General features: G+C 48.4%; 1 protein-coding gene across 4 annotated transcripts; it reads right to left on the reverse strand.

Moving 5' to 3' along the window:
- Positions 1 to 4190: 4190 nt before the first annotated feature.
- Positions 4191 to 240030, reverse strand: ZBTB7C (zinc finger and BTB domain containing 7C). Of its 4 annotated transcripts, none has more exons than XM_077346747.1 (5): positions 239665 to 240030; positions 187281 to 187345; positions 14676 to 15851; positions 7239 to 7903; positions 4191 to 5610 (listed from the first exon to the last, which is right to left on the reverse strand). In XM_077346747.1, the coding sequence occupies exons 1-4, from the start codon at positions 239977 to 239979 to the stop codon at positions 7267 to 7269; spliced, it is 2193 nt and encodes a 730-aa protein (XP_077202862.1). In that variant the 5' UTR covers positions 239980 to 240030; the 3' UTR covers positions 4191 to 5610; positions 7239 to 7266. The 4 variants fall into 4 exon arrangements, with proteins under 4 accessions (XP_077202862.1, XP_077202864.1, XP_077202863.1 ...); XM_077346749.1 differs by lacking the exon at positions 239665 to 240030 and adding an exon at positions 203809 to 204742; XM_077346748.1 differs by lacking the exons at positions 187281 to 187345; positions 239665 to 240030 and adding an exon at positions 83484 to 83618.
- Positions 240031 to 266670: the final 26640 nt, after the last annotated feature.

Consider the following 266670-nt stretch of genomic DNA (forward strand, 5'->3'; position numbering starts at 1 on the left):
ACCACCCCTGCTTATCTGTTGCTTTGAAAGCCCCTATGGCAGAGATGGTCAAACTGTGGCTCTACAGGCATTCATGGACTACAATTCCCAGGAGCCCCTGCTGGCTGGGATACATGGGAGTTGTAGTCCACAGAATCTGAAGATACACAGTTTAGCCACCTCTGCCCTATGGGATTGCCATTTATCAACTGCAACTTGATGCCAAAAACAAACAATTTTTTAAAAAATAAACTGGGTGGTTGGGCAGAGGTAGGTAATGGCAAACAACCCCCCCCCTTTGTCTCTTGCTTTGAAAGTCAACAGCGATTTGACCCCACTTCCCACCACCAATAACAGCCTGGAGGGACGCTCAGTCTCAGTCAGTGAAATCAGGAAGGATTAAAACCCCTTTATTTCCCGCACACCTTGACCTTGATTATCTACAAGTCTTACCTTGGCTTTTGCTACAACCACCCCCATGTACGAGCACCGTGGAGCAATGTCAATCAGTTCCCCGGAAGAAAACCGCTGCTTTGGAGGCATTAAACCCAGCTGAGGCCCCTCTGAGTTCTGCACCCTCAAAATCTTCAAGTATTTCTCACCAAGTTCCACAGCTGGGTGGCTTCTTCAGCTTCTTCAGCTTCTACCTTTACCTTAGAAGCCAGTTTTGGTTCTGTGCTGCCCTCTACTGGGAGCTTTAGCACACAGCATTCCTTTGAGTTTTTTCAGGTATTTTGGGGAAGGGATAGTGAGCAATACAAGTACTGCCAGTGATTCCAGAATAAAAGAGAAGGAATTCCCACAGGTAGGGGGAAAGGAGCACGAGGAACAGTGCCAGCCTAAACTGGGGTAACAGTGTTTTAAATCCATGGCAGTCAAAGGGCTTAAACTGGATTTCACCAGCAAACTTAAAACATGTCACATACTTTGACCACTAGATGGTGGGCAACATCCATTCTGACTAATATAGTCCAGGGGAGGCCAAACTATGCCTCACTAGGGGCTATTATGCATGTACAGGTTTTTACCCAAGTCAGAATGCTGACCCTTTTAAATCGTCATTTTAAAAAAACATTGCATTTATGCACGTGCTCTGCTACTGCATTGTTTTTTTCTGCATATAATTATGCATTTGCAAGGCTTATGACGGCAAATCCTTAAGGGGGGGCACAAACACCTTTAGTGGTTTACAAACACCTTCCCATCCTCTCCCCACAACAGACATCCTGTCAGGTAGATGAGGATAGAGCTCTGAGAGAACTGTGACTAGCCCATGGTCACCTAGCAGGCCTCACACTGGGGCAGACAGACAAGGTTCTGAAGATGAACATCTGAGAGAGAGAATCGCCATGTCCCAGGCTTTGCTCACACAATGAAAAATGAAGGAAAGAGGGAGAAGATATTCGCATGAGCAATAGAACCACGGGCACAGATTCCTTTGCCTTCACCCACCGTGTGCCCGTAGCAGGTCTCAGATCATTCTGGGTCCAGGTGAACCAGCCTGTATTCAGAATGCCAGAGATTTGCACAGTTTAGAAACCGGAAATCGAATCTAGTAAAAAGGACCATGGAAGGACCCTAGGGCCCAGGGATTCGGAGGGATGACATCTGCAGTCCCCAGGATGCTTGTGGATTTCAGCCAATATTTTATTTTGTCCACTGAATTGTAAAAATGTGCTACCTAAGGCATGATTACAGGCCTTATTAACCAAGGGGGAGTTCCTTCCTGCCACAAACCTCACAAGGACATTGAAAGAATCTAAATAATGTACCGCTCTACGGCAATTAGTGCAAGTCAGAGAACGTTTCCTTGACGTGCAAAAACAAATTGTTTCCAGACCGCAGGTATGAAGTACTGCCCCACCCTGAGTTGCTCATGCAACTTTTTTCTCATGGTGGTAGCCTTTCAAATTAGAGCAGAAAAGTTGCTTTACGAACACTTGGCTTTTAATGTTACCTTTAATGTTATCTTTGTGGTATAGTTGCTGCTGTCACCATGGGGCTTTCCCCACATTCTTATTTTGTCATTTATAAGTGTCTGTTTCTTCAGGGTCTACCCCACCCCGTTCTGCATGTCGTTTGCTCCCCCTTGTGGTCGATTTGATATTACACCAGTTTACATCCTGCGTAGAGTCCTGCTGTGAGATATGCCAGATATGAGCTGGTGCAATATCAAATTAGCAAGCAGTTCTGGAAAACACAGCGCAGGAAGTGTAAAAAACAAAGAACCTGTGTTGGGGAAGACTCTTTTTTCGATTCTAGGTAGACCTTGTCAAAAATCAGGGGAGGCAGAGTTTCCAGACCGAGGCTCCATTTCGTGTTCTTCATCAGATAAAGTCTAAAAAAATATACTGTGATAATTAAAAACAGCTATATAGAAACATCTGCAAAAAGATGGAACAAATTTTCTTCCATGAAGAGGTGATATGATAGCCATCTTCAAGTACTTGAAGGTCTGTCATAGAGAAGATGGAGCAGAGTTGTTTTCTGTTGCTCCAGAGGGTCAGACCAGGACCAATGGGATGAAATTAATTCAAAAGAATTTTCGGCTAAACATCCGGAGGAAGTTCCATACAGTTAGAGCGATTCCTCAGTAGAACAGGCTTCCTCAGGAGGCAGGAGGATCTCCTTCTTTGGAAGTTTTGAAGCAGAGGCTAGATAGTCATTGACAGAAATGCTGCTTGCATGACTGGATTGTGACGGTGCTTAGCTCTTGTGGGTCTGGAAGGAAGGTTCTGCAGAGGTAGGCAATGGAAAACTACAACTGCTTCTCACTTGCCTTGAAAGCCCCTTGCTGAGATTGCCATAAGTCTAAGCTGAGGAGAGTTGGTACTTGGATGGGGGACAATCAAGGAAGGCTCTGCAGAGGACGGTAATGTCCAACCACCTCTGCACACATGCCTTGAAAGCCCCTTGGCAGGGTCACTGTAAATTGGCTATGACCTGACAGCACTTTACAGATAGCCATATCCAGAGCCTTGTGCATGCTCCACTGCATACATGTATGGGTTGCATTGGAGTTCTTTGTGGTTTGTCTCAAGGAAGGAGACAGCTGTGCATTCACAAAGTGCTTTGCAGAAAGGGGTGGCCATGGTCCAGATGCCCATAGACTACAATTCCCCCGAGTCCCTGGGGGTCATGGAAATTATAGTCCATGGGCATCTGGACAGCCACAGTTTGGCCACCTCTGGTTTAGAGAAATTGCTTGGCTGGTTTTCCTCCAGCATTATCACGGGATTGGAGGTGAAGGAGAACCTTCAAAACCATTAGGGCTTGTTCATGGATGTGCAATGTTACTTGGTTTCTCTGGACATGATCTCGCTATGGTTGGCAGTCAGTTGCCTCAGGTTTGAGCTGACTACACAGGAAAATGTTCTACTGAAGGCAGCATGCGTTCAGTACAGAATTTCTCTCTGCAGTGGTCCAGCCCAGCTAAGTTGTTGCAACATAACACCCACTCAGATATGAACTTCCCAATCCATCCAGACACTTTAATTTCAATGAGCTTAAATCAACTGCTGCTCCACTGGACCAATGGAGCAAATGGGGCCCTCCGCAGTGCCTTCCACCATGGATCAGGTCCATAGCCTCCCTCCTCCCCTATTTCCTCTTTAAGGACATTCAGAGTGATACCCCTTTCTACTGCAGGGGACCCCTCCATCCCCAATCTGGCAAAACATTCGCCCCACCCATTACCAGCAATTGCATCTTTGCAGAAGCAGAACCAGAGCAAACTGAGAAATGATCGTCTGCTATGATCAGAGTTCTCTTGTGCCTGCAATTGGTGCTGGCAGGAACAGGGAGGGAACAGATCATGCTTGCCCCATAATTCCCTCCCCCTGAATGGTGGACATCAGATGGGTATGGATTATGAAGGACAGGTGTGCAATACGTAAGCCTCATAAACCTCTCATGTACATATATCCAAGACATAGATGGCAAACACAAGATGCTCCAATGAGTTACGGCACACGGGAAGTTACTTGTTCAGTTCAATGGAGCAGGCAGCAACTATGGGCTTCTAAGAAGCAGCTCCGTGGCTGATGACATCAGAGCAGCCATGCCTACAAGAGTTCAGCACGTCAGGGTAAAAGCCTGCCTGCTTTGCAGGTCGTCCACATAAGTCTAGAGCCACAGGGCTCTAGCAGCATGCTTTAAAAAACAGACAGACAACTGAACCAAATAAATGAAAACAGAACTTTTTAGGAATGTAGATGCAAAATACCATTCTATGCATACATGATCACAGAAGGAAATTGGCTTGGATGAGGACAATCCACAAAGGGGTATTCTCTCCACACAGGGCTGCTCTTAAGTGCACAATTCCAGGAGCCAGTCACCTCTGCTTATGGATGGAGGAACTTGCAAGTGCGTAGACATCTGAAATATTTTGTCCACGGGAAAAACCAACTCATCCCTTGGACAGTCAACACATTGCCCCAGTGAGCTCATTCAGGGGCAATCAACCTTAACACGTTAACAGCTGCAGCCATCTGTAATCCATTGTTCCCTTTTTAACAATCAACAGTCTATTAAGGTGCAAAGTCACATTGACAAGCCACTGAAAACAGTCCAATTCGAGGATCAGGCGATCAAATAGATTGGCATTTAAGCATCAACAAAACATGTAGGTTTCACCGGGCTGAAATTTCGGAACAGGGGCAAAGCAGAACATTTTAAATGCATACCTCCCCAGACACAGAGCATGACAAAAACATGTTTGCAAACATATCTGTCCCACAGGTGCAGTCATCAGACAGCTTTGATTGGCTAGGATTCCCTGTTGGGTGAAAAGCAAAGGATCGGGCCCTGGTTTCCTGCTAAATCATCTCTCCCATGGCCTTGATCTTCTTGTGCAGTAAAGAAGCCCTGCATGTTGCCAATAATTTAATAAAAATCAATTAATACTGCTTAATAAATACATAAAAAGTAATTTTTCTTATCTTTCAAACCCAAAAAAAAATCTATAACTTCGACGAAATTTAAGGATGATTGTCCCGTGGTTAACTAAGGCAAATCTGTTTTAGGTGGATTTCTCTTTCTCTTTCTCTCTCTCATTCTCTCTCTCTCTCTCTTCTGTCTTTACATAATCACATAAAAATAGTTATAAATAGAAAAAATTCCAAAGGATTTCCTACCCTCCCGCACCACAACCCATCCCGACAAAACAGGAAATGCAGCAAAAAAAAAGAAATTGTCCCTTTTTGTTTCAAGTACATGTAGATTATACAGTACTCTGAATCTTTGGATATTTTACAAGGACTCCAAATCGTAGACCAAGAAGGAAAACCAAACCAACAAACGAAAACCCGCTGAAGGAAACTATTGTCTGCAAAACAGTAGCTCAGAAAGATGCCTGTACATATATATGTTTTTTAAAAGAGGGACGGGTGTGTGTGATGCCCTTCTGGACAAGTTCGGTTGTCCTTTCCTCCTTCCCCCAATTTGCTAGCTGCAAAGATGCCTTTTGGTGGGACACGACCAGGGCAGAGCAGTTTGCAGGGACAGCAGCATTATTCCCCACGAGGCCTCAGAAAAAAAACTGTCCTTGGTCCAAGGGTCCCTTTGGAAGCGGGATCCTTTGGGAATGGGATTTGCAGCAGTTCTGAAGATTGCACATCCTTCTAGGGCCTGTAGAGGAAGGGGAAAAAATACATACGTTAGGTCTCTTTCAGCAGCATTTTGGACAGTCTGTTTATCAGGTGGGGATTTTATTTTAAAAGGACACATCTTGGAAAGTCCTTTTGAAATGTGAACTTGGCACCCAGATGCTGTAAAACCGTCCTAAGCTTGTTCACAGAGAGGGGCGGTCTATACATTTAATGATAAACGGTCTAGAGCCAGGGTATCTGCAGGGCTCCCTTTTCCTTTATATCGCCCCAAGAATGTCAAGGTCTTCTGATCAAAACCTGCTCAGGATCCCTGGCCTAAAGGAGGCGAGATTGGCCTCGACCAGGACCTTTTTGGCTCTGGCCCCAGCCTGATGGAACGCGTTCCCAAAAGAGATCATGGCCCTGCAGGACCTTAACCAGTTCTGCAGGGCCTGTTAAGACGGAGCTGTTCCACCAGGCTTACAGTCAAGGCCCAAAATCACCACTCAGAATTGCTGGCCTCACCGCTGGGAAACAGAAAGATCAGCTCCTTGATGCAAAAACTCCCTTGTCCGACATATCGGTTGGGGGATTTAAAATACTACAGAAATAAACTTAATTGTTTTATGTTTTACCCATCCTGAGTAGTGCTGGAAGGCCAGGCTAGGGGGAAAAAAGGTATTTTTTATTGAAATAAAAATGAATTTAAAAAAATTTAATTTCCTGTGATATTAAAACGGAATCTCCAGTTCCTATTTTGTCAGCTCCTGTTGTTAAATCGATTTGCCTTCAACCCCTCCCCTATCTCCTCCTCCACATCTATACACAGAGGCCTCCCTCTGCCTTGCCCTTCTTCTTCCATCAAACCTTCCTCCCCTTCTTCTATCCTTGTGGGGAGGTGCAGTGGCTCAGGGGTACAGCATCTGCTTGCCCTGCCGAAGGTCAAATAATGCCCTTTGGGCTCTGCCTTGGAAAAGAAAAACTGCAGGAGAGAGGCAGGATCTCTTCTTTCCAATGGTGCATGGTGGTCCAGATCAAGCTTGGGATAAGTGGTGCGGTTTAAAGGAGTCCACAGCTGGCAACTCTCCATTTAGAAACAGTGGCATGGCTCCTAGGCAAAGGCAGAAATGCCCATTCACTGCTGCAAGAAATGATGGCAGCTGCAAGCATGGGCAGCTATAAGAGGGGCCTGGGTAAACATATGGAGGGAAGGTCCCTGAGTGGTTATTAGCCACAAGTCTTGGCCACTGTCAGACATAGAGCGTTGGGCGAAGTGGGGTACTGGCTTGATCCAACATGGCTTCTCTTATGACCTTAAGAGCAGAGGCCCATGAGTGGCTCTTAGCCACAAGGTATAGACAGAAGACTCCGTTTGGGGCAGAGATGCTCTATCTCCTTGGTGCTTGGAGGGGCCACAGTGGGAGGGCTTCTGGATTATTGGCCCTGCTAGTGGACCTCTTGGGTTGGACTGCATGGAACACTGGCCTGTTCCAACAGGGCCTCTGTTATATAGTGGGACCAGAGGCACACGGAAACATTCCACCTCCTCCCTGAAAACAGACTAATGAATCAATTAACTTATGAATTCCCGCTCACTTGGAGGAGGCAGCCTTGCTCCAAGGTGAAAACGGACATACCAAAAACAGGTGGAAACGGAATGGGACGTACCAAAAACATCCACTGGAAAGAAGGTGACTCAGTTGCTCGTTTCAGAAATCGGGGCAAGGTGGTTGAGTCCGGCCAGTCCGCTAAAGCCCGTACTCCACGGGTTGGGGAGTGAGAAGTACGGGCGTGTGGAGAGGCTGTCGTTGGGCCCCAGGGCAAAGGCGAAGATCCCGCCGTTCCGCTCCATGTCGAGGTGCGTCCTCCCAAAGAGCTTCATTTGGGTCTCCTCAAACTGGCTCTCCAGCTCTTGCAGGCTCAGCGCGCTCTTGGCCCCGTCCATAAAATGCTTCGGACTGGGGCCCGGAAGGCACATCGCGGCGCTGGCGAGGTGGCCGCCCATCTCTTCCAGAGCTGGCGGCATCAGGAAGCTTTTCTCGTCCGGTGGGCCGTTCTGCGCAAACAACAAGCTCGCCGCTCTCCAGGGGGCCGGCTTGCGCCCCCGCCTGGGCCGAGAGATGCGGCAGCTCTGGCGCTTGATGTGGCGGTGCAGGTGGTCCGAGCGGGTGAAGCTCTTGTAGCAGAACTGGCACTGGTAAGGCCGGATGCCCGTGTGGATGCGCATGTGGTTCTTGAGGTCGTAGTTGTGGACGAATTTGGCGTTGCAGTGGATGCAGAGGTACGGCCTTTCTCCCGTGTGCTTGCGCATGTGGATCTTCAGCTTGTCCTGTCTGCGGGAACGAGAAATGATAGGTTTCATTGTTACCGGCTCATCGCCAGTCTGCCGGGGTCGATTGGCTGTTATGGCTGCTAGGACATCTCCCGGTGGACCGAAAGGCTGCCCCCCCCCCATGCTCCTCTCCCCGGTCAGGGTAGTGGTGAAGAGGAAGAAGAGTTGGCTTTCAACTTTCAACTTAGGGCTGATCCTGCGTTGAGCAGGGGGTTGGACTAGATAGCCTGTATGGCCCTTTCCAACTCTATGATTCCATGATTCTATGATCCTGCATTGAGCAGGGGGTTGGACTAGATGGCCTGTATGGCCCTTTCCAACTCTATGATTCCATGATTCTATGATCCTGCATTGAGCAGGGGGTTGGACTAGATAGCCTGTATGGCCCTTTCCAACTCTATGATTCCATGATTCTATGATCCTGCATTGAGCAGGGGGTTGGACTAGATGGCCTGTATGGCCCTTTCCAACTCTATGATTCCATGATTCTATGATCCTGCATTGAGCAGGGGGTTGGACTAGATGGCCTGTATGGCCCTTTCCAACTCTATGATTCCATGATTCTATGATCCTGCATTGAGCAGGGGGTTGGACTAGATGGCCTGTATGGCCCTTTCCAACTCTATGATTCCATGATTCTAGGACTCTGGGGAATAAGCTGCCTAAGGAGGTGGTGAGCTCCCCCTCACTGGCAGTCTTCAAGCAAAGGTTGGATACACACTTTTCTTGGATGCTTTAGGATGCTTAGGGCTGATCCTGTGTTGAGCAGGGGGTTGGACTAGATGGCCTGTATGGCCCCTTCCAACTCTATGATTCTATGATTCATACCCTGCTTTTCACTGTCTTTGCTTCCTTGCCGTTAAAAGGAAAGGAAGGCAGGGTATTTGTGTTTTGCAAAAATCACGCTTGGAGGTTAGCCCAGACTAAGATTATTATGTTAATTAGGAAAAAGCAATCTCTGCGCAGATTCAAAACCAACCAAAGTAACCATTTTTAATTTTGTTCTTCCCATGGGTCTCCCTTCCTTTCCTCTCCCCTCAACAAATTCCTTGTGAGGTTGGGGGAGGGGGGCTGAGAGGGCTCTGACAGGACTGCTCTGTGAGAACAGCACTATCAGGGCTGTGACGAGCCAAGGCTCACCCAGCTGGGTGTACGTGGAGGAACGGGGAATCAAACTTTAGAAGCTGCCACTCTAAATCAGTACACCAAGCGGCTTACATTCACCTTCTCTCCCTCTCCCCACAGCAGATGCCCTGTGAGGCAAGTGAGTCTGAGAGAGCCGTGAGAGGACTGCTCTGTGAGAACAACCCTATCAGGACTGTGACGACCAGCTGGCTGCATGTGGAGGACGTGGGGAATCAAACCTGGTTCTCCAAACCCGGTTCTTCAGATTAGAGGCCACCTAGAAACTAAAAAGCAATGTACATCCTTTGAGATCTGGCGGATGTGCCCTACAGCAGGGGTAGTCAACCTGTGGTCCTCCAGATCTCCATGAACTACAATTCCCATGAGCCCCTGCGAGAAAACGCTGACAGGGGCTCATGGGAATTGTAGTCCATGGAGATCTGGAGGACCACAGGTTGACTACCCCTGCCCTACAGAATAAACTAAACTAAACATCGTTTGAGACCACCTTAATCCTGTCTCCCAGGAGAAATGTTAGAAGACGTCCCTCTGCCTGTTTCAAATAACTCTCCAAGGGTTTAAAAAGCAGGGGTAGTCAACCTGCGGCCCTCGCTGGCGAATGCTGGCAAGGGCTCCTGGGAACTGTAGTCCACGGACATCTGGAGGGCCGCAGTTTGACTACCCCTGCTTTAAAGTGAGAGAGAGAGCGGGAATTATTCGCTTATTCCTTTCCTCATCATATAAGCATGTAATTTAACAGAATACGGGATTTTGTCTCCATAGCATTATTACACAAACACTCCGGGGGGAGGCGGGATATAAATTATTATTATTATTATTATTATTATTATTATTATTATTATTATTATTATTATATTAATAATAATAATAATAATAATAATAATAATAATAATAAACAGAGTCTCAAGTGTAGAGGTTGTTGCTGATACTGCCCAAAGAACACTGCTGAGAGACATGTGTCCCTCCTTGCTCTGGAGAAGGCCCATCTGCAGTGGGGACTATTGACGCTCCCTATTTAAGGGGCTCTGGCAATTTTTGTCCATGGTTTTAACCTAGAGCAGTGGTTCTCAACCTTCCTAATGTCGCGACCCTTTATAACAGTTCCTCATGTTGTGGTGACCCCAATCATAAAATTATGCAAGTGTTTTTTGATGGAAATTAAACCAAAACAGACCAATGGCGTGAAGATCGATTGTTCACGATTGTATAGAAATTGGTTTTCTTCCAGGGTTTCTCAGTTCAGCTCTGCCTCTTGTCCCACCATGCTGGTCTTGCTCTTTTCCGCTGCTCCAGACAGACGAACGCTCTATCTCGATCTACCCCGCAAGGCTGTTGTGTGGTGCCTGCAGGAGCAGCTGCAACAGTGGCAGTGCCCCCCCTCCCCGGACAAGCTGCTCGTCCCGACCCCCAGATTGAGAACCACTGACCTAGAGTAAGGAGCTGGTAATAGGGAAGTCTAATTTTGGACCTCTTTGTCCAAAAGTCACTAATGAATCAAGCTTTTTGCTTTAATTAAGCCTCCTTTTAACAGCTGAACCGGGGAGGCATGTTGAAAAGCCGGCCAAATTTGTTTGCTGCGGCTTCAGAGAAAAGGACGAGGAGCAACGGGTTCAAATGACAGGAGAGGACAACTGGAACTTTGTTCTGCCATTCCCCAAAAAGCACTGTGAATGTCTCGGGCCAGAAGGTGGCAGCACCGACCCACAAACCTGCTTTGGCAGCCCCGGTTTGGAGAGAAGCTCTTCCTATCCTGCAAGTGTGGTGGTGCCTGCTGTGGGCAGGGGGGGGGGGCGAGGAAGGGAAGGCGATTAACGAATGGGATGAAATTAATTCAAAAGAAATTCCGTCTAAACATCCGGAAGAAGCTCCTGACAGTTAGAGTGGTTTCTCAGTGGAACAGGCTTCCTCGGGAGGTGGTGGGTTCTCCATCTTTGGAGATTTTTAAACAGAGGCTGGAGAGCCATCTGATGGAGAGGCTGATCCTGTGAAGGCTCAAGGGGGTGGCAGGTGACAGTGGAGGAGCGAGAGGGCTGTGAGTGTCCTGCATAGTGCAGGGGGTTGGACTAGATGACCCATGAGGTCCCTTCCAATTCTATGATTCTATGATTCTATGAGTCTATGAGTCTATGAGTCTATGATTCTAATCCCCGGAAAAAGCTCAATTTATATGCAGTCATGAACAATGGATCTTCAAGCCATTGGTCAGTTTCGGTTTAATTCCTGTGAAAGAACCCTTGCATAATTTCATGGTTGGGGTCACCACAACATGAGGAGCTGTATTAAAGGGTTGCGGCATTAGGAAGGCTGAGAACCACTGTTGTATGTTATTCCTTACGGGTCTCCCATCCAAGGAGTAGCCAGGGCCAACCCTGCTTCCAAGATGAAGAAGAAGACTTGGTTTTTATACCCTGCTTTTCACTACCCAAAGGAGTCTCAAAGCTGCTTCCAATCGCCTTCCCTTCCTCTCCCCACACCAGACACCCTGTGAGGGAGGCGGGGCTGAGAGAGCTCTGAACAGACTGCTCTGTGAGAACAGTACTATCAGGACTGTGACGAGTCCAAAGTTACAAAGCTGGCTGCCTGTGGAAGAGCAGGGAGCCAAACCCGGCTTGCCAGATTAGAAGCTGCCACTCTTAACCACTATGCCAAGCAGGCCTTGATGGGGTTGGGCTAGCCTGGGTTATCCAGATTGGGCAGCCTCATTTGCAGACGGGACCTACTGGTAAGATGATTTAAATATATTTGAGGCTGAGTGTGGGTATTATCCTGCCACCATGAATAAGCTTTCAGTGAAAGGGGTGAGGCTGTGGTTTGGTGATGGGCTCCTAACCGGTCACAACTTTACTCCCCGACATCTCCAGCTAACATCTCCAGCAGAGTGAGGAAGGATCCTCGTTTTGAGATTACAGAAAATTGGCTATAGAGACCAAGAACCTGACTCAGGAGGAGGCATCTCTGTTTTCCGAGCATAAAATTGACTTTCGGCAGCCCCCTGGGACGCAATTGAGTTTGGTGCTGGATCGGAGCCTCCCTCTGAAGAAACCAGCCCCCTTCCCTTTTTGATGGATCTCATCTTTGGTGCCCCCCCCCCCCCGAGAGTCAAATGTCCTCTTTTTTTTATGTGGCTCTTGGAGGCTGCCACGGAAACCCTTTCAAATTTCTCCGTGAATCCAGCTGGACTGGATTTCCTGGGCTGGGTCTCGCAGAGGATAATGAATGGCTAATGAGCAGGGGCCTTTAAGCAGAATAATATTCTCCGGCAAGAGCATGATATCGAAGGTTATGGCTGGGAAATGGCTGATTTCCAACAGCGTCCATGGAGAACCGTCTGAATTCCGGCGAATTCTGACCGTGGGCGGCTTCCAGAGCTAGTGGGGTATGATTAAAGAGCGGCAGCCTCTAATCTGGAGAACCGGGTTTGATTTCCCGATCCTCTTCCACGTGCAGCCATCTGGGTGACCTTGGGCCAGTCACAGTTCTCTCAGAGCTGTTCTCACAAAGCAGTTCTCTCAGAGCTCTCTCTTAGCCCCACCTACCTACCTCTCAGGGCATCTGTTGTGGGGAGAGGAAAGAAAAGGAGGATTAACAAACACACTTTTCCTTTATTTACCCTCACTTCTCTTCCTATTTTGAGAGCCAGAATAGTATAGTGGTTAAGAACAGTGGATTCTAATCTGGAGAACGGGGTCTGATTCCCCACTCCTCCACATGCAGCCAGCTCAGTGACCTTGGGCCAGCCACAGGTCTCTCAGAGCTGTTCTTCCACAGCAGTTCTCTCAGAGCTCTCTCAGCCCCACTACCTCACAGGCGGGTCTGTTGTAGGGGGAGGAAGGGAACGGGGTTTGTGAATTGCTTTGCAACACCTTTGGGTATTAAAAACTACCTCTTCTTCTTGGGGTGTTCCTGCCTCCCCAGCAGACAGAAAAATCACTGCATAGACCAACACCATGCAAAGAACAGGCACTGCTCTCAGAAGCACTGCGGGCATCTCAGGCTGCTCTTTTTTTGAACCAAAGTTCTGAAGTCCTAGGCCAGGGGTAGTCAAACTGCGGCCCTCCAGATGTCCATGGACTACAATCCCCATGAGCCCCTGCCAGCGTTCGCTGGCAGGGGCTCATGGGAATTGTAGTCCATGGACATCTGGAGGGCCGCAGTTTGACTACCCCTGGCCTAGGCGGCTTGCCCTGGAATGGTTGGAAGACGCTGTCTCAAGTGGTAGGTTCCGGGGAGTCATTAAAGGTAGAATCATGGCATCATAGAATCAAAGAGTTGGAAGGGGCCCTCTGGGGTCATTTAAACCACCCCATGCAGAATGCAAGAAATTCACAACAGGTAGGAGGAAAGGAGATGAGCACAGCCACGAGGCACACCTCAGCGGGATGTCCTGCTTTGCATGCTTCAATGAAATGAATGAGAGATGCGCAATGTGCATTTGTTACGCTGAAGCCCACCAACCAAATGTCCCACTGGATTATGCTCCCATGATTTAGCCCTGGATGGCCCAGGCGATCACGGTGTCATCGGATCTTGGAAGCTAAGCAGGGCTGACCCTCAGCAATCCCAATGAATTCCAGGGTTGTTACGCAGGGACAGGTAATGGCGAACCACATCTCAAATAGGGATGTGCAATTCGGCATGGATAAGCCCGAAAAAGCTTGACTTAATGCTGAATTGGGGTTTTCCATGCTTATCCGAGCCAAATCGCAATCCTCGTTAGTTTAAATAGGAAGAATCAGAGAAGTGTGAGTCAATTCCGCCATGATCTGGCTGATTGAGAAATACTCCCCCAAACAGCTGATCTTGAGAATCAGCTGTTTGGCAGGGACTTTGGGTGATTCCCCAGAAAACTCCTCCTCAGGACCAGTTCTTGGGTAGGGTCTTTCTCCCCATCAGATGCATCTCAGGCTGTGGAGAACACCTCCTGCCATGAAAACCCCATGGGGGTCACAAAATGGCTTCCATAGCAGGTGGAGCCAGCCACAAAATGGCTGCCACTCAAGGTGGAGCCAATCACAAAATGCCAGAAAGTTATACATAACTTCAATACTCACTCCTCAACATTTCAAACAGAAGCTCTGTTTAATAGGATGCCTTTTCTTCCATGCAGCCAATCAGAAGCCCTTCTGGGTAGAAAGGGCAGCCAATCAGAAGCCCTCCTGGACCTATGAACTTTCTAGAAAAGATTTGTGGGCCCTGAAAACAACGCTGCTGGACACCATGCCACCCCCACCATGTTGGGGACCCCTGGTCTACACAAAGGGGTCCCTGTGGTGGAACTCGGTATGTGGTCCTTTCTTTTGTCCCTTCCTGTTTCCCTCACAGTTGAGTCATAGAGTTGGAAGGGGCCATACAGGCCATCTAGTCCAGGGGTAGTCAAACTGCGGCCCTCCAGATGTCCATGGACAACGATTCCCAGGAGCCCCTGCCAGCGAATGCTGGCAGGGGCTCCTGGGAATCGTAGTCCATGGACATCTGGAGGGCCGCAGTTTGACTACCTCTGATCTAGTCCAACCCCCAGCTCAAGGCAGCGATGGACACTCCACTGCAATTTATACATTTATGTGCATAAACAGGCACTTTTGTCAGTCAATGCCAGAGCGCTGAGTACCATTTTAGCGCATGCAAACCTGGTAAATCGGACTTCACAGATATTGCACATATATGGCTTCTCTCCCGTGTGGGTCCTCATGTGTCGCGGCAGCTTCCCCGCGCCCATGATGATCTTGTTGCAAATGGGGCACTGTTGCGAAGCCTTGGGCTTGATCTTCCTCTCTTCCGGCCAACGAGGGAAGACCGCCCCGAAGTGAGCGGCGCTGAGGAAGTTAAGATAAGCGCTGTAATCGTTCTCGGCCTTTATGTGCCCCAAGGGACCCGCCGGGTTGTTGGCAAACATGTCCTTGAAGATGTCGTTGGGGAACGGGGCCTGGGGCAGATCCTCCTTCTCTTCTTCCTTGATCTTCCTCTTCCGGATCACTAGGTCTAAAGGGCCAGTGTCCATCGGCTGCTCCTCCACCTGGGCAAAGGGGTTGAACTCTCCGTTCCACAGGTGAGGGAAGAAGTCGGGTGCAAACGGAGACAAAGCCGGTTTCCGTTCCGGAACGCTTGCCTTAGGGTAGAGGTTCTCCCTCAGCAGGGACTCAATGGAGAAGTCTCTTATAACTCCCAGGGAGCCATTCGTGTTGTTGGTTGAGAAGTGGTTGGGGAACCCGCTTGGACTTTCCGTGAAGACTTCTTCGCTAAGGTCAGATTTCGAGGGACTTTGGTGACAGCTCATGTCCTGGACGTCTGTTAAGTTCTGACTCGCAAAGTCTTCTGCTTCGTCCTCCTCCTCCTCTTCGTCCTCCTCCTCCTCCTCGTCTTCTTCCTCCTCCTTCTCCTCCGCCTCCTCCTCCTCCTCCACGGGCTCCATGATTTCGAGGCAAACGTTGATGACGCACTGGATCTCCAGCATCTTGGCCGCGTTGAGGATGTGCTTCAGGTTGGAGGCGGTGATGGTGAGGGTCGAGGTGTAGGCAAACTCCAGGATTGCCGAAAGTGCTTCAGGCTTCACAAAGTCGATCTCGTAAACGTAGGGCTGGTCCGCTAAAGTGCCGGTGGTGAAGAGCTTCTTAAAGTACTGGCTGCAGGCTGCCAGGACGGACTTGTGGGTCCTGTACTCTTGGTCCTGGACGATGAGGATGACGTCGCAGAGGAGCCCATGGTGCCGCTGCTCATTCAAGCTGCAAAGAACTTCGCTGCTGTGGTTTGGGAATGGGATCCCAATCAGGTCTTCAACGCCATTGGCCATATTCTCATGTAGAGCCCTGGGACAAGAAACACACACAAAACCCCACAATGAATTAGAACTTAATGAATCATAGAGTTGGAAGGGGCCATACAGGCCATCTAGTCCAATCTACTGGCCATACAGGCCATCTAGTCCAATCTACTGGCCATACAGGCCATCTAGTCCAATCTACTGGCCATACAGGCCATCTAGTCCAATCTACTGGCCATACAGGCCATCTAGTCCAATCTACTGGCCATACAGGCCATCAAGTCCAATCTACTGGCCATACAGGCCATCTAGTCCAATCTACTGGCCATACAGGCCATCTAGTCCAATCTACTGGCCATCTACTCAGCTATGTAAAATGCTGAGATGCTTTGTGGGGACACGCGCATATATTTTATTACAATAATTATAGCCTGCCTCTACCCAGAGACCGAAGGTGGCCTACGGGTGCAGAGTCAGGTCTTCCTAGAACAATAATATCGGTACAAATACTCCCATCAAGAAAGAGTCTAAGAGTCTAAGAATATACTCCTTTCCCCTGAATTCCAGATCCAGGAGGTGACACCAGTAGAAGTAGCTCAGCAGGGGAATGGGCAGCCTGGGGAGGAGGTGAGCTTCCCCTCACGGGTGGCCTCTAAGCAGAAGCTGGACAAACGCTTAACAGGGATGCTCCATTGAGCAGGGGGTAGAATAAATCAGGGGTAGTCAACCTGTGGTCCTCCAGATGTCCATGGACTACAATTCCCATGAGCCCCTGCCAGCAAATGCTGGCAGGGGCTCATGGGAATTGTAGTCCATGGACATCTGGAGGACCACAGGTTGACTACCCCTGGAATCTAGACCAGTGGTCTGTGACCTGTGTAGTCTGAACCAGTTGTAATTCCAGGAGGACCCCATGCAGGTCCTGGAGACTGGCAACCCTCTTTCAAGTGGCTTCTTAAGCCTCCGCTTTATCCATTCCCTGAGTCCTCCAGGTACATCTTTGTGTCCTTCACACTCTCCCCTGCCCCCCTTTTGCTGTCATATCTTTGCTCCTTCTGAAGAAAAATATCCTTAACGTCTCTGCTAGTTTCCGGGTGCCTTCGTAGCATCACACCTCTGTTGTCGCTGCCACACGCCTGCTGTCGAACACCATGTCCTGTCCTTCACAGCCCTGGGCGATTTCACTCCGCACTCCCACCCTCTGCTCCCTTTCCCTCCTCCGTCTGCAGTCTGGGCCTTTATTTAGAGTGTTCCCGGCAAACCAGAGGCACCCCCTGTTCATCTCCACCTGCTTTCTTTGCTAATTCTGTCTTGTGCTGGGAGCCAACTTGTTCTCTTCTCTATCCCCCGCCCCATCTTTCCCTCTTACATCCCCTGCAATTCTTCACCATGCTGCGATTTTACTCCAGGTGTGGTGGATCCCACAGGAGACATCTGCATGGGACTGCATGACTGCTGGACACCAAGTATACAACAACAACAACAACAACAACAACTACTACTACTACTACTACTACTACTACTACTACTAAAAGGTAAAGGTATCCCCTGTGCAAGCACCGAGTCATGTCTGACCCTTAGGGTGACGCCCTCCAGCGTTTTCATGGCAGACTCACTACGGGGTGGTTTGCCAGTGCCTTCCCCAGTCATTACCGTTTACCCCCCAGCAAGCAAGCTGGGTACTCATTTTACCGACCTCGGAAGGATGGAAGGCTGAGTCAACCTTGAGCCAGCTGCTGGGATCGAACTCTCAGCCTCATGGACAGACAGCTTCAGCTAGCATTTCTGCTGCCTTAGCACTCTGCGCCACAAGAAGCTCTACTACTACTACTACTACTACTACTACTACTACTACTACTACTACTACTACTACTACTACTACTACTACTACTACTACTATACTACTAGTAGTATACTACTACTACTACTACTACTACTACTACTACTACTACACTTAGATTTATTGCCCGCCATTCCCAGTGGTTCATGGCAGGTTACATTAGTCTGAATAAAACCCCATTAAAAACCCCATTGAAACCCCATACATAAAAACATCACAATCCAAATGAACAATGTAAAAGAGAAGAACGGCAGAAAAAATATTCAAAGCCCGTCCCTTCTCCCAGTAACTCCAACGGGAGGTGGGAAGAGGGGGCAGATGAAACCAAGCCGCCATGCACCCACTACCCTGGAGGGGGGCCAGCAGACCTTTCTCTGCACAGGACTGTACGACGGCTGCACACCAAGCTCATGAGATGGCAGACCTCGGCCTTGACATAGAACATCACGCAGGGACCGGCCAACGCACAGACGAGAATCACGATGCGCCACCTGCCTTGCCCTCCTGGGTGCAGGTCATTCTGAAGGTGTAATAGTTCAGCATGGGAATAGTTTGCCTTGGTATTACAGGTATATTCCTGCAGCTTGTTTTACGGAGGCCGGCTATTTGACAACAACGCAAATCCCGAAGCAGAGATGTTTAATTTTATTAGCAAGGTGCAATTTGCTTCCAGCAGCCGAACGTATTGGAAGCAGCGGGAAAGGAGCAGAGGAAAAAATATTTCAGACAGACAGACAGGCAAATACATCGGTAATGAATCTCATCTGGAGACACAGTTATAATTCCAGGCAATTCCCAGCCCCGGCCCCTCTCCCCCTCTCACACCAGGCCCGATCCCCACGCCAGCCCCATAAAGCCAGGAGTCGGCTCTCCAGATGGGGGAAATGCCTGCTGGCCAATATTTAGATCCTGGTTTGAAAGATGGCTCGGTGGAGAAGGATTTCTGCAACTTCCACAACTTGTCCCAGTTAGCACACAAATTTAAAACGTCCTGAGCCTTTGGGGAGGGCGGTATATAAATCTAAATAAATAAATAAATCATAAATAACGTTGTGAGATGCAAAGAATGTAGAGAGGTGAGCTTTCTTCCCCTCCATACTGAAAAGACTCTTGGGATGGCCTCACTCCTCTCGATAACATGTGGGAGAATGGGGTGGAGAGAGAGCCGAGGACAAGCCTAGGCCCCAAAGGAATGCCTGACAGCGGCCGGTCCCTTGGACTTTTATCGCCCAAACAGTCCAGGGAAAAGAACGACGTTTCCTTCCAGAGACTGAGCACACAATATTTCCGCCTCAGGATGGCAATAAAATCGCTTTAATTGGGTTAATTTATTGGAGGGGAGGGCGTCTGCAGATGGCACATTTTGTCTCTTAAAAAGTGCCCTGCAAAGAGTATGTAGAAGAAATAGAATTTGTCTAAATTTTGAGGATTCTTTCGTAGCAACTGAAGCTGGAGAGAGGGGGAAATGAGGGATCTGTTGTCAAACTCCAGGCTGGGGGCTAGAGATGTCTCAGAAGCATCACTGATCTCCAGACTACAAGAAGAAGAGTTGAAGAAGAGTTGAAGGAGTCTCAAAGCGGCTGACAATCACCTTCCCTTCCTCTCCCCACAACAGGCACCCTGGGCCAGTCCCAGCTTTCTCAAGATTCTCCCAGCCGCACCTGCCTCACAAGGTGCCTGTTGTGGAAAGAGGAAGAGAAAGCAATTGTGAGCCGCTTTGAGACACCTGAGGCCTGCTGGGTGGCCTTGGGCTTGTCCCAGTGCTCTCAGGACTCTCTCAGCCCCACCTGCCTCCCAAGGTGCCTGCTGTGGGGAGAGGGAAAGAAGGAGATTATCAGAAACTTTGTGACGCATGAGGCTTGCAGGATGACCGTGCGCCAGTCCCAACTCTATGGTAGAATCTGCTTCAAACCACAGAGTTTTCTCCCAAACCCAGTGTCACCCGCACCCCCAGGTGACATCAGCATGTTGCATTAAAATGCAGCATTTTTCTGGGTTAGGGTAAGTTGGAGGCGTTCGTGGGGGGCGAGGTCCACCTGGAAAGTGTGGCTGCAGTGCACCTGACAACCCCAAATCTAAATTTCACGAGAGGATTATGAAATATTTGAAAGGATATATTAACCTTATTGGGTGCCTCTCAAGAGTTTTCAATAGCTTTGAACCCAAAATCTACGGCATTAGACCCTGCTGAGCTCCCTTCCCTCTGCAGGCTTCGCCCCCCCAATCTTCAGAAATTTCCCAGCCCAAAGGTGGCAACCAAATGCTGTGAACACACATCAAGGACATTCAAGAAGCAGAATGCTGGTGTCTGTGAGCCTCAAATTGACACAGATGGACTATTCATGACCTGCAGTCACTCTGGAAAGTGGACATAGAATCGGGACTTGGGAATTCTGGGAGGACGCAGAGGGAATCAGCAAAGGGAGGTGCGTGTCCCACCCCCTCAGCAAGCCAGCTTGATAGCGTGGGAAGAGAACTTCTCCTGCAGGGCACTTTCCCTTCCTCCCACCCCCGGGAGAGCCAGAAGCCGCCGAGGCCTTGGAGTTATCTCTGGCCCACCCCCACGGACAGCGAGCCTGTCCTGGTGGCTCACTGGGTGGGAGCAGGCTGCCAAGGCCCTGGGAAACGGCTGGCAAATGGCACCGGGAACAGCAGCTGCGTTTGCAAACTGGCACTGTTTATGGCCACAGACCTATTTTAAGGATTCTCCCCCCCCCCCTTCAATTTCCTGCTCGCATGCAAGGCTCTGTTTTTACGGAGGTGCGGTGAACGGGCTGCATGACTACAGATGGGGAAAGGGAATGGAGGGAGGGGGGAAAGGCTCAGGAGATTAAAATCTTCTCTAGACAAAAAGGTTTCCCTTCATGCAGTGTTCTTAGAATCATAGAATCACAGGATAATAGAGTTGGAAGGGACCTCCTGGGTCATCTAGTCCAACCCCCTGCACTTGTTTCACCTTCTCCCTGATAACCTAGCTTTCAAGGTGCAGGGAGTTTTTATGCCCATGGGGAATTCAAAGATGATGGGTACAACCAAGATGAGGGATGCCGAGCTCCCGCCAGAGGTGGGGGATCCCTTGTTCCCCCTGCTGCTGTCCCAAGACGCCAATCAGTTGGCAGGTGGGAGGACTTACTGACCGCAGGAGAAAGTCTAGCCTGGCATGGCAGTGATACCGTGGGCAACATCAGTTATGCCATGCCCTGGAAGAGACATCATTGCACTGCCGGTGGTGTGGGATGCTCTGGTATTCTTCTTAATTACTGTTTTCACAAGAGCCGGAAACAATGAGATGCTCTGGGATTTGGGCAAAAGCTCCATGGTAAAATTGGCTTCTACCATAGAGTTTTTGTCCAAACACCATGGGGTACCACGTAACTGCGTCACCACTGCCATGCTGGGCTTTAGACCCCCCTGATGGGTGCCAGGCGAGACCTGTCAACACTAGAAGATGCATGTTCACCAGCTGGGTCTTCACCTCTAGGGAAGAACTGCAAAATCGCCCTGTTTTCAGAGCCATCTTGTTCATTTGGTTGGTTTAAAGCCCATTTTCTTGTGCCGTCTGAGGACTCTTTCGTCCCTCTGTGCTGAAGAATGCAAAAAAGCTGGGACTGAATGGAAATTCAAAATGCATCATAGAATCACAGAGTTGGAAGGAATCTCCTGGGACATCTAGTCCAACCCACTGCACAATGCAGGAAACTACCTGCCCCTTCACAATGATCCCAATGCCATGCCGAAATAAAGCCCCCCCCCACTCAAACCCAGAATCCCTGGCCAGTCTGGCCTAGAGGAAATTCATGTCCCGACCCCAAAGTGGCGATAAGCATTTCCTTGCGCATGCAAGGAAGGGCCACAAGAGCCAAGCACAGACACAGCCCAAGACACAGACTATCTGCCCAAGTTCACAGAATCAGTGTTTCTGTCAGGTGGCTATCTAGTCTCTGCTTAAAAACTTCCAAAGAAGGAGAGCCCACCACCTCCCGAGGAAGCCTGTTCCACTGAGGAACCGCTCTGTCAGGAACTTCTTCCGGATGTTTAGCAGAAAGTTCTTTTGAATTAATTTCAACCCATCAGTTCTTATCTGGCCCTCGAAGGCAATAGAAAACTGTGCTCCATCCTCTGTGTGGCAGGCCTTCAAGTATTTGAAAACGGTTATCACATCACCTTATGGTTATCTTCTCTCCAGGCTAAACAGACCAAGCTCCCTCAACCTTTCTTCATAGTTGTGAGTTCCTGCATTGTACAGGGGGTTGGACTAGATGACCCTGGAGAACCCTTCCAACTCTATGATTCTATACATCTTGGTTTCCAAACTCCCCATTATTTTCATTGCCCTCCTCTGGACACGCTCCAGTTTGTCTGTATCCTTCTTCAATTGTGGTGCCCAAAACTGAACACAGGACTCCAAGTGAGGTCTTACCAGAGCTGAGTAAAGCTGTACCATCACCTTGCATGATCTGGACACAATACTTCTTTTGATACAGCCCAAAATCCCGTTTGTCTTTTTAGCCACCGAGTCATACTGCTGACTCATGTTCAGTGTATGGTCCTCTAAGACCCCCAGATCCTTTTCACACGTATTACTGCCAAGAACTGGTCTCCCCCATCCTATAATGATGCATTTGATTTTTCCTACCTAAATGCAGAATAATCACTATTGAAATCCTGGAATTAGATGGTGGCTGTTAGCAATTTGGGATTTTTATCCAGCCATATGAATATGAATATTTTTATCCAGCCATATGAATATGAATATTTTTTATCCATATTCAGGGGATGTTTTTAACATTTCGATCCTGACTTCTATGAGTTCATCTATGAGTTAACCCAGTCCTTTGTTGGCCCTTGTAAGAGCCTTCCTGTTAGGAGGGTTGTTTCGCCATCTTGGGTTGTCTCTCCGAGAATGGCAGGATATAAATCCAATAAACAACTTAGCTTCCATGAATCTATCCAATCCCCTATTCAAGCGGTTTATTCCTGTGGCCATCACTACATCCTCTGGCCGCATTCGAATCGCATTCGAATCGCTCCCCCGTTCAAATCAGCATTTCTTTTTGTCCGAATGAATGGCGTTTTTGTAGGGGCATTCGCCGTGTCTCTCTTTTCCTTCCCAGCCAGAGACTGTGACATCCCCGTACCGCTGGTTGAGACACAGCAGGCGTGACCTTCCTGGGCTCCTACCCTGCAGGTGGGATGCGGGCCGAGACAAATCAGAAGGTGACCCTGCAGGGCTGGCCTCAAATCCCCCTTCCTATTTCCCCCCTCGACCGACACCCAATCTCATTAGGGGGCAGGCCCGTTTCTGTTCCCAGTGATAACCGATCCCAAAAATAGGCCCCGAGGATGCAGCACTTATTCTAAATTACAATTATTACCCCCCTTCCAAGCTGGAAGATATTCAAAGCCAGACGCAACCCAAAAGAAAGAGAGCCAGGCAGCGGGTGGGGACGAGTGTGAGCCGATGGCAGATTTAGAACAGAAAACTCTCCCACTGTTAAAATAGGAGACTTACGATGCCCCACATTAAAGGTAAAGGTATCTCCTGTGCAAGCACCGAGTCCTGTCTGACCCTTGGGGTGACGCCCTCCCGCGTTTTCATGGCAGACTCAATACGGGGTGGTTTGCCAGTGCCTTCCCCAGTCATGACCGTTTACCCCCCAGCAAGCTGGGTACTCATTTTACCGACCTCGGAAGGATGGAAGGCTGAGTCGACCTTGAGCCAGCTGCTGGGATCGAACTCCCAGCCTCATGGTCAGAGCTTTCAGACGGCTGCCTTACCAATCTGCGCCACCACATTAACCACACCTAAAGTTGCCCCTCTGGGGCCGAGTCCACACATAAAAGGAAATGAGTTTGAAGCAGGGATGCCAGACTCCAGGTGGGACCTGGAGACCCCCCAGAATTACATCTCATTTCCAAACTACAGGTCAGTTCCCCTGGAGAATATGGGTGCTTTGGTGGGTGAACTCAGTGGCCCTGAAATCGACTGGGGTTCCCTGTCCTCTCTTGACTCCGATCCCAAATCTCCAGAAGTTCCCCAACTAGGGTTGCCACCTCTGGGTTAAGAAATACCTGGAGACTTTGGGGGTGGAGCTGGGAGTGGGCAGAATTTGGGGCACAGAGGGATCTTAATGGAGTACTGACGGGACAAGGCGGCTTTCTTGAAGGTATGTGGAAGGTTGTCACTTGGAGGAGGGCAGGGAGTGGCAGAGGAAAGGATGTGCAGGAATGGGTTTAAGCTACATATAGAATGGTACTGGCTAGATATCGGGTGGGGGGGATATCACAGTGACAATAGTTCAGCAGAGGAATGGGCTGCCTAAGGAGGTGGGGAGCTCCCCTCCACACTGGCGGCCTTCAAGCAGCAGCTGGACAGATCCTTCTCCTGGATGCTTGAGACAGATCCTGCATTGAGCAGGGGGTGGGACTAGATGGCCTGCATGGTCCCTTCCCACTCTAGGATTCTAGGAGTCTAGTTCAGCAGTGGGATGGGCTGCCAAAGGAGGTGGGGAGCTCCCCTCCACACTGGCGGCCTTCAAGCAGCAGCTGGACAGATCCTTCTCCTGGATGCTTGAGACAGATCCTGCATTGAGCAGGGGGTGGGACTGGATGGCCTGCATGGTCCCTTCCCACTCTAGGATTCTAGGAGTCTAGTTCAGCAGTGGGATGGGCTGCCAAAGGAGGTGGGGAGCTCCCCTCCACACTGGCGGCCTTCAAGGAGCAGCTGGACAGATCCTTCTCCTGGATGCTTGAGACAGATCCTGCATTGAGCAGGGGGTGGGACTAGATGGCCTGCATGGTCCCTTCCCACTCTAGGATTCTAGGAGTCTAGTTCAGCAGTGGAAGGGGCTGCCAAAGGAGGTGGGGAGCTCCCCTCCACACTGGCGGCCTTCAAGGAGCAGCTGGACAGATCCTTCTCCTGGATGCTTGAGACAGATCCTGCATTGAGCAGGGGGTGGGACTAGATGGCCTCAATGGCCCCTTCCCACTCTAGGATTCTAGGAGTCTAGTTCAGCAGTGGGATGGGCTGCCTAAGGAGGTGGGGAGCTCCCCCTCACTGGTGGTCTTTAAGCAGCGGCTGGACAGATCCTTATTCTGGATGCATCATTCCCCCCCCCCCCAGTAAAATGTACATATCCTCTGCTTCAGTTGGTTGTCACTAAACTGGGATTGTATGAGACATATAAAAGAGCAAGACTTCAAATCCAGTGGCAACTTCAAATCCAGTGGCAAATCCAGTGGCAACAAATTCCAGGGTATAAGCCAGGGTTTCTCAACCTGGGTTTTATGAAACCCTGGAGTTTCTTGACGGCCCTGGAAGGGTTTCCCAAATGGGTGGGAATTAATTAATGTTTAATATACTTAAAAAAATGTTAGACATTTATTGCGTGATATGTCTACATATGGTCATGTCGACCAGCCTCCCCCTCCTAAAATGGGCAATGGTGGGCTTTGAGGGGGCAGGAAAGGGAGGGGTCCTGGGTGGGCATGTGCACAATTGTGGCTCCCAACCATATTCTCCCAACCAAAAGAGCCTCTTGTGGAGCAGAGTGGTAAGGCAGCAGAAATGTTGTCTGAAAGCTCTGCCCATGAGACTGGGAGTTCGATCCCAACAGCCGGCTCAAGGTTGACTCCGCCTTCCATCCTTCCGAGGTCGGTAAAATGAGTACCCAGCTTGCTGGGGGGTAAACGGTCATGACTGGGGAAGGCACTGGCAAACCACCCCGTATTGAGTCTGCCATGAAAACGCTAGAGGGCGTCACCCCAAGGGTCAGACATGACCTGGTGCTTGCACAGGGGATACCTTTACCTTTACCTTCTCTTACAGACCAACACAGCCGCTCCTCACAAAAACATAAAAGGGGAACACCGAGCCATGAATAAGCCCAAAACCTTTACGTGTGCAACACAAGCAAATGGGCAAATCCCAACAGCGAAAAACAACGGATGATACCAGTGACGAACCGAAAAGGAAACAGAAGGGGGAATTTTCGCCCTGCTCGAATCCAGGATGCACCTGCAGCTCGGCCCACGTGCCGTCCCTCTCCCCAAAAGCTCCAGACCTCCCGAGGACTCATCCGCCCACACGGGGCTCCAGGGAACCTCCAACATGGGCAGAGCCACGAAGAGCGAGGAACGGGGCCTGCAGCGCTTAGTGGGGAGACGTCAAAAATGCACAGAGAATCTGATCTTGGTGGCTTTCCGTGGGTGTGGGTTTGGGGAGTATCTGGTCTGCTTGTAAATCAGCAGTCCTCTCTCGCTGAAAATAACTCCCCGGCCAGTCTGTGCAGGGCTCGGTTTGAAATTCAAGCTCGCAAGGTAAAAAGCCAGAATCCATTAATCCTCCGAGACGCCCACTCCCCCCCTTCCCGTCACCAAACATTCCAGGCGAGGCGGGCTTTGGCTCATAAATCTATTGAACCACCTTGCCAGCTCCAGAAATCAACACACGCAAACACACACACCACACCACAAGCTAGGGGAGGGAATGGGGAGAGGGAGCCTGCTATTGTCTCTTCTTTCGGGCGTGCGGCTTCCAGGCGGAGTTTGTTATTGCAAATCTTCTCCGGACACACCCGAGAGGCTATATTTGCGAAAACCGCAGCCAAACCCACCCCTGGCGGCTCGGCTTTGCCAGCTACCGATTTCGAGATTTATCTCAGGGGTTGGTTTTGTTCCCACCCACTCCTCCTTTTGACTCCCGGCTTCTCCGCTGTAAAAAAAAAAAAAAAAAATCGCACACCGCATGGAAACAATGGTGGAAGCCAGTGATTTTTAATTTCAGGCCCGAGAGAAACGGAGAGAGAGAGGAAAAAATATGTTCTTTTCCTAAAGCGTTTTCATTAAGTCTTTAAGTGATTGATTCCTTTGAAATGCGGAGTCAGAGGAGAGTGTTGCCAATACTGTGGACGGCCAAAAAAAGACCAACTCTAGATCCAATCAACTCTGAGGTCTCCCGAGAATACCCTTTTCTCAACATTTTGACCATTGAGAAACCCCTGAAACTTCTTCAGGCTTCGAGAAACCCCAGAAGTGGAGCCATGGTGCAGAATATGGTTGGGAAGCACATCTGTGGACATGCCCACCCAGGGACCCTCCCCTTCCCACCCCCTCCAGGCCCATCACTGACTATTTTGAGAATAGGGGGGATAGGTTGACAAGACCATATATTATCATATTACCTGATAAATGTTTAACAGTGTTTTTTAAATATAAAAGAATTTTTTTAATAGAATCATAGAATCATAGAGTTGGAAGGGGGCATACAGGCCATCTAGTCCAACCCCCTGCTCAACGCAGGATCAGCCCAAAGCATCCTAAAGCATCCAAGAAAAGTGTGTATCCAGCCTTTGCTTGAAGACTGCCAGTGAGGGGGAGCTCACCACCTCCTTAGGCAGCCTATTCCACTGCTGAACTACTCTGTGAAAATTTTTTCCTCATATTTAGCCTGTATCATTGTACTTGAAGTTTAAACCCATTACTGCGTGTCCTCTCCTCTGCAGCCGACGGAAACAGCATCCTGCCCTCCTCCAAGTGACAACCTTTAAAATACTTAAAGAGGGCTATCATGTCCCCTCTCAACCTCCTTTTCTCCAGGCTGAACATTCCCAAGTTTCTCAACCTATCTTCATAGGGCTTGGTCCCTTGGCCCCAGATCATCTTCGTCGCTCTCCTCTGTACCCTTTAAGGAACACCCACCCTTTTGGGAAACTCTTCCAGGGCTTTCAAGAAACCCCAGAGTCTCATGAAACCCTGGCTGAGCGCTTAGGGGGATTGTAAGCCGCTTTGAGACTCCTGGTGGAGAAAAGTGGCATATAAGAACCAGCTCTTCTCAGCTCTTCTACTAAGGAGGCAACAGGCTCGGTTACTAAAATTCCAGGCGCATCAACCTCCACTGTGTAACTTTCATGGACAGCAAACCACATCGTGGACTTAGTGGAGGAGGCATGCAGGCCTGGCTTAGAGCTTCCGGTGCTCTCCCCTACATTTCGGGGAACATCTTTCGGTTTGTCTCAGCTGCCCAGGGTACGAGAGCCTTTGTAGAGGTGAGGAAGCCAAGTGAATGAATGGGCACAAACCATCAAAATGAGAAGACAGCATCCTCATGGCCACTTGATTTTATGCATCCCAAGGCAGGAGTGGGTGGGAAAGATGTCTACACCTTAATTGGGCCCTGCTGGGAAAAGAGGTATCTTTTCCCAGCAGGGAAAAAAAAAAAGTATTTGAAAGGTTGTCACTTGGAGGAGGGCAGGATGCACACTTTTCTTGGATGCTTTAGGATGCTTTGGGCTGATCCTGCGTTGAGCAGGGGGTTGGACTAGATGGCCTGCATGGCCCCTTCCAACTCTATGATTCTATGATTCTATGATTCTATGATCGATGTTTTGCTCAGAAAACTATAGTTAAATACTTAAACAAGCAAAATACACACTTCCGGTCTTCAAGGACTTCTGTTTGATTAAGCTCAGAGAGACCATTTTGAACATGGTCAGAAGAAGGGAATGAGAATCAACTGGGATGCCAAAGAAACCGAATTTCAGATGTTGGTTCCCCATACAAACTGGGGTCATATAAGGGGGGGCACAGGGGTTTCACCCTTCCATCAATGGTATGATTATTGATAGCAGCATCTCTCCTTAGAAACACAGAATCATACAGTTGGAAAGGACCTCCAGGGTCACCTAGTCCATCTACCTGCCCCACCCACAGGGACTCCAATTTCATCCCTGACTGAGAGATCGAACCTACCAAGGGAGTGTCAAAGTTATTGTTGAAATACTGTTCTAGTTGTTATGTTATTGTTATATTGATATTGATAGTGTTCTATGTAAATGTTCCAAAATGTTTTATGTAAACCGGCCAGAGCCGTAGGGAAGGGTGGAATAAAAATAAATAAATAAATAAATCCCCATACTATGTATTATTCAGATACATCAAATTAAAATGGATACATAAAGTATAAAAATATGGCAATGATGAAATTTTGTTGAAGTAAAGGTTTTCATTTTTAATTGCAAAGGAGCAACATTTTTATTATTTATTTGTTTGTTTGTTTGTTTATTATATTTATATACCGCCCTCCCCGGGGGCTCAGGGCGGTTTACATAAGAACAAACAACAATACATAAAACAATCTGTAAACATGTGAATAATTTTACAATGATAACTAATGGTTGTAACCGTATAACAATGTAACAGTATAAAACAGTGGTCCCCAACCTTTTTTAGGCTGGGGACCGGCAGGGCAATTGCCCCGCCCGCGCATCTCGCATGTGCGGCCGGGCCGCACATGCGCACACGCGCCATGCGCGGATGAAATCGCGCATGCGCAATGCGCGGGCTCAGCCCTAATTCCCTCTCCCCCCCTCCCGCAGTAAGAAGCTTCCCGGGCCGCAAGCTTGCGGCCTGGGAGGTTTTTTACTGCGGGGGGGGGGGGCGGGGAGAGGGAACCGCGGCCCGGCGCCATGGCCTTCACGGCCCGGCACCGGGCTGCGGCCCGCAGGTTGGGGACCACTGGTATAAATAATATAGACAGTATAACTGCAACTGCATTTTGCAACTGCATTTGAAATCACCTTTTGGCCTGTCGTCCAAAAGGAATTTTAGCAGGGGACTCTCTGCATATTTCAGGTAGTTATCCAGGAGCTTAAAGTGCCAGCTCATTTCTTCCCACTTTGGGAGGCTTTCTCCAATACATCTGCACAGAAGCAATATTTCAGACAGAGAGGCTGATGGGAGAGCATCCTTCCTTGCCTGGAGAAAGCCCATCTATGTTTGAAATTGTTGATGTTCATTAGGCAAGGAGCAATTGCAATATTTGGGCATGACCCTTGGTTGGGAAATCCCTGCTTTAGAGTGTTTTTAACTTTCATTATAAATAAATACATGTATTTTCACATATTTTCCCATTTTCTATTTGTTGCATTTAGACTATCAGGCTGCATGTTCACATTTCTTTAAACTTTTTGGGGTTCCTTGGTTCAAATTTTTAGATTAAGTATTTTCTCCGCTTCTGACTTTAGCTGTTCTGTTTCTGGCTCCTGATTGGGACTCAAAGTCTCTAAAGCAGGGGTGGCCAAACAGCGGCTCTCCAGATGTCCATGGACTACAATTCCCATGAGCCCTTGCCAGTATGCTCATGGGAACTGTAGTCCATGGACATCTGGAGAGCTACAGTTTGGCCACCCTGCTTCAAAATTTCTTCTTCCTTCTAGGATTTCTAAAGATTACAAAATCATTTGATTTTTTGCATTTCCACGGTGTTTCGTTTAGTTTAGTGCTCATTGGTTAATGCACTTTCAAGGCACTTTCTGCACAGGGAAATCCAGCTGCAAAAGTACATTGAAAGTGCATTAGCCTACACATGTGGAATGAGCCCATGTCAGGGTCCTTTAAATGCCAAATGTCAGGTCTCTGGAAACCATCATAAAAATATTAGGCACCTGGGCAACCAGGAGGCTGGGATTGCTGGATGCAACCGAGCAGAGTCAAAGCTGATTGGAAACATGGACCAGCCTCCCCTCAACATCTGAAGCTTTTCCACTTTACCCTCTAAGCAGGAAATGAGTGAAACGGTAACCGCCTGACCCTCCAGCAGAAACATGCAATTTTCGGACTTAATTGCATGCTTCAATGTCACAGCATGACTGTAACAAGCAGGTTTTATTTGCTCAGAAATCTGTCCAAGTCTTCCATCTTCCATATTTATACATCCTGGCCTTTCTCCTCGCCCATAATTTTAACTCTTGTGTTTTGCATCGGTTGCTTTCCTGATCAAGAGGATAGCAATTAAATAAAAATCTGTGGAGATCCATTTTCGCTGGCATGGATTGTGGCCTTTGCTCCCCCCCTCACCCCATGCCAAGGGATCTTCTGAGACAGAACACGTTTTGCCCACTAAAGCAAAAAAAAAAATCCTAATCAATCAATGCTCTGCAGTTCTTCAACAACCTGTGTTGCGTTCTCCAAAGTTTATTTCCAATTTCAGGACTTCCAAGGGTCCAGTTGTGCAAATTTCTGAAAGCCAAGATCGGCGTTAAAACTGGATGAGTGCTTTACTCTCCTAACCTCAAAACAGTCATTTCAGGGGCCCCCTCCCAATCCCACTGCAGCAAAGAACTGTACTGACTGTATTGATCTGCTTTGGGCTGAACCTGCGTTGAGCAGGGGGTTGGACTAGATGGCCTGCACGGCCCCTTCCAACTCTATGATTCTATGATTCTATGACTACCCGTTGTCTTCTGAGCTTTATCATCTTGACCAAGGAGGTCCTTAATGATTTGGGACTGGGGTTCTCTAATGACTCCCTGCAGCATACTATGTGTGTAAAGAGTTATCAAGTTGCAATTGATGTAGGGTGACCTCCACTAAGGGCCTTCCAAGACAAGTAAATATATGGAGCAGAGGTTCATGGGTGGCTATTAGCTGTGAAGTCTAGATGGAAGACTGTCTGGGGAGGGCTTCTGGAGTTGTGACCTCACTGGTGGACCTCCTGATGGCCCCTGGGTTTTGGCCACAGAGTGTCGACTGGATGGGCTGCTGGCCTGATCCAACATGGCTTCTCTGTCCATGAGTGGCTATTAGCCACAAGGTACAGATGGAACCTCTTAAATGGGGCAGTGATGCTCTCTATTCTTTTTGCTAGGAGGGCCACAGTGAGAGGGATTCTGCATTCCCTCCTGATGACACTGGTGAACCTCCTGATGACATCTGGATTGAGGATGGGCTGCTGACCTGATCCAACATGGCTTCTCCTTTGAGCTGGTAAGTCATTGTCCTCCTCTGCAGGGCCAGGGGTGGCCAAACAGTGGCTCTCCAGATGCTCACAGACTACAGTTCCCACAAGCACCTTCTGCTGGCAATAACTCGTGGGAATTGTAGTCCATGGACATCCCGAGAGCCACGGTTTGGCCACCCTAGAGTCCATGCTGCCTTCCCACCCTCTCAGCATACTATCTCTGGCAAGCAGTTATTGTAATTTCAACAGGATGTTAAACTGGTTATTAGCTACAGCCTGTTACTCCACAATATTTTAATGCTCTGCAGGCATCCGGGCACACAGATGCAGCAGGAATGTACATACGTACGTATGTTTGTTTGTAAAGTGCCGCCAAGTCACAGCCAATGTATGTTGGCCCTATAGGGTATTCAAGGCAAGGGATGAACAGAGGAGGTTTGCCATTGCCTGCCTCTGCACATCAACCCTGGACATGCTTGGTGGTCTCCCCTCCAAGTACTCACCAGGGCTGACCCTGCTTAGCTTCCAAGACCTGGCAAGATCATGCTAGCCTGGGCTACCCAGGTCATACTAGCCACAGACTGCTAAATATTCCCCCACCATTGCAGGAATGTTGAGGAATAGACGTAAGAAGGCATTGTTTGGGGCCCTGCCCTGATTGGCACCCTGTCCCAGGATGTTTGATCAGCTGCATCCCTCCTGCGCTATAGAATTCAATCCCTCCTCGGATTGCTTTTTGGCAGCTTTGGGTTTTATCTCTGCCTGACTGCGTCCAGCCGTTTTCAGCGTCCCCTCCGGCTTGCAGGAGATCGGTTTTCCCGATTGGGCTCTGCTTTGATATTCGTCTGGGGCTCGGCCAGTTTTCTCGTACAGTAATTTATGTCACGGGGCCAAAAAGGAGGACAGAATTAATTTCTCTCCCCCAAGTAAACAAACAGGAGCTCGCAAGAGAACTGTCCGCAGTAGACGTGACCCAGGCAGGCTGCGATCTTTAACGCCTCCCGGAAAAATCTTGCCTTGCGCACAAAGCTTTTTGTCCGAGTCGTCTGACTCGTGCACACGCCTGTCAAGGGGACGAGAAATCCAAGGATAAGGAGGCATGTGCAAACCACCCATCAATCCCATGGAGTGCAGAGAGCCCACCCTTCAGAAGGATGATGGGAATCATGCCAGTTAATGACAACGGTCACGGTGTGATTAATATCTGTCTTCCCACCCCCAGAAAGCTTCTGTCACGGGCAGAGAATGCTGGACGGAAAATTAAAAAGCAAGCAACCCTGCCTTACTGGAGGGCTTGCTCCATGTAGCTACCGCCATCTGTGGAATAATAAGAACAACGACTCCTACAGCAAACCATCCGAAAGGTTCAATGGGCCAGCAGCACTCTCTGCAGGACTTGGAGACAAGAGGTAGTGTGATGCAGTGGTTAGAGCGCTTTGGTAGTTCTGGTCCCGGTGGGAGGGTTTCGGATGTTCTGGCCCCGCTGGTTGACCTCCTGATGGCACCTGGGTTTGGCCACATAGTGATATAGAATGTTGGACTGGATGGGCCATTGGCCTGATCCAACGTGGCTTCTCTGGCCCCACTGATGACCCCACAGTTTCGGTGGCTGTGTGACAGAGTTGCAGAATGGATGGACCATTGGCCTGATCCAACATGTCTTCTCCTGTGTTCTTATGTCTGGGGCTGGGATGCTCTGCATTCTTGGTGCTTGGGGGATAAGAGTGGGAGGGTTTCTGGATCTGGCCTTTCTGGTGGATCTCCCCTGGGTTTGGCCACTGTGTGACACCGGAGTGTAGGACCAGATGGGCCACTGGCCTGATCCAACACGGCTTCTCTTATGAATGCTATTCAACCAATACATAAGGAAAATTAAATCAAGAACAATCACTCTTTCTTCGCAAACCCCGCCCCCCTTCCATCTATCTGAAAGGGAGTTAATTTTTCAAAGGATTTTTAATAATCAAACCTCTGGTCTTTTTCATGCTGGTGAAAAAAGCAACTGTATCTGGGCCCAGCCAAAGCCAACGCCACCACCCGCCTCTTTCCCGATTATTAGATTCCCTTCAGCCCCCTCACAGAGAAGAGCAAAGGCCGGACTCTCCCCTCTGGAGACAAAGCCCCTGTGTCTTCCCAGCTGAGTCACTGCCTTTGGCCACAAACCACTGGGGCAGCCGACAGCTGTGCTAAGAAATGTTGTGTCAGCAAAAGGGGAAGCGGTTTAAGGAAGCCGTCCTGTAGAGAAGGGGTTGTCAAACTGTGGCCCTCCAGATGTCCATGGACTACAATTCCCAGGAGCCCCCTGCCAGCGAATGCTGGCAGGGGGCTCCTGGGAATTGTAGTCCATGGACATCTGGAGGGCCGCAGTTTGACAACCCCTGCTGTAGAGGGTCGCATCACAGCTAAAGGGAAGAGCTGCTGCTTCACCCCAAACACTTTGGGAGGTTCCCCCATTTTGGTTGTCAGTTTTCAGAGCTGGCGAGTACTTATTGGTGCTCTCTGTTCCCAAGGGGTGCCCTGAAGAAGCTTGGTCCACATTACAGAAACTGCCCCATTGCAATGATGGTCGGAACCGAACTGAGTTTGCAGCTTTCTGTGTACAGTGGCAGGAAAGCGAGCACCCTACTTCTGGTTTGCAACGAATTTTCAGCACTTTAAGAACATAAGCCACGTTGGATCAGGGCAATGGCCCATCCAGTCCAACACTGTGTCACACAGTGGCCCAAACCCAGGGGCCATCAGGAGGTCCACCCGTGGGGCCAAAACTCCAGAAGGACTCTCACTGCTGCCCCCCAAGCACCGAAAATACAGAGCACTCCCTGCCCCAGACGGAGGGTTCCATCTAGACCTTGAGGCTAAGAGTCACTCACGGACCTCTGCTCAGTATGTTGATCCACGCCCTTCTTGTTCTTGTAGCTGCTGCCGCTTCCGGCAGTAGTGAATTCCACATCCAGAGAGTCAATGTGCTTGCAGTTGTCAGTGTGCAAACGAATCTGATTGGTCATGTGTGATTACGTGAATGAAACTCATCCTGTTTTTTCTGGAATTACAAATGCTCTCCAGCTGACCAAGAGCAGTTCCCCTGGAGAAAATGGCTACTTTGAGGGAAGGACTCCATGGCATTATACCCTTATCCCTCCCCTACCAAACCTCTCCTTCACCAGGCTTCACCCCCATTATCTTCTGAAATTTCCCCATTTACCATTTATGCTACAGACTAGTTCTCCTTGACATGTGTACTGCATCTTAGCAAGTGTTCGCAAAACAGTTTTATAGCATAAAAGTACCCCAAAAGCGCATAAATGGAATAATTTCCAGTTAGGGCTGCCAGCTCTTGGTTGGGAAATACCTGCAGGAAGCCTGGTGAGGGTGGGGTTTTCATTCATTCATTCATTCATTCATTCATTCATTCATTCATTCATTCATTCATTCAGAGAGTGATGGGACCTCAACCGGGTATATAAAGCCACAGAGTTCAGCCTCCACACCAGCCATTTTCTCCAGAAAACTGATTTTTATAGTCTAAAAATCAGTCGTAATAGCAAGGCATCTCCAGGCGCCAACTGGAGGCTGGCAACTTCACTTCCAGTCGATCCACAACATAGAACCATTCCATGACAAACTCCAACCCGACAGTGGGATGTGAACTTTGGCCTCCACAAGCAGGGCCAATCCAGAATGATGAATCCGTGCTGATGACAAATTTGCACTGACTTCCCTGGATGAACGAATTGTCCTTTAGATGTTTCTCCTCAGAACGGATGGCCAGCTAAGGATTAGCCAGACTGCCCTCTGAAACAGCTTCCGAATCAGAACAGACCAAGTCTCTCTCCGGCACACAGCTAGGCTATCAGGTGTGTGGCCACATTATATGGGGATCTGATACAGATCTACTTCATTCACTCTATGCCACGAAATCAAACAACCCCTTCAAAAGCATTCACCAGCATATAAAATTAGTAAAAGCATCATTCTGCAGCATAAAAACAGTGCATCGCAACAAATAAGCAACGAAAACAGAATGAAGCGACTTGTTTTTCCCCAAAAGGCTGAATAACAAAAACAACCGCCAAAATTCCTTCACTTGTCAACTATACGGCTTAAGCCACAGGAAAACCCATGGAGGGAGGGAAGGAGGGAGGGAGTTTCACAGGTTCTTGTTAGAAAAACAGAGGAACAGTTGCACAGGGGAGCTGACGATCTTTCACACATTCCAGTCCAACTCCTCAGGCCTTTATTTATTTTATTTGTTATATATTTAAGAAGCAGCCCCTTCGACCGTGTCCGGAAATAACCTGGAAACCAGCACAGCCCTTCAGAACTGGCATGACAACACTCTCAAAAAATTAACTCCCGTTCACAGTTCTGTATTCTGGACCAACAGGCAGTTTTGAACAGTCTCCCAGGCCTGCCCCACAGAACGCACACTGTAGCAATCTAATAAGGATACGACAGGAGCACAGAAAACCGTGGCCAGGTATTGCTTCCCTGGGGAACTGCCATGCCAACCCAAACCACTTAACTTTGGCTGCGTGCCCCAGAGGCGAGCTACATTTGCCTCTGTTGGCACGGATTGAACAGCGCCCTCAAGGTGCGATCCTGTTCTGAGTTAAAGATCACAGTAGGAGACCCATCCTTTGTGCTGGGGTTCATCTAACAGTCTAAAGGCTGCCTGTCTAAACAGGCGTCTGGGACTCATGAGGAAGCCAACGCTTTGGTTTTTTTTTTAAGTATGGGAACTGTCTTTTTAATCATTATTTATGGCAGCTGTTGATTGATGAGATTGTAATGGCTTTTAATAGCTTGCTTATTGGATTTGAAACATGGTGCATAAGCAGCCAGGACCCAACCCCCCCCCCACACCCCACGCCTGCTTTTAATGAACAAATGAGTCAATAAAATGGAACAGGGAGCTACCAGGGACAGAGAATGGCTCCTGGAATGATAGCCCCCAAATTTCTAATACGAGAACACAAACGCCACATAAATGCAGACAGGAAATGCGGCATAGCTCTGGCGCTGCTGGGCCGGCTTCCATAATTGAAGGCCTGTATTCTCTCTCTCTCTCTCCCCTCCCCCCCACGCCCCACACCCGGTCTCTGGTTTCCTTTAATTATACCACACGTACAAGCCCCTGCTTTCGAAATCTCAGCGGCTCTCCGTCTCCCCCTCTTTCCTGTTCGGCGGCCGAAGCCCAAGATGTGCTCTGCAAGGGAGAGCCCGCACGGACCAAACTGTGATCTCTTAGCATGCAAATAGCCATTCTCGCAGGAACATGGGAAGGGACGTGGATTTAATCCAGCGTTGGGAAGGAGGAAGACGGGGAGTGCTGTTCTAAAGCCTCCAGGAGAGTTGCCGAATTCAAGGTGGGCTGAGAAAGAACAGGCCCATCAGCAGCAGGTGGCTAGGAAGAAGAAGGGGGAGCTGACGGAAGGCTGTGAAATCCACCAATATTCTTCTTTATTAAGGCAGGGCCAGAACGAGTTCCAGGAAAACACCTGTTTTCAAAATGAACATTTTTCCTTAGTGGCTCAATAGTATCGTGCAAATTAACAACACCATCATAAGATTTGTCTCCTATTGTTTCTCTCCATATTAAAATGATATGTAAAGTATTGCCCCAGAGGGACGGACCAGAACCAATGGGATGAAATTAATTCAAAAGAAATCCCGTCTAAACCTCCGGAAGAAGTTCCTGACAGTTAGAGCGGTTTCTCGGTGGAACAGGCTTCCTCGGGAGGTGGTGGGTTCTCCGTCTTTGGAGATTTTTAAACAGAGGCTGGAGAGCCATCTGACGGAGAGGCAAATTCTGTGAAGGTTCAAGGGGGTGGCAGGTGACAGTGGATGAGCGATCGGGATGTGAGTGTCCTGCACAGTGCAGGGGGTTGGACTAGATGACCCAGGAAGTTCTTCCAACTCTAGGATTCTATGATTCTAATATAGAGTACCTCTAGAAAACCTCTCAAGATGCTATACATTAGGTCCAGCAGCTAGACTCAATACAACTGTCAATACAAAAAGAACACAGTTAATAAAAAGATGACATTCTGCTTAATTATTAAGCAGGAAATACCTACACAGGGATAATTCAAATGGTGACACCTAAGCTTTGGACCAACACAGCACAACAGTAAAATAAAATAAAAAGTACCATACTTTACAATGTTCATACTTTACAGCTGTTCTCTCACAGAGCATTTCTATCAGAGCTCTCTCATCCACACCTATGTCACAGGTTGTCTGTTGTCGGGAGAGGAAGGGAATGGGGTTTGTTAGCCGCTTTCAGACTCCTTCGGGTAGTGAAAAGGGGGGGGGGATCAAAAACCAACGCTGCTTCTTCTTCCAGACCAGGAGTAGTCAAACTGCGGCCCTCCAGATGTCCATGGACTCCAATTCCCAGGAGCCCCCTGCCAGCGAATGCTGGCAGGGGCTCCTGGGAATTGTAGTCCATGGACATCTGGAGGGCCGCAGTTTGACTACCCCTGTTCCAGACTCTTTGGTTGTGCCAGTCTCCTGGCAATCCATCCCTTTCATTGCTGCAGTGACCCCTGCAAGCATCTCTCCCACAGCAGTCACGTTAATTGTTGTTGGTGGGTGATGAGAAATTCCTTTCTCCGCCTGAGAGCCTGGAGAGCCCCTGCCAGAGCAGGCAACATGGACGTTGATGGACCAAGGGTTTAAAACAGCTTCTCGTGTTCGCATCTTCCTGCCCAAAAGCAAAGCACAGTTCCAGGTTCCATCCACAAGAACTGAAAAGGATTGACATCATTTTTAGTTCTTGGGCATCCGTCCTTTTTAGTTCTTGGGTTGCGGCCGGCTGCTAGGCTGCAGAACACCCATGGAGAGCTCCGGGGCTCGGGGGGTGGGAGACAGGCCTGGCAGGGAAGTGTGGCACTTAGGTGGGGGGGACATGGCATTGGGTGTGGCCAGCTGTGTCTCTGCTCTGACCAAAGATTATCACTTTGTGTTTGGTGTAGCTGCCAATCTACTGCAAACTTGATGCACAGATGAAACTTCAGAGTTCCCCAACGTGGTGTCCAGGGGCACGGGGCACATTCCAACACCTTTCCTGGCATGCGTAAGATGTTTTCAGAAATGGAGCAAGGTCCAAACGGGCTTTTGCCCTGCAGGGCTTCTGATTTGCTGTTGGAGATTGGATTGGCTGTGCAGATATTTAGAAAGGTTGCCTTAGCAGCAGCTGCCATCCCAGCACAGGGCTCTTCACTATAAGACTGGAGGTAAGCTGCAGCAGAGCCTCTTGTGGCGCAGAGTGGTAAGGCAGCTGCCTGAAAGCTTTGCCCATGAGGTTGGGAGTTCGATCCCAGCAGTCGGCTCAAGGTCAACTCAGCCTTCCATCCTTCCGAGGTCGGTAGAATGAGGACCCAGCTTGCTGGGGGGTAAACAGTAATGACTGGGGAAGGCACTGGCAAACCACCCCGTATTGAGTCTGCCATGAAAATGCTGGAGGGCGTCACCCCAAGGGTCAGAAATGACTCGGTGCTTGCACAGGGGATACCTTTACCTTTACCTTTAAGCTGCAGCAGACGGGTTTTGGCAGGCTCTGCCTCCCGCAGTAGCCATTTTACTGCTGCCCCTCCTACACAGTTTCAGATATCCAGAGGTGCCTGCAAGCTCAAAAACATTTGGAGATTGTCATAGTCGTCAAGATGTGCGTGTTTTTTTTTTAATTGCACACCTAAAATAAAAAAATAAATAAATAAACATCTCTCACAAGTCTAGTCATCAGACTGGCAGAATGGGCTGCAGCTACCTGTTGAGTCTGGTCACGTACGGAATTCGTCCCTGCCGTTTTCACATTTTGCAACCGTCTCTTCCTGCCTCTGTCAAAGCTTCGGCAGCCAGCTCGAGAGACACAAAGAGGACCGCGAGAACGTCGAGTCGTCGCATCCTCCCGTACAAGAAGAGCCTGAAATCCCAGCTGCGGTCTCGGGCTGCCAAACGTGGAGGCCCTGGGCTTTCTGCCACGCTGGGAGGCTGCCACGGCTGAATCCCTGAGGCTCACGGCCAGGGAGATGGAAGTGGGCAGCTCGATGCCCACGCACTGTGCTCAGTCGATGAACAGTGCTGAGGACATATTTTCCAGGTGAAAGCTCAGGAAGCAAAGAAAAACCTCCCCAAAAGAAAACTGGATCTCTGGGTGGCTCTGGGAAGCAGGGATAACTAACCGGAGCGTTGCAAAGCAGGAAGCTGCCGTTCGGGTCGAAATGCGAGGATTAAAGCTGGGAGGACAAGAGGATTTGCTTTCCAGTGATATGGTTTCGAGGCTCAAGGGCTAGGCTTGGAAAAGGGAGTCCAGCCCAAATTTCCCCAGAAAGCAGACGCCTTAGCAGGTCGTTATCACAGAGGAAATCTCATGGCGGACTGCAAAAGGATATTGTTGGAGTGAGCGACTCGGCGTACCTGGCCATTAGGGGGCGCTCCATCACTCTAAGGGTGTGTAGGTGTGCTCTCCTTGAATGGGACACCTTTCTTTGTCTTGATCTGGAAGCCGCCCTCTGTCCCACCCTCTCGCTTTGTCTTCTCACTCTTTCTCTATGGCCTTTCATGGAGATACGTGTCTCTGCAGGTTACCTCCTGTAGATGCAGGGCCCTCAGGCAGTCTAAGTTTGCTCATGGTCTCCAGCCCAAGGGAGATAAAACTAGCCTTGACCAGGGCCAGGGCCTTTTTGGCCTTGGCCCCAGGCCTGGTGGAATGCTCTGCCTGAGAAGGTCAGAGCCCTCCGGGAACTCAAGTCATTCCAGAGGGCCTGCAAAACCGAGCTGTTCCGTCAGGCCTATGGTCAAGGCCAGGCAAGGAAATCAAGAAATACTGGCCTTCCCACATGAAACATTCATCCAGGGCAATTCCCTCTGAACTTTGAAAGATTCTATAGAAAATTCATTCACCCCAAGCTGAAAAGATGGGGTGGCATACAAATAAAATATTCATTCATTCATTCATTCATTCATTCATTCATTCATTCATTCATTCATTCATTCATTCATAGAATAATAGAGTTGGAAGGGACCACCAATGATTCCAATGCAAATTCCCGTCTAGCTGGCAAATCCAGAACGGATCCTGGATCCATCCAGGCAATAAGAACCCAAGAAGAGTCTTTGGATCTGCTGACCTAGGCTTGGATCTTGCCCACAGGAACGGTAGGTGACTGTAAGACACTTTGAGACACATGGGGCCTGCTGGGTGACCTTGGCCCAGTCCCAGTTCTCTCAGAGCTCTCTCAGCCTCACCTGCCTCACCTAGTGCCTGTTGTGGGGAGAAGAAGAGCAGGCAATTGTTAGGCGCTTGGACACTCCTTTGGGTAGCAAAAAGCAGAGTATAAAAAACCAGCTCTTCTTCTTCTTTTCCTTTCTTTAGAACAGGAATATATATATATATTTTTAAAATCCCCTTTGACAGCAGACTGAATGGGTGGGTTTCCTTCCTGCCTCAAAGCGCTGCAGAATAGATGCTCAGCTTAACCATGGAAAACTGGTTTGGCTCAACTCAGCCCTGAGTAGACCTGGCTGGCCGGCCGGAGGCATCTGGACAGCGTTCCGCTTTTAGACTCTGTCAAGAACGGTCTAAAATAAGCCGCTGACCACAGGGAAACAAGAGGAGGGACAGGGAGGGGAGGGGGGAGCAGAAGTAGGCGGGGAGCGGCGTGTGTGTTTTTCACACGGACACCCCCGCGATATAAACAGAGAAATCACTACACAAAAACCCTGGGGAACGGGGAGGGCTGGCAGGATTTAATCATAAGCAGATGTGCCCACATGGCCAGCTGCTGCTCCCGGTCTGCTTGACTGAGTCACCCAGAGAGGAGGGTGGGGTGCGGAGACTCGCACACGTGTGTGTGTGTGTGTGTGTCCCTGTGTGTGCATATATGTGTGTGTGCAAGAGTTATCTTTCTATCAGCACTGGGTGTGGGGCAGGGAAAACAACACGAACGGCAAAGCCGTGGAGCGTCTGAGCAGGTTTGCGGCAGGATGGGAAGCAGGTACGGGCAAGTCCCGGCCAGGCGAGAGTGCAGGAGAGGGATTTCTCAACTGTGGGATTTCTTTTTATATAACGATGCAGAAAACAGAAAAAGGGAAACACTATTTAATCAGGCCTCTTAGCCCGTCCTCCGCGGAGGCCCGTTCCCCAGGGATCCCATTGCCCCCGATGTTTTTCCAAGGACGGGTCTGGAGTGAGCCAGCGGCTGGCTGTCAACGCACGGCTTCCCTCAAAAGGGGGATTTTGCTGCCCTCGCTGTGGGCAAGGGAAAGTTTCCAAAAGTCCCGCCCTCCTTTCCCCCTCGCTCCCTCGTCTGGAATGCCGCCCTCGCTCCGGGTGCCGCCTTTTGCCTCCGGCCTGCCTTTCTTGACCAAACTCTTCGAAAAGTCCGGTCATCGGGGTCCGAATCAGCATTCGCTCGAGGGGAGCGACTGCAGGGGCCCAGGGCTTCTGGGAGGGCTCACGACTGAGGGTCCCGAGTGCTCTGCCCCTCCTGCTCCCAGATGCACATGCTCAACAGGGCCGTGCAGGAAAGGGCTGCTGGAGTGAAGACGGCAGTGAGCACAGGGTGTGGAGGGCTGGCCTGCCTGGCAGAGGAGCAGGATGGCCACAGGAAGAGACCCCTTCAGAAGGGGATTAGAGAGGTTGATGGAGGATAAGTCCGTCAAGGGCTAGTAGCCGTGGTGGTGGAGGGTATCCTCCACATTTGGGGCTGCTAAGCTTCTGAATCCCAGAGCCAGGAGGCAACATCTGGGGAAGGCCTCAGATTCCAGGCCAGGGGTAATCAAACTGCGGCCCTCCAGATGTCCATGGACTACAATTCCCAGGAGAATTGTAGTCCATGGACATCTGGAGGGCCGCAGTTTGACTACCCCTGTTCCAGGCCCTGTTGTGGCCTTCCAGAGGAACTGGTTGGCCTCTATGTGAGGCAGGATGCTGGACTAGATGGACCCCTGGTCTGACCCAGCAGGGCTCTTCTGGTGTTCTTACGAAGGCCTAGGCCTAGGCCTCTCTGCCCTGGTGCTGGCTGTCCAGAGGAACTGGCTGGCCACTGTGTGTGAGACAGGATACCTGAGTAGGTGCACCACCATCATGATCCAGCAAGGCTATTCTTGTGTTCTTATGGAGACCATGGCTTCTATGCTGTCTTGTTGGCCCTCCAGACAAATTGGCTGGCCACTGTGTAAGACAGGATGCCGGACTAGATGGACCATTGCTCTGATCCTGGAAGACTCTTCTTCTGATGCCCTAGCACAGAGGTAGTCAACCAGTGGTCCTCCAGATGTTCATGGACTACAATTCCCATGAGCCCCTGCCAGCAAACTGCCAGCAAAGAGCCCCCCCAAAATTTGAAGCCAGCCCTGGTCCTCCTGGACACAGAAAGAATATGTTTTGCACAGAAGGTCAAAAATGAGTCTTGCTACAGCCGGGGGAGAATGTGAATGTTATAGTGAGACCGGCCAGGCATGCTCATTTGCATTACAAACAGTCCCTCTTCTGCACGAACCACAATCAAAGTTGTCACCATAGTGGCTGAAACCGCACAGTTGCACAGAGGGTAGGGATAAAGCCAAATATAGGAGCACAGAAACAACTTAGTATTACAGATCAAAAACAGTGCCACTGAATATCTCCATCACCCAAATGGCCAGAGGAGATTCCTGCTCAGAATTCCCCTGTGCAAACAATAGTGTATAGGATTCTGCATAGTGCAGGGGTTGGACTAGATGACTCATGAGGTCCCTTCCAACTCTATTACTCTATGATTCTAATCATAGAGTTGGAAGGGACCTCTAGGGCCATCTAGTCCAACCCCCTGCACAATGCAGAAACTCACAGCTACCTGCCTACTCACAGTGACCCCAATTCCATGCCCAAATTATCCCCCCTGCTACCAAAAATCTCCAGAATCCAGCCTGGCCTAGAGGCAATTCACCCACCATCCCACAGTGGCCATTAGCAATTCCCTGGGTATGCATGGATGGGCCACAAGAGATAAACACTGGCACATCCCTTCCTGCCCACCCACTCACCATCTGCCCAAGTTCATAAAATCAGCATTTCTGTCAGATGGCTATCCAGCCTCTGCTTAAAAACCTCCAAAGAAGGAGAACTCAGCATCTTCCAAGGAAGCCTGTTCCACTGAGGAACATCTCTCTGGCAGGAATTTCTTCCAGATGTTTAGCTGCAAATTCTTTTAAATTAATTTAAACCTATTGGCTCTGGTCCGACCCTCTGGGGCAATAGAAAACAACTCTGCTCCATCTTCTATATGACAGCCCTTCAAATATTTGAAGATGGTTATCGTATCACCTCTTAGTCGTCTTCTCTCCAGGCTAAACAAACTCAGCCCCCTCAATCTTTCCTCATACGTCTTGGTCTCCAAACCCCTCACCATCTTTGTTGCCCTCCTCTGGACATGCTCCAGCTGCTCTACATCTTTCTTCTGTTGTGGTGCCCAAAACTGAACCCAGTGAGGTCTAACCAGAGTGGAGTAAAGTGGTAGCATCACCTCGCGTGATCTGGATACTACTTTTAATACAGCCCAAAATCCCGTTTGCCCTTGTAGCTACTGAGTCACACTGCTGTGTCTGGTCTACTAAGACCCCCAGTTCCTTTTCACACATACTACTCCCAAGACAAGTCTCACCCATCCTATAGCGATGCATTTGATTTTTCCTACCTAAATGCAGAACTTTACATTTGTCACTATTAAAATTCATTTGAGCCCAGTTTTCCAGTGTACTCTCTGCTGCTCTACAGGCCTCACTTCAATGGGAATGCAGTGGCTGCAGAACAGACCAAGAAGCACGACTCAGGGCCTGGGGACCAACAAGGAGATGTTGAGGGACTTGGGGATGTTCAGTGTGGAGACGAGGAGGTTATGGGGAACACGACTGCTTCCTGCAAGTATTTGGAAGGCAACAGAAGACAGGCCTTGCAATCAGGGGTTTGAATTAGGGGCTAAAAGGTACCAGTGAGATATTAGAGAAATTTTTTTTTTTATATCAAGAGTAATTGAGCAGCAGGATCGGCTATCTAGAGAGGTGATGAGCTCCTTCTCACTGGTGGTCTTCAAGTAGCATCCGGACGAACTTTCTCAATCAGGGTTTTGTAAAACCTTGGGGTTTATTGATGGTCCTGGAAGGGTCTCCCAAATAGGTGGAAATTAATTTTTAATATATATTTTTAATTTGTTAAACTTTTAGCGGGTGATATGACTATATATGGCCATGTTGATCCAACCCAACCCTCCCAAAATCACCAATGATGGGCCTGGAGGGGGTGGGAAGGGGAAGGGCCCTGGGTAGGTGTGTCCACAGCTCTGCTTCCCCAATCATATTGTGCATGATCTCACCACTTCTGGGATTTCTTGATGCCTGAAGAATGAGTAGAGAAGTTGAAGAAGGCTGCTTTAGAGTGCTCAACACAGGGGGTTGGACTAGATGGTCTCTATGGCCCCTTCCAACTCTATGACTCTATGCATTACAAAGGCGGCCAATTTAATCTTGACGAAACTAGTGAACTAGGAAGGCTCTGCACCTCTTTGATTAAATATCTTCTGCTCCACTCCCACCCGCCCAGGGTAATTGCTTCACTCTATAATAACCAAGGACAGAACAAGGGCCTCTCCTGGGCCTGAGGTCCCCGCCTGAGACACACACCTGGATGTGCCACTTTCTCGCTTGACAGCCAGTGCCAACATCAGAGGCCACGTGGTCAGATGGGCAGTTGCATTCTGGACCTGCTGCAGTTTCCTGATCAGGGACAAAGGAAGGCCTACATAGAGGAAATTACAGCCACAGGGTGGAACAAGCTAGTAGGGGTAAATTTGTTATAGGGGGGTAGACGGGTTGGTCTGCAGCAGAAGAGCCCGGTTCAAGTTCCATAGCAACTTAGAACCCAACAAGACACCACCCTGAGCCTCTAGGGAGGGCGGTATATAAATTGAATGAATAAATGAATAACATAAATAAATGGTTTTCCAGGGTATAAGTTTCTGAGAATCAAGGCTCCCTTCCTCAGAAACGAGTAGGAAAGAAGTTTCTTACTTCTATCTCGCAAACAGAATGTTGACGCTCAAAAGTTTGTAGCCCGGAAATCTGGGCCTCTAAGATGCCACTGGACTCAGATCTAAGCCTAAAACCCACTGTAAGAATCCACAAGAAGTGTTACGAACCATGCATAAAACAAAGCATTTGGATTATAAGCTTTTGTAGCGGTCGAAAAGAGCCGGAGTCCAGGAACACCTTCAACGCTTAAGAAAATTTGTGCCAGGGGAGGAGTTTTCGTGAGTCACCGTTCGCAGTACCTGAGCCAGCCTGCCTGGTAGGGCGGTATATAAATTTAATTAATTAGCTAATTAATTAAATAAGTGGCGAGCAGTGACTCATGAGAGCTCCTCCCCTGCCACAAATGTTGTTATTCTTCAAGGTGTTGCTGGACTCTGGCTCTTTTCTGCTGGAGGATGGAAGAGGCTCAGTGCTGCGGACGGGCTGCTTGTCCGCTAGGGAGGTTCTTCTGCCTTACATGTAGTCCGTGTTCTTCAAGGGTGGGGCCAGTTGCCACCCAAGGCTTCCCAGGACCCACCCTTGAAAAATGCAGGCTGTGGGAGCCTGGGGAGGACACGCCAAATATATATAAATCCTCCCAGGCGTTGGTTATGTTTTGCGTCCTCTCCTGTGCTCGGCCCATGCGCCATAGAGGGGGCAGCGTGGAGTCTGGAAGATCCGGGTTCAGAACTCAACTCTGCCATTGGCCTTAATGGATCCACCAGAGTCGGCCCTTTGCTCCCAGCTGACTTCATAGGGATAAAACAGTGCGTGGGAGTCATTTGCTCTCAGCCTCCCCTCCCTCACAGGGTGTCTGTTGTGGGGAGAGGAAAGGGAAGGGGATTGGAAGCCACTTTGAGACTCCTTCAGGTAGAGAAAAGTGGCATCTAAGAACCAACTCTTCTTCTTCTTCAGTAATATCAGGGCTCTCTCAGCCTCACCCACCTCACAGGGTGTCTGTTGTGGGGAGAGGAAAGGGAAGGCGATTGGAAGCCGCTTTGAGACTCCTTCGGGTAGAGAAAAGTGGCATCTAAGAACCAACTCTTCTTCTTCTTCAGTAATATCAGGGCTCTCTCAGCCTCCCCTCCCTCACAGGGTGTCTGTTGTGGGGAGAGGAAAGGGAAGGCCGCTTTGAGCCTCCTTCGGGTACAGAAAAGTGGCATATAAGAACCAACACTTCTTCTTCTGCTTCTTCTTTGATCCTGAGCTCGCTGGAGAAAGGGCAGGATGAAAATATCTGGTATCTACCTTATTATGCATATGAGCCTGCTACGCCACAAGACATTATGCAAATGAAGGCCAGACAATTGCTAACCAATCACAACTGTTTAGAAGCTCTGACAATCGACCAATGAATTGCTCCCATCCAGGACCAATCAGGTTCTTTCGGGAGCTCGCTAAAACGTTTATATGTCCGTGTTGTCTCTGTGTTCCCTGTTCGGTGTTTGGAATTGGTGCTGGATTCGATAAAGTGCTGCTTGTTTTCAAAAAAACTTTGTGCTGTGGGTCTACCGAACCTGTAGACTTAACACACTGGTCTGTCTGAAGGACTAATCTGGAATCTTTCTCTCTGATCAGCCTGTCTCTGTTATACGCATACCGTTTTGCAGGCCGCAGTGTTAAAAATATAATTAGTATCGCATCCCCCATCTTCAGCCTCAATTAATACAACCCATTCCACCATCTTAAGATTCTTCAGCCTAATTCTGCTGAAAGAACAGGCAGTCGATTTACGGGCATGCTTGTGCCAAAAAGTACACCTAACCTCTGCAAAATTCATCTTGCATTGAATTCTGGCCCTGAACTAGATGGACAGAAGCGAAACAAGGGAGAAAGGGAACCTCAGTGCAGAATCAAGCCAAGCAAAGAAAAAAAGTACCCACTCTAAAGAGCTGATGCCTCCAAAAATAATAAAATTATATTATATCTGAAGAAATATAAAGAAAACATAAATGATTAAAACTCATACAAAGAAAATATACAAACGGAAGAACATGAAAAATTGACATTTTTAATTTATAATTGACAACTAGCAACAAAAAAATTACCTTACAAGGTCTTAATGCAAGAACATTTCTTGTTGTCACTTGTTTAATTGTTATATTTATTTTTTCTTTATTTATTGTTTGTTCATGGTTTGTATATAATCTTGGTTGCCACACATGCACACCCTTTTTTTTGGCCAGTAAATTTTCTTTTAAAGTTTGGTGCAACGTACTTTTGATGAACCCATGTCATAAACCACTGAAGTTAAACTAACAGTTCTGTACTTAACATTGTTCTGCTGCCAGCACAAACCTAACCCACCCAGTATCACTTTTCAGATGAGCGTTCATTTCATGTCGGCGTCACTCCCGAGACCTGAACATTTGTTATTATTCCTCAGATGCATTAAGTGTCCAGTTTGCACTCTACAAAGCTCGGGACAGAATTGCTCTTTGTTACCAAACTTTATAGATGTTCGGTTCCCCATTTCCCAGAACCAGAAGTTTAAGGGACTCAGAATATAAGGACTCGATAGTACTGCGTCGAAAACTGAAGCATAAACATGATTAAATATATGAAATCTGGGGGCCAAGCCTGTTGCATTCAGGAATACAATGGGTGCTAGATTAGGGGGGTGGAGTGGAAGAACTCTGCAGACGGCCTCCCCCTCCCCACAGGTCCTGGAAAGGCTGAAGGCAGGGAACTCACCAGCAAGGGCAGCTCTCTACGGATCTACAGCCTCCGAACCTCGGAGGGAAGTGGAAGGAGGAGGGGGTGGTCATGGGTGGGGGATGGAAGGTGATTGGCTGGCCGCTGGACAGACAGGCAAGGTGGTGGAAGGGGGAGGCTGGCATAGAGGGAACATTGATGTACGTGTTTATGGGAGGGACATCTGTGGGGGGAATAGGCGGCTCAGGAAATGTCTAAGCCAGGCAAATTTATGCCTAATGTGTTTTCAGTTCTTAATTCATTCAATCAACAATACAATAGGATTAAGAACCTCTCAGCCCAATGTCACCACTCCTTTGCCAGCATAATCCAAGAAGACGAGGGTGCCCACAATGGGTTTAACAATGTCATAAACAGTCTTCAGAGAGCCACTTTCTGACACACAGGTCATTACGGGGTAAGCATGCAGAGAGATACCACACAGCTCCCCATCATTATTATTCACCTGGCCTCATCTCAGATCCAGTGTGGTGCAGTGGTTAGAGCATCAGACTAGGGTGCAGTGTGTAAGGGGCTTTTTATTCTCTCCCACCTACACTGAATTCTATTTCCATTTTGATTTTGGACACTTTAAATTTTCCCTCTGCAACATGCATGATCGATCTGCAGTGACTCTATCTTTCCTCCACAATATCCAGGAGTGGATATAAGCCTTGATATTTGAAAAATTGCCACCAGTAAGTGTGTAGATTTCTCCTTTTTGCGAAATAACTTCCTGCTCTGTGCCTCATAGCAAAGCAGTCTTCCCTGATTGGCCAGGGCATCAGTTCAATGACTTCCTGGTTCCCGGTTGCAAGACTTTCCTCCCAAGATTTATTTTTGCCCTCCTTTTGGAATATGTTATAAAGCGCTCCAGAATCCCACACTTTTCTCAACAGAGATTTGCCTTGTTCTATGCCCTGTTGTTGGCCATCCAGAGGAAATGGTTGGCCCCTGTGTGAGACAGGATGCTGGAGTAGATGGACCACTGGCCTTATGAAGGCCTTGGCCTCTATGCCCTGTCGTTGGCCCTCCAAAGAAACTGGTTGGCCCTTGTGAGGGACAGGAAACTGGACTAGAGGGACCACTGGCCTGATCCTGCAGGGCTCTTCTTATGTTCTTATGACTTCAAAATCCTTTTCTCCAAACAATAAGAACAAAAATTAAGTGCCAGCTGCAGCCCTGAGATACTTCTGGTTTGGGAGCTGAGAACAGCCTTATTTGTCAATTACTCAATTTTATATGCTGCTGGGTAATTTTACGATCCCTGCATCTTCCTCCAGGCCTATAAAAACTGTTTCTATATGAGAACCTATGGCCTAGTTAAAACACATACCGATCCGGTAATGCCACTTGTGCACACTTCCATTGACTTCAAGGCAAGTGGGTGTGGTTGATCGAAACAGTTAATTTGGCTTCTTGCATTCGCTTCTGGATGGGGGAGAAAAACCCACTCTGTGGGAGTGAAACTTGAACTCGAGGCTTTGGTGAGTACAGGGAAACTAATTTGGGCACTGAAAGGAAAAACCGGGCACCTGCGTTCTGTCTTGAGGATCTTTTCTGACATGGCAAATGAGGGCTCTTGAATGCACAATGAAGTCAGTGTAGTATGTTTTGGGTCATGTGTTCTGGTGCCGGACAGCTCTGATGCAATTGAGGACAGATGGCCCTATCCAGAGCTCAGCGGAGGCTGAGATTCTGCAGGACTGCCATGACAGGGATGCAGAATTCAGCACCCAAAGAATCAGGTGTTTGTTGATCTGGAAAATGCTGGTGGTGCAAGATGTGGCTGCTCGGGATCTTAGGAGGACTTCATATTCAACCTTTTGGATGCTTTAGGATGCTTTGGGCTGATCCTGCGTTGAGCAGGGGGTGGGACTAGATAGCATGTGTGGCCCCTTCCAACTCTATCATTCTGTGATCTGTGAATTCTGAACCTCACCTCCGACAGCTGCAATGGCTATTTTTTAATATATTTTTGTTATATTTTATTTGGGGATGGATGGATGGATGGGTGGGTGGGTGGGTGGATAGAAAGAGGAAGGAGACCGAGACAGACAGAGAAAGAGACAGACAGACAGACAGACAGACAGACAGACAGACAGACAGACAGACAGACAGGCCATCTTGGGGTGGTGAGCAACAAAATACACAAGATTATTTTATTTATGGATGGATGGATGGATGGATGGATGGATGGATGGATGGATGGATGGATGCATGGATGGATGGAGGGAGGGAGGGAGGGAGGGAGGGAGACCAACCGACAGACAGACTGATAGACAGACTGACTGGCCATCTTGGGGTGGTGAACAACAAAATACACAACATTTGAAGAGTAACATACATAAAGCATCATAAAATCAATTCATGGTTAATTTTAAAAGTTATATTTTTCTGCCTGCAGTCAACCTATTTGGTCTTAATAATTCAATAACAGAGACCTGGCTGGGAGAAGAGAGGACAGGGAAAGGGGGAGGGAGACCCGATAAGAAAGTTCTAATTCTGGCTGGCCTCAGCCACAGGCCCAGAGGAACAGCTCCATCTTGCAGGCCACGTGGAACCTGGAACGTTCCATCAAGGCCCTGATGTTCTTGGGGAGCTCATTACGCCAGGCAGGGAGTCCTCAGTTGGTTATTATTGCTTGAGCACAATGTTCTTTGGGGAACGTATTCAGAAAGGTCTGGATCAGGTTCAAGCAATGCTGGTACTAACTTTTAAGGCCTTACATTGCCTGGGGCCTTCCATATCTGATGGACTGCTTTTCGCAGAAAAGAACTGCGATCCATAGGTTACAACCAGTTGTGTTTTAAACTGCCCAGAGCCTGCCTGTGGGGAGACATGGTCTAGAAATTAAACTATAAATAGTCATAATAATTTTTAAAAGCGAGTTTCTAGTGCCTAAAAGTGGCAAAAACAGGCTCACGGGGGGAACCCACTGGAATAGAATCACAGAGTTGGAAGGGACCTCCAAGGTCATCTAGTCCAACCCCCTGCACAATGTGGGAACTCACAACTACTTGCCTACCCAATTTCATGCCTAAGTGAGCCCCCACCCCCAAAATAAAATCTCCCAAATCCAGCCTGGCCTGCGGGAAATTAAACTAACATCCCACAGTAGCAATCAGCAATTCCCTGGGGATGCAGGGAAGGGCCACAAGAGACAAACACTGGCACATCCCTTCCTGCTCACAACCCACTCACAATCTGCCTAAATCCATAAAATCATCATATCTGTCAATTACTATCTAGCCTCTGTTTAAAAACTTCCAAAGATGGAGAACCCACCACCTCTCGCGGAAGCCTGTTCCACTGAGAAACCGCTCTGTCAGGAACTTCTTCTGGATGTTTATATGGAATTTATTTTGCATTAATTTCATCCAATTGGTTCTGATCTGACTCTCTGGGGCAACAGAAAACAACTCTGCTCCATCTTCTCCATGACAGCTCTTCAAGTATTTGAAGATGGTCATCATATCACCTCATCTTCTCTCCAGGATAAACAGATCAAGCTCCCTTAACCTTTCCTCATATGGACACAGGAAGCTGCCTTCTACTGAATCAGACCAATTGGTTTATTAAGGCATGCATTGACAACTTAGACTCTCCAGGGTCTTGGGCTGATTTTTTCCACATTACATTCTACTGTATTTTTGTTTTGTTTTTTAAACTGGAGGTGGCAGGGATTGAACCTGGGGCCTTCTGCGTGCCAATCAGATGCTCTGATTTCTCTTCAGATTGCTTGAATCTTTAGCCTTGAGATGTTCTATCGCTGATCTGTGGCTTCTTTTTATAATAACTTAAGAAAAGCCCTGCTGGACCAGACCAATGGTCCATCTAGTCCAATATATTGCCTCACACAATGGCCAACTGGTTCCTCTGGAGGTCCAAGAACAGGGCATAGAGGTCGAGGCCTTTGTAAGAACCTATGAAGAGCCCTGCTGGACCAAACCAGGGGTCCCTCTGGTCCAGCATCCTGTGTCACACAGTGGCCAACCAGTTCCTCTGGAGGACCAACAACAAACACTCAACATGGATTCCACAACCTCCCCCCATTTCTTGAAGTGTATATCACACAGCCTAGGGTGCATCTCCATACTCAAGACAGGCTGAAGTTCACACAGTAGGAATGAATGAATGAATGAATGAATGAATGAATGAATGAATGAATGAAAGAAAGAAAGAAAGAAAGAAAGAAGGAAGGAAGGAAGGAAGGAAGGAAGGAAGGAAGGAAGGAAGGAAGGAAGGAAGAAAGAAAGGAAGAAAGAAAGAAAGAAAGAAAGAAAGAAAGAAAGAAAGAAAGAAAGAAAGAAAGAAAGAAAGAAAGAAAGAAAGAAAGAATTCAGGGAACCATTTTTTAAAAACCTATCTATGTCCCTGTCAAGACCCTGACCCCTTAGGCTAACCACAATGCTGACATGCTCCCTTTGGGCAAATTTACTAGAACATTTGATCTGAAGCAGGGATCTTCTGACACCTTTCCTGGCACCTGCCAAGTTTTTTTGGAAAGTGGATAGGGCCAGATGGGTTTTTTTAATCTGGCAACACTTTTGCTGGGCCACTGGACATTCGATTGGCTTTGTGGGGTTTTAAAAGCATTACTCTGCCAACACAGCGCTGCATGACTGAAGGGCAGTAGTGTGTAAGCAAGAAAATATTTTTAAACGATATGTTCCTTTTAAAAGGAAGCAGAGCCTCTATCCGATCAGTCAGAGAGTTACTACAATAATGGCATCTAGCATCATCCCCTGACAACTTGCAGCTGGCTCCACCTCCTGTGGCAGCATCTCGTGGTTGCATCCACAGAATTCCACAGGGGTCCGTGGGAGACCCCACTGTAAAGTGACACTATTTCCCCTTCTTTGACTCAACGAGAGCTGGACCAAAACCAACAAAGGAACACAACCCAACCTTAAGAGGTAGGAAATCAGAAGTTGAGCTGTACAATAAAACAATGTGAAACGTGTTGATTATTTATTACAGTGCACAATTAAAAACTTCATAAAAACTTCATAAAAACTATACAGAACTAACAGCACAGAAGACCAAACGCGTTTCGACCCTACTGGGTCTTTCTATGATAGCTTTTTGTCTGACCCACATGAGATACACTCTCAGCACAGAAATATATAATAGCAAAAGAGTGGTGACCCTAGGCACATATCATAGGAGGTGGTCTCCAAAAAGGATAAATTTACATATATTGGTTGGAGCCATAGTTTACAGATCCCATTCAACCACTCAGCTACACTTTATAAGGAGTTGAATATAGATATTTTATAGAGAGTGTATTGCCACTGAGAAAGACCCAGTAGGGTCGAAAGGCATTTGGTCTTGTGCTGTTAGTTCTGTATAGTTTTTATTCTGTTTTTATTCTGTTTTCAATTGTGCACTATAATAAATAATCAACAAGTTTTACATTCTTTGATTGTCCAGCTCAACTTCTGAGTTCCTCAATGAGAGCTGGAAACATGGTGCCCTTTTAAAATCAAAAGCATGCATCTTCTCAGTTCTGTCTCAGCTTCTAGGTTCTGTGCAACCCTGTCTACCGTATCCTCCCGTTTTTAAACCCTTGTTTATTTGTAATAGTTCCAACGCCTTCGTCGTGGAAAGTTGAGAACAGCTCACGTGGCTCACATTCAGGCACGGAGGAGGACTTCCCTGCTTAGCTCCAGCTGGGTTATCTTCCTGGCTGCTCCAAACGCCTCTGAAATAGTAAATCTCAGCTAAAAATACAATATCCACCCCAAAGGAAAATGTGCCTGTGGGTGTGTCTGGCTCCAAAAGAAAGAAGGGGGAAGAAACCATCCTGCTGGACAGATTTTTACGATAAAAGAGAGGCATCCCGAGTAGACGGAGGGAGCTTTTAAGACTCTGCCTCGAAACTTCAAGGGAAACAGCTTGATTCTGCTGCAACCTCCTTTTTAAACATGTCCAACAATTAAAGGCTAAAGGAAAGGTATAATTTAAGCAATTAGGAATGGCACAGCAGAGTGTTCTGGACCACAATGTCTCTTTATTTCCTTGTTATCCTCCTTTTGTTCTCAGAGCTTGTGAAATTTGCGGGGCTGACAGATCTGGAGGCCCGGATTTTTTTTTAAATTTTATTATTATTATTATTATTTGAGCTGAACCAGGCCCAACGCTAACTGTATCCGGAGCCACCCTGTCCTGGATTACCCCACATCCACCCTGAGGGCTGAAGACACCCTCCAAACACGGCAGGGAGTTTCCTTTCCCACAAGACTAATCAGGGGGGAAAAAGCTCTACAGTCTGAGACTGGAACGTGAAGATTTCTACAGAGAAAACCAACGCCAGTGAGGTGAAAATCAGCTTTGTCACCTGCCTTCTCGTGCTCTACAGCGCCCCCTCTGCAGATGGCTGCATGGGGTATTGCATCATTCCAGTCCAACAGGATCAGGTGGTCTCAGCAGCCAATGAGGTTCCATCTGGTCTTCTATCATGGCGACCCCAAGCCCAACTCCCTGGTCTGTATGAACCTTGAACGTTGAGCTCCTTCCTGACAAGTCTAGAGGCCAAGGACTTTGTGTGCAGCCGCACAATCACGACTAGAAAGTGTCACAGTAGAGGCGAGGAACTGCCTCCTGCATGGCAGTCATTTCAGGGCAAATGTGTCTCAGTCACTCAAGAAAGCCCTGATCTGGAAGCCTGAAGCTCTTTGGATCTTAGAAGCTAAGCAGAGTTGGTCCTGGTTAAGATTTGGATGGGAGGCCACCAATGAGTTGATACAGAGAGGCAGGGCATGACAGATCACCTCTGTTCGACTCTTGAAAACCACCGCAGGAAGACTGCAGCTTGACGGCACTTTAGAAGAAGAAGAAGAAGAGTTGGTTCTTATATGCCGCTTTTCCCTACCCGAAGGAGGCTCAAAGCTGCTTACAGTTGCCTTCCCATTCCTCTCCCCACAACAGACACCCTGTGGGGTAGGTGAGGCTGAGAGAGCCCTAATATCACTGCCCGGTCAGAACAGTTTTATCAGTGCCGTGGCGAGCCCAAGGTCACCCAGCTGGCTGCATGTGGGGGAGCGTAGAATCGAACCCGGCATGCCAGATTAGAAGTCCGCACTTCTAACCACTACACCAAACTGGCTCTTACATGCACAACTCGCATAAGTGAGCCAAGCTGCTAGCTTGGGGGGGGGGGGGGGGAGAGGACGGACAACAAAAGGGCATGTATGCTGGATTCACCTAGCAGTTCTAGGACCAAAAGTTGCTTATTCAACTAATGAGTCGCACGCTGGTTCTTCCAAACAGCTCAGAATGTGCAAGAAGCAGCCTCCTTGGTTGTGACCTGACATGCCCCCCTCGCCTCCTCCTGCCGGCCTTCTAATAGGCACATAAATCTCCCAGGAATGCCTCCTTGTTCCTCCTTCTCCTCTTTTAACAGCACATTCTATCGCTGAGATAATAAGATCGGCCTTTGGAGTCACCATTAAGTCCAAGAAGGTGTGTCCGTCTGTCACGACTTTTTTCCCCCCCTCCCGGCTTTAATTGCCAGACAGACACTTTAAGTGGGAAAGTCTTTCTTAACGAGCCCGGCCATTAAAACTTCTCCTGGCTTTTAATTTTGGAGAGGAAAGCTGTGGTTTTAATTAGGGGGCTGCACCCCTGGCACCCCCCCTGCCCCCCCATTTTGAGACACAAAGGAAATTTAAGGACTTTGCATATGCCTGCATTGGACATGGCGATTTAAAATCCATCTCCTCTTGGATACATATAGGTATTTTGAAGCACCGTGTCGTCTGCAGAGCTGAGATGGTGAGATGAAAGATGAAATAAGGGAAGTTAAAAAAGTAATAGGGGGCTAGTGTGGCGGGAAGTTGCTGAACCACAAATCAGAGAGATCTTGCCTCTGGCATGAACTTGCAGCTAACACACCTGAAGCTATTGTACCCTGAATCAGACACCTGGGCCATCAAGGTCTGTATGGACTACTCAGCTGGCAGCAGCTCTTCAGAGATAGGTACACTTAGGTAGAGGTTACCTCCTACCTGGCCCTTTTTGCTGAAGATCATTACCCAGCCCCTTGACCACCAGGAACCTCATCTGCCTCCTCTTTGCCTGTTCATATTGGGGAGGAGGCTGTGTATCAGTGGCAGAGCATCTGATTGGCATGGGTTCAATCCCCAGCATCACCAGTGAAAGGACCAGGTAGGAGGTGACATCTGCTCTTGTATGCCTTCTTGGGCTCAGATCTTCCTAGCCCAGAGAATATCCTGTTCAGCATAAAGTCTGAATTCAGTTACTTGGGCTTATCTGTTTAGTACTCCCACTTTGGGACACTAAACTGGGATTAAGCCAAGATTCGCAAACCCAATTTGCAGGGAGCAAGCAGACTCCAACTGATTAGATCTCCTGATACAATCTGGATCCTAAAGGCAGTGGGGAGGCAGATCAGGCCAATGGGGAAATGGACACCTTCTCCTGAACAGATTTTCCAGTGGAATTATCCCATCGTTGCTCCTATCTTGCCTTCACCCGGGAAGAGAGGAGAGGGACTGACTCCTTTTTGCACCAGGAACTTTTATTTTCTCTGATGAAATTTCCCCTCCACAATCCAGAACCACACTAGTGTCTTTTGGGATGTGAAAACCGCACAACAGGCGACCCGCTGACAGATCTCCAATGTAGCAAGCAGGGAGATACGGATGCAAAATTAAACAAGCAGCCTGATTTGGAGGGTTTAGAGATCCCTGAAAGAGCATAACTTTCAGTGTGACGTAAAAATATTGCTCAAATATTTTGATGATTTTTAAATGATTGCTACCTCCGGGACCCTGTCCGGGTGGAAAGGCGGCATACAAATGTTTTCGAAGAATAAATCAATAACAACAAATTCAATGAGAAATTCAGCAAACAACAAAACAACTTACAAGCAGAGGAACCAGGTGAGGGACCGCCTCCCTGCTTATGCCCCTCAAAGAGCTTTACGTTCCAACACCACCAACCGGCTAATGGTCCCTGGCCCCAAAGAAGCCCGCCTGGCCTCGACCAGGGCCAGAACCTTCTCTGTCCTGGCCCCCACCTGGTGGAATGAGCTCCCGGAGGAGATCAGGGCCCTGACGCAGCTAAAGCGGTTCTACAGGGCCTGCAAAAGGGAGCTCTTCCGCCAGGCATTTGGCTGAGACCAGGCGTAACTAACAACATCTGCAGGGCCTCTACTCCCTCCCTCCCGGAAATCCATCAATGCGTTCTGCTCCTGGACCTTTCTGCACTGTTGCCATGTTTTACAATTATCAGTGTTAATAGTAATGTTAGGGTTACCTAATATGTTATGGATTGTTTCTTGGATTGCTTATACGTTTTATGGAAACTGCCCTGAGCCTCCAGGGAGGGCGGTATATAAATATAATTCATAAATATAAATAATAAATTTGCTCCTAGCTCTTAAAAGCCAAGGCAAGTGACTTTCTGAAAGCTCTGCTAGAAAAGGTGTTACATGATTCCTCCTAGAGGGAATTCCGCAAGAAGAGTGCCACCGTATCTTGCCGAAACGGAGGTGACCAATTTTCACATCAACCAGTCCTGACACACCAAGTCGTAAGATGATTCGGGAAGACGGCAAAAAAGGAAACAGTTCATTACGCAAGGAAATAATTCGCCAGCTTGTGGCGTTTACTCCTACACAGTGGATCCAGGGGGGCCCTTTGGCGGGAAGCCTCCCACCAGAAATTGATAATCTTCACCACCGTTTCAAGCGACAGCGGAAGGAAAACGTAAAATCCCATCTTCATTGCATGCGTCCATGTTTTACTGGATGTCCGGTAACTCTAGGCATGACCAGAAACTCTATGGTTTTACCACAAAGTTTACTCAGATTCCTAAACATACCTAACGTAGCTTCCGGGTTTTCTTAGAAGTGATGCCATGGCATATGTGGCCAGGCATGCCCTCCATGGCTCCACCCTCCAAGCTCACCCAAGCATGACCTTACTCCCCCCACAATGTGGTCCTCACTGCTAACTAGGGTTGTGCGCCGTTCCAGGCCGAAGCAGCCAGCGCTGTGGCGCGGGGGGGGGGAGGGGCGACTCCGGTGCCAGCACAGCAGTCAGTGCACACACGCAGTCGCAGAGCTGATGCAGGTGCCGGGTTGCGCACTACCATCAGCACCTCCCCTCCCCACCGCACCATGGCGCTGGCTGCTTCGGTCTGGAATGGCCATTTTGGACACCGAAGCGCACAACCCTACTGCTAACCCCTGGGGTTCTCACCCCTGCCAGTTTAGCCCTGACCTTCGGAAGCCGGCCCAAACAATGAGGTCTGTGTTTGACCTGTGGGTTTGAAGGAAGCCAGGCCACTGGGAGTCCAATCAGCTCTTCATTGTGACCCCAGCATGATGGTACATGAGTTGCAACTGAACCAAAGACCCCACCCACACACACACACACCAAACCCCCAACTTATAAATATGCATAGATATCAAGGCTAGAACCTTTCGTTCTGGTGTGCTACCTTTTTTATATACAAGGGCTAGCTTGACAGAAGATGTCTGCATCTCAAATGAACTTATAATTAACAACTACGTCTTCTGGCAGGTCCTTTAGAAGTTCCACTGGAGATGCACCACCTTTAATTTAAAAAGAAAAACAATAAGCCCAAACCACACGTATATTAACGCAACTGGAAAGAGCACTGCAAGGTCAAAACACAAAGGCCACACCCTCAAGAGGGTGTGGGAATTTATACAATTAACCCACACCCCAAAAATCTATTACTGCAATTATAGCCTGCGTGGGGACAGGCTTATGCTATTTTAATGCCCGAGGCAGAAGGAGGTTTTGTCTCCCTCTCCCCTCCTACACAGTGTTTAATTGTGTTTTCCCAGATGCATCCATCCTCTTTGCTCTGCCACTTGAACATCAGGAGAGCCCAGCTGGATCAGACCAGTGGTCCATCTAGATCTCAAACAGGGGACAACCAGTTCTTCCTTTGTATGGCCAACAACAGGGCATAGATGCCGAGGCCTTCCTCTGATGTTGCCTTCTGGCTCTGGGATCCAGAAGACTTAGTGCCACTGCACATGGAGGTTCCCTTCAGCCATCATGATAATTAGACATCAATAGACTTATTCCCCCTGAATCTCAGCCAGGGTTTCCTGAATGCGTGGGAGTTAATTAATTTTTATATATTTTAAGAATTTGTTAAACATTTATCAGGTGATATGACCAGGTATTTACTCTGCTCTGGTTCAGCCTCACTTGGTGTACTGTGTTCAGTTTTGGGCACCCCAGTTGAAGAGGGATGTAGACAAACTGGAGCGTGTCCAGAAGAGGGCAACAAAGATGGTGAGGGGTTTGGAGACCAAGACGTATGAGGAAAGGTTGGGGGAGCTTGGTCTGTTTAGCCTGGAGAGGAGACGACTGAGAGGGGATCTGATAACCATCTTCAAGTATTTAAAAGGGTGCCATGTAGAGGATGGAGCAGAGTTGTCCTGGAGGGGTGGACCATTGGGATGAAATTAATGCAGAAGAAATTCCGTCTAAACCTCCGGAAGAAGTTCCTGACAGAGCGGTTTCTCAGTGGAACAGGCTTCCTCGGGAGATGGTGGGTTCTCCATCTTTGGAGATTTTTAAACAGAGGCTAGATAGCCGTCTGACGGAGAGGCTGATTCTGTGAAGGTTCAAGGGGGTGGCAGGTGACAGTGGATGAGCGATTGGGATGTGAGTGTCCTGCATAGAGCAGGGGGTTGGACTAGATGACCCAGGAGGTCCCTTCCAGCTCTTTGATTGTACGAACACTCACTCCTTGAATAAAGCTTTGTTGGTCTACCTACCTGAGTCTACATTTGTTTGAGCACTTTGGTTTAAACTGGTGTGTCAATTCCCCCAGCCGTACTTCAAAGTCGGTGTGCGCCATGGAAACGTTAATTCAGCCGTGTAGGTCCCCCTTCCCTCCTCCGAGAAGCAAGGTTATCCCTTGCTTGCAAGGCAGGCCCGCCTCCTGCTTAACATTTGTGATTGATCTGGTTGGGATTCTCTGAAGGCTGCACGTTCGGCCTCTCTGGTACTTGGGCCGTCAGACAGGACGCTAATTAAATCCCTCTGAGCCTTTCAGGAAACAGAGCTCATTCTGCCGGCCAGAGAAGGAGGCCCAAGGGGGGGGGGGGATTAGAGCTTCTGACTTCTGTTGATGCGGGAGACATGCGCCAAGATAAAGGGTGCTGTGGGGGTTGAACTCACAGGCCAGCGGGCAAGATTAGAGTGTGCCACAGGCCCTGCCTTACTAAAGCCACTTGGGAGAAGGAAATTCAGTTTTGTTTCATTTGTACAAAGTGTGCAGGCCCTGCCTCCCTGCCCAAAGAGCCATACTGCACCCATCTCATGTTGTCAACTTCCAGATGGGCCTGGAGATGTCCTGACATGACAATTGCTCTCCAGACCACATAGGTCTGGCAGTTCCCCTGGAGAAAATGGCTGCTTTGGAGGGTGGCCCCGATGGCCCTCTGCAGACTCCACCCCCCAAATCTTAAGGTATTTCCCAACCCAAAGTTAGCCACTCTGGTATAAACAACATGAGTTTAGATGGAGCCAGTGTGGTGTCGTGGCTAAGAGTAGTGGCTTCTAATTTGGGGAACCAGGCTTGATTCCTTGCTCGCCCTCACCCATGAAGCCAACTGGGTGACCTTGGGCTACTCACAGTCCTGATAGTGCTGTTCTCACAGAGCAGTCCTCTCAGGGCTCTCTCAGACCCACTTGCCTCACAGGTGTCTGTTGTGGGGAGAGGGAGGGAAGGAGATTGTAAGCAGAGACAGCAGAGGAGGGGGAATAAACTCAAGAGGCAAATCTTTGCTGGGAGAAGTTAGGGCTTCTGGAGAGCAGTCACTTTAAGGGAAGCCTTGCAACCAGGAACCAGGAAGTCCTTGAACTGATGCCCTGGCCAATCAGGGAAGACTGCTTTGCTCCCAGGCACGGACAAGGGAGTTAATTCACAAAAAGCAGAGATCTGCATATTTACTGATGTTGATTTTTCAAATATCGAGGGTTATATCCACTCCATGATATCGTAGGGTCACTCCGGATCAATCATGCATGTTGCAGAGGGAAAATTTAAAGTGCCCAAAATCAAAGTGGAAACCGAATTCAGTGTAGACGTCAGGGATTCATTCGAGTTGGCAGTGGGTAAAAAGCCCTGCGCAGACTAGACCCAGGCCACCGATAATTCGTCCACATCTCCATTCCTCCCGTCACTTGCGAGTCACCCAGAAAGCGGTCCACGTGACTTTTCCTTTGCATTACTTTCCCATCCAGTCACAGGCAGGCAGCTCAGAGGAAGCCCCGAAGTGGCCCATTACGCCATTGCTAAGAATAAAACCCCCCACGTGGCCGTGTGTTTCCGCTGCGGCTGTGCTTGTGGTCAGGTAATTGTACAGCGGCTGTGGCAGGAGCTGTGAGACGGCTGTAATTCATCGCCGGCTGCCGTGCTGCCAGGTTGCCTCCACCGTATCCTCTCTCTTTATTAATAGAAACCTGGGTGAGGATAGGGGGCGGCAGCATCGTCATACCATCTTGCAAACGTCCCCCGCCCTCCAGCCACAATTTTTCATCGTCCGCTCCATGGGCATGATCGGAAGCTTCCAATCTCAGATTCATCAGGGGGCGCTGAGACAAATGAGGGAGTGATTTACTTCTGGGTATGCCAAGAAGGCGTAAAGCCCCTGAAAACCTTTGTTTCTTGCCTGAAAGGATCAAATGAAGCAAGCTACTTCTGGGGTGCAAATATGCTCAAGGGACTGCCGGTGTGTGTGTGTGATTGGGCACACATGGGTGCTTTGAGTGCCATGGGAATCAAAGTACGGGTGTGTGTGTGTGTTTTTTCAATTGATTTTAATTGATTGTGTTACAACGCAAGTGTGTTATTGCACATGCTCAGACCAAAAAAAAAAAAAAAACGGGAGGCAAGATGAGAGGAGGGACTGCCCACTCTCCTGACCAAAATGCAAAACACACGCCATGCTTCCCTGCCTGACCCTTGGAAGTGAGAGAGGCCTTCGCCAGGGTCCCGCCCTTTCCCATTCCATCCAGACCCACCACTGGCTACTTTGAGAGGGGGCGGGTCGGCCGGCCCAAGTCACCGTAGAATTTTAAGATAAATAAACAAAAACCTTTTCTTTCCACTTAACTCAAAGCCAGAAACATCAGGCACAAGGTGGGACGGTTCCCCCCAGCTACCATTTTGAAACCCCCATGTTACGGCACCAGTGAAGTTACGACTGGACAGTTCTACCGTACCGTGGCTGGGAAACCCTACTCTAACCATCCCCTAAAGCATAGATATATCCAGCAACTGCTTAAGGGGTAGCAACTTTTGCTCCCACTGCAAGCATGGGAAACTGAACACACAATAGTGGAAGTCCTACAGGTATGGGGTGGGCCGAAATCATAAAATATATATTAAAGATTTTATTTTTATACCACCCTGTCCTGTTCAATCCACTTATTTCATTATTGTCTCACACTTCTTCCAAGGAAACCAAGGAGACATACATGGTTCTCCCTCCTGTTTTCATTTTCACAACAAGCCTGCAAGGTCGGTGAGGCTAAACGAACGTGACTGGCCCAAGGTCACCCAGTGAGCTTTATGACTAGTGGGGGATTCGAACCCGGCTCTCCTTAGTACCACACTATAACTACTACACCACCCCAGGTCTCAGCCTGGAGGGCTGAAAGCATAGGCCCAAGCAAGAGGGGAAGGGAACCTCTTCCATAGGGGATAATGAGGCAGAACTTAGAAAAATGGGCCACATATACGGTACATAAAGGTAAAGGTATCCCCTGTGCAAGCACCGAGTCATGTCTGACCCTTGGGGTGACGCCCTCCAGCATTTTCATGGCAGACTCAATACGGGGTGGTTGGCCAGTGCCTTCCCCAGTCATTACCGTTTACCGACCTCGGAAGGATGGAAGGCTGAGTCAACCTTGAGCCGGCCGCTGGGATCAAACTCCCAGCCTCATGGGCAGAGCTTCAGACAGCATGTCGGCTGCCTTACCACCCTGCGCCACAAGAGGCAGAGGGTTAATCTGGAGTCAGAGTCAATCCCTGGCCTCACATTCAAGACCTAGCAGATACGGACACTGCCCTGGCCATATTCTTGACAAGTACAGAGGACTCATGTAGTCCTCTAAACAGACGTGGCTAAAATAGCTCCCAACCCTCATTGTCCAAATTGTATATGGAAGATGGCATTGCCAGGTTGGGGGGGGGGGACGACAGAGGGAGCCTTTCCCGAAAACCCTACGAACATAAAAATGACTTGAGGCAATGAGGGGCGTTCTAATCGATTTCTTCCACACCCCAGCAGGATCCAGGAGCACAAGAATCCTTCACGGCTGGCCCGGTTGTGGAAAGGGCTGCTTTGGAAAGCTGCCGCTGCAGAGAGGATGCAGCTGGCGGATCGAAGGTCAGACGTTTCAAGGAGCAAATTGGTTTAATGTGGCCGCAGATAGCCTCGGCAGAGGAGCTAATAAATATGCAGTGAAATGTAAGGAGGGAAGGCCACCGACAAGAGAAACAATTACCCGGAAACCAGGATAAGAGCCATCAGCAGACTCAAATTAATCAGCCTAAAGAGTTTTATATCCCACTAGCGGATTTAGTATGCAGAGCAGGTGCAGGGTCATCGGCTAGCGGGTTTTCCTTGTGCGATCTGAGGAGAGAGGCGGGGCCACGGCCCAAGGGGAAGGGGGTGCCGGGCCTGTTTGCCAAAATCCTGCCCCCTAAGCCAGCCTTTCTCAACGTTTTTACCATTGAGAAACCCCTGAAACATTCTTCAGGCTTTAGGAAACCCCAGAATTGGCGTGAACATGCAGAATATGGTTGGGAAGCGGAACTATGTGCAAACACCAACCTGGGGCCCCTCCTCTTCCCACCTCATTGGCCAATTGGAGGAGGGGGAGGGTAGATATGACCATATATGATAAATATAGAAAAAATGAATTAACCCCCACCCTTTTCAGAAACCCTTCTAAAGCTTTCAAGATACCCCAGGGTTTCACGAAACCCTGGTTGAGAACACCTGCCCTAAGTGATCATGACCTGGCACCCGAGTCTATGAGCCTCCACTCAATCCACATTGTTTCTTTTCTTTTTTTTTCTAATGTAGCTGTTCCTTCTCACAAATCAGCCTGGACTCCCCCAAGAAACTTAGGTGGCCAAACATTGGTCACATTATGCGAAGACAAGAGTCACTGGAAAAAAACAATAATGCAAGGAAAAGACAAAATTTTTACTAATATTATGAATGAATGAATGAATGAATGAATGAATGAATGAATGAATGAATGAATGAATGAATGAATGAATGAATGAATGAATACTGGAAAACTTGAAGATCTCAAGAAAAGAGGAAGGCCCAACATGAGATGCATGGAATCCGTCAAGGAAACCGTGGCCGTTGGGTTGCAAGACCTGAACGAGGCTGTTACCAATAAGACATCTTCATCACTTGACTCTGCTGGAGCTAGCTGATTCACAGCATCAGATGTATACCCCCCTGACTGTATGCAGGAGTGGCCAAACTGTGGCTCTCCAGATGTGGCTCTTCCTGTGGCTCTTCCACCAGGCATATGGTTGAGGCCAAGGTGGGTGGTCCCGACATTAGATCTGGGCTCCCTGGGTTCATCTGAGTGATCTGATTGCCTCACTCCCATATAACAGTATCAGTAACCTGATGTCCCTCGGCTAACGTGGGGTGATATGGAGGGGGGGGTGTTAGTGGGGTTAGTTTGTGTTCGCCTTTGCCTAATGTTGATATTGTGTATTGATTGGTTTTTAATGGTTTTAACTATGGGTTTTATTGCAATTTTTTATCTTATAAACCGCCGTGAGCCTATGGGAACGGCGGTATAAAAGTTTAATAAATAAATAAGTAAAATAAATGCCCATGGACTACAATTCCCAAGAGCCCCTGTTAGCACATGCTGGCAGGGGCTCATGGGAACAGTAGTTCATGGACATCTGGAAAGCCAACAGTTTGGCCACCCCTGCAGTAATGAGGAGGACTTTACAAAGATTCCATAATTCAACCTGTTAATAGGAGACAGCCCTGATTTAGTCTCCGTGAAGAGGGATAGTGGCACAGTTGCAGGGCCTCTGCATTGTATGCAGAAGATATCAGGTTGAGTCCAAAGCATCTCTGGTGAAAAAGGACCAAATAGTTGTAGGTGTTGTGGAAGATCCCTACTAGGTCCCTGCAGAGTGTCTGCCAGTCTGAGTGGACGATACTTTTGATGGACTGATGGTCTGATTCAGGACAAGGCAGCTCCCTATTTCCCCGTGTGTATTTGTCCTACCTGGGCTGAGCGGATGTAAGTTATTTCGGACAGCTCTGCGCTCAGTGTGATGCACTGCCACGTTTTGGAGCACAGAGCAATCTTTACAGATCCTTCTCTGTAGGTGTGTGCAAGCAGGTGTGGTGAGGATAGACATGCCTTCTTCTGTTCAAACCAGAGCAACGCCAGGTAAGGACACTCTATGCAGGCCTCAGGTGAGGAAACTCTACTTAGGACTCAGGTGAACCTTGGCACTGCCCCCTGCCTAATGAATCCCTGCTGCAGTTCATATTTATAGGCAGCTGCCGCTATTGTTGGCATGAGGTTCTTCCCTTTGAAACCTTTGAAACGAAAAGTTCTTCTGATTGAGGGAGGAGGTGTTGGAGGGCTTGCTTATTCCACCTAATGGGGGCATCAGTGTTAGAAGGGGATGAATGGCTAAAAACAGAAAAGGCGAATGCATCTTTTTGTTTGCAATTTTTCCATGCATGCGGAAGGTCCAGGGCTCTATTCAGTGATCAGGCACAGAGGTGCTACTTAGTGCGTGCATTTTTGTCTGAACTTCAAAAGAGGCAGATAGCAAACAGGATTTCTCTATTGTGCAGTAAATGTCTTCATCTTTCTTTCAAACAACACAGACTGGAGAATGCTAAGAGGAGAAAAGAGCTTCTCGGGCCATCAATGCAACTAGTCTCCCCCCCCCTCCTTCTTTTTTTTTTACAAGTTGTTAATCTTTTTGATCACAAATAAAGAATGTGACTGAGAAGGCAGCTGGGGTACAAGAGGAGATAAATAATAATTACCCAAGGCAAGTGCAGCAACGCGCATCCAAAAACGAGCCTTGCGTAGAAATCGGGATCGTGTTCTCACCCTTCTCAACACTGATCCCCTTCCTGCGGACACAATTCCGAAACCAAAAAAAAGAATTCTACTGATGCCGTAAGGGTTGTAGATCTCAATTCCTCTTCGTTAAATTGCTGTAATTTCTCCTCACTAAAAAATCACAATGTCATCCATGTAAGCCACTGTGATTTCTGATACACCGACTCAACAAGTTATTCATCAGCCTCTGAAACGCTACCGGTACATTCATAAGTCCAAAAGAAATTCATACGGTTCACCTGAAGGCAGACTTAGCCCTCACTTCCAATTCCATCTACCAGTAACTTTCACAAAAATCCACAGTGGATACAATCCTAGCAGAATCAATAGCAGGGGTAGTCAAACTGCAGCCCTCCAGATGCCCATGGACTACAATTCCCATGAGCCCCTGCCAGCATTTGCTGGCAGGGGCTCATGGGAACTGTAGTCCATGGGCATTTGGAGGGCCGCAGTTTGACTATTGCTGACCAATAGTATCCAGCAGCGTAACCCTGTTTCCCACACAGGATTGAATGGAACCCTCTGGCTTGGCCACTTAGAATACCCTTGCCTCTTCCCATCCCCAACAACAGACACCCTGAGAGATAGGAGGGACTGACAGAGCTCTGAGAGAACTGTGACTGGCCCAAGGTCACCCGCATGGCTAGGAGAAGGGATGAATCGAACCCAGTTCTCCAGATCAGAGGCCACCACTGTTAACCACTACAACAAGCTGGCTCCCAAAGAGTCAAACCCTTTGCGGAAAACAATGGCTGTGCAGAATGGAGAGTGATTCAAGCCACTGACAAAACAGTCTGAAGAACTGAAGTATCAGTCTGAAGAATCAGAACAACTTTCTGCTAATGATGACAAGATCTCAGTGCAACAGCTTCTATTAAGTCCATGGATATACACATTCCTCAGACGCTGGTGCTGCCAATCAGAGCACATAGCAAAGACACACGAATGCACAACATTGCCTTGTACTGAACAGCTCATTGACCCATCAAGGCTGGTACTGCCTACTCACACTGGTGGTACATGCCACGATTTAAGGTACAGGTTTTTCACACCACCTCCAACTGGTCCTTTTAGCTGGGAATGCCAGGGATTGAACCTGGGAACTTCTGCATACAAAGCTGATGTTTTCAACTGCATATTTTCAGTATGGAGACTGGGGCTTATCAGCCCCGGTTGGTGGGAGCCTTGCACCACAACCAGCCCACATCCCGTGGCACACATCCCAGTGGGCAGGAGAAGGTTCAGTGATGGGCCTGGAGGGGGTGCTTCCCAGGACCCCAGGTGGGCATGTGCACAGCTATGCTTCCCAGCCATATTCTACACGATCACGCCACTTCTGGGGCTTCTCAAAGCCTGAGGAATGTTTCAGTGTTTTCCAATAGTAAAAAAGTTGAGGCAGGCTGAGTTAGAGTCTAATGCTTATAAATTAATTATTTTCAGCTAAACATTCGGAAGAAATTCCCGACAATTAGAGCAGTTCCTCAGTGCAACAGGCTTCCTTGGGAGGTTCTCCTCCTTTGGAAGTTTTTGAGCAGAGGCTAGACAGCCATAGGGCAGAAATGCTAATTCCAAGAATTTAGGCAGACTGTGAGTAGGTGGACAGAAGGGACTGTGTAGGTGCTTGGCTCTTGTGGCCATTTCATGCATTCTGCAGGGGGTTGGACTAGATGACCCTGGAGGACCCTTCCAACTCCAGGATTCTATGACATCAACCTCCCCGCCCGCAAGCTATGGACCCTCCGCAGGGTATGGCAGCTGATCACATTGTACAGATCGACACCCCACGGTCACCCAGGACAAACCACTGTGGCTTTCCCTCTGACACAGGTGTCAATGCGGCCTGCCCACCTGCAGCTCACCAATCCCCCATTCCACTTTCCTGACAGTGGAGACAAGGTGAGGGAGTCACGGCCCGAGGCAGCTGGTCCCTCTGCCACCACCCATCAGGAGCCAAGGAGGGGGGCCGATTCAGGGGCGGGCATTTCTCTGTGGAAGCCCCAGTCCCACCCGCCTGTCCCCAAGCTTGCTCCTGGAGGTGCAAAATGGGTTAGGCACATGCCTGATGTTCTATCGCTAAGCCAGTGCCACACAGGGCTGGGCTTGATCAGCCAATGATACGGCTTCTTAAAAGGCAGCCTCGTCTGTTTATCTGACACTGCAGCAAAGGGCTTTCGACTCCACGGGCGTGCCTGTTGATCCCTCTGCTTCTCCCCCTAGAGCTCCTGTGTGGTTTAATTGTCTAAGAATGCAAAACAACTGCTAAGACTCCGGGGTGCCAGATCAACCGGCGGAGGCTGCGATTGTGCAAAATGAAGGGCCCTGTAAATCTCCAGCAGCCAGCGCTTGTTTTGCGGTCACGCCAGCCAGGGAAGGAAGGGAAGCCGGTTTCTTGGGATGCTCCAGCCATGCAGCTGCGAGTGCACGCACCTCAGAACAGTTTTGTTGCAATTAATTATGATGCAATTAGAGCAAATGGGACGAAGCAGACCCGGGGCGAAATCTTGGGAAACCGAACAGGGTTGGGGGTTGGTTTTGCAATGTCTCCAGGAGTTTCCACGGCGGCGTGAGTCATTTTTATTTCCGCAGAGGATCCGGAGCAACGCAGGGCGAGCTTGCTGCTGACTCTGCGCGCTGGTGGGGACAAACCGCAGCAGTGGGTGGGACAGTCCCAGTACCCAAGTCTAATGCTCAGGTCTCTCTAGCATGGTAAAATGAGCTCCCGGAAGACCTAAGAGCCCTGACGGAACTGCAGCAGTTCCTCGGGGCCCGTAAGACGGAGCTCTTCCGCCAGGCATTTGGTTGAGGCCGCTGAACATTGAGGTGACTGATCCAACATCAACTGGGCTCCCTCTACATGGATCCTCCCCCCTCCCTCCGCCCCGAATCCAAATTCGAGATCTAAACGTGCTGCAACAAAGTAACTGGCAAAATAGCTGCTACGATTGATTTTTTTTTTAACTACAATTTTATTGTTATGTAATCTGACCTATTGTTAAATGTAATATTATCATGTTGTTGATTTTACCAAGTTTGTGATCATTTTGAATGTTGGAAGTGGCCCCGAGCTGACGGACTGGAAGGGGTCGGGTATAAATGGAAAGATCGATTGACTGAATAAATAAATACATTTTATTCGAGGTATGAGCTTTTTGGTGCATGCACAGTGGCATGGAACGTCCTGGCAATTAAACCCCACACCTAGATGTAATCTGCTCCACTGCATCTGAGGAAGCGAGCACGCGCTTGATTAAAACTTGGTTGGTTTTAAAGCTGCCCCCGGACCCCAGCTTTATTAAGCCAGTTGGTGTTGACGGTTTTTCCGCAGCCCACCTTGTCTGCCTGCAGAAGAAGAGGTGGTTTTTATACCCTGCTTTTCATTGGCCGAAGGAGTCTCAAAACAGCTAACAATCACTTTCCCTTCCTCTACTTGCAACAGGAAGACACCCTGTGGGGTAGGTGGGGGTGAGAGAGCTCAGAGAGAATGGCTCTATGAATAGCTCTAAGAGAACTGTGACTAGCCCAAGGTCACCCAGCAGGCTGCAGGTGGAGGAGCAGGGAGTCAAAGCTGGCTCGCCAGATTAGAAGCTACTGCTCTTAACTATGACACCACACTGACAGACTTCTCTTTGTGGTGCTTCCTCTTGGGACTGCGCATTTGGTAACTGTCATAACACCGGCCTTTTTCTGTGGGAGGCCCAGTCCTTCGAAATGGTTTAGCAGAGCAAAGATGTGGATGGGGTGGTTATGTCCAATTTGGGAAACTGGGAGGAGGGGTCCTAAGCTCTCCCTGTCCACACACCACAAAGACGACACAGGAAAACATCAGAACATGTTTCTCCACCCAACCCAGGGATATCCCAGAGGCAAAGCAACAGTTTAATCCAAAAAGGCCAACCTTAAAACTGTTTTATCGCCAGGTCAACGTGCACACTTCCAGTTGGTCCTGCAGGGGCCTAGGATGCAAAGATTCATCTGCAGGTCAGCACAGGGGCCCATTCATAATTAGTCTAATAGCCTGTATGTGTACCTAGGCCACAGGTTCCCAACCTTTCTGAGTCCATGGACACCTCTGGAATGCCAACACAACTTGGTGGGGGAAAGGGCAGGACAAAAATGTACCAACCAAATAAATAGTCCTAGAATCATATAATTTGGTGGGGCCATCCAGGCCATCTAGTCCAACTCCTGGTTCAATGCAGGATCAGCCTCAAGCATCCAGGAAAAGGATCTGTCCAGCCGCTGCTTGAAGACTGCCAGTGAGGGGGAGCTCAACACCTCCATAGGCAGCCCCTTCCACTGCTGAACTCCTCGGAAATCCCCCCCCCCCCGATATCTAGCTGGTACCATTACTGCAGTTCCTTATCTCTGCTGCCAACAGGAATTCTGCATCGTCCAAAGTTTTAGCCACCGAGGTGTACCTGAGACCCAGTTCTCTCTGGGCTCGACTACCCTGAGTGATTGAATCTTGTTTATTTCAGTTGATTGATTCATGTTTGCTCCCTCGGATTTCAGTGATGTATTTATCTATTAATCTAACCTTGCAAAACAGTATACACTCAGAGAGGACTCCTGCATCTATCATTCTGTATCTCCATCCATCATCTTTGTTGTCCACCTCATGTATTAGGGGAAAGCGTCCTGGAGCGTGCCAAAAAAATAAAATAACCCTGCGCGATAAATCAGTTGGTCTTCAGAATGCCGAAAAAACTAGGCAGTATAGTTTTCTAAGCATTATGCCCTTTGTTGGATGGTCCAGGTTAGCCCGACCTTGGAAACTAAGCAGGGTCACTCTGAGTAGCTTTATTATCAATTATATATAAGTGGGAATGGAATCTCAGCTGAAGGAGAAACCAGCCTAAAGAACCGAGACAGCAACGATACTAAACTGGCACTCAGGAGAGCAACGGTGTGAGTTTCATTTCAGCAGGGCCTGTTTCCACGCGAATACGCTTAGGATTATGGTCACTGGAGGTTTTTGTTTTTTTAGATGCATGCCACTATTCAGCATGGGCATGCGATTTAATTGACTGTTAAAGCTGTTTCCATCCCAACAGCAATGGACACAGAGGCAAGAGCACGCTATGTCTATCTTAGCTCTCCTCTAAGAGCTGGACAAAATGGGCCCCACTCTCCTGAGAGCTACCACCCCCACAAAATGGCTGCCATCAAATCTAACCCGGATGCCCTGAAGCGCCTTTCAACAGGGAATATATAGTCCTCCCTTGAGGGAGAATGTGCAATGCTTTTAACCAAAGCCAAAGAAGAACACTTTCCTAGCTAGACGATAGTAATATTTATCACTTTGACTCGAAAACAGAGCCTAAGAAGTGAGCCAATATGTCTTTTTCTTCCTTTTCTTGATTTGGCATCCATTAGGAAATGCTGCCTCAATATTGGTGAGAACTAAGAAGCAGAAGAAGAAGAGTTGGTTCTTATATGCTGCTTTTCTCTACCCAAAGGAGTCTCAAAGCGGCTTACAGTCGCCTTCCCTTTCCTCTCCCCACAACAGACAGACACCCTGTGAGGTGGGTGAGGCGGAGAGAGCCTTGATATTACTGAAGAAGAAGAAGAGTTGGTTCTTATATGCTGCTTTTCTCAACTCGAAGGAGTCTCAAAGCAGCTTACAGTCTCCTTCCCTTTCCTCTCCCCACAACAGACACCCTGTGAGGTGGGTGAGGCTGAGAGAGCCCTGATATCACTGCTCGGTCAGAACAGTTTTATCAGTGCCGTGGCGAGCCCAAGGTCACCCAGCTGGTTGCATGTGGGGAGTGCGGAATCAAACCCAACATGCCAGATTAGAAGTCCGCACTCCTAACCACTACACCAAACTAGCTTTCTAAGATGCTCGCTGTGAACAAACTGCTTCACCTTGAACTTCCTCATCTGACTGTTCCACTGATTTGACTATTTGGGTTGCCAACCTGAAGGTGGCACCTGGAGAACTCCCACAATTCGAACTGATCTCCAAATGGCCAATATCAAGTCCCTTGGAGAAAATGGCAGCTTTGGAGGGTGGACTCTATGGCCCTGTACCCTGCTGAGGACCCTCCCACCAAAACCCCACATTCCATAGGCTATCCTCCCCCCCCCCAAATCTCCAGGTATTTTCCAAACCAGAGTTGGCAGTACTATATGATAAAATTCTTCTATCATCAGATTGGCCTAGCATCCAAACCACTGGGAGCAATTCTTGACCGATGTACATTTTTTGTTAGATTTGTTCTAATCATTGGGTCGTGGTGGGGACACAAGATCAGATTGATGGCAGAGTTCTGATTTTTTAAATATAAAGATTAAAATGCATCCTGTGCTCTAAAGACGAAGAACAGAAATTTAGGGAAATAAATCCATGTACTAAGCATGGAGACTAGACTAGACCTACCTGTGACCTCGAGGATATGGTTGGGACCCCCCAGGATATAGCTGTGGACACATCCACCTGGCACCCCTCCCCTCCCCACCCCCTCCAGGCCCATCATTGGCCATTTTGGGAGGAGGGGGCAGGTCAACATGAATATATATGTTCATATCACACAATCCGAAGAAGTCATGGCTTACAATCATATCACACAATAAATGTTTAACAATTTTTATATATATATTAAAAATGAACTCTCACTCATTTGGGAAACCCCACCTGGGCCATCAAGTAACCTCAGGGTTACACAAAGCCCTGGTTTAATTAGCCTGCCTGATGGTTTTGGGAAACAACAGGATAACAACGGGAAAGCCATTTCTATTAACTCTCTCTGAATAAAAGGGTTACCCAGAACTCTTCCAGCAGACTTTGCTTCAAAATGTCATTGCATATATTTACTCGTCAGATTTATTCCTTTGGTCTATCTTAGTCTATTTTAGTAATCCCAATTTCCCCTCAAGATTCTCAGGGCAATGTGTTATCATTCTCTCCTCCTTTGTATTCCAGAGTTGCCAACTCCTGGTTGGGAAAGTTCTGGAAATCTGGAGGTGGAGCCTTGGAAAGGTAGAGTTCGGGGAGAGAGCTCAACAGGGAAAGTTGTGCCATGCAGCCCCACCCACCCCCCAACCTAAAGCTGCCACTTTCTCCAGGGGGGTGGGTCTCTTGGAGTCTGGAAAAATCAGCCATAATTCTGGGAGAACTCCAGTGCCTGCCTGGAGGCTGGCAAGCAAACTGTGTCTTCAGAATGACACTGTGAGACTGGTGAGGCCAAGCACTAGACTAAAAGTGAGGAGGGGCTTGGAGGCGCGATAATGTTTAGTGCCACACCATTCAGCTGGCGTAACGCTATTTTTACCTATGTGCGGAAATGCCCCCAGCCTCCCTGTGTCCAGGCTAGCCCCATATTGTCACAAATAGAAAACTAAGCAGGATTGGGCCCCCAGGAAGAAGGAGGCATAGGAAAACACAGTGTCAATGTACCAGCAGAATACCCCCCCAAAACCCCCCCCCCCCACAGAAATAGAGAAGAATGAACTTAACAAGAATATTTGGATTTTGGAGCACCTTAAATTGCCTGGCCTGAATGGTCTAGGCTAGGGGTAGTCAACCTGTGGTCCTCCAGATGTTCATGGACTACAATTCCCATGAACCCCTGCCAGCGTTTTCTGGCAGGGGCTCATGGGAATTGTAGTCCATGAACATCTGGAGGACCACAGGTTGACTACCCTGCTGCCCCGATCTTTAAAGCTAAGCAGGGTTGGTCCTTGTTAGGATTTAGATGGGAGACCACTGAGGAAGACCATCTCTGAACGCCTCTTGCCTCGAAAACCCTACAAGTTTACAATAAATTGGCTGCCAATAGATGACACTTCCCACCATCCCCTCCCGGTTCCATCGCTGTAACCACCATGCCACACTCTCTCCCAGCAAAACCTGGCACGAGGAAGGAAGGGGGAGGGACTGCAGTGAAAACACCCTGACTAATGTGCTGGAATCTGCAAATGGCACAGCTAAGAAAAATAAACCCGAGCTGCGATCCCCTCCCTCTATTCATCCTCTAGAGCCGCTTGGGCGAAAGAAAACAAACTGTGCAGCTATCGGACCGACCAAACCTGTACTGTTACGTAGCTGAATGGGAACAGGGCAAGCCCAGCACGGCTGGACAATTACACACCTGTGCAATTACAGTAAACTCAGAAGGGACCCCGCCATGCGCTACTTACCCTTATCCCGGCACTCATCTTAGTGTTTAGAAAGGGGAAGGCTTTTCGCCAGCACTGCCGCTCGGAGAGCAAAATGCAGCTCCGTCCAGGCACCTCAAGCGAGCCCCAGCGCAAAACTATTTCAAACAGGAGTCAACTTGCCTGTACAAAATTCGGCATGCGCGGCTATTGTTCAGCACGGTCTTGGGATGGGATCCGGCCGTTTTCAGTCCCATTAGCGATTTGTTGCGCCGGCCGACGGCAGACAGCGCTGCCGACAAGGAAGAGTGGAACCGAGTCTAGCTGGTCTACGTTTCCGAAACCTGAGACTGCCAACCTCCAGAGCGGGGCAAAGGTCTTGGGAGATCGGTTTTGATCCCAGGAGGATGGAAATCAGCTCCCCTTGAATGAACGGCTGCGCTGCAGGGTAGACTCTATGACACGATACCCAGCTGAAATCCTTCCCTTTCCCAAGCTCCACTCCCCAATTCTCCAGATATTTCCTAAATAGGAGTTGGCAACCCAACCCTTTCATGGTTGCTAACGTTGGATTAGGAGAGCCAGTTTGGTGTCGTGGTTAGGAGTGCGGACTTCTAATCTGGAGACCCGGGTTTGATTCCGCACTCCTCCACATGCAGCCAGCAGGGTGACCTTGGGCTCACCACAGCACTGATAAAGCTGTTCTAACTGATAAAGCTGTTCTAACTGTGCATGGAGGGAGACAGATGTTTACTAGCAGCAGGTCCTTCTAAAACGCAGTTCTACAAGGGATTTCCACTTAGCAGGTGGAGTTCCACAGCCCATACAGAGGTCCCAGCCCATGGGCTGCTGTACTAGTGGGCTGTCAAGACCGTTCCTCATGGGATAGGCCACGCCTAGGAGCCATCTGGGGCACTGAACTTTGAAGTGTACACACAAGTGTCAGATTATTGTTATCAGGCCGAGTCCACCTTTTCCAAATCAACCAGAACATACCAGGGATGGTCATCATCTCGTCCCGCCCGGACCTTTTGCTTCGTTTCTAGGTTTCCAAATAAGTGAGTCTGTGGTTATTGTGGGCTCTGCAAAAGACAGAGGACGGCTGAGGGAGAGCAAGCTAATTATACCCCCACACCCACTTTGAAATTTGGGAGGGGATGTTTCCCCTGTATAATTACACCCACGGGAAGCTTGGTATTAAAAGGCAAAGCGTCTTCGTCCTATTGGGTTGCAGCCTGGGTCAACTTGACCGGTCTACTTCTGCTGGTAACTTCCGTCGCTCTTATAATTCCATGTAAACAATGGCTCCAACTGATGGCAAACGCACATAGGGACACGTGAAGCGGCTTTATACTAAATCAGTCCACTAGACGTCAAAATCAAGATTGTCTACTCAGAATGGTGTCTCAGGTAGAAGTCTTTCACCCACACCTTATCACCTGATCCTAACTGGAGATGCTATGGATTGATCTTCTTCATGCCATGCAGATGCTCCACCACTGAGCCACATCCCAGGAGCTTAATATTGTCCTCCAATGCCAATCATGTAGAGTGTAGGCAAAGGGATTACAATGTTTGGAAACATAAGGATTAGGCTGATTGAACCATCCATCAGAAGTCCTTCTAGGGTTGTCAAATACAATCCAGGTTGGAAGCAGGAGTCTTTCTTGGAACCATTTACTTTGGAGTACCGAACATTCTTGTCCAAAGAGGTCAACACCCGCCATCCATACGTGGCTGGAAAAGAATTCAAGTGGTCTCCCAATCTATCCAGGCAGCTAAATGAGTTAAACCAAATGCAGGACTAACCTTGGCTGAGATCTTACCAAGGTGATAAACCTGGATTTGAGTTCAGGTGGGTAGCCATGTTGGTCTGAAGCAACAAACAAAGGCTAGTTGAAGCACAGACAAAGCTAAGAAATATTCGATGTGACGGCTTAATGTGTTCTTTTATTCAAAAAATGTATTTTTGTGATTTTCAGAACTCAAATGTAGATCACGTAGTAACTTTTGCAATATTTATCAATGATACATAGAAAGCCAAAGCTAAAAGGGGGTCTGGATAAATTCAATATCAATTTCAGTATCCCGTTTTCAATTGTATTTTCCTATCACATAATCATCACAAATTAGAAATCAAAACTTGTCTAATTGTCCTAATATATAAATAATTTTATACAAAGAAAATACCACCTACTGTTCCAATGACATTTCAGTGTGTCTATCCTTCAATAATTTTTATAAAATAAAATACCAAGATAATATTATGGTAAGCTCATTAATAATCCTAAAGTGAACTTCAAAATTTTCAGGAGTATAGACTGTATCTCACCATATCTGTTCCACTATATATTTCTGGTAAGCCTTGGAGGAAAAGCGTGTCTCATGGCTTAAGTGCCAGCACAACAACCACTCAGGGCGACTGTCCTGTCCCTGAGTGCCTCCTCCTACAACCGGCTTGCCTGTCTGTCCAGTGGCCAGTCAATCGCCTTCTGTCCCCCATCCCTGATCCCCCCCTCCCCCTTCCACTTCCCTCCGAGGCTCGGAGGCTGCAGATCCCTGCTACATGAGAGCTGCCCCTGCTGATGAGTTTCATAACAGCTGCCTGCAGCCTTTCCAGGTCCTGGTGGGAGGGGGATGCCACTCACAGAGTTCTTCCGCTCCACCCCCCTAATCTAGCGCCTGTTGTATTCCTGAATGCAACGGGCTTGGCCCCTAGTACAGCATATAAATTGTCCTGTAGGCTCACAATCTTCAGGAGGATTTTCTCACTGCTCAAAGGTGAAATTCCCATCTCCCCACCATACATTTTGACATTTAACAGCAAGACCAAAAGACAGGTGCAACCATGTTCGATACCTTAAAGGGACCGCATCATAGAAAACATGACAGGTCCCAAGCTGTATTTAAACCACTGGGTTCCAAAGTATTCACGGAGAAAATATAAAAACGTTCACGTTGTAATAAATGTTTATTCCCTTGACAATCTGGAGCCTGATTCATTACTTCAATCCCGAAGAAACGCAGATCCTCCGGGACACTTGACTTCTCAAAGTGGTTTTGCGGTGGGATGTCCCGTACTCCCAGCTTTAAATGGGATATGTGTTCAAGGATTTGGATCTTTAGGGGACTTGGTGTCATTCCCATATAAACAAGTTGACAAGGGCACAGAATTTGATGTAGCAGAACAAGGTTAGAGTCCAGCAACACCATTATGACCAACCCAGTTTAATTCAAGATATAAGCTTTTGTGTGCTTGCACACTTCTTCAGATTCATTGAAATGGAAGTTACTAGTCCATAGATGGAGGCAGAGGTAGCACACTGCCTTTTAAAGCTGTATGACAGATGGAAGGACCAAAGTGGACTAACAAGTTTATATGGCCACCATTCGTTTGGGTTTAATTCTGGGGGGAAACATAGTGAAGAAACTAAATATATTAAAATAGGAGATAAACTTTGCTGGCTCAAGGTACCACTGGATTAAAACGTTGTTCTTCTGTATTTGGGTTGTAATCCAGGTTGCAAATGGGAGCTTTCCTGACTTGAGTGCTCTTTTATTTTAAAAAAATCAATGAAATGGCTGGATTGGTGTCTAGATGCCCTTCCTGTGACATCACCTTGATGCACATTTCCCTGTGGCTGCCGCATTAGCCAATGGCATGAACTGTAAGCTAGCCGTAAAAATGTTCAGCCTGATGACATTCCATCACATGTCTCCATTATGACATTTTGATCGAGAAGAGGAAATTCCACAAGAGGTTGCCATTTTGGGTCATCTAGTCCACTCCCTGCAGATTGCCGGAGATGTTCTTCATCATGTCATGAGATGGGCTACATGTCACAACTATTGCTGAAGGGATGATGCCAAAGGTGGCATCATGGTTCCATCTAAACATCCGGAAGAAGTTCCTGACAGTTAGAGCGGTTCCTCAGTAGAACAAGCTTCCTCGGGAGGTGGTGGGTTCTCCATCTTTGGAAATCTTTAAACAGAGGCTGGATAGCCATCTGACGGAGAGGCTGATTCTGTAAAGGTTCAAGGGGGTGTCAAGGGGACAGTGGATGAGCGATAGGGTTGTGAGTGTCCTGCATAGTGCAGGGGTTGGACTAGATGACCCAGGAGGTGCCTTCCAACTCTATGATTCTATGATTCTATTCTATGAGTATTCCCCTTTCCTACTGCAATATAATGAAATGCTTATGGCCACATGATGTACCTCCCACTGTGCTGTGAGCGTCCCTCAAACTGATTTCTCATATTGGTCACTGCTGGTGGGGCAAGGTCACAAGCTTTCCCTCACTACGGAGGTAGTTGCTTTCCCTGGCATCCCCACGGTGATAATGAGAAACTGTAGTCTACCTCTGAAATACCTCTAACAATGGAAAGTCAACCACACACCTAGAATAGCCCCCTTCAATCTTGCAAGCACTCTTCAAGTTATAATTTTTTTAAATGTTCAGCCTCAGTTGTGGTCATAGCTCAAACCCAGCTGTTTCTTTTCTTGTAAACAACCAAAATGAAGAAAACGAGAAAAGCAGCGTATAAGAACCAACTCTTCTTCTTCTTCTTCTTCTTCTTCTTCTTCTTCTTCTTCTTCTTCTTCTTCTTCTTCTTCTTCTTCTTCTTCTTCTTCTTCTTCTTCTTCTTCTTCTTCTTCTTCTTCTATTTCCTGCAGACCTGAGTATTGACCTGGTTTTTGCTTTCCCTTATTGGCATTGACCATCTTGGTTTCCTTTCTTGGTTGGGTCACTGAGCAGCTAGCTATCTGTTCTGCACCTACTCTTCTGCCCTCCAAAACTAGAAAAGAAGGATGCCTCAAAATGGTGCCAAAAGAAGCAATACCACACCCAACGCCCAACTTGCCTTCTTGCCCTATGACAGTTATGAGTGCTCCTCTGTTTTAACTCCCCAAGGCCTCCTTTCAGCAAGAAACACAGTTCCCTCAACGCTTAGTATTCGATGCTGTAAATTCGTTGTTTGACATTAACGAGACCCACAATGAGGTGTTTTGGTATGCATAAGGTTTTATGGCAACCTTCATGATCAGCAACCCCCGTGATCGGTGGTTTTGTGGTTTTAGCCGAAACTGCTGACGCCTGCCAATGCACAAATGGAGCGGGCAAATGATTAGGTGCTACAATCAGTATTTAACCACAACGTGAAAAATAGGAACAGGCTTCCTCGGGAGGTGGTGGGTTCTCCATCTTTGGAGATTTTTAAAGAGAGGCTAGCCATTTGATGGAGAGGCTGATTCTGTGAAGGCTCAAGGGGGTGGCAGGTGACAGTGGATGAGCGATAGGGTTGTGAGTGTCCTGCATTGTGCAGGGGTTGGACTAGATCAGAGGTAATCAACCTGTGGTCCTCCAGATGTTCATGGACTACAATTCCCATGAGCCCCTGCCAGCAAACGCTGGCAGGGGCTCATGGGAATTGTAGTCCATGGACATCTGGAGGACCACAGGTTGACTACCCCTGGACTAGATGATCCAGGAGGTCCCTTCCAACTCTATGATTCTATGATTCTAGGAAGAAGCGCTTTGTGGCTCAGTTCATGATCCTGTGTTAAGCAGGGGGTTGGACTAGATGGCCTGTATGGGTCCTTCCAACTCTATGATTCTATGATTCTATGAACAGCTGCTGTTGTCCTCAACCAGTTCCACCAAAAGCATTAGGGGAGATGGCTATTAGGGGGCTACTGAGGGAATCAGGAGATCTTTTACAGAAAGAATAATGCTTTTCCTTGCTCCTCAGCATTTGAGCCATGAATCTCTCTTCCAATGTCCATGATTCATCGTCTCCCACTGCAATGATTTAACAACGATATTTAGCGTTCTTGTTGAGCTTTCCATGTGTTTCACACCCTACCGTGTTGTTATCCTCTTAAACAGTCGGGACCGGTTTTAAGCTGTGTTGATGGTTTTATTGCAGCCATAATGTTTTGAGATGGATTTACTGTGGGCTAGAATAGGGTTTGGGATATCGTAGTCTCGATCTGCTTCAGCTACCCGAAAGCCTTTAGGCTGAGGGGCCGGATGCAAATAAATAATATTAATAACCAGTCCTGTAAGACAGGCTGGTATTATTATCCTCCCATTACAACAGGGAGGTTTTGCAGATGAGCAATGTGCTTAAGGCCACCTAAGGGAACCCACCTAGATCTAAACAAAGAACGCTCCATCTGTCCAGTTTCTTTGATCTTGCACTACACCTGCTCTGGATATTTTCGAATACGCGAATTACCCACCCACCTACCAGTACTAATGATAAAACTTGAACTTCTGCCTAACCGTTCTACTGTTAAAAAACCAGCTTTCTTGCTTAGGAGTTATTCATTCTGTCAAAGTGTAACACTAAGTTTAGAAATCTTGACACGTGTTCTGAGTGCCTTGCTATGCAGTCCTTTTTTACAAGCATATCAACCTTTCTGGGGTGCCAGGCATTCAAGTTTTGAAATAAGCCTTGGCCCATTGGCCTGCATTGCAAATACATTCAATTCCTCCATCTTATCCCTAGAGACCTTCACATCTTCCTATGTTCCCCTCCCACCAAGGTCTCTCTAATCCCAAAGTCAAAAGTTAGACAGCATACTTTTCCGAGTACAGATACATATTTTACATTTATATTACTCAGCTAAGTAGCAGGTACTTCCTTAGAAGAAGAGTTGGTTCTTATATGCCGCTTTTCTCTACCCGAAGGAGTCTCAAAGTGGCTTACATTCACCTTTTCTTTCCTCTCCCCACAACAGGCACCCTGTGAGGTGGGTGAGGCTGAGAGAGCCCTGATATCACTGCTCAGTCAGAACAGTTTTATCAGTGCCGTGGCGAGCCCAAGGCCACCCAGCTGGCTGCATGTGGGGGAGCGCAGAATCGAACCCGGTTCACCAGATTATAAATCCACACTCCTAACCACTACATCAAACTGGCTCTCACACAGTGAGAGCTCTTACACCAGTGGTAGTCAAGCTGCAGCCCTCCAGATGTCCATGGACTACAATTCCCATGAGCCCCTGCCATTGGTGGCACTACATTACAATTAATATGGCTAATTAGCTCACCCACTGTCCTTTTGTGACGCAAACCAATTTTCGTAAAATAGAAACAGCCCAGTATTGACATTGAAAATTCGCCTAAAGCAAAATTTGAGTCAAATCTAGAAATCCTCCCTAGGCAAAAGGTACAACGAATTCTGAGCCAAACAGAAAGTGTTTCGACAAGACCAGCACAAATTTTCCTCCCGTCTTTCATTTGTCAGACAACTCTGCTGAAAGAGAGCTTCGAAGCACAGCTAGAGATTCTTTCCCAGGCAAAACACTCGGGGAAATTTATACAAAGCTTTGCTAAGGCTCACAGAATTTTCCCATGGAGTTTTACGCCCATGGAAATAGCCCCGTACATGCTATTCCAAGAACCTTGGATACAAGAGTGTTGATAATAGAATCATAGAGTTGGAAGGGACCTCCTGGGTCATCTAGTCCAACCCCCTGAACTATGCAGGAAATATCCTAAATCAGGGGTAGTCAACCTGTGGTCCTCCAGATGTCCATGGACTACAATTCCCAGGAGCCCCTGCCAGCAAATGCTGGCAGGGGCTCCTGGGAATTATAGTCCATGGACATCTGGAGGACCACAGGTTGACTACCCCTGTCCTAAATGGCAAAACAGCATCCTAGCCAACATTTACAAAACGTTTTCTTCTCAAATATGGCAAGAGACAGGACTCATACAACATTCAGGGTCCCGCCCTTTGGCATGATAGAAAGCAATCCATCAACTAACTATTCATGGATCGTTGAAATAATTGGTATTCCATTCAATAAAACTTCCACGGCACTGATTAGATTGTGGGCTGCTTTGACTTAAACGAGAAAGTGAACAAACACAATATCCCTGGGACTGTCGTACCGGAAGATCGATATCAGTTTTTGTTAAGAAGGCAGCGAGCAAGAAAATTATCCACTTGAGGCCTCACACAATATCTCGGCTACTGGGAGAACAGACATGACGCCGAGTACATAGGTACAGTGGCTGTACCGCGCCATCAGGTGAAAGAGACACCACTGGACACACGCAAAGTTGCATAACCCGGAAAAACCAAACTGACAAGCAATCAAGAGGAGGCTGTGAGACTGCCACCCTAAGCAGCTCAACTCAGAATCCTACCCAAGTCAACTCAATGAGGCTTGCTCCCAGGAAAATCCAGAACCTTACCCTTTCTTATCAACTGATTTGCAGAAAGAAAGCAACCCCAAAAAAACTGCACGAAACCATTTGCAGAATCTTCAGACCTTAGCTTCACACCTGCAGTACCCACAATAACTTTGCGATAAGACGGAATAGTTTCTCGCCCGGCATGTATAACAACAGACTTCTTCCCAGAGAGCCTCAGAAAGGATTGCTTCCAGCACTAGTAAAACTACGGCACTGAGTTACGGCAGCATTATATTCCAGGTAAGACTTGTGCTCGCAGCCATTAGTTTGTAAAACTGCAGCAAGCGAAAAGACTTAATAGGGCCCTCCGATCCACCCCCACAGAAAAGAAGATTGAAAGAAAACGGGAAAACAAAGATCTTTTCAAGCACGGTTGACATAGATGAAAACCCAAGCGGCCAAAATCCCACTAAATGACACTCACTGAAGACACTTCGGTGTCATCTTTCCCTAGCCAGAATAATAATTCGGGGGGGGGGGTGTTGGGGGAAGGGGGAGGATTATAAAAAAAACAAAATGCTTTCAGCCACGACGTCTGTGTTTGGGAAGGATTCAAGAAGCATATCGAAAAAGAAGCAGATTAAAAAAAAATAAACCAAGCAGATCACGGCTTCTCTTCTGAATAGCAATGATTGAGATCTGTTGACAGTGACAGACCGTCCGAGAAAACCCAGAACCAAAACAATGCTACAAGCATGCTACAGAGTGGAAATACATCTTAAAAAAAAAATTAACCAAATTAGCCTCTGAGCCGAGAAGTCAGGATGCTCCCTTGTGAGTCCATAAACTTGGGAAACGGTGCAACGAAAAGGACAGAAATAAAGAAAAATCTACTTCCTATTCAGGAAAAGAGCAAATCTGGGAAGAGTAAACCTACCTTCCCTAACTCTTCCTCTCCCCCCCTGCACTTCTGGGAGAGCCCCCGATGGATCGTAAAACGCACTGCTCCTTTTTAAGAAGACGTCTGCAAAAAAGCCATCCTCTCCGAGTCCCGAGCGTCGGCAGCAGAATGTAGAAGGCTGTCCCTCATTTGAAAGAGGAAAGTTAAGCCCTTCTAGGAGCGGTGGAGGATTCTCCTCCCACTGCTCCCTGCAAACCAAAAGAATTTGGCAAGGAGCCCTGCCGGTCCACCTGTACCAGAGGGCCTGGCGGTATGCGGAGGCAGCCAGAGCCTGTTTTGATGCTCCGCTCTCCCACAAACTAAATGCGCTCTTTGGAAAGACTTTCTTTTCTTCTTCTTAAAAAAGAGACAGGGAACAGACAGGGAAGCAGGCTCGTACAGACTTCTGTCGGCAAAACCAGGAGTCCTTTTCTCCCTGTTCAAGAGAACCGGCTCCAGATCAGTTAACAAAGATTAGTTGTGCAGATGTAAAGAGATCCCGGTGGTGCTGTGTGGCTTTGTAAGTTTTGAACACATTAGTGGGCGGGGAGGATCCTTGGGGAGGAAAATGATGAGACTGTACAAGACCCCTGTCACTTGGGGTGTGGTTCTCATTTTTGTGGATTAGAAAGCATTGGAAATAACCCAACATGGCAGCCAACGTATCCAAATGGGATTTCTCTGCAAGACTGGGATGACATGCCTATTGGGTGGGCACAGTTTCGAAGTTCTCGTCCCTGCTGTTTCAACTTGAAAATTCTTGTTTCGACTATGCCCGGGAGTCTGCGTTTTCATGCCTTTTCCTGGATTGGGTCCTAACAGCTTGGTGTAGTGGTTAAGAGCGAGGGCGTCTACTCTGGAAAGCCAGGTTTGATTCCACACCCTCCCACCTGCAGCCGGCTGGATGACCTTGGGCCAGTCACAGTCCTGTTAGCTGTTCTCACAGACCAGCCCTGTCAGAGCTCTCTCAACCCCACCTACCATGCAGGGTGTCTGTTGTGGGGAGAGGAAAGGAAGGCGATTGTAAGCCGCTTTGAGACTCTTTCAAGTAGTGGAAAATCTATCTATAGTAGGGGTGGCCACACTGTGGCTCTCCAGATGTCCATGGACTACAATTCCCATGAACCTCAGCCAGCACGTACTCATGGGAATTGTAGTCCATGGACATCTGGAGGGCCACCGTTTGGCCACCCCTGGTCTATAGTGGTAAAATGGGTTGTCAATGTTCCCAACTTCCAAGTAGGGCCTTGAGATCTCCCAGAATTACAATCAATCCCTTTCTGGACAAAATGGCTGCATTGTAGGGAAAACATTATGACATTATACCCTGACGAGGTCCCTTCTCTTCCCAAACCCACCCTTCCCAAGCTCCACCTCCAAAGCTTCAGGATTTTCCGAACCTGAATCTAGTGGCCCAGTTGTACTTAAAGACTACAGAGGACTGTTCTCTTATATATGAAGGGCCCAAGTGTGATGATGGGAATTGCAGAGCTCACTTTTGGTCACCTCTCATGGAGTTTTTGACGCCAAAGATGAACAGGGATGGCTTTCCTTTTCCTGCCTCTGCATAGTGACCCTGGATAGCCTTGGTGGTCTCCCATCCAAGTACTACTGAGATCCAACTCTGTTTAGCTTCTGAGATCTGAAAAGGGCCCATTCCTCATACATAGGATAATGCACTTTCAATGTGCTTTGGCAGCTGGATTTTCCTGTGCGGAGCAGGAAAATCTACTTCTAAAGTGCATTGAAAGTGCATTATCTATTGTGTGCAGAATAGGTCAAGATCTGGCTAGCCTGGGCCATCCAGGCCAGGGGTGCCTCAAATACCTAATGTAAGATCAGGTCAGTGGCCCATCCAGTCCAACATTCTCTGCCATACAGTGGCCTAAAACAAGGTGCCATCAGGAGGTCTACCAGCAGAGCCAGGGCTCCAGAAGTCCTCCTACTGTTGCCCCCTAAGCACCAAAAAGACAGAGAATCTCTTCCCAAGACAGAGTGCTCCATCTATACATGGTGGGTAATAACCACGTCTGGACTTCTACTCTTAAGAACAAACTAGAAGCCATGTTGGATCAGGCCAAAGGTCCATCCATTCCAACACTGTGTCACACAAGGTCCCACTAGCAGTGGCCAGAATTCCAGAAGCACTCTCACTGTTGCTCCCAAGCACTATTTCCTGAAATTAAAAGGCTGGCACTACAGGAATTTGGCTGAGCTAGAACCTCTCTCCCTGATATTCTAAGTTCTTAATTTTTTTACTTCTGGGAAATACTTAATACAGGGGAGTGGTCAAAATCGTATTTCAGGCTAGCACAAACACACACATATTTCAACAGTTGAAATGATGCAACACTGCATAAATCCAAGCTATACCACCTCTGGCTTCTGTCATTTTGTTCTGCTATATACAGAGACCAAGTTTTGTTTTCACCCTTGAGATCTCAGGATACGGAGCGTGCCATTTCAGACAGAAAGGGGAATTCACATCTTTGAATGCTCCTCCTGTCACTTAAAAAGCACCTGGGTTCACAAACCTGGCATGTGCGTGAGAGATTTTTACCAAAACACCCTCCCTGATATCGTTCTTCTTTGAAAGCATGCAGCAAATTTATCCTGAGCAAGTAAGGGGCATTTTAATCTATGGCTCCCACCTGACCTATGAAGAAGAAGAAGGAGAAGAAGGAGAGGAGTTGGTTCTTATAAGCTGCTTTTCTCTACCCAAAGGAGTCTCAAAGCAGCTTACATTTGCCTTCCCTTTCCTCTCCCCGCAACAGACACCCTGTGAGGTGGGTGAGGCTGAGAGAGCCCTGATATCACTGAAGAAGAAGAAGAGTTGGTTCTTATATGCCGCTTTTCTCTACCCGAAGGAGTCTCAAAGTGGCTTCCAATCGCCTTCCCTTTCCTCTCCCCACAAAAGACACTCTGTGAGGGAGGGGAGGCTGAGAAAGCCCTGAGATTACTGCTTTATCAGTGCCATGGCGAGCCCAAAGTCACCCAGCTGGCTGCATGTGAGGGATCGTGGAATCAAACTCAGCTCACCAGATTAGAAGTCCCCACTCCTAACCACTACCCCAAGCTGGCCCTCTGGGGGGACATACGAGATGGTATAGTCCTGAATTCTCTCGAGCATGCTGTACAGAACCATGTACGTTTATGGTACTAAACAACAACATGGACACTTAAACCATGGCGGCCGGCAATATGTGCGTCTTCACAAGACCCTAAGAAAGCAAAACCAATTTGATCTGAATATTAATTGAAATTGTCTTCATTTACATTTGTTGATAATTTGATTTATGCTGCTCCTCTCCAGATGGTCTTGGGGCGGCCCACATCAATAAATAAAAAACCCATACAGAAATTAAAAGTTTAAAATACATTAAAACCGATTCATACTTCTGGCTCCAACGCCCCTATTACCCTGGTGATTAAGATGTCCACAGGTGTGGCCAGGCACTGAGCGGATGACAGTGGGGGTCCACCTTGTGGAGCCCCATTAGACAGTACTAGTAGTCCTTAGAGCCTCTTGTGGTGCAGAGTGTTAAGGCAGCCGTCTGAAAGCTTTGCCCATGAGGCTGGGAGTTCAATCCCAGCAGCCGGCTCAAGGTTGACTCAGCCTTCCATCCTTCCGAGGTCGGTAAAATGAGTACCCAGCTTGCTGGGGGGTAAACGGTAATGACTGGGGAAGGCACTGGCAAACCACCCCGTATTGAGTCTGCCATGAAAACGCTAGAGGGCGTCACCCCAAGGGTCAGACATGACTCGGTGCTTGCACAGGGGATACCTTTACCTTTATCTTTAACAATCTTCCATGACAGAGCACAGATTCAAACCTGGGTCTCCCCAGATCCTGAGCCGATACTCTAACCCAGCCTTTTTCAACCTTTTGACCATGGAGGATCCCCTGAAATAATTTTTCAGACCTCGAGGAGTCCCAGAAGTGATGTCAGCTGACCACGCCCCCTGAAATGACCTCACAACCTGCACCCTTAGTCCTCCTTGTGCACCCTCCGCCCACCTTTACTACTACTATGGTGGCTCTTCCTCATATAGGCTAGAAAAAAGAGTAAGGGCTGAGAAGACAGCTTGGACCCCCCCCCCCAAATACAATGCCACTTCAGAGCTCCCACGGACCCCCTTCAAAGCTCCCCAGGGGTCCACGGACCCTTGGATGAGAATCCTAGTTCTAACCCGTGTCCTGCATCGGCTCCCAGTGTGAACATATACCCAATGCAGTCGCCGTTCTAAACCTAGTTCGGGATGGACAATCTGGCCCTTTGTCCCCCACACCGGATGAACGAGGGACTTGCTGCAATGACAGGAAATACAGAGCTATCTAAGCACATTTCCCCCATTATTTTAATTATTAAAGCCGCTGTTGAAATAAGAGACCATTAGTGGCCATGCCCCCTCATTATCCGATATGGAAGTATGAACGTTCAGAATGAGAACTGTGACACATAAAGGAGCAACGCTATGCGTTTTTATTTATATATATTTAAAAAAAAACAGTTTATGCTTATTAGTTCCATTTTTTAAAAACCTATTTCCCTTCGCTCCTTCCTGCCTCTCACTGCCCCCTTTGTCCTCAAACGAGAAGGAAAACGCAAGGCCAATGAAAACTTGTCTGGTCATACAATTCTGCTTCAAAAACCAACGTCGTGGTTAAAGCCTCATTCCACATGGAATGGAATTAAGTGGTAGAGTCCTAAGGTTTGTAGACTGTACCGTTCTAGATGGCAGAATGCCATTTTATTTACTCCCCACAAGAACTCCCTGCAAACAGGAAAGGGCTTTAGCAAGGAGAAAGTTTCGAGCTCAGCCTGTTCCCTGCTATCCTAATTGTTGAACTTTCAGGAAGTTCTTATGGTGGGAGAACATTCTTCAACGTCAACTACCGTGTGCACTGGTACAGTCTCATCTGCCAGCTCAGGACTCTGCCGCCTCAGTCTGCCAAATGTGTAGGCTTACCAATCCCTAGATTGGTGACGGCATCATTGTGAGAATTCCAGGGGGGGAAAACCCAGGAGTGACAATGGGTAGATCTAGGAATTGCCAGCAACTCTATGGTTTTACCACAAAGTTTCCCATGATTCCTAGAGCTACAATGGTTTTACCACAAAGTTTCCCATGATTCCTAGAGCTACCTTATAATCACTCCTGGCTTTTCCCAAAAAATGAAACAGAGATACAGCCAATGTCCCGTGTCTCCCCATGTCCCCACCCCCAATCCTCTTGCCGGTTCCCAGGCTTGGTCTGGCAACCCTATTAACAAGTTAGCCTTGCCTTGTCGACCAGGAAGCACCCTGTTCGAATCAAGCCTTCGCTATGAACTGACCAGACAGCCTGAAGCAGACCACTGTTTCTCAGCCATGGACTCTCCCTCTACACCACATTGGGGAAACTATTGATTTACACCGCCCTAACACGGCTGGGCTGAGAGGGGCAGACTTATAAATCTAATTATTAAAAATATTTAAAAAACCCTTTTTATCTAGGTTGCTGTATTTCTTGATTGTATGGCATCTGTGACGTAGCCAGAAAATCTGAGGATTGCCTGGCAGTCAGGCAAGGGACGTTTGGAGGTAGTTTGCTATAGCCTGTCTCTGTGTCATGATGCACTACCGCCCAAATCCCTGGAGGTCTCCCATCCAAATACTAGCCAAGCTCAGTGCTGCTTAGTTTCTGAGATCTGGCGGGATCACCTTGCCTGGGGCTAAAGGGATGGATCTACAACATGAAGCCGTCTAAATGCTCAACAAAAAGATCCATATATGATTAGCAATTAGATTATAAAAATAACATCAATAAATCCAATTCAGTTTTAACATTCTACTTGCAAAGGACCAAATTCCTGAAACATGAGCCCATTCAATGTTGTATGCATAACCATCTTAAGATTACTATAATCATAAGACTGTGAGCGTGTACGTCCCTTTGTAGGATACCACCACAGAGCTCCTACTCCCCAAAGCTCTCTAAGGCAGCGGTAGTCCAACTGCGGCCCTCCAGATGTCCATGGACTACAATTCCCAGAAGCCCCTGCCAGCATTTGCTGGCAGGGGCTCCTGGGAATTGTAGTCCATGGACATCTGGAGGGCCGCAGTTGGACTACCCCTGCTCTAAGGTGTTAGGGGACTCAAACCCGGCTCTCCAATAGGCAGACCAATAGGACTACCCTCTTCACGTCTATCCAGACTCAACTGGATGAAAAAGCAAAATTGGGCTTGAAAAGAATAACCCCACAAGAGTAGCTTTGGTTCCAGTCAGAGGAACTGGATGCGTAGAACGATTTGTTCCTCTGGGAACCCTCGCTTTCCTAACATCCTCCTCCCCCACCCCGAACCCCACACCCAATCTGCTATCAGCAACCTCTCTGACTGCTGGATTTCTAAGGAGTGTCTGAGTGTATTTATCTGCACGGCCGGTGCAAACCTCATGCCCGGCCCCAGATAAGATGTGAACAGCGCTTGGGCAGTGTCCAGTGAATACCAACGGGCTCAGCCTTGGAACGGTGAAAGAAATCTGCCACCCACGGGTGTGCCTGGCACCCCACCCCACAAGGGACACGCCCGAGCTTAATTGCTTCCCCAGCCTCCTTCCCTTCTAGCTTCCCAGAGGAGAGGACACGCAATAATGGGTTTAAACTACAACAATATAGGCTAGATATCAGGGGAGGGGGGGAAATTCACAGTCAGAGTAGTTCAGCAGCGGAATAGGCTGCCTAAGGAGGTGGTGAGCTCCCCCTTACTGGCAGTCTTCAAGCAAAGGTTGGATGCACACTTTTCTTTGATGCTTTAGGATGCTTTGGGCTGATCCTGAGTTGAGCAGGGGGTTGGACTGGATGGCCTGTGTGGCCCCTTCCAACTCTATGATTCTATGATTCCCAGATTTCAGACAGCTGCAGAGAGGTGGGGAAGGCAGTATCATGCACTGATTTGCATCTGCTCCGTTCATATATAAAGTGGGAGAGAGAGGTTTGGAGGTCTAGATTTCAAGAGATGTCTAAAGGAGATCTGGAGATACTTGGGGACAGCACAGCCCTTCCCAGGCCTCCCCTCACCCTTTCCCTTCAGGGCAGCCCCCTCCCCTCCCCTCCCCTGCTGTCCTCACTTGAGACTGGGAGAAAATTGCCTGCAGTTGCTGGGTGTGGTGAGGGAAGGGGTGGGGTTCAGCTCTCCTTGCCAACCTGATAAAAAAAATAGACCTCGTCACCTTGTCACCCCCCTCCCCCCATTTATACATGAACAGGGCTGTTATTTAAAGAACCAAACCTGGGTCACCACATCCAAAAGGTGGACTAGAGTAGGGGTAGTCAACCTGTGGTCCTCCAGATGTTCATGGACTACAATTCCCATAAGCCCCTGCCAGCATTTGCAACAAAGGGCAACAAAGAAGGCGAGGGGTTTGGAGACCGAGATGTATGAGGAAAGGTTGGGGGAGCTTGGTTTGTTTAGCCTGGAGAGGAGATGACCGAGAGGGAATCTGATAACCATCTTCAAGTATTTAAAAGTGTGGAGGATGGAGCAGAGTTGTTCTCTCTTGCCCCAGAGGGACAGACCAGATCCAATGGGATGAAATTAATGCAAAAGAAATTCCGTCTAAACATCAGGAAGAAGTTCCTGATAGTTAGAGCGGTTCCTCAGTGAAACAGGCTTCCTCGGGAGATGGTGGGTTCTCCATCTTTGGAGATTTTTAAACAGAGGCTGGATAACCATCTGACGGAGAGGCTGATTCTGTGAAGGCTTAAGGGGGTGGCGGGTGACAGTGGATGAGCGATAGGGTGGTGAGTGTCCTGCATAGTGCAGGGGGTTGGATTAGATGACCCAGGAGGTCCCTTCCAACTCTATGATCCTATGATTCTATCACTTACTGCCTGGCCCTACAAAACAAAGAGTCCAGTGGCACCTTTAAGGCCAACAAAGATTTATTCAAGGTGTGTACTTTTGAGTGCAAGCACTCTTCCTATGGCCCTTTTAACCTGGAGATGCCGAGGATTGAACCAGGGACCTTTTGCATGCTAAGCAGATGCTGTACCACTAAGCTATGGCCTTTGAGTTGATACCTGGCTGTGGCTACCATGAAAAGAAAGGTGCAGGAAGGAAGCTTGCTTTTGGGTTTGGAAATACGAATTTCCGGATTACACAACAGAACAGGCTGGCTGGAGAAAAAGGTTTGTGAAAGATATTCTGCATTCTCTGGAGAGAACAGGGGTAACCCAGCCTGAAGGGCACTGAAGACCGTGGAAAGATTCCCATTAATTTCCCTGTGCTGAAAGCGAGCCATTTGTAAATCTCTCAGCAATAAAAATGACCTCCTTCCTTCCTCCTGTCCGTCCGTCCATCCTTCCTTCCTTCCCTTGTTTTAGCTACAGGCATATATTTAATTCTGCGACTCCCGCACTAAAATATCCAGCTGACCTGATTTTTATCCCCAGCCCCATATCATGTCTTAAAAGTGCTCCTAGGCTGAGAACATACTGACCGAGTTTCAGTAGGAAATGGAACTGTTTATGGCCCGACTGCAAATCCGTAGAAGGGACTAACACACACACACACACACACACACACACAAATTCATGTGGAAAATGTGCTATAGTCGGAGAAGGGACTGGCTCTTCTAAACACCCAAATTGCATTTCGATTGCGAAGCAGTCTGACCCTCTTTGGAGCAAACTTCTGCACTGACCCCGGGTGAAAAACGGAAAGCTGCTCAGATTGATTTTTTTTTTTTGCCGTTGGCGTCTGAACTTCCCTCTGGCCGACAGAACAGGGGGAGAGGGCAGAACCGTTCAGCTTACCATACATGTCCTTCAAAAAGGATGAGGACAGAATAGAGCAGCGGCAGAAGAGTGAGATGAGGCTGATCAGGGGCTTGGGGACCAAGCCCTGCTGGGAAAGGCCAAGGAGAATGTTCAGGCTAGAGAAGAGGAGGCTGAGGTGGGAACAAAATTGCTCCCTTTGTGCATTTGAAAAGCTGTCGCTTAGAGCAGGGGTAGTCAACCTGTGGTCCTCCAGATGTCCATGGACTACAATTCCCATGAGCCCCTGCCAGCATTTGCTGGCAGGGGCTCATGGGAATTGTAGTCCATGGACGTCTGGAGGACCACAGGTTGACTACCCCTGTCTTAGAGGAGGGTGTGGAGCAGTTCCTGGTGGTAGCAGAGGGTAGGACTCGCCATAATGTGTTTAAATTATGGGTGGAAAGGGACCGGCAGAATTATAGAATTAAAAAAAAGAGTAGTCCAGCAGTGGAAAGGGATGCTTAGGGAGAGGGTGAGCTCATCTTCGCTGGCGATTTTCAAGTAGCGGCTAGAGAAATTCTTGACAGGGATGTTTTCGGATGTTTTTTATACTCTGCTTTTTACTGCTTACATTCGCCTTCCCTTCCTGTCCCTACAACAAACACCCTTTTGAGGTAGGTGGGGATGAGAGAGCTCTGACAGAATTGCTCTGGGAGAACATCGCTACCAGGACTGCGACTCACCCAAGGTCACCCAGCTGGCTGTGTGTAGAGGAGCGGGGAATCGAACCCAGCATGCCAGATTAGAAGTAGCCGCTCTTAAATGCTACACCAGGCTTTCTCAACCAGGGTTTTGTGAAATCCCAGGGGTTTCTTGACAGCCTTGGAAAGGTTTCCTGAATGGGTGGGAGTGAATTAATTTAAAATATATATATATATTTAAATTTGTTAAGCTTTTACCAGGTGATAGGACCATATATAGTCATGTCAACCTGTCATCCCCAAATGGCCAATGATGGGCCTGGAGGGGTGGGAAGGGGAGGGGCCCCGGGTGGGCGTGTCCACAGCTCTGCTTCCCCACCATAGTCTCCATGATCGCGTCACTTCTGGGGTTTCTTGAACCCTGAATAATATTTTAGGGCAGGGGCTCCTGGGAATTGTAGTCCATGAACATCTGGAGGACCACAGGTTGACTACCCCTGTTTTAGGGAGTTCTCAATGGTAAAAAGGTTGAGAAAGGCTATGCTATACCAAGCTGGCTCTCTCATGGAGTAGGGGGGGTTGAACTTGATGGCCTGCATGACCCCTTCCAACTCTACCCTTTTACGACAGGTTGGGTGAGGAAGGAAACAGCATCAAATCCTTACCCCATCTCACTGGGTTACATCCGGTGATGTGTGAACAGAAAGAAAAATGTCCTCGCACAAACACACAACAGCTACAGCAACACAGGCCCTTTAATGTAATTTCCATTTAATTTTGTTATCAAATTGCATCCGAAGGAATAGCTGGAGCCATGGCCTGCACACGCAGAAAAGACAGCGGGGATCTAAATGCTTTCCTTGAGCGCAGGGGTAGTCAAACTGCGGCCCTCCAGATGTCCATGGACTACAATTCCCAGGAGCCCCTGCCAGCGAATGCTGGCAGGGGCTTCTGGGAATTGCAGTCCATGGACATCTGGAGGGCCGCAGTTTGACTACCCCTGCTTTAGCGCAAGCGGACAGCAAGCAGCAACTTGGGCATTTCTGCTCGTGCAAGTGCAGCGGCATGCACAGAAAACCTCTGAGTAGGGCTGCCAGCTCTGGGCTGGGAACCACCTGGCCCTTTGGAGTGTGGAGTCTGGGGGAGGCAGGTTTTAGGGATACAAACCGCCTCAGTGTGGTATAATGCCACTTTCACCCTGCAAACCTGCCATTTTCTCTTGGGCATCTTTTCCCAACATTTTCACCATTGAGAACCCCCTGAAACATTCTTCAGGCTCCGAGAAACCCCGGAAGTGGAGCAATCGTGCAGAATATGGTTGGAAAGCAGAGCTGTGGACACGCCCACCTGGGGCTCCTCCCATTCCAGGGCTGTCAAGAAACCCCAGGGTAACACAAAACCCTGCTCCAGGGGAACTAATCTTGGTTGTCCGAAGATCAACTGCAACAGTGTGAGAGTTCCATTTGCCAGCTGGAGGTTGGCAACTCTGCCTCTAAGGGTCTAATTCAGAGTTAGACCCTTTGCCCTGAGTGCCAAACCCTGCCCTCCCCCCCAACAGAGACCTGTGAAAAGGTCTGATGTGCTAGTAGACAAAGCAGGGTGGAACAGGGAACAAGCGTTGTTCTTGGCCAGCCACAGCGCATTTATTGAACATTTATTTGTTTAATTACATTATTCATAGTTCTCTCTTCCTGCTGGGTTGCTGTAAGTTTTCTGTGACTTGGCAGTGCATTCCTTCACCAGCAGCCGGCTGCCTCTTGATTTAAAGGCACAGGTGGTCCTTGGCCTTTTTGTTAAAGATATATAAGAATTCAAAACATCTTCTATGGAGCCGAAGATGCAGGGTGCTTGTGGCCTCCCATTCAAACACCCAAAGTGCTGGGATCATGCATTCCTAAGCCACATTGATGGGGCTAATACAGCCTTTCTCAACTTTTTTCCCATTGAGAAACCCCTGAAACATTCTTCAGTCTTCGAGAAACCCCAGAAGTGGCACGATCGTGCAGAATATGGTGGGGAAGCAGAGCTGTGTACATGCTCACCTGGGGCTCCTTCCCATCCCTGGCCATTTGGGGAGAGGGGAAATGGGCCAACATGACCATATAGGCTAGATATCAGGGGGGGAAATTCATAGTCAGAGTAGTTCAGAAGGGGAATAGGCTGCCTGAGGAGGTGGTGAGCTCCCCCTCACTGGCAGTCTTCAAGCAAAGGTTGGATACACACTTTTCTTGGATGCTTTAGGATGATCCTGCGTTGAGCAGGGGGTTGGATTAGATGGTCTGTATGGCCCCTTCCAACTCTATGATTCTGTGATTCTGTGATTCTATGATCATATCACCCAATAAATGTTTAACATACACACACAGATAAAAATCATTTCCCACCCATTCAGAAAACCCTACCAGAGCCATCATGAAACCCTGGTTAATAAAGCATAGGCTAATATTTATAACAGCAAAAATGAACTGCATGGTATGCATGCACACCATATGTCCTGATGCCACAGCATTCCCAGGTTGCACAACGCCAGAGAATTAACTTCTAGTGACCCCAAAGAGGGCATTTAAATCATAAAGAAGAACAACTCTAGCATCGCATACTAGCAGGAGATTTAGAGGCAAGGACGTGATGGGAAGTGGCATCACAAGTGTGATGATGTCACTTCCTGGGAAAACCTAGGACATCTAGGTAAACCGTAGGAATCAATGAAACCTTGAAGCAATTGTGAAACAGAAGCTTGGGGCAGGGAACACCCCCCACCCCTCAAAAAAGGCGCTTGGTAGCTCTGCTCTTAGTAGGAGAGAACATATCACAAAAACAACAAAAGGACCCCCTACCTCTATCCCCACTCCTGGAGCATCTGGGGGGGGGGGGGGAAAGCAGCTTGCAAAACTTTTCCCTTACATTCCCCACAACATATACCCTGTGAAGTAGATGGGGCTGAGAGAGCTCTAACAGAATGGTGGCATTGAAATTGAACTAGTAAATAATAATAAATAAATGACTGTGACTAGCTCAAGACCACCCAGATGGCTGCATGTGGAGGAATGGGGAATCAAGCCCAGTTCCCTAATTTAGAGGCAGGCAGTCTTTAACAACTATTATTATTATTATTATTATTATTATTATTATTATTATTATTATTATTATTATTATTATTATTATTATTATTATTATTATATTTATACCCCGCCTCCCCCCAAGGCTTGAGGCGGCTATACCACAACTATACCACAAAGGTTTCGGTATCTGCCTATTCAGAGGACTCCTTACGTGTACCAAAACATACTAAAATACCAACAACACAAACACTCCTTAGGTACACTGCGATTACAAACACACAAAAGCCTGAGGCTCACACAGGGTGTGAATTTTGAGAACTACAATGCATGCACTTCCCCAAAAAGGCAAATGCCTCCCCCCACAAACACACTCATCGACATTTTGGGTCAGGAGGGTAGCAAGGGGGAGAAAGCCGAAGCTCCTTCTCCCACTCCCCTGTAGCACTCATGAAATTAGTTCCTTACAGCTTTCACCTCACTGCAAGGAGTGTCCCTCAGGGAGTGAGTCAGCTCAGGAGAATGTTGAACCTGTTCATTTTTTAAAAATCATGTCTGTATTCAACCTCAGACTACCGAGAGGAGCTGAGACTCAATTCAAGGAGAAAGCCTGGGAAAGAGGGAAAGAGGGGGAAGCTGACCCACTCTAGGCCCCCAAAGAAGACAATTTGCCTCAGGGACGAGGCAGGAGTCCTTAAGCAGAGAGCGGTATCAACGGACGCATCACATCACAAGATGTCATCATCCCACGGCACTGATAGAGCTGTTCTGACCGAGCAGTGATATCAGGGCTCTCTCAGCCTCACCCGCCTCACAGGGTGTCTGTTGTGGGGAGAGGAAAGGGAAGGTGAATGGAAGCCGCTTTGAGACTCCTTCGGGTAGAGAAAAGCGGCATATAAGAACCAACTCTTCTTCTTCTTCAGTAATACCAGAGCTCTCTCATCCCCACCTCCCTCACAAGGTGTCTGTTGTGGGGAGAGGAAAGGGAAGGCGAATGTAAGCCGCTTTGAGACTCCTTCGGGTAGAGAAAACCAGCATATAAAATCCAACTCTTCTTCTTCAGTCATATCAGGGCTCTCTCAGCCTCCCCTCCCTCACAGGGTAGCTGTTGTGGGGAGAGGAAAGGGAAGGCGGTGAGCTCCCCCTCACTGGCAGTCTTCAAGCAAAGGTTGGATACACCCTTTCTTGGATGCTTTAGGATGCTCTGGGCTGATCCTGTGTTGAGCAGGGGGCTGGACTAGATGGCCTCTATGGCCCCTTCCAACTCTATGATTCTATGAGGTGAATGAAAGCTGCTTTGAGCCTCCTTCATGTACAGAACCAGTTCTTCTTCTTCTTCTTCTTCTTCTTCCACTGTATACCACATGGGTCAGACCCTCCTGGAGCCCTGTATGCAGTTCTGGAGGCCTCACTTTGGAGGAGAGCGATAAAGATGATCCAGGGCCTATGAGGACCATGTCCAGTGAGGAAAGGCTGAGGGCCTTGGGAATCTTCAGCCTGGAGAAGGTTGAGAAGGGATATGAGATCTCTTTAAATCTCTGAAAGGTTGTCAGTTAGAGGAGAGCAGGGAAAGGTTCCGTCTGTAGCAGAAAAGGGCTTAAATTATGTGGCGAATGACATCAGCTAGATATCAGGTCACTGCAGATAGTAGCCCCTGATAGACTTCTCCTCCATGAATCTATCTAATCCCCTCGGAAAGCTGTTCAGATCCTCTGGCAGCGAATTCCACATTTTAATCACGCTCTGTGCAAAGAAGCATTTCCTTTTGTCCATCCGTTTCTAATGGCTTGTGTTTTAATTATGTGGCTCTTAATCACAATCCTCCTCAGCCAGGATTCAGAAAAGGGGACATGGACATGAACAAGCCAGCAAGCCAGATGACTGCCCCAGCCACAGTCAAGGCTGGCAAACTGCCCTCAACCAGCGCTGACTGATGAGTCTTTAGAACAGGGGTGGCCAAACAGTGTTTCTCCAGATGTCCATGGACTACAATTCCCATGAGCCCCTGCCAGCATGGCCATGTGTAGCAGGGGTGGCCAAACAGCGTTTCTCCAGATGTCTATGGACTACAATTCCCATGAGCCCCTGCCAGCATGGCCATGTGTAGCAGGGGTAGCCAAACAGTGGTTCTCCAGATGTCCATGGACTACAATTCCCATGAGCCCCTGCCAGCATGGCCATGTGTAGCAGGGGTGGCCAAACAGTGTTTCTCCAGATGTCCATGGACTACAATTCCCATGAGCCCCTGCCAGCATGGCCATGTGTAGCAGGGGTGGCCAAACAGTGTTTCTCCAGATGTCCATGGACTACAGTTCCCATGAGCCTCTGCCAGCATGAGCATGCATCTCAGAGGTGGACAAACACTGGCTCTCTGGATACCCAAAAACTACAATTCCCATGAACCCCTGCTGCCCATGGACACAACCAGAGAGCCACAGTTTGCCCACCCCTGCTTTAGAACAATCTGCCCACCAGGGTTCAGAAATCCCTGACTCAGCAAGGGTGAGTAAGACTAGGTGGCTGGCAGATAGCAATCGAGATACTTATCTGGGGAACTTGGAGGGTTGCCCAGCTGAGCTTAACGCATAATGCAAGTGAGAGAGCCTGTAGCTCAACGGCAGAGCATCAGCTTGACAAGATGAAGATCCCCAGATTACGTTTTAAGGATCTCCTTGGCACAGGATTTCAGGTAGCCTGGCTGGCAAAGATTTTCATCTGAAATCTCTGCCAATCCCTCACTGCCAGTTGGTTTCACCAAGTGGTTAGTTCCATGGTTTCACGTGGATTTTCATCACTCAGTTAATTTGCTTGTTTGTTTTTAAATAAATACGACAGGGAAGAAGTGAGGAATCTACAACAATGTTATTCATTCTCTGCGGAATTTATTTAGAGTTAGTGTTTTTTTTCCCGTATGAGCCATAAAGGCCACCTAGTCCAGACCTCTGCTCAATACAGGATCAGCCTCAAGCATCCGGGAGAAGGATCTGTCCAGCCGCTGCTTGAAGACTGCCAGTGAGGGGGAGCTCACCACCTCCTTAGGCAGCCCCTTCCACGGCTGAACTAGACTCTTAGAATCCTAGAGTGGGAAGGGGCCATGCAGGCCATCTAGTCCCACCCCCTGCTCAGTGCAGGATCAGCCTGAAGCATCCAGGAGAAGGATCTGTCCAGCTGCTGCTTGAAGACGGCCAGTGAGGGGGAGCTCCCCACCTCCTTAGGCAGCCCATTCCACTGCTGAACTAGACTCACAGAATCCTAGAGTGGGAAGGGGCCATACAGGCCACCTAGTCCCACCCCCTGCTCAGTGCAGGATCGGCCTCAAGCATCCAGGAGAAGGATCTGTCCAGCCGCTGCTTGAAGACTGCCAGTGAGAAGGAGCTCCCCACCTCCTTAGGCAGCCCCTTCCACTGCTGAACTACTCAAGACTGTGAAAAATATTTCGCCTGACATCTAGCCAGAACCATTTTCCACATACTTTAAAGCAGTGGTCCCCAACCTTTTTATCACCGGGGACTGGTAAATGCTTGACAATTTTACTGAGGCATGAAGGGGGGTAGTCTTTTGCCAAGGGACGTCGCCACCGCTTGAGTCCAAGCTCCGCTTGCTTTCCCGTTGGTGCCCCTAACTTCCCGCCGCCCACTGGGGGGTACTGCCAGCAGCAGCTGCACAGGGCCACGCCAAGGGGGAGCCCCAGCCATGGCAGCCGCTGGAGAGCACCAAAGGTGAGCTAGTGGCAGAGTAGCAGGGCAGCCCCCAAGGCAGCATCCGGGGAGGAGGACGAGGAGGAGCCACGGCCCGGTACCGACTGATCCACGGACCAGGTTGGGGACCATTGCTTTAAAGCCATTCCTACAGGTCCTGTCCTCTGCTGCCAACAGGAACCTTTCCCTGCCCTCCTGTAAGAGACAACCTTTCAGATACTTCAAGAGAGCCATCCTGTCCCCTCTCAGCCCCCTCTTCTCCTGGCTGAACAGTCCCAACCCCTTCAGCCTTTCCTTATAGTGCTTGGTGCCATTTTTTGTTGTTGGGAGTGGTGGTTTAAGATCAAAACCCAGTTGTAAAACAGAAGCAACAACATTGTGTTGTGTGCGTCTGGGTATAAATATAGACTTGGAAAACGGACTTCCTTCTGTTTTGCAATAAATCTTGATTCTTTCTTCCAAAAAAGAAAGGAAAACCACCTTTGTTCGTGCACGGAGCTGGCACAGTGGCATGGCTGGTGTGGCCAGAGATGAAGTGGAGTGATGCTGGGGAAGTTAATTAATTTGCTTGACGAGGTGGCTGCTGATGGCCTTGAGGAAATTTGGCAACCCCCCTTTGCATGATGCCGGCATTGAAAAACCTCCGTGGGTTTGAGGAACTGGTTCTGTAACAGGCTGGGAGACAATGCTGTCTTTGAAGCCGATTGCAGAAACACTGTTAAGGGGAGGGCAGATGTGTCCTTTGTTAACTTGGGCAAGCGGAGGGAAGAAACTTAGGAAGCCTTTTGTTCTCCACACACACACGCATATCCCGGTAAGCCTTTCCTATGCAGCAGGAAAGCTACGACAACCTGGCAAAGTGCTTGAATTCTATCTGCTTGCCTGATCTTGAGACGGCTGTCGGATTTCGGGAATTAAATACAATGCATTACAGTCTTGAGAACATGAGAAGAGCCCTGCTGGATCAGAACAGTGGTCCATCTAGTTCAGCACCCTGTCTCTCACAGTGGCCAACCAGTTCCTCTGGAGAGCCAGAAACAGAGGCCAAGATCTCTATAAGAACATCAGAAGAGCTCTGTTGGATAAGACCTGTGGTCCATCTAGTTCAGCATCCCGTCTCACACAGTAGCCAACCAGTTATTATGGAGGTCCAACAAGAAGCCGTAGAGGCCGACGCATTCATAAGAACATCAGAAAAGCCCTGCTGGATCAGGCCAATGGTCCATCTAGTTCAGCATCCTGTCTCTCACAGGGCCAACCAGTTTCTCTGAAGAGTCAACAACAGAGGCCAAGATCTCCATAAGAACATCAGAAGAAGAAGAAGAAGAAGAAGAGTTGGTTCTTATATGCCGCTTTTTCCCTACCCGAAGGAGGCTCAAAGAGGCTTACAGTCGCCTTCCCATTCCTCCCCCCACAACAGACACTCTGTGGGGTGGGTGAGGCTGAGAGAGCACTGATATCACTGCCCGGTCAGAACAGTTTTATCAGTGTCATGGCGAGCCCAAGGTCACCCAGCTGGTTGCATGTGGGGGAGCGCAGAATCGAACCTGGCATGCCAGATTACAAGTCCGCACTCCTAACCACTACACCAAACTGGCTCTCTAGAGACTCAGAAGAACCCTGCTGGATCAGGCCAATGGTCCATCTAGTTCAGCATCCTGTCTCTCACAGGGGCCAACCAGTTTCTCTGGAGAGTCAACAACAGAGGCCAAGATCTCCATAAGAACATCAGAAGAACCCTGCTGGATCAGACTAGTGGTCCATCTAGTCCAGCATTCTATCTCACAGAGTGGCCAACCAGTTTCTCTGGAGAGTCAATAACAGAGGCCAAGGTCTCCATAAGAACATCAGAAGAGCCCTGCTGGATCAGACTAGTGGTCCGTCTAGTTCAGCATCCCGTCTCACAAGGTGGCCAACCAGCTATTCTGGAGGTCCAACAACAAGCCATAGAGGCCGAGGTCTTCATAAGAACATCAGAAGAACTCTGCTGGATCATAGCATTGGTCCATCTAGTCCAGCATCCAGCCTTAGACAGTGGAAAACCAGATCCTCTGGAGGGGTCAACAACAGGGCTTATTTTTCTTCCTTGTCATTCACAGCACACACTTTTCCAGTCAATTACAAGGAGAAATGTAACACTTCCCATCAGGGCCATAATCAGAAATCTAAGACAACAGTCAGTCCTGTGGACCTCTGGATACAGAAAGCCCTGGATTCTTGCCAGACCCACTGAACCAACAGACTATTCCTGAATGTCAGCAGGTGAAAACCAAGTCATTTGGGGGCAAGAAAGGAACAAGCAGGTTAACTGTTTCAATTCCTAGCCACGGCTAGTGCAGAGAATCTGTCTAACAAGCAGAAAGCCCCAGATTCGATCCCTGGCAATTCCAGTTAAAGAATGTGGCAGCAGGTGATGTGAAAAACCTCTGCGAGAGATGCCAGAGAGATGCTACGAGTCTGAGTAGGAAACACTGACCTTCATGGGCCAAGGGTACGATTCAGTGTAAGGCCGCTTCATGTGTGTGTTCATATGTCCATCAGAGCTTTGTGCATTTCTGCCACATCTGATCACTCTATGACTGCAAACCCTTCATGTGGAGCAGGATGAACAGAGAGGTTGTTCTAACATCCAACTGACTGGAGCTGAGTCCTGGGGACCTCAGGAGACCTCAGGGACCCACCCCCCCCACGAAAAGGGACCCACTGTATTCACTCTTACAGCATTTTAGGCGAACCCAAGAATCTGGGGATTAGCAACGCTCTGAGATTATGCAAACACCTCCGCCAAATTAGACAGTTCTGACCGTCATGTTAACTCTGGGATCAACACACATCTGTAACAGTTGTAGTGGATCCAGTGCTTTGCGTAGGAGAACAACATTTCTGGCTGCAGATGCAGTTCTGGGCCTTGGTGATGTGAAAACATGCACGGTAGCCAAACAGAAAATATTTTAAGACGTCCAATGGAAGTCCATTATGGAAGTAATCATTCAATGACAAAATTCAAAGGACATGGAGACATGAGCTGTAAAGCATCGAGAAGGCCAAACATGATGTCCAAGCACCATTAGTGCGCCATGCTTCACATGGTACAGCCACAGGCAGCAAGCACAGTGCTCCAGCACTGCGTCGCAATAGAATCATAGAATCATAGAATCCTAGAGTTGAAAGGGGCCATGCAGGCCATCTAGTCCAACCCCCTGCTCAACGCAGGATCAGCCCTAAGCATCCTAAAGCATCCAAGAAAAGTGTGTATCCAACCTTTGCTTGAAGACTGCCAGTGAGGGGGAGCTCACCACCTCCTTAGGCAGCCTATTCCACTGCTGAACTACTCTGACTGTGAAAACTTTTTCCTGATATCTAGCCTATATCGTTGTACTTGAAGTTTAAACCCATTACTGCGTGTCCTCTCCTCTGCAGCCAACAGAAACAGCATCCTGCCCTCCTCCAAGTGACAACCTTTCAAATACTTAAAGAGGGCTATCATGTCCCCTCTCAACCTCCTTTTCTCCAGGCTGAACATTCCCAAGTCCCTCAACCTATCTTCATAGGGCTTGGTCCCTTGGCCCCAGATAATCTTCGTTGCTCTCCTCTGTACCCTTTCAATTTTATCTACGTCCTTCTTGAAGTGAGGCCTCCAATATCTCCGTAATTTTCCCAACAATTTCAAAACTTAAAAAAAAAACAGAGTTTTAATGTTTGATGTTTTCACATGCATCTTACGCGACAATCCAATTCTCACAACTTTATTTATTTTATAGTTATACTTGTTTTCTGCCCTATCTCCAGAGACTCAGGGTGGCTTACAACACAATAAAACCACATAAAAAGATAAAATATATAGGTAAAATGTAAAAGATTACTAAATTAGACACAATTAACATCTAAATGTGAAAACTAAGTCATCCGTTGCCTAGTTCTTCTATTTTTTTGGAAAGGAGGAGAGAGGAGTTTTATTTATAGCCCGTAGGAGGGCAGATTGCATGGTATAGCCTTGCCTCATCTGAAGAAGCTAAGAATAGTCAGTGTATGGACAGGGGACCACCAAGGAAGCTTCTAAAGAGGAAGGCTACCAAAACCCAACTCTGCTTTTCACCTGTGTTGAAAGCCTGGGATAGCTATAAACTATTTGGGACTTGAAGCCACTTATGCACAGGCATGTTCACATCCTGCCTCCCTTGCTGAAACCCAAAGCAGATTATTGAGGAGGTCAGAAGCCCATCAATGGAATTACAGAATTAGAAAACCACGCAAACAACCAACAGGTAGGCAAAGTTTACAGTGCAAAAAGCGGAATTAGAAAACCAGAAGACAATGCAGTAAAAGCCACATGACATAGTAATAATCATTGCTGCAGGAGACCGCAATCCTATCCGGCTATAAAGGTGCCCCCCCCAGATTTGTTCCATTCCACTGCATCTCTCTCTCTCTCTCTCTCTCTCTCTCTCTCTCTCTCTCTCTCGTGGCGCAGAGTGGCGCAGAGCCTCTTGTGGCGCAGAGTGGTAAGGCAGCCGTCTGAAAGCTTTGCCCATGGAGCTGGGAGTTCAGTCCCAGCAGCTGGCTCAAGGTCGACTCAGCCTTCCATCCTTCCGAGGTTGGTAAAATGAGTACCCAGCTTGCTGGGGGGTAAACGGTAATGACTGGGGAAGGCACTGGCAAACCACCCCGTATTGAGTCTGCCATGAAAACGCTGGAGGGCGTCACCCCAAGGGTCAGACATGACTCGGTGCTTGCACAGGGGATACCTTTACCTTTACTGCAGCTCTGATACCTTTCCAGAAATTCCTTCCTGAATATTTAAGTTCAGCGCATTCTACAGAATAAGTGTTGGTCCTTTCCTGACTTCCACAAGGCAGGCTGTTCCACAAGGTGGCAGCCACTGCAGAGAGTGCAACTGAATGGGCAGTTGTGTATATTTTGGGCATTCCATTCTGGAACTCAAGGTCTTTATAGCCCTAAACCATCTGGGTCCTTCATACTTGACGTACCACCTCTTCTGACATGTCCTCCCCTATGAAACTGGTATTCATCAACTCACAACCTACTTGTGGTATCTGGCCCCAGGACATTCACCTGACATCCAATAGACTCAAGGCCTTCCTTCTCATGAGGTGGCCAAAGTATTTGAGTTTCATCTTCAGGATCTGGCCTTCTAAAGAGCAGTCAGGGCTGATCTCCTCTAGGACTGACCGGTTTGTTCACCTTGCAGTCCAAGAGTCTTCTCCAGCACCAGAGTTCAAAAGCCTCAATTCTTTGACGCTCGGCCTTCCTTATGGTCCAACTCTCGCAACCATACATTGCAACTGGGAATACCATAGCCTTGACTAAACGCACTTTTGTTGGCAGGGTGATATCTCTGCTTTTTAGGATGCTGTCTAGATTTGCCATAGCTTTCCTCCCCAGGAGCAAGCGTCTTTTAATTTCTTTGCTGCAGTCCCCATCTGCAGTGATCTTGGAGGCCAGGAAAATAAAATCTGTCACTATCTCCATTTCTTCCCCATCTATTTGTCAGGAATTGAGAGGGCCGGATGCCATGATCTTTGTTTTTCTCTATCCTAAGGAGTCTCAAAGCAGCTTACAAGCTCATCCCTTCTTCTCCCCACAACAGGTACCTTGTGAGGTAGGTGGGGCCTGAGAGAACTGAGACTGGCCCAAGATCACCGAGCTGGTGGCATGCGGAGGAGGAGTTGGGAATCAAACCCAGTTCTCCATAATAGAGTCCACCACTTTTAAATACTACACCAAGCTGGCTCTCTAAATCAGGGGTAGTCAAACTGCGGCCCTCCAGATGTCCATGGACTACAATTCCCAGGAGCCCCTGCCAGCGCTGGCAGGGGCTCCTGGGAATTGTAGTCCATGGACATCTGGAGGGCCGCAGTTTGACTACCCCTGCTCTAAATAAATGCAACCAGCATTCCAAGGAAGTCTTCTATCTGGATGCATCCATCTGCCTATCTTCAGCAAATGCACGTTCAATCAAAAATCTCAGCTTTTGAACAAGGCTTTCTCAACCAGGGTTTCTTGACCACCCTGAAAGGATTTCCTGAATTGTGGGAGTTAATTAATTTTTTAATATCTTTTCAAAAATTGTTTAACATTTATCGGTTGATATGACCATATATAGTCATGCTGACCTGCCTCCCAAAATGGCCAATGAAGGGGCTGGAAGGGGTGGGAAGGGGAGGGGTGCCAGGTGGGCATGTACACAGCCATGCTTCCCAACCATATTCTGCACCATCGTGCCATATCTAGGGTTTCTCAAAGCCTGAAGATTATTTCAGGGGTTTCTCAATGGTTAAAATGTTGAGAGTTTGCTTTGGACTATTGTGATCTGGCTCACAAGCAAATACAATCCCAGTGATACAAACTGAGAGTGCCTATAATTTGGTACATTGTTTATGATACCTCATAAATCGCTTTAAAGCTTCAGCCGCCCATCTTGGCTGGACAATGATCGGAAAGTCTTCCAGTTTGCCATGCAAGGGCAGCCCTATTGAAATAAATGAATTACTATTAATAGAGCAAGCCTGGATCACTAATTTTGTTTGTCCTACCCTCTCCCTCCCTTTGAGGGCACTCAGAAACACAATGCTGCTTCCTATGGGCAGTAGACACCCAAATTGGGATCCTCTGTTCGACGTTATCATTTTCCCCATCAGAAGGCTATGGCTGAGTCCATCTCTTGAAGATTTTGTTCTAAACACAATGGAAAGTCATTGTAGCTCATCCATTTATTGTCTGACAGCATTTTCTTCCTTTCTGGGGATGGGTAGGAGGTATCAAAGCCCAAAGCATTGTTGATTAGGAGGCAGTAAAGTTTCCAAAATCACAAAAAGAATCTCTTGTGTTTACTGCTGAAGTCTTACTTTGCTCATGTGTACGTGTCACAAATAGCAGTATGATCACTCCACACTTTGGGGGATATAAACTGCATATTGTAATTGTAAATGTTGGGTTTCTATGTTTTTTGATACTATCTATTTTACATAACTTGTTAATACTGTAAGCTGCCTTGAGTGCTGGAAGCAAGAAAGGTGGCTAATAAACATTTTGAATGGATGGATGGATGGATGGATGGATGGATGGATGGATGGATGGATGGATGGATGGATGGATGGATGGGTGGGTGGGTGGATGGGTGGGTGGGTGAATGAATGGAATGAAATGAATTAATGAATGAAAGAATTCATCCTGTTGCATCCACTGTGATGGTTCACAGATAGTAATGTGCTTCAGCATGGCATTTGAAGTCTGAAATACAATTATTTCCCTTAAGAGAGAACACGGTCTTCAGTGACCTGCCAAATTTAGTGAAGCCCACCAGACAGGCATTATGGTCTAAAAGAAAATCTACCCCCTCCACCATTTTTCCAGGCACAAACAGAAAACAAGCTGCAGTTTGCAAGGTCCCCAGCAATCTACTACGTGGATCCTAGACATGCCAGGCTGGCAAAGGTTTTGTCCACGAAAAGACTGGATCTGCAGACCACCCAGCAAGAGAAAACCTGACGCCAAGGTCTGCCTGACCTTAAGGGTTCAGGCCTCTCAAACAGACATTTGCATCTCTATCACTTTGCCAATCACTTGTCATCCTTCGCTCTCCAGTTTGGTGTAGTTGTTAGGAGTGCGGACCTAATCTGGCATGCCGGGTTCGATTCTGTGCTCCCCCACATGCAACCAGCTGGGTGACCTTGGGCTCGCCATGGCACTGATCAAACTGTTCTGACCGGGCAGTGATATCAGCGCTCTCTCAGCCTCACCTCCCTCACAAGGATGTCTGTTGTGGGGAGAGGAATGGGAAGTCGACTGTAAGCCGCTTTGAGCCTCCTTCGGGTAGGGAAAAGCGGTATATAAGAACCAACTCTTCTTCTTCCTGTAAGCTCTCTGCTGAGCAGATAGGGGATACACCAAAGAAGCTACCCTTTCTGTTCTCAGTATGGGCCAGGCTAGGCCAGGCCCTGGTTAGTATTCAGATGAGAGACCTCCAAGGAATATCAGGGTCATGACATGAATGCAGGCAATAGCAAACCATCTCTGACCATCTCCTGCCTTGAACGCCTTATGTGGGCCCCGTTAGTCAGCTGTGATTTGAACGAACTTTCCACCATCAGCAGACAGAAATTAGCCAGTGAAGCTCTGCCAACGTATGGTCAGGTTGTCACTTGACCACACAAAAAGAAAGTGGCATAGAGATTGTCTCAGCTGGCAGTTGGCATTTAGAAGCTCAAGGCAACGTCTGGCTTTCGTAGGAGCTCTCCAAGGTCCTGCAAGACACATCTTGTTCTGCTCCCTAGAATTAAGAATCTGGTGGTTGATATCTTCTCACAAGGGCTAGATGACTCCAGGTTGAGCTGAATTTTTCAAAAGTCATGCACAGTATCACAGTCCAGAAGGTGTAGCAGAGGGAACACCTTTGTCAAAGAGTCAAGAAGAGTTTTTCTGTGTGACAGTGACCCCGTCCTGATAACAACTGACAGCATTTGTGCAATGCTTTCAAATTTTCTAAGGATTCCCACAGGGTTTATTGACAAGTTAAAACTATTCTTAATCCACAATTGATGCTCCTTTGTGGACCTATACCACAATAAGCAGTGTCCACACAGTGTCCACACCAAACACTTTGGGAAATAAAGTTCCTGACAGTGACCAGTGACCAGGGTTCTCCATATTATCTATTGTTCTACTGTGTTGCTTTCCATTATCACTGTACTATTGTTAAACTAAGCTATCTGTATTGCTTCTGTTTTATGTGAATGACCCTGAGCCTTCGGGGAGGGCAGTATATAAATAAAATGAATGAATGAATGAAAGAATGAATGAATGACACTTAAGAGTGTCATGGAAGCAGCTGAACTGAAGAACTGAGGACAGTCCTGCTCTGGATGGATCGATCCTGCTAGGGTTTGGAATCTCAGGAATACAAAGACTCCACAGGGGTAAGGGACTGATGAAGAATCTAACCCCCAAGAACCATCTGAATCCAAATGGTTTTCTGATAACTTTAGGGGACTTTAATACTGATATGATTGGCATGCTGTCTATGACCGGGTTGACCTCAGGAATGAGGAAATGACTTGAGTGGAGGACACTCCTTCACTTGTTTTCAGGTTTCAGAACTTGGGGGCTTTTTACACGCCTTCAAAATAGCACAATGGTTGCCAATTGAAAACGCTACTGATTTGCTGTTTTGCACAACGTCGTCGACAATCTGCCACACACCTGAAACCAATCTGCAAAAAGCGCTTCCTTGTAGCGCTTTCAGGGAAATCCCCAAAAGTGGATTCACCCTCCGGAAAGCGATACACTCCTGCAACCAATCTGCAACACTAGCGAAAAAGACCTGTGCGTTAACATTGTTGCGGTTTCTACAAAGTCCCTCCCCCTGGCTCTCTCCTCTGATCTTCCGGCGAAGCGATCGCCATTTTTTTTTCTCCGAGCGAGCGGGGATAAACGCACCAGCGAGCCTCTTTCTGTTTAGAGGCTTCCCTGGCTTCAGTCCTTCCCCTTTAGTCACTAAGCACAAACCACAGAAAAGCCCGTTTGCTGATGTATTTTCCCATTAATTTTTACACATTCATTCAGCCGAAAATCGGGCCCGTGAGAGGGGGGGGGGATTTTTTTTTTCCACTCGGAGGCAGCGTGGCAACGATCAAACGATCAAACGACAGCTCAAACACATTAGGCAGCTGGATGGGTCTCTCCGTTGCAACGAATCTACACAGATTCGTTACAATGGGTCTGTTTTTTTTAAAAAAAACCCTTTCTTAAAGGGAAAGGGGCTGTTTGGGAGCATGCTAACGGCTGCCCATTGGCTGCTTGACGGCCAGGGGCGGGACGAGCTTGGCAATAGCGCTTCCTTTCTAGCGATTTCTGCCGAGACCGGAAGCCTGTGGGAAACGCTACAAAACGCAACTGGATTCCACTACAAAGGCAGGTATGCATAACGACGAATTCCACTATTTTAAATGGCGATTTTTCATTCAGTGACCAATTTGCAACAAAGATCCCGGTGCGTAAAGCCCCTTGGAGAGACCCTTAGTTTATTGAGCGGTTGTAGGCTATGAAAAGACAAGGGAAATGGCTGGACCAACAGTGGAGGAAAAGGCTTGGTAGGTCTGACAAGACATGTGCTGCTTGCAGTGGCAGACCTCCTTGTCGGACCGGCACTCAGTGCTCAACTACCTATGGCACCCACACTTAGCCAACCCATGGACTCTTGTCAGCCAGACACTATACCTGGCAAGACTACCATCTCATGCACTCTAGTCTGACCCAGCAACTGGGGTTAGCCTGAACATCTGCAGCAAAGACAGGTGGGACCCTCCACTTGACAGAGTAACTTTGCTCCCCCTTCCATTGTATTGCTGATGGGTGGTCAGCAGATCCTAAGCTTCCTCACTTAGCTTCTTTGTTTCTACTCATGACTCACCCTTGCCACACTGCCAAGGGGGGGATTTCCCCTATTAAGATGCTAGATAGCCTCTGGGAGTCCCTGGAAGGCTCCTGTTATGCCTAGATGGCCCCTTTTCTTCTTGGGGATTACTGCCCCTCCCAAGCCTTCATCTTGCCCCTCCCAAGCCTTCATCTTCATCAAATCAGCCTTTTGTCTTGGTTCCAGGTCAGCCCAATTTGTGTACGTGCCACCCTTCAACAGGGTATTAAAACCCCCTTTTTGGCAAGCCAAATTGCCACTCTGGACCCTCGGATTCATCCAGGTTGCCCATCACGTCGCTGGTCGGTCATGTCATCCTGTCTCTGGGCCTTTTCGCACGGGGATCTTTGTTGCAAATTGTTTGCGGAATGAAAAATCGCCATTTAAAATAGTGGAATTCGTCGTTATGCATACCTGCCTTTGTAGTGGAATCAGTTGCGTTTTTTAGCGTTTCCCACAGGCTTCCGGTCTCGGCAGAAATCGCTAGAAAGGAAGCGCTATTGCCAAGCTCGTCCCGCCCCTGGCCGTCAAGCAGCCAATGGGCAGCCGTTAGCATGCTCCTTTCCCTTTAAGAAAGGTTTTTAAAAAAAAAAAAAAAACAGACCCATAGCAACGAATCTAGGTAGATTCGTTGCAACGGAGAGACCCATCCAGCTGCCTAATGTGAGCTGTCGTTTGATTGTATGATCGTTGGCACGCTCGAGTGATAAAAAAAAAATCCCCCCCCCTCTCACGGGCCCGATTTTCGGCTGAATTTATGTGTAAAAAATAAAGGGACTTTATTTCAGCAAACGGGCTTTTATGTGGTTTGTGCTTAGTGACTAAAGGTGAAGGACTGAAGCCAGGGAAGCCTCTAAACAGAAAGAGGCTCGCTGGTGCGTTTATCCCCGCTCGCTCGGAGAAAAAAAAATGGCGATCGCTTCGCCGGAAGTTTGGAGGACAGGCTCAAGAGGAGGGACTTTGAAGAACCAGCAACAATGGTAACGCACAGGTCCTTAGCGCTACTGTTGCAGATTGGTTGCAGGAGTGTATCGCTATCCGGAGGGTGAATCCACTTTTCTGGATTCCCCTGAAAGCGCTACAATGAAGCGCTTTTTGCGGGTCGGTTTCAGGATTGTTGCAGATTGTCTACGACGTTGTGGGTTATGGCAAATTAGTAGCGTTTCCAATTCGTAACCATTGTGCTATTTTGAAGCCGTGCGAAATGGCCCTCTGTCTCCAACTTCTAGCTCTCTAGATTGGTAAATATACTTTCCACTGGCCCATTTCCCTGACTCTGTTCATTTCCAATGCTTATTTCCTCCGGTTAGTGTGTCCGTGTGCTCATTCTATGCTTAAGGCCTGTTTTATTTACTTTTTGTCTATAATAAAGCTTGCTTATTATTTCACTTGATATATGTTGTCTGCCTCGCGTTCATAAGGGGATAATTACCTTGTATAACATAGGCGAACAGATTCTCCGCTTGTTATGTGCCTCTCACTAGCTATTCTCCACAAACACGTGTCTCCGGACACGCATTTTGGGTAACACATGAGCTACAGCTTATATACTTCCTGGCCTCAGACTTGTGGATTTCCTCCTTGTGTGAGATTCATCTATCCTCATTCTACAATTGTCTTCTCCCAAGGCATGAAGGCTTCTTTCTGATTCTCTGGTGTTCCCTTATTGAACATTCTTCTCTTTTGTCTTAATAGTTTGGATGGGGGGTGGGGGTTGCTCTCAAGTCACACCTGAGGAATGGTGACCTCAGGGGGTTTTGAAGACAGGAGACTTCCAGAGCTGGTTTGCTAGTCTGGGATATCCAGGTTACGGCACTGTTGATTCTACATATAGACTCTTTTTAAAAGTTTGATTTTGTTTTTAATCATTTGTGATCTGGAAGGTAGGTTGTTGTTATGTGCGAAGTCGTGTCCGACCCATCGCGACCCCATGGACAATGATCCTCCAGGCCTTCCTGTCCTCTACCATTCCCCGGAGTCCATTTAAGTTTGCACCTACTGCTTCAGTGACTCCATCCAGCCACCTCATTCTCTGTCGTCCCCTTCTTCTTTTGCCCTCGATCGCTCCCAGCATTAGGCTCTTCTCCAGGGAGTCCTTCCTTCTCATGAGGTGGCCAAAATATTTGAGTTTCATCTTCAGGATCTGGCCTTCTAAAGAGCAGTCAGGGCTGATCTCCTCTAGGACTGACCGGTTTGTTCGCCTTGCAGTCCAAGGGACTCGCAAGAGTCTTCTCCAGCACCAGAGTTCAAAAGCCTCAATTCTTTGACGCTCGGCCTTCCTTATGGTCCAACTTTCGCAGCCATACATTGCAACTGGGAAGACCATAGCCTTGACTAAACGCACTTTTGTTGGCAGGGTGATGTCTCTGCTTTTTAGGATGCTCTCTAGATTTGCCATAGCTTTCCTCCCCAGGAGCAAGCGTCTTTTAATTTCTTTGCTGCAGTCCCCATCTGCAGTGATCTTGGAGCCCAGGAAAATAAAATCTGTCACTATCTCCATTTCTTCCCCTTCTATTTGCCAGGAATTGAGAGGGCCGGATGCCATGATCTTTGTTTTCTTGATGTTGAGTTTCAAGCCAACTTTTGCATTCTCCTCCTTCACCCGCATCAACAGGCTCTTTAGTTCCTCTTCACTTTCTGGAAGGTAGGACCACTGGTTATTTCCAATGGTGACCAAGGAGAACCTCCACATCCAGAGGCACTAATCCTCTGAATCCCAGAGCCAGGAGGCAACAACAGGGGAAGACCTTGGCCTCTATGCTGGCCATCCAGAGGAACTGGTTGGCCACTGTGTGAGACAGAATGCTGGACTAGATGGACCCACACCAGTCTGATCCAGCAGGGCTCTTCTTCTGTTCTTATGAAGGCCTTGACCTCTGTGCCCTGTTGTTGGCTCTCCAGAAGAACTGGTTGGCCCCTATGAGAGACAGGATGCTGAACTAGATGGACCCCTGGTCTGACCCCGCAGGGCTCTTCTGAAGTTCTTAGGAAGGCCCTGGCCTCTATGTCCTGTTGTTGGCTGTCCAGAGGAACTGGTTGGCCCCTGTGTGAGTTAGGATGCTGGGTGAAATGGACCACTGGATTCGTCCAGCAGGGCACTTGTGTCCTTATAACACAAATGTTTTAAGGAAAGGAAGAAAACCAAGTTCATTTCAGGGCCTACTTTCATGTTGTCCTCAGTTCAACCATGAACCCGTCTCATGACATCTCACTGTCATGGCTTTGAATATTAAGATGTCCTAAATAAATCTTTTATTGCAGGGATCAGAAAGGGTGTGCTCAGCTGCTCTTCTCACCTGCTGGAGAAAGACCAGTTTCCCAACACATCTTTCCCAAACGTAGCTCCTTCCTTCCTACAGGGAGATGTCGGGACATGGAATTATAGTATCTACCTAACAAGTTGGTCTTTGTCCCTGGATGACAATATGGCCCGTAGGAAGGTTAATGTGTACATTGACTTTCATAAGGGAAGATCCAAATTCTGTACACAGTTTAAATGAGCCCTAATCCTTCCTTAGGTTGATCCTTCTACAACTTTTGGATCCGAGCGCTAGTTTGTCTAGTCCAGCATCCTGACTTACATACTGGCCAACCAGTTCCTTGGGAAGTCCTACAGCAAGATATAGAAGAAGAAGAGGAAGAGGAGGAAGAAGAAGAAGGAGAAGAAGAAGAAGAAGAAGAAGAAGAAGAGTTGGTTTTTATACCCCGCTTTTCACTGCTTGAAGAAGTCACAAAGCGGCTTCCAATCACCTTCCCTTCCTCTCCAACACCCTGCGAGGTAGGTGGGGCTAAGAGAGCTCACAGGATTGCTCTAGGAGAATAGCATTATCAGGGTGGTGAGTAGCCCAAGGTCACCCAGCTGGCTGCATGTGGAGGAGTGGGGAATCAAACCCGGCTCACCAGGTTAGAAGCTGCCACTCTTAAGCACGACACCAAGATGGCTGAGCCTTCCTCTGATGCTGCCACCTACCAGTTGGTTTCAGTTGACTGCTCCTGATTATGGAGGTTTCCTTTAGTCAAGTGACTACCTTTCAAAGACTTCAAGAGAGCCATCATGTCCCTCTCAACCTGCTCTTCGCCAGACTGAGCATTCCCAAGTCCCTCAGCCTTTCCTCTCAGGGCTTGGTCCCCTGACCCTGGATCATTCTCCTCGCTCTCCTCTGCCCCCTCTCCATTTTTGTACACATCCTTTCTGAAGTGAGGCCTCCAGAGCTGCACACAAGCCTCCAGATGCAGCCTGAGCAATGTGCTATCAACAGGTCTGTGGCTTCTTGCAATTTTGATGCGATGACTCTGTCGATGCAGCGCAAGATTGCGTTCGCCTTCTTCACCTCCTCCTCCTCCTCAATTGCCTTCAATGGCATTATCAGATAGGAAAATCTCATTGGTTGTGTTTTTAGGAGCTGTAATCCAGTGACCTCATTGCACCAGACACAGCGTTGTGAAAACGTCCCATTCACTACGGGATCCCTAATTAGACAGGATTATCCATGTGACTAATGCAAGAAGAGGAAGAAGCCGCAGTGTCGGGGAGGGGAAAAGCAAGAGGGCAAACTCGGCCTAACAGCAGTGGGAGAAGTTGTAGGCTGCCTCTGTGCAGGGAAAGGGAACCGGTCTTAAAGCAGGGATAGTCAAACTGCGGCCCTCCAGATGTCCGTGGACTACAATTCCCATGAGCCCCTGCTGGCAGGGGCTCGTGGGAATTGTAGTCCACGGACATCTGGAGGGCCGCAGTTTGACTACCCCTGGCCTAAGGGATCAGGATCAGCCCAGGAGCTGGAGCTGTATAGATTGGAGTGTTGATGATGATCGGTTATCATACATCTCTATGAGCCACTGAGTCTCCAGGAAGAAGGGAGGGAGGGAGGAATCATAGAATCGTTCTATCCAATCCCCTGCACTATGCAGGACACTCGCAAACTGGCCAGTGACTCTGAATCTGTATTTATGTACTTGTTCTTTCATTTGGTTTCCGTTTTTTGCATAACCCAGCAGTATGCAGCTTGGCTCAATTGCGGGAGACACCTAGAATTAACTACTGCTCCTGTGAACCCTCTCTGGCCTTAGCACCAAGTGATTTGATGCAGGGGGTGAGGGCTACCTATTTGGGAGGGGGCAGACCTTGATTGTCTTGTCAAACCTCGGAACAAGACACACAAATCACGCCAAGGAGGACGATTGTGTGACGGACTTGACGGCGAACAATTTGGTTATCTCTGCTGCTAAGGAACCCTGTTGTGGAGACAGCGGCTGGGAGAAGAGTTTTTGCCTGACCATCGGACAACCGCCCCAGCATGAGATCGGAGGGAGAGGCAGCCAGTGATTGGCAGCCAGACAACGGCAGACTTCAGCTCCAGGAACTTGAGGCTGGAGAGTATCAAAAGCCACAAGCCTGCGAGTAGGCGGAGACCAAGGCCTTCAAAGCGGCGAGGAATCATAATGGAGAGGGCAGCTAGTGTTAAGCATCAGTCTGCCAGTTTCGGGAGAATCCACATGAAAGCCTCAGAGAAGAAAGGAGACAGCAGGTTTTAGTGCTGGGGTCAGCCTGGGCGGAGGGCAACCGTAAGATGGACATCCGTACTGCCAAAGGAAGGGGCTTCAAGTGTTTCTGTGCAAGGGTACATTCACAAGTCCATGGAGAGGACCAAACGATGAAGAGGAAAGGATGGCGGCTGGAAAGTGGACAAAGTTGGCAGGAATGATTTCCTCCTCCTGTTTCTGTCCCCCGGATTCAGGTCCTCACACAACCTCTTCCTCCACGCCTGGTGCCCAGACCTTCTGAAAGTGTTATAAAAGGATAAACATCTCGTCTCTGGCATCTTACAAACCTTTGTTCATGTCTGTACTGTACTCTGCTCTGGTTCAGTTTTGGGCACCCCAGTTGAAGAGGGATGTAGACAAACTGGAGGGCAACAAAGATGGTGAGGAGTTTGGAGACCAAGACGTATGAGGAAAGGTTGGGGGAGCTCGGTCTGTTTAGCCTGGAGAGGAGACGACTGAGAGGAGATATGATAACCATCTTCAAGTATTTAAAAGGCTGCCATATAGAGGGTGGAGCATGAGGTCCCTTCCAACGCGATTATTCTATGATTCTATGATCTTGTCTCTGGCATCTTACACACCTCTGTTCATGTCCTCAGATTGTAGTTTGCCCCAAAGCTAAGGTTTGCCACAGATAAGGGTAACAAAAAGTATTTGCTGAATCCCTCCTGTTTTGATATGACCTAAGACTGGCATTTGAAGCTCTGATTTGTGGCCTTGCTGACTGTGTGCAGGGGATGAACAGAGGCAGGGCCTTCTTGGTGGAGACTCCTGGGTAGGAGAAAGTCCACCCCACAGTGATACACTTTGCTTTGCTTTGGCCTCTGGTTTTTGTGAACTGTCCTCATTGGGCTTGGGTTTTTTAAGCAAGGAGTTGATGCCCCAAAACCGCTCTCCTGTGCCTCTGAATTACTTGCTAAAACTGCTGCATTGTGGTTTTATTCCATTTGTTCATCTTTTTAACTGCCTGTTGCTTTAATCCGTCTTTACACTCTGGGTTTTACCCTCCCCCCCCAACATATTATTGCTTTATTCTTGTTAATGATGGCACCTGGATCTGATTGTATTGCGTTTTTTAAAAATTGTTTGTTTCCTTGCTGCCAGCCACTTCGAGCACATTTTATGGAGAAGCAGCTAAGTAAATAAAACATGAACAATTGTGAACGACAGTGACACAGAGAGACTCTCTTCCGCACAACAGGGTGAAGCCACAAAACACAAGCATGAGGCAAGGTAACATTGGGAGCCAGCTTGGTGCAGTGGTTAAGAGCAGTGGCCTCTTATCTAGAGAGCCAGGTTTGATTCCCTGCTCATCCTCCCCGTGCTGTCAGCTGGTGACCTTGGACTAGTCACAGTTCTGTCAGAGCTGTTCTCACAGAGCAGTTCTCTCAGAGCTCTCTCAGACCCACCTACCTTATAGGGTATCTGTTGTGGGGAGACGAAAGGAAGGCCGCTGCAAGCCACCTTGAGACTCCCTTGGGTCGTGAAAGCCAACTCTTCTTCGGATATAAAAACCAACTCCCCTTCTTCTTTATCTGATGCTATGCACACACTTCCTTGGGAGTAAATGACTTGAAATCACTGGGGATTGCTTCTGAGTAAACAGGATCAGGTTGCTGATTTTTTTCCCCATTAAAAGGTGCAAATGTAACACTTGCAAATTCCACGCAGAAGACCCTCCGTGGTATTTTGCAAGTGGAATAGATGGGGAAGGGAAAGAGACGCCCTTGCCGGCATTCTATCAGTCTGACATCCGGGCCACATCCTTCATCCGGAGCATGCCCAGGAGCGGTGCTGTGGGTGGCGATGTCCTCCTGCTGGCTTCTAACCGCCTCCCCCACCCCCTTTTCATTTTTCTTCCTCTTGCAGGCATTCTTAGTGGCGCTCCGGGCGCTGGGCAATGCCCTGCCCTGTTCTGTCCTTGAGCTTTCATGAGCTCATCAGGAAAGGAAGGCACCTGCCTCCTGCCCGGGAAAAGAATCCTGGGCAAATGTTGCCAGCTCCCCTCGATTTCTATTTCCATTTGACTTTGCCAGTCGGGAGAGAGAGAGACAGAGACAGAGACACACGCCCTTCCCCCTTGAGACGTTACTTGGGTTTTCTGCCGAAAGCCAGCCATTGTCCTCGCTTCGTGGAAAGTCTAGTCCTTGTGGTGGTGGGGGGGGGGGACAGGGGAGGGTCTGCAATTCAAACCCCGACCTCTGCAGTCTCTGTTGATCGTCATCCGCTGAGCGTGAAGGTGAATCTGAGGAAGCGCTAAATCAAGATGCTGATCTGAAGACCAGGTTGGTCTTAGCACAATCCTGAATGGAAGAGAGTCTCCAATACGGACATGGTCTAAACCGAATTTGGTCTGAGAGCTTCCTAGTCAGACTCAGGTGGCAAGTTGTGTGTGTGTGTGTTAAGTGACACGAAGTCGCTTTGGGCTTATAGCAACCCCATGTATTAATGTCTTACTATTCATTCATTCGAGCCTCTTGTGGCGCAGGGTGGTAAGGCAGCCGACATGCAGTCTGAAGCTCTGCCCATGAGACTGGGAGTTCAATCCCAGCAGCCGGCTCAAGGTTGACTCAGCCTTCCATCCTTCCGAGGTCTGTAAAATGAGTACCCAGCTTGCTGGGGGGTAAACGGTCATGACTGGGGAAGGCACTGGCAAACCACCCCGTATTGAGTCTGCCATGAAAACGCTGGAGGGCGTCACCCCAAGGGTCAGACATGACCTGGTGCTTGCACAGGAGATACCTTTACATCCATCCATCCATCCATCCATCCATCCATCCATCCATCCATCCACCCACCCACTCACTCACTCACACCCACCCACCCACCCACCCAGACCAGTGGCCCATCCACTACACCAGGGATAGTCAACCTGTGGTCCTCCAGATGTTCATGGACTACAATTCCCATGAGCCCCTGCCAACAAATGGAGGGTCAACAGCAGGGCAGAGAGGCTGAGGCCTACATAAGAACACAAGAAGAGCCCTGCTAGATCAGAACAGGGTCCCATCTAGTCCAGCATCCTGCCTCACACAGCGGCCAACCAATTCCTCTGGAAGGCCAACAATGGGGAAGAGAGGCTGAGATCTTCCTCTGATGAGAGGATTCCTGATGGATCAGACCAGACCATCCTGTCTCACACAAGGGCCAGCCTGTTCCTCTGGATGGGCAACCACAGGACAACAGAGGACAAATTCTCCCCTCTGATGTCCCCTTCAGTCACCATGGCTGGCAACTCCTGCTAGACTTTTAAAGCTGTTGCTTCCTATGCCTGTGACCACATCACCAGGCAGCGAATTCCATGTTTTAAGCACTCTCTGCGTAAAGAACTATTTTGTTTTGTCCATCCTGAACCTACTGCCCATCTGCTTGATGCCCTCACATTCTAGCATTTGGGGAGGGGGGCGGAAGTTCCTGCCCTCTGCCAATTCCTTATTGCTTCTTTCTTTCTCTCCTTTACTCACCTTGGCCTATTTGCCACCTCGATCGCCTGGATATTTCCATCCACCGAATTACTTATTTATTATTTATCTCACTCTCCTCCCAGCCCCTCTGCCCAGGAAATATGAACGGCAAGGAGGCCGTGAACAGCGGCTGGAGGCTGGCATTCCTTTCCAAATTTCTCTGGCTGCAACATCCCAGGGCTAGAAGTCCCTGGCAGAATCCTGTGCCAAGGAAAAACCCTCCCTTTCCCTGCTGCTGGGCTGCCCCCGCCGCCCGTCCCTCTGCCAGACTCCCATCGCCCAGTTCCTGTGAAGACAGAAAGAGGAATGCCAGGGAACCGCAAACACCCCTTCGTCTCTCCTGAAAAGAGATGACCTCAACTCCCTCCAAGCCCGGGCTGGTCTCCCTGTGCCGAGGTTGAGATGTTTTTCTTAGCCTCTCCTACACGTTTTCACACTGCTCAGCCTCCAGTCTCCGAACCCACCCAAGCGCGGGCCGAAACAGCTGCAGCTTTATTGGCTTACAAATTAACACTTGAAGGGCCCAAGCGGATTTTGGCCTGTCCCCCCCCCCTCCCTGCCCACTCCTGAGCATTGAGCCCTGATATTCCTGCTCGGTCAGAAGAGCTTTATCAGTGCTATAGTGAGCCCAAGGTCACCCATCTGGCTGCATGTGAAGGAGTGGGGAATCAAACCCGGGTGGCCAGATTAGAAGCTGCTACTCTAAACCACTACACCACACTGGCTCTATTGTAGATATCATATACCAAGTACAGAGAGAAAATAATAATAATAATAATAATAATAATAATAATAATATTCTTACAGTATGAAGTCAAAAGGCAAGCCAACGCTGAAAGAATATCACAGATTCTTATCATAGGCCGAACCCTTCCAACGCTATGATTCTAAGACAAAGGGATACCTTTCTCACATCTAAGCCCAACTGAAGTAAGAAAGCACTCCAGCAAAAATGGAAAACATCCTTGTTAGCCAACAGCCAGCGTTCATCTACGTTTATCCCATACTTCCTCCGTGGAGCTCAAGACAGAATACATGTGTCTCTTGTTTTGTCTTCCTAACAACCCTGTAAGGTAGGATAGGCTAAGAAAGAGTGGTTGGCCTCCGATTGCTCACCGAGCTTCAAGGCTGGGCTGGAATTTGAACTCCGGTCTCCCACAATCCAGCACTCTTAGCCACTATGAAACACGCTCCCTCAAGGAACAGGAAGTGAAAAACTTACTGCACTTCCTCCTGTTGGGCTCGGTGCTCAACGGGGACCAAAAGAGGCTGCCAGAGTGAAGAACGAAGAACTCTCCTCTTATGGCACTGCTTTCCATGAGCTCTCTTGCTACGCTGATTCATCAACTGAGGCCTCACACTAGGAGCAGGTCCCTTCCTTCCGGATTTAATCCTGCCTTCCCCTGTCCGGATCTTGTTTGAGAACTTCCCTGCATTGCAGGTGAAGGAGTGGGGGAACCGAAGGCCCGAACAGACTTCCACTGAAAGATCTCCTTACAGCTATGAACTAGATTCAATAAAGCTGGGCCTATTCTGCACAAATTGGATAATGCACTTTCAAAGTGCTTTTGTAGCTGGATTTTCCTGTGCAGAACAGGATAACCTACTTCGAAAGAGCACTGAAAATGCATTATCTGACGTGTGCAGAATGGGCCCTGGTCTAACTTCCACTCAAACATGCGGGTCTTCCGCCTGCAAGGATGCTGTTTAGGGGAAGGGCTGTGACTCAGTGGAGGAGCCTCTGCTTGGCATGCAGGAGGGCCCAGGTGCAATCCTTGGCATCCCCAAATTAAAGGGCCCGGCAGCAGGGGTTGTGAACGGTCTCCCTGAAGAGCTGCAGCTGGTCTAAGCAGACAATACTGGCTCCGATGGACTTGATGGGGGGCATTATCTGGGCATGGAATTGGGGTCACTGTGAATAGCCGCGAATCTCTTGCATTCTGCTTGGGGTTGGACTAGATGACTCTGGAGGTCCCTTCCAACTCTATGATTTTATGCTGGACAAAAAAGGTCGGATTCAGTGTGAAGCAGCTTCATGGGTGTGCATGGGTACATTTTTTTTATTTTTTAGGACGCCAGTGTTTTGGCAAAGTAATCCAGTTCTCTCGCTTCCCTTTCAGCCGAAGGGCATGGGTTTCGATCAGCCGCCCCCACCTGGGAGCGGTCCTAAGGCTCAGATTTGGTGTCAGGCTTCTGTGACCGTATTTCTGCAAGGATTTCATTCACAGAGAAAGGCCAGGCTGTGCAAAGAGGCTCTCTCTCTCCCTTGTCCCCCTGCGTCATCTCCTCCCTCTGTCTCTTCCCACGCACTTTCCCTTCTCCACGCCTGGCTCCATCTCCGTCCATCTCCGAAAGCCCAGGGAGGGGTGACTCGTGCTCTCTTTCATGCCGTCCGCCGCCTCCTCCCCTCTCTTTTGCCGGAACTCCTTTCCCTCCACCCTCCCTGCAAGCAACTGAGTCACCGCCTCCTCCCTTTCCAAAAGAAGAAAGAATCCCTCCTCGTAAAACTTCTCAGTTCTCTTTGGCTGACCATCAGCATCCACTGGGCCCAGCCCCATAATGTCACCCACCCTGTTAAATCTTTCCTAAACATATGGAGAAGAGGTCCATGCGTGACTGTTAGCCCCAAGGTATAGCTGGAACCATTCATCTGGGGCAGAAATGCTCCGTATTCTTGGTGCTTGTGTGGGGCACAGTGGGAGGGCTTCTGGAGTTGTGACCCTACCGATGGACCTCCTGAAGACACCTGGGATTTGGCCACTGTGTGACACAGAGTGTTGGACTGGATGGGCCACTGGCTTGATACAGCATGGCTTCACTTATGTTCTTTTGAGATAGACACTGAGGCAGCCCAATAAGAGAATTCTGTTGAGAGATAAGGTTGCCAGCATCCAAGTGGAGTTGGGATTTCACACAATTCCAGCTGACCTCCGTACTGCACAGATTAATTCCCCTGGAGAAAATGGCTACTTTGGAAGAAAGACTCTTTGGGTCTTCCTTCCAACCCAATGCCCAAGTTCCTTCGGAGTTTGTTCAAGGACGCAGCTAAGCGCTGGGATTTGGGCAGAAACAATGAAGTCGCAGGGATGCGCCTGGACAAGATTAAAATGAGGCATTTCTGGTTCTCGACGTTCGCCCTCCCCTTTTGGTTCCTTTCTGAACCTGCCTGCCAGGCATTCTCTTCTGGGCGCTTCGGAGGAGACGGCTCCATGTGATCCGAAGAGGGCGAGCGACACGTTGGGAAGGGAGGAACGCTTGGAGGGCGAGCGACACATTGGGAAGGGAGGAACGCTTCTCTCCGCCAGGTTTAGAAGTGGCTCGTAAAAGCAGCCGGAAAAGACAGGAACCCACCCACTCCGGGGGACGTAGCCCCAGCTGCTTGTACAGAGTTGCTCTCTGTCTGAGGATGACCTTGGCAGGGAATAAGCTGGATGCTGGCAGAGCCGGTGGGTAGAGGGGAGAAGAGGCAGACGAGGTCAAAAGGCACCGTGCACTCACAGCTTGGTGAGCGCTGTGGTTTTAAAAATAAAATTAACATTAACATTCCACGCCCAAAGAAGACACGGACTGTGACCTGAATAAGTGAGCTGATTTGCATGGCTTTGCTATTCTGACTCTGCTGAGGGAGCCCACGGAAGGCACTGCAGGGAAGCTCGACAACTGGAAATCTTATCTGCCTGTCCTCTGAGGTTGGAGGTATCATAGAATCATAGAATCATAGAGTTGGAAGGGGCCATACAGGCCATCTAGTCCAACCCCCTGCTCAACACAGGATCAGCCCAAAGCATCCTAAAGCATCCAAGAAAAGTGTGTATCCAACCTTTGCTTGAAGACTGCCAGTGAGGGGGAGCTCACCACCTCCTTAGGCAGCCTATTCCACTGCTGAACTACTCTGACTGTGAAAAACTTTTTCCTGATATCTAGCCTATATCGTTGTACTTGAAGTTTAAACCCATTACTGCGTGTCCTCTCCTCTGCAGCCAGCAGAAACAGCATCCTGCCCTCCTCCAAGTGACAACCTTTCAAATACTTAAAGAGGGCTATCATGTCCCCTCTCAACCTCCTTTTCTCCAGGCTGAACATTCCCAAGTCCCTCAACCATGGCCGTCATGGCCGTCCTGAGGGCTAGAGACCTGTTTAAATAAAAGCGAGAATTCCCAGGGAGTGGAATTCTGCACCCATTCTACATACTTCTTCTCCATCCGCATGGAAGCGTACCATACCCGCAACCATGCTGATGAGTCCCTCCTGGTCAAAATTTCCAAAATTTTGTAACAAAAGGCCATGTTACTGTCTCCATCAAGTTTCAACCTGTTCCCAGCGACTTCAGCAAGGAGCTTCAGTGTGAAGGAGAAGCAGAGGCTACATAGTCATTTGACTGAAATGCTGATTTTATGAACTTGGGCAGATTGCGAGGGGGTGGGCAGGAAGGGATGTGCCACTGCTTGACTCTTGTGGTCCTCGTTGCATACCCAGGGAATTGCTGATTGCCACTGTGGGATGGGAGGTGAATTTCCTCCAGGATTCTGGAAATTTTTGGTGGTGGGGGGGGGAATAATTTGGGCATGAAATTGGAGTCACTGTGGGTAGGCAGGTAGTTGTAAGTGTCCTGCACTATGCAGGGGGTTGGACAAGATGACCCTGGAGTTCCAACTCTATGTTTCTATAATTCTTCTGCAGAGCCTTCCTTGATGGACTTCCTTCCAAGCACCAACCTGGTTAGGTTCTGGGATCTGATGAGGTTGAGCAACATCACACCATCTTCCCTCCTTTAGTGGACTGGTGCCCACCCGTCTTGCTATGATGACCCATGCCAAAATTTACTAGGTATGGGGACCCACTTAGGGATGCCAGTGGAAACCCCTGGAATGGTAGCTAATCTCCGGACTAAAGGGATCAGTTCCTCGGGAGAAAACGGGTGATTTGGAGGGTGGACTCCATAGCACCATATTCCACTGAGGTCCCTCCCCTTCCCAAATCCTGCCCATTCCCAACTACACCCCGAAAGCCTCCAGGTATTTCCCAACCCAGAGCTGGCAACCCTAGACCCACTTGAAAAAAAAATTAGAGAAATCTCAAATGATTAAATCTGCAAAAACCAGGGGCCTGTGTTCATAGGCTTTGCAGCCAGCTTTGGGGAAACACCATCCTAGTGCCACATAAAACCAGCTTCCTGATGCCAGCTGACAAATATAATTATTTCAGACTGAGTTAATCCCCCATTCTCTCTTTTTCCACACATGTCCCCCCCCCCCCACCACCACCTGGGCCCTATTTGTCTTCAGCAGGAATAGGAGCTCTGGGGGAATGTCCCTGTTTCTGGAGGCAGGGGGCTAATCCTCTGCTCTTCCTGTTCTCCCACCTACACGGCCGGTGACAGGACAGGAATCCTGCCATAACTTCCTACCATCTCCACTGCCTCGGATTCTTAGCAACGGAACTTCCTTGCTGAGGATTAGATGCACACTTGCTGGAGACTGTTTTATTTTTACCGTGCTCCCCGGGCGTAAGCATTTTCTCCTGCTTTTGTCGCTGCTTGCTCAGTGTCTCCCACCCGACTCTTGGGCTGGTACCTGTTAGAGCAGGGGTAGTCAAACTGCGGCCCTCCAGATGTCCATGGACTACAATTCCCTGGCTCCTGGGAATTGTAGTCCATGGACATCTGGAGGGCCGCAGTTTGACTACCCCTGTCTTAGAGTGTCCGTGAACCCTCCCACCTAAGCCGGAGCTGTGGTTTCTGACCTCCACCCAGCTTCCTGTGCTTGCTCCACCTGGCTCCAGATTCACTCCATACCCTGGAGAAAATTGCAAACTCTTGCTCTCCATTTCCTGATTATAGAGCAGTGGTTCTCAACCTTCCTAATGCCGCGACCCTTTAATGCAGTTCCTCATTTTGTGGTGACCCCCAAGCATAAAATTATGCAAGGGTTCTTTCACAGAAATTAAACCAAAACTGACCAATTACATGAAGAGCCATTGTTCAGGATTGTATAGAAATTGGGTTTTTTCCCCCAGGGTGTCTCAGTTCAGCTCTGCCTCTTGTCTCACCAGGCCAATCTCGCACTTTTCTGCTGCTCCAGACAGAAGAACGCTCTATCTTGATCTACCCCGCAAGGCTATTGTGTGGATGGCACCCCCCCCCCGCCAAGCTTCTTGCCCTGCTACGATCCCTGTGAAAGGGTTGTTCGACCCCCAAAGGGGTCCCAACCCCCAAGTTGAGAACCATTGTTCTATATTATGGGAACAATGCTGATGACCCAACAGATTTGTAGGGAAAGGAGCACAAGTTGAAATATCATGAACTACTGGTTGTTGTGGGTTTTCTGTGCTATGCGACTGTGGACTGGGAGTTTTAGACCTTGACATTTTGCTAGTCACTGTAGCTGGCATCTTCAGAGCTTGGCCACAGTAACAGGGTGCTATATATCCAACTGCTATCTTGGACCTGATGGATCCTTCCTATATTAGACCAGGGGTAGTCAACCTGTGGTCCTCCAGATGCCCATGGACTACAATTCCCATGAGCCCCTGCCAGTGTTTTCTGGCAGGGGGTCATGGGAATCGTAGCCCATGAACATCTGGAGGACCACAGGTTGACTACCCCTGTATTAGACAGATGGATCTGTATGCTACACAAGAGGAGGCCAAGCCACAGGCCATGGGAGGAAGCAGGCTATCTAGCCTCCAGCTGCCTCTGGGTGTGTCAAAGGAGAGCAGACCTCACCATTCCTGGAGGATCTCTTCCCAGGATCACCGAAAAACGAAGGTGAAGCCTGTCCGCTCAGTACCAAGACATCCAAACTTCCTGCAAAATACTCACTTGCAAAAGGTATATCACACCTTCTGCCCAAAAAGCACCACCAAAGCTGCTAACAATTGAAGGAAGAACGTTGTAAAACACAACACAAGTAGGTGCTGCCGTGTACAGAATGAGATCTTTGGTGTTGTCTACTTAGACTGACAGTGGCTCTCAGGCAAGAGGTCTTTAACATCACCTACAGCCTGGTCCTTTTAGTGGGAGAGGCCGGGGATTGAACCGGGGACCGTCTGCAGGTCAAGCAGAACCTCTGCCACTAGGCTATGGCCCCTCCCCTAAGTATACTGTCTGGCTTAAGGGGGGGGGTGCTTCTTAAATTGACACCATGGCAAAGCTGTCTCCCTAAGCCTATGTGTGAATGAGCCCTCCGAATAGAGAGAGCTGGCCAGCTATTTTCCTCTACCACGAAGCTGTGGCTGTCGGCAGCTTTGAATCAGTCCTCCGATGGAAAAGCAGAACGCAACCTGGACGTCTCCCTATATTCACGATGACAAGTCCTTCCCTGCTTGTCGACGCAGAAGAATGTGGGGTAAGAGTGAAGGGATGCTCCCTGGCTTTCCAAGACAGGTCCACGCATCCCAGAGGTCTGCAAGGGACTCAGAGGACCCGTTGCTCAGTCTGCTGGGGTCTTTGGGGCCAGCCGGAAAGGTAGGCCAGCGTTGTCAGCTCCGGTTGGGACGGCGGGAATCTGAAACGAGGCCCTTGACAGAAGTGGGTCAAGGGCACCCAGGGCTTGCAAGTCCCACTTTGGTCTGTCAGATGGAGTTAGGGTGGCGTCTCCTGTCCCCTAAGAGAGCTGTTTTGATATCTCATCCAAGCAATGCATTTATGTAACAGCAGCAGCCTGCCAGCTAGACCTGGAGTATATGGCACAGTTAGAAGAGCTGAAGAAGAGCTGGGGGCTCTTACTACCTGAAGGAGTCGCAAAGCAGCTTACAACCTCTTTCCTTTCCTCTCCACGCAACAGGCAGCCTGTGAGGGAGGTGGAACCTCAGAGAGCTGCGATTGACTCAAGGTCATGCGTCTCAAAGTAACTTACTATCGCCTTCCCTCTCCCCACATCAGACGCCCTGTGAAGTAAGTGGGGCTGAGAGAGCTCTGAGAGGATTATCTGGCCCAAGGTCACCCAGATGGCTGCATGTGGAGGAGCGGGGAATCAAACCTGGCTCTCCAGATTAGAGGCTGTAGCTCCTTAATCACTGCCCCCACGTTATTTAGACAGAAGAACACAATTGTACCATTTGTTTAGGTTCTGTTTTAGAGTCGGGGTTCTGGAAGTCTGAACGGTAGCTGTTAAATCTGTGGGTTCAGAGGTAGACAAGGACACCGGTAGTGATTCGAGCTCTTTATTAGGACCCCCCCCCCCATAGTACAAGCAGAACTGAAAACTGAACCAAATCCCCCAGAACCACCCCAAAACAGACAAGCATCTCCCCACCAATGCATACTATTGGTCAGTTTCAGTTAAAACTGACAGGATCCCACTAAGTGTTTTAAGAAACTACATAGGGGTTTTGTCCAGCAGGGCTTCTGATTCTTGTTGTTGTTGTTGTTGTTATTATTTAGGCTTATATACTGCCGCTTTCCGAATACTCACGGCGGCTTACAACATAAAACCTCCGTAAAATCCCCATACAAAACCCATTATACGCAGGGCTCTAAGACCCCCTACAACCACAAAGACTGAAAAAATTCCCTATCCTCCAAGCAGACCTCCCTAGAGGCGGGGAGTGTAGATGAAATACAACTGAGTCTGAGCAGCTCACAGAAAAATTGCTGGGCTCTGTAGATTTTTAAAAAGTTGTTTCAGCTGCAGCCTGCAACCACAACACAAGGATCTTACCTTCATTCAAGCCATGAAGTCGGGCGCGTACAATAATGTATTTTTAAACAATATATTTATTTTAAATGGCACCCCACTAAACAGAGCTTCTGCTTGAAATTTTGAAGTGTCACTGCTAGGTTTCTGAATGATCTCCTTCCCAGTCATTTTATGGTTGGCCCCACCTATTAGGGCTGCCATTTTCTCACTGCCTCCGCCCCCTGTGTCAGCCATTTTGGGGTTGCGCCCCGCACCCTGTGTCAGAATCCCAGAGGTGACCTCAAGGGCAACAAGGTTGCCCTCTGCCATTAACAACCAATTCCAGCCTTGAGTCCCCAGAGTGAAAGTGTCATAAAATCCTCTCTGAGATTTTTAGAAAGTACTGCTAGGATACTGGGAAGGACTTGTCCAAAATAGCAAGATTAAATGAGGGCAAGTTCAGGTTATGCCACAGCCCCTTTAAAAACTGAACCTCTCCCCCTTCCTTGAAGAACCATTCATTATCTCTGTCTTCCATGTCACCAACCACTTCTGGAAGTTTTAATAAGCTGAGACTGGCCAGGTTCCAGACTTCATGTCATGGTTCTCACATCTCTTGTCTTAATCTAAGCGCGCCGTGTGTACACTCTTTGGGAACTTTCAGCCAATCATTTTTTTCCAAAACAAGTCGATACAACTAAAGCTTTATTACTTTTCTGTCTTTCCTTTTTTGAGAGGAAAAACAAAACAAAACAAAACACTCTGAAATCCAGTGTAAAATCAAGGTTTGGAATGTTTACTTAATACAATGGAAGGATAATACTGCATAACAACTGAGTAGGAATAAACATCACAGGTGACATAAAATCCTAGAGTTGGAAGGGGCCACACAGGCCACCTAGTCCCACCCCCTGCTCCATGCAGGATCAGCCTCCAGCATCCTGGTAAAGAATCTGTCCAGCCACTGCTTGAAGACCACCAGTGAGGGGGAGCTCCCCATCTCCTTAGGCAGCCCTTTCCACTGCTGAACTAGACTTCTAGAATCCTAGAGTGGGAAGGGACCACAAAGGCCATCTAGTCCCACCCACCCCTGCTCAAGGCAGGATAAACCTCAAGCATCCAGGATAAGGATCTGTCCAGCAGCTGCTTGAAGACCAAATCTCCAGGAGTTCTCCATCCAGATGGGGCAACCCTACTGGCCCACCCCAAGCTAGTGGTCACCAAGGACCTGGCACCCGTATTTCAGCAGGGGAAAACAAAACCCTACAGTTGGATGCTGTTCATCACAGGAAGCCATTTGGTCACCTGGCTGAAGGAGACCTGCTCAGAAAACACCCCCCAACACCCCCAGCCCATTCTGTCTCCCTCTCCTCCTTATGTAGATCGAAAAGTACCCAAACGGCATTTATGAGATGCGCCCCACCCACCCCAGGTGCTCAGGGGCACTTGAGAAGCAATTAAGCCGCTGCAATCATAATTAAAGCAGAATGAAAGGATACAATGTAAGAATCAAACTGCAGTAAAGAGAGAGACACCGCGGTATCATGAGGGGAAGGGCGTGGGCCTTGTACCTTCCCTCCTGCCGCCTGCTTGGTTGCTGATGCATGTTCTCCAGGAAGGGCTGCAGAAATTAGCATCCAAAGGTGGGCCAGGTGTTTGGGTTCCTGGAAGAACTTCAGGGAGGTCTGAACTTTCCCTCCCACCCCATCCCCATCCCTCATTTGGTTTCCCGTCCAGCAGCTGCCTTTGCATGAATATTCTAGAAGCAGTACCAGGAAGAAGTACCAGCTTGCTGTAGTAGTTAAAAGCGGCAAACTCTAATTGGGAGAACCAGGTTTGTTTTCCCGCTTCTCCACATGCAGCCAGCTGGGTGAACTTGGCCAGTCACAGTCCTGTGAGAGTTGTTCTTGCACAGTTCTCTCAGAATTCTTTCAGCCCCATCTACTTCGCAGGGTGTGTGTTGTGGGGAGAGGAAGGGAAGCTGCTTTGGGTAGTGAAAAGCAGGGTATAAAAAAAACAACTCTTTTTCTTCTTCTAGTTGCCTTGTGGAAGTTAGACAGACCTCAGTATGATCTGTATCTACATGGGTGTACGACACCGTGTAGTCACAACAGGTGTTTGCCTGTCAAAACTGGCAGTCTTCAAAACTGTCACTGGCAGTCTTCAAGCAAAGGGTGGATAGATACTTTTCTTGGATGCTATAGAATAGCGATCCCCAACCTATGGGCTGTGGACCACATGTGGTCCTTCGACTAATTAGAGGTGGGCCGCGAAGGACGCCTTCTCCCCCCATCCCGGCCCTTTACTTCATCCCCCCTGGCCCTTTACAACACACTTTGGGTGTCATTGTCTCCCATCACTCCCAGATGGGACTATCTCGTTGCAGAGAAACAAGCTCAGGGTTCCGATTGATTTGTCATTGTCATGAGTTAAAATTTCCATGAAAATAAAATGTTCCTTATGTTCATTGTTGTGGCGTGTCTGTATCTTATTTTAAAGGGATGTTTAAACATTACCATAGCGATCAGAGAGCGTTAGGGCAGTGGTTGAGAGTAGAGGAGTAAACTACCCCCCCCCACCGGGCCTCAGTAAAAGGCGTTGAGTGGTCCCCGGTGATAAAAAGGTTGGGGACCACTGCTTTAGGATGCTTAGGGCTGATCCTGCGTTGAGCAGGGGGTTGGACTAGATGGCCTGTATGGCCCCTTCCAACTCTGTGATTCTGTGAAAACACAAAAAAGGGGAGGACAAGGAAGGAATTCATAGACTCACTGGCAGCTGCTTGTGCGTCACATTTCAAGAAATCTGGAAGTTGAGGGTTAAAAACGTAAAGCGTTTGGAGGACTCAAACCTGTGTTCTGCTGATAAAAAGGCTGGGAACTGTTCCCAGTCAAAACCCTTAAAGTCCTGACCTTATCTGCCTTCAAGTCACCCCTCAACCACAAAAAGAACCCACTTCTCTTTACACAGGATACTGAAAGCTGATAATTACTCCACAGGTGGTTTTCCTGCTACCTTTACAAAGTGGGCTAACATTTCACTTAAGGCAAAAGCACACCGTGGTTGTTGTTTTGTTTTTTAGTATAATTCTACCAAATATATATGAGCCTCTTGTGGCGCAGAGTGGTAAGGCAGCCGTCTGAAAGCTTTGCCCATGAGGCTGGGAGTTCGATCCCAGCAGCCGGCTCAAGGTTGACTCAGCCTTCCATCCTTCCGAGGTCGGTAAAATGAGTACCCAGCTTGCTGGGGGGTAAATGGTAATGACTGGGGAAGGCACTGGCAAACCACCCCATATTGAGTCTGCCATGAAAACACTAGAGGGCATCACCCCAAGGGTCAGACATGACTCGGTGCTTGCACAGGGGATACCTTGACCTTTACCAAATATATTTTACAGATACAACTTTCCCACTGGAAGCTCCTCTGTAGGAATCAGGAGTGGGCAAATGATGCCAACAAACATAATAATTTGAATTGGTTAACAATTGTTTGTAAGCGGCATCCCTTGGTCAGAAGCAAGGATCACCTAGAATCATAGAGTTGCAAGGGGCCATACAGGCCATCTAGTCCAACCCCCTGCTCAACACAGGATCAGCCCAGAGCATCCTAAAGCATCCAAAAAAATGTGTATCTAACCTTTGCTTGAAGACCGCCAGTGAGGGAGAGCTCACCACCTCCTTAGGCAGCCTATTCCACTGCTGAACCACTCTGACTGTGAAAAATAGTCTCTGCAGCTCTCTGCAGTTAACTATGAAAACCTCCAGACTCTTAGTTGCCCAGAATATAAAGCAGCCTTCTTCAACCTTTTGACTGTGGAGGAACCCCTGAAATATTCTTCAGGCTTCAGGGAACCCCAGAAGAGGTGACATGCCCCTTCATAGAACTGGGTGCAGAAGTCAGATTTGGGAGCCAGCCAATCAATCAATTGATCATTTACCGGTTTCCCATTGCGGAAAAGAGACTAGGCCTGTAGAGTAACAGGGGAAATGGGCTCCAGTGACATCTAGCAATGTCAGCAGCTCCCTGGACTTCTGGGAAAGGCTGCGTAACCCCTGGGGAGCTCTCCCGCAACCCTGATACGAAGCCTCTCTTCAGCTAAACAAGGTAAGTACAAAAGTGAGAGAGCCACAACTTCATCCAGAGCCAGCTTGTTGCAGAGATCTGACCACACGGAGGAGGAGGAGGAGGAGGAGGAGGAGGAGGAGGAGGAGGAGGAGGAGGAGTTGGTTCTTATATGCTGCTTTTCTCTACCTGAAGGAGCCTCAAAGCTGCTTAAAATTGCCTTCCCTTTGCTCTCCCCACAGCAGGTGAGGGAGGTGAGGCATGAGCATGCATGAATAAACCATAATGCTGCAGGGAAATAGGGGATGTTTTGGGCTCTGGACATTGAAAATGGGACAAATAACCTGTATAGAAGCAATCTAAATGAATGACAGCATCATCCATTGCCAAACACCTGGAATCCCAAAAACCTCCTAACCTGACACCAGAAGCACAAAAAATAACGTACCAGACAGGGGGTGGCAGGTTACAGTGGATGAGCGAGAGGGTTGTGAGTGTCCTGCATAGTGCAGGGGGTTGGACTAGATGACCCATGAGGCCCCTTCCAGCCAGACAATAAAGTCCCACCATAGCTGCCTATCGGACTTCCAAAAATGCGGGCGCATAAAATTTAGCTTAGGGTTGAGCGCTCAGCTACTGGGCACATTTGCACGGCCACAAGCCGACATACTTCAGAAACCACTGAAGGTGTCAAAGGATAAGAAATGACCCCCCCCCCCCTCACTGCGCATTATGCGCAGAAACCAGACCTGAGTAGCTTCTTCAACGCTGGCAAAATATGTCCCTGATATTCTGCACCTGTTAGCAATCTAAACGCAACTCTTCATCCTCACAGGATGAGCAGCCGCAGAGTCCCTGAGAAATGAAAAAAGGCCTCACTGAACCATGACTTTAATGGGAAAGTGGGAGTCTTTTTTAAGGGGGGGTGGGGAGACGGGGAAGAAGCCAGCTTCCCGGGGTCTCATTCTAGAGGTCAGTACAGGGTGGCCAAGATGTCCTCCTCCTCCTCCTCAACTGGCTGCCTCAGCCACCCCTCTGGAAACCCCCCAACCTCAGCCTGGCAACCCATTAACATTCCCCTTCTTCTTGTAAATACCGCCTCAGCGATCCAGCCTCCCTCCTGGCCTCAATTAATTGTGGCCTGGGGGAGAAGGAGATAAGTGAGTGCTAAAACTTTAACTGCGTCTCCACAGATGGTAAAAATAAAGTTTGATGTGACAAGGGAAGGCAGCCAGGGAAGACCGAATTGGTTTAGGAGCAGACCCTTGTTCTCCCCCCATGAAGCGGAGGAGAGGGGGACTGCAATAATTTCATTTTAAACATGATTTACTCATTAACGTCTTCTCTATTTCACGTAACAGTTTTGTGGTCAGGCAATTTTGCACTTTCTGGCTCGTACGCCGGGGGTGTGATGGGAAATGACACTCTCATTATTCAAGCCTCCGACTCCCCCACCCCTGGAGACATTTCAGCTGCGGCGTTTTTCAAGAGTTCATGAAAGGTGCCTCGCTGGAAGAGCCCTGGGGACTGAAATTCTGCAGCTGAGCCAAATATTCATAGGGAAAAAGTTAGCTGCCTGTTGAATTCTGCTGATTCCAGCCTCCCACAGTCGGCAAAAAAAAGTTGGAAATTTGTCCAGCTTCGTGATGTGTGCTAAACCCTCAATCCTGGGCCCCCATAGGTGCCACACTGACCCTCTTATATGCTACTTTTCTCTACCCAAAGGAGTCTCAAAGCGGCTTACAGTCGCCTTCCCTTCCTCTCCCCACAACAGACACCCTGTGAGGTGGGTGAGGCTGAGAGAGCCCTGATATTACTGAAGAAGAAGAAGAGCTGGTTCTTATATGCCACTTTTCTCTACCTGAAGGAGTCTCCAAGCGGCTTACATTTGCCTTCCCTTTCCTCTCCCCACAACAGGCACCCTGTGAGGGAGGTGGGGCTGAGAGAGCCCTGATATTACTGGAGAAGAAGAAGAGCTTGTTCTTATATGCCACTTTTCTCTACCCAAACGAGGCTCAAAGCGGCTTACAGTCGCCCTCCCTTTCCTCTCCCCACAACAGACACCCTGTGAGGGAGGAGAGGCTGAGAGAGCCCTGAAATTACAGCTCCATCAGAACATCTTTATCAGTGCTGTGGCAAGGCCAAGGTCACCCAGCTGGCTGCATGTGGGGGAGTGCAGAATTGAACCCGGCATGCCAGATTAGAAGTCCGTACTCCTAACCACTACACCTAACTGGCTCTCACCAAACTAATCCCCCATTGAGGCCTGAGGATCCCCTGGTTTGCAGCCATTTCCCCCATTTTCTCACAAACTGGGGGAATTTAGCAGGCACAGGAAGTAAACAAGGCATGCTGATGTCACCCAGAAGTGACCCTTGCACATCGGTGATGTCAGGGGGGACACTCTGGTTTTTGGGCAAAACTCTATGGTAAGAAGCAACTTCTACCATAGAGTTTTCACCCAAACCAAAGTGTCGCACCAACATCACTTCTGGGTGATGTCAGCACACTGTGTTAATTTTGAGCACTCCTCCCTGCAGAATTCACACCCACATTCTCCCATTACTAGATATGAGGGATCTGTCAACCCTACTCTGCCTTCCTCGGCAGCTGTTTTGTGGTAGCCATTTTGCAGCTGACCCCAGCATGCTGTATCCGAATTCCAAAGGTACCCACATGCATAAAAAGTTGGTACTCCTGCCCTAAACCTTCCCAATATTTCTCCAAAGGTTCCCAATGTAAAATCAGATGGTGCACATGAGCAGTCAGTGTTTAGCAGAGCAGCCTCTCAGAAACATCCCTGACAGAAGTTCCTGACAGTCAGAGCGGTTTCTCAGTGGAACAGGCTTCCTCGGGAGGTGGTGGATTCTCCATCTTTGGAGATTTTTAAACAGAGGCTGGAAAGCCATCTGACAGAGAGGCTGATTCTGTGAAGGCTCAAGGGGGTGGCAGGTGACTGTGGTTGAGCAATAGGGTTGTGAGTGTCCTGCATAGTGCAGGGAGTTGGACTAGATGACCCAGGAGGTCCCTTTCAACTCTATGATTCCACGATTCTATGCACTTAACAGTTCAGAACTTATTCCTACTGAAAACTATCCTTCATTGCCAGAAATCATGTAGCCACCTGACCAAGTTGTTGGTGGATCTCTCTTCTATTTGTGTTAATTTCCTCAACTTTCTCTTGCAAAACACTGCATGCCGTTGTTAGCCCCATCCAGCTCTGAAACCCATCTCAATTCCCCTGCTGTGTTTGTTTTGGGACAGCAGCGGTTGAATTTCTGAACGGCTCTCTGCTACAGACGTCCCTGGGAACAATGGCCGAAGTGCAGTCTGACAAACTCCTTTCCCTTCCTCTTCTCACAACAGACACCCTGTGAGGAGGGTAGAGCTGAGAGAGTTCTGATAGGACTGCCATGTGAGAACAGCTCTAACAGGACTGTGAGTAGCTCAAGGTCATTCAGCTGGCTGCATGTGAAGGAGGAGCGGGAAATCAATCCTGGCTCGCCAGATTAGATGCTGCCAGTCTTAACCACTATGCCAAATTGGCTCTGTTTTGTAATGATATTAGATGTACTTACCTCAAATTTAGTCCCTTTTTTACTAAAAGTCTGACTGGTCAGGTAAGGCAAAAAAACAACACTTTTTAATTAACAGAAAAAATAGGTATTCGACAGCATGCATCCTTAGGGGGAATATTTTGTAATTGTGACAAACTAGAGTAAATAAAAATGAAGTCTCCGGCTTCATTCTTCCAGAATATTTGCTTCAGGTTAGGAAGTTTACTGGTCTAAAGTTTATTGGTCTAGTTGCCCAAACATAGGCTCCAAACTGGGGAGCCAGTTTGGTGGAGTGGTTAGGAGCGTGGACTTCTAATCTGGCATGCCGGGTTTGATTCTGCACTCCCCCACATGCAGCCAGCTGGGTGACCTTGGGCTAGTTATAGCACTGATATAACTGTTCTGACCAAGCAGTGATATCAGGGCTCTCTCAGCCTCCCCTCCCTCACAGGGTGTCTGTTGTGGGGAGAGGAAAGGGAAGGCGACTGTAAGCCGCTTTGAGCCTCCTTCGGGTAGGGAAAAGCGGCATATAAGAACCAACTCTTCTTCTTCTTCTTCTTCTTCTTCTTCTTCTTCTTCTTCTTCTTCTTCTTCTAAGGTGAGGTTTCACCTCACAGCCTCTGGTTCTCAGAAACCTCCTTGGTAGCTGTGGGACTTCTGGCTTTTACCAAGGGGCTTATTTAGCACCAGAAAATAAGCTTTTCTCCCTAAGCCTACCCAAATCCTACTTAAAAGCCAAATTTAAAATCCTGGCTAAACCGATGATCTTCTTTAGAGATTCGTATCCCCTATTTGGGGAGAGAAGATTTTTTCTCCCGCTTTTAAAACTCCCCACCCCCAATCGAGTGCAGTTCCTTCGGCTCTGATTGGCTGGCAATCACATGGCTCAGGCCATAATCACAAGGATTGGTTCAGAGGCGGGACATTGGGGGTGATGGCTCATTTATTGAATTAGCACATTTGTTACCACCTGTCCGGACCTGAGGATGCTCAGGAGAGTAAACAAAACCGAGCAAGCAGAAAATATAAAAGCAAATAATTCTAAATGGAAAACATGATAATAAACAATGCCTATGGCATAAATCAAACCAAATAAAAAATAAACCAATAAAAGCAGACCAGGGCATGTAGAATCATAGAATCACAGACCTGAGAGGGACCTTCAGAGTCATCTAGTCCAACCCACTGCACAATGCAGGAAACTTACAATTACCTGCCTACCCACAGTGACCCCATTCCATGCCCAGATGATGCCCCCCCCCCTCAAAAAAGCAAACAAAACAGAATCCCTGGTCAGTCTGGTCTGGAAGATATCAGCCTCTAAAACAAGGTTGATAAACCAGCTCCCCTGCTAGGAGCTGACCACAGAATCCTAGAGTTGGAAGGGACCTCCTGGGTCACCTAGCCCAACCCCCTGAACTATGCAGGACTGTCGCTCATCCACTGTCACCTGCCACCCCATTGAGCCTTCAAAGAAAGTTCCATAAAACAATTGAAAAATTCTTTAGCTAAAAATTTGCATAAAGAGAAATGTTTTAACTTGGCGTCTTAAAGGAAGCAGGTTCCAGGCAGGCCTCACAGAGGAGGTCACATTTGGCCATTGCTTTCCAGACAGGGGCAAGCAGAGCCTGCTTTCCAGACAGGGGCTTGAGAAGAGGACCCCAGCTGGTGAGCTGGATGCAAGAGGAACAATTTTTGAACCAGTCCCACCTCCATATAACAGCTAAGAGTACAGAGCCCAGTCTGCCTTCATGTAGGGGAGAGTCATTTTACATGAAGCTTCCAGTCCTTTGGTCTGTCAGGCCCACATGAAGATTCCAGCCCTTTGGTCTATCAGTATTGTCAACTCAGACTCTCTAAAGCCCCAGGAGAAGGTCTTTCACATCACCTCCTACCTGAAGAGATCAGGAATGGGATGCTCGTCACCGAACTGATTACTCAGGTTCGTCTGCCTTTCACGCCAGATTTCATTGCTCCCTATCCCAGGATTCAAACTCAGAAGTGGAGATAGCGTCTAACACCCTCTTCCAGGGAAGGGGATTATGGTAGCAGCATAAGCGACCATAACGTAGCCTTCAGCCATTTTACAAAGAGAGCATTTCTTCTCTCTGTAAAGACCCAACAGGTTATATGGAGAGCGACCAAACTTTTCAACAAAAACTCTCCGGAAGATAAACAAAACCCACAGCAGTGTCAGTGGGGGGGGGGGTGACTTCCTTTGAGACCCCTCCCTGTATTGTAAGCATTCTGCGGCACAAAGGGACCCGACAGGACCCCTGTGCTAGTATACGCTCCTTTGAATTGTCAGAACCCCGTAACAGTGTCCTGCAAGACAAGCTTTTGATATCAAGGCACAAAACAGGGAGATGGGGAGGGGGCGAAAAAATCTTTCCGGCTCTTGGGTTTCATTTGAAACACGCTGCTTCCAGCTTGGATGTTATTTCTTCTTTTTTTTCCCCCAAGTAACTCTTGCCATGAAACGTTTCTGAAAAGGGGGCACGCAAAGGCCAAAAAAGTTGGTTTCCAAGCGGCATTTAGGAAACCCTTTGTTAGCGGCGCTTTCGGCAGGAGCAGCTGACGGGCAGGCAAGCGGTGCAATCAGCACTTCCAAATTAGTCGCCACCGATTCAGGGGTGCTTATTATTCACTCCCCCCCCTCCACCCCTCCAAATATTAGCGAGCGCCTTCTGCCCCTTTCAAAGTCCGCACTGAGGGTCTTTGATGCATTGTGTGGCTTGAAAGCTCGGCGCCTAAAGAGGGAGCCTCTTTTTAAAGGCAGGAGGGAAAAAATAAAAAGCTTTCATGTCAGACGGATTCCGTTCTCCTCTCCACAATGTGCACAATGGCATCGGAATCTTGACCTGCCTCCCGTCGGAGGGGGCTGGAATCGCAGACGGGCAAGGATGAAACGGCCATTTCCATCAATACGGCCTAAATGCTCGCCGCTCTCCATTAGCGGAAGAAAAGCGTTATCCAGGGGCCCTCCGGGCTGCCAGATCCGGGAAATTGGCTGCGGAGATGGCTGACCGATTCGGGGGATGAGAGGCGACCCTTACCCTTCTCTCGCTCTGTCTCCAGAGCTGGAACACAGCGCTGCAGGGGGCTGAAGCCAAACCTATCGAGATTCTCCCATAAACACGTGTTCTCCTTTTTGTTAGCCGTGTCACAGCTGTCCATTAGGATGCCCCTGGTGTGCATCTGTGACATGGGAGTGTCGTCGATTTTCCACAAGTTGATAGCGGTGTCGCCATTATCTTAAATGATACCATAGTTGCCTTAATTTCAGATGGCGTTCTACCAAAGGTCAAAGTCCTTTTGTGGATGCAGCAGGAATGAGAAGATGCTGGGTACCTCCAGATTGGCATTTTCAGGTGTTGGACACCGGGCCCAAGAGCTGTTGGGTGCCTGTAGCTGATCCAGTGGGCAAGAGAAGATCGGAAGGGCCATGGCTCAGTGGTGGAGCATCTGCTTGGCAGGAAGAGGGTCCCAAGTTCACTCCCTAGCATGTCCTGTTAGAAAGGCCTGGGCAGGAGGTGATGTGAAAGACGTCTACCTGAGACCCTGGAGAGCTGCTGCCAGTCAGAATAGACAATGCTGACTTTGGGGGTAGAGCCTGGGGGGAGGGGGGTTGACCTCTGTGGGTTATCTGTATATAGAAAAGGCATCTGGTGCTTCCAACAATGTGCTGGGCCCTCAATGGGTGAGTCTCACCCAGTGAGGGCCAATCAAAGGCTGTTTCCTACCCCACCCTAGTCTCCTCCTTCACGCAGCTTCCTGGCACTTACCAGGAAAAGGAAAAGCCAGCAGCAGGCAAGCGAGGAAGCTGTGGGGAGCTGTCCAAGCATGCTCCGCCCCAGCCACACCGCACTCCCTAGACTGCTGCCCATTGGGAGCAGGGGAAGGGCTGACCTAGCATGTTCCATGCAGCCCTGCCACTCTCCCCAGCCTCCTGGCTGCCAGGGGAGGGCAGGGAACTCCAACCAGTCACTGGCCCCAGCCGCCTCGCAGCTGAGAGACCAGGGGAAGATACCTGGGACCCAGCCTGTTTCTGAGCCTATTTCTGAGCTTCCGGCGTTCCGCGGTGCCTGCAAAATGAAGCCCTTCTGCCAGGTCAATGGTTGAGGCTGGGGTGCGAAGGAAGATCTGTATGACCCCCTTTCAGGATAGAGCTATGTGTGTGGCGGCCATGGGTTTCATCTGCCCCCTGTTCCCTCCTCCCTCTATGAGACTGTATGGGGGGGGGGAGGATTGGTTTTGTCCGCCGTATCTTGTTTCACTTATTTCATTTTTCTGATTGTATTTTATGTCTGGGGTTTTATTGGGGGATTTATGCAGACTTTGTAACCCGCCACAAGCTATTCGGGAGTGGTGGGTAAGAAGCTGAAGAAATAAATAAAATAAATAAATAACACAGGCTTCTCTGCCAGTGATGTCATCCAAAAGTTATTTGCTGCAAAATCTGGAGTTCAGCTGTATTCCTGGGAAGTCACCAGGCCCCACCTAGGGACTGTCCAACTTACAATCAACACCTGGCTACTTGTGGACACCAGAATGACCCTGCTCTAATTTGCAAAGGAAGGAGATTCTCCGGGCACAACCGATGGCATTATACCGAAACGCCTCTCCTCCACCCCTCCTGGGAGACCCTGCTTTCTGCAGCCCCCTAATTACAAAACTGCCTGTAGCCCAGCTGTTGACAAGCGCTGAAGTCTGTTTTCCAGCAGGTAATCTACGCCACAACCCCGCCCTGCTGTGCTGCCATTAGAGACATCAGGCTGCAAAGAGGCAGCTAGTCATTTAAGCCAACTCTGTCCGTGTTTTTGGCCTTCGACGGTGGCAGCGGCAGCTTCGGATTCCGTGCAATAGGCAGACTCTCAGCACAGCCGACGAGAGACACCCAAACTAATGAGTTTAATATAAGCGCAGCCCTGGCGTTGCATACATGGCTTCAAGTCTTTTCCTTCTCTTTTTGAGTTGACTTCTTAAGCACCCTTATTAAAAAGACGACCTGAGCATTTACGGATTTTGTTCTACATTTTGTGCTGAGGCCTTGCATGAATTGTCAGGTGCTGGAAGAAACTGGGTTTGCCGGAGGCTGGTTGACGCGTCATTATTTTGTGTCCTCCAAATTCTGCGCGCCGGTGAGAAAACTCCACCGAGTCGATATTTTATCCGTTTCCTGGATGGGGGGTGCGGAATTACTCCAGGCCCGATAACGATTCCCTCCACTTGCCACAGATTAGAGTTTGGTTTCCAATGAAGAGTCACGCCAGGTAAGGGGGCCGGGTACATGTATATGAAGATCCACCAGCAGAAAACTTTCTCCCTGACCTATTGCCGCAATACCAAAGTTAACAATGAGGTCTCTTCTGTGTGAAGGGACAGGGGAGGGAAATAAAGCTCGGAAGAAATCAGGAAATATATAAAATCAGGGCCCAGCAAAGAGGTTGAAAAATCTTTATTGGTATCTCATCTTGCCCATTGTTGTTGTTGTTGTTGTTGTTGTTGTTGTTGTTAGGTGCGAAGCCGTGTCCGACCCATCGCAACCCCGTGGACAATGATCCTCCAGGCCTTCCTGTCCTCTACCATTCCCCGGAGTCCAGGTATATTCTGAATGGAAGCAGGGCTGGTAAAATCAGCTTTGCCCAGTGACTTGCTTCCATTAGACCTGGGCTCATTCCGCACACAATAAATAATGCACTTTCAATACACTTTAGAAGTAGATTTTGCTGTTCCGCACAGGGAAATCCAGCTGTCAAAGCACACTGAAAGTGCATTATCCTATGTGTGCGGAATGGGCCCTCGGGAGTAACCAAACTGGTTCTCCAGGGGTCCATGGACTTTCATGAGAATTATAGTCCATGGACTTCTGGAGAGCCACCGTTTGGCCACCCTTGGGAGCCTTCATGAACACCTTCTTCTCAAGCATAGAAAGCAACCAAGGCTTGCCTAAGTCCCAGATATCAGGCTAAAAACAAACAGAAAACAGCATTACCCACTCAGGCTGGGGAACTGGGATATTTCTGGAAGTTATGGGAGCAGTCCCAGATGACAGCAGAGCCTGGGGGAAGGAGGGTGCATAGAATCCAGGTGATGTCCCTCTAGGACTTCCATTTCTTCAAGACTTTATGGTATACCAGAAAGTCTGTCCTCTGACGTTGGCATTTCCTCCAGGGGAACAGATCTCTGTAGTCTGGAGCTGTAATTCTGGGAGAACTCCAGGCCCCACCTTAGGTTTCCTAACCTTAAGGGGAAGGATTACTTTTTAAAAAATAGTTTTTCCCAAGTGAATTTGTTTCTTTAAAAAAAAAATAACATACATATATATGGATAGGAGAGAGGAGTAATCTGGAGGGAAATTTAGAATGGTAGCACTGGGAGAAATGAACAGATGCGAACAAGAGGAAATTAGTTGGGAGGGGCTGGAGCATCTTTCTAAATACTTATCCGGTTTGCTCAATTCTACTTATTTGGCACTAAGCGTTCCAGAATATTCCTGCCAAATGACTATCCCAAACTGTTCTCTGTATGGAAACTGGAGGGACTGGGAGGTACCATCCCCCTATTGTCTTTTACATATTTCCTGTACAGAAAGGCAGGATAAGTTTTATGACCCTTTCTTGACCAGTGGTGACATTTTATCTTTAAAACAAAGGGACCTAGATTCACCGGCAGGGCCAAGGTTTTCTGACAGTGCTGTTGCCCTCCGATTCAATCCTTGGCAGTATCAACTAAAAGAGTCTCGGTGAAAATTGCAAAAGACCTCTGTCATTCTGGGACTTCTGGAGACCAGCTGCTGGCCAGACCCCTCACCCTTTTCGTTGCCCTCCTCTGGCAGCCATCACATAACAGAGACAAAATCACAGGCAGCTAGATGGAGATCATACCCAGAACCCGTTTCCAGGTTGTCAGACTTTAAGACACAAACCACACCCAAATGACCATAAAAATGTACGCTGGGAAAAAGTTTTCTGTGGTTCAGTTTTTCATGGTGGGAAGCTGCCACAAAGGAAACACAAAAATATTTGCAAAACAGGTTTTTTTTAAAGTTCTTTCTTTTTAAAGCCTATCATACAAAACTCACACCTTCTGTTCCCCCCCACACAGCCTTTTTCCCATTCCTATTCATTGGCAAGAGTTTGTATCCTACTGTCTGCTTCCCCTTCCATTTGAGGGCTCAGCAATTCCTATCAGTTCGTCCCTCCCAATTCAGACCCTCTACTTTGCCTCCTACAATGGGTGACCTTGGGCTCATCACAGTCTTGATAGTGCAGTTCTGACCAAGCAGGCTCAGGGCTCTCTCAGCCTGACCTCCCTCACAGGGTGTCTGTTGTGGGGACAGGAAAGGGAAGGTGACTGTAAGCCCCCTTGAGACTCCTTCAGGTAGAGAAAAGCGGAATATAAGAACCAACTCTTCTTCTTCAGTAATATCAGGGCTCTTTCAGCCTGACCTCCCTCACAGGGTGTCTGTTGTGGAGAGAGGAAAGGGAAGGCGATTGTAAGCCACTTTGAGACTCTTCGGTAGAGTAAAGTGGCATATAAGAACTAACTCTTCTTCTTCAGTAATCTCAGGGCTCTCTCAGCATCACCTCCCTCACAGGGTATCTGTTGTGGGGAGAGGAAAGGGAAGGAGATTGTAAACCACTTTGAAACTCCTTCAGGCAGTGAAAAGCAGGGTATAAAAACGGAACCAGATGGTCTGTCAAGATCAGTATTGTCTACTCAGACAGGCAGCGGCAGGGATCTTTTCACATTACCTACAGCCTGGCCCTCACTGGAGATGCGGAGGATTGAACCTGGGACCTTCTGCATGCCAAGCAGGTATTCTGCCTCTGAACCATGGCGCCTCCCCACTGGAACCAAAGGCTGGAACACTGATTGGGCTGCTGGGGAAGGGGAGAAAGTCTCACTTCACAAGCTGTCCTTGCCCAACTTGTGGATCTCATGGTCTACAACAGGGGTAGTCAAACTGCGGCCCTCCAGATGTCCATGGACTACAATTCCCATGAGCAATTCATGGGAATTGTAGTCCATGGACATCTGGAGGGCCGCAGTTTGACTACCCCTGGTCTACATTACGGTTTGCTGCTTGGGGGAAGGAAGGAGAAAACATAACCCTTTGGCTGAGATGACTTTCTTATCCCACTGAAAGTGACACAGTACAGAGGACTGACACTGCAGGTGTGGCAGTAGACAGAAGCCAGGTGCCACCCAAAATAATTCCTGCCACCCTTTCCCACCCATTTTACGCGGCCACAGGAAACCCCACATGAAGGGAATCTCCTTCCCTACCATGCAGCTAATCCCCATCCTCAACTCCTTCTCTCTCTGCCGGCACAACCCAGATTAAAAAGTGACTAAGCCCCCTCCACCTTTGATCTCTGCGCCTATAATATTTTCCAAAACGAAGCTCACCTCGCCAAAACCCTTCATGCAGAGCATGTCTACCCTGCGCAATAAGCAACGGACTGGGTCAAACTTGTGTTGCAACAGTTGATGGGAAGGAAGGCAGCCTCGCCCGTTCCCCTTTCCCTAGAGCACAAGAAGCTACCTCACAGGTAAACGTATCCCCTGTGCAAGCACCGGGTCATGTCTGACCCTTGGGGTGACGCCCTCCAGCGTTTTCATGGCAGACTCAATACGGGGTGGTTTGCCAGTGCCTTCCCCAGTCATTACCATTTACCCCCCAGCAAGCTGGGTACTCATTTTACCGACCTCGGAAGGATGGAAGGCTGAGTCAACCTTGAGCCGGCTGCTGGGATCGAACTCCCAGCCTCATGGGCAGAGGTTCAGGCAGCATGTCTGCTGCCTTACCACTCTGCGCCACAAGGGGCTCTTCTACCTCACAGGGGTCCTGCCCAAACCCTACAATCAAACAATGGACGGCTGGAATCAAACAAGAAGATAGACAACCAACGGCCCCCTGTGCTGTGAGTTATTCAGCCAAGTAACAGGCCGCTTCTGCCGTAGATTGCTCAAGCGCTCATGGAGTTACAAACGATACAATAAAATGATAAAAGCAATCACTATAAAACTATTATATATCAAAACCAAGTCATAAAAACATAAGTCGTAAAACATCTTCCAGCCTAAAGCCAGAGCATAAAAAGAGCTGAAACCATTGGAACCACTCTGTTAAAAGCTTGGATACGTAGAAATGGTTCGGGACCTGAAGAAGAGAAAGTCGGTGTCCAGCGGAGCCTTAAGGAGGTGGACTTTTCAAAGGCATGGTGTTACCCCTGAAAGAGCCACCACTGAGCTGATCTCTCTAGTCTGGAGGTCACGTAATCCCAGGAGATCTATAGACATCACCTAGAGGAGGTGACAGTGAATGAGCGATTGGGATGTGAGTGTCCTGCATAGTGCAGGGGGTTGGACTAGATGACCCAAGAGGTCCCTTCCAACTCTACGATTCTGTGATTCAACCAGGGTTTTGTGAAACCCTGCGGTTTCTTGACGGCCCTGGAAGGGATTCCCAAATGGGAAGGAATGTTTAAATTTGTTAAACATTTATTGGGTGATATCACCATATATGGTCACATTGACCTGCCTCCTTTCTCCAAATAGCCAATGATGGGCCCGGAGGGGGTGCGAAGGGGAGGGCCCCCAGAGGGGCGTGTCCACACCTTCCCAACCATCTTTTCTACGATTGCACCACTTCTGGGGTTTCTCGAAGTCTGAAGCATGTTTCAGGGGTTTCTCAAGGATACAAAATTTGACCTCTAGGCTGACCTAGAGGTTGGGAACCCCACTGGTGAGGGAGGGGTTGCAGAAGGGTATAACACCATGGAGTCCACCCCTCAAAGCAGTTGTTTTCTCCGGGGAATGGATCTGTGTCATCTGGAAACCAGCTGTAATTCTGGGAGGTCTCCAGGCATAACCTGGGTCTTGGTAACCCTAAACTTGGGTTACTGTGTAAGATAGTAAGATACTGTGCTGGGTGTCATCCATACAACGGTGACATTTCACTTAACACTGAAAAACTGGAGGATAAGAAGGAGAGCAACAGACCAGAGATGCCTTAAACCCTTCAGTAAATTACTCCTGCATGGCCCCCATTCTTCTTTTCACAGAATCATAGAGCTGGAAGGAACCTCCTGGGTCATCTAGTCCAATCCCCTGCACTATGCAGGATACTCACATTCCAATCGCTCTTCCATTGTCACCTGCCACCCCCTTGAACCTTCACAGAATCAGCCTCTCTGTCAGATGGTTCTCCAGCCTCTGTTAAAATTTTTCCAAAGATGAAGAACCCACCACCTCCCAAGGAAGCCTGTTCCACTGAGAAACCACTCTAACTGTCAGGAACTTCTTCCGGATGTTTAGACGGAATTTCTTTTGCATTAATTTCATCCCATTGGTTCTGGTTTGCTAAAAGCAACATGTTCCAGTCCCCTATGGGTGTGGGAGCAATGCTGACCACCCTCTTCACGAACCCTTTAGAGCAGAGATTCCCAACCAGGGGTCCGTGGTCTCCTGGGGGTCCATGAAGCTCAGAAGTGGCATGATATTGGGGGGGGGATCTTGGCTGCCTTCTCAGTTCCTACTCTTCTCTCCGGCCTATACAAGGCAGAGCCACCATAGTAGCAGTAAAGCCGGAGGGAGGGAGCAAAAGAAGGGCTAAAGGTGGAGGTCGTGATGTCACTTCCGGGGCTGTGGCAGGGTGGTGTGCTCAGTGGGTGCCCCTTCTGTGGCTCATCGAAGTCTGAACCATCATTTCAGGAGCTCCTCCACAGTTAAAAGACTGAAAAGGGCTGCTTTAGAGAATTATTGCCTTTAGGTGTTTCTGTTTATTAATTTTCCCTCCCTTCCTTCAGGAGCTGTAGATTACTTTTCTCCTCTCCGGCGTTATCCTCACAGCAGCCCCCCAGAACTGCTTCTTACACCACCCACCGGAAACTTGATAGTTGACATAAGAGCAAATCCCATGGGTCGTTTTTCACCCATATCCAGAAAGCATATTTGTCAATCAAAAGGGGGGGATCATATACTGTAGCCAGCAATCCCTGGGAACTGAGAACTCAAAGTCAACGGAGATGCTGAATTTATTTCCTACTTTGGCTTAATCTCCTCCCCCCCCCCCAACTATCCAGCCCCGTCTTCTCTCCGGTCCCCACACGCTGCTCCCACTGGCGTCTTCTATTTCTCCGTCCCCCGTTTGCCATTAAGCTACGGCTCTAATTATAGTTTCCTCGAGAACAAATTATGGAAAGGAAATCGAACAAGTCATCTCTTGTAAGTCTGAGATCCATCCATCCATCCCCCCCCCCTCCCCAGTGCTCAAATGCACTCCTTTTGCGGCGCCGTTGAGCACTAACAAGGAGACATGGACGTGGTGAACAGTGCCTAGAAGCCACCTCTAATGGCCATCCAGTTTTGCAGGACACCCGCGACGTCTTTTCGTTCAGGCTGTGAGCGCAGTCACGGACCAAGGTCACCCTCTCGCCCGTTGCTCCCTGTCCTCCCCCTCCCCGAACCCACTAATGATTTCCTCTCCTTCGGAGTACCTTAACAGTGTCTGACCTCTTGCCCCTTAGCCTGTACTCCCCCCCCCCAATGCTGCATTGCCAAGTCAAGGTCGTTAAGCTGATGTGCGGCGGCCATGCGCTCAACTAATGGCTTCAGCTATGAAACTGTCGCTCGGCGGGGAACCCCCAACAATAACAAACCAGAATAGCATCCGACGGCCCCTTCAAAGCAAGGCCACAACGAGGGGTCTTGCAGAGGTGCAGCTACGGTGCCTGGGAAGGGCCTGATTCTCTACCGGCTCTAGTCAAGGAGTATGTTTTGCGGCGGCTTCCTGTAATTACAGCGAGCTCTGACAATAGACTAAGGATAACATTTGATCTGTCCAGAATTCCTACAGAATTGCTACGTTACAATCGACAAGTCCATTCTTTCCCCCCCGGCTTGGCTCGCTGCCGTCCCAAGTGAAATAACAACGGTGCTACGTATCTGGCTTGATATCCACAACAGTTTTAATTGCACATCAGCATCCTCCCACAAATGCACATAAAGGTAAAGGTATCCCCTGTGCAAGCACCGGGTCATGTCTGACCCTTGGGGTGACGCCCTCCAGCGTTTTCATGGCAGACTCAATACGGGGTGGTTTGCCAGTGCCTTCCCCAGTCATTACTGTTTACCCCCCAGCAAGCTGGGTCCTCATTTTACCGACCTCGGAAGGATGGAAGGCTGAGTCAACCTTGAGCCGGCTGCTGGGATCGAACTCCCAGCCTCATGGGCAGAGCTTTCAGACTGCATGTCTGCTGCCTTACCACTCTGCGCCACATACAGCAGCATAATAGGCTGCCTATGGAAATGAGCATGAATGTGCAAAGGCTGCTCCAGATAAACCAATGCTCTCCCACCACCACGCTGATCTAATGACAACATTGACAGGCCAGTGCTGCCTTTTTTGACTTTTTTACCATTGAGGAACCCCTGAAACATGCTTCAGGCTTTGAGGAAACCCAGAAGTGGCATGATCATGCAGAACATGGTTAGGAAGCAATGTTGTATACACGCCCACCTAGGGGCCCTCCCTTTCCACCCCCTCCAGGCCCTGGGCGGTATAGAAATTCAATAAATCATTATTATTGGCCATTGGAGGGGTTGATATATTACCTGGGTTGCCAGTCTCCAATGTTGCACCATCCGTCTACTCCCCAAACCCGCTCACGATGTCCTCTGCCTCAAAGTACCTTAACAGTATCTGACCTCTTGCCCCTTAGCCTGGACTCTCCCCCGTAAATAAATGTGACTTGCCTCCATCTCTCAGAAATGACACAGGCATGCTGATAATGTTTGGGGGGGATGCTCTGATTTGGGGGCAGGAGGAGGCTAATTCCACCACAGAGATTTTGCCCACAATGTAGAGCGGCCCGCCCCTGACTTGCCTACATCACTTCTGAGTGACTTAGGAACTGATGTGTATGTGGATCTGCTGAGGACTAAGCTTGAGATTGGAGGCAGACGTGAAACCAGCCAATGTGCTGCAAGGATCCCATCTGCGGGATCCAATTAGTTTAAATCAGTCATGTTTGATTTAGCCAATCGTGTGTACCTGCAGGAGGTTTTTTTGTTTGCAACCTGTAGATAGGTTGGGGTTTTCTGGGGGGCAGGGGGTCGTTGGTTTTGTTGTTGCCTGTTACAACATGTAGAGATCACTAATAGAGACCTGTTCATTTATCCAGTATTCCTGGCGATCCTTCCATGAACCTACAAACATAACAGGCACAATGTGCTTATTTCTGGCTTCTTCATTTCCCACTCCCCATAAATTCACTCCTAGCCTCTGCCAGCTGGACCATAGGGCTGCCCTCCTCCAGGTGAGGTCTGGAGACTCCCAGAACTACACCTGATGTCTAGACAACAACAATATGTTCCCCTGGAGAAAATGCCTGTCTAGGAAAGTGGACTCTATGGCATGTACACCCAGATGTGCACTCCTACTTTGTGGGTCTGTTGTTCTCTCCGGCACAGAGAGACTTTGGGTGCTGACTTGGGGTTTTCTGTAAGTTCTGGGGTGGCCATCGAGGGACGCTGGACTTAGATGGACTCTGGGTTTCATCTGGCATGGCTCTTTTTCGGCGCTTACTCCATCTGGCACGTAAAGAGAGCCAAGTTGGAAAAGCTTCCCCCATTCAGAAAATAAACTGGCAAGCCACGTTCTAGGGAAAAACTGAGCAATGAAAGGCTTTCCCTAGAATCAGGGGAAACTGTTCTTATTTGTTCTATAAACAGGATGGACCGTGGGCATCCCCATGATGGAAAATCAATTCCTTAAGGACTCGCAAAAGCTCCCAGAATGAAGGAATTTATGGCAACACCTCATTCACAGGGCATCGGGGCCGTCCTAATTCCCGCCGATCGGCTTGGGGAACGAAAGCATTTTTATTCGCGGTATCGCGGGCTAAATCCCGCCGCCCCCCTACCACTCCTGTTCTAAAGATGCTCCAAGAGCTCTTTCCAAAATGCACTGATCTTTCTTCTGGGAAGCTGGACGCTTGTTTGCAAGGTTAAAACGACAGGGCAAACAGACAGCTCCCCCCCCTCCCTCCTTTGGAAAGAAATCTATTCATTCCAACAAACGGCAGATAAACCTTTTTGTCGTCCCTTCAGTTCCCTGAGATCGCTGTCTGTTTCGCCGCCTTTTGCATGCCAGTAATGAATTTCCACAGAGCCGGTCTTAAGCCAGTCGAGGCAGAGTGCTTTATCAGGAACAATACCTGTTTTGTTTTTAATTTCCACCGGCAAATGGGAATTGCTTTCCCACTATCTACTCCTGCAAGTACCTCTGCCGTGTGGTTCTTTTTTCTTCTCTACATGTCCGATCACACTCGGATTCAACTCGGACCGCTATCTGATACCACAAGATTGCCTCGCTCCTTTTTTATTCCGCTGTTCCTCTGGCAGGAAACGGATTAGCGCTTTTCCTTTAAGCCTGGAGAATGCTGCACTCCCGGGCAGCCGAACAAACGCAGCTCCAAAGTAACTCCCCACAGAGGAGTCTGCCCAGAACACCTCTGTATGAGTTACTGTTCTAGCATAGCTGCTCTCCCAACAAACACACACACTCAGCTGGGGTGATTAAGGCCTGAACGACAATAAACACCATGACTACTTGAGATGAAACATCCATGGGCTCCTTCTATGTGGATATGCCCCCCCAAAAAACTGAAAATTGCATGCACTAAGTTAGCGAACCAATTGGTATGATTGAAATAAATTAATAAATAAACAAGCCAGTCAGCCAGCCACTGAATCAGACAATAGAATTGTGCAAAACGGTATACAATTATAGAGTGCAGGTGAGAGCAAACACATGTTTATTGATTCCTTATGTGACAACTCCCTAAAAATTAGAAGAATAATTAACATAGCAGGGAGAAAAGTGGTATTCTAGCTCCTTGCTTCTGGTGACTGCATAAGAAAGATCTTGCAGGATCAGATCACTAGCCCAGCCTGCTGTAGTAGACAAGAGCAGTGGTCTCTAATCTGGAAAATAGGGTTTGATTCCCCACTCCTCTACACGAAGCCTGGTGGGTGACCTTCGGCTAGCCACTGGATTCTCTTAGCCCACCTACTTCACAAGGTGCCTGTTGTGGAGAGAGAAGGGGAAGAAGACTATAAGCTGCTCTGAGACTCCTTGAGGTAGAGATAAGCAAGGTGCAAAAACCCATTCTTCTTTTGTTTATTGCAGGATTGTGACAATTTCTTATTAATGCAGGAAAATGCTTAAGAATGCAAATCCAGCCTGCTGTCTGAACTGCCTTCTGCAGATTCTACAATCATACGCAGCCCATATCTAATTCCAATTCAGACATGATTTCCTTAGCTGAACACAGATACCTCTCCCAATAGGAGGCCACCCAGTGCATCTCTGTATGAGTCACTGCTCTGGCCAGTGCTCTGACGTATAGTTTCCTGGGTAGTTCTCAGTCTTGCACCACAAATGTCTTTTCAGAGTATGGACCAATGGATCATACCCAGAAAAAGAAATGTCCGTGGTATCAGAAGTTGGAGCAACACCTTGCTAGATATTAGAAAAGTTAAAGAACTTGGACTTACATGGAATTCAAAAGGGAACAGAAAGGCCCCATTATGCCCAAAAATTCTGTATGAATAACAAGAAATGATTAAAACATCCTACGAAAATCAGCAATGTTTCTGACCTTGCTTTTTGCCCTGCTGTTAGATGCAAGCAAATGCATGTCCCTCCTTTAGATTGTCCTGGCCAGGGATTCCCAGCCAGGGTGTAGTTTGCACGGGGCTTTTTACCCACTCCCAGATCGACTAAATCCCTGCAGTCTACACTGAATTCAATTTCCATTTTCATTTTGGGCAATTTAAATTTTTCCTCTGCAACATGCATGATTGATTGGTGGTGACCCTACATTTCCCCCGCAATATCCTGGAATGAATATAAGCCTCCATATTTCAAAAACCACCATGACTAAATGTGCAGATTTTTTATTTTTTCGAATTAACTCACTGCTCCGTGCAGCAGTCTTCCTGATTGGCCAGGGTGCCAGTTCAAAGATTTCCTGGTTCCCGTTTGCAAGAATTCCCTTAAAGTGACTGCGTTCCAGAAGCCCTAACTTCTCTCAGCACATATTTGCCTCTTGTTATTTCCCTCTCCTCTGCTGTCTTCCATCCCCCCCCTTCCCAGTTTACGAAAAGGGACTCCTGCTGAACTTGGCTCTCCCCCTCCCCATTGTGAGCTTCCCCAATCAAGTGCTGAACACTTTTGTTTCAGTTGGGGGGGGGGGGAAGGGATAGAGGAAGACCTGAGTTCAAATTGATCTAAATTCAGCAGGATCCACAACAGAAAAAACAAAGCAAATGCAGAATCAGCCCAGGGTTCCAGAGAACCCTAGAGTTATATGAGAGCTCCCAGGAGTTTCCAGAAGTCCAGATGGCCACTGATGTCACTAGATATCACTGAAGCCCACTCCCCCTCTTGCTCTGCAAGCTAGTCTCTTTCTCCACAAGGAAAAAGGTAAACGATCAAATGATTGGCTGGCTCCCGTATCTTCCTTCTGCGCCCACTTCTCTGAAAGGGCAGGACAACACTTCTGGGGTAAACTCAGAGTCTAAAAAACACATCAAGGGTTCCTGCATGGTCAAAAGGTTGAGATGGGCTGTATCTAGTCCAATGCCTTCCACACTAGTCGGCACCAGACCTCCAAACTCTCAGATCTGAACTCAAATTGGGCAGCCTCAGATCTCTTGAGCCTGAGCTGGGATCTTCCCCCAAGACAAACCACTCTGTCCAACCTTCTATTAGCTCAAGGAAAGAGGGAAAGGCTGGGTATTCTACTAGTCTTTTTCTCCCTTCAGGATGAACTGCAGTTTGGGGAGAGGGGAAATTTTTATCGGAAGGAACACGCGGTGAAAGTTAATCCTCTTTCTCCACACCGCTGGCCAAAATCCTCTGCCTTGCTCCAAATTCCTTCCTACCGTTAAAAAAAAGAGAGAGTTCAGATTCTCATCACATCTCCTAGATAACTTGTAGTCTTGTCCTCTGCAGCCTTGTAACCGGAGACAGAAAGTGATTAAAATGAGGAACTGGCTGTCAGAGGATGTAGTGATGGCCCCAGGAATAAACAGCTTTAAAAGGGGGATTAGATAGAGTCATGGATGACAGGTCTATCAGTGGTTATCACTAGCCATGGTGACTAAGGGGAACCTCCATGTTCAGAGACAGAAACAGGAGATAACATCAAGGGATAACCATCTTCAAGTATTTAAAAGGCTGGGGTAGTCAACCTGTGGTCCTCCAGATGTTAATGGACTACAATTCCCATGAGCTCCTGCTAGCAAACGCTGGCAGGGGCTCATGGGAATTGTAGTCCATGGACATCTGGAGGACCACAGGTTGACTACCCCTAAGGATGTAGCAGAGTTGTTCTCTCTTGTCCCAGAGGGACAGAACAGAACCAGTGGGATGAAATTAATTCAAAAGAAATTCCATCTAAACGTCCGGAAGAAGTTCCTGACAGTTAGAGCGGTTTCTCGGGGAACAGGCTTCCTCAGGAGGTGGTGGGTTCTCCATCATTGGAGATTTTTAAACAGAGGCTGGATAGCCATCTGATGGAGAGGCTGATTCTGTGAAGGTTCAAGGAGGTGGCAGGTTACAATGGATGAGCGACTGGGTTGGGAGTGTCCTGCATAGTGCAGGGGGTTGGACTAGATGACCCAGGAGGTCCTTTCCAACTCTATGATTCTATGATGGCCTTGCCTTTTGTGCTCCGCCATTGGCTGGCCAGAGGTTGATCACTGTGTGATGTTGTACTAGATGGACCAGCAGGGTTCTTCTTGTGTTCTTATGACCTTTTAACTGCAGATATACTGAGGATTGAACCAGGGACCTTCTACAAACCAAGCACATGTTTTACCACACTAAAAAAATCTTCCACATGCAGTTCTGGTCTCATCCATCTCTACTTTGTATATTTTTAATTTTTTTCAATCTTGATTAATTGGGGATGGGCACGAACCAGAAAAATGCAGTTCAGTTCGTGGTGTGCCCCATTCACGAACCATGGACCGTCACAAACTTCTAACTGCCTCATTTCGTGAGGTGGTAGAATGGCCCTGAAGCATGCTAGGGACACTGAACTTGCAGGGGATATCTGGCCGACTCCCCTCTACCTGCCCTCCAAGTTTGGAGGATGGGATTTATAGTCTGACTTATGCTGCCCCCCCCCCCAGAAGCTGATCATATGTCATTTCCCCAGAAAGCACTTTCCTGGAGACACTTTCTTTGAGGGGCTGTAACTCACACCCCATAAATCACCAAACTATGCCTCAGTGGCAGAACATTTGCTTAGCATGCAGAAGGTCCCAGTTTTGATCCTGGTGTCTTCGAAAGACCCCAGCCGGAGTCTGTGAAAAGTGGCTATCAGCCCAAAAAGACTGACCTTGATGGACTACAGGAAATAGAGATTCATGCTACTCACACCACTACTGCAAGATTGTTTTGCGTGTAATCTGCTGATCTTCCGCTGGGGGAAAGCGCTTTTTAGGTTGGTGGATCCACGTTTTGGGAGTCACCAGCTTGTGCTTTAAAATGGAGGATATCGCGAGCAGTTTGCTGGCCAGACGCAGGAGGTTGGCGACGTCTTGTGGAGCACCCAGAATTTAGCGTCTACGGTGGGTGAGTATGATGCTAAATTTACGGCGTGCAGAATGACTCTAGTTATTGCAAGCAGCCACCAAGAGAACAACCTGGAGGACATCTGTTTCCCCCTCGACTGAAGAGCCTTTCCCTCTCTGGAAGGAAACACTGGCACACACCCCAGGAGGTATGGCGAGTTTCCTTTTCTCTCTCCCTCTCTCTGGATGCAACCCAACTCTTGCATGGAACACCCAAAGCTGACTTATGCTGGCCAAACCCTTGATCTATCAAGGTCAGCAACGTTAGCCCGTTGCCCTTGAAGGGCCAACCCACAGGGCCCACAGGCCAGCGCCTCCCTTCCCCCTGGCACTGCGATTCAGAGGTTTACTGCCTCTGAATGTGGATTTTCCCCTCAAGTCAGCATGGGTATTAAAGTCAGGAATCAATCAGGATTTGCAGGCTGAACATGCACCCTGTTCCCTGTCCTCCCAGCCACTGAGAATCCAGCCAGCGCCTTTATGGAAACCCTAACCCAGGTTCTGTTTCAGGGTCCTGCTCAGCACCTACTCAAGCAGTTACGGGCTGGCAATCCGCAGTGATCCTTCAAGGCACGAGAAGAGCAAGAGAGGGAGGCCGGCCCAGATGGCTTCTGCTCGCGCTCTCTTTAAGGGAACCCAACCCTCTTGACAAGTATCCCTAGACTTATGGGATGATGTCTGTGGCTTTCAGCCTCCCTCCGGCCCTGTTCCCCCTCCACCCAGGTTGGCACGCAGCACGCAGGGCAGGGCCCCGGAGCCGCCACCCAGCTCCGGGAACCAGGGCCTCGCCCTTGCCCCGAGCCCTTGCCCATGAAAAGACTACTTCCTGAACAAGCCCCGGCTGATGCCCCCACCCTCTGTGACTGACAGATGTGCATGAGCCGTCTCCTGGGTTGGGCATTTCCTCTCTGGCAAAAAGCTTTTTCCCAGCCCCTCTCCTCTCATGCGTGGGGTGAGCAGACTTAGAAGTGGCTGGCTCCGTTTCTGGATAGCCAGAGCTCCGAGGAGCGTCTTTTCAAAAAGGGAGATGCGATGATAAAGAAAAAAGTACAGGAAAAATAAAATCAGGAAAAACTGAAGGGACTAATGCTGGGTTGGATCCAGAATTTGTTTCTGCTGACAGGAGAGATTTCTCGCGAGGGTACGGGACTTTCTTGCCTCCTTTGCTATGCTGTGGCTTAAGATACTCACCCACATGATTTTTCTAGGGTACCTGGACCTCCTTCCTCTCGGGAACCAGCAAATATACCTTCCTGATAGCAGAAACACCAACCTACTGTACAGCTACAAAGACAGATGCAACTCTGAGAACTGACTAGATCAGGGTTCCTCAACATGGCACCTGTGGGAGCCATGACATCTGCCCACACCTTTCCTGGTGCCCACCAGGTGCTTTTAGAAAGTGGGAGTGTTTAGCTTTTGGCCTTGAAAACCCCGCAGCACCACTGCAAGTCAGCACTTTCCAGAATCCTGTTATACAAAGCAGGTTCAAAAAGAAAGTTTCCAGCTTCCGATTACAGGGTGGGAGGACAACGAGCTTCCCCAGGAAAGGACCACTATAGAAAATCTCCTTTCTGCCTCCACAAAACAGACTCCCAATGAGTATTTATATGGGAGGAAGCACACCCCACACACACCCATGGAATGTAGGTCTGTTAAGGTTTTACAGGTTAAAGCCAGTACGGATGTTTCAGAGCACACTGGCTCCGTCTCATGCTGTTTTCTGCTAGCTATGCTTTCTCAAATGCCTCCAAGGGCAGCCCCGCAAAGAGAGCACTGCAGCAGTCTAGCAGCCATCGAAGTACTAATGAAAGTGGCCAGGATTGGAAGTTCCCATGTTGAGTATAAAATGCTGATAGCCTATACTAGTTAACCAGCTGCAGAAGTACCACCAAGTCTTTTGTTTCTCTTTCCTTGAGTTAAATTTTTCTGATTCAAACTAATGCATTTTTTTGGATAATCTGAAGCTGACATAAAACTGGCATTACAATGATGTAAAGAATAGCATACAAGCGGTGCATAAACAGCAGTCAAAATGCTTGACAAGTGACAAGCAAAACCCAAATCAACAAAATGAGCCTTATGGGAGGGTGGTATAGGAATCCAAGAAATAAAATAAATAAATACAAAAAAAAGGAAGGAAGGAAGGAAGGAAGGAAGGAAGGAAGGAAGGAAGGAAGGAAGGAAGGAGGGAGGGAGGGAAGGAAATTGGAGTGTAATGAGAAGGGAGGGAGGGAGGGAGGGAGGGAGGAAGGAAGGAAGGAAGGAAGGAAGGAAGGAAGGAAGGAAGGAAGGAAGGAAGGAAGGAGGGAGGGAGGGAGGGACGGAAATTGGAGTGTAATGAGAAGGGAGGGAGGGAGGGAGGGAGGGAGGGAGGGAGGGAGGGAGGGAGGGAGGGAGGAATGAATGAAGGAAGGAAGGAAGGAGGGAGGGAGGGAGGGAGGGAGGGAAGGAAATTGGAGTGTAATGAGAAGGGAGGGAGGGACGGAGGGAGGGAGGGAGGAAGGAAGGAAGGAAAGAGAAGGGAGGGAGGGAGGGAGGAAGGAAGGAAGGAAGGAAAGAGAAGGGAGGGAGGGAGAGAGGAAGGGAAGAGAAGGGAGGGAGGGAGGGAGGGAGGGAGGGAGGAAGGAAGGAAGGAAGGAAGGAAGGAAGGAAGGAGGGAGGGAGGGAGGGACGGAAATTGGAGTGTAATGAGAAGGGAGGGAGGGAGGGAGGGAGGGAGGGAGGGAGGAATGAAGGAAGGAAGGAAGGAAGGAGGGAGGGAGGGAGGGAGGGAGGGAGGGAAGGAAATTGGAGTGTAATGAGAAGGGAGGGAGGGACGGAGGGAGGGAGGGAGGAAGGAAGGAAGGAAAGAGAAGGGAGGGAGGGAGGGAGGAAGGAAGGAAGGAAGGAAAGAGAAGGGAGGGAGGGAGGGAGGAAGGGAAGAGAAGGAAGGAAGGAAGGAAGGAAGGAAGAGATGAGTCCATCAGTGCGTTGCCAAGGAATTCCAACCATTTTGCAGGAAGACGAGAACACAGGAAGTCCTCCAGAGAAGTATCTCAGCCACTCGGCTATCAGAACGGCACATTTCCCGAGAGGATCTTGGCCACCTCCGTCAAACCTCCTTCCGCTTCTTCCCACCCTTTGAAAGCTAAGAAGTGGGACCTCATTAGATCAGCCATTCCGCATTTGTCAACCTCAATGCCCACACTCTGAAAAGGAACGCATATTCACATTTCGAGCTCCGCCAACATATCTTGGTTCTGCGTGCATACAAATGTCAAGGAAAAGGATGTTCAGACAAAGAGGCTCCTTTGGACAATCTCTCAAATGCCGTTTCTAAAAAAGATCTGATGCGGTTTTTTCAGATGGAGCCACCGGAGACCCCTACCATGTCCCTGCCAATGTTTTCTTCTCCCGGTGCTGCGCGGCTAGGCGAGAGCTTATTGTTGGGCTCATAATGACTCCGCCACTGGGCTGGACCCGTGGCATTCAGCTCATTACCTCGCCAAACACTTTGAAACACAGGCGGAGAAAGAGGGGTCCTCCGCCAGGCCAAGCCTCGCTCCATTTGATAGTACAATAAGGTGTATCTTATCACTCGCCTATTGTCGGAAGGCCATTGTCTCCCTAATTCAGTATGCCGAGGAGAGTCATTAGCTGGAATTAGCAAAGCTTCCCTGGTATGTTCTCCGTGGGCAGTAGGCATTTCAAAGCCCGACAGTCAATCTCTACAAGTTTGACTGTTGCTTAAAGCTCTTGCGGGCGCTTTTTTTCAGACGGAGGGGAGCCGAACACAGAAACGGAAACTTATGCATTTCGGTGTTGAGGGAGGGGGGAAGTTGCATTCCTACAACATGCCAACTACGAGGCTGGATCTGATTTGCAGCACAGTACGAATAGGTATTCGCTGTACGTACATAAACTACCATCTTCTGAACTGGTACCAACAACATGAAATCAACCAATGGAATTTGAATGTAGGATGAATTTTAGGCTGTATCTCATTGGCTGAGCATCTACTTGGCCTGCAGAAGGTCCCAGGTTCATCCCCTAGCAACTCTTGTTGCTGTGGTGGTTGCTGTTATTTAAATTTATTGCCCGCCTCTCCCCAAAGGCTCAAGTTACAGTGATCAGGGCTGATTCTGTACTTACTTTGTTTTTTCCATTGTGGGTCCTGCTGAATTCAGATCAATTTGAAGAAGAAGAAGAAGAAGAAGAAGAAGAAGAAGAAGAAGAGTTGGTTCTTATATGCCACTTTTCTCTACCCGAAGGAGGCTCAAAGCGGCTTACAGTCGCCTTCCCTTTCCTCTCCCCACAACAGACACCCTGTGAGGGAGGTGAGGCTGAGAGAGACCTGATATTACTGCTTGGTTAGAACAGTTTTACCAAGGTCACCCAGCTGGCTGCATGTGGGGGAGCGCAGTATCCAACCTGGCTCGCCAGATTAGAAGTCCACACTCCTAACCACTACACCAAACTGGCTCTTGAACTCGGGTCTTCCGCTATCCTCATCCATTGAAACAGAAAGCGTTCTGCACTTGATTGGAGAAGCTCAGAGTGGGTAGGGCAGTAGGAGTCTCTTTGTTTTCTTGGTTTGGGGAGAATAGAGTACTGGAGACAGCAGAGGAGGGAGGAATAAATCCATGAAGCAAATCTCTGCTGAGAGAAGTTAGGGCTTCTGGAGGGCAGTCACTTTAAGACAAGCCTTGCTACCGGGAACCAGGAAGTCTTTGAACTGACGCCCTGGCCAATCAGGGAAGACTGCTTTGCTATGAGGCATGAGAATGGAATTAATTTGCAAAAAGCAGGAAACTGCAAATTTACTGATGGCGATTTTTCAAATATCGAGGGTTATAGCCACTTCTGGATTTCGTGGGGGAAACCTAGGCTCACTCCAGATCAACCATGCATGCTGCAGACGGAAAATTTAAAGCACCCCAAAATCAAAATTGAAATCAAATTCATTGTAGACAGGAGGGATTTATTCGAACTGGAAAAAGCTGCATGCACAGGTGATCCGGAAGACCTCCACCTGAGACGCTGGAGAGCCTCTGACAATCAGAGTAGAGCAGGGTTTCCCAACCAGGGGTCCGTGGGAGCTCCAGAGGGGGTCCACGGCCGTTCACCTACTGCCTTAATGGACTCAGCCACAAGATTGAGAACTGGCCACTTCCACTGCTCTCCCTCCTGCCCTCCCGCGCATGATGAGTTCTCTCGTGGGAGGCAGGAAAGAAGGAGTAGAAAAATGAACAGTGAGTTTCACTCAACCAGATCCCTGCTTTGAATCATGCATGGCTTATCCTTCACGACACAATAAACACACACTTTCATCTGTGTGCTACTGAGGGATAATTTCTAGATTGGAGGACGGGTTTTGTGGCAGGCGTAACTTGGGAAGCTCCCATTTCAGTAATTAAGGGACTGATTAATTGCTGTCTCCCCCCCCCACCCACGCACTCCCAGCATTCCCAACAGAGTTTCGAACCCTAGCCCATAGTCCTATACCCTAAGACATCCCTTGGGAGAGGCATGTAGGTACTATAATTAAGCCAACACCTAGCATCATTATCATAAATAAATCACATTTCCCCAGGTAGCTGATGGTACAATGTAAGGCAGATCTAGGACTTCTACAAATGCCAGCTTACGGTAACTTGGAAAATGAAACTGGCCTTAATCAGAGTCTCTGCCCTAGCGCCAACCTGGTAGAACGCTCTTCCAGAACAAATTAGGCCCCTGTGGTACCTGATAAAGTTCCGCAGGGCCTGAAAGACAGAGCTGTCTTACGTGGTCTGGGTCTGGTGTACTGGAGGGACTGTCTTTCTCCCTCTGTCCCCCACAGGGCTCTTTGCTCTGCAGGTACAAATAGATTGGTGATCCCTGGTCCACAAGAAACTAGCCTGGCTTTGACCAGAGCCAGGGCCTGTTTGGTGCTGGCTCTCACCTGGTGGAATCAGCTTCCAGAAGAGCTGAGGGCCCTGTCCGAGCTCAGTTCCACAGGGCTTGCAAGACAGAGCTCCTTTGCACTCCCTTCTCCCTTTCCTCTTCCTTGTTCTTTTTTGGTTCCCAAAACGGTCAAGGGTGGGGCACAAGCAGCAGGTTAAAAACAGCTTAGAATGATTTGGGCTCTTTAGCATAAGGTTGTGCAGAGCGGGCGGGGTGTTCACTAGCTCTTTACGGCGTTGAGTCATATATTCACGTACGTGAGGAGGAAAAAAAACCAAGCAAAATTATGTGCAGAAAATGCACATCATTCTGGTCACCATATCTCAAAAAGGGTATCGCAGAGCTGGAAAAAACCTCTGAAAAGGGAACCGAAGGTGACTAAGGAACTGGGTCCCTTTTCCCATAAGGAACGGCGAGAGAGTTTGAGATTTTCCAGTTGAGAGAAGAGATAACCGGAGGGGGGGGGGACATGGCTGCCACCTCCAGGTCGGGAAATTCCAAGATATTGGGGGACAGAGCCTAATGAGTGGGGTCTTAATGAGGATGCAATGCCATCATAAGAGCCTCTTGTGGCGCAGCAGCAGACATGCAATCTGAAAGCTCTGCCCGTGAGGCTGGGAGTTCGATCCCAGCAGCTGGCTTAAGGTTGACTCAGCCTTCCATCCTTCCAAGGTCAGTAAAATGAGTACCCAGCCCCCTCCCCCCCTGAAGGCTGGCAACCCTAGACGGGAGAGGTTTATAAAATTATGGACAGGGCAGACAGAGAAGGCAGAGAGAATAATACTAGACTCTATAATACTAGAACATTTGGAGCACCCACTGAAGTCTAAGAGCAACAGATTCGTGACAGACCAAGGGACATGTCTTTACTCAACAATGGATAATATGTGGAATTTGCGGCCAGAGGGTGCAGTGATGGCCACAAGCACAGGGTGCTTGGCTAGGCTTGTTGTTCACGGAGACTAGCAGCCTACCTGGGACAAAATGCCACTTGGCTAGGCTTGTCGTTCCCCAAGCGGGAGGTAGACTTCTCCTGGAATTACTACAGAGATGGTTCCCATGGAGGAAATGGCCGCATCGGAGGGTACCTCTATATGGCCTCACATCTCCACTCCCCCCCTCCCTTCCCCAAGCTCCGCCCACCCCAGACACCACTCCCAAATCTCCAGGGATTTTCCCAAGCCCAGGTTGATACCCCTACATTTGGCTCTCCTAGAAATGCTCCCTTAGCAGCATCACGAGGCAGCGAGTTAGACTGGTTGGTTGATTTATATTATATTCTTGACTGTTGCAAACCCTTTTCTTTCGGAGAGAAAAGTGGGGTACAAATTTAAACCAAGGCCTCCGCTGTCTGCCTGTCTTGGATCAGCTGCCATTTGGCTGGGGGGGAGGGGCTGTCCCTCAGTGGCAGAGCCTCTGCTTGGCACGCAGAAGTTCCCAGGTGAAGTTGCAAGTATCACCAGGTAAAAAGAACAGGTAGTAGACCTCTGCCTGAGATCCCGGAGAAATGATCTGGTTCATTAAACGCCAGGTTCATGAGTTCATGTGTGTTCTCTTCCAGTTCCTGATGTCCGGGACCGTTGCACCTGAGTGATCAGACAGAACAGCTGTAGTCAGAATTATTCCCTTATTTATCCACTGAGTTCTCCTGAAGTTATATTTGCTGAGAATTGTACTCCTAAATCTGTGGGTCCGAAGGAAGCCAGGACACTGGGAGTTCAATCGGTTCTTTGTTGTGACCCCAGCCTGGTGGGACAAGAGTTGAAACCTACAACCAACCCCAACTCATAGACACAAGCCATACAATGGATCTTCCTGCCAGTGAAGGCTATCGGTCAGTTTCGCTTTAAACTGATTGGCTCTGGCAGATAGGATCCAGCCACGCCTTGGTCAGTTACATTGCAGGCTGGTTTGGACCACAAGAATCGGCCCAAGTATTTTGGATTCCCACCTCCTTTTTCATCTTTTGTCTGCCTTACAGGCTTTCTCAACCACTTTTTTGTGAAACCCTGGGTATTTTTTTGAAGGTCCTGGAAGGGTTTCTTGAAAGGATGGGAGTTAATTAATTTTGTGTATATTTTTTTAAATTGTTAAACATTTATAGAGTGATCTGATCATATATTACCATATCGACCCGCCCTCCCCTTCCCAATGGCCAACGATGGGCCTGGAGGAGGTGAGAAGGGGAGGGGCTCTGGGTGGGCGTGTCCACAGCTCTGCTTCCCAACCATATTCTGCACGATTGTGTCACTTCTGGGGTTTCTCAAAGGCTCAAGAACATTCCAGGGAGTTCTCAATGATAAAAAGGTTGAAAAAGGCTGGTGTATTGTATTGAAGATAGTTATTTTGAATTGCAAACCACCTCAAATGCCAGGGCAAAAAGGCAGCATATAAATCTGGTAGGCAGATAAGTAAATGAACTTAAAAGACCCAGAGTCCAGATTTACCAGTTACCCTTTTGATAACTTCTCTGTTTAAAGCATTCCACAGTTCTGTGTTTTCATCCTCGGCATAAAGCTATTTGAAGACGCCGTACCATATTTGAAATATTTTTTAAGAAACCACCGTATAAAAAGACACTCTGCCTGAATCCTGGCATTACCTAAAATAAACTCAACTTTATAGGTTCTAATTTTGGCCTAATCTCCCCTTGCTATGCTTGTATGATTTCTAATTATTTTGTCCTCCGGCCCTGCCTTGATGGATGGGTTTTACTTCTTCCAGCACACGGAGACTCGCAAAGACGCCTTCAAATGACTGATTATTTCCCATTGTTAATTTCCAGTATAAAGAAATCAGTTAGATAGCATCCCAAATAATACTTCCTTTGTTTTTTAAAATCACGGCAGGGTTTTTTTTTTCTCAATGGTTCACACTTGTATAGAAATTCCCAATCGAGATGCAAATAATATATTTAAAAATTTTCCCCCTAACCTGAATAGTTGTTAAGGGCCATAAATCCATTAGCCAGATACAGATCACTTAATAATTTAATGTCTTTAGCTTGGCATGCTTCCCGGCACAAATTCCTTTTATCTGCCATTATTTTCAGGTTATAACAAATTGAGGAGTCCTCCTTGGTGTTGAAATCTTGAAGAGATAGAGGCAAACGCACAAGAAGTTCTGAATACAGCTGTCTCTTTTGATGTCTTCAAGAGTTCCATTTGTGGGCAGAGCCCGGGAGTGAATGCAGGAGGAGCGGGAGGAAGAGAACAAGGAGGGAAGGTTGAACAGAACTTTGACACGGCTTCACCAGAAATATTGGGAGGGGTTTTCATCCCCTTTGACCATTATCCTCCAGCAGTTGCAAGGCTACCAATCGAATATCGGATCAGGCTTAAGGTGCCAGTACTCACCTTCAAGGACATTCGCCATCAGGGTCCGACGTACCTCAAGGACTGTCTGTTTACCTGTACCCCCGAAAAGTGATGTGCTCTACTCATGCCAACAATTTGGTGATCCCTGGACTCAAAGAAGAAGAAGAAGAAGAAGAGTTGGTTCTTACATGCCACTTTCCCTATCCGAAGGAGGCTCAAAGTGGCTTACAGTCGCCATCCCATTCCTCTCCCCACAACAGACACCCTGTAGGGTGGGTGAGGCTGAGAGAGCCCTGATAATATCACTGCCCGGTTAGAACAGTTTTATCAGTGCCATGGCGAGGTCAAGGTCACCCAGCTGGTTGCATGTGGGGGAGCGCAGAATCGAACCCGGCATGCCAGATTAGAAGTCCGCACTCCTAACCACTACACCAAAATGGCTTTCTCAGGAACTGGACAATAAGTTGGCTTAACATCGACTAGAGCCAGAGCTTTGTCTTCTGTGGCCCCAAGTTGGTGGAATAAGCTCCCTAATGGAATCAAGGCTTTACCGGAACTTGAACAATTCCGTAGGGACCGCAAATTGGAGCTTTTCTGCCAGGCTTTCGGGTGAAGGTCAGCGACGAGGACCTGCCTACAACCTGGACCCTTACCAGGCAGCACCTGACATCCATTGGGATAGGTCTCTCTTCTTTCTCCTTTGTTGTTTACATAAGACCAACTTATTTTGGATTCTTCATCACCACTTGGAGGTTGGCAACCCTAGTTCTAAGGCACATGCAAAATGGATTTAAAAATGTAAATCATACTTTGGCCCTGAGGAACATGAACCAAAATCCAGTGAGAGTAAATGAGGGGAAGAAATCCTCTGAGTAAAGGGTTTGGAACTTGAGGTAGAGCATTTTGTAAAAAAAAAATAATAATAATTGTTTCTATCGATCTACTTATATGCTCTCGTGTTTGTGATCCGGGTTCTCCGGTCTCCCTGAGGGCAATAGCCATGCCTAACCAGAAAGAGAGAGAAGATCCATAAAGCCGAAAAATTAAAAGTACAAACTTGGGGATATTTTGTTCTCCAGAGGCTTGAAGGAAGTCAAAAGGTCCAGAGACATTCACAAAGAATATTAAAGTAAATAAATCAGGAGAGAGATTATGCCTGTCGAGGAATTTATAAAAGAAACTTAAAAAAAAAACCCTTCCCTTCTGCATAAACAAAGGTCACAGAAAAAAGTGCACTCACAGAATTCTGCTGGGTGTGCAATTGGGGGTTTCTTCTGCAAAAAAATGAGCCACGAGTAATACAAATGGTGGAAATTTAGCTGGACTGGGCAGTCCCTCTTCATCTTCTTTTTTGCTCAAGTCTATCTGCAGCATAGCTGTATTTCATACAATTTGCTGTTAGGTTTTTGTCTGAGGAACCTCCATGTGCAGAGACAGTCACTCTTTCAATCTCAGTGCCAGGAGGCAACATCAGAAGAAGACTGCTCAGACTCTATGCCCTGCTGTTGGCCATCTAGAGGAACTGGTTGACCATTGTGTGAGACAGGATGCTGGGCTAGATGGACCACTGGTCTGATCCAGCAGGGCTCTTCTTGTGCTCTTATGCTGGCATCAGTCTCTATGCCCTGTTGTTGGCCCTCCAGAGGAAGTGGATGGCCACTGTGTAAGACAGGATGCTGGACTAGATGGCTCTCTGGTCTGATCCAGCAAGGCTCTTCTTAGGTTCTTATGAAGACCTCAGCCTGTGCCCTGTTGTTGGCCGTCTAGAGGAATCAGTTGACCACTGCATGAGGCAGGATGCTGGACTAGATGGACCACTGGTCTGATCCAGCAAGGCTCTACTTGTGTTCTTATGCTGGCCTCAACCTCTCTGCCCTGTTGTTGGCCCTCCAGAGGAACCAAATGGCCATTGTGTGAGACAGGACTAGATGGACCCCTGGTCTGATCCAACAGGGCTCCTCATGTCCTTACAGAGCTGAGGCCTCTGTGCCCTGTGATTAGCCCTCCAAAGGAACTGCTTGAGCACGATGTGAGACCGGATGCTGTGTTAGTAGCCAGATCCCTCCTCTCTTCAAGATGTAGTTTATAGGTAGCAAAAAAACATAAACATCCTTCCAGTTCACCTTAAGTATTACATTTGTAGCACACTGTTTAGCAGAAATGGATTTTGAAATTAGATGGCACTCTTTAGAGTCGTGCGATGGCAGGGTCTGACTCACTAATGGACTCCTCTCCCCACCCAAAACAGGTATGTGTATCTCTGAGACAATAGGATCTCCGCTAATCTCATCAACTCCCAATTTCTCCTTCCCCTTCACCCCCTCAGAACTCAATTAGCAATCACTAAAAGCATGCCCTACCCTAGCCAAATCCTGCCCTGTAATTCAGGGGGTCATCAAGGCACATTTACATCTCTGATTCTACCCCAGTAGAGCAATCATGGTTATTGTTTGCTTCCCGGGGAAACTTCTGAGGCTCTGGTCTGAGTATTGTCTTCAATTTGGATAGACTCATTATGTGAATCCTAGTTACTTTATCCTGTACAGAAATCATATCAAGCATATTGTTTTAGGGGCTAGCACGTCAGCCATAGCCTGAAGATACAATTTTCCTTTAAAAGTACACAGATGGGTGTGTGTTCTCAGGGATTTACCACACCCCCACCACACTACATGTGGGCCTGCCTTCATAGTCCATCTCTTTGTGTTTCTTGGCACCATGAATACATTGACTGCCTGCATGTAAGCTACTTTTCTTCTCACGAGACACTGGTTGACTTTGTAGGTTCTGCAGACTTCTTCTCCAAGTTGTGATGGTAACTATAGCTTCTCCACACATCCTCATATCTATTCCCGTTAAACCCTGCTTTCCTTAGCATAACTTCTTGAGTATATGTTTCAAGAAGACAAAGAATTGGCTTTTATACCCCACTTTTCACTGCCCGAAGAAGTTTCAAAGCAGCTTACAATCGCTTTCCCTTCTCCCCACAACAGACACCCCGTGAGGTAGGTGGGGCTGTGAGAGCTTTGGAAGAACTGCTCAGTGTGAACAGCTCTTATCAGGAGCGTGTCTAGTGCAAGGTTACCCAGCTGGCTGCAAGTGAAGGAGCAAGGAATCAAATCCAGCTTGCCAGATTAGAAACCGCCGAACTTAACCACAACACCAAGGTTTCTGTGTGTTTATTTGTAAGTTGCTTTAAAAAATCTTCTTATTAAAACAACTTTCTAGTTCCTCTGGTTTATTTAAAAGTTTCTTAAGCATATAGCTCAGTATACATATGCGAACATCCTGTAGTTACCTGCCTCTTGCTAAATCGCCAAGTGATTTGCTAATTCTTCCATCTGTCAGAAGACAGGTAACTGATCTGCTGCAGCATGGCTCTCCTTTTGTATTAATGTTCATAAAGAAGGGCTACAATTCTTACCACATCCCAAAAACTCACACTTTACTTTCCAGTGCCTTCACACAAAATCAACTGCTCCTTCAGAGAAATACAAATACAAATATTTTGAACTCAAAAAAATACATTATAAAGCAACACGGACTTGGGAAATCGCGAAAGAGAAAACGTAAAATGATGAGTTCTTTTACAAGACACATTTTGTCAAAATGGCAGCCTCCATAAAAACAACCCGACTGTATTAAGTGCTTCGTCCAGAGCTATTAATATCTTTATGCGTACAGAAATGTATTAAGTAGCAACAGTATCTGTTCAAGAAGGCTATTGAGAAATATATTTGCTGGACATATTCAGAAAATAAATAGGAAATAAATGGAAAACCCATGATTCATTAATGCCTCTGGTTCTGCTGGGTTTTTTGGTTTCTCCAGTAGCTTCATTTGATGGTAGAGTTTCTCCTTTCCATGCAACACACCAAAACCTTTAGGGCATCCAGGTCAGGACCACCAACCCCTAACACCCTCCAAGGTGCTTGGTTATATTTGTTCCCCTATACCTCAGCTTTCTCCCCTAAAGGGAGCTAAAACAACTTTCATCATATTCCTGTCCTCATTTTTGATTCACAACAACACTGTGAGGTAGGATAAGCAGGTGGTGAGCGTATGACTGACCCAAGGTCCCCTGTTAAGCTTCCACAATGCAGTGGGGATTCAAACTTCACACACAGTCGCACAATATACAGGTGGGGGACAACAGGAGCTCTCGAGAAAATGGCAATCTTTCAGAATGGATCCTGGGAGCCATCTGGGTCCATGCTTACTTGAGATTTATTTATTACTATTGCTGTTACCCTCCTCATTGTTACGTGTCCTGAGACTATAGCAGCCTTGATCGGCTTTTTTGCCGTCGAGAAACCCGTGAAACATTATTTAGGCTTTGAGAAACCCCAGAAGTGGTACGATTATGCAGAATGTGGTTAGGAAGCACAGCTGTGGACACGCCCACCTGGGGCCCCTCCCCTTCCCATCCCCTCCAGGCCCATCATTGGCCACTTTGGGAAGGGGAGAGGCGGGTCAACATGACCATATATGGTCATAGCACACGATAAATGTTTCACACATTTTAAAAATATATTAAAAATTAAGGAACTCCCACCCATTCAGAAAAGCTGTCAACGAACCCCAGGGCTTCGTGGAAATCTGGTTGAGAAAACCTGGCCTGAAGGGGGGGGGGTATAAAAATAAAGCTGTTATGATTATTTATCTTTATACCTCTCAAGTTACATTTCTGATAGTGAAATTCTGAACCCACATGATTACGCCCGGCAGAAAGAGAAACACTTACAACTACCATCGTGTCCTTTTAGCTAATTTTATTGAATTTTTTAATGTTTTTTTTTTAATTTAAATTTTTTAATTTTTTAATACTGAAGTTTTAAAGTTTCATCTACATTCTGGCCTGTGACCGCATAAATAAACTTGGCTATACTTGACTACATTTATACCCTGCCCTTCCCTGGAGGCTCAGGGGAGTTTAATGGGATTCATTTCTTTGATTTACAGCCCGACTTCTTTCCCAAGCGGGGTCCAAAGTGGCTTATTTATCCTCACAATAACCCTGCAAGGCAGGTGATGTTGAGAGGATATGCCTTGCCCTAGGTGATCTGGTGAGTTTCCAAAGCATAAATGGCAATACTCACAGAAATCCCTCAACATGCTGAAAAACCTTCTTATTACACTTTACGTACACTTTACGTACCCCATTTGAATAGAAGGCTGACTCACGTTCACCAAGCCCCCCGCCCCTTCCTTGATGCTGGGAAGCAATCAGCCAGGGCTCTCCAGGAATATCCTCGTACAAAGCTGCACCCAGAGGTCTGATTCCCCCCAACCCACCCCTTCCCCATGATCCTAGCTGGGATTCCGCAGTTGGGCAGGCAAGGGGGAAATCCTAACCCTCCCTGGATTCTAATCCTGACGTTCCCCGATCGAGTTGCAGCCTGCCAGCCCAGGGAAGGGAGAGTTGGGTGCGTGGAGCACATTGCTTTGCAAGAATCGAAACACACTTAAGGCTTTTTAAAACACCGAAGGCTCTTAGTCACTGCCACTGCTCCTCCCTTTGCAGTTCCATGGGAAATCGGGGCCAGATGGCTCAGTGGAGAAGCCAAATGGAGGAAAGAAAAGCTCTGGTGGATCGTGGAATCTTAAGAGTGGAAAGGGTCCACAGAGGCCATCTAGTCCCACCCCCTGCTCCATGCAGGATCAGCCTGAAGCATCCAGGAGAAGGATTTGTCCAGCCTCTGCTTGAAGACCGCCAGTGAGGGAGAGCCCACCACCTCCTTAGGCAGCCCTTTCCACTGCTGAACTACTCAGACTGTGAAGTTTTTCTCCTGACATCTAGCCAGTACTGTTCTATACGTAGTTGAAATCCATTACTGCAGGTCCTCTCCTCGGCTGCCCACAGGAGCCACTCCCTACTGTCCTCCAAGGGACAATCATTCAAAGACTTCAAGAGAGCCATCCTGTCCCCTCTCAACCTCCCCTTCTCCAGGCTGAACATTCCCAGGTCCCTCAGCCTTTCCTCACAGGGCTTGGTCCCCAGGCCCTGGATCATTCTCCTTGCTCTCCTCTGCACCCACTTCAGTTCAATGGTCCACCCTCTAAGGATGCCAACCTCCAGGTGGGGCAAGGGAGAAAGTGACCAGTCAGCAATTGAAGACAGAAGAAAGTCAGGGGAAAAGTGACAGCCGCGGAACAGCATGATGCTGAAGCAAAATTCTTCTTTAGAACGTTGTTTTCAAATTGCTCTTCATTTTTTTGTAGATATTATTAATGATATTAATGAACAAAGGGACTGCTAGTCGGGAGAGGAACCAAGATGGCGTCCTGAACAGACACACTGGAGCGAAGCTCCTGGCTATACTGCTGCTTTTTAAGAGTGCCAGCCCCTTTTAAGGACTCATATTGAGCCCCTTTTAAGAAACGCAATTTGGGAGACTGCCGTAAAGGAAGCAGTTCCTCCAATATTTTTGTTTTGTCTTTTTAAACAACAAAGTCGGCTTTATTCCCGGGACTGAACACCACAAGCAAAGTCTGCTGAAACTATTGGTATACTATTTGCCACATGGGATCTGCGGATCGGTAAATCTGCAGATCAGGGATATGCGGAGGATACGCAGGTGTTTCAGCAAAACTGGGGCGATGCAGCCCAGGAAGAGCCCAGGGGGTGGACCAGTCCTGGTAGCAGCTGCCATACATCCCAAATTTCCACACTAGACCCAGCGGTGGGGAGATGGGATTCCCCTGGCAAGGCTTGCAGGCCCCTACTTGTCAAGTTTCTTATCCTCTACCAAATCTGTTTTACTCTAAAAGCCGATCTTAGTGATGTGGAATCCTCAGAAATCGAGAAAGACACACACAATCAAATAACATGAACTGTCTCTCACACAGGGAAGCTGTTAAGCGGACCCCTTTGCAGGGAACTTGGAATGAAAGCTTAAAAACTCTCTGCAAAGCTAAGCAAAGGTGTGTGGGGGGGGGATGCCTTCCGTCAACTGCTAAGACACCAAATCCCATTTGGCTGGCTTTGGCGCGACTCTGCAGCCACTTGCCCTTCAGCTCTTCCTAACCCAGGGATGCCACACTGTTCTCGGGTTGTGTTTACACTCGTCCGTTCCCATGGAAACAAAGCAGGAGACTTGCCCCGATCACGGTAGGGTTGACAGGTATGCCAGGTTGCATCAGCACTTAAGCCACAAAATCCCCGGAGGAAGGGGAGGATAAAAACGACAATGGGATAATATTAAAATTGAGCATGAATCTCTTGTGGGAAAACCTATTCTGTGCCGCAGACGTGGCACGCAGCAACACCCAAAATACAAAGGAGAGACCGGCGAATTCGTTAAATAAAAAGTCATTTACGGCACAGGGATCCCAGGTCCCCCAAACCCCACTCTGATTCCCCCTGCAAGCTTCATCTGCTCAAGCTAGCCCCGTGAAGCGTCTCTGAGGTGCCGCTGACACATTACAAAGTCATAGTCTTTGTTGGAGAACAGCACAAGACGTTTAAACCAGACGTGGAATGGGAGTTTTGTAGCTCCCAGAGTTACACTGGCTCTTTTCCCTTTGCATCCAGGGAGGCAGAGGGCGGCAGCTTTAGCCCCGCTGCTACCAGTTCGTTTCTGCATCTGCCTTGTAAAGTCACAACCGGACCTGCTGTGAAAATCACAGGGAGGTTTTCAGATGCACAAACAGCAAGAGACAGGAGACAGAAACGGCTTCTCTCTGCCTGCTCGGGTCACAGGCAGGAATGAGCCGGTGTGCCTCTGGGAGGCACAGGACTCCCATGATACATATAACACACATTCCTTGTCTTTTCCCCCAGCAAACAAGAGGGCTTTGTAATGGGCTCAATAGAGTCCAAGGCCCACCTTTGTTTCCACCAATGCTACCGCCAGGGTTGTGTCAAACGCGGCTCACAAACATTCCCCAGCATGCTCGGTGCTTTTGAGGGAGCAAAACAGTTCGCTGTTTCTCCACCTGCACGGAATGTAATCACAGTTTCTCTGGGACGTTGCTGCCTTTGTCCCATTTTCCCGTCCCCCCTTCCTTCTTGACTGGACCCTAGCTAGTCAGGGAACACAAAAAGGGTGAATTGACATTGCCGGGGGCATTCCAAGAACGGTCATATGGATGATCCTAAACCACTGCGTGAACACATGAAGTTATCAGTGCTGTGACTGGGCCAAGGTCACCCAGCTGGCTGCGTGTGGAGAAACGCAGAATTAAACCCGGCTTGTCAGATTAGAAGTCCGCACTCCTAACCACTACACCTAGTTCCCACCCATTTGGAAAACCCTTCCAGGGTTGTCAAGAAACCCCAGGGTTTCACAAAACCCTGGTCGAGAAAGCCTGCTGTATTCCAGCAGAAGTCTTCCACATCACCTGCTACCTGGTCAATTTAAGCGGAGATGCCAGGGACTGAACCTAGATCCTCCTGCATACCCAGCAGATGCTCTACCTCTGAGGCTGTGGCCTTGCTTGACATCTGCCACCTGACAGTCTCTAAGACTTCAGGTACCAAATCTGAGATGTTGTGCATGCAAAGTGTAGGACAGGGGTAGTCAAACTGCGGTCCTCCAGATGTCCATGGACTACAATTCCCAGAAGCCCCTGCCAGCATTCGCCACACTGGTGTAGGATCTACCACTGAGCCGGAGAAGTCACCAAAACAGTAGATATTTTTGTGCACAGCTTTCTCTTGGAGCAAAGGGTTTGTAAACTGACAAGGAGAGATGTTGCAGTGAAGCAAGGTTTTCTTTACAGAGTTGTTTTAGAAGAACATTACTAATTTACACAAGGGGATGCCCAAGGCGATGAGTCTTCCTGATCCTTCCATCTCTCCAAGCAAAATATTTTGAAAGAGACTGGAGCAGGTTCCGGCTATGTATGGTTTCGCCTCCTTTTGAGCCTGTATGCACTGGGAACTTCACTGGCTCCCGTGCAGGAGCACACATCGGGGGTGGATGAGGTGCACCAGGCCAAATGCTCAACCGTGTAGGTGCAGGAAGAGGGGGGGCAACCTGCCATGAATAAAACTCCAGCCTGCAGCCCGGCATGAAACCTCCAGGGCATAAATGGTCTTTGCGACACCCCCAAAAATCCCCCGAAAAGGAGGTCTTTTCCTTTAGCATCTGCCGGAAACTTTTTTGAATCTGGGAAACTGCCCTTCTTCACCTGGGGCTGATTCTGCACTTTGTTTTTTTCCATTGTGGATCCTGCTGAATTCAGATCGATTTGAACTCGGGTCTTCCTCAATTCCCTGCCCCCCAATTGAAACAGAATGTGTTCTGCATACGATTGGGGAAGCTCAGAGCAGGGATGGGAGCCAAGAACAGCCGGAGCCTCTTTCTTTCTTTTCTTGAACAAGGCGGGGGGGGGGGGGGGGGTTGGAGACAGCAGAGGAAGGGCAGAAAACCCAAGAAGCAAATCTCTGCTGAGATAAGTTAGGCCTTCTGGAGCATAGTCACTTTAAAGGAAGCCTTGCAACTGGGAACCAGGAAGTCTTTGAACTGACGCCCTGGCCAATCAGGGAAGACTGCTTTGCTACAGTGTTGGAGGCAGAGGCAGCAAGTTAATTCACAAAAAGCAGGAAGAAGGGTGATCTCGTCGGGCATGGCTGCAGGCGGCGGCGGCGACGGCAAGTGGCGCGCAGGCTTGCGCTGGGCTCCGGAGCGGCGGCGGCGACGCGGGAGAAGGCGGCGGTAGAAGGCGGCGTGGGACGGCATGCATGCCGAGTGAGTGGCAGTTGGCGGGCAGAGCGGCAGTCATTTGGCAGGCAGGGAGCCCCCGGCCTGACCAGCGGCAAAGGGAGCAACTGCGAGCCGCGCTGTGCGCGGCTCGCAGTTGCTGGGGCTGGGAATCGGAGGGACCAATCGGCAGGCGCAAAGCGCCTGCCGATTGGTCCCTCCGATTGTCTGTCCGGAGTAAGGGTCCAATGCGGACCCTTCCTCATCACGGACACATCCCGCCCTAGAACCCCTTACCGCTTTATTTAGTCCATGGCGCCCGCGGCGCCACGGGCGGTTTAAAGATATTTTTATGTCACAATACTTTTGTATTTTTTTACTACACATATCGATTCACTTTTATCATTGATTGCAGTTTGTATTGATGCATTATTTATATGGGTTAATCGACCGAACAAACATACTGTACTCTCTGTATCATGCATGTTTAAAGCGTCCAAAATCAAAATGGAAATCGAATTTGGTGTAGGTATTTAGTTGATCTGGGAGTAGGTAAAAAGCCCCCCTGCAGACTACGCCTTGGTAAACAGGTGTTATTTGCTATTTGGGGAGCAAATGTACAAAGGAATAACAATTATCTGTGCTAATTTGCACTCAGGCCCTGTTTTCCCACATGGGCCAAGGGGCAGCCCAGCCAGCACAGCTGGTGTTCATACAGCCTGCCATTGGCCTCATTAAGGTGGAAGGTTTGGATATTTTGATCTATTATAAGCAGCCTCAAACAAGGAGCTTTAATGTAAGCATCAATCAAAGAGCCCTGGGCCAACCGGCCGGCTCACTTTGAATTTTTAAAGAAAGGGCTGCTTCCTTTCAAGGGCCTGTGAAAAGGAATAAATTCCTTGACAATTTTTTAATGCAGGCAACAATTACGTTTCCGTGGGATGGCAATCATGCCAGCATTATGGACTCTTATGGGCCTTCCGCCCACTGGCCCACCAAGGAAGCATCAGGTTTTTGCTGCAAAACCAAGTCCTTTTTCTCCACTCAATCACAAGCTACTTGTATTTTGTGTGTGTGTGTGTGATCATCAAACCCAAAAGAACCTTCTATGGAACCTCCACAAATCCCATTTGATTCTCAAGTCTTCAAGAAAAGCTGGTGTGGACTAGTTGCTGGATGAGGACTAGGAAACCTGCCTCATACAGTGGCCAACCAGTTCCTATGGAGGGCCAAGAACAAGACATAGAGGCTGAGCTTTCCATAAGAACAGCAGAAGGGCCCCGCTGTATCAGATGAGTGGTTCTCACACAGCGACCAACCAGTTCCTCTGGAGGGTCAAACAGCAGGGCAGAGAGGCTGAGACATTTATAACAAGAGCCCTGCTGGATCAGACCAGGAGTCCATCTAGTCCAGCATCCCATCTCAGAGAGGGGCAAACCAGTTCCGCTGGAGGGCCAACAACAAGGCAGAGAGGCCGAGGCCTTTAGAACAGTGGTCCCCAACCTGCAGTCTGCGGCCAACCTGCGGTCCGCGGCACAGTGCCAGGCCGCAAAGGCCAGGGCACCGGGCCGCGGTTCCCTCTCCCCCCCCCGCCCCCCCTCGCAGTAAAAACCTTCCCAGGCTGCAAGCTTGCAGCCCGGGAAGCTTCTTATTGTGGGAGGGGGGAGAGGGAATCAGGGCCGTGCCACGCATCGCGCATGCGTGGCTGAATCGCGCATGTGCGCTGCGCAGCCGCGCATGCACGCTGCGCGGGCGGGGCAATTGCCCTGCCGGTCCCCAGCCGAAAAAAGGTTGGGGACCACTGCTTTAGAAGAACATCAGAAGAGCCCTGTTGGATGAGACCAGGGGTCCCACTAGTCCAGCATCCTGCTTCACACAGAGGCCAACCAGTTCCTCTAGAGCAGGGGTAGTCAAACTGCGGCTCTCCAGATGTCCATGGACTACAATTTCCAGAAGCCCCTGCCAGCGAATGGACATCTGGAGGGCCGCAGTTTGACTACCCCTGCTCTAGAGGGTCAACAGGAGGGCAGAGATGCCAAAATCTTCCCCTGACGTTGCCTCCTTGGTTCTGGGACTGAAAGCGTAGGGCATCTGAATGTGGAGGTTCCCCATATTTACCATGTCTAGTAGCCAACAACACACTTATCCTCCATTATAATCCCCCTTTAAAGCTGTTTATTCCTGAGGCCATTCTCTGTCAGCAGATTCCTCCTTTCAATCAGTCTCTGTGATTAATCAGTTCCTGACAGAGGGAGCTCGGACCCTCAAAAGGATATACCCCCGGAAACCTTGCCGCCCGTTCATCTTCCACTGGATTCAGGATCTTACCAGTTTTGGAGGAAGTACCCCTCCTGGATGGATTGCCTTCCCTTTCTCAGAGTTTTCGCTTCCCCTCTTGACACAAATCGCAAAAGCTACTTAACTAATGCCAGAGTTTGCCGATCCGCACCCCGCACCAAAACAGCTCCAGGCCGAGCCTTTTTGTCACCGGCCACGAGGTGAAGGGAACTGAAAATGAAGTGACGGTGCAGCTGGAGAAACTGCACAGAATGACTTATGGGGAGGGCAGTCCTGCACACTGTGCAGTCAGCGGAGCTTGCAGAATGCATGTGGTTTCATTAAACTGAGCAGAAAGCAGGGGGAGGGAAATATCTGAACGTGGGGTAGGGAGAGCCAAAGGCCACGGGCTGAGGGAGTCAGGAGCAGCAGCTGGATGAAATCATTAAGCAAGCCATACCTTGGTGAGCCGGTTACAACTTGGAATGCCGTGGGGTACCTAATGGGCTGCTTTGCCCGGCGATGAGAAATACCCCAAAGGTTGGCGCAGGGTAAATGCAGCAACGTGCCTGCTATGTATATCCAAGCGGTGCTACGAAGAGAGTTTGTGCTCAAAAGCTCACACCCTGAATAAACCTTTGTTGGTCTTAAAAGTGCTACTGGACTCTGATTTTATTGTGCTACTATAGACCTCCATGCAAGTGAAGGATTGTAAAACAGCCAATCAGGGACTCTAATTGTGAGCACTTATGGGCCAATGAACTGTGAGCGTTAAGGACCAATCAGGTTCTTTGGCAAGCTAGCCAAATGGTATGGAAGTCATGGTTTCCCCCTTGTTCCTTCTTCAGTGTTAGGTTGGAGTTGGGATTCCATAAAGAGCTGCGTTTTCAAAGAACTTCTAGTTTGTGTCTACCGAACCTAAAGACCTAATAGTGTCTAATAGTGCCACATTCAACAGTTTTAAGAAAATTGATTGTTGTAAAACCCAAAGTGCTGTGCCAAGAACTATTGTACTGAACCTCTACCAAAGCAGGGAGTTTCTCACAGGAAGGGGTCAATGCAGATATTACTAGGTTATTGGCCCCAAGCAAATGCCAAGAAAAAAAGAAGAAGAGTTGGTTCTTATATGCCGCTTTTCTCTACCCGAAGGAGCCTCAAAGCGGCTTCCAATCGCCCTTCTTTTCCTCTCCCCACAACAGACACCCTGTGAGGTAGGTGAGGCTGAGGGAGCCCTGATTGGTCAGGACAGCTTAATCAGTGCTGAGGCGAGCCCAAGGTCACCCAGCTGGCTGCATGTGGGGGAGTGCAGAATCGAACCTGGTTTACTAGATTAGAAGTCCGCACTCCTAACCACTACACCAAACTGGCTCTCATCTTACAGGCCCTTCAAAATTGAGCTCACTCTTGAAGGGCCTTTAGATCTTCCAGGAGTCATTCCACCAGGTAGGGGTCAGACCCAAAAAGAGTTGAGGCCAAACGTACCTCTCGAGGGCCAGAGATCACAGGCCTGTTTGTATTGGCCCTTTGCGGGGTATATTCAAGCGGTTTCTCAGGTACATGGGGGCCGGGCCACATATGTGAGATTGTGGGAGTAAGCACACAGAAGTGACTACGTTGTCATTTATGTAGTTATTCATTATTTTATTCATGCTTAGGCTTGTAGCTCATCCCTCTCTGGCGACATTCTCAGGGTGGCTTACAGCAGTGGTCCCCAACCTGCGGGCCGCGGCCCAGTGCCGGGCCGCGAAGGCCATGGCGCCAGGCCGCGGCTCCCTCTCCCCGTCCCCCCCCCCGCAGTAAAAAACCTCCCAGGCCGCGAGCTTGCAGCCCGGGAAGCTACTTACTGCGGGAGGGCGGGGAGAGGGAATCGGGGCCGGGCCGGGCCCGTGCGGGCGCGGCCCGATGTGCAGGCGCAGCCCGATGTGCGGACGCGGCTCACGGGGGGCGCGGCCTGATGTGCGGGCACGGCCCGATGCGGGGGCGCGGCCCGATGCGGGGGCGCGGCCCGATGCGGGGGCACGGCCCGTGGGTGCGGCCAATGCGGGGGCGTGGCTGGCGCGGGCGCGGGCCGCGCCCCAATGCCCTGCCGGTCCCCAACCTCAGAAAGGTTGGGGACCACTGGCTTACAGCATAAAAGCCCATACACGCATGGGTTTAAAAATCAGTAAACAATTTCAAAACAGGTCAACAACTAGTTTCAAATATAAATATCAGTTGCTCTGACAATCGCTCCGAATTGCGTTTCTGCTTTGATTTTCGAATCTGGGCTCCAGTCTCCGGACTCTGGTGGCGGGAAGGAGTAGAGGAAGGAGACCTGCTCCAAAGTTTCTGTGCTTCCGTAGGCCTCAACCATATGCCTGGTGGAAGAGTGCCGTTTTCCAGGCCCTTCGGCAGCTCCGATAAGGCCTGGATCTCTACTGCCAGCTCATCTATGCAGCATTCAGGGGGTCAAGCTGCAGCGGGCGGTGCACAGAGAACATGAAATTTGGCTGCAATTACAGAGTCCGAGCGGCTGGTGTCTTGCAGCCAGTGCGTGTTTGGTAGGCCCGCTGCACCAGCAGCCGTGACCCCTAAAAGCCTTTCCCTGGGATCAATTAACCTAAATGGCTGACCTACTATTTCTCCCCATTCGCTTCTCTCCCACTTCAGAAAGCACAGAGAGGCGAGCACTCCACAGAAGAGGTGCTGATTGCCCTATTGTCCTACAAAACGGGTGTGCTCAACAAGCCAATGGAGCAGAAAACGCAGCACCAATTTACAACAGCACGTCCTCTTCGGGCGATTAATTAGGACCGGAAAGGATCCTAAAATAAAGACCACGGAGGTGCTTTGCCGGATTGCAAGGAGAAATGCCGAGCTGGAAAAGAGCTGAGAGGAAGCAGTCATGGGAGGGGGAGGAGGAAGTTTGGGGTTCAAAAATGAGATCTAACACACATAAAGTTGGACAGGCCATTCCAAAACCCCCTGGCTGGTCCTGCCATTGGAACGTGTGAAGATGACTTCTACTGAATCAGACTCTTGGTCCATCAAGGTCAGTTTTGACTGCTCAGACTGGAAGCCGTTCTCCAGGGTCCTTTCAACTGGAGTCCCTTCAACTGGGGATGCTGGGATTGAACCTGCGGCCTTCTGCATGCCGAACCGATGCTCTTCCACTGAGCCATGGCCTTTTGCTAAATGCAGCTGCATTTCTTAGCCACCTAGCAAGCCCTTTGATTTTAAACATGAATGCATTCCACACAATAATTTGACCACCGAGGAAGACCCCTTGGGGTCAAAACACATTTGGTCCATTCTATGTCGGTCTACTCGATGTGTTGTTAGAAATTTGATGTTTTTAAATTATTACTATGTTTTTAATATGTTGAACTTCATGTAATAAATATTTGAAAATTTTAAAAATTATTTTTTCAGCTCAACCTTTGGGTTCCTGATATAAAATCTATCAAGGCTTGGCCTCTACCGAGATTGAAAAGTCTTTCAAACAGCTCTAGGCCAAGCTATGATTTACAGCTCTAGAACCCTAGAAGAACCCTGCCTCCAAAATCAAACTGTGCAACAACAAAAAATGTTGGGAGGGTGTGAGGAAAAGTCCAAAGAGAAAAGGCTCACGCAGTACAGGATCTATCCCTTCTACAGAGGACTAGCTCCTAAAAGTAATTTCAATGGCAGAGTTGGATAAATTGTCAGGTAATATGAAGGATCAAAATACTGACTCTTTTTTTACAGACCTGGAACTCTTGACCAAAGTTTATGTCACTAACTATGCCTGGAACAGTCTCAGCAGCTTTTAGATTACAGGTTAAGAGAGGGCAAAGATAGATTTGAAAGAATACTGTGCTCTATCTTATTTTTTTCCTTCTTTTTGTTCTCTGTAAACTTAGGAAACTGATATTCTTTCTTTGGCCTATTATGCACAGAGGGGAAAGTCCACATTGGAGGTGGAATGGCGGCGGCTAAAATCACCAATATTTTAGCCCACTCGTCTGATCCAGCAGGTCTCTACTGATGCTCTTATGTAGGTCTCAGCCTCTCTGCCCTGTTGTTTGACCTCCAGAGGAAGTTGTTGGCCACCGTGTGAGACAAGATGCTGGACTGGATGGACCACTGGTCTGATCCAGCAGATCTTCATATGTTCCTTAAAAAGCTGAGTCTAACTCATTGTCACTAGATTAGCAAGTCTGAGAACTGTCGAGATTTATTTCACACATTTAAATTACTGATGATGTGCCTGTCTTTCTCCTGAGCATCTCAAGACCCAAAACAGGCTCTGGATGGAGAGCGCTTGGGAACCCCAGGAAAGCTGTTTCGAGCTCTTTGGGGTGCAAAAGCACACAAGACCAAACACGACACATGAAAACCTCTATCCCTCGTCTCTGGAAAAGCCAACTGGTTTGGCACTCTTTAGTTAACACAAGTGAGAAGGGAAGATGCAAAGGCTTACAAGATTATGCAAGGCGTGGAAAAAGTGGATTGAGGGGGGAAATGCTTCTCTCTTGCTTAATACAATTTTATTATGTTTTCATCCCTTCCTCCGAGGAGCTGACGAAGGTGTGAGGAGTCTCCCCTCCCGCACAGAACTGGGGCCACCCAATGGAAATAATTTGCAGCACAATGAGGACATATAAAATAAATTTAAATTAATGAAATGCACCACACAAGCACAGAGAGAGAGAGACAGAGACAGAGACAGAGAGACAGAGAGAGAGAGACAGAGAGACTAGCTTAGATAGGTTTTTGAGGAAAGGGAGTCTGATGAATTTATGAAGGGCACTGTCCATCAACAGCCCCCAAGCCCCCACAGAGGCTCTGCGTGCAATGGCCACCATTCCTCAAAGTATTGGTTAAAGAAGTAAAGTTGGGTTTTATACCCCACTTTTCTCTACCAAAAGGAAGCTGAAAGCGGCTTACATTCCCCTTCCCTTCCTCTTGCACAACAGACACCTGTCAGTAGGGCTGAGAGAGCCCTGATATTACTGCTCTGTGAGAACAGTACTATCAGGACTGGGACAAGCCTAAGGTCACCCAACTGCCTGCATGTGGAGCAACGGGGAACGAAGCAGTAGCACCCGACCCACACACACACACTAGAACTTCCACCAGAGAGCCAGCTTGGTGTCGTGGTAAAGAGCAGTGACTTCTAATCTGGCAAGCCGAGTTTGATTCCCCATTGCTCCTCCACCTGCAGCCAGCTGGGTGACCTTGGGCTTGTCACAGTTCTCCCAGATCAGTCCTGTCAGAGCTTTCTCAGCCTCACCTCCCTCGCAGGGTGTCTGTTGTGGGGAGAGGAAGGGAAGGCGATTGTGAGCCGCGTTGAGACTCCTTCAGGCAGTGAAAAGCAGGGCATAAAACCAACTCATTCTTATTCTTTATGTCTCTCCCTGCACAAAAATAACCTCCCTTTAGGACTCTTGTCTTGAGTGAAGCCATCCTAATAGGTGGCCCAGAGAACCTCCGTCCTCTGCAAGGAACAGCCCATGGGAAACAACAACACTCTTTTGCAGCTGGCTCGTCTGGGAGGGTGCGTTTCCTGCCCCCCTCCCTCGGTGGAAACCAGGGCTGCTGCAGGACGCGCCCAGCCCGTGCCAGCTGCAAATGGAAAAATAATGTCACAGGCAGAGGTGTCAAGCAAGCTGCCGGGACCTCTCTTAAGAAGCTGGCGAGAAGATCCGGTGCTCCAGCTTTCCCGTCTCCCACAATTCCAAACTGTAGGCAAGGCCTGTCCGAGGACAAGTCAGAAATGTGGAATGCAAAACTCCCCCCCCCCAAAAAAAAGAAGAAGAAGTGTAATAACAGGGACCAGGAGACCAGTTCCAGGCCACGAAAGCTTGCATGGTGGTTATGGGAGTCAGCAGCAGGCCTCCCTTGCTTCAGAAACTGCCTCAGCCGTGAACTCCCCCGGTGGCCCTCAGAAAGACACGGCCTGGAGGAGAGGACGCTTTTGGGATTCAGGCCTGCCAGGTTTCCCCGAAGGCCACCCAGGGAGTTCAGGACAGAAGCGAGATGTCAGCCCGGGGGATTTTCGGCATCTTCACCGGCTCTTAGATCACGCCGCACCAAACTGGAAACCCTTGGGATTTTGTGCCTCGACACTGCCCAGCATGGCATGTATTTAAAGCATCCAAATCCGAACTTAGCTGATGCACAGGTGTCCTGTTGGAAATTAATACAGGAGAGCTGTGAGATTGTCAATTTTATTCCAAGTGGGATCTAAGCTTATTGTGCCACCTTGCAAGGAAGAGAAGAGCTGCTTTTTTTTATACCCCAGTTTTCAGTATCCGAAGGAGCCCTAAAGCAGCTTACAAACACCTTTCCCGTACTCTCCCCCCCCAACAGATACCCTGTGAGGTGGAGAGAGCTCTAACAGAACTGGTCTAGAACATCTGTGAGAGAACTGTGACTGGCCCAAGGACACCCAGTTGGCGGCAGCTGGAGGAGTGGGGAATCGGTCCCAGTTCTGCAAATTAGAGTCCGATGCTCGTAATCCCTGCACCAAGCTGGCTCTCAGCCTCCTTCTCTCCCCCCTTCCCCAACACAAAATGCAATAATCTCACACTGGACTTTCTATTATATCACACTTAGTATTTCTGAATATACAGAAATACTGAGCTGCAGGCTGCATTTCATGGCCGTTTCACACCTTACTCAGACCTAGTTGCTAGGAAGCGTCCAAATGCTTTTCTCAGCTGTCCCTGCTCCTTCTCCTCCTCCCTCATGGCTTCATGACCTACCTACAAAACAGTTACAACTGAGTTTACTAATCCTCTGATCTCCTGTTGCCTGCCACCACACTAAAAGGCAGCAAGGGAAAAAGTATTCTTTTTAAGGTGTTGTCACATGTTCTGTTGCCTCTCTTTTGGAGGGAACCCAGATGAGACGGCAGGTGGCTCTAGGAAGTGGCAGAACCTCTATGGTTTTTACCACAGAGTTTTTGGCAATTCCTAGAGCTACCCAATGCCATTGGCAGGTTTTCCATAGAAGGGGCGTCATCAAATCTGTAGTAATGTCCCCAACCTCCAACTAGCCATACCAAAATAACTGTTCACTGCCCATGCCAGTGAATTGTCCTTTGGTGACCCACTTCTAAGACTGTTTGATGGTCAATGTTTATTTTGCCTTCTTAAAGAGAAGGTCCATTCAGTGACGTAATGCAGGGGTAGTCAACCTGTGGTCCTCCAGATGTTCATGGACTACAATTCCCATGAGCCACTGCCAGCAATCTGGCAGGGGCTCATGGGAACTGTAGTCCATGAACATCTGGAGGGCCACAGGTTGACTACCCCTGACGTAATGTACACTTCTTGATTGCAACGGATTCCTGTAGGGCAGGAAGGGACCAACGCTTCAGTGGGGATAGATAAAGTCAAAGAAGTTTAACTGAGGCAATTCCACATAAAGAATTTGTGCCCTCAGCTGGCGAGAGCTGGTATTTAACACGTGTGAGAACAATACCGAAATGCATGGTGAACGCTGTTCGTACCCGATGTGGCTCCTTCTCCAACAGCCCTGCTCTGAACCTTCTCTCCCTAGAAGCTAAGGCGAGTGGATTGAAGGGATCAAAATGCAGACTCGTCGGGCGCCTCACTCAGCAATCTGCATGAAGATGGTCTCAGGTTCCATCCCTGGCATCTCCAGCTGAAAGTCTCAGGTAGCAGGAAGCTGCCGCAGGACCCTGGAGAGCTGCCACCAGCCTGACTAGACCAGGGGTAGTCAAACTGCGGCCCTCCAGATGTCCATGGACCACAATTCCCAGAAGCCCCGCCAGCTGGCGGGGCTTCTGGGAATTGTGGTCCATGGACATCTGGAGGGCCACAGTTTGACTACCCCTGGACTAGACAATACTCCTCTTGCTAGCCAAGTGGTCTAAGTGAAACTGCAAAAGCAAATATCTAATACAGCCTTTTTCAACCTGTTGACTCTAGAGGAGCCCCTGAAATTTTTTTTCCAGACTTCAAAGACCCCCAGAAGTGATGTCAGCTGGTCACCCAATGCCACGCCTCCAGAAGTGACATCACTATCCATTCCTTTAGCCCTCCTATTGCTCCCTCCCTCCTGTCTTTAGTACTACTATGAGGGAGGGCTCCGCCTCCTGGAGTAAGCTAGGCGCGGTGTACACACCATACACTTAATAATTAACAATGAATTAAAATCTACATTCTTATATTCTTAACAAACGCATAATAGAAACCTAATTAACCATTTAGCAGTATTTAAGTTTGTAAAGGTTGCATTGTTTTTATTGTTATTGTAAACCACTGTGAGTCTTTGAGAGCAGCGGTATATAAGTCTAAAAATAAATAAGTAAGTAAGTAACAGCAACATCAGATTGTTGGTTGCTACCTGTAGAAACGGTAATGACTGGGGAAGGCACTGGCAAACCACCCCGTATTGAGTCTGCCATGAAAACGCAGGAGGGTGTCACCCCAAGGGTCAGACATGACCCGGTGCTTGCACAGGGGACACCTTTACCTTTACCTGTAGATCTTACCAGGGGGGTGTCTCTGGGGGGTGTTTTACTGGGGAGGGCGCATAGCTGTTATGGTCTCATCATCATGTGCACATTTTTGCTTTATGAATTTAACAATGAGTTGATGGGCCTTGGGCATTGGGTTACAGACGACTGGTGGTGATTGGGGGAAACAGGGATATAAAGCCCCCCCATCTCTGGAGTCAACAAGGCCACATGCCTCAGTTGAGTCTTCTTTAAATGGGGGCAGAGGCAGAGGGAATCTTTATCTAGGGGTCTGTAGTGTCTCCTTATTTTTATTGATTTTTAATGTTGGAAGCCATGCCGACTCAGCATGCTGGGAGGGGCAATGAATGAATGAATGAATGAATGAATGGAGGGAGGGAGGGAGGACATTTTAAAACTAAGTAAATAAGTAAATTTCAATGTATCAAATTTGTATGCCACCTTTCCAGACCTGCTGGAGGCATGTCACAATTAAAACAGCAAACAATAAATAACAAGTTTCAGGGGGTAACCGATTTGATCTTCCGCAGAACAGCTAGATCCAAATCTTGGTGCCCTTATAGACTAACACATCAAAGTATACTCTTTTGAGTTGTCAGTGACATCAGAGTTGAAATGGAGATCTTTACAAGCATCTTTCACAGCACCCCTTACACCAGGGGTAGTCAAACTGCGGCCCTCCAGACGTCCATGGACTACAATTCCCAGGAGCCCCTGCCAGCAAATGCTGGCAGGGGCTCCTGGGAATCGTAGTCCATGGACATCTGGAGAGCTGCAGTTTGACTACCCCTGCCTTACACCTTCTGACTAGGATAAAAGGACAGAGATCTCCTTTTCTGCTTTACTATGTCTGAGGAAGGGACCATTGACTTTCCATAGCTCATACTCTGAAACCCTTGTTGATCTCTCAGTTGCGACTAACCTCCAACCTAAACGAATGACAATGATCAGTAAGGATATATCAAAGCAAAATCAATTAAAACTCTGCCCATAAAATCAGCCAATAAAAGCAAGTTGGTATATTAAAACACTTAAACATTGTTGATAAAACAGTCCATAGGTTGAGAGCAGATTGTAACACAGCTAATAAGGATGGCATCGCTAAGCTAAATGCCTGTTTGGGCTTCAGGCCTGAAAGAAGGGGAAGGCAAGTAGCCAGGCAAGCCACAAGGGCAATTCCAGGGGCAAGATGCCACCTCCAAAATGACCCTGTCCCTGGCCATCATCTGCCCTACCCGTGTTGCCAAGGACACAGAGAGCAAGGTTTGCAAAATGTTCATCAGTGGGCTGAACAATACAGAAAGAGTATTATTCTTCAAATTATTCTTCTTGGAAACCCTACTAGGAAATTAAAAGAGATGGCCATGCCCAGGTTGAAGGCAGCTCACCCTTGATTGACAGCAGCACACCATGCAAACATACTTTGCCGCATCCTCACTAATGCACACATAAACCCAGAATGAACGTGTTCTGCTAAAACCAAAGGTCTCTTCCCCAATCTAATTCTCATCATAGGTTTACCTCTACTGTGTTATTTCCACCCCTCACCCCTTTTCTGCACATGCTTTGCACCATCTAGTGGTCACTTTTATATTACATCGATGTATCTCCCACACATTTTCTGGCACTTTAAAACTGAAGGGAAGTATGCTGGAGATACAGAGATGTAGTATCACTGTGGCCACTAGAGGGTGCAAAATACATGGAAAAAAGAAAAGCAATGAGGCAGCCAAGGGATGAAAATGAGGGTACAGAAGAGCTCAAAGGGGGGAGGGATGGGATCAGGAAAAACTGGATTTACATACAGCAAATTCTGCTTATGTGTCACACAAGACAGGACAAGCAGTCTTGCAAGAAACTAAATCTCTTTACCGTCACTCCTCAAAGTCCTCCTTGGCAACCACACTGGGTTCTGCAATTTTACAAGGTGCCTATCAAATACATACAAGACTATATTTAGTCAAGGCTAAAAATCTTTTTCTCTTTTTTTTAAGGAATGCACACTATTCTGCATGGGCACTGCCCCTGCCCAAGAACGGAATCCTATTTACTGGGAAAATCCACAGTTCATAGCAATGGGGCTGGAAATCACAGGTCAGGGGAAAATAGGGCTGCCAACCACCAGACAGTGGCTGGAGATCTCATAGAATCCTAGAGTTGGAAGGGACTCTACAAGCCATCTAGTCCAATCCCCTGCTCCAAGCAGGATCAGCCTAAAGCATCCAGGAGAAGGATCTGTCCAGCAGCTGCTTAAAGACTGCCAGTACGGGGGAGCTCACCACCTCCTTTAGGCAGCCCATTCCACTGCTGGACTACTCTATGAAAATTTTCTTCCTCATATCTAGCCAGTACTGTTCTACATGTAGCTTAAAACCATTACTACAGGTCCTATCCTTCACTGCTACCAGGAGCCGCTCCCTGCCCTCCTCCAGGTGACAACCTTTCAAATATTTCTAGAGAGCCATCCTGTCCCCTCTCCACCTCCTCCTATTCAAGCTGAACATTACCAAGTCCCTCAGCCTTTCCTCCTAGGGCTTTTGTCCACATATTTTATCAATATAACCACTGATCTCCAGCTGGCAGAGATCAGATCACCTGGGGGAAATGGCCACTTTGGAAGGCAGACTCTAAGGCATTATTCCCCACTGAAGCCCCTCCCTTCTCCTCAAGCTCCACCCCCAAAAGCCCCAGGTATTTCCCAAACCAGAACTGACCACCCTACAGGGAAAACCTCCTCTCCCTGTAATCGGGGAAAGCAAAACAGAGTGATAGCCTGAGTCAGCACAGGACAACTTCAAAAACACACCCACACTCATCATTTTTCACCTACTTCCACAACCGTAATCCATAAGCAGCAGTACAGGAGTCCCCAATGTTTGTGAGCCTGTGGGCACCTATTAACACGTTTTCTGGTACCTGCGGAGTGTTTTGAGGACGTGCGCAGAGCCAGAAAGGGCATCTGCCTGGAAGATTTCTCACTGACCACTGGTTTTACTGGTTGTGCAGATTTTTTAAAAACATTGTTTTTAACAGCAGCTGCCACTACAACACTATGCGATTGAAGCTAAGTCACAGCAGCCATTTTGTGTCTGATTACGCTTCCTGTAGCAGCCATTTTGTGGTTATTTCTACTTCCTGCAGTGGCCATTTTGTGGCTGATTCTACTTCCTGTAGCAGCCATTTTGTGACAGCCATTTTGTGGCTATTTCTACCTGCAGTGGCCATTCTGTGGCTTATTCCATGTCCTGTAGCAGCCATTTTGTGGCAGCCATTTTGTGGCTATTTCTACCTGCAGTGGCCATTCTGTGGCTTATTCCATGTCCTGTAGCAGCCATTTTGTGGCAGCCATTTTGTGGCTATTTCTACTTCCTTCACTGGCCATTTTGTCGCTGATTCTACTTCCTGTAGCAGTCATTTTGTGGATGCTATAGTGTGGCTCTGCCCACCACCCTAATTTAGAATTCAAAAGGAACCCGTGCTCTCAAAAAAACTAGGGACCCCTGCAGCAGGACACATGCCCCAAACCTTTTCCCCTTTACCGACAACATACATTGGCTCACTCTCAAAAGACCAATCACAGGGTTGAACGGAAACCCCAGTCCAAGAAAGAGAAACCCACCTACCCAGAATCAGGGGGCTCACTCTGCACTGCTCCTCGTTGATTGGCTCCAGTCTCTTGACCACGACCCTGGGAAGGAAAGAAGACAACCACCATTCAGAGGCTCATCTACAATATGCCAGGAATTATGATCCCCCAGAATGAGCCTTTTGAAGGGCAAGCAGGGAGCAAGGGGAGGGTTGGCGCCCCTGAGCTTGGCCAAGATGCCAGCGGGAGTTCTGGGAAACTTTAAAGAAATAAGTGCCCACTTAACAATCAGGGTGATTGGGGCAGGATCCAGGGGTTCATGACATCACCAATTTGCGCTTCAAAGCGGCAGATTTAGCATGAGGTTTGCTGGCTGGACACGGGGCGTTGGCGACGTCATGCGGAGCGCCCGGAATATAGCATCATTGGGGGGTAAGTATCATGCTAAAGTTATGTCGTCCGGAATGGCCCACAGTTTTCTCTGCTTGAGCTTTATGCAAAGCTGCATTACTTTAGGATGCTTTGGGCTGATCCTGCATTGAGCAGGGGGTTGGACTAGATGGCCTGTATGGCCCCTTCCAACTTTTTGATTCTATGATTCTATGATTCTAAAGCTAAGTGTTTTCACTTCAACTGTTTAAAACTTGAAATAAAACAGAAAAGGAGCAGAGGTATGCAATTATCATTACCTCGGAAGGGTTTATTTTTTTTCTTTTGCTTTTTTTACCAAATCCCCTAAAGGAATCCATCAGACGCCCAAGCTTTTGCTAATAAACTGACTAATGATCTGCGGAGTGTGGCTTTTATCGCTGCATAATTATGGGCATGATTTATGCACGGGCACATAGCTGAACTCCCCAAGGGGAACTTTTGGGGCTCAGCTGGTACATCTGGGAAGAAATTTCGAGGGGAAAAGGGATGAGACCACACTGCTTCTCTACTCCAGCTGCCCACAGTGCTCTGAGGTATTTTACTCTGGGAGGGAGGGAGGGAGGGAGGAGAGAGAATAAAAGGAAGGAAGGAAGGAAGGAAGGAAGGAAGGAAGGAAGGAAGGAAGGAAGGAAGGAAGGAAGGAAGGAAGGAAGGAAGGAAGGGGAGAAAATAAAAGGAAGGAAGGAAGGAAGGAAGGAAGGAAGGAAGGAAGGAAGGAAGGAAGGAAGGAAGGAAGGAAGGAAGGAAGGAAGGAAGGAAGGAAGGAAGGAAGGAAGGAAGGAAGGAAGAAAGGGAGGGAGGGAGGGAGGGAGGGAGGGAGGGAGGGAGGAAGTCCCAGAGCATTTATGATTAATATGCTGCCCCCCTTCCTGATCCCAGATGTTTCAAAGCTTTTGGCGCACTCCAAGAACCCCTTTGGCTAGCGACAACGAGCACATCCATCTCAAGAATCAATGGCTCCATCACATCATGACAAACCATTTTGTCGTCTTTCCCCGTCAACATTGTTTGTGACCTGCTCCCCAGGGATCAAATAGATCAACCTTGTACAGAGAAGGAAATGGCCAGATACACTGCATTTATCTCTAGGGGCAGTTCAGATTGCTGAATTCAATGAGGAACACGGCCTCAGTATACTTAAGACGGTTTTGCTGAGAAAATAGGTTTCACCTCCCCGGCCGTCCACCACCGCCTCTGATTCTCCAACTTCTTCCTTCCCCCTTCTCTTTTTCCCCTTCTTCCCCTGCATACTCACCACTTACGGGTTGCCGTCTTGTTTCCTGGCCCAACTCTTTTGAATATATTTATGATTGTCTTATACCGAACCACACCCTTGGTCCATCCACGTCAGTATGGTCAAGTATTGCCAGCATGGTGCTGTGGTTATTAGCAGCAGCTTCTAACCTGGCGAGCCGGGTTTGATTCCCCGCTCCTCCACATGTAGCCAGCTGAGTGACCTTGGGCTAGTCACAGTCCTGATAATACTGTTCTCACAGAGCTGTTTCTCTAAGAGCTCTCAGCCTCACGTACCTCACAGGGAGTCTGTTGTGGGGAGGAGGAAGGGAAGGCGACTGGAAGCTGCTTTGAGACTCCTTCAAGTAGTGAAAAATGGTATAAAAACCAGTCCTCCTTCTTAGACTGGAAGCAGCTCTCCAGGGTCGTATGCACTATCCCATCACCTCCTGCCTGGTCTGTTTAACTGGAGAGGGCAGGGAGTTCTTAATTTCAAATCCATCTGTCTCACTGAGACTCAAAGCAGATCACACACAATGAAGCTGATGCTGCCAGTACAACATGGCATGTTCTTAGCCAGGAGTCTGTAACTTGTTTGAGCCCGTGGGCCCTTTGGAATTCTGGGAGAGAGTGACAGCCATAACCACAAAATGCCTGGCATGCAAAAATTCACTGGAAGTGTTGCCTCCGTGGGTTCAAGCAGCACAGACACAGGTGGTGCATTTAAGCTCTTTCTTTGACCCAAGCCTAACACGGAACTGAGATCCCCAGCCTCACCCAATGTCTACAGATCCTGAACAAAAGGATCTCTCCGCCCAGTAACCTCATTGGTCCGAAGTGGAGACTTCTAATTGGACATTAACTCTGGCATTCCATTGGTTACAGGACAGCTGTAATCCTTGTTTCCCATTGGCTAGTTTTTTATCATTCTAGCTGGGATCTCAAGCTCCCGATTGGGTGCCTTACGATCCCAGCTCAAGGGCTCAAGCTCTGGTCCTCTGAGAAACCGCATGTGCCACAGGAAGTGTTTGGACTGGACACCACCGTGGAAGTCCCGGGTTGCTGCTCAGAGGCCTTGAGGGGGTCATCATAATTCAGCGACAACCGATCAGCGCTTTGGTATGGCAAATTATTCTACTGAATGAACTGCAATTGCTAATGGGCGACTTTGCCATCTCAAGTGGGAGCCAGGCCTCGGATGAAGCACTTTGGAATTCTGGGAGAGAGTGATAGCCACAACCACAAAATGGCTGTCAGGCCAAAGAGTGTCCACAAGAAGCCCCCGGACTCTTCCGGGCTGCGTTCCACCTCTTGCTTGGTTCTACCACAGTTCCCTAGCCCTGAGGCCTTTCCTGGTTCTCCAACGCGACTGCTGGCTTTCTGTCTTCCACCTGCCTTGCCATGTGTGCAGAGTTATAAACGTTGACTCCGAGTTGCCCCAATTCTGCCTCATCATTCATGAAGACACCCTGGAGCCCCTCCAGAGCACGGCGGTGAGAGACAGGAGGTTGCTGCTGGAATTCAATTATAGCTGGATCTTCAGGTCAGACTGACAGAGTCACTTCAGGAAAAAGAACTCCAAAATTCAGCCGAGGCTTCTTGAATGGCACCCTTTATATATATATATTTAAATTCCGGAGAGAAAACTGTACAATTCTGCTGAAGTAAAACCACCTAGGAATCTTGTAGCATCGTAAAGATGAATTCATTGCCTACATGAAATGTTATCCTCAGTTACTTCACTTATACTCCGCCTCTCCCTCAATGGGGACCCAAAGTGTTCTCCTCTCCTCCGTTGTCCTTACAACAATCCTGCGAGGGAGGTTAGGCTGAGAGCGTGTGACACGCCCAAGATCACCCAGCAGGTTCCCACAGGAAAATGAAGATTCGAACTGGGGCCTCCCAGATGACCTAGGGTAAAAAGTTGTTAGACTTGTATTACAACAGCTGCATTGGCTACCAGTCCGGATCTGCTTCAAGGTTTTGGTTTTAACCTCTAAAGCAAGGGTCGTCAAACTGCGGCCCTCCAGATGTCCATGGACTACAATCCCCATGAGCCCCTGCCAGCATTCGCTGGCAGGGGCTCCTGGGAATTGTAGTCCATGGACATCTGGAGGGCCGCAGTTTGACTATCCCTGCTTTAAAGCCTTACGCAATCTGGGCCCTGCGTATCTGAGGGACTGCCAGTCTGCATACATTCCCCAGAGAGCACTCGTTCTAGTAATGCCAATCATGTAAGGATCCCTGGCCCTCAAGAAATTCGTCTGGCCTCAACCAGAGCCAGGACCTTCTCAGCCCTGGCTTCTGCCCCGATGGAATGAGCTCCCCATGGAGAGGCCTACAAGACGGAGCTCTTCTGCCGGGCTTATGGTTGAGGCCAGTTGAACAATCAACAGCTGAGCAATTTTCGTATACTGATGAATCGGGACTCCCTCCCCTGTTCCCTGTCGCCCCCCCCCCCCTTGACTTCTGCCTCTTGTTAACAACATTTATCATTACTTTCCCTTTGTGGCGCTGTGTATTAACTCTGGCAGTCAATAAATCTTCCTCAATTGAATGTTTCTACCGTTGCATGCAATTGCCACGCTACATCACCAAAAGCTGCCCCCCCCCACACACACAACATCAAGAAAAATGAGATGGGGTTTTCGCTATTGATCACTTAAGTAGTATATAATATTTTACATTTTCTCCAATACTATTTTTCATTCTTCGCCTAGGAACTGTCCCTGATCCAGGTGCGTCACACTGATAAAAGAATCTCATTCAAACCCCTTGCTAACATGGTTATAAAAATGTTACAAGCATTCCTGAGGGCCGATATCAGTTGGATCTTTATTTGGTTTGGAACAGCTCCAATTTGCGTGTCATTCTACAATTCTGGAATCGCATCAAGAGAGCGGTTTAGCTGTTATTCAGACAACTTTCTTTTAATCCCCTGCAATCAGACAAGTCTCGGAGCTCTGTCTAATTTCACTCTCTTCTTCTCTGCATTTCTTAAGACTGTTTCTAAGCTTTTGTTTTTGAAGTGATCTGTACAAACAATCCAATATTCACAATACTGGCTGCACGTGGAGAAGGAGAGGGGAATCAAACCCAGTTCTCCAGATTAGAGGCTGCAGCTCTTAATCACCACACCAGGCTCTCTCATCCAGGGTTTCATGAAACCCTAGGGTTTCTTGATGGCCCAGTAAGGGTTTCCCGAGCGGATGAGAATTAATCTTAGATACTAGAATAGAATCTTAGATACTGGAATAGGCTGGAATAGGCTGCCTAAGGGGGTGGTGAGCTCCCCCTCACTGGCAGTCTTCAAGCAAAGGTTGGATGCACACTTTTCTCGGATGCTTTGGGATGATCCTGCATTGAGCAGGGGGTTGGACTAGATGGCCTGTATGGCCCCTTCCAACTCTATGATTCTACTATTTTAAATTTGTTAAACATTTATCTGATGATTTGACCTGGTCAACCTGCCTGTCTCCCTAAACGGCCAATGATGTGTCTGGAGGGGGTGGGAAGGGGAGTGGCCTCAGGCGGACATGTACACAGCGATGCTCCCCCAACTACATTCTGCACAATCACGCCAATTCTGGGGTTTCTCAAACCCTGAAGAATGTTTCAAGGGGTTCCCAATGGTAAAATAAGTCTGAGAAAGGCTGGTCTATACAATTCCCTATTTATCATTCATATTAGACTAGCAAAGTATTTATTTCCGATATTGTTTTTTTCATTACAATGACAAGTTATATTTTTCCTTAAACCTGTGTTTGTATCTTTTGGGGTTTCTCAAAGCCTGGGGAGTGTTTCAGGGGTTTCTCAATGGTAAAGCTGTTGAGAAAGGCTACACTACACTCACTGCAAAGAGCCTTTTTATTATTGCCAAAGCCCATTAACAAGCCAAATAAGAAATTACAAGAAGCTTAGTTCAACAAGCACAATCTTCTGAGGGCCCTGCACCACTTAGAGGAGGAGGAGGAGGAGGAGGAGGAGGAGAAGAAGAAGAAGAAGAAGAAGAAGAAGAAGAAGAAGAAGAAGAAGAAGAAGAAGAAGAAGAAGAGTTGGTTCTTATATGCCGCTTTTCTCTAGCTGAAGGAGGCTCAAAGCGGCTTACAGTCACCTTCCCTTTCCTCTCCCCACAAGAGACACCCTGTGAGGGTGGAGAGGCTGACAGAGCCCTGATATCACTGCTCGGTCAGAACAACTTTATCAGTGCTGTGACTCCCCCAAGGTCACCCAGCTGGCTGCATGTGGAGGAGTGCAGAATCGAACCCAGCATGCCAGATTAGAAGTCCGCACTCCTAACCACTACACCAAACTGGCAATCACTGGCAGGGGCTCATGGGAATTGTAGTCCATGGACATCTGGAGGGCCACAGACTGCAAGGAGACCAGTGTGTCATTCTGTCCCTGAGGATTCCTGGCTTGTTTGCCTGTCAAGACATCAAACGTACTCCAAAATTGCTTGTAGTCTGGGGCCTGCCTGATCGGTTGCAGTTATCTCTGCAGGTGCCCAGTTGCTCTATCTGAGATTAACTCAAGTTACCAAATTGGTCATTCAGACAGAAGGCCAAGCACCTTCGGTCTCCCAAATATCTGCAGGTGAACATTCTAAGCTCGGAAATTTCTCTTGGCGGAGAATGCTGGTGCAAACTGAAGAGTCGTTCCAAAGGGCACACGGCTGAGACACACTGGTATAAATGGCATTTTTACCCCAGATGAAAAAAGCATGCTGCTATTTGGGAACAATGAAGAACTTTCGAGGCCCTTGGAGCAGAAATGGGACATTTAGTTAGGGATGCCACTCTGGGTTGAGAATTGCTGCTTTTCTCTACCCAAAGGAGTCTCTAAGCGGCTTCCCTTTCCTCTCCCCACAACAGACACCCTGTGAGGGAGGTGAGGTTGATAGAGCCCTGAGATTACTGAAGAGGAAGAAGAGTTGGTTCTTATATGCTGCTTTTCTCTACCCAAAGGAGTCTCAAAGCGGCTTCCAATCACCTTCCCTTTCCTCTCCCCACAACAGACACCCTGTGAGGGAGGGGAGGCTGAGAGAGCCCTGAGATTACTGAAGAGTTGGTTCTTATATGCTGCTTTTCTCTACCCAAAGGAGTCTCAAAGCGGCTTCCAATCACCTTCCCTTTCCTCTCCCCACAACAGACACCCTGTGAGGGAGGGGAGGCTGAGAGAGCCCTGAGATTACTGAAGAGTTGGTTCTTATATGCTGCTTTTCTCTACCCAAAGGAGTCTCAAAGAGGTTTCCAATCACCTTCCCTTCCCCTTCACATCACCCACTACTTTATTTATTTGTTATATTTATATACCATCCTCCCCTGAGATCACGGGTCTTGAACCAGGACCTCCTGCATGCCAGGCAGACTGTGCCACTGAGCCATGCACCCTGCCTACTTTAAACCTGTTGACCTAAATGGAGCTATCTGACCCTCAGGGGATGGTTGGTTTTTTGATAGCGAAAGAATTATTGGGTGCCAGGAGGATTCAGACTGTGATGCCCCAAACGGCTCTTCAGAAGGAGACAGCTGCAGACACAAACTGTGAAAAACATGCACCCAGTGGTTCTTGAACTCACATGCCTCACATGCCAGGTGCCGACAGCTATTACGTCGCCAGTGGGTGTAGGGATCTCTGGTGGTTTGACGGCAGCTGCAGGCCTGGAAGGCACCCTGTCCAGGCACTATTTATATTGTCAATTACAGCACCAAAAATACAGGAGAAAAAAAGCATTTGTGTGGCCCTAGACCCTTAATGTTTGGACCGCTGCCTGTGTGATCACCCACAAAAACCAGGCACAGAATGACCGTCTCCATTTTAAACACAGGGGTGGAAACAAAGGCATACAAAGGTCCGTTTTCCACTCCAGGCCCTGAGATGTAAGATTAAGGAAGCTTGGACACTGGGTTGCCAATTTCAGGCTTGGGATATACCGGGAGATTTAGGGTTGGAGCCTGGGGAAGAGAGGCATTTGGGGAGAGGAGGGACCTCAGAAGGATACAGAAGAAGAGTTGGTTCTTATATTCCGCTTTTCTCTACCAGGAGTCTCAAAGCGGCTTCCAATCGCCTTCCCTTCCTCTCCCCACCACAGACACCCTGTGAGGGAGGAGAGGCTGAGAGAGCCCTGAGATTACTGAAGAAGAGTTGGTTCTTATCCAAGGTCCAAGGTCACCCAGCTGGCTGCAGGAGTGAGGAGGAGTAAGGAATCAATCGTAGCTCGCCAGATTAGAAGCCGCCGCTCTTAACCACAACACCAAGCTGGTCTCCTTCGGTGGTCACCTACCCAGCTACTAACCATAGTAGGCCCTGCTTAACTCCCAAGATTGGACCATCTACCTGGACGGGAATTTCCAACCAAGGCAGGGGGACAGAATTCATTCTCCTCCCTCATACCAGAGCCCCACTTCCCTTTAGCTGCATCCCACACAGCCTGGCTCTCAGACGAACTCCATAAAAACTCTTGATAACGCAAACGTAGATTTCTACTCTGGGAATTGAGTTCAGTGGCCCTATCCCACCCACACCGCTGATCCGGACTCCACATTTCCTCCCTAACCTGCAGGGTGAAAAGGTACACAGGAGGCAGCCTGGTCTAGCCAGGCCTGGAGGCAGAAGAAAATACACTGGGCAGGGGAGGGGGGGGGGGAGAGGAGGCTCCGGGCTCTCCTGCCTGACCCTCCTCCTACGCCAAGCCAGGAGCAACATGGCAGCTGCTGCAGCCCTCATTAATAAAACAGGCCCAGGCTCCCCTGGGCTTGCCACGTTTCTCATCAAGCTTTCTGCCTCCCGCACAGGCGGCCGATTCTGCACCCTGCTCTCAGCTGAAGAGAATCGGGGCTGTCAGCTCCTCTCCACCTGACACTCCGGAGCGCGAGGAGACAGGCAGACTCCGCGGCGAGGAGACAGGTTTCTGTGGCCTAAAGGGCAGAACAGGGTGCCTATATTTGAAAGTGGCTCCAGGGGAGAGCTAATGAGGGCTGCCCCATTTAAACTCTACGTCTGTACCTGCTTAGAACATCATTATGCGCGGAAGTCGGGGGGGGGGGCGGAATTAAAATCTCTTTGGCTGCTATGTAGTTACTGTAATTTATCCCCGCTGCAGAAGGCAGCTGATATCCCGACATCTACAACATACGCCAAAGCTCCACCTTCACGGCCAGCCGAAGCCAGCTTATTTGTTTATCTCCCTTTCTAAGAGCAGAGCTTCTGAACGTAACACTGCAGGGTTCGAGGGACACGCTGTGTATGCTTACATGTGCTCTGGCCTGGCAAGAATTGCTTTCGATAGCCTTTACTGTCTGAAGGCAAAGGATACAAGTGGACGGGTCAGTCCACAGGCAAAGGAGGGGGAGCCATGGGTGACACCTCGTCTCCACTCACACAGCATGTCTACCGCCCAAGTAGGTCGGGACGTCCCATTCACCACCCTTCTCACATCTTTTAAAATACAGAGATAACCTTTTCCCTCGCCAGTCCTCTCTCTTCTTCACAGGCCGTTTCTGCTCTACCGATATCGCTCAGTTTGCATTCTTAAAGGGTTGGTTTTTTTCATCTGTTTCCACACAAATATTTGCTTCTTCAAGCACTGTCCTGAATTGCCCCCTCACTTGCCCCTCAGCAAAAGAATCTCCAGAAAAACGTAGTTCATCTTTTCAAGTGGGTACTAGAAGAAGAAGAAGAAGAAGAAGAAGGAGAAGAAGAAGAAGAAGAAGAAGGAGAAGAAGAAGAAGAAGAAGAAGAAGAAGAAGAAGAAGAAGAAGAAGAAGAAGAAGAAAAAGAGTTGGTTCTTATATGCCGCTTTTCCCTACCCGAAGGAGGCTCAAAGTGGCTTCCAGTTGCCTTCCCTTCCTCTCCCCACAACAGACACCCTGTGAGGTGGGTGAGGCTGAGAGAGCCCTGATATTCCTGCTCAGTCAGAACAGAACTGTGGCAAGCCCAAGGTCAACCATCTGGCTGCATGTGGGGGAGTGCAGAATCGAAGTCCACACTCCTAACCTCTACACCAAACTGGCTCTAAAGGGTTCTAATGTGGGGCTGCCCAATGCAGAAATGCATGCAATAGGGTTTTTCCTTGTGCCTACCATTTTTAGTCATCTGGAAACGTCCCTTTTCTCATCACCATCCTCTCTCCACCCTCCCTCCTTCCCCCTCCCTCCCTCCGTCCTGAAAAATGTACTTTTTTAAAGGGGGTGATCGCATTGCAACGCTGTTTCTAAGTCTTAGAAAAGCGGTCTTGCAGTCTTACACAGTAGCGTTATAATGCTATAACATTATGTTACAACTCAGGGTTTTTTTTTAATACAATCAGGACACTGGGGGAGAAGTGGGGAAGTTATCAAGGGCGCAGAATGATGCGATTAAGAGTTGCAACAAAAATGAAGGTGCAAGGAGGCACCATTTTGAAAAGAACACATGGGAATTGGTCCATGGACATCTGGAGGACCACAGGTTGACTACCCCTGCTGTAATATACAGACTTGGGTGGGTAGCCATGTTGGTCTGAAGCAACAGAACCAAGGTTGAATCCAATGGCTCCTTTAAGACCCACGAAGTTTAATTCTGGGTATACACTTTTACAGGCATATACATGAAGTATGCATCCACATGAAGCCCAAATGTGACTAACCTGTCTGCTTGTGTCTTATTATACATATTAAATTTTGCGTATGCATGTTTTTTTTCCTTTAGACACACAGCCCACAGCAGTAAATAATGCAAGCAGTTAATGTTTCACTTCCACTCAATGAACTTTTGAACTGTGGTCCTATTCCCATAATTGGGATCCTTCGTTAAAAATTGACTATTTTCAGCCCCCTATGAGATGCTCTTCACCACAGTTTGCCTCAGCTGAACATCCTCTTTTCCTTCTCAGCTCCCCAGCTGCCAACTCAAAACTACAGTTCTTGGTTCTTTATTTGTTGCATCCCCAATATTCTGTGTTCTCAAACAAATTTAGAGTCGAGTAGCACCTTTAAGACCAACAGTTTTGTTAAAGGTATGAGCTTCTGTGCGCACGGACACTTCTACAGATACTATGTGTACATGCGCATGAAAGCTCATATCTTGAACAAAACTTTGTTGGTCTTAAAGGTACTACTGGACTCAAAAAATTTTCTCCTGCTTCAGAACAACATGGATACCCACTTGAATCTCTTTGTGTTCCCAACATTCTGTTCCCCAACTATATCCCCAACATTCTGTGTCCCCAGCATTCTGTGTCCCCAACATTCTGTCTCTAACATTTTGCATCTCCAATGTTGTTTTCCAACTGTCTAACATTCTATATTCCCAACATTCTGTTTTCCAACTCTTTCTTTAACATTCTATGCCCCCAACATTCTATGCCCCCAACATTCTGTGTCTCTAACATTCTGTTTCTCCAACATTGTTTTCCAACTCTCTAACATTCTATTTCCCTAACATTCTGTATTCCAACTCTGTCCCCAACATTCTATGCCCCCAACATTCTGTTTTCCAACTGACACTGTCTCCCCAACATATTGTTTTCCAACTCTATCCCTGACATTCTGTGTCCCCAGCATTCTGTTTTACAACTCTGCCCCCCAAGCATTCTGTGTCTCTGACAATCACTGGCCGCTCATTTATTTATTTTTATTTTTACATTTATACCCCACCCTTTCCTAGAGACTCATAAGGAGAGGTGGAACATAGCATGTCCATCACACTATGTATTTCCCTTTCATTCAAAAGAGCCAAAATGGCATAACAGAGTAGGCAAGCTTCTGAGTTCACTAGAACTCATTGTCAGGTTTCAGTGTTTGTGAAGGAGGAGAAATATTTCAGGCCATGATCTCAAGGCCTTTTACAACATCCTGAAGTGAAAGCTCATGTGATTTCACGTGGGAGCTAGGAGAGGATAGTATCAGGTAGAACCCATCACCTTCTAGGAAAAGCAGCAAAAAATGGAAGCCCCCCAACTGAACCTTACAAAGCAGTATTATTTATATTCTTTACTTCACTTAAATCTCACTTTTTGCTGTCATGGTGATTCAACACAGCTTACACTAGGTTCTGTGCCGTGTTTAAATGTATCCTGGGGCCAGGGTTGGGTAGTTAGCCCCTAAAACAATGTCGTGGAACTAAATTACTGGTGGGAAATAAAGAAACGGAGACTAGCTAATGGCTTTAGCAAATCTGTGACAAAGAAACCTTGTTTTAGTTAAAGGGAAACTGCTGAAGTGAGGTAATCCAGAAAGAGTGTTTTCAGCAGCTAAATGTCCAATCCTAGCTTGAGGATACATTTTTGGCTATTTAAACACCACACAGAGCCTAGTTTTGTGTGTGCTGTTCCTGAATTCACAATACGCACTCAGCTTGTGTTGGTTCATCTTGCTGCTTCTCTGTACTCGACTTCTGCACATCATGGACAATAGCTATTACACCTTTGTATAACCCCAAATTTTAGCCTCATTGGCATCATCTTTTTTATTTCTTCTTCTATGCTTGTTTAGTTTAAATAGCAGGAATGTGTGTTAGGGACTTTTCTGTTTTTCAATAAAAATATTTTTGGTTAATTTCCTTTGCCTGAGATATCTGGCCAGGATCCTGCCTCTGTATATATTGTTAGAGGAATCTCTCACATTACCCCTCTCTCTCTGCAAGTAGAATCACTAATGCCCCCATCATATATTCAGGAGGCATGCTTTGTTGAGGTAACACAAAATTACTACCTGGCCCCACCCACTTTCTAAAAACACTTTGTGGATTCCAGAAAAGAAGAAGAGTTGGTTTTTATACCCCAATTTTCTACCCAAAAGAGACTGAAAGCAGCTCCCCTTCTTCTCCCCACCCCAGACACCCTGTGAAGTAGGTGGGGCTGAGAGATCTCTGGCAAAACTGCTCTGTGAGAACAGCATTATCAGGACTGTGACTAACCCAAGATTACCCAGCTGGCTGCATATGGAGGACTGTGGAAATAAACCCAGCTCTCCAGATTAGAAGCCACCTCTTTTAACCACTACACCAAGCTGGCTCTCGGGAGTCATTGGGTGCAATGACACCAACGGCTATCACATTGGAGACCTCCTGCTCCAACCACTATACCATACTGCCTCTAAGGAGCAGATCCGATGTCTCTCTGATTCCAAATGGAACACACAGTTCCCTTAAAAGGCTGAGAGCAAAGCAAAAAACAAGAAAGGCACGTGAACCCTAAAATACTTCAACCAGTAGTAAGCCATGCGTACTCAAGTGTTGGGCACAGAAGAGCTGAGAAACAGATTCTGCACATTCTTTGCCTTTCACAGCAAGTCTATCCTCAGATTTCACCCTGAAGTGGAGATCACTTCTTGTAGTTTTTTCAATGAAGATGTTATCACAGCAGCACCACAAAACATATAACGGCTCCTTCAGCTATTCTACTAAGAAAAGCATATAACATAAGAAGAGCACAGCTGAATCAGCCAAGTGGTCCCTCTAGTCCACCATCCTGTCTCTCACAGGGGCCAACCAGTTCCCCTAGAGGGTCAACAGCAAGGCATAGAAGCTGAGACCTTCATAAGAACATCAGAAGAGCCCTGCTGGATCAGACCAGTGGTCCATCTAGTCCAGCATCCTGTCTCTCACAGGGGCCAACCAGTTCCCCTGGAGGACCAGCAACAGAGCAGAGAGGCTGAGGCCTTCATAAGAGCATCAGAAGGGCCCTGCTGGATCAGATCAGAGGTCCATCTTGTCCAGCATCCCATCTAGCATAGTGGAGAGCCAACAGCAGGGTATAGGGGCTGAGGCCTTCAAAGAATATCAAATTAAATCAAATAATCAATTACGGTCATTGACCAAGAAGCAAAATGCTACAAAAATAACCATTAGGTTACATAAGCTGCACAAAGTTTAAATTTAGCTTTTAACAATTAATTAAAAAAATTCATTTTAAACTAGACGGCTAAGGTAGTATGCTCAAAGTCCTATTCTTATTTTAGTTCCAATACTTTATGAAATGTTAGAATTTTCCTAATTCTCGTCACCACCCAAGTATACTTGGCAATCTTAGTTGTTAGCTCACTGCTGGTATCTGACAAGACTAGTTTTAGTCGATGTTTTCTCTGGCCACGCAGACGTGCAAAGCAGAGAACGGGGGCCAGTGTGATCTAGAGGAGAGTTTTACAAACTTGGGAAAGATTTTGAAGGACAAACTTGGGAAAGATTTTGAAGGACAAAGATATTTGACTGGCAACAGAGCTCAGAATTGTCAAAACAATGTTTTGTTTTGCTTTCCTGCGGTAATGTATGGGTGCGAAAGCTGAACCCGAAGGAAGTGTGAGAGAAAGAAGATCAATACCTTTGAACAATGGACCTGGAGAAGGTAACTGAAAACATCATGGGCTGCAAGAAGAACAAATCGATCTGTTCTGGACCAAATGATACCCCAGCACTCTCTTGAGGCAAGGATCTGTAGACAAAAACTTGGCCTGGTGCACCACATCTGCCCTGGATTTGTGCTCCTACATGGAAGCTGCACTTCCCAGTGCAGAAATGGGAAATGGGTCACTGCTACGGTTCCCATGCAGGAGCACAAATCCAGGGCAGACGACATGCACCGGGTCAAATACACCACTGTGAGGGAGAAGGAAGAGGCGGGGCAATCTGCCCTGACTCAAACTCCAGCCTGCAGCCTGGCGCAAAGCCTTCAGTGCAGAAATGGTCATACTGCGGCCACATAATGGGTGCAAATGATGGACTAGGAAAAAATGCTTATGCTTGGTAAGGCTGAAGGAAGCAAAAGAAAAGGCAGACAAAGAACAAAATGGATAGATAGCATTACAAACCTAAGTGGATTGACCTTGAAAAAAGAAATAGCTACAGGGAGAGTTGGATGGTAGACCTTTGTTCAGAAAGTCACCATGAGTTGGAAACAACCTAACAGAACCTAAGCACAACACGTAACACAGGAGAGCCGCATCTGCACAGTGGGGAGGGACATGCTTTGCTATGCAGGGTTCTGCAAACCTACGAATGGCTCTCTGTTAACTATTGTGACCCGCCACGAGCCTACGGGGAGTGGCGGGAAATAAATCTAATTAATAATAATAATAATAATAATAATAATAATAATAATAATAATAATAATAATAATAATTTAAGAAAGGGATTCTCTTTTAAAATTAGAGACGGCAGGGATTGAACCCCTCTGGGACACAGCCCCTTCCTTGTTTCAGAGGGACAGTTTTGCACAACTGGAAAACACCTGGCAACCTTCCTTTTCCTCCTTAGGCATTGCCAGAGCCTGTTAAATGCCCACCTCGGTTTGTGTGGCTTGGCTCTGCAACAGCTGCCTCTTGTGACGGCTTCTGAAATGGAGCTCTTAAATACTTCTGCCAACCTCCGCTTATTATAGTTGCTCTCCATTAAGAGTTATTACAGTCGCTGTTACAGCTGCTCTCCAGAGGTTCAAGAACAGTTTCCCGGAGGGGGGGCTGTTTTGGAGGTTGGACTCAATAGGAAAATAACCTGCAGGAGCCCCTCCCCTTTGAAAGCCCCTCCCTCTTCGGGCTCCACCTGAAGAGAAACTCCTGAAACAATCTTCAGGCTTTGAGAAACCACAAAAGTGTTGCAATTGTGAAGAATACATATACATATACATATCGTTGTTGTTGTTGCTGTTAGGTGCGAAGTCGTGTCCGACCCATTGCGACCCCATGGACAATGATCCTCCAGGCCTTCCTGTCCTCTACAATTCCATGGAGTCCATTTAAGCTCACACCGACTGCTTCAGTGACTCCATCCAGTCGCCTCATTCTCTGTCGTCCCCTTCTTCTTTTGACCTCAATCGCTCCCAGCATTAGGCTCTTCGCCAGGGAGTCCTTCCTTCTCATGAGGTGGCCAAAGTATTTGAGTTTCATCTTCAGGATCTGGCCTTCTAAGGAGCAGTCCGGGTTGATCTCCTCTATGACTGACCGGTTTGTTCGCCTTGCAGTCCAAGGGACTCGCAAGAGTCTTCTCCAACACCGGAGTTCAAAAGCCTCAATTCTTTGACGCTCGGCCTTCCTTATGGTCCAACTTTCACAACCATACATTGCAACTGGGAATACCATAGCCTTGACTAGACGCACTTTTGTTGGCAGGGTGATGTCTCTGCTTTTTAGGATGCTGTCTAGATTTGCCATAGCTTTCCCCCCCAGGAGCGTCTTTTAATTTCTTCGCTGCAGTCCCCATTTGCAGTGATCTTGGAGCCCAGGAAAATAAAATCTGTCACTATCACCATTTCTTCCCCATCTATTTGCCAGGAATTGAGAGGGCCGGATGCCATGACCTTTGTTTTCTTGATGATGAGTTTACATATACATATACACATACACATATACATAAGAGCCTCTTGTGGCGCAGGGTGGTAAGGCAGCCGAAATGCTGTCTGAAGCTCTGCCCATGAGGCTGGGAGTTCAATCCCAGCCTCATAGGCAGAGCTTCAGACTGCATGTCTGCTGTCTTACCACTCTGTGCCACAAGAGGCTCTTCATACATATACATACACACATGCACATTAATTAACTGGCACCAGCTTGGTGTAGTGGTTAGGAGTGCCGGGTTTGATTCCCCACAACTCCTCCACATGCAGCCAGCTTGGTGACCTTGGGCTCGCCACAGCACTGATAAAGCTCTTCTGACCGAGCAGGAATATCAGGGCTCTCTCAGCCTCTCCTCCCTCACAGGGTGTCTGTTGTGGGAAGAGGAAAGGGAAGGCGACTGGAAGCCTCTTTGAGACTCCTTTGTGTAGAGAAAAGCGGCATCTAAGAACCAACTCTTCCTCCTCACCATCATCACCATTCAGGAAAACCCTCCAGGGCTGTCAAGAAACCCCAGGGTTTCACGAAACCCTGCTTGAGAAAGCCCAATTTAAACAAACATGCAAATCACACAGTTCATCCGATTGTTCTTTTTACCTGAATGTTATAACCCAGCCCTCTTCAGCAACACTCAGGGCTGGCAGAAACACTGCGGTGTTTTGTTTTTCTTCTGAAGAGGGTTTTTTTTGGAAAGTTCAGGCAACTCCCACAGTGCATGCGACCAGGAGCTGTGTCAAAACCAAGGCGGAGTCAGGTGGCACCTTTAAGAACGACAAAGTCCTATCCAAGGCGTACGCTTTTGTGTGCACGCAGACTTCTGGGGACACAATGAAACGGGGATGACCAATCCACACGTCCAGGGAGAGGCTGAGCAGTGCACACAGCACAATGAAGACATTCAGCAAATTCAAGGACCGTACAGGAATGACAGGCCAAGCTATTGTGTCTTTGGGATCGACTCTGGGGAAGACACAGTGAAGGAAATAAGCGTGTCAAGACTGGAGACGAATAGACAGGAGCATCCCCAGCTCTGGAAACGAAGCAGAAAACGAGACTTCCAGCTGCGAACCGGGGATGCATTTTGTAGCTGCAACAGCTGCCTGGAGCAGAGACGCCCCTCCCCACCCGGTGCTCAGCACGCAACCTCTGCAGGGTCAGAGACTGTGCCAGGAGGAAAGGAAATCAGCTTCCCGCATCCTCTAGTGGGTGGGTTCCTGCAGGCAGCGAGCCCATTCCTCTCCTCGGGTCAGCCCCTTAATTAGAAGCACCAGCACGTGGGCCAGCCAGGAACAGCTGCTGGGAGCATCTTTCACAGTCCCCTCCAAAGGTGTTACCTTCCTTCTGTCGGGAGGAAATTGCAGGCTAAAAAAAGAAAGCCACAGAGCCCGGGCGTTCAGAGCGATCAATCGAAGGCGGGGCAAAGCAGACAAGGGGCGCGGGGGTCCGAGGTCTAGAGGAGGCCGCGAGAGTCCTGGGCAATTAATATTCTGCACTAGAAACGCTTTACAAAGCCCCAAGGTTAAGCCAAGAGTGTTTAATTTATGTGCTATTGCTTTAAATAAAAAATCCTAAACATCATGCGCATATTTCTTCTGTTTTGCAAGCTAACGCCACATGTTTCCGCTCCGTTCAAGCTCAGCCTTTGAGGTCCTGCAGAATTTGGAACCTCCGGGGAAGAACAGCAGGTTCGTGGCGGGAGAGATGCTGGTAAATGAGGTAAATACCTGACAAAGAGACAGAGGGTTTGGGCTGCAGAGAGCACAGCTGGGCGCTGCTGTACACTGCCCAGATGTGTTTGGTGCCCTGTGTCCGTGTGGTGACAAAGCCATGCGGTGCAGACTTCAAATGCAGATGTGTTCTTGTACTCCTTAGTCACCCATCCCCTGGTGCTCATAATTTCCCCCTCCCTGTACCAATCCTGGACTTCTGCTTTCTTCTCTTTTTTTAATTGGTAGCTGCAGTACAGCCAGGGTCCCCAATATGGTGCCCATGGGCACCACAGCACTGGCTGGCATCTATTTAGGCATCCACCAGGTGTTTTTAGAAAGTAAGCAGAGCTAGCTAGGGCTGTGGTCCAGCAAATCTTCTGACTGGCTACTGGGGATTCCACTGGCCGTGCAATTTGCTTTTTAAAACATATTGCTTTGGGGAGAGCTGCCACTACAAGGCAATAATCTTCCCTGCGGCATTGCGAAGATGCGGCTACTATTTTGTTCCTGGCTCATCTTCCATTTGCGGTAGCCATTTTGTGGCTGGGTGAGAATTCCGAAAGGTTATGCAGGCTCAAAAAGGTGGGGGACACCTACAGTATAAGGAGGGGAAGTCTGTTAAAAAAACAGGAAAAAAGCACAAAGGGGGGGACAGTAAAATTGCACAATGACGGCTGGAGGGTAAAAACTGTGCCCCTTTCCCCACTGCTTTGACTGTCCAACTGCTTCGGTTGAATAAATACGTGGCACAGAGGTCCATGACTGGCTCTTAGCCCCAAGGTATAGATGGAACCCTCTGTCTGAGGCAGGGATGGTCAGGATTCTTGGTGGTTAAGGGGGCCACGGTGGGAGAGCTTCTGGAGTTCTGGCCCTCCCCTGAGGCTTAGTGGTTAAGAGCGGTAGCCTCTAATCTGGCGAACTGAGTTTGATTCCCCGGTCCTCCACATGCAGCCAGCTGGGTAACCTTGGGCTCGTCCCAGTCCTGATAGTGCTGTTCTCTCAGAGCAGCCCTGTCAGAGTTCTCTCAGCCCCACTTCCCTCACAGGGTGTCTGTTGTGGGAGAGGAAGGGAAGGGGAGAGGAAAGGAAGAAGATTATCAAGCCATTTTTAGACTCATTTAGGCAGTGAAAAGTGGGGTATAAAAACCAACTCCTCTTCTATTTCCTTTCTAAAATCATTAACTGCTTCAATCTCAAAGTTTCGGAGACTGCATGCACCAGTTTTCTTGCACTAGAGGGCCTATTTCCCTCAAAGGTTTTTTTTTTACAAATGTGGTATTCTACCTGCTAAGCAAGTCTTTTGCTCCTCGGTAGATTGGGGCCAAAATACAGTGCCACGATCCCAGAGCAGGGCTAGAATTATTTTTAAATAACATGCATTCAAGGTTTTGTCTGTCTTTATTTTTTTTTTAATTTTAAAAGACACAACACTCCGTAGATATTATCCTCTACAGTCTCTCCTGTTTTAAAAGGGACTCCCCATTCAACGACAAGCATTTTTTTTAGGAGAAAAGATATATTTTTAAAGGATGTGTGTTTTCTCCTTTAGGACACCCATAGCAATCTTTGGACTATGGGTGTCAAATACCAAGACTGAGAAGAAGGTGAAGCGTTAAAAACTCTCTCCCTGCCCTGCATGGCTCAGAAACAGATGGAAACTGCAAGAGTCTGCAATTTTCATTTAATAGATAGGTCAAGATGCCTGATCTTCACCTCAGCTGCTGGAGCCCAAAAAAGATGTATTTTTTAAATGTGGAAACATCTACTGGTGTGGCTCCTCAAACGGATGTGACTGCGGACATGATGTCCATAGTCCTGACAGTAGATGGAGAGCAGGGGGAATCATCGAAGAACAAGTAGCAGCGGTGGTGGATGGTGAGACCCAGAGCTGAGCCCTGTTGACCACGCTGCTGCCGCCTGTCCTTCAAGCCTGCCTGTATCCTCAATAAAGTGTGGACAGCCTTGTAGGAGGAGCAGTGGTGGCGGCAAACGGGGCTTGGCTCTGGGCCTTGCCAGCTGCTGCCACTGCTCATTCTCCAAGGCCACTTCTGCCCTCAGGAGAGTGCGGATGGGTGGCAGAGGCAGCAACAACTGCAGCGCAGTAGGCGGGGCCTGGCATCTGGACTCGCCAGCCACCGCTCCAGCCGTGATATGGGATGTTTCCAGATAATGGTCAAGAATCCTGTTGCCGGCACTTTTATTTAAAGGATGACACAGAAAGAGGTTGTGGCAACATTCCCTCCGCCCCCTTCTAGGAGATTTCAAAACAACACATGTTTTTTTCCTCTGAGATTTGGAGATAGGGGAGGGGAAACATTAATTACTTGCTCCCCTCCCTTCAAATGTGAATTGGCCTAGCAAGGAAGCAGAATCCCTTCGGACACAAAAGAGCTTCCTGTGGAGAGGGGTGGAGCTTCTTGTGCCCAGCAGGACCTGGGGTAATCCAGATAGGAGGGGAGGTATATTGACACAAGAATTGGGGGTCTTTTCGCTTGCTGTCCAACTAAGTAGGATGTTGCTCTGATTTAGGGAAGACGTGAGCAGCCATCTTGGACCATGTGGCTGCCAGGTGAGGCAAAGAATATGCAATAAGAACTTGGAACTTGGAACAAAGTGTCTACTCTATATTTAACATCAGATAGGGTATGTTTTAGCAGAGGGAAAGAAGGATTGCAGAGGGAAAGAAGGATATTTTTATTCTTTTATTATTTTTATTCTGGGCTGTGCTAAAGATATGCTTATAAACCTTATTCCTTTAATAAACTGCTTATAAATTTGAAGCTGGCAGTGGTTCCCTGACTCACATTGAGCTCACCAGTCTTGGAAACACTAGTCCAGTGCAAGGAAAAGACCCGGGGTCAGGGGAAGGAACTTGCCAACCGGCTATTCCTCTGGAAGGGCGTACCCTGCAGGAAATTGTCCCTACAGTGCTGCTGTGGGAGACAGAGAGGCGAGGTCTCAGAATGCAATCCAACAGAGATAAATGCAGAGTTCTACATTTGGATCACAAAAAAGAGAAACATCTATCCTGGGTAGCAGTGAGTGTGAACGAGGTCTTGGGGAACTTGTAGACCAGTCCCCAGTGGTCGTTTTGAAATCTGCCCAAAAGAGGGGGGGACACGGACATTTTGCCACACCCTCCTAGGACCAATCCCTGTAGTGTCCCCCATGACGCCAGACAATATTCCTTAAGTAGTGTTTCCCAACCACAGCACTCCAGGATGCCAAAATCAGGGCACGCTCCTGTTTCTTGAGGAGGATTGCTGAAAAAAAGAGAGACAGAAAGAGATATTTGGCTCCCTACCAGCTGAATGTCTAGCAAACTGCTGAGCCATGCCTCCTTGGCTGGGCCACAGAAACGGACTTCCTTACATCTCTGGGTTTGGAAACCTCTCCCTGTGGCTGGGAGCAAACCTTTCCCTCTCTTTGGGAACTGAAACTAAGCAGCCTCTGTTCCCTAAAGCAAAAGAACAGACTCCAGTTCTCCTTCACTTGCATGGAGGAGGTTCTTCAGAAAGCACGGCCTTTTAACCTACAGGGAACAACTACCAGGCACAGCTGCTTCCAAGACAACTCACTCGGAATCACCTGAAATTTTGTAGAACCTTCTCCTACTCTGTGATTGGCCACATATCCATGGCAGCCATTTTGAGACTGGACTAACCATTCCAGCACAGCCATTTTGAGACTGGACTCATAACCTACATGGCAGCCATTTTGAGACTGGAATCACAGCTGGATGGCAGCCATTTTGAGACTGGACTAATGACCGACCTTTTAAAGCGCCTGTCCATGGCAGACATTTTTAAACGGGACTCATGATACATGGCAGCCATTTTGAGACAGGACTCTCGATCCCACGGCAGCCATTTTGAGACTGGACTCACCACCCCACTGGCGGCCGCTTTGCCATAGCAACCACTGCATCCTTTTCCAAGATTCCACATGCGCCCACAGGATGAACAAGCGTGGGAATCCCTGCCATAAAGGCCCGTCCTGTTTCCAAATACCGAAAGAACCACCAGTATCAACAGTTACGTAGCACCTTCATTAAATGAGATTACTGTGGTTGTAAATGGAGGCTCCGGGGTTGGAAGGATGTTGGGGGCAGGGGGAGAAGCGGCCAATTCCACCCACCTCATACCAGCCCGATGTTTGAAGACATATTTCCAGACAAACAACCCCGCACTGGGGGGTCAGTCGTACTTGGCTGCGGAAGCCCATGCTCACTGCACCCACTGTCCTCTGGGGGAGCAAAACAAGAGCACTGGAACATTTTACTCCAGTGGGTGTTTAGACTCTTTTTTTTCTCTCTTCCTGCTATTTGCAAGCAAATGTCCATCATTAAGGAGACCTTGGGCGTTGCAAACCATAACTCTCAATAACATGGAAAAGCGGAACATCTGGCATTCTCTGTGCAAGGGGGGGTGGGTCATTGACATCAAAAGGAGCGCGCACACACACACACACACACATGCTGGCGCTTCCATCAGGGGGGGGGACCTGAAATGTTGTGCTCAAGCTAAACTAAACTATGGAACGGGAGTGCATGCCCTTATTTCTGGCGAAAAACTTGCAGAGGATTTCAAATCTTAAAAAAAGGAGACTTTCTATAAAGAGCAGAAAGGAACCAGGAGAGGGGACGACAACAAAAGGCTATTTTCACAGAGCCTTGGACAGATAAAGCTACTGACTGACCTATCAAGGTCTGTCTACCGAGACTGGCACTGGCTTTCCAGAGTCTCAGGCAGAGGTCTTTCCCATCCCCTCCTGCCTGGTCCTTTTAACTGGAGATGCCGGGGATCGAACCTGGAACCTTCTGCAGGCCAAGCACTCCTTGGTACACAATGGGTAGTCAACCTGTGGTCCTCCAGATAGTTGTGGACTAAGATTCCCATGAGCCTCTGCCAGCTGGGATTGTAGTCCATGAACATCTGGGGGACCACAGGTTGACTACCCCTGCACTACATGTCTTCCCTGTTATATTTGTAAAGTTATTTTTACTGGTTGAGGTTCTACAGGGCCTCTGGCAGAGAAAGCCCTTTCCTATCATCTACTACCCTTTAACTTCTGCATACAAGTAAGAGACTCCTACAGCATCTCCACATAGCTCTCCTGATTTGCTCTGGCTGGTCCCAGGTACCAGCTCATAGTTAAGCAACAATTCAGCTGGTTCTACAGGCAGGCTTCCACTTTCTGTGATAACAACAGGATATCACCTCTCCTGGCTGGCTGGTTCACTCCTTCCAGATCACCAATCCCTCTTGGTCTTGGAAAGAATCCTATTCCCCAGCCACCCGTGCTCTCCCTATCAATACTGTGCTTGCCACTGGGTTTTATTTATGCACGGACTGCAGATATATGAAGAAGAAGAAGAAGAAGAAGAGTTGGTTCTTATATGCCGCTTTTCCCTACCCGAAGGAGGCTCAAAGCGGCTTACAGTCGCCTTCACATTCCTCTCCCCACAACAGACACCCTGTGGGGTGGGTGAGGCTGAGAGAGCCCTGATATCACTGCTCGGTCAGAACAATTTTATCAGTGCCGTGGCGAGCCCAAGGTCACCCAGCTGGTTGCATGTGGGGGAGCGCAGAATCGAACCCGGCATGCCAGATTAGAAGTCCGCACTCCTAACCACTACACCAAACTGTGCAGATGTGAATCTAGACATTCACATACAAGCTGTCTGCGTGTGCTTTTTGAACCAGGAAAAGAAGACACATACAGAGACGCAGTTCTGCACACTCGTCCCCCTTTCGGGATTGCGGCAAAGGTTTTCTAAAAATGCACTTCCCTCAAAATGCAAACTTTCTACGCCCACTTTAAAGTTTCACAGCTTAGCAAGTCTGGAAACTTCCTGTGCCGTGTAATCCTGTTACTCACTCCCAGTTTAGGCTTCCCACCCAAAAGTATAATCATGTTTCCTCGCTAGCAAAGTGAAGGGAGAGGAAAGGAAAGCCATAAAACACTTACGCAAAGGTCATAATAACAATTTGCAGAGATTTTTACAGCTGCCTCTTTCTTATTTGAGGGAACCGCTTCCAACTGTCTCCTACGCATTTGTTATTTTTGACCCTTGTGCATACTTTGAGAGGGGGAGGGGGGAACCCGCAAAGACTTGGAATCAATACTTAAAATCATGGGCCTGCAAATTGAGATTAATGATAGAGGAAGCGAAGACTAGAGGAATAATGTGGCGGATTTTAAGAATGGTATATTGGCAGGGGGATCCTAGGAAGGAAGGAAGGAAGGGAGGGAGGGAGGGAGGGAGGGAGGGAGGGAGGAAGGGAGGAAGGAAGGAAGGAAGGAAGGAAGGAAGGAAGGAAGGAAGGAAGGAAGGAAGGAAGGAAGGAAGGAAGGAAGGAAGGAAGGAAGGAAGGAAGGAAGGAAGGAAGGAAGGGTTTAAAATCGGAATCCAAGGAGAGAAACAGTTGAAAAACCACACAAATCGCAGAAAGTTTAAAGCATCTAATTATTGAAACAGCTAGCAAAAGCTTTAGAAATAATAGATTGGTGCTCCTAATAAAGAATGAAAAACGGGGTGTACAAGAAATGCAATTTTGCTGGATATTCTAACCTGGATACCCTAGGCTGGCCCAATCTCAGAAGCTAAGCAGGGTTCTATAAATTGCCTGCACCTTAATGCCCCGTCCTTGTCTCCCCAAAAAACTGCGTTGCAATCCTAAACAGAGTTACTTTCTTCAAAGCACATTTGGCTTCCACAGATATAGAAGAATGTAACTGTGTTTAGGATGGCACCGTAAGGCAGAGGTGAGAGAAATTACGGACAGTTCCAGTTGAGGTATCAAGAGTTTCTTCTCCAAGCAAAAGGACACTGGATTCCACATCCAGTTTGAAAAGACATTTTGCTCAAGGAGCAAGCACAGAATACGCACACAATCCTGGCTCCAAGCGCAGTCGGAAGCGACCTTTAAGTTCGGGCTACGCAGCCCCCAAGTGCCCCCGTTTGCAGGGAATGTATGACTAAGCGCTTTCTTTCTGGGTTCCAACCTCTATAAAGCCAACCTCGCTCCCTCAAAGGTTCCACGGCCTCCGATGCCCAAAAAAAGGTTCTTGCGACAGCTGCGAGCCAAGACGGAGGAGTGGAAACTATCAGTATGCAACAGGCACCGATCCTGCGGGCGAAATGTCTCTGGGGAGGACCACGTAACGCACGAAGATTCTTTCTTTCTTTTTTTCTTTGGCCCCTCCACGAATGTCTGCGGGTCCTTAATCAGTTCTTAAAAAGCAGTAATCATCGCTCTGGGACGGGAGAAGGGCAATCACATAAATATCAATCCTAATTGAACTTCAGGGGCGTGACATTTGCCAAGAGGACTTAACCTTTAAGGGATCCCTCTTCCACAAGCGGCAACGGTTTCACACCTATTCCTGCTCCGTTTTCCCCCCCCCCTTTCCCGGTGAACATGATTAAGTTATTATTACATCGGTGATAGGAACTGTGTATTTGTTTTAATTCATGCAAATGGATTTCTTTGTTGTTAGAAATCGATCACGATACCCGTAACAATGCTAAGGTAAAGGTAAAGGTTTCCCCTGTGCAAGCACCAAGTCATGTCTGACCCTTGGGGTGACGCCCTCTAGCGTTTTCATGGCAGACTCAATACGGGGTGGTTTGCCAGTGCCTTCCCCAAGAAGCCCCCATTTATCTGACTTCAAAGGAACGCTAAACCTAGAGAGAAAAGTTTTGCACCCTGGTAAAGTATCTTTCCTTTCCTAACTCTGGAAGGTGATTCCAGACTCGTGTTGCTGGTCCCGCCCCCTTCAGTGGGAGACGGGGCATCCTCGTGGTCAGGCCACGCCCCCATCTCTAATCGACAGGCCAGCAGGTGGATTTACCAGGGACAGGAGGGAGACCCAGGCGACATCATCGGCAATGTGGTGACAACATTTGTCCATGGACAACAGAGCAGCAGGATCTCCCATGTGAAGCCCATGTCCTGAGACAAGAGTTCCTGCAAAGGTTCTCAGCAGAGCAGTATTCAAAATATGTGGTGATGCTGTTTTATTATTTTCCTGGGTAGTCTATGCAAACAGCTCCCCTTTCTGTTCACCAAAACACCTCTCGTGTGTCCTATGCGCACTTTGCACGAGGCCAGAAGGATACAGCTAGCATCGATGCACAATGTTGTCTGAGCTGTGACGGTCCTGCCAAGGGTTCATACTACTCGGGAGGGCTGTGGACTGATTGTGTTGCCAGTCCCCCGATGGAGGCAGGGGTCCCCCGCCACTAGCCCTCAATTCCCCTACTGCTGACCAGCTGGCTAGTGCTGGGGACTTATCAGGAGAGAGAGGAAAGCTCGGGCCATGTGACCAGCGTCACACAGGAAGTGACCTCATCATGCAGTCCACATCCAGGTGCCTCTCCGGCATCTGGGCGAAAAATTCTATGGAAGCCATTTTTACCACCAAGCTTTTACCCAAATACCAGAGCATGACAAAGCTGTCACAGCATGACGACATAATTTCAGGTGTGAAGCTGATGACCTAGCCTAGGCCTTCCTCTTTCTCCTGGTAAGTCCCCCCCTAACCTTCACCGGTTGCCAGGAGGGATCTGACAACCCTAGAGTCTGCAGGCTTAGAAATAATAAATCACATATTTATTTTCAGCTTGACTTCACTCAAGGGAAATGGCAGCTGGCCATGATGCCCAGCGATATTACCTGAACCACTGCTGTTGACTGCTGGAGGTGCTTTACTTTTAGGGGGATTTAGAACGTCAGGAACCAACCTTTACAGAGGCAAAGTTCCCTTCACACAGGACTCACAACTAGGGGCCAAGACTACACAGGTGACGATTTCTTTTTCTTGGCTCCTCACATCCTTCTAAAGCTGAGGAGTGGGAAAGAGGTGGGCCGGAAGAGGCCATTTATCTCTTCCCCAATGGTTAATTTTCTGTTCAGGAAATCCATCTTCTCCAGGTTCATTTCTCCCCCCTGCCAGCAAATGGTGAAATAATCACTTTCCCTTCCTTATATTATCCCTCCTACAGCTGAAAAGACCACTTGGGGAAAAGGGTTGATTTCTGAGCTGAAAGGCGTATTGGAGAAAAACGGGTTAAGAATAAAAAGAGTTGGTTTTATACCCCGCTTTTCACTGCCCAAAGCAGTTTACAATCCCCTTCCCTTCATCTCCCCACAACAGACACCCTGTGAGGGAGGTAGGGCTGAGACATCCCTGACAAGACTGCTCAGTCATAACAGCACTATCAGGATCAACCAGCTGGCCACACATGGAAGAGTGGGGAATCAAACCCAGTTTACCAGATTAGGTGCCATTGTTCTTAACCACTATACCACACTGCATCAATCGTCCTCTTTCAATATACCCATCTTTCAGTCTAACTCACAAAAAAACTGTGGTGGGAAAGAATAATAGAACTAGTAGGCAGAGCCTTCAGTGTATTCCCTGAGGAATAATTTGGTGAGCAAAGTTGTGTGTAGTGAGATAAGAAACCAATGTCCCCATTAAGCCCTGGGGGTTCCATTGTCCTGAGTGTTGTAATAACTTATAACTATTCTAGTCTATTTCTCTATTTCTCAAGTTCCTTAGTAATAAAATGGCTACTTTGAGGTCGTACATTGAATGTCCCAGAAGGCTGAACTATTCCACAGGTTTCTTCAGGCCAACATGGATACCCACCCGAATCTATCTTCATTCTGGCATGTCTGTGTATGGAACGGGAAAAAGAAGTCCAAAAATATTTTCTTTCCCTCTTCCAACAGTGAGTGATAACTATCAAGCCAGCTGCACCTCTGTGGTCCTTAATCCGTGCTGTTAAGTCTCTTGCTCCAGCCTGCGTTCCTTCAGAGTTAAAACAAAGGGAGCCGATTATTGGGTTTTTAATTAAAAGGCATTAACAATCGCCTCATGCTGATTTACAGGGCAATAACCTGGGCTCCAAATGGAAGCGTTGCCATTGGCAAAGTGCCACCAATGAGCCAGCACGCACAGGTGCACACGACTGCGTTTCGAGAGCAAAGAACGCAACGCAATCCCTGAGAAGCACAGTGAAATCCATATTATATTTTGCTGGAAACGGAGGCAGCTCCGGAAGCGCCTTCGTACAATCAGACTATACCTGGGAGCGGAAGTGCCAAGAAAGCTTGTCTGGATGTTGTTCTGAATTTCCAACCATCGTCAGAAGCCTCTGGTGTAGGACACAAAACATGGATGACGCGTTGAAAAAAAAATTAATACGCTTGTTAGAAGTTTCTGCAGCCCTTCTGCTTGTTAGAAGTTCTGCAGCCCAAAACCACACAGCTCTGCTGAGTTCCGCAGTGCAAATCCCACAATAAGTATGCAAAGGGCTTCCGCCTAAGAGTCAGTCAAACTTTATTGCGCTAGGCCCTAGGCCATCACGAAATCAGATACGATAAAAGTGTTAAAAACAAACGCAGAACAAAAATTACATACATTCTGCTCATTAGCCCACAGTATTTGCCACGAGGTTAGCTCGAATCTTTCTTGCGGCCGACGTCCGCCTAAGAGCAGAGCTGCAAATTGCAGGTTGTGCTGGGATGCCACCAAAAATCGAATCCCTGTGTCGTGCAGGGTAGAGATATCTGCCCTGTAGCTGTTTCCCCTTCCCACAAGCAATAGCCAATTTATTTCTTCAGACGTCAAGGCTGCCCCTCTCCAAAAAGGTGAACAGAAGCTTGAAAGAAAACTTCACCATGTAATGATGTCCTCACATGGGGTAAGCAGTGCCACCAGGGGTCCCCCCATACCAGAGTCCCTTTCTCTGATACCAATTTGCTGGACAGCAGGGGACTTACAATCAGCAAATGGAGTCTGAGGCCTTACTCGCCGGCAACACTGCAAGGTCACTTCCAGAGCATGCTGGAAGTGACAATACCATGTTGTCGGTGAGGAAGGACTAGACCTCCTTTTGCTGGTGATGTAGGGACGCTCTGGTATTTGGGCAAAAACTCTATGGTAAAATTGGCTTCTACCATAGAGTTTTTGCCCAACTACCAGAGCGTCTCCGCATCTCTGGTGATGTGATGATCTCCCTGCTGGCGCACAGAGGACATGGTGTCACCATGTCACTGAAAATCCTGGCCTAGGTATGTCTTTGCTAAGTCCCAATTCCACCGGCTGTTGGGGGACTCAGGCTGTGCTTGGTTCTGTATGTTATAGGAAGGAGAAATTTTATCTGCCTTTTATCATCCCCGTGTCCTGTACAATGTGGAGTCCTGAACTAAACAATGCAGAACCCCAGGAGTTGTTTGGAAGCCTCTAGGCTAGCCTTTCTCATTTTTTTTTACTACTGAGAAATCCCTGAAACATTCTTCAGGCTCAGAGAAACCCCACAAGTGGAGCAACTAAGCAGAACATGGCTGGGAAGCAGAGCTGTGGACACGCCCACCCAGGACCCCACCCTTTCCCACCCCCTCCAGGCCCATCACTGGCCATTTTGGGAGGGTGGGTCCAATATGACCCTATGCGGTACTCTCAACTGATAAATGATTAACAATTTTTAAAAAATATATAAAACGTTCACTACCACCCATTCAAGACACCCTCCAAGGGCCGTCTCAACCACAAGACCCCAATTGAGAGAGCCAGCTCTAGAGCATTATTACGACGCAAATCCAGGTAATGACAGTTCCGTCTACATTTTTTACGGAAATTTTTATTTTTATAAAAATATACAGAAAGAAAGAGAAATATATTTTGGTGACAGTATACACCCATCCCTCGACCTCTCATTGTCCCTTTTCTTTGCTTGCTCCAAGCTTCATTTAGCAAGATAGTCCAAGCAGAAGCTCCAATGCTCCTGGAATTCTCTGAGTTTTTGATTGTTTTCTGTGAGCAACATGGGGGTAAAAGCTAAAGGCCATAGGCGCAAAATGAAAATATGCCTTTCTGTTCGGAATCGCCGGGAGAAATAGCACCTGGATCTCTCTCTCTCTCTGGAGAATAATAGCACCGTACTTGTGACCTTCGCCTTCCTCCCTCGCCCACCCCCCTCCCTTCCTGTATCAGTACAGAAGTTACTTATCTTTTCGCTTTTAATTAACGGAGAACATGGTCAGCAGCGCACCGCTGAGAATTGAAGCAGAAAGATGTGCGGCAACTTCCCAAATGTCACGCTCGAGAGCCGGAGGCATGCAAATGGCCGGCCAGGGGAGCAAATCATCTGCAAGCAGCCGCAAACAGCTTGCTTTCAGGGGAACGGGACCCTTCCCAGAGGCTGTGATGGACAGCGGGGTCTCTGCCATCTCCACTGGGAAGACTCTCGGAAGGGCAGCCAAGTAAATACACTCCAAGCTGCCTCGTGCTGAATCAGACCACTGCTTCATCAAGGCCAGTATTGCCTACACTAACTGGCAGCTGCTTTCCAAGGTCACAAGCAGAGGTCTTGCTCATTCGTTTCACGGGAGATGCCAGGGACTGAAGCTGGGACCTTCTGCATTCCAAGCAGATGCTATACCCTGACCCCTGGCAAGGGTCTTGTCACACTGGGTGGCTTCAAGCCTGTCCCTGCCTCTAGGCCTCACCTACCTCACAGGGGGTAGGTCAAGAAGGGTAGCCATGCTGGTCTGTGTGCAGCAGCAGAATAGAGCCAAAGCCCAGTAATCCCTTCACGACTAACAAAATGGGTGGCCATTGTGAGTCACTGCTCACTTCTTTGAGCAGAGACTCGTGACAGCTCCTTCCCTGCCACAAATTGTGTTAGACTTTAAGATCCTCCCGGACTCTGGCTCTTTGCTCCTGAAGAAGTGAGCTGCGTCTCACAAAAGTTTTATTCAAGGTATGAGCTTCCGTGTGCATACGTTGTATCTGAGGAAGTGTGTATGCACATGAAAGCTCATATCTTGAATAAAACTGTTGGTCTTGGAGGTGTTCCCAAAAAAGGAAATAAAGAGACTCCTGCTGGGGTTGGCTCCCCTCCCCGCTCTGAACACTTTCTGTTTCAATTTGGGGGGGGGGGAGGGGATTGAAGACCTGGATTCAAATCGATCTGAATTCAGCAGGATCCACAACGGAAAGAACAAAGTAAGTGCAGAATCAGCCTAGGGATACCTTCAAGACTAAGAGAATGCTGGCAGGGGGCTCATGGGAATTGTAGTCCATGGACATCTGGAGGGCCACCATTTGCCCACCCCTGATCTATGTTATACATAATTCTCCACCAGCAGACTACGAACTACAAATTTCAGATTTCAGAAGCGAAGCTGGCTCAGCCCTGTTCCGTATTTAGATTAGAGACCACCCGTTTTCTAACAGGGCGAAGTGAAAAATTACAGTAGTGTGACACTGAAATTAACTTGCCGTTTTCTGGTGGGAAGTCTGGCGTCTTCCAGAGTGCTTAAAATGTGGAATTCATTGCCAGAGGATGTAGAGATGGCCACAAGAATAAACACCTTTAAAAGGGGATTAGGTAACTTAATGGAAGATAAGTCTAACAGTTACTAGCCATGAAGGGAACCTCCACATTCAGAGTACTAGTCCCCTGAATCCCAGAGCCAGGAGGTAACATCAGGGAAAGGCCTTGGTCCCTATGCTCCGTTGGTGATGGTCCAGAGGTTGGCCACTCTGTGAAACAGGATGCTGGGCAAGATGGACCCCTGGTCTGACCCAGCAGGGCTCTTCTGATGTTCTTATGAAGGTCTCGGCCTCTCTGCCCTGCTGTTGACCCTCCAGAGGAACTGGTTGGCCCCTGTGTGAGACAGGATGCTGGACTAGATGGACCCCTGGTTTGGTCCAGCAGGGCTCTTCTGATGTTCTTAGGAAGGCCTCAGCCTCTCTGCCCTGCTGTTGACCCTCCAGAGGAACTGATTGGCCCCTGTGTGAGACAGGATGCTGGACTAGATGGACCCCTGGTCTGGTCCAGCAGGGCTCTTCTGATGTTCTTAGGAAGGCCTCAGCCTCTCTGCCCTGTCATTGGACCTCCAGAGGAACTGGTTGGCCACTGTGTGAGGCAGGATACTGGACTAGATGGACCCCTGGTCTGATCCATCAGGGCTCCTTTTATGCTCCTGTGAAGGTCTCAGCCTCTCTGCCCTGTTGCTGGATCTTCAGAGAAACTGGTTGGCCCCTGTGTGAGACAGGATGCTGGATTAGATGGACCCCTGGTCTGGTCCAGCAGGGCTCTTCTTATGTTCCTGCATTTTGGGTGCCGCCAAGCAGAGAGCAAATCTACTTCCATAAACGAAACAGCTTGTACAAGGCCAAAGCTTATATCTCCCATTTCTGGAGGGTTTTCTTCCGAGAGAAAGCCGCCATGCGCGAAATATTATTCCAACTCCGCGTCTGATTGGCTACCCTGCACTCTGTGGTTCTCTCCCAGCAGAGACAATTATCACTTGACTGTAGATTTCGGTAGTGAGTAAAGGTAACTTGGCAGTTAAATAATTCAGCGAGCAATTCCAGCCTGACAACATTGCTACATCCTCCGCTGTCCACCTGGGAAACAATTTGGCAACTAGAGTCCCCCGTCAGACAAATTCCAGAAGACAGAGGTTGCGATATGTTTGCATGCCAGGTCTTTCCTCGGCTCCACACCCACCCACCCCAAAAATCTGCCTTCAAAAACAGCGGGCAGCTAATAAAACACGGAACTGCACAATGAGCTCGAAAAGCTACCCGTGCCAACTCTGGGTTGGGGAATCGCAGGAGATTTGGGGACAGAGGCGAAGGAGGGTGGGGCGCAGGGAAAGGGGGGGGAGAAGAGAGAGCTCAGTAGAGATGTGATGCCTTAGGGACCACCCTCCAAAACTGCCATTTCCTTCAGGGGAACTGAACCCTGCAGTCTGGAGACCAATTGTCACTCTATGAGATCAGGATTTTGCCTGCAGTGCTTGGAGCAAGGTTATTATGTATTTAGTGCATGGTGTGTGTATTGTGGCCGGGTTAGAATCATAGAATCATAGAGTTGGAAGGGGCCATGCAGGCCATCTAGTCCAACCCCCTGCTCAACGCAGGATCAGCCCTAAGCATCCTAAAGCATCCAAGAAAAGTGTGTATCCAGCCTTTGTTTGAAGACTGCCAGTGAGGGAGAGCTCACCACTTCCTTAAGCAGCCTATTCCATTGCTGAACTACTCTGACTGTGAATTTTTTCCTGATATCTAGCGTATATCGTTGTAGTTTAAACCCATTACTGCGTGTCCTCTCCTCTGCAGCCAAGGCGAATGTAAGCCACTTTGAGACTACTTCAAGTAGAGAAAAGCAGCATATAAGAACCAACTCTTCTTCTTCTTCAGTAATATCAGGGCTCTCTCAGCTTCATCTACCTCACAGGGTGTCTGTTGTGGGGAGAAGAAAGGGAAGGCGACTGTAAGCCGCTTTGAGACTCCTTCGGGTAGAGAAAAGCAGCATATAAGAACCAACTCTTCTTCTTCTTCTTCTTGTTCTTCAGTAATATCAGGACTTTCTCAGCTTTTCCTCCCTTGCAGGGTGTCTGTTGTGGGGAGAGGAAAGGGAAGGTGACTGTGAGATTCCTTCAGGTAGAGAAAAGTGGCACAGAAGAACCAACTCTTCTTCCTTCTTGCCTGGTCCAGTCCTTGACAAATCTACAATTTAATGAAACTAGGTTTGGATAGTTTCAGCTGGGTAGCCATGCTGGTCTGCCATGAAAGAACTGAGATTCAAGCCCAGGAACACCTTAGAGACGAACAAGATTTCCACTGTATATGGATTTTTTTTCTTTTGTTGTGGGATATATAATCGATTTTCTGTTTTGGAAAGTTAATAAATTACAGTTGATGCACAGAATTGATGCAGGTTGCAATATGGAACCTGTAGTAATCATGAAAACGAATAATATACTGGTAAAATAGACTCGTTATAACATTTAGAATTTAGAATATTTGAAGAGAGAACAACAAAGATTATGAAGAGGGAGATGTCACAGAGAAATCTTTTGCTTTCTTGTTTAGTTTAGATACCCTGCAATGTATGATTCGTTATATCGAATTCTTTTACACTTATGTATCTCTCTTATACTTTAACTTCTTTCTTGAAATTAAAAAAAAAATCATAAGAGTTGTTTTTTATAATCTGCTTTACACTTTCACTCCTGCCCGAAGGAGTTTCAAAGCGGTTTACAATCGCCTTCCCTTCCCCTCCCTACAACAGACATCCTGTAAGGTAGGAGAGGCTGAGAGAGCTCTAAGAGAAATGTTCTGTGAGAATTGCTCTACGAGATCTGTGACCAGCCCAAGGTCACCCAGCTGGCTGCATGCAAAGGAAGAGTTCTCAAACCTGGTTCTCCAGATTAACTTCTGTCACTCTCAACCAGTACACCATGCTGGATCTCCTAGATCAGGGGTAGTCAAACTGCAGCCCTCCAGATGTCCATGGACTACAATTCCCAGAAGCCCCTGCCAGCATTTGCTGGCAGGGGCTTCTGGGAATTGTAGTCCATAGACATCTGGAGGGCCGCAGTTTGACTACCCCTGTCCTAGATACTTCCTAGCTAGCACACTGGGCCAGGCATGTATAGAAGAGTCAGATATGTACATTATTCAACACACAACCTTTGCCAAAGTTTATGTGCCACATAGACTCCCTTACATGAGTATATACTGTCCTTTTTTGGTGGCTCTCACTCTTCAATTGGCCCTCAGAGAAAGACCAAACCGTCTATTGTGCCTGAATATACTTGGAAGGTTCCCCCTGAGGGAATATAATGGGAGCCTTCCTGAGGTTACTGCCACCAAGGAAACCGAGGCTGCAGTGTAGTCAGTGGGGTCTGAAGTATATGGGAAGACAGCACTGCAAAAAAAAGATTTAGATCTCGTCTGCTGATGTCAAGTACAGATGGGATTATGGAAATAAGGTTGTACACAAATGTTATTTCATGTTCTGTTAGGTCCTGTCCCAAGAGTGACAGGGTAAAAGATCGAGAAGTTTATTTTACTGTGTGGACTTTATCGCCTGCCCTTTTCACACAAGGCAGATTACAGAACAACGTGTTTGTTTTGGGGGGAGGAGGGGAAGTCAATTCTGAGCCGCTATGAGATTCCTTTGGATAGTGAAAAGTAGGGTATAAAAACCAGCTCTTCCTCTTCTTATATGTGTGTCAACCTTCTTTTGAGAGGCCCCAGTTGGCTAAGTAAGGGCTCACTCCATTGAAGGACTTGCAGGAGCAACAAGTGCTTTTCCTGGGTGCTGTCCAAGGTCCTGCAGACTCCGTTCCTCAGCCCTGACGCTGGCTTGCACTGCTAGGCAATTTTTACCAAAGAGCAGGCCCCTACAGCTCTTTCACTTACAAAATTATAAAATCATATGTGGAATGGAAAGAACAGACAAACGGAAATGTATTGCATTTTGTTTCCCTTTTAAAGGTGCATTTTATTTTTTAGAAAACAAATATGTGTAAGACATACAAAAATAAAAAAGGAGTCGCATGTCACAATTATGTATATGAAGAACAGCTACTTAGCACAGGGTGTATGAAACAAAAAGCAAGCAGTCAAATTTATTGCGTGTAGCCACTCCAAACATAAAAATAAGCAATTGATCATCTCAACAACGAAGCGAACTATACAGTTCCAAGATCCAATATAAAATCACTATTATTACCAATTACAGAGAATTTAACCAAATCAAGTCTTGCAAATCTGTTCTTAATTTTCATTGCACCTAACGCAAATAAAGCTACACTATGAGTTATAAAGGTAAAGGTAAAGGTATCTCCTGTGCAAACACCGGGTCATGTCCGACCCTTGGGGTGACGCCCTCTAGAGTTTTCATGGCAGACTCAATACGGGGTGGTTTGCCATTCCCTTCCCCAGTCATTACCGTTTACCTCCCAGCAAGCTGGGTACTCATTTTACCGACCTCGGAAGGATGGAAGGCTGAGTCAACCTTGAGCCGGCTGCTGAGATCAAACTCCCAGCCTCATGGGCAGACAGCTTCAGACAACATTTCTGCTGCCTTACCACCCTGCGCCACAAGAGGCTCTTACTATGAGTTATACCAGAGTCCAAATCTGACAATAGCTGGCATAATATCTCAGGCTGTGTGTTCCCTTTAAACTTCTGAAGTTCTGGCCCTGCTGTCAGACCTCCAGATGGCACCTGAGTTTGGATCACTGTTTGACACACAGTGTTGGACTAGGTGGGACACTGGTCTCACCCAATGTGGCTTCTCTTATATTCTCATGTCATCAACTCAGCTCTCAATAATAGGGGCCATGGAGTACGCAATTAATTACTCCTTCTACAGCTGGTTCTCCACAAACGCAGGTCCTTGTTTGAAACGGCACCGCTGCATATCTACCTGCCAAGTAGGCCATCAGCATAGTCTGGAAATGTAAGAAACAAAAGGCGTTTCTCCCGAACATCCTCTACATTATGATTTTTAAAACACTATCTACAAAATACTTCCTTTTGTTGAAGTAAATTTGCATTCAACATTTTGGATTTCAAATTCTATCATTAATAAGGCTAATATTTACATAATTGACTTTATCTCTACATCTCCAGTATTCTATATATTTGGCCCCCTATACCTACTCAGTGTAATAAGTCATCTATCAAAAAAAAATCTGTTATATTTCCTCAATAAGAAGGTAGAGGACATTTCTGCTCAGGATCCACATCCTTCTGTGATTAGAGCCAAGATGCAAGGTTTGGGCCAGACAAAAGGAAATAGTTCGTTACTCAGAGAGTGACTAAATTGTGGGATGCGATGCCAGAGAATGTAATGATGGCCACAGGAAGAAACCATTCTAAAAGGGAATTGTATCAGGGGTGGCCAAACCATGGCTCTCCAGAAGCCCATGGACTACAATTCCCATGAGCCCCTGCCAGCATGCTGGCAGGGGCTCATGGGAATTGTAGTCCATGGACATCTGGCGGGCCATCGTTTGGCCTCCCCTGAGACAGATTCATGGAGAATGAGACTTTCATTGGTTGCCAGTCATGGTGACTGTAGGGAACAACCACGTTTGAACCTCTGTCGCCTCAGAGTATGACCATCTGGTGGAAGAGACGAGTATATCAGACCAGGCCAATGCTGCCTATGCTGTGACTCTGATTGAATCTTCCATCCGCACCAAGATTGTGTTCTACCATTGAGCTGTCCTCTACACACCCCCTCACTTTTCTTGTCTTACATATTTTCATACTTAATTCATTCATTTGTGCCCCACTTTTCTGCTCAGTGGGGACCCCAAGTGGCTTGCATCAGTTTCCTCTCCTTTTGTATCTTCACAACAACCCTGCAAGGTAGATTAGACTGAAAAAGGGTGTGACTGGCCCAAGGTCACCCACTGAGCTTCCATGGTACAAGGGGGGATATTATATATATATATATATATATATATATATATATTTCATGCATGCACAATCTCATAAGGATGTACAGTAATCACATAATATAATGGAAGAAGAGAAGGAGAAAGGAGAGGAAGGAGGAAGAGGAGGAGTTGGTTTTACACCCTGCTTTTCACTAGCCAAAGGAGTCTGAAAGCGGCTTACAATGCCCTTCCCCTCCTCTTCCCACAACAAACACCCTGTGAGGTAGATGGGCCTGAGAAAGCTCTGACGGGTCTGTGAGAACAGTTCTAACAGGACTGTGACTAGCCCAAGGTCAGCCAGCAAGCTGCACGTGGAGGAGGAGCGGGGAATCGAACCCGGCTCTCCAGGTTAGAGGCTGCCGCTCTTTAACCACCACACCACACCGGCTGTCCCATTTTGGAAATGCGCCAGACACGCTAACAGGATAGAACCGTGCAATCCTAGGCAGAGCTACCCGACTCTCTGCCCACTGACATTCATGGGTTTCAGACCGGAGCAATTTTGCTCAGGACCGCACGGTAAACAAAACAACACGCTCTGCACTGTGTCTATTATTTTTAACTACGGGCCCCGCGTGAACCTCCGGAGCAGAGCGAGAGCGCTCGATAAATGCATGAATATTTATTTCTGCGGAGAAGGTTTAGACGCCGGGAAACCTCCTTCACCTCATTGGGCAACGGCACAGCCCGGAGGGAGGGGGGGGGAGTGCCCTTCGCCCTCACCTGCGGTGATCAATTTAATTTTTCCCCTCAAAAAAAGCCCGCAATGCAATACAGGGGGAGAGTGGTGCAAAAGTAACATGGAAGAACTAACTCCTGTCAACAGTGATGAGGGTTGCCAGGCAACCAGGAGGCAGAGATGAGAGATAATAAGGAAGGGGGCCAAAGTCACCGAGGTGTCAGTGACAGCTGGAGGAAGCTCTCCTGAGCCGGACAAGTTAACCCCGTGTGGGCCTGAAGCGCAGGGAGAGAAGCAGAGGAAGCCGAGCCGCCTAGCCCAGCTGCTTGATGGTGCCTGGAGCAGCCTCTCTCGACCAGGGATTCGGGGAACCCTGTGTTGACGACCCTGGAAGGGTTCCCATCACGGGTGGGAGTTAATTCGTTTTTAATATATTCTTAAAACAAATTTGTTAAATGTTTATTGGGTGAAATGACCAAGTGGACATGTACATAGCTGTGCTTCCCAACCATATTCTGTACTATCGTGCCAATTCTGGGGTTTCTCAAAGCCTGAAGAATGTTTCAGGGGTTTCTCAAGGGTAAAAAAGTTGAGAAAGGCTAGCAATGTACACTTTTGTCAAATATCTTCGGGTATTGGGAGAAGCGTGCATGCAAATGAAAGGCAGCTTGGTGTAGTGGTTGGGAGTGCGGACTTCTAATCTGGTGAGCAAGGTTTGATTCTGCATTCCCCCACATGCAGCCTTGGGTTAATCACAGCCCTGATAAAGCTGTTCTGACAGAGCAGGAATATCAGGGCTCTCTCAGCCTCACCTCCCTCAAAGGGTGTCTGTTGTGAGGAGAGGAAAGGGAAAGTAACTGTAAGCCGCTTTAAGACTCCTTTGGGTAGAGAAAAGCGGCATATAAGAAACAACTCTTCTCCTTCAGTAATATCAGGGCTTTCTCAGCCTCACCTCCCTCAAAGGGTGTCTGTTGTGGGGAGAGGAAAGGGATTGGAAGCCGCTTTGAGATTCCTTCGGGTAGAGAAAAGTGGCATCTAAGAACCAACTCTTTTTCTTCTTCCTTCTTCTTCTTCTTCTGTAATATCAGGTCTCTTTCAGCCTCACCTCCCTCACAGGGTGTCTGTTGTGGGGAGAGGAAAGGGAAGTCACCCAATAAACAGCACAACAGGGCTAGCATTAAAGAATCGGAGAACAATGCAAACAACGAAGGGAAAAGGAGACTATGCCCAAAAGAGAAAGAGGATTACAAGCTATATGACAACGCAGCGAACGCAGATAATCCTATCATAATGATTACAGAAGACTGCGATCCTATTGGATTGGAAATGTGCCCTCCTTGGTTACTCTAGCTTTAATCTCTTTTTAAAGCTTCCTCGAATATGATTGTTCTGCACAATGACAGAAACACGGGCACCTTCATGACCTCCGTCGGGCTCTTCCGAAAACTTAAAAATGGCTACAGTCCGGTGATTCCTCACTATGACACACCAGGCTGTAACTCCAAGGTTGGCGGTTCAGTCACAGAATCCTAGAATGGGAAGGGACTAACGAGGCCATCTAGTCCCACACCCTGCTCAATGCAGGATCAGCCTAAAGCATCCAGGACAAGGATCTGTCCATCCTCTGCTTGAAGACCAACAGTGAGGGGGAGCTCCCCACCTCCTTAGGCAGCCCATTCCACTGCTGAACTAGACTCCTAGAATCCTAGAGTGGGAAGGGGCCATACAGGCCATCTAGTCCCACCCCCTGCTCAATGCAGGATCAGCCTCAAGCATCCAGGAGAAGGATCTGTCCAACTGCTGCTTGAAGACGGGGAGCTCCCCACCTCCTGAGGCAGCCCATTCCACTGCTGAACTAGACTCATAGAATCCTAGAGTGCATTTCTGATATGATGCCTCTACAGATACAGCCCAAGACTGCATTCTCCTTCTTTGCCGTCGCATCATCCTGTCTGCTCCTATTTAGCCTACAGTCCACAAGCACCCCAAGTACAAGTACCCCAAGTACAGTCCACAAGCTCCTATTTAGCTTACAGCCCACAAGTACAATTCACACAGACTGCTGCCAAGAAGTGCATCTCCCATCCAGAATGCAGGATGACGACTTTAAACATGGAATGGATGTCAGGACTACAATCCAAACAGCTTCTGCACCTCCAGTGGAAGACACAGAATCAGGGCGTAGTAAGACAAGAGAAAGAGGCTTACGGGAGTGAGGCCAGAATTCCTGGTGCAACAACATCAATGGGCAATTCTGACCAGGGTCCAAGGAAAATGGGCAGCTTTCATCCACTTGGATAAAACAGCTTCCCAAGCCCCAAAGTCATCCACCTGAAGGTACATCTTGATGATGTCAGGAATCAGGCCGAGGTTAGCGAGTAGAGTCTGTGATAAAGGAGCTTCCAAAGTCCAGGCAAAGTAAGGATCCAAAAGAAAGAGTTTATTGAACAGAACTACTACAGCAGCCAACGTAGGCCAAGACTCATTGGGCAATCGTCTTGGCAGAGAGAAAGATACAATGAACATTGGGGTATACTTATAGGGGGGACCGAACATGGGGGGGGGGGATGAGGACTTGAAATGGCGGGAAAGGAACATCTGCAAAAAGTTACAAAGATTCCCAGCTGAGCCAGATGGCCCAGCTTTTGATCTAAACTAACAGTCTGTTGAGAGCCTCTTGTGGCGCAGAGGGGTAAGGCAGCAGACGTGCAGTCTGAAGCTCTGCCCATGAGGCTGGAAGTTCAATCTTAGCAGCCGGCTCAAGGTTGAGTCAGCCTTCCAACCTTCCGAGGTCAGTAAAATGAGTACCCAGCTTGCTGGGGGGTAAACGGTGATGACTGGGGAAGGCACTGGCAAACCACCCCGTACTGAGTCTGCCATGAAAACGCTAGAGGGCGTCACCCCAAGGGTCAGACATGACTCGGTGCTTGAAGACAGGATACCTTTACCTTTAACAGTCCGTTGAGACTCCAGTGAAACAAGCAAGGTCACTAAAAGCGGAATAGGTAAGGATGCCCCACCGAGGGCAGCTTTGGTATGCAAATGGGACAAGAACCAACACAAGGATTTATGGATTTATGACACCCGGCCTGGAGGAGTCTGGGAGAATGTGGTTGGAAGAGGGGGCATGAATCGGGGTTCATGACAGATGACCACTGGCTTTTCTGGGCCAGGAAAGGGAACAGGCGGGAGAAAACCATATCTGTTGGACATCTACCTGCTGTGCAGTTCAAGGCAAAGAAACGCTGCCAGGAAAAGGAGTTCAAATTCTAGCTCTCTTTGATATATTAAAAAAAAAATGATGGGGGAGGGCAGCAGAGGAAAGTCGCCTGCAATCCAGCATCCCCCTCCCCAGGCCAGTTCATTATTATTGTTCAACGAAGCAAAGAAAAAGGCAATTAATTCATCCTAAGCATTCCACCTGAGGCGTCCTTTCTTACGGGGGATCAGAGATTGCGCAACATTTCGAAAACACATCCACTCAACATTAATAGCTGGCAATATTATTAGAAGATTTTTTAAAAAATGGTTTTGGCTCCAATCCATAGAAGGACCGGAGTTGTGTGCCCAAGAGGAAACCCCTCTTTTGCACCACCAGGAAGAGAGAAAGCTGCCTGCGTTCCTCTTGCCCCCCTCACCAGATTGCTCCTCGAAGGAAGCCTACGACACAGGCTTGCATGCCGAAGGCCGTATCCTGCCCAGTTCTCGCCTGGAGCCTGGCACTCCAGGGTGGGACAGAAGGAAACCAGCACAGAAGCTCACAGCAGATGGTCCTTCTGCTCCAACGTCAATTTTTTTCTTTTTAAAAAATCTGCATTATCTACAAAGGGAACAGGCCCACCATGCGAAAGGTTAGAAGGGTTTCTTCCGTGTGCATCGTGTACATGGGTGTGCTAGCTATTCCATTTGCCTTTGGGCCACGGAGTCTAAGAACAATCCTTTCACGGAAGGGTATAATCCCTCGAAGGTCACTTGGTGATTTACATCTTGACCGAGCTTGCTAAAGCTTGCTCCTATTGACCGTCGGCTGGCAAAGGAGGGAAGAATCAAATTGTCAGGACGATGTGTTCTGAAGGGCAAACTTCCTACGCAGTATTTTTTAATGGTAAAGCACTTGACCCGCATAATTGACAAATGACATCTGTATCCCACCGTTACTCCAAGGAGTATCCGCACAACTGTCTGCAAGAACAATGGCAGAGAGAGGTGGGTGGGCCGCGAGAACAGTGCCCCCGCCAAAGCTGAAGGAGGCATGCAGGTTTGCCAATTGCCCAGAAGCACATAAGCCATTTGGGACCATCACCGTGGAGGAGGCAGGGTGGAAATAAATTAAACAAACAAGTAACATGTGTGAAATCAGTGGGTTCCAGAGGAACTGAGTGGCCCCTGTGTGAGACTGGATGCTGGACCAGAGGGATCACTGGTCTGATCCAGCAGGGCTCTTCTGATGTTCTTATGAAGGCCCCAAGCTCTCTGTCTTGCTGTTGGCCCTCCAGAGGAACGGGTTGGCCATTGGGTAGGACAACTGCTAGACTGGATGGACCGCCAGTCTGATCCAGCAGGGCTGATGTTCTTATGGAGGCCTCAGCCTCTGTGTCCTGTTGTTGGCCCTCCAGAGGAACTGGTTGCCAGTATGTGAGACAGGATGCTGGACTAGATGGACCACTGGTCTGAACCAGCAGGGCTCTTCTGAAGTTCTGATGAAGGCCTCTCTGGCCTGTTGTTGGCCCTCCAGAGAAAACGGTTGGCCCCTGAGACAGAATGCTGGACCAGAGCAGGCATCATTGTAGGTAATGTTCAAGCATATGCTCTCCCAAAGAGATATAACTTTCTTTGGTCTTTCTGCTGCCAATGACAGAAACGGTAGTGTGTGTTCCCCTCACACATCCCCATTAGTAGCCCAGCCTAGCTCATCTGCCACAAGATTAAATTTCAGAGGGGCAGAGCCAGAAGGTGGGACAGTGGTGAGGTGGGTACTCTCACCATGGTCAGACCACACCTTTCCAGAATTCCACGGTGACATCTTCCCACCTCTAGGGCACTACACAGGACAGCCCGCATGGCACAGTGGTTGGGGCGTCGGACTAGAATCTGGGTAAGTCAGGTTCTAATCCCCATTCTGCCATGGGGGTGTGGGTCATTCACACATTCTCAGCCTAACAACCTCACAGGGTTGTTGTGAGGATAAACAGAGGAAAGGTGAACAATAAGAAAGACATTAGTTCCCCACTGGTGAGAAAGACATGAGATAGATGGGTTGGTGGGTGGATGGATGCCTGGTGGACAAGCTAGCAGATATCAGCAAGGGTAAGGAGGAGATTTATACAATGGGTTGCCAATCTCCAGGTAGGTCCTGGATATCTCCTGCAACTGGAAATTACCTCCAGGCAATAAAGTGGGTGCTTTGAATAATGGACTCTACTGAGTCCATTATTACCCCACTGAGGTCCCCCCTCCCCAGGTTCCATCTTGTAAATCTCCAGGAATTTCTCAACCAGAGCTGGGAACCCTAAGTCTGTGGTCTGATACAATGTCTGGGCACAAGAGGAACCTTTTCATGACAAAATAAGTGTTTTCCCCTCCTTTCCTACTAGCCATTTTCATTTTGGGCACACATTCAGGGTTAGTTTACTTCACATGCATGCACTTCTAACTCAGGCACCCTGGAATGGAAATTTATAATTCAGATCTTTGACATCTTGCAACTTTATTAACGTAGAACTGATTTTGACCGAATCAGCAAGGGCATAGCCTCTGGAATAAGTCTGAATTTTAATACAATTTGAATGCAGGAAAAGAACATTTTAAAGGTCTGTTTTCCACGGCTGCCCTCTCCCCAAAAGGGTCCATCAAGTCCAGAATTCCATCTCACATATTGGCATACTAGTTCCTCTGGAGGACCAATAACATGGCATATGGAGGCCTCCATAAGAACATCAGAAGAGCCCTGCTGGATCAGACCAGTGGTCCATCCGGTCCAGCATCCTGTTTCACAGAGTGGCCAACCAATTCTTCTGGATGGCCAATAACATGGCATAGAGGCCAAAGCCTTCTGAAGAACATCAAAGGAGCCCTGCTGGGTCAGACCAATGGTCCATCTAGTCCAGCATCCTGGCTCACACAGTGGCCAACCAGCTCCTCTGGAGGTCCAAAAAAAAAGGGCATAAACTGGAATGCAAAAACAAAAAGGGGGGAGGGGCCTAGAACTGGAATCATAAAAACCCAACTGGTAACAGTTAGGACCTACAAAGTATGATGTCCGTATTGTTAAAATTATATTACTTTTATTGTGCACCATTTTTACAAAACAACTGTAGGAATTAAAAACATAACCAGCCCATAGGCTATTGTAAACCAGTATATTATGCATTATGTGAAGCAACAAACCAAGGTATTTCGGCCCTTGTAGGTCCCTCTTCAAAGGTCTGGTTTCAACACACACCCGTTCTTAACACATCAAATATGTACAGCAGCCAATAAAAGCTCCAAAGAGGAAGCTGTAAAGTATCAGAGTCACTTAATGAAAAATGTCTAGTTTTCAGTCATTAGCTCTCTTCCAAAGGCTGCCCAAAATTTTCAATGGTGTGTTTCCTTATTAACACACTCCTTGGATATATGTTTTTAATTCCTACAGTTGTTTTGTAAAGATGGTGCCCAATAAACGGAATATAATTTCAACAACCATAAACTGGAATGCTCCTGGAATTACAGCTCATCACCAGAACGATCCCCCGGAAGAAAGGGGACATCTGGAGGACAGATTCAATCCATGACATCATGGACTCACCAAAGACTCACCAAAGTTCCACAAGGCCAGCAGCTAAGAGCTCTTCTGCTTGGCTTTTAGTTTGTTGGGTTTCATGTGCTAACGCTGCTGTTTAGTTTCGTCTGGATTGTGTTTTTAAAATGTGGTTTCGTAATGTTTTAACTGTTGCTAGCCCTGAAAACCACCTGGTAGCCCTTCTGAGGCTCCACCCCCAAGCCTCCAGGAATTTCCCAAGGCAGAATTGACAACCACAAGAGCACAGCCAAGGCAAGTAATAGAAACTTCCTGGCAGGCCGTACAATCTATCTCAGCACAATCTTCTTCTTCTGTAAGGTCCCTGAGTTCCTTGGACATAGACCCCGGAATGGTTGGATGATTCTAAGACAGCTTGGTGAAGTGATTAGGAGTGAGGACTTCTAATCTGGTGAGCTGAATTTGATTTCCACATGCAGTCACCTGGGTGACCTTGGGCTCGCTACAGCACTGAGAAAGCTGTTCTAACCGAGCAGGAATATCAGGGCTCTCTCGGCCCCACCTCCCTCACAGGGTGTCTGTTGTGGGGAGAGGAAAGGGAAGGCGACTGTAAGCCACTTTGAGATTCCTTCGGGTAGAGAAAAGCAGCATATAAGAACCAACTCTTCTTCTTCAGTAATCTCAGGGCTCTGTCAGCCTCACCTCCCTCACAGGGTGTCTGTTGTGGGGAGAGGAAAGGGAAGGCGACTGTAAGCTGCTTTGAGACTCCTTCGGGTAGAGAAAAGCGGCATGTAAGAACCAACTCTTCTTCTTCTTCTTCTTCTTCTTCTTCTTCTTCTTCAGTAATATCAGGGCTCTCTCAGCCTCGCCCACCTCACAGGGTGTCTGTTGTGGGGAGAGGAAAGGGAAGGCGACTGTAAGCCACTTTGAGATTCCTTCGGGTAGAGAAAAGCGGCATATAAGAACCAACTCTTCTTCTTCTTCAGTAATCTCAGGGCTCTCTCAGCCTCACCCACCTCACAGGGTGTCTGTTGTGGGGAGAGGAAAGGGAAGGAGAATCTAAGTCACTTTGAGAATCTAAGTCACTTTGAGACTCCTTTGGGTAGAGAAAAGCGGCATATAAGAACCAACTCTTCTTCTTCTTCAGTAATCTCAGGGCTCTCTCAGCCTCACCCACCTCACAGGGTGTCTGTTGTGGGGAGAGGAAAGGGAAGGAGAATCTAAGCCACTTTGAGACTCCTTTGGGTAGAGAAAAGCGGCATATAAGAACCAACTCTTCTTCTTCTTCAGTAATCTCAGGGCTCTCTCAGCCTCACCTACCTCACAGGGTGTCTGTTGTGGGGAGAGGAAAGGGAAGGAGTTTGTAAGCTGCTTTGAGGCTCCTTCAGGTAGAGAAAAGCAGCATATAAGAACCAGCTCTTCTTCTTCAAGCCACTTTGCAACGCTGGTTAGAATAAAAACCTCCAACGTTGACTTGACCAAAGACTGTGGCAAGACAGGAGAGAAACTGATGGTGGGCTGGCAGCACTTACAACTCCAGATAAATATGGTTTCCGAGTCTCTGAAAAGCTGTCCGATGAGCTACGTTTCGCAGGAAGGTGGAGCCAGCAGTTTATAAGCGCAGCAATCGTCTCCCTCTTTCTGTCAGAGCGATCAGAGCTTTAAAATCCGTTTGGCAACACACTCTGGCCCCTGCTGCCACCTTCCCCCCCACCCATATTTTCCATATCCTCTCTCTCCCCCACATGTCAAGCTCTGTTTGTTACCAAGACCAAGTATTTCCTTTTCTGTTCTAATGTTTCCTGTGCGATCCCTCCTCCCAGCTTGTGACTTGTGACCACGTTGCTGATCGAAGGTTCCCCGTTGCTTTTCTTATTTCTTCTTCCTAGTGGCAAAATGCTCAACTTAACAACAGAGGGGGGAAAGGGATTCAATGAGATCTGCTGGACCATTTCCCAGGATAATTTGTCTGCTTCCACTCCGGCCCACCCCTCAAAATGACGGTGCTGCTCACTTTGAGTCGCTCAACAAACTGGCATCCAGGCCACGTTGTACCAGCATCCTGTCCAAAAATTACCCTGAATTCGGTTCAAGAAAAAAGAAACCAGATACAGGATTTCTTGCAATAGTCCACTGAAAACAATCCACATTGGCACAACAATCCGGCTTTGTGATTCCCTGAGGCAGCTCCGAATTAAGCCACAAATTCCAACGAAGCTGGAACACAGCAGACGTGGGACACTCAAGACCAATACCAGTATAAAAATATAAAAAATAGCCACATTTTAACTTTTATAGACATACATAAAAATACATCCCGACATTTCCCACCCACTTGGAATGCGTTTTGCAAGGGAATTTTACTGTGTGAAAGGGGAATACCAACCTGCAAACAATTGCTTCAGCACATCAAAACTGTACTGGAGGCCCCCAAAGGGAAGAAAATACACAGACTTTACCTTCCTCCCCTGCAAATTGTCACCTATGTGCCCAACCAGATGGGGACCCACGATTAGATTGGGAAATGCAGAGGCCAGGAAATTAGCATCAGTAGTGAGATAAAAGTCCTACGTCCCTGTTGAACCCGGCCATGTTTAGATAACACACTTTCAATGCATTTTAGAAGTTGATTTTCCTGTTCCACACAGGAAAACCTGGCTGCGAAAGCACACTGGAGGTGCATTATCCAATGTGTGCGGAATGGGTCCAGATCTCTACGGGGGCTACTGGATTCATATTTAGCTGTTCTACTGCAGATTAACAGGTCTACCTCTAAAACAGAACGAAATAGAAATATGCTGTTTGCCCCCCCCCTCCCATGTCCATTCAAGACACTTATGCTGCATCCGTCTTCTCCCTCTAAATTCTGTTTTAGGCAGGCGATCAAATATAGAGAAGTGGGTGGGAACGAGAGAAATCTCTAATTCATGCTTTCTCAGCCAGGATTTCATGAAACCCTGCGGTTTCTTGGCGGCCCTGGAAGGGTTTCCCAAATGGGTGGGAGCTAATTTTTTAATACCTTTTTAAGATTTATCAAATATTTATTGAGTGATATGACCCAATGTGATATCACCCACCCCCCTCCCATAATGGCCAATGAGGGCCTAGAGGGGGTGGGAAGGGGAGGGGCCCCGGATGGGCATGGACACAGCTCTGCTTCCCAACCGTATTCTCCACCATCACACCTCTTCTGGGGGGTTTCGACGGCTGATGAATGTTTCAGGGGTTTCCCAAGAGTAAAAAAGTTGAGAAAGGCGGCTCTAATTCCTGCCTTGTCCCAACAACACAAAAAATGACAACCTTGCCAGCCGATGGAAATCACAGACAAGAAGAAAGCTGACAACACGGCTGTGTGCAAATGAAGAATCTTCTTTATCCTTAAACAGAAAGGCCAAAACAAGATCCGGTATATAACTCATTTTCAGGGATAAGTCTCTTCCTCCGTGGCTTGGGTACCTGAAACATACCAGATCTCCTTTTGGCACTTCTGTTTAAAAATAAAGAAGATTCTTTGTTTGCATGCAGCCATTCCATCAGTTTTCTTCTTTGTCTGTGTTTTCCTGAAACACAAGCAAAACCTCTTGGGGAGCCCTGGCCTTGAGAGGTCTGCTTTCCACTCTTCTTTCTCTGTTTTTTAAAGTCAGTCCTGATGAGGAATCCTGGTGGTTCAAAAACTTACATGGTGGTTTGTACTCATTTGGTTACCACCACCACCAAAGGGTGGATATTTCTCTTGCTTGGGCCATTTTGCATGGACCAGGACAACTGTACAATTCTTCCAACTCAGGCTGGCAGAACCTTGCCCAAAACAAAACAAAAGCCCAGCTCTGGCAAGCTCCCACAGCTGTCTTGCACCTTCCCCATTACCTGAAAAGCGCATTTTGTGCCGATTTCAAGTAGCCAGGTGTGGTGAAGCAGAACGATGCATCCCAGCACAGAAGCCTGGCGACAGAGTCATTCCTAACAGCTGAATTTGATGACAGTCCTTAACACGCTAGACTGTGAAAACAGCTTTTTTTAATATATAATATTGCAATTTCCACAATGCACCCTAGGAGGCTACGCTAACAGACCGAAAGTTCCCATTCAACTATTGTTTCTCCTTCCCAGCTGAAGCCATTACCTGGGAGACGGTGCCGCTCGCTCTCTCCGAGCGAAATAAGGAGGCCAAGCCAGGACTCCTCCAAGGAACAAGATCTGAAGGCGCTGACTGGCAGTCGTAGCTTCCAGCCTGGGGAGAAACCACTCAAGAGCACGGCGGGAGACGGGTTTCTTTTCCGGCTAGCGAGGAGACAGCAGCGCTGACCTAATAGGACTCTTCCTGTCGGTATTTTGCACAATTTGGAGGCCTGCGGAGCAAGCGGTGAAAGGGGGCCATGCACATCCAGGGAAGGATATTGAGGGTTTTGCGTCCTATTCTTTCCAAGCAATCGTGGGATGGAGGCTCTCTCTCTCAGGGGGCTGTGGCCACTCCTTCTTGGCCCTGGAAAAGCAGGGTACCTGATGTGCCACAAAGCCAATTTTTGAAAGCAGATCTCTACCCATCTCTCAGGGGCACCGGGACACAGCAAAGGCAGCAGGACGGAGACAGGGAGGCGAGGCAGCTCTGTGAGAGGGCCAAAAGGGAAACCCATCCCTTTGAAGCTTCTATATTGAGGACTGGGAAGGACCATAAACCTCTGACCGCAATCTTCAATGGCACTGGATATAATTGGGGAGGGGGGGTCTCTTAGACCACCTCTGCTCACCCTGCTTGCTGCAGCTTCCTGAACCACACCAACCCTGACGCCTGCATCTCCTCTTGTTAATATACAAATGTGTACATTTCCTTCCAGCTTGGTATACTGGTTAACAGCACGGTGAGCCGAGTTTGATTCCGCAGTGGTTAGACTAGAGCACCGTTACAGGGGCCAATCTCCACTTGGCCATGAAACTCATGAAGTGAGCTTGGGCCAAATGTTCTGCCTTTGCCTCTACCTAGCCTCCCTCTCAGGCCTGTTGTGTGGATAAAAGAGGAGAGAAGAAGATCATCAACTCCTTGGAAGAATGATGGGAGTGAAAATGCAATAAGATGGGAATCCTCACAGGTACGTCAGCTTAAGTAGTAAGACATCCCTAGGAGTATCTAACAGAGCAATCCCTAGGAGTATCTAAAAGAGGCAAATTCTTCAATAACCCTCCATGTTCCTTCATGGTTGCTCTCGCCAACTGGATCCAACAGATACAGAGATTTTAGAACCCTTTGAGCCAGGAGAGAAGAAGAGCTGGAGGTTTTGTACCCTGCTTTTTACTACCCAAAGGAGTCTCAAAGCGGCTTACAATTTCCTTCTCTTCCTGTCCCTGCAACAGTCACCCCGTGATATTCGCAAGGCTGAGATAATGTCATGTTCCCTGTCAATTTCCTTTCCACTTGGCACAATAGCAAAAGCGACTTATTGAAGATGTGATACAAGGCTCATGAATATTCCTGCTAAAACTGATTTGACAGGCAACACACTGGTTATGATGACCCCAGGCTCCCACTCCCTACTGACATGAACACGCTCCAGTTAAAGAAGGCGGCCCTCTCCTTTCTCCCAAGGAAAGGGCGGGTTCCCCGGACACACGGAAAGTGTGTGAAGCACCCAGGTGCATATTACATCATTCGTACCCAGCCAATCGAGGCAGGCCCCTTGGTAACACCCCATCTCCCTCTCTCCCACAAGTTCATCCCCTGTGAAAGAATTTAAACAGGACGAACCCCCCAAAGCAACAAAAGTGGCTAGAAGCAGTCATACAAACCCAGGACTTGTTTAACAAAAACTGAGCCCAACAGCACCTTTAAACAACAAAGATTTATTCAAGGGGTGAGCTTCCGGGTGCAGGCACTCTTCCTCAGAGAAAATGGAACAAGGATCATAAGAGTACAAATATAAGACAAAAGCAAATGAGTGGCAAATTAGGAAACTGTGTCATCCCAATTATGCGGCGTGATCATTCTTTGCTAAAACAGCTAATCAGTCCTTTTGAGTTCAGTTGTAGTTCACAAAAGCATTGGAAAAATAAAAATGTCATTAGTAATTAACGGCAGACACTGTCCCAGTTGTTTGTTACATTAACCAGCAACGACAAGCTATAATGGACAACTCACCCATACCTTACGAAATCCAATACCAAGTGACCATGGCAGAAGATGACAGGAAGATTCGGACAGAGAGCTCTGAGACAACTGGGAATGTCGCCCAGGTCACCCAAGGTCGACCAGCTGGCTGCATGCGGAGGAATGGGGAACCAAACTGGTTCTCCAGATTACAGGCCACCGTTTTTAACCATGACACCAAGCTGGCTCTCTTGCCACCTTGGCGTCCCTCACAAGCCAGGTCCCCTAAGTTACTGGGGGGTTCCTGATTGTCAGGCGTGCAATGAAATTGCTCAGAACTCCCCCCGCCCCCCATGAGCCCATTTTTAAAATCAACTTTTTCTCCACTAGGTTGCTTCAATCTTCTGAAGAAGTGAGGTGATTCTTGAAAGTTTGCCCCTGGAAAACCTTCTATCCGTGCTACTGGCCTTGAAATCTACCTGCTCTGCTGGCACAGTTTGCAGCCTAGTGATACGGAAAAAGCGTTTTTTTGAAAGCAGCCCTCTTCTGCAGCTATAAGAGCTTGCTACGCTCCAGTGGGTCTCTTAGCATGAGAGCTGGTTGTATGTATGGTTGGAGCCCTTGAAAATCCAGAGGTTCTTGCAAAGAACATCTGGCCTTGCTTCCCACAAAGGAGAGCAACTGCAGTTACTCAAACCTATTCCTCCTTGCTCCTTTAAGGACAAGCCTTAGGAATCTCAGATCACAAACTTCCAGCACCAGAGATTTCCCCCACAAGCGATTAGACCCCCCCCCCCCAAAAAAAAAAACTATTCCAAGGGCTGCCAGTGGCACCACCCCTGGAAAACCCTTTGGCCAGTCACAGATTTCCTAAGAAATTTCCACCATCCCTGTCAGATCCAGAGTGCAAGTCTAAGTAGGTCTCCTCGGGAGAAAGCCCCACATTAGTCCACAGGGCTTGCTCCCAGGAAACTTCAGCCTCTGCATATCACCAAGCTGACCCTTTCTGGGGCTGGTTTGCTCTTGCAGCTTGAAAATTCGATTTCCCTCCTCTTTGCAAAGTTTCACAGCACCTGCTGAAAGGTTTTTTTTGGGGGGGGACGGTTCAAAGGTTGGATGCAGACCTTGTACATATTTGGCAATAAGTTGGGGGGGGAGGCTTACTCCCTGGCCAACATGTTCAGGACTGGAACCTTCGGGCTGAAAACTGCACTGGCCGATTTGGAAGGAAGTTCCACCTGAAGTTCCATCAGGCCTCCTGCCCAGTTGACGGTGAAGTTTATTTTATTGTACTCATTCTCCCCCCAAAGTGGCCTCTTCCCTTTTATTCTCACAACAACCCTGTAGGGTAAGTTACACTGAAGCCCTGCGGCAGGCCCAACGTCACCCAGCAAGCTTCTATAGCTGATTGGTTCCTATCCTCACAACAACCCTGTGAGGTAGACCAGGCGGGGAGGTGCGCCACCGAAACCACGGCCCAGTGGGGCTTCGACCTGGGCTTCACCTGCCCATGCCCGCCGAGTCCAGTCCCCGGGCAGCCGACCTCTCCAGCGCCCGGGGAAGAAGAGCCGGCAGCCGGGGGCTGGTGAGGCGAAGAGGCGGCGCGGGGCTCGGCGCGGCCACCGGAGGAGGAGGAAGAGGCGGCGGCGGTGCGGGCGCGCTTCCCACGCGAGGAGGCGCCTTTCCCGGGCGCAGAACTCCGCCGAAAACTTCCCGCGTTCGGGCGGGGCAGAGCGAGCGAGCGAGGGAGAAACCACCTGTCTGCTCCGGCGCCGGCGCCGCTCCTGCGCGCCCGGCCTCGCCTCGCCTCGCCTCCGTGGCGGACCGGGCATCGGAGCAGGCGCAGCGGCACCTGGGCAGCGGCGCCCACCGGCCAAGCCCGCCAGGGACGCCGAGCGAGCGCGCGCCAGGCAGAAAGGGAGGGAGGCGGGCGGGACGCGGCGTGGCACGGCGAAGCATGCCACTCGCACTGACCTGGCGGCGGCTGGGAGGCGGCTGGCTGGCTGGCTGGCTTTCTCCCTCCCGGGCGGGCTGGGCTAGGCTCGCGGGAGCGGCGGCGCCCCCTCCGTCCGTCCGTCGTTCCCCGGGGCCGGCTGGCAGCCGCGGGCGTGTGGGCCGCGCCTTGGCGCAGGAGGGAGGCGGCGGCCCCGGCAGCACCTGCAGCCCAACTTGGGCAGCCGCTCCGGCGCGCCTCTCCGGCTGGCTGGCTGGCTGGCGGGCGGACTGGCCGGGCGGCTGAGGCGGCTGCCGCGAGGGGGCTGCGGGCGGGCGGGGGGAGGGGGCCGGCATGTGCAAAGGGCCCGGATGTCGGTGGCTCCAGCCTGCCCCCTCCCTCCTTTCCAGCCGCGCTCCCCCGCCCAGCTCGCGCGCTCGGCGAGGAGGCGACGCTCCAGCGGCACCTTGGCAGGGCGCGTCGGAGCGGGTCTCCTCAGGAGCAAGCCCCACCTCAGCCCCCCACCCCCCCGGGGCTGCCTGGAGGAAAACCTTGGGCCTCTGCCCTTTGCCAAGCGCCCGCTCCTTTGCGCGGAAGGTTTGCGCGGGAATGGGCGCGTGGCCACTCGCTTGCCAGCCTCAGCGCGAAAAAAGTTTCGCCGCCGAGAGGGTCCAGTATGGGGGGAGCGCAGCTTCGCGGCGCGCTAGAAACGAGACTGGGGACGGGACAGTGTAAGACTTAGAATGTATCTTTGGAACTCCCTGCGACAAGGGGGGGCACGGGCGAGAGTGGAGAAGCCGGTGCGCAGGCGCACTGAAAGGACTCTCCGAAAATCACGGGAAATGCAGTGGAGGAGCAACGAATCGCGCCTTAAAGATTGAACCAAATCACGGTGGCCCGCGGAAACCTCTGGCAGACGCAGGACGATTCTGTCTCTGGGGAACGAGCCAGATGGAACCTCCAAGGCCAGGCGCAGTGTATCTTCGGCAACCGGTGGCTGCCTCGCCTGGCCTTCCCAGACCGACCGCTGCTGGAAGCCGAATGTGGACGGGTGAACTTTCCCGCCCTGTGTCGCCTTTCAACGCAGGGGAGAAAATCATCTCTGGATATTGCGCAGGAGATTCCTGAACTCTGAACAGTCCCGAGAAAGAGCGAGGTACCAGAAGACGCGCCGGAGCAAGCACTGGATGTATGTCTCTGTGTGGGGGGGGGGGGGAGGAAAGCTTTGTCCCAATGCTGTCCTAACACGTGTTCTAATACCTGTTCTTCCATAGAATCATAGAAGAGTAGGAAGGGACCTCCTGGGTCATCTAGTCCAACCCCCTGCACTATGCAGGACACTCACATCCCAATCGCTCATCCACTATCATCTGCCACCCCCTTGAACCTTCACAGAATCAGCCTCTGTTAGATGGCTCTCCAGCCTCTGCTTAAAAATCTCCAAAGAATGAGAACCCACCACCTCCCGAGGAAGCCTGTTCCACTGAGAAACCTCTCTGACTGTCAGAAACTTCTTCCGGATGTTGAGACGGATTTTCTTTTGCATTAATTCATTCCCATTAACAGCATGCACTCGGGTGTGGGCTGCTGCCCTAGCTGAGCACCCGGCGTTTCCCAAAGGAAAGGAGGGGGAAGGAAGGAAGATTCGGTCCCCCTTCCTGGAATTCTAGCCAGAAATTTCCCAGCGTTGCCAGCCTCGCTTTACGCCGACCCCAAAAGGGCAGCCAGCTCCGACGCGACACCTGTCAGACCAACAAGATTTGGAAAGATCAAAGATCCCTTCACCAGGTTTACTCCCCCAAACCCTGTTTGTCTCTCCGGTGCGCCTGGGTTCGAATCTAGCTGCGGCGCTGCAGACGGACACGCTCTCTTCCACACAAACCGCCCCCCCCCCCGCGGGCCTTTTTCCTTAAATCCTAATTTGCAGCACTGGAGAGACCCGGGGCCACTGGGTGCCCGCAGCGAGGACAAAGGCCGGCCCTAATGGCCAGCTCACCGACCCTACCGGGTTGGAGGGAAGAGCCAGCGGGAGGGAAAGCGCCAGACACGGGCAGGGTAGCTGCGGGGTTTGCGCCGCTGCTTTGCACCGCCCGGGCGAGGAAGGCGCCCCGTGGAGCCTACAATACGGCGGGCCCGGCGGCTTGGGCGTGGCCTGCATTTGGGGACGCCTCCGGCCGCCCTGTGCCTTTGCTCGGCCGAGGGAGGCGGGTTGCACTCTTGCGCACTTCGCGGGGTGTTTTGGAGCCGCGCAAAAGGCACCTTACTCAGATGGCCCCGGTTGGAATGTGGAGGGAAGCAAGACCTGAGTTGCTACAGGGAGGCAGGCTACGGCGAACCACCTGAACGCCTGGGGGGAGGGGGAGGGTCACCCACTAAATCAGCCTTGACTTCACAGTCTCTCCCACTACCCAAATTCCCCTCTGCTTTGGAAACATAGCTGCCTACATGCCCACCCAGGAACCCTTCCCTTCCCATCCCCTGCAGGGACATCATTGGCCATTTGGGGAGGGGGTCAAGATGACCATATACAGTCAGATCACCCAATAAATGTTTAACAATTGTTTTAAAGAAACATACACATATGAATTAACTCCCACCCATTCAGGAAACCCTTTCAAGGCCATCAAGAAACCCCCCCAAGGTTTCACAAAAACCTGGTTGGAAAAACCTGGTTTAAGGAATCTAATATGGATTCTAATGTTATAATGATTTTACAGCATTTTATTGTTTTAAATATGTTGTTACCTGCCCTGAGCCCTTGGGGAAGGGCAGGCTATAAATAAAATAGAAGCAGTAGTAAGACAGAAAACCTAGCTCTTGATTCAGTCCAGGAGTATGAATTGAGACCTTCATTACCTGTCTCATTATCAAAGGAGATTTCTCCACACCTACTACCTATCTAAGAGCCTCTTATGGCGCAGAGTGGTCACCCCAAGGGTCAGACCTTTACCTTTTACTACCTATCTGCATATCATGGCTTAGAATCTCAGAGTTGGGAAGGGGCCATACAAGCCATCTAGTCCAACCCCCAGTTCAAGGTAGCCTTTCTCGACTTTTTCACCATTGAGACACCCTGGAAACATTTTTCAGGCTTCAAGAAACGCCAAATGTGCCGCTGTCATGCCAAATGTAGTTGGGAAGCAGAGCTGCGGACACGCTCACCTGGGGCCCTTCCCACTCCAGGCCCATCACTGGCCACTTGGGGAGGGGGGGTTGCCATGGCCATACACGATCATATCATTATAAATGTTTAACAATTTTTAAAAATATATTAAAAACTATTGAACTCTCACCCCTTGCTGAAACCCTTCCAGAACTGTCAAGAAACCCCAGGGTTTCACAAAACCCTGGTTGAGAAAGCCTGGCATACTGCTACAGACAGACTAACACGGCGGATAATCAGTGGGTTCAGAGATCAACACAATGGGACTTCGTTTCCACCCCAGCACCAAGGTACAGAGAACCAAAGCAGATAACTGAACTGAGGACACCCCCCCAAAAAAAAATCCAACATGTATGTATGTATGCATGTATGTATGTTGCATCTAGTCAAGGCTATGGTCTTCCCAGTTGCCATGTATAGCTGTGAAAGTTGGACCATAAGGAAGGCCGAGCGTCAAAGAATTGAGGCTTTTGAACTCTGGTGCTGGAGAAGACTCTTGCGAGTCCTTTGGACTGCAAGGCGAACAAACCGGTCAGTCCTAGAGGAGATCACCCCTCACTGCTCCTTAGAAGGCCAGATCCTGAAGATGAAGCTCAGATACTTTGGCCACCTCATGAGAAGGAAGGACTCCCTGGAGAAGAGCCTAATGCTGGGAGCGATTGAGGGCAAAAGAAGAAGGGGACGACAAAGAATGAGGTGGCTGGATGGAGTCACTGAAGCAGTCGGTGCAAACTTAAATGGACTCTGGGGAATGGTAGAGGACAGGAAGGCCTGGAGGATCATTGTCCATGGGGTCGCGATGGGTCAGACACAACTTTGCAACTAACAACAACAATATATATACAGGGTAGAACAAAAGAAGCTTCCTGCCAGTGCATGCTGTTGGTCAATTTCAGATCAAACTGATCCGGCAGTCAGGATCCACCCACAAATTGGCCGATCACGATAGCACGTTGAATTGCAAGAGATGCTCCACACAGGGACTGGGGATTCTGTGATACTCCTCTGCCTCCACAGGCCAAGTCTAAAATAGGTTACCTTTCTCACCGAGTTCATTGTGACGGCAAACGATAAATTTAGCAGAATTCCCTGCTCGCTTGCCGCTGCTTAAGTGAAAAATGCACAGCTGGCTGGCGAGGAACATCTGTCGAAGTGTTTCGAATGGCACCGGAGGGTGAAATTGTGGTGACTGGTTGTCATGGAGTTTTAAGAGTTTTGAGAGATCTTCAGTGGTCAGCTAGTCTGTCCAGGCGGAACTGGGAAAGACCCTTTAGGGGTAAAATAGCCAAGATGTCTCATCTGTCCCTCAATCCTACACGAATTAGTCCTAAGATGTACAAAGAGCAGCATTCACAGAACCAGAAATAGAGGCAGTCAAGAAATACTTGAAGAACTGTCATGTAGAGGGTGGAGCAGAGTTATTTTCTCTTGTCCTAGAGCAGGGGTAGTCAAACTGCGGCCCTCCAGATGTCCATGGACTGCAATTCCCAGAAGCCCCTGCCTGGCAGGGGCTTCTGGGAATTGCAGTCCATGGACATCTGGAGGGCCACAGTTTGACTACCCGTTCTAGAGGGTTGGACCAGAACCAGTGGGTTCAAATGAATTCAAAAGACTTTTCAACTAACCATCCAGAAGAATAGATTCAAATGTGTCACCGTGTTGCTCTGAAGTAGCACCTTTAAGACCAACAAAGATTTATTCAATTCTGCTTGCACTCAAAAGCTCACACCTTGAATAAATCTTTGTCGGTCTTAAAGGTGCTGCTGGACTCTGATTTCATCCAGAAGTTCTTGACAGAACAGTTCTTCAGTGGAACTGGCTTCCTCTGGAGGTGGTGGTTTCTTCTTTGGAAGTTTCTAAGCAGAGACTAGATAGCCATTTGACCAAAATGCTGATTCTGTGAACTTAGGCAGATGGTGAGTGGGTGGGCAGAAGGGACTAGGTCAGTGCTTGGACCAAACTTGCTTGCCAACGGAATTTCGGATTGCTACTTTGGGTTTGGGAGGCAAATTTCTTCCAGGCCAGACTGTCCAGGGATTCTGGTTTTCTGTGGGGAGGGCATTATTTGGACATGGAATTGGGGTCACTGTGGGTGGGCAGGTAGTTGTGAGTTTCCTGCATTGTGTAGGGGGTTGGACTAGATGACCCCTAAGGTCCCTTCCAACTATGATTCTATGAGACTGAATAACTGGACAACCCACAACTTATCATCCACTGCAGACATGTTTCACGTTGCCCCACATCTCCTCAAAAGTAACTATGGAGTCAGTCCACACATGCAGGTGTGGGTCACCGATGGGACTGTGTTCTGCATAGAGAAGGTCCCTGGTTCAATCCCCGGCATCTCCCACACTCAAAAATGATCTCAAAAACGGATGGAAGTAAATCTTCTAATAATCTTTTCACTCACACCCGGTCTGTAGATGGATCATTTTCATTTCTCATTGCACAATATGACAAGTACACCGGTTATGAACTTGTTTCATTCCACTTCATCAGATACATACATCTATCTCTCTAGACCTAAATCTTATACCGCTAGAGAGGGCAGTGCATCGTTGTCATTAGGATCACCATTTCACCGCACCAACCTACATAATGGCCATAGACTACCAAGTCATCCAGATCTACTCAGTGTAGCATTTAACAATCCGTAACGTGTCAGAGAACATCATAAAAAAAGATTGGAACAGTATCTCATGATAAGAAGGTGGAGGATGTTTCTTCTCAGGATCCACTTTGTTCTTCATTTATACTCACGTCCTGTTTCTGCATCTTAATACATTTATTTGCATTGCATTTATATACATTTATATACATCGTGCAAACTGTTCCTTATCCTAAATCTGTCTTCTGCTTACATTTGTCTTGGGGGATCCAGCAGTGATTCACTCTCTTGAAGTATTTGAAAGGTTGTCTCTTGGAGGAGGGCAGGGAAAGGTTCCTGTTGGCTGCATGTGGAGGAGGAGCGGGGAATCAAACCCAGCTTGCCAGTTTAGAAGTCCACACTGCTGACCACTACCCCAACATGTTGCTCAAGTCAAACTTGCCCTGGTGGTTGCTAGGGTGAGCTTCTTCAAATCTTACGGGGCATTAGAGAGAATAACAAAGCAGGAGAAGGAGGAGGGGTCAGAGGCTAGAACACGCTTTCTCAACCAGGACTTCATGAAACCCTGGAGTTTCTTGATGGCCCTGGAAGGGTTTCCCAAATGGGTGGTAGTTAATCACTATCACTAAACATTATATAGTTCAAGTGGCATGCAATCAACTCACTCCTTACCTGATTGGCCCTCCCTGGGAGTGTGTTGCCAATGGGGTGATACAACTCTGCCAATGAGGACCACTCAGTTCAAATTACACTCTGCCAATGAGGGCCAATCAGTGCAAATTGCAATCAGCCAATGAGGGCCAATCAGTTCTAATTGAATGCAGACAATGCACTCCCTACCTGATTGCTCCTCTCTAAGGGTGTGCCACCAAATAGGGACAGGGCACTCTTCCAATGAAGGCCAGTTGTGGGGTTTATCTGTCCCCTTCTTCCTTTTCCTGCTGTTTGCCAGGTGGAAGAGGTATTGGCTTCTCTGAAAGGACCTGCTCCTGGTAAGTTGCCCCATCCTCAGCCTCTTCCCACCCTCCATCTCCCACAGGCAAAGGAGGGCAGCCAGCTGCTTCCTGTGCCTCCTGTGTTGGTCTCAGCTTTCAGCCTATATAAGCAAGCACAGATAAGGAAGGCAGAGAGAATCAGTATTTCAAAAACAGAATGGCAAGGGGGAGGCAGAATGCAATGAATGCCTTAGCTCAGTCCAGTGAGTCAAGGGGTCTTTCAGGCAGTCTGTGAGCATCAGCAGAAGGAGCAAGTCACAGGTTGTGTCCACAACCCAGGTCTCCCAGCCTCAAGTTAATATAGCCTGTCAGCAGTCTCTCAGTACTCACTCTGTGATGACTTCCAGCCTTCTGCAGTCAGCAACTGTCTTGCTAACTTGATGTGGTGCCTTTTAGACTGGAGCACTCTTCCAGCACATAGCTGGCATTGCTTAATTGGCTCAGGTGAGCCAAGTGGGCTGACAAGGCAGGGAGCTGCACCTGGAGGCACCCCCTCCCAAAATGGCCAGTGATGGGCCTGGAGGGGGTGGGAAAGGGAAGGGCCCCAAGTGGGCATGCACACAGCTATACTTCCCTACCATATTCTGCAGGATTGCATCACTTCTGGGGTTTCTCAAAGCCTGAAAGGGGTTTCTGAATGGTTAAAAAAAGAGAGAGAGAGAGAGAGAGAGGCTAGGCTAGGCTAGAATTTCACCTCCTTAGGCTGTGTATGTCGGAATGCCAAATAAATTTGGACTGGTGGGTCACCATACTGGAAAAGATTGGGAATTGCTAGTTTAGGCCACATTGGCATATGGTAGGGGGGGGAGTGAGGGGGTCCGCCGCCTCAGAGACGATGTCAGAGCGTCCCCCAAACAATTTGTTCTTCTGTTCTGTAAATTGATCTCTGTCTGGAAATATATCGCTCCACGTCAGAATAACCAGTGCTGGACTGAACTGTGGGAAGAGGGAGGTTTGTGTGTGTCTGGCTGTGAATGCTGAAGAAGGAGAGCCATTTCTCAGAATAGATGAAGCTCCTTTCTGCAGCTCTGCAGGACAGGTTCCTTTTTTTAAAAAAACAAAACAAAACAGCAGCTTAAACAGATGTTCAGCCCAAGGCTTCTCTTTCCAGAACGGTAACTCAAAAGCACACGCCACTAAAAGGAACCGTCCTCTTAAGGGGAGTGCAGAGAACTGGCCAGAATTACTGTGAAGAGTCAAGACTGTCTATTTTTATTTTTTTTACTCATGGGAGGGGGGGGAGGAGGCTCCCAGTTGAATTCTGGATCTGGATCAAGGTTTTGGTTCTCTCACCTTCAAGGCCTTGTGTGGTCCAGGCCCGGTGAATCTGAGGGACCGCCTTTCCGAATAACGTGTAGCAGTTAAGAGCAGTGGTGTCTAATCTAGCGAGCCGGGTTTGGTTCTCCCCCTCCTTCACATGCAGCCAGCTGTGTGACCTTGGGCTAGTCACAGCCCTGATCATACTGTTCTCACAGAGCAATAGCTTCAGGGCCCTCTCAGCCTCACCCGCTGCCTGTTGCGGGGAGAGGACGGGAAGGCGATTGTAAACAGCTTTGAGACTGCAGAGGACGGTTGCTTAGGGCCTCTCCTCTCTTTTCTTTGCATAGTCACTTCTCTTCACAATAAAACTCTTCTGTCCTTTAAGCTCTGCTCTGTCTCCTGTTGAAACTCTGCCGACAGCTGAGGTAAACCCTTTTATTTCAGGGGTCAGATCTCACGTCAGGTCTGGTGGTTCTTTCTGGAATGGGGCTGCAATTCTACTCATTCGGAGGGATGGTCCCTAGTTTGGTCGGCTTCCACAGGGGCTTCGATAAATACGTGGAGGTGACCTCCATCGGTGGCTGTTAGTGGTGGTGGCTAAATGGAACTTCCATATTCAGAGGCAGTAGGCCAGTGTATCCCAGTGCAGGAGGGCAAGAACAGAGAGGCTTGGGCCAGTGTACCCTGCACGTGAATTTTGTGCATGCCTCTGATTGGCCCCCGTGTGAAGAAAGGGTGCTGGACAAAATGAATTTGTTAGATTCAATATGGCTGCCATTATGCTCAAAAACCTCATGCAGAATTTCCAGGACATGGGCTGTTCCAGGGGGGATCCTCTCCAGGATCCAGGTGATGGACTTGTTTTTTGTTGTTGTTTTGAGGCAAGACACCTCAAATTTCTACGAGGTTCTCTCCCCTCCTTGAACAAAAAACGGTGTCTAAACATTTCCAAACAAAGGCTCCCGTTTATGCTCTTCGAAGACATGAAGTTGTCAAGACAGCAATTATCCCTTCAGTGGAACAAAACAGACTGGGGACTGCCCAACTTCACAGGAATGGTGGCAGGTTTTGCCTGTGGAATCCTCATGGATAGGCATTTTAATTCTCATCACAGGATAGCTCTTCAGCAGGCAATGTCTGGAGTCTTTTGGTGCAGTGTTAAGAGCGGCAGCTTCTAACCTGGTGAGCTGGGTTTGATTCCTCCCCCCTCCACATGCAGCCTGCTGGGTGACCTTGGGCTTGACACAGTCCTGATACTGCTGTTCTCACAGAGCAGTAAAATGAAACAACCAGGCCATCAGCTGACCCTGCAGTGTCCTGAGGTACTGGTCTGAAGCCTGTGGGGTGGGGGTGAGTTCTCCGTTGCTGCCATGGGTGGGTTTTAATCGGTTTTACTATTTTATGGGTTTTTAATGTGAGTATGTATATTGTTACCCACCACAAGCCACTGTATGGGATTGGTAGGTTTTTAAATCAAATAAATAAATACATATATTTTTTAAAAAGATCAGGGCTCTTTCAGTCCCACCTAACTCACAGGAGTGGGGAGAGGAGGGGAAGGCAATTGTAAGCCACTTTGAGACTCTTTTGGGTAGTGAAAAGTGGGGTATAAAAACCAACTCTTCTTAGTCTGTAGTAGTAGAAAAGTACAAGATTCCAGGAGCACCTTAAAGGCTAATAAGATTTGTGGTGGGGGAGAGGGGAGATTTTGTGAGTCATTGCTTGCTTCTTCAGGTAGGGAAAAAAGGAGTCCAGGAGCGCCTCAAAGATTAGCAAAATGTGTGGCAGGGGTATGAGGTTTTGTGAGTTCTTTCTCACTTTGATTCCCCACTCCTCCTCCCCCCCCCCCATGCAGCCACCAGGATGATCTTGGGCTAGTCACAGTTCTCTCAGAGCAGTTTTTGTGGAGCAGTTCTTTCAGAGCACTCTCCGTCAGCACTCTTAGGCAAACCCCCAGAATCCTGAGCAAAATTCCAGTTTGAAGGCACAGAAATGACCAAGTATTTATCTGCCTCTTCCGCCCTCTTGTGGCTAATTTTGGAATTACAGCCCATCCCAGAGAATTCTCTCAAAACACTGGGATATTCTACAAGGCTGGATATAAAAACAAGCCTTTTTCAACATTTCGACCATGGAGGACGCCCTGAAATACTTTTCAGGCTTCGAGGAACCCCAGAAGTGGTGACATGCCCTGCCCTTTCAGAGAAGCGGGTGCAAATGTAAGATGTAGAAACAAGCCTGTCAATCGATTGATCTGTTTCTATAGTGGAGAAAGAGGCTAGCTTAAAGAGCAGGGTTTTATGAAAGCCAGGGTTTTGTAAAACCCTGGGGTTTCTTAAGGGCCTTGGAAGGGTTTTCTGAATGGGAAGGAGTTCATTTAAAAAAAAAAAAAAATTGTTAAACATTTATCGGGTGATATGATCATTAATGGTCATCTTGACCTGCCTCTCCCCCCAAATGGCCAATGATGGGCCTGGGCGGGGTGGGAAGGGGAGGGGCCATGGGTGGGCGTGTCCACAACTCTGCTTCCCAACCATATTCTGCACCATTACGCCACTTCTGGGGTTTCTCAGAGCCTGAAAAATGTTTCACGGGTTTCTCAAGGGTTGAGAGCAACAGGGAAGGTGGGCTCCAGTGATGTCAACGTTCATCTGAACTTCTGGCAAAGGCCGCATAACCCCTGGGTTGCTCTGGTGTAACCCCAGGGTTCCCCGGAGCCCTGTTTGGGAATCCCTGTAAGAACACTTGTTGGGTGCATCTTAGTTACTGCTGTGAGAAGGGCAAGCCTGTGGGAGAAACCCAACAGGACAAGGGAAGGGAAGAATTTCAGAAACTTAAACTGTACAGAAGACCAAGAAAGTGCTCCAGACATAGAGTACCACAGATGTCTTCAGAAGGGACCTATGGGGTCTCCAGGAATTACCCCTGACCTCCAGGTGGCAGAGATTAGTTCTCCCAAAGAAAATGACAGCTCTGGAAGATGAGCTCTGTTGGGTCTGTAGACCTGCTGAGGCCCGAGCTTGAGACAGGATCATAGCTTACCATGTAACTGACCAATGGGCCTAGTTTATATCTTTCTGTTCCCTCTTAGAGAGAGCAGATTCAACCCAGGTTCTTTAGAGCAGGGGTAGTCAATTTAGAGCAGGGGTAGTCATTCGCTGGCAGGGGCTCATGGGTATTGTAGTCCATGGACATCTGGAGGACCACAGGTTGACTACCCCTGCTTTAGAGGAAAGAGAAGGAGATCTCAGCACCTGTTTCTAGACAGTGGGAACTCCTCCCTAGAAGCCTCATTTCAGCTGCCTTCCTATTATATCTATTTATTACATCCTTTGTATCCCACCTTTCTTCGTGGCTCAAGGCAGTTTACAAGACCATTGCAGTGGTGTACCGGTTAAGAGCAGTGGTGGCTGATCTGGCAATCTGGGGTTGATTCCCTGTTCCTCCACATCCAGCCTGCTGGGGGATCTTGGGCCAGTCGCAGTCCTGTTAGCGCTGTTCTCACAGAATAGTAACAGCAGGGCTCTCTCAGCCCCACTTACCTCACAGGGTGTCTGTTGTGGGGAGAGGAACGGAAGGCAATGGTAAACCCCTGTGGGACTCCTTTGGGTGGAGAAAAGGGGCATAAAAACCAACTCACTGGAGGCATGAGGCACAGGAGCCTTGATGTCATTCTGGTTAAATTTTCTTACTCATATATGGGGGTATCCAGGTTCAAATCTCCATTCTGCCATAGCAGCTTGCTGGGTTACCAGTCGCACCCCCCACCATCAGCCTAACCTACCTCACAAGACTGTTGTTGAGGATACAATTAAGGAGAAGGCGACGACTTCAGCCACTTTAGGTCCCCTTTATTTATTTACTTTTATATTTATACCCCCAGCTTTCCCCAGAGGATGGCTGAGAAAGGTGCAGGTTAAAATTAAGAAAGTCAATCAAATTAACAGTGGGATGAAATGTAGAAGAGTGGGATCTCACATCTTCCTCATTCTTTCTAGTTTCTTTGCTTGAACCATTTTGCCAGGGTCTAACCTCTGGAAAACTGAGAGGGAAGGGAAAGAAAGAACACACAATTGAGAAAGCTAGGATTTTCCCCCAACTTCCAAATGCTTTTTCCATTTCAGGATCACATAGGCCGGGGGGGGGGGGGGCAAACGGTGGCACTCCAGATGTCCATGAACTACAATTCCCATGAGCCCCAGGGGCTCATGGGAATTGCATTCCATGGACATCTCTGGCGCCACCATTTGGCCATCCCTGGCATAGGCAAAACACTGGGAAAGAAGCTACCAGTCCCTTTGAGTAGCTTTGTGACATCAGCAACCAACCTACCAATCTCCTTCCACACCCCAGTTCTATCTTCATGTTTCGCAACCAACAAATATGACAATGAGGACAGGAGCAGAGAGCCCTCTGCTTGTCAAACCTATGCTGGCGTCATGGTTACAGTAAAATCAGACTAAAATCTGGGAGACCCATGTTCAAATCCCCTCTTGTCCACAGAAGCCTGCTGGGTGGCGTTGGGCAAATTACATATAGAATCATAGAATAGGAAGAGACCTCCAGAGTCATCTAGTCTAACCCCACCCTGCAGAATGCAGGAAATTCACAACTACCTGCCCACCCACTGTGACCCCAATTCCATGCCCAGGTGATGCCCCCTCACAGGGTTGTTGTGAGGGTGAAAAGGGAGGTGAGGGAAATAAAGTAAGCCACTCTGGGTCCTCAGCAGGGAGCCAGGCGGGGTCTAAACGAAGGAACTAATAAAATGAACCTATAGAAGAATTAAGAGCCTCTTGTGACACAGGGTGGTAAGGCAGCATACATGCAGTCTGAAGCTCTGCCCATGAGGCTGGGAGTTCAATCCCAGCAGCCAGCTCAAGGTTGACTCAGCCTTCCATCCTTCCGAGGTCGGTAAAATGAGTACCCAGCTTGCTTGCTGGGGGGTAAACAGTAATGACCGGGGAAGGCACTGGCAAACCACCCCGCATTCAGTCTGCCATGAAAACGCTAGAGGGCGTCACTCCAAGGGTCAGACATGACCCAGTGCTTGCACAGGGGATACCTTTACCTTTACCTTTAAGGAAGGGGGCTGGACTGGATGGCCCTTTGGGGTCTCTTCCAACCCTATGTGATTGTGAACGGAGCAGCTCCCTGGGGACTGAGGGAGAGTCCCTTCACATGACCTATTTAATGATTCTTGGGCTGCTAAGGCCGAAGAATGAACCTAGAAACTCCTGCAGGGAACGCAAAGGCCTTGTCACCCCAAAGGTCAGACATAGGGGATACCTTTACCTTTACCTTATAGAAGAACTTGGCAATCTGCACAGAGAATCTCTGGAAACTCAACACAGCGCTGATCTTGAGGAAGCAGAGGCAGGAGCATAAGGGGCAGAATTAGGGGATTGCTTTCTTGCAGAGTGTTTGCAGAGTCTACTGACATAACAAAATTGAGTTTTGCTATATATTCCCTGTCATGTAAGAAGATCATAGTCTGACGAAGAGTGCTTGCACTCGAAAGCTCACGCCCTGAATAAATCTTTGTTGGCCTTAAATCTTTGTCGGACTTTGATTTTATTGTGTTTGTTTCCTGTCATTCTCATCCTGCATCCTCACAGCAGAGACGAAATCCGGGCACTCCGCATTGGAATATGCAAGAGAGCCACAAGAGGGCGCTTGCGTATCACTTGGAGCTTTACCTGCTTTTAAAGAGGTAATTGTGAAAATTGAATCACGGTGTTTTTTCCGTGTACAAAACATGGCATGTTCGTTAGCTCGATGATCTTCTCAACCACCCTAGAAGACAAACCTGAACACCCCTCAAGAGAGCTTCCATAATTCTGGCTGCCATTGCTCTAGCGAGAGTCACATAAATTTAACATGGGAATTGTTTCTAGACTCCTTTTGTGCCAGAAAAATCTCAGTTTGGTAGCCTGGATTTCCGCTTTCCATCTGGGAGAGGAAGATTCACAGAAAAGTTCAAAGGCAGAGACTGGAAACCAGCCCACCAATCAGTAGGAGTTTCCTGTTTTTAAATAGACATAAGGGCTAGAAACTTGAGGTATTTTTAAAAGGAGGAAATTCCAGATTCCTTCCCAGCCAACCACCCACCCCCCAGAAATTTTGGCTAGTTCCATACATGATATCAGATTCTATGAAGTCATTTCATGTGTATACATCAGTGGATTAACTGCACTGTTTTCAGCACTCTCCTTTGCTGCCACAGCAGTTGTCCCTTGATGCATGCAACCTGTGACGAGTACAGTGGGATCCAGTTCCTCTTCAGTGGGGCAAAGGCCAGCTTACTCTAGCCCCCTCCATAAGTAGCTGGATCAGTGGTTCTCAACCGGGGGATCAAATTACCCTTTCACAGGGGTCGCGGCAGGGCAAGCAGCTTGGCTGGAGGGGGGGGGGTGCCATCCACACAACAGCCTTGCAGGGTAGATCGAGATAGAGCGTTTGTCTGTCTGGAGCAGCGGAAAAGAGCGAGATCGGCAGGGTGGGGCAAGAAGCAGAACTGAACAATGGATCTTCACACCATTGGTCAGTTTTGGTTTAATTTCTGTGAAAGAACACTTGCATAATTTCATGGTTGGGGGTCACCACAACATGAGGAACTGGATTAAAGGGTCGCAGCATTAGGAAGGCTGAGAACCACTGGTTTTGATGCTTTGGGAGACAGAAGGTTATGGAGAATCCTTTAAACCAGGGGTCCCCAAACATTTTGACCCTGTGGGCACCTTTGGGATTCAGACACAGGATTGAGGGCGCTGCCACAAAATGGCTGCCCCAGGAGGCGGAGCCAATCACACAATGGCTGCCACAGCTTTAAAAATCTGCACAGCCAACCGAATGTCCAGTGCTCGATCAGAAACCTCGCCAGGCAAAAGCCTCACCGTGCCCCACTGCTTTCTCAAACCACTTGGCGGGCCCTTGGAAAGGGGTCAGAGGGCACAATGGTGCCCCTGGGCACCAAGCTGGGGACCCTTGTTTTAAACTAGGGGACAGGCTACTTCCGCTGCTGCTGCTGCTGTGGACGGGGCCGTTCATTGTTCGGAACGTGAAAAGAATAAGTCCTGACAGAGGGTGGGTGTCACGTCGCTCGTTCCAAGATGAAGCTACTAATAAATTAACAGAGACAGCAAATCCTTGGTCCGTGGCTCTGGCTTGCCATGCATGAAACTTCTTTATTCAGCTCCGTCAAGAACAAGAGGAGACAAAGTCCCTGGTGCTCTGGCAAAGCTAAAATATGAGGAGCTCGCCAAGGGCTGATTCTGCAGATTACGGAATTCATTGCCACAGGATGGCTACCATGTTGGGATGTCTACCAGTGTTTCCTCGTCCTCAGCCCCATTATTAGCCTCCATGGGCAGACACCTGACAGGTGACTTCTGGTCAGGAGAACTGAGCTTGATTCCCCACTCCTCCACATGTAGCCAGCCGGGTGACCTTGGGCTGGTTCAGTTCTCCCAGAGCTCTCAGCCCCACCTGGCTCAAAGGGTGCCTGTTGTGGGGAGAGGAAGGGGAGGCGACTGTCAGCCGCTTTGAGACACATGATGTCTGCTGAATTGACCCTGGGCAGTTCTTTCAGAGATTTCTCAGTTCCTTCAGAGCTTTCTCAGCCTCACCTACCCCACAGGGTATCTGTTGTGGGGAGAGGAAGGGTAGGCAATCATAAGCCACTCTGGGACTCCTTCAGGTAGTGAAAAGCCGGTACAGAAAACCAGCTGTTCCTTTTCTTCTGCTTAACTAATAGTGCTGTTTTCCGGGAATAAGCCACTTAGGATAGCTCTCTAATGCTAGTTCTTTTTGACCCAAGACCACTAGCTCCTATGTTATCCATAGGGTTGCCAGCTCTGGGTTAGGAAGTACTTGAAGATTCCGGGGCGGAGCCTGAGGAAGGCAGGGTTTGGGGAGGGGAGGGACTTCAGTGACCCTCATGTCATCGAGGGAGTCCTCCTTCTGAAGTGGCCATTTTCTCCAGGCAAGGTGATCTTCATCACCAGTTAAAAGGACCACGCAAGAGGTGATGTGAAAGACCTTGACCTGTGAACCTGGCTCAGTGGAAGAGCCTCTTCTTGGCAGGCAGAAGGTCCCAGGTTCAATGCCCGGCATCTCCCCTTAAAAGGACCAGATCACCTGCGGCCTTGTCCTATTAACTGGAGATGCCAGGGATTGAACTTGGGACCTTTTGCATGCACCAAGCCACAGATCCTTCCAAGATTTTAGGCTGAGGTCTTTCACGTCACCCCTGCCAGCTGATTTCTATTCAAGAGACCAGGGATTGAACCTGGGACCTTCTGCATGCTAAACAGATACTCTTTCACTGAGTCCCAGGCCTTTTTGATTTCCGTTTCCTAAATCCAATTTAAGACTTGCTAAAGCATTATACTGAGCCTCTTGTGGCGCAGAGTGGTAAAGGCAGCAAGACATGCAGTCTGAACCTCTGCCCATGAGGCTGGGAGTTCGATCCCAGCAGCCGGCTCAAGGTTGACTCAGCCTTCCATCCTTCCGAGGTCGGTAAAATGAGTACCCAGCTTGCTGGGAGGTAAACGGTAATGACTGGGGAAGGCACTGGCAAACCACCCCGTATTGAGTCTGCCATGAAAACCCTAGAGGGCGTCACCCCAAGGGTCAGACATGACCCAGGGAGATACCTTAACCTTTACCTTTAAAGCATTATAGATCCAGAGCGTGGTTTTCTTCTTCCCCAGGCTGAAAGCATGCACAAGATACTTTATATTGTCACTTCTCTCTATAAACATTAATCGGTCCCACACGGATGGAAAATACGCCCTGATAATTCTAATCTCCGCGCCATGCAGAGTGTATGTGTGTGTGTGTGTGTGTGTACATGTATTCAAAGACAGCTGTCTGGCTTTGAGTTATTATATTAATAAATGCAATAAAATTGTAATTGTACGGAGTGCGGGCAGAAAGAGCTGACATTCGTCTGATACAGAATGTGTTATGAGTGATTTACTCTGCTCAGGCAGCCACCTGAACAAAGGGGAATGGATGGAGTAATATCTTTCAAATTATGAAGATGTACAACAGTAAAAAAAAGTGCTTCTTTTGGAGATAATATCTGCACAGATGATGGTTAAGAAATTAAATTGAATCCTCCTGAAATGAAGAGACCTTTCTATCCATATCACAGGCCAGGGTTTCCCTTTAGGGATGTCAGCCTCCAGGGGAGACCTGGAATTGCAGCTCATCTCCAGTCTACAGAAAAGAAGGTGGTTTTTATACTCTGCTTTTCACTAGCTGGAAGAGTCTCAAAGTGGCTTAAAACTACTTTCCCTTCCTCTCCTCACTTATGTAGTGGGTGAAACTGAGAGAGCCCTGGGAGAACTGTGACTGGGCCAAGGTCATCCATGTGGCAGCACATGGATGACCGCTCTTCATTACTACACCATGCTGGCCAGAGAAAATGGATGCTTTGGAGTGTGGACTCTGTGCTTTTCTCCATCAGATATCAAACTGTTTTGTTTCTACAGCGACCTGTTTACTTCCGAATTGAACTGTTTCATTTCCACAGGACGCACCACAAACTGAGCCTAACCCTTTTTGGCCACCACAGAACAGCAAAACGTGGAAGAGGTCCAAACAACTCTTAACTAGAGCCCCCAGTATCCTCGGAGATATACAACTAGTGCAAGAATAAGGAGCTTGCCATTGTGTCTCTGCTTGAGTCATTGTTCTAAGCATGGCAAGCTAGAACATTGACTCACTTGAAGATATAACAAGCCGTCTCCTCGAATGGCAAGTAATGCTTTGTCGTTGTGGTTCAGGAGTAACTGAAAGATCGAGTCATCTCTGAGGTAGAATTATGGCCTCCCCAAAAAACAGAGGTTGACCAGAAGGAAGCACGGGCCACAGCATTAATCGTTCAGAGTTCCAGCAGTCACACTCCTTGGCAGACAGGTGTCTACGATACAATACTAATGCTGTATTTAAAAAAGAGAAAGAGGACTCTGGTAATGCATGAGATATGTAGAAGAATCCCTGGCCACGAATAAAATTCAGGAGGCACAAATAAAAACATGGGGGCAGGCCACGTGCTTCAGTCTTTTGTTAACAGCGGACTGAATAATAAAAATCCGGTTCTCTCCGCATCAGCACAATCGAATGAATCTCTCTCCTTTTCCACCTCAGCCAGCCTCACTGCCGCAAAACAGATTAAACAATTTGTCAAGTTCTACAAGCGAAAACGCCCGTGTCTACTCAGGGCCTCCTGCCTCCCCCCAAGCTGAAACGGAATACGTTCAGCAGGGGTAGTCAAACTGCGGCCCTCCAGATGTCCATGGACTACAATTCCCATGAGCCCCTGCCAGCAAATGCTGGCAGGGGCTCATGGGAATTGTAGTCCATGGACATCTGGAGGGCCGCAGTTTGACCACCCCTGACGTTCAGTGACAGGGGAAGAACGGATACTCACACTACAGAAAAAGGGGGCGGCAGGAGAGGTTCAAAATCAAAGTCGTGGAGTGGCTTTCATTTGGACCAACCCAAACAGCATCAAAGCAGCATGAAGGATTTGAAATCCTCTCTTAATTAGGCTGGAGGGTAGAAAGCAAGGGGGAGTCTAGAGTTGCCAGCTCCAGTTTGGGAAATTCCTGGAGGCCTGGGAGTGAAGTCTTGGCAGAGCTGAATATGGCAGGAAAAAAAGTTCAAATTGACAGTGGGTGTTTTTTTAACACTAAAAGTCTGGTTTAGGAGTCATTCGCCTGCTTCAGGAAATCGTAGGAACATGCAGTCCTGTGCAGCAGAAGTAGTCAACCTGTGGCCCTCCAGATGTTCATGGACTACAATGCTGGCAGGGGCTCATGGGAATTGTAGTCCGTGAACATCTGGAGGACCACAGGTTGACTACCCCTGCTGTGCAGGGGACTTAGAGACTGATTGCATATCGATCAAACTACAGTCCCCAGGATTCTGTGCAGGAAGCCATGCTAGTTATCGCTATGGAACTAGGTGGTGTAATAGTTAAGAGTAGTGGCTTCTAATGTGGGGAACTGGGTTTGATTCCCCACTCCTCCTCCACATGCATCCAGCTGGGTGACCTGGGGCTATTCACATTTCTCTCAGAGCTCTATCAACCTCATCTACCTCACAAGGTGCCTGTTGCAGGGAGAGGAAGGGAAGGCGATAAGAAGTTGCTTGGAGTGTAAAAAGCGGGGTACAAAGAAACGCAGCTCTTCTGCTTCTATATCCAACAGCCAAGGAAGGATACAAAAATCCACACAACAGGGCCACATGTGCCCCACAGGGCCCCACAGCTCTGCTTCCCAACCACATTCTGCACGATTGCACAGCTTCTGGGGTTTCTCACAGCCTGAAGAATGTTCCATGCGTTTCTCAACAGTAAAAAGGTTAAGAAAGGCTGCTCTACCCTCCCTAGATTCCACCCCCAAATCTCCACGAATTTCCCAATTCAGAAGTGGCAACCACAGGCAGTACATGTAACCCGGAGAGCAAAAGGCAGGCTGGTTTTACGAATTTGCAAAAACGTCAACCTCATTCTGTGATTCTGTGAAGGTTCAAGGGGGTGTCAGGTTACACTGTCAGCAATAGGGTTGTGGGTGTCCTGCATGGCGCAGGGGGTTGGACTAGATGACCCAGGAGGTCCCTTCCAACTCTATGATTCTCTGATTATTTGTTCCCAGCTCAGTTGGGGCTTTCTTAATTCTTGGCACTGAGCAGCAGGCAGGCTGGCTTACAAGTGGCAAACAAGAGGCCAAGAAAAACAAGTATTGTCTTTGACATAATAAATCCACAGCCAAGACTGGCTGGCAGTGAATTCAAGAGACTCCCTTGCACGGTGAGCTTTACAAAAAAAAAATTATTTCACACCTGCCTAACACTTGCATCCCTTTTCTCTTCTCGCAGTGGTGCAACCCACCTGGCTCTTAACAGGACAATCATCGGACACAATTAACATCCATCAGGTAATCGAAGAGATCAGGGCAAGTCGGGCTGCAAAGGAAACAACAGACAACTGAATATGTCAAGAAAGCTCAGGGCAGAGGGGATCAGAGCTGTTATCGCCTTTGTGTTTGCTAGAGTGCGTTCTCATTACCCGTCCAGACTTATCCGCCACTCTCCTTCTGAATGCAAGAGCTCGTCGCCGGCTGCCTGCGAAGCCCAGCAGAAGCTTCTGTCAGGTGGCTAATTGGAATCCGTGCTGCGGCATGCCGAACTATGAATTTCATTCTGGGAGACATCTCCACCACCTTCTGTCACGGCAAGGCAAGTACAGAAATGGTGCATTACAAGGTTGAATACACAGGGATGGTGAGACTTAAGAGATGAGGGGCTGTCTCAAGCAATTTAGCAAGCCCCCCATCTGCATGCTTCTCTGATAAATGACAATAAGGTCTATGCCTTAGAATCATAGAATAATAGAGTTGGAAGGGACCTCATAGGTCATCTAGTCCATCCCCCTGCACTATGCAGGACACTCACCATAAAGAGCTTACAGTCCCTGAACTCTAGAACTGCCATTCTGAGGGGCCCTGGCACATTTGAAGGAGGCCTCAGACCAAAACAGGTGAGAAGGGGAGCCCAAAGGGTTGATCAGGAGACCTGCTGACTGAACCCATGAAATACCCTTTTTGTCACGTATGAGGTTCAACCTTTGTCCAGGGAAAGAAAAGGAAAATCACATAATGTGCTCTTTTGTGTGTACTTCGATGGATGCATTCAAGAGATAAAACGTGCTTCTCTTGGTTGAATGTTCTAGAAATCGGTTTCGCGTATATATAGAAGACAAGGTACGTCGAGTACAGCGACCTCACTTCTAGCTTAGGCCTTTTGTAGCCTAGTGCATTGCACAAGTGGGTAGCTTACTGCAGAGGGTGCTGGGACCTGAGACAGGCTCCTAAAAGGGCCATGACCAAAAAAAGGTCTACAATGGCTGCTCTAAGATGTTTGTTTGTTTCTTGTTTCTTGTTTTTTTGGGGTTTGTTTATTTTTTTGTTTTTTATTATTTATTTTTTATTTTTATTATTTTTATTTTTATTATTTTTTGTTTTTATTATTTTTTATTTTTATTATTTTTTATTTTTATTATTTTTTATTTTTATTATTTTTTATTTTTATTATTTTTATTATTTTTATTATTTTTTATTTTTGTTCAAACCTTTATGCCTACCCCTCACAACAAATTGTCTCAAGGCGGTTTACACATAAAAAAGGTAAAGGTAAAGGTCTCCCCTGTGCAAGCACTGAGTCATGTCTGACCCTTGGGGTGACGCCCTCCAGCATTTTCATGGCAGACTCAATACGGGGTGGTTTGCCAGTGCCTTCCCCAGTCATTACTGTTTTTTCCCCACCAGCAGCAAGCTGGGGACTCATTTTACCGACCTCGGAAGGATGGAAGGCTGAGTCAACCTTGAGCCGGCTGCTGGGATTGAACTCCCAGCCTCATGGGCAAAGCTTTCAGGCGGCTGCTTTACCACTCTGCGCCACAAGAGGCTCATGGTTTACACATAAAAACCAATAAAATACAGCATTACAACCCCATAAAACCCCCAGTTAAACAAGAACTAAAAATAACATCAAGACGAAGACTGGAGCGGGTTGGAGGGACCGTCTCCTCTGGCTCCCAGGTTGGCCCTGGGCACAGTTCATGGTGCTGATGCTGACCCTTGAAGCTCTCTATCAGGTTTTTTCAACCAGGGTTTCCCTCAGTAAACCGTCCTTCCTCCCCAGTGTTTTAATTGTTCTTAATGTCTTTGCATGTATTTTAACTCTCCCTTTGATGTTTTTTAGCGATGTGTTGTTGTTGTTGTTCCTTTCAGTGGTTTTTAAAAGGCGATTTCGTTGTCCATGTTTTAATTTGTCAGCCAAGCCAGTGGCCCTTGTGAGGGCAGAAAGGCAAGATGTACATTCGGCAAAATGAAAACAAACTCAGCTCCAAGAATGCAATTCCAAGTAAGAAGGAAGATGATGGGGTGAGAAAATACGGTGAGTTATACTTAGGTAGGCTTTACTAAACTGGAGTCTTAAAATTTTATACCAGCATAAATTTTCTTGGAGCAGAGCCTACAAAAATTCATGCTGGAATAAAAATCTGTTAATCTTTAAAGTGGCACAAGACATCTATATTTCTTTCTGCAAAATATTGCCAGAGATTTCCTTCTGGTGCATAAAACAGGAGTCCGGTGACACTTTAGAGAATAACACAATTTATTCCAGAGTTTCCTATTAGTTTGTCGCTTTGCCAGCTTGGTGTCGTGATTAAGAGCAGTGGTGTCTAATCTGGAGAGCCAGATTTGATTTTCCTCTCCTCCAAATGCTGCCCGCTGGGTGACTTTGGGCTAGTCACACTCCTGTCAGAGCTCACTCAGCCTCGCCTAACTCACAGGGTGTCGTCTTCTCCTTCTCCTTCTCCTTCTCCTTCTCCTTCTCCTTCTCCTTCTCCTTCTCCTTCTCCTTCTCCTTCTTCTTCAATAGGGATGGACTTCAATGGGCCACATTTCCACAAAGCCCACTTTACCGAGCAGCCAATTTCTCCAGGCAATCTGATCTTTATCATCTGAAGATCAGCTGTTCTCTCCAGGGGCATGGATCTGTGATCACTGGAGGCCTGTTGTAACACCAGGAGATGCCCAGGTCCCACCTGGAGGTTGGCAACCTTCAGCCCAGTGGAAAGGCATCATCCCCTTAATATATTAGAGGCATCAATCATTCATGATCTACAAAAGCAATGCATAATTTCCTGCACAGTTGCCAACCTCCAGACTCCCCCCGGAGCTCCCCCAGAATGACCACTAATCTCCAGGCATACCCTAACCCCTCCGTCCTGATAAGACGGACTCTTTCTGCTGTCCCTGGGGGTTTGCTATCTTCTGGAGAGCCTCCTTCCTCTTCCTCTCCTGCTGCGGTCCATCATTGTTCATTAGAACACCATCTGCTGCGTTCCCCCAGCATCCTGAAGGTGCTCACTAGCTGGTCCTTGCCCGTTTTCTCGCGATAGCTTTCCCTTGGCTACGGCAACCTTATTTATTTTATTTATTTATTAGATTTTTATACCACCCTTCCATACGGCTCGGGGTGGTTTACATATAACGACGTGGGGGATACGTGGAATGACCTAACATATAACATAGTCAAAAATAACATCAACAGTGGTTCTGAATAATCCAACAGTGAATCTTAACAATATAACGGGAACAATAACTTAGATCGGCTCTCAGAGAGGTCAGACCGGTTCAGGGCATGGATGTCTGAGGGGGATCTATGGATGTTGTTGGGTTTGGTCGGTCCCAGGGGGATGCCTGGTGGAGGAGCTCCCTTTTGCAGGCCCTGTGGAATTGTAGGAGTTCAGGCAGGACTCTGATCTCTTCAGGGAGCTCATTCCACCAGGTGGGGCCAGGACTGAGAATGATCTGGCCCTCATTGAGGACCGACGTGCTTGTTTGGAGCCAGGGATCACCAGCCAGTTGGGGGTGGCGAAGCGTAATGCTCTTTTGGGGTTATAGGCAGAAAGACAGTCTCTCAGGTACACTGGGCCCAGATCACGTATGGCCTTGAAGGTGAGAACCAAAACCTTAGGCCTGATCTGGAATTCAATTGGGAGCCAGCTGAGCTGTTGAAGTATAGGTCGGATGCGGGATAATTAAAGGGAGTTGAAGCGGAGTGTCGTCCCCCATCAAAGCAAATGTTGAAGGCACAGAAGCTTGGCAGCCTAATAAATTATACCCTTTCGACATCCTGACTCATCCCTTTTATGGAAATCGCTGCTGTCTTGGGAACTGGGTCACAAGTTTGGAATGCCAGAAAGAATAAGTTGAGAGGAAGCTTACACACACCTTTACCTGGGTGTCTCCGGAGGTTGCTTTGTCTCACCCAGAGTCAATTCCTTTCAGATGCAGGACCAGCTATGCCATCGCCAAGGCTTGATGGGGAACAGGGGGAGGCTGTGGCTCAGTGGTGGAGCAGCTGCTTGGCATGCAGAAGGTCCCAGGTTCAATCCCTGGCATCTCCATTAAGGGTTGGGCAGTAGATGGTGGGAAAGACCTCTGCCCAAGAACATCAGAAGAGCCCTGCTGGATCAGACACATGGTCCATTGAGTCCAGCATCCTGTCTCTCTCAGGGGCCAACCAGTTCCTCTGAACATCCACAAACAGGACACAGAGGCTGAGCCCTTCATAAGAACATCAGAAGAGCCCTGCTGGATCAGGCCAGTGGTCCATCTAGTCCATTGGTCCTTCTATCCACCCAATGGCCAAATGGTTTCTCTAGAGCAGGGGTAGTCAACCTGTGGTCCTCCAGATGTATATGTACTACAATTCCCATGAGCCCCTGCCAGTGTTTGCTGGCAAGGGCTCATGATAATTGTAGTCCATGAACGTCTGGAGGACCACAGGTTGACTACCCCTGCTCTAGAGGTCCAACAAACAGTCTCTAGAGGTGAAGCCTGTCCTCATGTTGCCTAATGGCATTGGTATTGAGGCTGACTGCCACTGAACATGGAGGTTCCCTTTAGTCACCATGGCTAATAGCCACTGATAGACAATCCACTTCATGATGCTGTCTCATCTTTTAAAACTTTCTGACAGGGGCTCATATTAATTGTAGACCACGGACAACTGGAGAGCCAGTTTGGCCACCCCTGCCGTGGATTCACACACCTCCTCCCCCAAATCTGTCCTGCCTGGACACAGCCTCCAAATCTCCACGAATTCCCCATGCTGGGAATGACCCCTCTAATTTCATGGGGCGAACAGTTTCAAGTCAGGCTTCCTCCTGTCTATCAGGGGAAAGCTGATTTGCGAGACGGTTATTTTATATTGTGTGGCCGAGTGAGTCTGGGCCTCGAACATTTGGGAGACCCCCATCCCCAAAAGATTGGCCTGGAACAAAGAACTCCAACCAAATTGGCTTTTCCCAATTACTGACACCTCTGGAGGCCCGTAAGGTTCCTATGGCAACAGGCCCACAAAAGCTTCTTGCAACTTGGTCCAGAAATGCAGAACAGCGGGGGAAGTCCTTTGAATCTGAAAGAGTTTTAAAAGTAAAATTTAAGAGAGTTTTAAAGACCTGCTTACTAAGTCTAACCCGTGGAAGCAAAATCGTCCTGGCAGAAGAACTCACATTGGCCTTTCATGGATACATTAATTTATACAACTAGATAGATAGATGTCACAAGGGAAATGGAAAACATAAGAATGGTAAAGACTTGCTACTTAAAAAAAATGTTTTGGGGATAATCTTTAAAAAAAATAAACCTGCTGTATGCTAGACCCAGCATGGTGTAGTAGTCAAACTGCGGCCCTCCAGATGTCCATGGACTACAATTCCCAGGAGCCCCTGCCAGCGAACGCTGGCAGAGGCTCCTGGGAATTGTAGTCCATGGACATCTGGAGGGCCGCAGTTTGACTACCCCTGGTGTAGTGGTTAAGAGCGGCAACTTCTAATCTGGTGAGCCGGGTTTGATTCCCCACTCCTCCTCCACATGCTGGATAACCTTGAGCTAGTCACAGTCCTGTTAGAGCTGTTATCACAAAGCAATTCTCTCAGAGCTCTCTCAGCCCCACCTCCCTCGCAGGTTGTCTGTTGTAGGGAGAGGAAGAGAAGGCAATTGGAAGCCACTTTCAGACTCCTTTGGGCAGTGAAAAGCGGGGCATAAAAACCCCAACTCTTCTTCTAAAGTTGGATGCTTATTTGGGAATATCTTTACGGCACTTTCTGGTGTCGGTTAGATGGGAGAATAACAATCAGAACATGAGTCTGTGAGGCAACTGTTGTTTCCAGCACTGACTTTGCAAGGGTCGAAACAGCCGGTGTGGCGGTGTGGTTAAACGTGTCATACTAGTATCTGGGTTCGAATCTCCACTTGTGCCAGGGAAGCTCACTAGGGGGACCTGGGGCCAGTTACACGCTCTCCGCCTAGCCTACCTCATAGGGTTGTTGTGTAGCTAAAATGGAGGAGAGGAGCCTGTGGTGGGGAAAGGAGGGGTGCAAATTAAGGAAATAAAGGTGGAGAATTAGGGAAATTAATAATAAAAGGGGTTCCTTTCCAAGGCCCCCTCAGCAGCAATCTGCAGCCACAAAAGGGTCTCTTACTACCCATTGTACATCTGAAGATTACAGCAGTTATTTTCTCCTCAGGATGTAAAGTTCTCTGCTCAGGACGGGAATTTGAGGGAGCATTGCCCCTCTCCCTTCTCGTGGGAGCAGAAAATGGCAGTAGAATCCAATGCATCATTCCCATTGATAGATCAGGATCCTACCCCCCTCCCCTAGGCCTGTCTGAGGATTTGGGGGGCCACTCTCAGTTAATCAGGTAAATGACAGAAGAAGAGTTGTTGTTTTTTATACCCTGCCTTTGACTGCCCAAAGGAGTCTCAAAGCAGCTGACAATTGCCTTCCCTTCCTCTCCCCATAACAGACGCCCCGTGAGGTAGGTTAGGCTGAGAGAGCTCTGAGAGAAAATGCTGTGAGAACAGCTCTAACAGGACTGTGACTGGCCGAAGGTAGCCCAGCAGGCTGCAAGTGGAGGAGCAGGGGATTTAACTGGGCTCGCAGGATTAGAAGCCAACGCTCCTAACCACAACACCACGTTCCACACTGGCTGTCATTTGAAAAAAACATATTTAGGGCATTTTCTGGGTGACGTTTAGCAGATATCTACTGCATTCTTTACCCTGCCCTCTTCATCTTGAATGCTAATCTCTCCTCCTACATTTAATAATCACAGCATGGGAGATGGTTGCAAATGGTATCTATCTTTAAGATAGAATATTATTATTAAAATGTGGACTATTTGAGATGTTCTAAATAAAGAACATACCAGCTGCCTATTTGGGTGGAAAGATAGCATAGCAGTATTTAAAATAAATGATCAAACACCAAAGTTTACACAGATTTGATCTTGTAGTATTCTAAATGCATAGCCCAGGAATGCATATTCCGAAAATTGTACCAAAAGTTTTTATCCAGTGAACTGTATCTGCATTTTTCTCCCCCAAATACTCAAACTGAAGGGCATCCAATGAAGCCGAGGAGAAG

This window comes from Paroedura picta, chromosome 7 (assembly GCF_049243985.1).
Source record: "Paroedura picta isolate Pp20150507F chromosome 7, Ppicta_v3.0, whole genome shotgun sequence".
Taxonomy (NCBI): domain Eukaryota; kingdom Metazoa; phylum Chordata; class Lepidosauria; order Squamata; family Gekkonidae; genus Paroedura; species Paroedura picta.

What these genes read in the sequence shown, in the direction of transcription:
- ZBTB7C (XM_077346747.1), bottom strand. Translation starts at nt 239,979, where the DNA reads ATGCCGGCCCCCTCCCCCCGCCCGCCCGCAGCCCCCTCGCGGCAGCCG. An exon ending in CGCCTCCCAGCCGCCGCCAG is followed by an intron (nt 187,346 to 239,664) that starts GTCAGTGCGAGT and finishes TTTCCTTCCCAG; the next exon opens with GGTCGTGGTCAAGAGACTGG. An exon ending in AGTGAGCCCCCTGATTCTGG is followed by an intron (nt 15,852 to 187,280) that starts GTAGGTGGGTTT and finishes TTCTTGTCCCAG; the next exon opens with GGCTCTACATGAGAATATGG.